General features: G+C 42.7%; 2 protein-coding genes across 13 annotated transcripts; one reads left to right on the top strand and one right to left on the bottom strand.

Moving 5' to 3' along the window:
• The first annotated feature begins 17,065 nt into the window (after positions 1-17,065).
• cox6b1 (cytochrome c oxidase subunit 6B1) lies at positions 17,066-38,394 on the top strand. 3 transcript variants are annotated; one of them, XM_078558320.1, is made up of 5 exons: positions 17,202-17,351; positions 23,417-23,527; positions 25,083-25,151; positions 37,863-37,963; positions 38,258-38,394. In XM_078558320.1, the coding sequence occupies exons 2-5, from the start codon at positions 23,419-23,421 to the stop codon at positions 38,309-38,311; spliced, it is 333 nt and encodes a 110-aa protein (XP_078414446.1). In that variant the 5' UTR covers positions 17,202-17,351; positions 23,417-23,418; the 3' UTR covers positions 38,312-38,394. The 3 variants fall into 3 exon arrangements, with proteins under 3 accessions (XP_078414448.1, XP_078414446.1, XP_078414447.1); XM_078558321.1 differs by lacking the exon at positions 17,202-17,351 and adding an exon at positions 17,855-17,973; XM_078558322.1 differs by lacking the exon at positions 25,083-25,151 and having other exon boundaries at positions 17,066-17,351.
• A 6,639-nt stretch (positions 38,395-45,033) lies between these two features.
• Positions 45,034-178,842, bottom strand: katnip (katanin interacting protein). 10 transcript variants are annotated; one of them, XM_078558334.1, is made up of 29 exons: positions 178,773-178,841; positions 178,297-178,323; positions 176,847-176,930; positions 167,045-167,136; positions 162,530-162,678; positions 147,544-147,653; positions 138,712-138,843; positions 136,906-137,046; positions 135,858-136,104; positions 129,810-129,953; positions 122,385-122,563; positions 121,640-121,749; positions 112,102-112,204; positions 103,650-103,874; positions 102,043-102,180; positions 99,208-100,297; positions 93,474-94,217; positions 91,918-92,126; positions 88,755-88,824; positions 79,512-79,689; positions 77,269-77,434; positions 73,851-74,014; positions 72,828-72,892; positions 70,795-70,905; positions 69,043-69,182; positions 58,477-58,578; positions 57,838-57,998; positions 53,950-54,035; positions 45,034-46,458 (listed from the first exon to the last, which is right to left on the bottom strand). In XM_078558334.1, the coding sequence occupies exons 3-29, from the start codon at positions 176,859-176,861 to the stop codon at positions 46,400-46,402; spliced, it is 5,130 nt and encodes a 1,709-aa protein (XP_078414460.1). In that variant the 5' UTR covers positions 176,862-176,930; positions 178,297-178,323; positions 178,773-178,841; the 3' UTR covers positions 45,034-46,399. The 10 variants fall into 10 exon arrangements, 9 of the variants coding, with proteins under 9 accessions (XP_078414460.1, XP_078414461.1, XP_078414464.1 ...); XR_013578923.1 differs by lacking the exon at positions 77,269-77,434 and having other exon boundaries at positions 178,187-178,323; positions 178,773-178,789; XM_078558335.1 differs by lacking the exon at positions 178,297-178,323 and having other exon boundaries at positions 178,773-178,812.
• Positions 178,843-233,425: the final 54,583 nt, after the last annotated feature.

Below are 233,425 nucleotides of genomic sequence, written 5' to 3'. Positions count from 1 at the left end.
ACGACTGACCGAGCTGGCCGAGTCCTAAATGACATAGCTGCTAGACTGGGTCTGCGGCAGGTGGTGAGGGAACCAACAAGAGGGAAAAACATACTTGACCTCATCCTCACCAACCTGCCTGCCGCAGATGCATCTGTCCATGACAGTATCAGTCGGAGTGACCACTGCACAGTCGTTGTGGAGGTGAAGTCCCGTCTTCACATTGAAGATACCCTCCATCATGTTGTGTGGCACTACCACTGTGCTAAATGGGATAGATTTCGAACAGATCTAGCAACTCAAGACTGAGCATCCATGAGGCACTGTGGGCCATCTGCAGCAGCAGAATTGTACTCAAACACAATAAGTAACCTCATGGCCTGGCATATCCCCCACTCTACCATTACCATCAACCCTGGTTCAATGAAGAGTGCAGGAGGGCATACCAGGAGCAGCACCAGGCACACCTAAAAATGAGGTGTCAACCTGGTGAAGCTATAAAATAGGACTACTCGCATGCCAAACAGCATAAGCAGCATAGACAGGGCTAAGCAATCCCACAACCAACGGATCAGATCTAAGCTCTGCAGTCCTGCCATATCCTGTCGTAAACAACTCACTGGAGGAGGATGCTCCACAAATATCCCCATCCCCAATGATGGAGGAGCCCAGCACATCAGGGCAAAAGAGAAAGCTGGAGCATGTGTTACAATCTTCAGTCAGAAGTGCTAAATGGATGATCCATCTCGGCCTCCTCTGGAGGTCCCCAGCATCACAGATGTCTTCAGCCAATTTGATTCACTCCACATGATATTAAGAAACGGCTGAAGGCACTGGATACTGCAAAGGCTATGGGCCTTGAAAACATTCCAGTAATCGTACTGAAGACTTGTGCTCCAGAACTTGCCGCACCCCTAGCCAAGCTGTTCCAGTACAGCTACAACACTGGCATCTACCCGGCTATGTGAAAAATTGCCCAGGTATGTCCTGTACACAAAAAGCAGGACAAACCCAACCCGGCCAATTACTGCCCCATCAGTCTACTCTCCATCATCAGTAAAATAATGGAAGGAGTCATCAACAGTGCTATTAAGTGGCACTTGCTTAACAAACAGTAACCTGCTCACTGATGCCCAGTTTGGGTTCCGCCAGGGCCACTCAGCTCCTGACCTCATTACAGCCTTGGTTCAAACATGGACAAAAGAGCTAAACCCCAGAGCTGAGGCGAGAGTGACTGCCCTTAACATCAAGGCAGCCTTTGACCGAGTGTAGCATCAAGGAGCCCTAGCAAAACTGGAATCAATGGAACCAGGGGGAAAACTCTCCACTGGTTGGAGTCATACCTAGCACAAAGGAAGATAGTTGTGGTTGTTGGAGGTCAATCATCTCAGCTCCAGGACATCACTGCAGGAGTTCCTCAGGGCATTGTCCTCGGCCCAAACATCTACAGCTGCTTCATCAATGACCTTCCTTCCATCATAAGATCAGAAGTGGGGATGTTCGCTGATGATTACACAATGTTCAGCACCATTCACGACTCCTCAGATACTGAAGCAGTCCATGTCCAAGTGCAGCAAGACCTGGACAATATCCAGGCTTGGGTTGACAAGTGGCAAGTAACATTCACACCACACATGTGTCAGGCAATGACCATCTCCAACAATAGAGAATCCAACCATTGCCCCTTGATGTTCAATGGTATTACCATCACTGAATCCCCCACTATCAACATCCTGGTGTTTACCATTGACCAGGAACTGAACTGGACTAGCCATATAAATACTGTGGCTACAAGAGCAGGTCAGAGGCTAGGAATTGTGCGATGAGTAACTCACCTCCTGACTCACAGAATCACACAGTGCAGAAGAGGCCTTTCGGCCCATCGAGTCTGCACCGACACGTAAGAAACACCTGACCTACCTACCTAATCCCATTTACCAGCACCTGGCCCATAGCCCAGTAGCATTTCCAGTTTTTATTTCATCTGCAAGTGTTCCTTCGTCTACAATCTTACACCCACAAAAAGCCACATATGGTATATGGATGCCTACTGCATGCTTGGGCTGGATGTGGAAAATAGTATACTGCTGCATAGCAAGTCATAGTAACAAAAGATCTTTTGGTTCTATCTGCTTTCTTTGGCAAGAGTAAGATAGCCCATAATAGCTGCGATTACACAGAATCTTCAGCACTGAAACAGGCCTTGTGGACCAACTGCTTTACATGGGCGTTTTTTTTATATTCTACATGAGCCCCCTCATACTCTAACAACCTCTTCCCAGCATGTCCCTAAATCCCTCTTTTGCCTTCATCCTCATGTGAGCATCAAGCCTTTCTTTAAATACATCAATGCTATCTGATTCAACCACTGCCTGAAGCAATGAGTTCTACATTTTGAGCACTCTCTGTGTAAGGATATAACTCCTAATCTGCAACAGGTGGCTGCTCCCAAATCTGTAAGGAGAAAGCGTTCTATCCCTTAGTGAGGGAAGCAGTACAGGACGTCAGAGACAGGGATGCAGGAAAAGTGGCTCAGAGTTCGAGACTATATTCCATCTCTCTTCCTACTGTACTCCCTATAATCTGTCTCTGATCATATCATAACTCTCGCACATCATCTACTTAAAGTGGCAAGGGACCAATTTAACCTCTCTCCCTCCTATAAATGTGCTGAACGAAGAACTCACAGGCCTCTCTGCAGCCAGATCTGCCAGTTTTTTAAATTATTATTTCACAGGATGCGGGTGTTGCTGGCTAGGTCAGCATCCATTGCCCACCCCCAACCGTCTGTGAGAAGATGATGGTGAGCTGCCCCCATGAACCGCTGCAGTCCATGTGATGCAGGCACACCCACAGTGCTACGAATAGTTGTTTGGTAGTGCAGAACTTGAATATTACTGAAAAACGATACATGTTGAAGGTTTTTGTCTTGCACTCATTAAGACACTTTGCAAGAATACCAAAAAAAGGGAAACAACAATTTATACTCTATGTGAAGAGAGCGCTGATTGATTGGCAAGTGGACTCTGAATAGATGGTGGCTGACAGTTAACTGCCAAGCATTGTTTGAAATTTAAACCAGGCAGCTTGACCCTGATTTGTCAAGGCATTGCCCTGAGGAATGAGTCAGGGAGTGGCTGTCACTTATTTTGTTTAGCTGAAACTGGTGCAGTGTGTGTACATGTTCTTCCTGTCTGCAAAGAACAGGGCCCTGTGTGTTAATATATGTAGCTTTCAACACACCATACTGCGAGCCCAACTGACTCCCAAAGCCTGTCCACCAACTACAAGGCACAAGTCAGGAGTGTGATGGAATACTCCCCACTTGCCTGGGTGAGTGCAGCTCCCACAACACTCTAGAAGTTCGGCATTGTCCAGGACAAAGCTGTCCACTTGATTGGCACCACATCCACAAACATTCACTCCCTCCACCACCGACGCACAGCGGCAGCAGTGTGTACCATCGACAAGATGCACTGCAGGAATTCACCAAGGCTCCTCCAGCAGCACCTTCCAAACCCATGACCACTACCATCTAAAAGGACAAGGCCAGCAGGTAGATGGGAACACTACCACCTTGAAGTTCCCCTCCAAGTCACTCACCATCCTGACTTGGAAATATATCGCTTTTCCTTCACTGTCGCTGGGTCAAAATCCTGGAACTCCCTTCCTAAGAGCACTGTGGGTGTACCTACACCACATGGACAGCAGCAGTTCAAGAAGGCAGCTCACCACCACCTTCTCAAGGGCAACTAGGTATGGGCAATAAATTCTGGCCCGGACACGAAGCCCACGTCCTTTAGATAAATACAAAAAAAGATCACAATAAAAGAGATGAATTGTCAGCTCAAATAGAAATTCAAACGTATGATGAAGTAGCCATTACAGAAATGGAGCCACATGAAAACCAAAGCTGGGACCTCAATATCCAAGGGTATCCGATAATCAGGAAAGACAGGAAGCTGGGTAAAGGTGGTGGGATAGCTCTATTAATTAAAGAGGGCATTACTGCTGTAGTAAGAGAGTTAGTTCTAAAGATCAAGGTGTAGAATCAGTTTGGGTGGAACTAAGAAACAGCAAAGGAAAGAAAACATTGGTGGGTGTTGTTTATAGGCCACCAACGGCAGTGGCAATGTAAACCATCCTATAAATGAGGAAATTAAAGGTGTGTATAACAAGGGTAGTACAGCAATCATGGGGGATTTCACTCTACATATAGACTAGGTAAACATAATTAGTAAAAATGTTGTGGAAGGTGAATTCATGGAATATATGCAAGATGGTTTTCTAGAACAGGATGTTGAGGAACGACCTAGGGAATAGGTTATTTTAGATCTAATATTGTGGAATGAAAAGTGGCTAATTAATAATCTTGCAAAGGAGCCTTTAGGAAAGAGTGACCACAGTATGATAGAATTTTACATTGAATTTGAAAATGATGTAGTTCAATCAGAAACTAGGGTCTTAAATCTAAACAAAAGAATCTATGAAGGTATGAGGGGCAAATTGGCTATGGCTGATTGGGAAACTACATTAAAAGGCATGACAGTACACAGGCAATGACTAACATTTAAAGAACTAATACATAGTTTACGACAAAATACAATCATTTAATGCCAAAAGACCAGCAAGGAAAGTGTTCCAAAATGGCTAACGAAAGAAATCAAGGATTGTACTGGATCAAAGGAAGACGTGTATAAAGTTGCAAAAATTGGGAGCATTTCAGAAATCTGAATAGGAGGACCAAGAAAAAGATTAAGAAAGAGAAAATAGAGTAAGAGAGTAAATAGCAAGGAACATAAAAATGGACCGTAAAATCTTCTATCAGTATGTAAAATGGAAAAGATTAGCAAAAGCAAATGTGGGTCCATTACAAGTGGAGTCAGGACAATTAATAATGGGGAATAAGGAAATGGCAGAGAAACTAAACAAATAAACAAACCTCCCAGAAATAATGGAGAATCAAAGGATTAGTCTAAACAAGGAACTGCAAGGCATTAATTTTAGTAAAAAAAAATAGTACCAGAGAAATTAATGTGATTGAAAGTTGATAAATCCCCTGGACCTGATGATCTACATCTCAGAGTGTTGAAAGAGGTGGCTGTAGAGATAGTAGATGCATTTGTGATCATTTTCCAAAGTCCTATATATTCTGGAACGGTTCCTTCAGATTGGAAGGTGGCAAATGTAATGCCACTATTTAAGAAAGGAGGGAGAGAGAAAACAGAGAACTACAGACCTGTTAGCCTGACACCAGTAGTAGGAAAAATGCTAGAATCTATAATAAATAATGGTAGGATTGGGCAGAGACAACATGAATTTATGAAAGAGAAATGCAGGATTTTTGGCTGAGCAGGTGGGCGCGCGCCCGACTCACTCAAGTGTAAAATGACGCGCGATGACATCGAGAGAGTGTCCTGACATCATCGCGCACTCGTGTGATATTTTGGCTAGCAGGCATGCGCGTGAGTCAGCAGTGTGGCTGCCGATAATTAAAAGGCCTATTAAGGCCATTAACCATGTCATTGAAGTAAAATTTTCGCTGCCCGTACAACCTTACGATTGGCAGGCAGGCAAAAAGGCCAAGTGGCCTTTGCATTTTTTGCAAAACCTCAACCAAGGGCGGGATGAGTTCATCCAGCAATTTAAAAACATTTTTAAAAATTCATCTTAATTTCTAACATGTCCCTGGTCATGTGACAGAGTCACATGTGGCACAGTCACATGAAGGGACATGTTTTTTTAACATTTTTAAAATCTTTATTTTTAATTTTCGAAACTCCTCATCTCCCTGAGGCAGCTCTGTGCCTCGGGGAGCTTTTCCTCTGTGCACTCGGTCGAACTTGCGCACACGACCTCCTCCCCACCTCCCCCACACAGGCAGCGCTGCTGCACACGTTTCACACTGGGCGGGCCTTAATTGATCACGGGCGGTGGTCAGCTTCCCGAGTGCTCCCGCCCGCTTCCCCGAGCCCGGCCAACAAGGGAAAAATCCTGACCCATGTTTAGCAAGCCTGTCGGAGTTTTTTGAGGATCTAATTAGCAGACTAGATAATGGGAAACTGGTAGATGTGGTCTATTTAGATTTTCAGAAAGAGTTTGATAAGGTCCCACACAAGAGGTTAGTAAGCAAAATTAGCGCACATGGGTAAAAGCAAAATACTGCAGATGCTGGAAATCTGAACTAAAAACAGATAAGTGCTAAAAAAATACTCAGCAGGTCTGGCAGCATCTGTGGAGAGAGAAATAGAGTTAACATTTTGAGCCCATATGGCTTCTTCAGAGCAAAGGAGAAGTAAAAATGTGTTGGATATCATACTGTTTAAGAGGGGGTGGAGCAAAATAGGTCAGGGATAGGTAGGAGCTAAGGACAAATTTGACAAAGATGTCATGGACACAGGACAAAGGGAGTGTTAATGGTAGTGTTAAAGACTAAAGAAGGTGTTGATAGTGGCATAAAGGTAAGATAGCAGAATGTGCCAATAGCAGAACAAGGATCAGCGCTCTGTGAAAGCACAACATTGAAACCAGTGACAGATAGCCCTGTGTGGATGTGGGGCTGGGTGTTGGAGAAAAAGGATAATTCTAAAAATAAATAAATAAATAAATAAATACATTTTAAAATTGGATTTAAAAAGGGGTAAAGATGGAGGACAGAGTTCATGGATTAAGTTGTTGAATTCAATGTTAAGTTCAAAAGGCTGTAAAGTGCCTAAAGGAAGATGAGGTGCTGTTCCCCCAGGTTGTGTTGCGACGGACATATGGGCATGAGAGTAAGATGGTGAGTTCAAATGGCAAGCGACAGGAAGATCTGGGTGATGCTTGCGGACTGAGCGAAGGTGTTCGGCAAGGCGGTCACCCAGTCTGCGTTTAGTCTCTCCAATGTAGAAGAGACCGCATTGGGAGCAGCGAGTACAGTGGGCCAAATTGAAAGAGGTGCAAGGTGCTTCACCTGAAAGGAGTGTTAAGAATTGAACTACTGACCTGCTGGCTCCATTTGGGGCAACGACCCATAGAACATGGCTGTTGGACTGGGTCTGCGGCAGGTGAGGGAACCAACAAGAGAGAAAAACATAATTGACCTCATCCTTACCAACCTGACTGCCGCAGAAGCATCTGTCCAAGACAGTATCAGTAGGAGTGACCACCACATAGTCGTTGTGGAGATGAACCCCATCTTCACATTGAGGATACCCTCCATTGTGTTGTGTGGCATTACCACCGCGCTAAATGGGATGGACTTCAAACAAATCTAGCAGCTCAAGGTTGGGAAACCATGAGGCGCTGTGGGCCATCAGCAGCAGCAGAATTGTATTCAACCACAATCTGAAACCTCATGGCCTGGCACATCCCCCACTCTACCATACCACCAAACCAGGGGATCAACCCTGGGTCAATGGAGAGTGCAGGAGGGCATGCCAGGAGCTGCACCAGGCATACCTAAAAATGAGTTATCAACCTGGTGAAGCTATAACACAGGACTTGCGTGCCAAACAGCATAATCAGCAAATTATAGACAGAGATAAGTGATCCCACAACCAACGGATCAGATCTAAGCTCTGCAGTCCTGCCACATCTGGTCATGAATGGTGGTGGACAATTAAACAACTCACTGGAGGAGGAGGCTCCATAAATATCTCCATCCTCAATGATGGAGGAGCTCAGCACATCAGCGCAAAAGATAAGGCTGAAGCATTTGCTACAATCTTCAGCCAGAAATGCCAAGCAGATGATCTATCTCGGCCTCCCCCGGAGGTCCCCAGCATAACAGATGCCAGTCTTCAGCTAATTTGATTTACTCCACGTGATATCAAGAAATGGCTGAAGGCACTGGATACTGCAAAGGCTACGGGCCCTGACAACATTCCAGCAATAATACTGAAGGCTTGTGCTCCAGAACTTGCCGTGCCCCTAGACAAGCTGTTCCAGTACAGCTACAACACTGGCATCTACCTGGCTATGTGAAAAATTGCCCAGGTATGTCCTGTACACAAAAAGCAGAACAAATCCAACCCGGCCAATTACCACCCCATCAGTCTACTCTCAATCATCAGTAAAGTAATGGAAGGGGTCATCAACAGTGCTATCAAGTGGCACTTGCTTAGATATAACCTGCTCTCTGATGCTCAGTTTGGGTGCCGCCAGGGCGACTCAGCTCCTGACTTCATTACAGTCTTGGTTCAAACATGAACAAAAGAGCTGAACTCCCGAGGTGAAGTGAGAGTGACTGCCATTGACATCAAGGCAGCATTTGACCGAGTGTGGCATCAAGGAGCCCTAGCAAAACTGGAGTCAATGGGAATCAGGGGGAAAACTCTCCACTGGTTGGTGTCATATCTAGCACAAAGGAAGATGGTTGTGATTGTTGGAGGTCAGTCATCTCAGTTCCAGGACATCACTGCAGGAATTCCTCAGGGTAGTGTGCTAGGACCAACCATCTTCAGTTGCTTCATCAATGACCTTCCCTCCATCACATGGTGAGAAGTAGAAATGTTCACTGATGATTGCACAATGTTCAGCAATATTCGCAACTCCTCAGATACTGAAGCAGTCCATGTCCAAATGCAGCAAGACGTGGACAATATCCAGGCTTGGGCTGACAAGTGGCAAGTAACATTTGTGCCACACAAGTTTCAGGCAATGATCATCTCCAACAAGAGAGAATCTAACCATTGCACCTTGACATTCAATGGCATTACCATCACTAATCCCACACTATCAACATCCTAGTGGTTACCATTGACCAGAAACTGAACTGGACTAGCCATAAAAATACTGTGGCTACAAGAGCAGGTCACAGGCTAGGAATCCTGTGGTGAGTAACTCATCTCCTGACTCCCCAAAGCCTGTCCACAATCTACAAGTTAGGAGTGTGATGGAATACTCTCCACTTGCCTGGATAAGTGCAGCTCCAACAACACTGAAGGCGCTGGACACCATCCAGGACAAAGCAGCCCACTTGACTGGCATCCCATACACAAACATTCACTCCTTCCACCACCAACGCACAGTAGCAGCAGTGTGTACCATCTACAAGATGCACTGCAGGAATTCACCAAGGCTCCTTAGACAGCACCTTCCAAACCCACGACCACTATCATCTATAAGGACATGGGCAGCAAACACCTGGGAACACCACCACCTGGAAGTCCCCCTCCAAGTCACTCACCATCCTGACTTGGAAATATATTGCCGTTCCTGCACTGTCGCTGGGTGAAAGCCCAGGAACTCCCTTCCTAACAGCACTTTGGCTGTGCCTACACCACATGCACTGTAGTGGTTCAAGAAGGCAGCTCACCACCACCTTCTCAAGGGCAATTAGGAATGGGCATTAAATGCTGGCCTAGCCAGCGATGCTCACATCCCAGAAATTAATAAAATGAATCTGGTAAGTGTGAACCAGGGCAAACTGATTCTTCCATGCATTGGAATACCAATCAGGATAAATTATATTGACAATGTAACAATCAAGGTTAGCGTGCTTCTAGAATATAGCTTGCTCACCCCATCTGAAAAATAGACGTAGATGATGAGAAAGGGTTCTGATAATTTCAGGCCTTTGGAACTAAAATCAAAAGAAAGGCTCAAAGCACAAACATTAACTGGAGGACAAAGTTTCATTGGAGACAAATACACTGAGTTTAATTTTTCTTTATGATACAAAAGGAAAGTTACTTATTTTGGCCTCTAGCCAGAGGGAACTTAAACTTTCTTGTGGAATTTTTCTCCTTTCACAGGAATACGTAACCCAAATAAACTTGATGTTGAACTACGGTCTCATATATCTTTTCAGGTCAATGTAAAAGATCCCAAGTCACTTTTTGATAAACAGCAGGGGATTTTGTCCAGTCTCCTGGTCACTATTTATCCCTCAACCAACAGGACTAAAACAGCTAAACCTAGCCACGCTACTGCTTTAGTATTTTTTAGTAGAAGTATAGAATGATACAGCACTGAAGGAAGCCATTTGGCCCATCGTGCCTTTGCCACCTCCTACTTCTGGTTCTTTTGTCAATTACCTTCAATCTGTATCTTTTACTTACCTTCTGCCACTGGAACCAATTTCTGCTTATTTATTCTAGTCGCACTCTTAACCTTCTCTTCTCTAAGATGAAGAACTCAAACTTCTCTAATCGCTCCATCTCAATGAAGTCCTTCATCCCAGCTACCATTCTAGTAGACTCTGTTTCAGTTCCCTGCAGGCCAAAGCACACAGTGTATTCCAAGGCTCTTGCATGGTGAGAAGGTCGACAAGTACAACAACATGTGCAAGAATTTCCATCAGTTAGACAAGCTTAAGATCCAGGTTACAGAGCTTGAGCAGCAACTGGCATCACTACAGTGAATCCATAAGAAATACATGGATAGCACATTTCTGGGGGCAGTCACCCAACAGCTTAAGGGTGTGGAGACAAAGAGTGAATGGATGATCAGCAAACAGACAAGCAGGTCCAGGCAGGGAGTACAGGAGTCCCTGAGTGCTTCTCACTCACCAGGCTCAATACACCATGCCTGGCTTGGAAGATCAGAAGAACAATAGTGATAGGAGTTTTGATAGTTATGGGAACAGGCAGGCATTTCTACGGCCACAGATGTGAATCCAGGATGGTACATTGCCTCTCTGGTGGCAAAGTCAATGATGTCACTGAGAAGCTGTAGAGCACCTTGGGAGGGTGAACAGCCAGCAGCATCAATACCAACAATAGAGGTAGGAAAAGGGATGAGGTCCTGCAGGCAGAAGCTAGGAAAGAACTTCAATGGTAGTAATCTTTGGATTACTCACAGTGTTATAGAAGTAGGAGGATAAAGCAGGATAAAGTATGTGTGACTGGAGAGAAGAGTTAGGATAGAGGGCTCTGCACTCTAAGGATATTGGGACTGGTTCTGGGGAAGATGGGACCTGTTCTGGACACCTTAACAGAGCTGGGACCAATGTCCTTGCAGAGCAGACTCATAGTGCTGTTGGGGAGGGTTTACACTAATTAGCAGGGGGATAGGAACCACAACATAATATTAGATAGGGAAAACAAGGCTCACTGAGAATTGGGTTAGACAGTTGCACTAAATTAAGAACTGGTAAGGTAATAGGTGGGGTCAGAGTAAGAGGGAGTGCAATCAGATCTAAATTAGGCTTACAGTGCATGCATGTGTGGAGTGTGGTGAATAAGGTTAATCAGCTGCAGGTATTATTGGGAATATGAAAGTTATTGCAATAATGACAATCTGGCTCAATAAAGGGCAGGACTGAGTACTAAACATTCCTAGACACAAGGGGCAGAACTTTCATGCCCCCCACCCCCCGCCCCCCCAACATGGTGGGTTTAATGGTGGGTGGGCGGGGGAGCAATGAGGCAGGAGCTGAAAAATCGGTTTCCCACTGGTGTGAAATGATGGTGGGAACATGCGCACCCACCCATCATGGCAGGTCACCATTCCTGCCAGAGGCTGGCGGTAAACCATTTTGCATCCCATTAATGGAATGCAGATGAAGGCCGGACCAGAATTGTCCCTCCCGACCGACTTTCCGTTTTGCCAGCCAGTCTGGAACATGCCTGGACTATGTGTCAGACCTACTGCAAGAAAGTCTGGGGCAGCTGCAGAGAGTGCAAGATGGAGGTCTCCAGCAACCGTGGACCCTGGAACACCACGTGCAGCAGTGGGTGGGTGGAGCATCAACCAGGTGGATCACTCACTGCAGGAGGTGGATCTTCGAGCTGCAGGTGGACGGCTGCAAGAGTCATTGTTGGGCGGCCATGGTCTGTGCTGGGGGTTGGGGAGTAGACAGGGAGGAGAGGAATGAAGAGGCGGGGCGGGTGTGGTGGCCTAGAGGGGGGTGGGGGAGGTTTGGGGTGGTAGGGGAAAGAGAGAGATGCTGCAGGGCCTGTGGAATGGATGAGCTGGAATGGAACGGGAGGCTGGGAAGGGAGTGTGGACAGGGGGTGTGCAGGTGTGAACAGGCATTGGGGGAGGAAAGAGGGAAAAGGGGTCTGTGATATCAACTGACGGGTTTTCGGGGACATCCTGAACAAATTGGTGATAGGGAGGGTTGGTGAGGGTTAAAGGGGGCAGTGGGAGCCGGTAGGGTGGGAGGGGCGGGTTCGGCAATGACGGGTGAAGGGGCACTGAGGGTGGTTGGAGGGGAGACGGAAGGAGAAGCAGATTCTGGGGGTCTGCAGAATGAAAGAGGGGAGATCTACTGTCACCGGGGTGGGCTCCTTTGGAAAGTAGGGGATGTGAATATTCACCTGGATGATGGGGGCGGGTTGAAGGGAAGGTTAAATGTTGCACCTGGAGGGGGGGGATCAATGATTATGGGGTGTTTGAGGGTGTGGGTCATGGGGGGAGGGTTAAAGGTATTGGACTGCACATTGAAGATAACAACTACCATGGCTGCTCACAACTATGCAAAGCCTCATGGTGGAGGACGACCTTGGTGGCCATCCACTGGAGACCCGAGGCCTGGAGGGCCCTGGCTTACTTTGGCTGTCCTGCTGTGGGGCAGCTGCTCTGTCTGTGGTCACAGAGGACGAAGCTGAAGGGGTCACGGGCAAGGAGGATTCGGAAGGGCCGGACACAGGGCCAGACACACTCAAGAGAGTCCTGAGTGGGGGTCCCGGGGTGTCCAACAGCCGCTCCACCTCCCTTTGGGTGCCTGAGGGTCCCTGTCTAACTCCTTGAGGGGAAAGGGTACCTGGAGGGAGATTGAGGCACCCTGTCCCCCTCTCGCATAGCCACTGTGAAAGCTCACCCATGGCTACAGCGATGGAATGAAGGTCTGTGTGCATGTCTGGCAGAATCTGCTGGGCCAGGTTCTCCATGACGTCCGCCACCCTCCCCATGGAGACCTCAATGCGTGCACATGTCAGCATCACTTCACCAGAGAGCAGGCAGACGGACTCCTCCACCTCACGTGCCACGTGAGGGCCTCCGACACCTCTGCCTGATGTTCCCCCGCCTCTTGCAGCTTCCCCAGCATCTCATGCATGGCCCATCCTAGAGCCTCGTCATCTGACTTGGACGTTGGAGATGCTTCTTCCCCAGCATTCCTCCGAGTGCCGCTGATCTTGGCTGACCCTGACTCCTCCTGCTGTGGATACGTTTCTGTGAGGTGACGATCAGAATGTGAGACCCTGCCTGAACTACATTTAGTACCCACTGGAGTGTGTGTCTCTGCGCTGGTGGACGGTGCAGGTAACTGCTGTGATGCCTCTGGTGCACTTTCTTCCTCCTCCCCAATGTCCTCAGTCCTCTGTGAGCTGGAGGAACTGTTGGACAGGGTCTCCTCTTGTTCTCTTCCCCTCTTCCTGCTGGCACCTGTAAGTGAGAAAGGAAAGAGCGAGTGACTGCATGAGTTGCCTCCAACATGGAGGAACGTATGACCCTCAGGTTTCTATGTGACTAGATTATATCTGGATGCTTACCTGATGAGGCCGCCCGCCAACCTCTCCATCACCGCAGGCTCAGTCCGGTTCCTCCCTGCCAGCTGGGCTGGGCTGCCCACTCCTCAAACTCAGTGAAGTCAGGCCGACCCCCTCCCATCTTCGCTCTCTCTCTCCTGTTGTGCTTCATCTTTTCCTGCACAAGGAGTGATGGGGTTGAGAGCAATTGGGTTTCAGGTATCTTTCACATGCTTCCACCCTTACAAATAACCCATTGGGTTGTGTGCCATCTGATTGATGCACTGCAGGTTGTCCACAAGGGTTCTGGGGGAACACCCTCCAGATCAGTGGGTCTGTGTAGATAGAGGGGTGAGGCTCACAGAGGCTATGTCATTACAGGAGCCTGCTGGTGCCCTCAACGCCTAATGCCCTTCTCACCAGCTCCTCCCAGACTGCATCGGGAGCTCTCTCTGTGGAAGGGTGAGGGACCCGCAGTGGCCTCTCCACCTGCAGAATGGATGGACTGCATTGGGGCCATGAGGCCTTATCAGGTTGAGTAGCTCATTTATGTATGGGCTGCATGGATGGTACTCTTGCCACTGAGGCCCATGTCCCCTGTCCCATTCAGTGAGGTGAGGGTGAGCAGTTGAGGTCACTTACCCTGGCGGCGTGGACACATTTCCAGCACTGCAGGGCAGCCTTCTGGTGGAGCCCAGGGTACTGACCACTCTGGAAACTTCTTCCTATGCCAGATTGGTCTGATGGCTCAGCCTCCTTCTTCCATTCTCTGGGTACAGAATGCCCCTCCTGGCCTCCATGCATGGAACAGGACTTCCAGGGATGTGTCACTGAATCTGAGGTCCGGAGTTTATTTGTTCACAGGATGTGGGCGTCGCTGCCCAGGCCAGCATTTATTGCCCATCCCTAATTGCCCATGTTCAGAGGTCGCTTAAGAGTCAACCACATTGCTGTGGGTCTGGAGTCACATGTAGGCCAGACTAGGTAAGGGCAGCAGATTTCCTTCCCTAAAGGACATTAGTGAACCAGATGGGTTTTTACAACAATCGGCAATGGTTTTGTGGTCACCATCAGACTTGAAATTCCAGACTTTTACTGAATTCAAATTTCACCATCTGCCATTGTGGGATTCAAATCCGGGCCCCCAGACCATTACCCTGGGTCTTTGGGATATTAGTCCAGCGACAATACCACTGCCTCCCCCTTCTCCTCCTTCAGTGGTGGCTAAATTGATGTCCGGGTGCCTTTTAAATATAGTGTCCGGACATGATGGAGGGGTGCATGCCATCCAGCCCTCTCCACTGTGCAAAACACTGGGAAACCTCCAACTGCATAATTAATTCAACCAGCATCGCTTGATACAGTGCAAATTCCCACCAGCCTCCATGGCCAGTGGAATGGAAAATCCCATTCAAGGTGTTCAGGAAAAAGAAGGAAGGAAAGAAAGGAGGAGGGGTGACAGTACTGATTAGGGTAATATTACATTGATGGAGAGGGAGGATGTCCTAGAGGGGCCAAGGACAGGATCGATTTAGTTAGCACTAAGAAACAATAGAGGTACCATTCCACTACAGGATGTTTTCTATCGGTCTCCAACTAGTTGTAAAGATACAGAGGAACAAATTCACAAAGAGGGAGGAGAGTTTCTAAAGAGTATTCAGGAAAATTTTCTAGATCTATCTGTTAACAGTCCAGAATCAGTTAACTGTACCAGAACAATGACTGCCTTTAAAGAGGAGATAGTTTGGGAGAGATAGCTTCCAATATATGGGAAGTGAGAGAGATTTTCCAACATTTCACCAAGAATTTCAATGGAAGGTACATTTGGTGGTACATTCCCAGGAAGAAGAAAGGTAGAGGAAACAAAACCAGAGCTTCCTGGATGATGAAAGAGATGAGAGGGTAAGGTGAAGCAAACAAAAATGGTGGGTATGATAGAAGACAACAACTAAGACAACAACTGCTTCTGGAATCAAATGACAGTCTTCTGACTATGTACAAATCAGCGCTTACTCTGGAGAAGAACTACAACTGATTGTTGACGTATTCACGAAAGCCTGCAACAGCATGAGCCCTAAACACCACAAAGACCAAGATCCTCTACCAGCCCACACCAAGTGTATCAAATCCAATACCTTCCATTAAAACTCTTGGTAAAAAGTTGGAAAATCTCTCCCACTTCCCATATCTTGGAAGCTATCTGTCCCAAAAAGCTGACATTGATGGAGATGTACACTGCCGAATCCAATGTGCTAACTCAGCCAAAATTAAATTATATATTTGAGTTTACGAGAATATCAGACCCAAAACTAAACTCAAAGTCTATCGTAGTTGTCCTCAAGCTTCTCCACGGTGCTGAAGCATAACTTATAGACACCATATCAAGGCCCTGGAAAAACCTCATCAATGCTGTCTTGGAAGGAGCTTGAGAATCAAGTGGGAGGAGAAAAGAACAAACATGAGTGTCCCCCCGAGTCACAGAAATGCCAAAAATAGAGGCCATGGTAACTCACATCAGCCAAGGTGAACGGAACATGTCATCAGATTGTCCAACTCCAGATTGCCTATACAAGTGTTCTACTCAGACTTAAACCAGCAAGCCCAATCACATTGGAGACAAAGGAGAAGGTTAAAAGACAATCTCAAAGCCCCCATGAAGATCTGATCTATTAACATCAACACATTGTGACAAAAATGGTGATTCATCATCAAAAATGGTCTCAAGACCTTCCAATCAACAAGGGCAGCCACTGAGAGAGAACAGTGAGAGAGAAACAAAGAGAGAGCAGCTGCTCAAGTCAACAATCCATCACCACCTCTACCGACTGAGAACCAATGTCCTCACTGTGGGAGAGGCTGCAAGGTTAAGATTGGACTCATAAGCCACCTGTGAACCCACTGTCAACTCTGATATCTCACTTAAAACCAGCCATCTGAAAAAAAATCATCCTCGACATGAGGGATAGCCAATAGAGTTATGGAAAAGGACAAAGATAGACCGAAGAGTAAAAGTTTTAAATTGGGAAAAGGTCAATTTCACGAAGCTGAGATGTGACTCTGACAAAGTGGACTGGAACCAGCTACTTGCGCCCTCCTGAAATACTGAAAAGCTTAGTTTAACTTCACAGTCCATTTTCTGTTTGAAGCTTGTTAATTTTGTACTCGTTGACGTTAATATGTTGTCAAACTGAATCCATTTACCTGCAGGCAGGGCTGTGGTCAGTGACAGGGTTCATTGAGCACTATACACATAAACATGGTTTAAGATTCTACCTCCTTTTTTTAAAAGGAGCTGAGTTTTGCTATCAACTTGTAATAATGCCGCATATCCAATTGGGAACAGTTCAACTCGAGTTGTATTAATGCCGCATATCTTATAGAGAATATTTTATCTTGAGTTGTAAAATGCCGCATATCCCATAGGAAACAGTTCATCTCGAGTTGTATTAATGCCGCATGTCTTAAGAGAATATTTCATCTAGAGTTGTAATATTGCCGCATATTTTATAGAGAATATTTTATCTTGAGTTGTAAAATGCCGCATATCCCATAGGGAATAGTTCATCTCCCGAACACACAACTTTTACACATTGCTTTGGCATTACCATCACATATTCTACTGGGACATATTGGAACCATAATTGCGAAATTTTATTACAATTCATTCACTTGCTGCTATTGTCCAAGTTCCTGTTCCGGGATCTGAACTTCCTTTATCTTAAAACAATATTTAAAATATATTGTTATTTTGTTTCACGCTCAGACTACGTAAGTAGGTAACTCAATCACAAATGGGTGATTTAATGGTGAATTATTTAAAGCTGCTGTAGGTGTGGCAGTCAGGGTTGGTTCCTGTGACCTATCCGCCATGCAGTGTAATTGATCAGGCACGGACCCGTGCTGTTTCAGCCGCACTTGGACAAATAGGGAAGTGAACCTGTGTCTTGCACATTTCGCTGTCGCTTTGAACTGAAAGTGAGTAAATGGCTTATTCGGTGCATCGAGTAGTTTAAAGTGAAGCTCTTGGATATGACTTTTAAACGTCTTGCAATGTATCTGAGGATTCTTGCCTTTCAAGGTTGAAGTGGGGCATGTTTTAAATGAATTGGGGGCACCTGGAAAGTGTGGGGTACTTTCGGTTTAAGATCGAGCACTTTATTCTACTCTAGCATCCGCAGTATTTTGCTTTTAATTTATTTTACTCACCGTCTAACTGTATCCAGGCGATGTGACTGGGCAATTTTTAAACTGAACACACCGGTTTAGACCCGTGAAAGGTCTGCTAGAGGACTTTGATCGGATATTGAAAGTTTATGTTGTCATTTCACCATAACATGCCCAATAACGCGGAATACTTTACCGTCCCATTCCTATACAGTTACAAAATTAAAGTGGGTACTTCTGTCATTTTAATTTCTCCTGGTTTGCCCTTCTCAATGTCAGTTTAGGGATGGGCAATAAAGATTGACCTTGACAGCAACGCCAACACCGCAGCAGTGAATTGGTGAACAATGGGCGCTGGGAGGTTGTGTGAAAACAGTTGTGTGAAAAATAGGATGGGAATTTAAATATGAAACCTAATCATCGACATTGTTTAGTTAATATCCAACCGTTCCGTCATTTTTTCACAAGCATCATTGTATATTCCGGACAGAGCAGAATGACCTAGCTTTTGTTTTCTGCTGTGTTCTGCATTAGTTGTTTTTAGCCGTGTAACAGTTGGTCATAGATTAGAACTTGGCTGCATTTGGCATCACTGTTTTGTACAGAAAGAATGAGGATATAGGCCACGTTTCCTGTTATAAAGTGACTCTATATGGGGTTGGCTTGGCTGTGATACTGTTAGTGAAGAAGGAGTATCTGAGATTCTAATCTGTGGCTGGGAGAATTGATAAGAAAGGGGGAATAGTTTTTATTTAATTGGTCAGAGGATGTGGGCATCACTGGCTGGGCCAACATTTATTGCCCATTGCTATTGCCCTTGAGGTGGTGGTGAGCTGCTGCCTTGAACCACTGCAGTCCATGTGGTGTAGGTACACCCATAGTGCTGTTAGGGAGGGAGTTCCAGGATTTTGACCCAGTGAAGGAATGGCGATATATTTCCAAGTCAGGATGATGAGTGACTTGAAGGGGAACTCCCAGATGGTGGTGTTCCCATGTGCCTACTGCCCTTGTCCTTCTAGATGGTAGTAGTCACGGGTTTGGGAGGTGCTGTCTGGTGAATTCACAGAATCACAGAATCTCACAGTGCAGAAGAGGCCCTTCGGCCCATCGAGTCTGCACCGACACGCGAGAAACACCTGACCTACCTACCTAAACCCATTTACCAGCACTTGGCCCATAGCCTTGAATGTTATGACATGCCAAGTGCTCATCCAGGTTCTTTTTAAAGGGTGTGAGGCAATCCGCCTCCACCACCCTCCCCAGCCAGCACATTCCAGACCGTCACCAGCCTCTGGGTAAAAAGATTTTTCCTCAAATCCCCCCTGAACCTCCTGCCCCTCACCTTGAACTTATGTCCCCTCATGACTGACCCTTCAACTAACGGGAACAGTTCCTCCCTATCCACCCTATCCATGCCTCTCATAATCTTGTACACCTCGATCAGGGCACCCCTCAGTCTTCTCTGCTCCAACGAAAACAACCCAAGTCTATTCCTGCAGTGCATCTTGTAGATGGTACACACTGCTGCTACTGTGCATCAGAGGCGGAGGGAGTGAATGTTTGTGGATGTGGTGCCAATCAAGTGGGCTGCTTTGTCCTGGATGATGTCAAGATTCTTGAGTGTTGTGGGAGCTGCACTCATCCAGGCAAATGGGGAGTATTCCATCACACTCCTGACTTGTGCCTTGTAGATGGTGGACAGGCTTTGGGGAGTCAGAAGGTGAGTTACTGATCGCATGATTCCTAGCCTCTGACCTGCTCTTGTAGCCACAGTATTAATATGGCTGGTCCAGTTCAGTTTCTGATCAATGGTCACTCCCAAGATGTTGTTAGTAGGGATTCAGAAATGGTACTGCCTTTGAATGTCAAGGGGAGATGGTTAGATTCTCTCTTGTTGGAGATGGTCATTGCATGGCACTTGTGTGGCTCGAATGTTACTTGCTACTTGTGAACCCAAGCCTGGATATTGTCCAGGTCTTGCTGCATTGGACATGGACTGCTTCAGTATCTGAGGAGTTGTGAATGGTGCTGAACATTTTGCAATCATCAACGAACATCCCCACTTCTGACCTTATGTTGGAGGGAAGGTTATTGATGAAGCAACTGAAGATGGTTGGGCCGAGGACATTACCCTGAGGAACGCCTGCACTGATGTCCTGGTACTGAAATGATTGATCTCCAACTACCACAGCCATCTTCCCTTGTGCTAGATATGACTCCAACCAGCAGAGAGTTTTCCCCCTGATTCCCATTGACTCCAGTTTCACTAGGGCTCCTTGATGTCACAATCAGTCAAATGCTGTCTAGATGTCAATGACAGTCACTCTCACCTCACCTCGGGAGTTCAGCTCTTTTGTCCACGTTTGAACCAAGGCTGTAATGAGTTCAGGAGCTGAGTGGCCTTGGCGGAACCCAAATTGAGCGTCAGTGAGCCAGTTATTGCTAAGCAAGTGCTGCTTGATAGCACTGTCGACAATACCCCACCACTTACTGATGATCAAGGGTAGACTGATGGGATGGTAATTGGCCAAGTTGGATTCGTCCTGTTTTTGTGTACAGGATATATCTGGGCAATTTTCCACATTGCCAGGTAGATCATAGTGTTGTAGATGTACTGGAACAGCTGGGGCACAGCAAGTTCTGGAGCACAAGTCTTCAGTACTATTGCTGAATGTTGTCAAGGCCCATAGACTTTGCAGTATCCAGAGCCTTCAGCCATTTCTTAATGTCATGTGGAGTGAATCTAATTGGCTGAAGACTGGCATCTGTGATGCTGGGGACCTCCGGAGGAGACTGAGATGGATCATCCACTCGGCACTTCTGGCTGAAGGTGGCTTCAGCTTTGGCTTTTGCACTGATGTGCTGGGCTCCCACATCAGTGAGGATGGGGATAGTTGTGGAGCCTCCTCCTCCAGTTAGTTGTTTAATTGACCACTACCGTTCATGCCTGGATGTAGCAGGACTACAGAGTTTATATCTGAGCCATTAGTGTGGGATTGCTTAGCTCTGTTTATCGCTTACTGCTTTCACTGTTTGGCACATAATTAGTCCAGTGTTGAGGCTTCACCAGGTTGAGACATATTTAGGTATGCCTGGTACTGCTCCTGGCATGCCCTCTTGCACTCTTCTTTGATCCAAGGTTAATCCTCCTGTATGATGGTAATGGTAGAGTGGGGGATATGCCAGGCCATGAGGTTACAGATTGTGGTTATATACAATTCTGCTACTGCTGATTGCCTACAGTGCCTCATGGTGCTCAGTTTTGAGATGCTAGATCTGTTTGAAATCTATCCCATTTAGCACGGTGCTGGTGCCACACAACATGATGGGTATCCTCAATGTGAAGACGGGACTTTGTCTCCTCAAGGACTGTGCGGTGGTCACTCCAACCCCATATTGTCATTGGGGGTTGGTTAGCTCAGTTGGCTGGTTTGTGATAGAGTGACGCCAATGGCGTGGGTTCAATTCCTGTACCGGCTGAGGTCATCCTCGAAGTATTAATTATTTCATCCATGATCCTTAATGTCATCCTCAAGCCTTCTCAACCTCGCCCCTTGCTTGAGATGTGGTGACCCTCAAGTTAAACTCGCCACCAGTGGTCTGTCTCTAATGAGAGAGCAGTCTGTAGTCCTCTGGGACTATGGCAATTTTCATCTCAATATTGTCATGGACAGATGCACCTGCAAGAAGTAAATTGGTGAGGATGAGATTGTTCGTTTGCTCACCACCTGCAGAAGACCCAGTCTAGCAGCTATGTCCTTTAGAACTCGGCCAGCTCGGTCAATCATGGTGCTACTGAGCCACTTTTGGTGATGGACAGTGAAGTCCCCCACCCAGAGTATGTTCTGTGCCCTTACCACCCTCAGTACTTCCTACAAGTGGTGTTCAACATGGAGGAGCACTGATTCATCAGCTGAGGAAGGCGGTATGTAGTAATCAGCAGGAGCTTTCCTTGCCCATGTACGATCGGACACCATGAGACTTCAAGGGGTCCAGAGTTAATGTTGACTTCCAGGCAATTCCCTCCCAACTGTATACTGCTGTGCCACCATCTCTACTTGTCTGTCCTGTGGGTGAAACAGGACATACCCAGGGATGGTGATAGTGGTGTCTGGGAGATTACTTGTAAGGTGTGATTCCGTGAGTATGACTATGTCAGGCTGTTGCTTGACTAGTCTGTGAGACAGTTCTCCCAATTTTGGCACAAGCTCCCAGATGTTAGTAAGGAGGACTTTACAGGGTCGACTCGGCTGAGTTTGCCATTGTCATTTTCAGTGTTTAGATTGGTTCCGGGTGGTCCGTCTGGTTTCATTCCGTTCTGTAGGCTTCATAGTGGTTTGATACAACTGAGTTGCTTGCTGGGGCCATTTCAAAGGCAACCACATTGCTGTATGTCTGGAGTAATATGCAGGCCAGACCAGGTAAGGTTGGTAGATTTCCTTCCCTAAAGGACATTGGTGAACCAGATGGGTTTTCACAGCAATCAATGGCTTCATGGTTACGATTACTGAGGCTAGATTTTCAGTTGAATTTAAATTCCACCAGCTGCCATGGTGGGATTTGAACCTGTGCCCCCAGGACCACTAGTCCAGTGACATCACCACTGTGCCACCACCTCACACCAAAGAGTGATGGTGAAGTGGAAACTGACTGGACATGTACATTGGACACCGAGAGGAAACATGATGATTGACTGAAACAGGCAGATGTGGGCCTGGCTTTGATCTTTTAGGTCTTTTATACCCAAGCTTTAAGGTCATCTCAGCATCCAGTTGACTTTACTGCATCGAGCCAACATTTAACTTAATATGTAAAACCATGTACTTCATATGCTTGTACATTTATTAAGAACAGGGAAAAAAAAGTAGAATGCAGCAGTATCCAAATTTAAAATGTGTTTAAACTTTGTGTTGATGTTACTGCATTGGGTTGGGCTCACAGCAGGGGGTTTAATTGGAATTAGTTTTGAGGTGTAGTTAATACCACTGGACCTCTTGTACCCTTTTACTCTGCATGGTTGTCAGATATTTTATGCTAATCTTTTCTCCATTACCAGTGAAAATATTTTTTTAAATTATAAAATAGGATCTATATCAATCCACTAGAAGCAAAAAACATTATTTTTGTACCATTTTAGTAATCCTGTAGTTATAAGGTTTTATCACATAGCCAGAAGATACTAAGTGATGAGAGATTTTAAAGGTATATGGCAATGCTTTGGCCAGTTCCAGTTGACATGATTAGATTCAAGAAATGTCAGACATTGCATTTCAACCTTTTTTTCTCAATGAAGGGTTTTAGTTCTGAATGGCAATATTTTGAGCCCATTGCATATCGTTAAATAATTAAGGCAGAACTTGGTGCACTTTGTTTTCATGTAATTATTAATCGATTCACTCTTTCTATTTTTGACCTAATTTAGGGTAGACTACAATCTATGCTAATTGGAGGTAGTTTTCTGCTATGAGTTAATTATTGCGGAATCTTATTCCATTCAAACTACAAGCTTGAGACACAGCCAAATACACCCCAGTGCCAGCTAGGATCACTTTAATCTGTCTCACTCAGAGCTGTGGGTCCGCATTATATTTTGTGGGAGGCTGTTGTGGAAAGCGGTTGCTGTGATGATTGCAGTGAAAGTCTCAAGTGTGAAGAAAGCCAGCAGCAGAAACCACCTCCAACAACAATCTTTCATTGGAAAGGAAGAGCAAGTGAGTGAAGAGCTGGCAGAGGCAGGATTCCCAATAACCCCCGGTTTGCCCGTGATTGAGGTCCTTCAGAAAAAAAAACACCTGAGTTAAATTAGCAGCACACTTTCCGAAAGAGTTTTTGTGCTTGGGGTTCAATTTTAAAATATTTTACGTTTCTTTTGTCAGACATGATGGCAGAGGATATCCAGGCAAAGTTGAAGAATTACAAGACGGCGCCTTTTGATGCCAGGTTTCCCAACCAGAACCAAACCAGGAACTGCTTCCAAAATTACCTGGGTGAGAAATTGTTGTGATGAGAGTTGGTGCATAGAGCAGAAGCAGAAAACATAGGCCTTAAAATTGGTACTTCTCTTTCCAAGATACTAACCAGCTTCTATTACCTTGTTCATTCCTTGATTGTTCTGTGATTAATTTTCTCAAATTCTCCGCTTTTTGCTGAAAGTGAATAAACATTAGATTTAACCTGTTCTCAATGTAAAAGATTTCAACATATGAATTAATATCCATAAATATTCTAACAATACATTTAAATGTACAGAACTATAGGATAGTGAAGCTAAAATGCCTAAATGGCATTTAAAATGACTAATTAAATACATTTTTCCAGAATAAAGAAACTTGGTACCTTTCTGGGAAAATTAAAAGTAATTTATACCATGCATTACACAAGAATTTCTAGCTATCTTTCTTCAATTATTGGCTAATGGTAGTTATTTTTATTTATTATTATTTGCATGGTGATTAATGTGGGCGCTGGAGAATAGAACTATTCTCCCCTGTATCAGGAGAGAGCACTCTTAAGATGCATTTATACTGGCATAAAAACAAAAAGCTACTGCGGATGCTGGAAATCCAAAACAAAAACAGAATTACCTGGAAAAACTCAGCAGGTCTGGCAGCATCGGTGGAGAAGAAAAGAGTTGACGTTTCGAGTCCAACTGCATTTATACTGGCAGTTTAGCCTGGGTACAAATCCATTTCTGGAGTCGGCACTGACCTGGAGTGAAGTGGAGCAAGTTTGCAAATTTGTGCCTAATGGTTGGGATTGTTATTCTATTTTAAGAAACTTAAGCATTTCAGTTTGACATAGCAAGGAATGTAAATTATGTCAAACCTGGTCTACAAAGCATTCCCCAAAATGCTTTTGGATGGCAGGTCAATAGAAATTTTCAAGACTGAGAAAAAGAGATTTTTTTTAAATAAGGATATCAACAACAACTATTTGCATTTATATGGCACTCTGTTAATGTAGTCAAAATATCCCATGGGGTACTTCACAGGAGCATTAGCAAACATAGTTTGACATCAAGTCACAAAAGAGGATATTTGGGCAGATGACTAAGATTGGTCAAAGAGGTTGTTTTAAAGGAGTGCCTTGAAGGAGGAAGGTGAGAGAGGGAGAGAATTCCAGACCACAGCGACCAATGATGGAGTCAGCAATTACAATTGGGGCATGTGCAAGTGACTGGAATTGGAGGAACGCAGGTATTTCGGAGAGTGGTTGGCTGGAGGAGATTAAAGACAGGGAGGGGTGATGCCATGGATGGATTTTAAAAACAAGGATTAGAATTTTAAAATTGAAAGCCAGTGGAGGTCACTGAGCACAGTGTGATAGGTGAACGGGACTTTTGAGGTTGGACATGGATGAGCTGAAGTTTATGGATGGTGGGACATGGACAAAGGTGGATAAATTGAACTGAGATCCTCCCCCAGCCCAACTTCATTCAAGCCCTCTCTACTGTCCTAGATAGACAATTTGCCAGAGCACTGGTCCCAGTCTGGTTTAAGTGGTACAATGAGTACAGTGCTTATTGTACTCTAACTTTATTAGGAATGAATATAATGTGGCTTCTTCCAGTCAGTACTTCATGGCAGAGGTCACCTGACTACAGCAAGCCAGGTAAGCCCTTTAGTAAATGATTGCATTTCAATTGAAACACCCCGTTTTCATAATGAACAAAAGACAAATTTGCATGTGCTATCATGTGTAACTGTGAGTTGCATGAGTTATGTTCTTTACAACTGTTCCCGTTTGTTCCCAACTTGTTTGTTGTTCTAGTTAGTCTTTGCATCTGCATTGCATAAATAGTTGTCAAATTGTGCAGGTCTCAGTGGTACGTGCGCACATTGTCATTGGCTGTTCATCTGGGTGATGTTCCTTCTCTGAGGAGTGTCATTCCTGTAGCACTTGTTGTTGCCATGGTAACTGTTGCCGTTCCATTTCTGTTGTTGGGAAGCAGTGAACCTCTGGAAGTGATGGTCGTTCTGTACTCTGTGCAGCTGGTGAGATCCTGTCTTCCTGACCGGCTGCCTGCAGTGAAGGAACAGTTTCTCCAGTTGTTTGAATGTGTCTGTGGTTGCGCCAGTATATTTGGTCATTCACATCCACTGCATACGACTGAGGTGCCGACTGCTGTACACTTGTCCTAAGTTGCCATGTGGACCAACTCCTGTTAAGGGCACTGAAAGTTTGTACCCTGATTGGCTCGGCAATGGTTTGGCAGTTTTGTCTGCCATTTTCACCTTGATTTTTTTCTTTACTCACGCCGGTTACTAATGGCTTCAGTGGCTCTTTTGATATTTGGAAGAGTAGTTTGGGTATGGCGCAACATTCGTTTTTGGACTGGAATACTTTCCATGCCTTCAGTTGGTGTGTTTCTCCACTTGAGGACAGCCTTCAGCAAATCTAGCATAGATGTATATGATTTCTTGATAATTCCTTTGGCACATTTTCACTGCCACCTCAGCCTTCCCATTCGACTGGGGATAGTGTGGAGATGATGTATAGTGTTTAATTTTCCAATCCTTTGTGAAGCGGCTGAATTCTTGTGAACTGAGGGCCATTGTCACTCATCACAAATGTCTGGAATGCCATAACGACTGAAGTGTGCTCTCAGGAATTCTACTATCTCACCGGTCGTCGTTGAAGTCAGCTGGTCTAACTTCCAGTAGTCAGAATAGTAGCCCCAATACCACTGCACATCCTTGGCAATGAGCTGGCAGAATGGTTCACAATCCGACACATCAGGCAAAGATTTTGCGAAATAGTTCACGAATCCAACAAATCGTTGCACTGCTTTCACATCTGTTGGTTGTTGCATCGCTGCTACATTTCTCACCTTGTCAGGATCCAGGTGAAGACTTTTTGATGTCAGTACATGACGTATGTACTTGCCTTTAGGCATCTTCAGTTGCAATTTTTTCTTCAGATTCATCTGGCGAACTCTCTCCTGCAGTCGTATTAAATTCTGATCATGGTCAGCTATGGCTCCTTCCATTGTGTCTCCACATCCATAGACTAGCAGATCATCCACTATGGCTTCCACTCCTGGAAGATCTCTGACTATCTCATGTTGTCTGTGTTGATACTCTTCTGGAATCATGGAAATGCCAAATGGCATGTGTAACCATCTGTATCACCTGAACGGCATCCAAAGTGTAGTTAGAAAGCTACTGTTTTCATCCAACTTCACTTGACAGTAACCATCCTTCGCACCTAGTGTTGTGAATACCTTTACCTCGGCAAATTGCAGGAAAATTCCTTCAATGATTGGCATAGGGGAGTGAGATCTCTTCAAAGCTTTATTTGGATCCTTTGGGTCAAAGCATACTCTTAGCTTTCCAGGTTGTTTCACTGCTACCGTGCTGCTAATCCAGTCTGTGGGAGTTGTTACTTTCTTGATTACTCCCTTCTTTTCCAGCTCTTCTATCTTGTCTTTTAAACTGGACTTAAGGGCAGCTGGAACTCTTTGTGGAAGATGCTGAATTGGTCTTACACTTACACTCATTTACTTCCAGATAATATTCTTCACGTAGACATCCAAACCCTGTAAACATATCTTTGTACTCCTCTAGGATCTGTTCAGCAGTGGTTTTGTGTGCTGTGACACATTGTGAATCTCTGGCACATTCAGGGCTACCAGTCCAAGCTTTAGACTTATTCCAACTGAGATGAGTGGCTTTTGTTTACCGCCTATGATGTGGAACTCCAGATCTTCATTCTTACCATTGCATTGGGCTCTCAGATTAATCTGTCCTCTCGGTGTGAGTGTCATGCCACCATATAGCCTAAACCTTATCTTCAAAGGCTTCATTTTTGGATCATTGTGGCTGTTGAGCCACTTCGCATAGGTCTGTGAAGGTCATGCTGTTGCATGATGCACTAGTATCAATCTGACACTTCATGTTCACACAATGCTCTCCTTATGCAGTCATCATTCTAACAGTCACAAACCATTTATCGCCTCCAGACTTGATGGAGCCAACCTGTTTTATAGTGTACAGTGGTTTGTCAGAATCTAAGAACATAAGAACTAGGAGTAGGCAATTCAGCCCCTCGAGCCTGCCCCACCATTCAATACGATGATGGCTGATCTCATTTCGGCCTCAACTCCAATTTCCAACCCTCTCCCCATAACCTTTCAACTCATTACTAATTAAAAATCTGTCTATCTCCTCCTTAAATTTATTCAGTGTCCCGGCATCCACTGCACTCTGAGGTAGTGAATTCCACAGATTCACGACCCTTTGAGAAAAGTAATTCACCATCATCTCTGATTTAAATCTATCACCCCTTATCCTAAAACTATGGCCTCTCATTCTAGAATGCCCCAGAAGGGGAAACATCCGCTCCACGTCTACTTTGTCTACCCCCTTTAGCATCTTATATACCTCAATTAGATCTCCTCTCATCCTTCTAAACTCTAGCGAGTACAGGCCTAAACTGCTCAGTCTCTCCTCATAAGACAAGCCCCGCATCTCTGGAATCAATCTAGTGAACCTCCTCTGAACTGCCTCCGGTGCAACTACATCCTTCCTCAAGTAAGGGGACCAAAACTGTGCACAGTACTCCAGGTGCAGTCTCACCAATGCCTTGTACAGTTGCAACAACACTTCCCTATTTTTATACTCTATTCCCATTTATCCCGACTCTCTGCTTTCTGTTGGTTAGCCAATCCTCTATCCCAGCTAATATATTACCTTCAACTTCATGTGATCTTGTGTATTAATCTTTTGTACGGCACCTTATCAAAGGCCTTCTGGAAGTCCAGATATATTACATCTACAGGATTCCCATTATCCACTTTGCTTGTTACATCTTCAAAGAACTCTAGCAAATTAGTCAAACACGATTTACTCTTCATAAAACCATGCTGACTCTGATGGATTGCATTTTGACTTTCCAAATGCCCCATTACTATTTCCTTAATAATGGATTCCAACAATTTCCCAACAACGGACGTTAAACTAACTGGTCTATAGTTTCCTACTTTCTGCCTCCCCCTCTCCTTTTTGAATAAGGGCGTTATATTAGCATTTTTCCAGAATTCAGGGAGTTTTGGAATATTATAGCCAATGCATCCACTATCTTCGCTGCCACTTCCTTTAAGACCCTGGGATGAAGGCATCAGGTCCAGGGGACTTGTCACCCTTTAATCCCAATAGTTTGCTCAGTACTTTTTCTCTAATGATGGTGATTGTTCGAAGTTGTTCCTCCTCTATAGCTACTGCACTACCTGTTTCTATTGAGATGGTACTAGTGTCCTCCACAGTGAAAACTGAGGCAAAATATTGATTAAGCGTCTCGGCTATTTCTGCGTTCCCCACTATGAACTCCCCAATCTCATCCTCCAAGGGACCAACATTTACTTTAGCTACTCTCTTTTCTTTTATATACTTGTAGAAGCTTTTACTATCAGTTTTTACATTTTGCGCTAGTTTTCTTTCATAATTTACCTTTGCTCTTTTTATTTTTCTAATAACCCTTTGTTAATCTTAAAAATTATCCCAATCTTTCAGCCTGCCACTGACCTTTGCAATTTGGTATGCCTTAGTTTTTGCCTTTGTTATCTTTTAACTTCCTTGCTTAGCCATGAATGCTTTTTCCCCTCTTACCATCTTACTTCCTATTTGGAAAATATTTTACTTCGGAGGAATTGAATATCTCCTTAAATATCTGCCACTGTTCTTGAACTGTTATGGTTGTAAACTTGTTATGGACAAAGAAATAGACAAGTTGCAAAAAAATGTTTTGGATCGGGGGAGAGTGGATTTTAGTAAAATAAGGCAGGATCTGGCCAAGGTAGACTGGGAACAGCTACTTGTGGGGAAATCTACAGAAGAGCAGTGGGGGGTGTTCAAAAAGGAAATGGGGAGGGTACAGGCTCAACATGTTCCCTCTAGGGTGATAGGAAGGAGTAACAAGCCCAGAGAACCATGGATGACCGGAGATATTCAGGATACGATAAGAAAGAAAAGAGAGGCTTTTAGCAGGTACAAGGGAAGCAAATCAGCGGAGGCATTAGTGGAGTACAGAAAGTGCAGGGTGGAACTTAAGAAAGCAATTAGGAGAGCAAAGAGGGGATATGAGAAAGCTCTGGCTGGTAAAAGTAGGGAAAATCACAAGATATTCTATAAGTATATCAATGGGAAGAGGATAACCAGGGAAAGAGTAGGGCCCATTAGGGACCAAGGGGGCAATCTATGGGTGGAGCCAGAGGATATTGGTAGAGTGTTGAACGAATACTTCACATCCGTCTTCACCCAAGAGAATGAGGATGAAGGTATCGAACTCGGGGAGAGAGACTGTGAGGTTCTTGAGCAAATTGATAGAGGGAGTGACAAGGTATTGGAGGCATTGGCAGGCTTAAAGTGGACAAATCTCCGAGTCCAGATGATTTGTGTCCCAGACTGCTGAGGGAGGCAAGGGAGGAGATCGCAGGGGATCTGACCCAATTTTTTAATTCCTCTCTGGCCATGGGAGAGGTACCAGAGGACTGGAGAACAGCTAATGTAGTTCCGCTATTTAAAAAGGGTTGTAGAGACAAACCAAGGAGCTACAGACCAGTGAGTCTCACGTCAGTGGTAGAGAAACTATTGGAGAAAATTCTGAAGGACAGAAGCTATCTCCACTCGGAGAGGCAAGGTTTGATCAGGGATAGTCAGCATAGCTTTGTCAGAGGGAGGTCATGCCTAACAAGTTTCATTGAATTTTTTGGGGAGGTGACCAGGTATGTAGATGAGGGTAGTGTAGTTGATGTAGTTTATATGGATTTCTGCAAAGTCTTAGACAAGGTCCCACATGGGAGACTTATAAAGAAGGCGAATGCACATGGGATACAGGGTAATTTGATGAGGTGGATTCAGAATTGGCTTAGTTGTAGGAGACAGAGGGTGATGTCAGAAGAATGCTTTAGTGACTGGAAACCAGTGTCCAGTGGCGTACCACAGGGATCTGTGCTGGGTCCCCTATTATTTGTCATTTATATAAACGACATAGATGACTATGTGGGGGGTAGGATTGGTAAGTTTGCAGATGACACAAAGATTGGCCGGGTGGTTAACAGTGAGGTTGAGTGTCTTGGGCTACAGGAAGATATAGACGGATGGTCAAATGGGCAGATAAGTGGTAGATGGAATTTAACCCTGAGAAGTATGAGGTGATACACTTTGGAAGGAGTAATTTGATAAGGAAGTACTCAATGAACGGCATGACACTAGGAAATTCTGAGGAACAAAGGGACTTTGGTGTGTGTATCCATAGATCTCTGAAGGCGGAGGGGCATGTTAGTGGGGTGGTGAAAAAGGCATATGGGACACTTATCTTTATCAATCGAGGCATGGGTTACAAAAGTAGGGAGGTCATGTTGGAGTTGTATAGAACCTTTGTGAGGCCACAGCTGGAGTAGTGTGTGCAGTTCTGGTCGCCACATTATAGGAAGGGTGTAATTGCACTGGAGGGGTGCAGCGGAGATTCAACAGGATGATGCCTGGGATGAAATATTTAATTTATGAAGAGAAGTTGGATCGACTTGGGTTGTTTTCGTTGGAGCAGAGAAGGCTGAGGGGTGACCTGATCGAAGTGTACAAGATTATGAGGGGCATGAACAGGGTGGATAGGCAGCAGCTGTTCCCCTTAGTTGAAGGGTCTGTCACGAGGGGACACAAGTTCAAGTTGAGGGGCAGGAGGTTTGGGGGGATGCGAGGAAAAACCTTTTTACCCAGAGGGTGGTGACGGTCTGGAATGCGCTGCCTGGGAGGGTGGTGGAGGCGGGTTGCCTCACATCCTTTAAAAAGAACCTGGATGAGCACTTGGGCACATCATAACATTCAAGGCTTTGGGCCAAGTGCTGGTAAATGGGATTAGGTAGGTAGGTCAGGTGTTTCTCATGTGTCGATGCAGACTCGATGGGCCGAAGGGCCTCTTCTGCACTCTGTGATTCTGTGAACTGTCCTTCCTTGTAGTCTTCCTGCCCAGTCCACTAGGGCCAAATCTGCCCTCATGCCTATGTAGTTACCTTTGTTTAACTCCAGAACACTAGTATGGGACTCAAGTTTCTCACTCTCAAACTGAACTTGAAATTCTAGGATGCTATGATCATTCTTCCCAAGAGGATCCTTTATTATGAGATCATTAATTAATCCCGTCTTATTGCACAAAACCAAATCCAGAATAGTCTGCTCCCTGGTTGGTTCCACAACATATTGCTCCAAGAAACAATCTCTAATACGCTCCATGAACTCTCCTTCGAGGCTACGCTTGATTAGTCCAGTCTATATGCATATTAAAATCACCCATGATTATTGCCGTGCCTTTCTTACATGCTCCCAGTATTTTCTGGTTTATACTGTGCCCTACTGCTGAACTACTGTTTGGGGATCTATAGATTACTCCCACCAAGGACTTCTTTCCCTTGCTATTTCTTATTTCTACCCAAACTGACTCTGCGTCTTGCTCTCCAGTGCCTCTATCATTCCTCATTATAGCACTGATCTCTTGCTTTACTAACAAAGCTACACCACCTCCTTTTCCTTCCTGCCTATCCTTCCGAAACACTGAGTACCCTTGGATATTCAACTCCCAAAACTGTTCTCCCTGTAACCACGTCTCAGTAATCGCCACCAAATCATACCTATTTATCTCTATTTGCGCTGTTATTCATTAGTTTTATTCCGAATGCTACATGCATTCAGATACAAAGCCTTTTAAGTTTGCCATATTGTCAATTTTCCCTACTCTAATATGATTCTTTGGTGCAATATGGCGTTCACACACCCTGTCCCTTCCTTTCACTTTTTGGTAACAATCAGCTTTGTTACTAACCTGCACTCTTACCCTCTCCTTAAACTTTGATTTTTTATATTTCCATGCAACTGAACCCACCCCTCTCCCCTCCCTATTTAGTTTAAAGCCCTATCTACAACCCTAGTTATGCGATTTGCCAGGCCACTGGTCCCAGCATGATTCAAGTGGAGCCCGTCCGATCGGAATAGCTCCCTCTTTCTCCAGTAGTGGTGCTAATGTCCCATGAATTCGAACCCATTTCTCCCACACTAATCTTTGAGCCACGCATTTACCTCTTTAATCTTATTGACTCTGTGCCAATTATCTCATGGCACAGGTAGTAATCCGGAGATTATTACCTTTTCCTTAGTTCTGTTGAAGAGTCATACGGACTTGAAACTTTAACTGTATTCCTCTCCGCAGATGCTGTCAGACCTGCTGAGCTTTTCCAGGTATTTTTGTTTTTGTTTTGGATTTCCAGCATCCACAGTTTTTTGCTTTGATTACCTTTTTTTTCTGCTTTTTAACTTAGCCCCTAGCTGCTCGTATTCCCTCAGCAGAACCTCTTTCCGCGTTCTACCTATATCGTTAGTACCTACGTGGACCACAACAACTGGATCTTTCCCCTCCCACTCCAAGTTCCTCTGCAGCCCAGATGAGATATCCTTAAGCCTGGCACTGGGTAGGCAACACAGCCTTCAGGACGCTCGCTCCAAGCTACAGAGAACAGTATCTATTCCCCTAACTATACTGTCCCCGATTACAACTACATTTCTCTTTTCTCCCCCCACTTGAATGTCTCCCTGTACCACGGTGCTATGGTCAGTTTGCTCATCCTCCCTATAGTCCCCGCTCTCATCCACACAGGGAACAAGAATCTCAAACCTGTTGGATAAGGGCAAGGGCTGAGGCTCCTGCAGTGCTACTTCCTGGATCCCTCTACCTGCCTCACTCATAGTCACACCCTCCTGTCCCTGACCACTGGCAGAATTTAAGGTAGTTAGTATAGTTGATGCGTATAGTAATTGTATATTGTATATTATATATTGTAACTAGTATAGTTGATGAGGGGGAGCCAGTGGATGTGGTTTATTTGGACTTTCATAAGGCTTTCGACAAAGTCCCACATAAGAGATTGACGTGTAAAATTAAAGCGCATGGGATTGGGGGGTAGTGTATTGAGATGGATAGAAAACTGGTTGGCAGACAGGAAACAAAGAGTAGGAATAAACGGGTCTTCTTCCGAATGGCAGGCAGTGACTAGTGGGGTACTGCAGGGATCGGTGCTGGGACCCCAGTTATTCACAATATATATTAATGATTTAAATGAAGGAACTATATGTAATATCTCCAAATTTGCAGATGACACAAAGCTGGGTGGGAGGGTGAGCTGTGAGGAGGATGCAGAGAAGCTTCAGTGTGATTTGGACAAGCTGAGCGAGTGGGCAAATGCACAGCAGATACAGTATAATGTGGATAAATGTGAGGTTATCCACTTTGGTAGCAAAAACAGGAAGGCAGATTATCTGAATGGCTATAAATTGAGAGAGGGGAATGTGCAACGAGACCTGGGTGTCCTCGTACACCAGTCGCTGAAGGTAAGCATGCAGGTGCAGCAGGTGGTAAAGAAGTCAAATGGTATGTTGGCCTTCATAGCCAGAGAATTTGAGTACAGGAGCAGGGATGTCTTGCTGCAATTATACAGGGCCTTGGTGAGACCACGCCTGGAATAGTGTGTGCAGTTTTGGTCTCCCTATCTGGGAAGGATGTTCTTGCTATAGAGGGAGTGCAGCGAAGGTTTACCCGACTGATTCCTGGGATGGAGGGACTGACATCTGAGGAGAGATTGAGTCGGTTAGGATTATATTCGCTGGAGTTCAGAAGAATGAGGGGGGATCTCATAGAAACCTATTAAATTCTAACAGGACTAGATAGGGTAGATGCAGGAAGGATGTTCCCGATGGTGGGGGAGTCCAGACCAGGGGTCACAGTCTGAGGATATGGGGTAGACCATTTAGGACCGAGCTGAGGAGAAATTTCTTCACCCAGAGAGTGGTGAGCCTGTGGAATTCGCTACCACAGAAAGTAGTTGAGGTCGAAACATTGTATGTTTTCAAGAAGGAATTAGATATAGCTCTTGGGTTGAAAGGGATCAAAGGATATGGGGAGAAAGCGGGAGCAGGCTATTGAGTTGGATGATCAGCCATGATCATAATGAATGGTAGAGCAGGCTTGAAGGGCCGAATGGCCTACTCCTGCTCCTATTTTCTATCTATCTATCTAGTTAATCTAAGAGGTGTGACTGTCTCCTGAAACACAGCGTCCAGGTAACTCTCCCCCTCCCTGATGTGTCACAGTGTCCGAAGCTCAGACTCCAGCTCATCAACTCTGAGCCAGAGTTCCTCGAGCAACCAACATTTGCTACAGATGTGGTCAACTAGGAACCACAATGTGGTCCCCCAGCTCCCACATCATGCAACTACAACACATCGCCTGGCCCTGCAGCTGTTTTCTTTAATTAGTTTTTCAATTTGTTTTTAAATTTCCCACTGGTCTTTAGTTTATCAAACTGTAAAATATTTCTCCTATTTACCTTTAATCTGAAAGCAAGTTAGAATAGAGATTCAAAATACACTTTTTAAAATCAACTGGAACTCGCTCTCTCTGCTGAGTTGAAGCTGAAGTGTTAGGCCTCCGATCCTGGGCCCCAGTAGTCACCTTTAATCTGAAATGAACTTAGAATAGGTAGTTCAAACTAGCAGTTACTTACCAACCAACGAACTTACGGTTTTCCTGTGATGTCACTTTCTTTTTTCACTCTGTGACGGTGACTGCAGAGGACGCTCTTCCCAGACTGCTTCCCGGTGACGGTGACTGCAGAGGACGCTCTTCCCAGACTGCTTCCTGGCGACGGTGACTGCAGAGGACGCTCTTCCCAGACTGCTTCCCGGCGACGGTAACTGCAGAGGACGCTCTTCCCAGACTGCTTCCCGGCGACAGTAACCGCAGAGGGCACTCTTCCCAGACTGCTTCCCGGCGATGGTGACCGCAGAGGACACTCTTCCCAGACTGCTTCCCGGTGACGGTGACTGCAGGGGACACTCTTCCCAGACTGCTTCACGGCGACGGTGACCGCAGAGGACACTCTTCCCAGACTGCTTCACGGCGACGGTGACCGCAGAGGACACTATTCCCAGAGTGCTTCACGGCGACGGTGACCGCAGAGGACACTCTTCCCAGAGTGCTTCACGGCGACGGTGACCGCAGAGGACACTCTTCCCAGAGTGCTTCCCAGCAATGGTGACCGCATGGGGCGCTCTTCCCAGACTGCTTCCCGGCGACGGTGACCGCAGAGGACACTCTTCCCAGACTGCTTCACGGCGACGGTGACCGCAGAGGACACTATTCCCAGACTGCTTCACGGCGACGGTGACCGCTGAGGACACTATTCCCAGACTGCTTCACGGCGATGGTGACCGCAGAGGACACTATTCCCAGACTGCTTCACGGCGACGGTGACCGCAGAGGACACTCTTCCCAGAGTGCTTTACAGCGACGGTGACCGCAGAGGACACTATTCCCAGACTACTTCACGGCGATGGTGACCGCAGAGGACACTCTTCCCAGAGTGCTTCCCGGCGATGGTGACCGCAGAGGACACTCTTCCCAGACTGCTTTACTGTGATGGTGACCGCAGAGGACACTCTTCCCAGACTGTTTTATAGCAACAGTGACTGCAGAGGACACTCTTCCCAGACTGCTTTACAGCAACGGTGACCGCAGAGGACACTCTTCCCAGACTGCTTCCCGGCGACGGTGACCGTAGAGGACACTCTTCCCAGACTGCTTTACGGCGACGGTGACCGCAGAGGACACTCTTCCCAGACTGCTTTACTGCGATGGTGACCGCAGAGGACACTCTTCCCAGACTGTTTTGCAGCAACAGTGACTGCAGAGGACACTCTTCCCAGACTGCTTTACAGCGATGGTGACCGCAGAGGACACTCTTCCCAGACTGCTTCACGGCGACGGTGACCGCAGAGGACACTATTCCCAGACTGCTTCCCGGCGACGGTGACTGCAGAGGACACTCTTCCCATACTGCTTTACAGCGACGGTGACCGCAGAGGACACTCTTCCCAGACTGCTTCACGGCGACGGTGACCGCAGAGGACACTCTTCCCAGACTGCTTCACGGCGACGGTGACCGCAGAGGACACTCTTCCCAGACTGCTTTACAGCAACAGTGACTGCAGAGGGCACTCTTCCCAGACTCTTTGGCTGATATCTCTCCAGTGGCTATCTGTATGGGCTTGTTTTGCTTCTTTCTAGCCAAACACTTCTGTGTAAAATGATTTGGCTTCTTGCAGTTAAAACACTGCTTTCCCTTGTGTGCTATCCTCCGTAGTATTTGCATCCTGTCCTTTGTTCATGATCTTTCTGCTCTTTTGGCCTCGAATGTCTATCTGCATAATGCAAAGCCTGGACTGTTCAGCCATGAATATGTTCTAGCTGATGATTTACAACCTCAGCGTTTCTGCACATGTCGATCGCTTTCTTGAGAGTAAGTTTTTCCTCTCCCAGTGGACATGCTCTCACTGCAGGACCTCTTATGCTTAAGGCAATCCTATCTTTAATGAGACCATCTTTTAGTTACCCAAAATCACAGGATTCTGTGAGCTGTTACTGTAGTCACATACTGATCTATAGACTCTTTCCCCTTGAGCCCTAATGCTGAACATATACTGCTCATATGTTACATTCACTTGGTTCAAAGTGTGCCTCCAAGGCTTAGAAAATTTCTGTTTGTCCTCGGGTGAAAAGTTTTGCTACTTGTATTTGCTCCAGTTTGTTGATGAATTCTGTTGCAATCTCGTACTTTTGCCATCGTAAGTGGAAAAACTGTCAGCTCTGCCACATATCGCCTTTCATTTCGAAAGGAGCCGGAGTGGAAAATTCACAGCCATTGTGGCTCACCCAGTGATCCAACTGCAGCCTGCTTCTTTTGTTTGCTTTTCCTTTTCAGGGGCACTGAACATATCTGTGTTCCTCTTTTAGTAGCTGTGCTATATGCAACTCTTCAAACTCAATCTTGGCTCCACTTCTGACACCATGTTACAAGCTCAATGAGTACAGTGCTTCTTGTACTCTATCTTTTATTAGGAATGAATGTAACATGGTTGCTTGCAGTCAGTGTCTCATGGCAGAGGTCACCTGACTATGTCAAGCCCGGTAGGACCTTTAGTACATGATTGCATTTCAATGCAAACAACAGTGGCCCATGAATCAAAACCAGACACTCCCACCACTCATTTCAGCCCTGCATTTAACCATCTAATCTGTTTATCCCTGTGCCAATTGTGTATGAATGTCTCTGGGATTAAAATTGGTTAACACCAGTTGTGCAATATGGGCTGATAGTGAATCAGCAGTTTTATACCACACTGATTTTCTCTTTCATTGATGTCATTGAAATTGCCCATCAATTAAATATACTTGTGGATGGCATTTATAATTAAACTGTCCTGTTTGTGGTTTGTCTTACAGACTTCCATCGTTGTACTAAAGTACTAACTGCAAAAGGTGCTGACACCACTCCATGTGAGTGGTTTCGCAGGGTGTACAAGTCCTTGTGCCCAATTTCATGGGTATGACAAAACAATCTATATTTTATAAAATATAACAATCAGTTGTGCTTTATAAAGTCAGATATTAACAGATAAACTAGTTATCAATTTTATAAGTCTGCAGTTTTAAAATAAAATTGGTTTTCTATTGTTTAAATTATATTAACTCATTGAGCAAAAATCTTGCATTTTAAAATAATTTTATAAAAGATCAATTAACTACAAGAAATTATTTAGATATCTTAAAACCTGCGGTTCTGCTGCTTTTAATAAAGTTGTTTTCTGTGAAATAACTATTTATATTTTACATCTTAGATAAACAAATGGAATGATCAGTTGGAAGAAGGCACCTTCCCTGGGAAAATCTGACTTGTTGCAGTCTGGTTGGAGCCCCTACAATGTTTCCTAAGCTTAACAGCTTTTACCAAAATAAATCCTAAATATTGAATGCATTTTTTGAGTCTCGTGCTTTTTATTTGTGTAAAACTACCTGCAATTGTGCAATTCAAGTAACATTTATTGAGGAGAATTAAATAATTCCACTCCTTGGGAAATAGAAACAAAGGAATCATTATGCCTTCTACATTAGTTTGCAAACGAGGGCTGCTGGACATTATCAGAAAATGTATCCCAGGCTGTTGAGTGAGGTAAGGGAGGAAATAGCAGGGGCACTGGCAATAATTTTCAATACCTCTCTGGCCACAGGAGAGGTGCCAGAGGACTGGAGGACAACCAATGTGGTACCGTTATTCAAGAAGGGAGGAAGGGATAAACCAGGGAACTACAGGCCAGTCAGTCTAACCTCAGTGGTGGGGAAACTGTTGGAAGCAATTCTGAGGGACAGAATTAATCCACACTTGGAGAGGCAGGGATTAATCAAGGACAGTCAGCATGGTTTTGTTAAAGGCAGGTCATGTCTGACCAATTTGATTGAATTTTTTGAAGAGGTGACCAGGTGTGTAGATGAGGGCAATGCATTTGACGTAGTCTATTTGGACTTCAGCAAGGCTTTTGATAAAGTCCCACATGGGAGACTGATAACGAAGGTAAGAGCCCATGGGATCCAAGGTAATTTGGCAAATTGGATCCAGAATTGGCTGAGTGGCAGGAAGCAGAAGGTGATGGTCGAGGGGTGTTTTTGTGACTGGATGCCTCTGTCCAGTGGGTTTCCACGGGGATCGGCGCTGGGTCCCTTGCTGTTTGTGGTATATATAAACGATTTAGACTTGAATGTGGGAGGGTTTATCAGTAAATTTGCAGATGATATGAAAATTGGTGGGGTGGTAAATAGTGAGGATAGCCTTAAATTACAGGAGGATATAGATGGGCTGGTCAGATGGGCTGATCAGTGGCAAATGGAATTTAATCCAGATAAGTGTGAGGTGATGGCACTTGGGCAGGACAAACAAGGCACGGGAATACACAATGAATGGTGGGACCCTGGGAAGTACCGAGGATCAGAGGGATCTTGGTGTGCATGTCCGCCGGTCCCTTAAGGAAGCGGGACAGATAGATAAGGTGGTTAAGAAGGCATATGGGATACTTGCCTTTATTAGCCAAGGAATTGAATATAACAGCAGGGAGGTTATACTGGAACTGTATAAAACGCTGGTTAAACCACAGCTAGAGTATTGAGTGCAGTTCTGGAATCCGCTTTATAGGAAGGATGTGATTGCACTAGAGAGAATGCAGAGGAGATTTACCAGGATGTTGCCAGGGCTGGAGAGTTTTAGTTATGAGGAAAGATTGGATAGACTGTGGTTATTTTCCTTGGAGCAGAGGAGATTGAGGGGGTACATGATTGAGGTGTATAATTATGAGGGGCATAAATAGGGTAGACAGGAAGGAACTTATCCCCTTGGTGGAGGGACTAATAACCAGGGGGCATAGATTTAAGGTAAGGGGCAGGAGGTTTAGAGGGGATGTGAGGAAGAATTTTTTCACCCAGAGGGTGGTGGGAATCTGGAACCCACTGCCTGAAAGGGTGGTAGAGGCAGGAACCCTCATAACATTTAAGAGGTATTTGGATGTGTACTTGCAATGCCATGGCATTCAAGACTATGGGCCTAGTGCTGGAAACTGGGATTAGAATAGTTAGGTACTTGTTTGACTGGCACAGACTCAATGGGCCAAAGGGCCTTTTTCTGTGCTGTAGACCTCTATGACTATGACCAAGGCAATTCGGAACGACTTCCAGCTCCTACTGTGTCTGTGAAGGTGCAGATGGAGGTAAATGACATGAATGTTTACTGCTAAAATTGTTACAAGCTGTTTTGAAGATGATTATATTTCACTCACCACTGAAACCAAGTCAACATGACTGAGCGCCATATGACATGTGCATGGCTGCTATCTAATAAGGTCATCAGGCAGCTCCCCTCTTTCGATCTCCGACAGCCAAGCAAGGCAAAACTCCACTGATCTGTAACTGTCATCTAGCTGGAGGGCCTCCTCCTGTTCTCTCCCTCTTACTGTTGTTGTGTAGGAGAAGACAGCTAAGAAGGAAAGAGCAGGCTTATGAGTGAATGGTAGCTAATTTTGTGAGGGTGTCCATGACTATGAGGAAGGGGCATGACATTGAATAGAGATGAGGGTGAGTAGGTGTGGATGGATGGACAGATGGTGATGTGAGGAATTGCATTGACGGTGGTTGGGTACACTTGCAAGGTAAGTAGGTATGAGGAGTGATGTGATGGAGCTTGAGAAGGCAGAGTGAGGGGATGTTCAAATCGACTGCAGGATCATGCCATGTACTCACCTAGGTAGGTCATTAAAATGTTTTCTGCACAATCCCCAACCAAACTTTTTTGTTTTTGACGAAGGATTTTTCCTCCCACTGTGGGAATAATATTCCCCTCAAGCTCTTCACAACCCCTCGCGATACATTGGAGGAGGCATCATTGAATGGGGCACAGTCTTGGACTTCAACGCCTCCAAATTCCATCTTTGGATTGGCCCTTCACAGACTGGAGTTGCGATTGCATCACACACGCACTGCTGCTGATTGAACAGCAAATCCAGAAGTAAAATTATAAAGCGGCGTCTGCATTAAAAAAACTGTCAGACGTGCTGAGCAGACCTCTGGGTTTTCCATGTGATATTGGACCCTACCCCTCCTCTTCCGAAACTGTTTCCCAGTTAAAATCAGGGCAGTGATACTGGAATTTCACTCCATTTCATCTGGCAGTCAGAAAGAACTTTTTGCTAAGCAGCAGCTTGCACAAGCTTGTGGAAGGAACTGACTCGCAAAAAGTGTCATTTCCCAATATCTATGTCCTTCTGATTACCCAACAGTTTTCATCTTCTGTCGTCAGGGAGAGGGATGTCACGTGGTGTTGCTTTAAGTCTTTACCCAATCTACCTCAAATTTTAAGGTGTATGATTTTTTTTCCCTTTACATTATCATAAATTTTCTTCAATTCTTCGAAACTTCTTATTTTCTTCAGCTCTTCTCAACATAATTCTAACATAAAACTGGCAAGAAAATAGCAGCAAACAAGTTTCTAGAAGAATCTCTGCAGCCTGCATTATTGCAGCATCAGAGAAACGCCAAAATAAAATCTATAAAATATTTTGTGTTTATCAATTTAGCCGAATAAAAAGAGAATGGAAGGCTGCTGACTTTCACTGGAGGAGACAGTACATGGTCTTGGAGCACTATCTTGAGCAGTTCTAGAAAGCCTAGCTTCAGACTGCACTATCTCAAGATGGGCGAAGCAGTCTGGGCTGGCTAACTGAGAGGCAGCTGGCACTGTCCTGTCTTTGTCCCTACATTGGCTGCAACCAAATTGTGCCCAGTATCTCACCATGTACGGATCTCACTTTTAACCTGTCCTCAAAATGTGAGCAGTGTCAGTATCTGAGCTAATGGCTGCGAGTGAGTCTTCATCATCACTCTCCTTTTGGTGTTCCTCCTCGTAGGGGCAGGTTGGACCACTTGGGTATCTGAATTGATAGCGATTGGCTATAGGTGAATGATGAGCAGGTGGTGATTTGAGCAGTGGCTGAGGTCACTTGTACAGTTAGGAGGATATGGCATTTGAAGATGTATTTATTGCCCTTGATTACTTGTGAGAGATTATTGAACGTCTTGCAGCATTGCATCCAGGTCACTGGGGCATGATTCCTGACACTGACCTCCATGCCTATCTGCTCCCCCTAGGTTGTGTGTGTATGCTGGAGGACTGGTCCCCTTGTGAAGGAAACAGACACCGCTGCCTACCCCTCTGTGAGGGCAACTGCAGGGGAGTGGTTACGATGTACCATTGGGAGATGGCAGGGGCAGAGGCCAAGGACTACAACCCCTGCATTGCCTCGGGTTCTAGTGCAAGTCCAGAGAGCAGCAGTGGGCACAGGTCATGCAGGCTCAAAGACGGCCGCTCAGAGATGGTGCAAAAAGATTGGCCATCGGGCTGGGTTTTTGGGCCTGAGTGTATGCCCATGTGACAAGGTTAGTCAGGAGCTGAAGAGGTGGCAGAAGATCTCAAGCTCTGTGCAGTTGCAGCCCAGAGCAGCCCGTGGGAGTTGAGGCTCAGAGAAGCTCTGGAGCAGTTGTCAGCTCAGTGAAGCTGTCTGCTCCATGAAGCTGGCAGTTGTTGGCTGCAGTATGGCTGAGGGGCTGGGACTGGGCCTGATGCTGGAACATAGCCTGGTTGACACAGGGGAACACTGTCTTGATAGTAGATCAGCTCAGCCGGAAAAGAAGACAAAGCAAGCCAAATCTGGGAACAAATCTGACAGAGATCTGGATTAGTGTGCCTTTTAATGAGAATTGCACCTGTGGAACTTGGGTGGAGTAGAACTGCTGTCCATTGAGCTCTTTAAAGGAGAGGAGCTGGAATTATTCATGAAAAAGACAGTTTTATAGGATTTGTTGTGACTCTTAATGATCACTGACGTCTGGGTAGATTGCTGAGAAAATCTGAGAGATCTATCTTGGTCACATCTGCCATTTAAAGTGCAGTTTGTGGTGTGTTCAACCACAGTTTGCTTATTAATTCATGTTTACTAAAAACAAAGGAATCTTGTGGTTTTATTCTCTTAGTAGGTAACTGGGTTTTCAAATGTTGCCTACTTTACAACAAAAGTTACTGGTCCCTAACTGGATTGTATCACCCTGCAGACACAGGACATCTCTCCTCCTTTCCACCACCTCCACCAAGGCCTCCAGTGAAGCGTTCAAAAAGTGGAGACAACGCTCTCCCATGTTGTATCATTCCTTGTTTCCCAGGTTAGATTCAGTTCCTGCACAACTCCCAGCATCTTTTCCAGTCAAAATACACCCTCTTGAAGCAGTGAGGCTAGCTTTAAATGGTACCAAGAAGTTATGATTTTGGGGTTCCTGTTGACATATGTTACCAATGAACAGTGTGGTTTGCACTAACTGCATACAACAGCTAATGAACAAGCAGTAGAAAGTTGGTGCGCTGCCTACATTACATTTAATGCGTGCAGGTTAATCTCACATCACAATCCCCATGCCCATTTTTTTGTAGCTATCCAATTTATATCCGTGAGTCAATCTCTGTCCTTGCCCACAAAGAACTTCAAATATTGGGATGGTGAAGGAAAAGTTTATGCCCAGTACGCACTCCAAAATGATGAAAGTGGTTTAAAAGCCCATTGAATAGTGTGTCTATAAGGAAGTGGTGCAGGATTATTCAGATCCATGATTCCTTCAGGAAAGGCAGCCTTGCTAAAATGCACATTGGCCCAAATCCTCTGGTATCTGGATCTTTGGAGATTGTAATCAAGTTGGGAGATGCGCTTCAGGACCCCGCGGAAGTCCTGACACATGCACAGGAAGCTTAAACTTCTGATGGATTGATTGCCGCTGCCTGGGGCCCTCTGCAAATGTCTATGACACTGGGTTCGGGTCAAAGGTTTGGGTCAGGTTGCGGGACATACCTGGATATTTACCCAGGAAACGTGACACTGGTTAACAGCTGGTCTAACTGAAATTAACCAGTGTAACTGAATTGAGCACCACAACCAACCCCACTACCACCCAAAATCGCCCCTCCAGCCACTCATCCGTCTGCCCACTCAATTACTGAAAGACTTGAGACCTTTAAGAACCTACCCGAATACAACAGTGACTGTCATGAAAAGGGGGCATTATCCTGTCTTCATCTGGCTTTTCTTGCGCTCAACTGCTTTCTCTCTGGAAGGTTGCACTGATCCATCGATGCTTCAGCTAGGACTGGAATCCTGGCTGAAATCACAAGAGGATCAGGGCACAGCAATCTTTGCAGGGAGTGTCAATGCACACAGCATCAATGCTGATCAGAAAATCTGGGCCATGGTAACACAGGCCATAAAGACCTGCCCTTACAATGATTTTAAATTCTGTAGTGCAGCTTTTCAAACCTCCATTATTTAAAATTTTGAATTTTCATGAAACATGCAGTAGAAATTGTTAGAAAATGCTTCCTACCTACCATTTTAGGGCCTCAGGAAGCCACAGACGCTTGAAAAATGGACATCAACTGGCCCAATTTCTAGGTCACTAATTCTCAAATATTATACTAGCAAGTATGGTGATGGTAGATTATAAATGGCATTTTGAGGACAAATGGGATCTTACATGACTAAAGGGAACCAGTCATGGAAAGTGGTCCTTATGTCACAATGCCAACAAAAGGTTTACTTTTTTCAGAGAGGTTAATGTTCACATTACTTTGTTGTACCCCCCACCAAACCGCATCAAAAATCTTAACATTACAATAAAAGAATGTCAGGGGTCATGAGGTTAATGATCTTGGTTGTCATCAACAACTGGATACTGTGTCCAGTTCTAGTTATCTAAGGGGCTGTAGTGGGTACACTGTAAGAGCCAAGATGATTCTGGGTTTGCGGAATTTTAAGTTACGAGTAATATTAAAGGAGTTTTCTTTGTAAAATAAACTTTGATATGACCTAATTGAGATTTTGAGGCAATTGGGAAAATTGATCCAGACAAGTATAGTAGAACTGAATTAACTCTGATGAAAGTAGTCTTTTCCAAACAACAAATTGAGAATTAGTTTACCACCACCTGAACATTAAAATAGTTAATACATGGAGCAAAATGAATCGCATCACAAAATACATTTGCTGTTGCTCATAAGTTGATTTTTATTTATACTGTAACTGTAAAGCTACTTACAAATTGCTCATCAGATATTAAAACTGGATTTTTTAAAATAAGTATACCTTTTCTTTACACACTACATACATATATGTACAATTATTACATGAAAAATGTTAGAAATAATAAAATAATAAAGTCTGACATATGCCTAAGTACAAGACATCAGTACATTATAAATTTCTTCAAATGCTACGAACAATGTATCAATCACACGTATGCTTGTGTTCGTATTTCACAATGCTTGTGTTTCAAAGTGAGGCATTAACTAGAATAAGAATTCTCAATGTGAGAAGAAGCCATTTTGACTCAACATAGCTGATGAATATACACGGCTGTACTTTGCATTTTTATTATCCACTGAATTGCTGAAAGGGTGAAACTATCAATAGATTATTTAAAAAACAAATCATTCAGTTGAACATTTCTCTGTTTAAGCAGTTGCTCAAAGGTCACTTAGTCCTCATCAGGTTTTAAATGTCAATTACACATTGAATATATAATCAAATAATATTGCTTGAATGATAATGAAGCAATTAGTAATAATGTGCTTGAATCAACAAAAGTAATATTCTAATGACAGGAACAGTTTATCAAAAAAAATATTGTTTCTAACAAGTTCCAGATCTTCTGAGAACAGAACATGCATAATAAATAAACCAAGGCATTTTTAAAAAAGAGTTCTGAATAAGAATTCTCTCAATTAAGCTTGGGTACACCATATTGCAAAGTGATTGAATATCTATTTAAGCATAAATATCAAGGATTTTCTCAAACTTAAGGGCTATTTACTTGACACAGCTAGATAAAGATGCACCTAACTTTGGAAATACTGATTTTAGTCAAAGCACAACGAAAATTTAAAAGCCTGAGATGGGATTGTTAATCATTTTGTTACAATGTTAATCTAATTTTGTGTGGACACAACTGAATGGCAACAATGTGCAATTAGGCACAAATTTTCAGTAAGATAGGCACACCAAAAGGGGTTTGGAGAGCTATTATTATTTTGGCCGATGATGTAAAGACAGTTCTTATGGCATACAGTAACTGAAGCTTTATTCTGTACCTGGCTTGAAGGTGCTGAGTACTAACTGTAGGTGACCCATTCATTCACCCCTGCAGCTGATAAAGCAGCCAAAAAACAAAACAAAGGGGAAAAGAATCAAATAAATTAAGGCAATGTAGGGTAAATAGCCTTTAAGTGTGATTGAAGAAGAATTCCTGTCAACTTTTGCTACAGAAATTACAACTGTTTCAAACATTAACATGGAGAGCACAATGCAAATCACTAGCAATAACTCCAAGACAATGCCCTGAGATCTTCATCAGAATCTTCTTCTCCCAATTGAACCCCTGTCAGTCATGCATGTCTTTGGACGCAGAGCTAAAAATAAGAAACCAAAGGTTAAACCTCTTTGTAGGCACAGCTTACGAAAGAGAATCTCTTTGTTAAAACAGCTCCTTATGCTGTCTATTATAAATCTTACATTTCATCTTGTTCTAGACCCCTCAACTACTTGAAACATCTATTACACTGTGCCATAAATTCATAATCTTAAACACTTTTGTCACATTGGCAGTAAACTGCATTGCTCTAATGAGAAAAGGCTCCTATTTGTTCAAGTCTATCTTCGTATTCTGAATGCACCCTATTAATCTGCTTTCTACCCTCTCTAAAGCCTCAATCTTCTCCCAGTAGTGTGGAGCTCAATCTGTTCTGCAACACAATGGTAGGAGTGACGTAACATTGGCCCAGGAGAGGGTTGATGCTGAAGAGTGCCACTGAAATGGAAATGCTGCTCAAAATGCTCAAACTTCTCACCCATTGACCCCCTCAGTCAATACCCACCCTGATCCTGATGGCCGAGTCTTCCTCTGCACAGATACAAGCGTAACAGTCTTTGATGGGATCCTCAGGGGCTCCAAATTCTAGATTGCATCTCAGCAATTGACAGGGATCTGAGCAGCCTGCCTCTACCTCTACTAATGTCACACTGGATGCAACATAAAGAAGTGATTAGAAGCATAAGTTCAGGGGATCTTAATTCACCAAGGGAATTAATGTACAGAGACGTTTGCCAAAATGTTAAGTTTCCTTTTTCTTCATAAAACTACGTAAGATTTATAGATTAAGGTCACTTCCAAGTCTTGCCCATTATTACAGTTCTTTCAGTTGCTTCATGATGAATGTCAATGCATGCTGGGACCAATTGGGTGGGTGTGCAATGAGTAGATAAGTAGTTGAAGGTCTGTTTAGTAAAAAAGGAAAGAGCGGATGTGGACTACAGGATTTCATTTGTGACATTGCACCCTTCGTGAACATTTGCAACGTTACAGCCTCCCTGACAACCATTTAGCGAGCTCGTTGGATCTGGGCTGCACTTTTACTCTGAAAATCAATTTTTAAACCCCACCCACCCTCGGAGTTTAAAAGGTCCCTGCCTTGTGTTTGTTTTGACGAACTCTCGGTAGTGTAGTGATCCTTTTATCTTGCAGTGTGGGCACTGCAACAGCCTACAAGGGACTTAGAATTTAATATGACTTGTTGTCACTTGACTTGGAAGTCTCTATTTCTTATTAATCTTGTCTGGACAGAAGAATTTTTTTTTTTAAAAGTCACTGGATAACCACAAATTTTGCTAAATTTGGAAACACAACCTAAAGGCCAAGGCTCCCCTAACAGCAGTATTCTGGGTAAGTAGTGTTCCACTCTTTCTGGGGTCATCTAGTGTCCAGGGCATGCTCCTGGCAGAATTCCTGCTGCCAAGGCAGGCATGTTACTGAGTCTGTGCACAATCCTAGTCTTGTCACCATGGGACAGTCACAGCAACACGAGAAGACTCAGAGGCTCCAACAACAATTGAACTGATAATTTCACTGAAAGCCTCATTTGTGATAGGGGCTCTTTCAGTCGGCAAGTGCTGCAGTGGAATGGAGGCTGACACAAGGTTGGTCCCCTTCATGGTGGCACCTCAGTGCAGATAGAGAGCAATAAAATGCCATTGAATGTCAAGGGGAAATGGTTGGATTCTCTCTTGCTGGAGATGGTCATTGCCTGGCACTTGTGTGGTGTGACTGTTACTTGTCACTCGTCCACCCAAGAATACAGGTGGGAAATACGGCAGGGTCTTAGCACTGCCCCTGCCATCATTAACATGCTAAAGCGAGGCCAGTAGGGTTGGGGGAGTGAAAGAAAGGTTGACTATCTTGCTTGATATCAGTTTGGGATTCTGGAGGCAAATCTAATCCAAAGTAACAAACATTAACCTGTATTTATATAGCACCTTTAATGTAATAAACCAACCCGGCATGCTTCACAGAAGCATTCTAAAGCAAAATTTTACACCCAAGAAATTTTTTAAAAAATTCATTCATAGGATGTGGGCGTCACTGGCTGGGCCAGCATTTTGTGCCCATCCCTAATTGCCCTTGCTCAGAGGGCATTTAAGAGTCAACCACATTGCTGTGGGTCTGGAGTCACATGTAGGCCAGACCAGGTAAGGATGGCAAATTTCCTTCCCTAAAGGGCATTAGTGAACCAAATGGGTTTTTACGACAATTGGCAATGGTTTCATGCTGATCACCAGATTTAATTCCAGATTCTTATTGAATTCAAATTTCACCATCTGGATGGTGGGTGGGATTTGAACTCGGTCCCCAGGGCATTACCTTGGGTCTCTGGAATACTAGTCCAGTGACAATACTACAATGTCACTGCCTCCCCATATGAATATGAAGGCAGATGGCCAAAAGATGGGTCAAAGAGGTAGATTTTATGGAATGTCTTAAAGGAGGAAAGTGAGGCAGAGAGATGAAGTTTAGGGAGGGAATTCCAGAGCTTAGGGATTTGGCTGCTTAAGGCACAGCCACCGATTCTGGAGTGATTATAATTGAGGATGCACAAGAGACCAAGGTTAGAGATCAGGTATCTTGGAGGGTAGCTGACCTGGAGGAGATTACAGAGATAGGGAGGGGTAATACCATGAGGGATGGGATTTGAAAGCAAGGATGAGAATTTTAAAATCGAGGTATTGTTTGACCAGGAGCCAATTAGGTCAGTGAGCACAGGGTGACAGGTGAATGGAACTTCGGATACAGGCAGCAGAGTTCTGGAATAACCTCACTTTTACAGAGGGTAGAATTTGGGAGGCCAGCCAGGAGTGCATTGCAATAGTCAAGTCTAGAGGTAGCAAAGGTATGAATGAGAGTTTCAGTAGCTGATGACCGAAACAGCGATGGGACTGGGCAATGTTACAAAGGTGTGGATATGTGATCAGAAGTTCATATCGGGGTCAAATATGACACCAAGGACGTGACCAGACTGACTCAGCCTCAGATAGTTGCCAAGGAGAGGGATGCAGTCGGTGGCTAGGGAACAGGGTTTGTGGTGGGGGCTGAAGTAAATGGCTTTGATCTTCCCGATATTTAAATGGAGAAAATTTCTGCTCATCCAGTATTAGGTCTTGGACAAGCAATCTGACAATTTAGAGATTGTGGATGGGTTGAAAGAAGTGATGGGTAAAGTAGAGCTGGGAGTCATCAGCATACATGTGGAAATTGACATTGTTATTTCAGACCATGTCTGGGAGAGGCAACATATAGATAGTATATGAAAGGCCAAGGATAAATCCTTGGGGACACCAGAAGTAATGGTGTGGAAGTGGGAAGAGAAACCATTGCAAGTAACTCTCTGGCTATGTTTCGATAGATAAGAATGGATCCAGGTGAGTACAGTCCACATTAAATCTGTGCCTCTCTGGTTAACAACGAGCCACTGGAGACAGTTTCTCTAAATACGCCAGCTAAACCCGTCATGATTTTATGCAGCTCTTTCAAATTTCCCCTTAGTCTTCTCTATGCTAAGGAGGACAAGTCCAGGTTATTCAGTCTATACATACAACTACAGTCCCTTATCCCGGGAACCACAGTAGTAAATCTCATATGTACCCTGTTCATTTTAGTCCTTTTGTTGAGTGCAAAAACAATGATGAAACCCACAGAACTTTTCTGGCAATAGACTTACACCATACACAATAATGGAGGCTAATCATGAACCAAGATTGTTTCAGATGTTTTAACACAGCAAAGTTAGTGATAATTATAACATACCACACAAAAATGATGCAAGTAGAATTACAGCTCAATTATAGTTTTCTAATGTCACTTGAGGGGATTATTCTCCACAACAGAGACTTTCTATATTTAACTCATCTTTTGAACAGGGCCAACTTTAAAAAAAATCTAACAACAGGGCAGTCCAAATTACATGTTTCCATGCTGTAACCTGATTCTACAAATACAAATCTCTCTGGCAGTGCTATAAACCTTTGGTTCTCAATTATTACCTTCAGTTCACAAGCATAAAAATCAAGAAATTAACAGTAAATACCACAATAAAACATCTGAAATTTACAAAACAAAACTGGACTGAGCCAGGTGATTTTTTTTGTGATCCTGTATCTTACTACATTTCTAAATACCACTTAAGTCCAAATAAAACACAACCCAGAAAAGAATAGTGTAATGAAAATGACCAAAACTAGGTGCCAATGCCAGAGGGTTCATTTCTCTCCTTGGATAATTCACATCAATTCCCAAACCTCTGTCTGTAATATATGTTTCCGCAAAATTTCCTTTGTTGCTCCCATCCTCTCATTGGACATGAAAACTAGGTGACATGTTATACAATATTGGCTTTATTTATGACCACGTAACCAATAACACAGTACCATTATTCACACCAAGTGTGCAAAAGGTTGTCTAAGTTCAAACTTTTCTCCTATAATCCTGTTTTGTTAGAAAAGGCAAGTCAGAGTAGAACTCCACATTTCCTAACCAGCTACCCCGTCACCCCATTCAGCTGTCCACCCCAACTATACCCCACTAACAAAATCTAATTGCTTCCTCAATCTGTATCTCTTGCCATCACATGCTTGACCAGCACTTCCTACTAACTCTCAAAGCTGAACTGTTTTGGCTTCATTCCGATTTAACAACGTGTTAATGAGATAACAGCTTTGATGTGTTCCCTGGGTCGACGATGCCTTGATCAGCACTTGCCGAGAGAGAGAGTCACCAGCCAGCTCTTGGGTGTGCAGCCACCCCACTCATCTTGCTGCTGGTAACAATGGGTGCCAACACTAAACACACTGCGTGCAACAGAGACTTAGCCCAACGTGCCCGGTTTTTACTTGCAACCTGTATCCAAACACCAACAATCTGGAACTCCATCTCCATGATCTATCTGGGGAGGAGAAGGATGTCAATGCCTGTGAAAAAACCCTGAGATCTCAGAGTCCTATCATGAGATTGCGAGTGAGGCTTAATTTTACCTAGAAATTGCATCTCCCACAGAACATTTGCAACAGTTGGTGCCTCTGTGCCTGAAGCTGAAATACTAGAACAAGTAGGTCAGTCACAGGCTCAGCAGGGAACAGCTGTGGTGGGGGAAGGGCTGTAACCTGATCAAAGCTACTATGAAATAAATGCACGTATTTCTTTTCCCTCTTTGCAGACCTGTCAAATTGAAGAGTGGAACACGTTTGAGGGGTTGAACATCTTACTCTTGTTCCTGATGTTCCTAACTGAAGTGCTTTAGTACCACTTCCTTTACTCAATTTCATTGCAACTGGTCTCTAGCAAATAATGCTACCCCACTTCCTGCCTTATCTTCCCAAAACACACAAAATCATATTTATATCAGCTTTCCAATCACCATCTGATTTCAACCAGGGTTCTAGAACCATAGAACACTACAGCACAGAAAACAGGCCATTCGGCCCTTCTAGTCTGTGCCGAAATATTATTTTCCGCTAGTCCCATTGACCTGCACCTAGTCCATAACCCTCCAGACATCTCCCATCCATGTATCTAGCTAATTTATTCTTAAAACTTAAGAGTGAGCCTGCATTTACCACGTCAGATGGTAGCTCGTTCCACACTCCCACCACTCTGAGTGAAGAAGTTCCCCCTAATGTTCCCCCTAAACCTTTCCCCTTTCACCCTAAAGCCATGTCCTCTTGTGTTTATTTCTCCTAATCTAAGTGGAAAGAGCCTACTCGCATTTACTCTGTCTATACCTCTCATAATTTTGTAAACTTCTATCATATCTCCCCTCATTCTTCTACGCTCCAAGGAATAAAGTCCTAACCTGTTTAATCTTTCCCTGTAACTCAGCTCCTTAAGACCCGGCAACATCCTAGTAAATCTTCTCTGCACTCTCTCAATCTTACTGATATCCTTCCTGTAGTTAGGCGACCAGAACTGCGCACAATACTCCAAAGTTGGCCTCACCAATGTCTTATACAACCTCACCATAACATCCCAACTCCTATACTCAATACTTTGATTTATGAAGGCCAGTATGCCAAAAGCTTTCTTTATAACCTTGTCTATCTGTGACGCCACTTTCAGGGAATTATGTATCTGAACTCCCAGATCCCTTTGTTCCTCCGCACTCCTCAGTGCCCTACCATTTACTGTGTATGTCCTACCTTGGTTTGACCTTCCAAAATGTAACACCTCACACTTTTCCGCATTAAATTCCATCTGCCATTTTCCGGCCCATTTTTCCAGTTGGTCCAGATCTCTCTGCAAGCTTTGAAAGCCTTCCTCGCTGTCCACAACGCCTCCAATCTTAGTGTCATCAGCAAACTTGCTGATCCAATTCACCACATTATCATCCAAATCATTGATATAGACAACAAACAAAAATGGTCCCAGTACAGATCCCTGAGGCACACCACTAGTCACAGACCTCCAGTCTGAGAAGCAATCATCCACTACCACTCTCTGTCTTCTCCCACACAGCCAATTTCGAATCCAGTTTACAACCTCTCCATGGATACCAAGTGTCTGAACCTTCTGAACTAACCTCCTATGCGGGACCTTGTCAAAGGCCTTACTAAAGTCCATGTAGACAACATCCACAGCCTTTCCTTCATCTACTTTCTTGGTAACCTCCTGGAAAAGCTCTACAAGGTTCGTTAAACATGATCTACCACGCACAAAGCCATGCTGACTATCTTTAATCAGCCCTTGGCTGTCCAAATAATTATATATCCAATCTCTCAGAACACTTTCCAATAATTTAACTACTACTGACGTCAGGCTCACTGGCCTGTAATTACCTGGTTTACTTTTGGAGCCTTTTTTAAACAACGGAACAACATGAGCTACCCTCCAATCCTCCGGCACCTCACCCGTGGCTAAGGATCTATTGCTCCTATATCTATTTCCTCCATATGTACCAGTGCTTCTAGCTCACTTGTTCTATTCAGTATACTCCTTGCTTTCATACAAGCATAACTCAAGTTAATACCTTTACTCCCTTCTTCTTAATTATTCTTAAGCTACAGCCTGTTCTACTTTCCCCTTTCCATGTAATGCCAGCATAAATCCATTCTACTGCCTTACTGATTCCTTCTGTACATTGGTAACCCACCAGTTCAGGTGAAGTCCTCCACAGTTCCCTCTCCCTCAGAAATGGTCCCAATGTCATCAGAATCCGAAATGCTTCCTCCTGCACTATCAAACTACAAATCGATAGATCCTCTCTGTCCTTACCCAAATTGCCCAGCATGAGGCACAGCAGGTAATTCTAGGATTACACTGAGGCCTAATTTTTCAGCCTTGACCCAAACTCCTCATACACTGCCTCCATAGGGCTTTGATTCCTTTTCCCCTATGTTATTGATTCCTATGTTGTCCGTAACCTTTGGCCTTCTCTGCTCTAGTCACAACCTACAATCTCTTCAACCTGAATTCAGGGTGATCAAAAATCAATTTCTTGATTCATATCACCCTTTATTACATTCTTTCTAATAGGCCTCAACCCTTTACCTAGCTGAAACAGAGAAAAAGATGAAAATTGAACCTGGGTCAGCTGTTTGTTTCTTCTTGGATCGTTGAATAATTTGGTTTTCATTGGTCATTTTCACATCTTGATCTTCCACTTGGTTGCTGCACAAAATAATTGAAAGTAAAACATTAGAGAACTTATTCATTGGTTTCATCGGGTATGCTGCTTTTTCTTGCTCTCTTCTCAAAATCCTAAATTTATATAGTTGCTAACATCACCTTACTGGTACAGAGTCTCAGTCAATCTCTTGACAAAATTCCAGCGATCATTGTGGAAACTCATTTTATTTCCCTTCCTCATTATGGATTGTATAAAGTGAAGTATAAAAACCCCCTGCCTACATAAAAAAAATACAAAAGTATTTTTAACAGGGAGAGTATACTTTTCCTGAGATTGCTCCCAGAGGGCAAAGTGGAGGGCAGCGAAAAGAGTGGTCAACCTAGTCACAGTTGGATGACGGACGTCACAGAATGTTTGCAAACGAGCTACAGTGGATGTGTGAGGGTGGCACAAGACAGACGAGCGTGACATACCAAGACAGCAGATCTCCTGGTAGGAGTAGCTACAAGCAGCAGCAGTATACTTCTAGGAAATTTACATTACCAGGAAATAATGGATGCTCTGGATAAAAGAACTGCCATAAGTGACTCAGATGCAATGTATTACTAGAAAGACTCAAGCCACTGTTAGAATGTTGCTGGTGAATATTATGCAAATTTCTATTTTTGCCTTGAGTTTTTATGACGTGAAATGCACTGCCTGAAAGGGTGATAGAAGCCGATTCCGAAGTGAATTTGATAAATAATTGAAAAGGAAAACATTTGCAGGACTATGGTGAAAGAATAGAAGTTGGACTAATTGGATAATTCTTCAAAAGAGCCAGCACAGACACAATGGGCTGAATGACCTTCTGTGCTGTAACATTCTAGGAGATTTCATCGACCACAGAATGGAATAGAAGTGGAGTGCAGATGTCTTTTGAGGTTTCGCACAGTAGGATAAAAACAGGACAAAATCTAGAGATAATAGTTTAATCGTGTTAAGCAATGGCAAATGGACAAACATCAAATCATAAAAATATATGAAGATGAGAAATATCTTGTCCAAATAGCTCCTCCATTGAAATATTTGTTCCCACCATTAAAGTATCTAAGTGTCCCTTCAATAATTCCAGACATTTTGCCTCCACTAAGCCCAAAATAACATTTTAGATAGTAATGATGCTGGATGAACACATGCTTCCTGACATCAGAATGGAAACTTGCCTTTTTTAATTTGGTCCTGTGTTTCCCTGTCATACTGTTGTGGTTTGATTTATCAGTAATGCTCTGGATTAAACTTTTTTAATACATTTTATTATATATAAACTTTAGAATCTTACACATAGCTAAATGGTTACTTTTAATTCCCTTGTTTTCAAGGCTGATGAATCAGATTTTTTCCAACTTTCTGTTAGTCTGCAGACTTTAGTAATCCTGTATACTATTTCCAGGGCTTCGAAATTTGCTTTACGCCTCACTGGCCATGCAGGATTCTAATGCTAATAACTAGATATGCTAAAAGCTCTGCCACAGTTCTTGCATTTTTTCCAGGTGCTGAGCTGCCTTATCAGACTCTCAACTTGGTCGCTTGAATTAATATAATCTACGAATAAAGTAAAATAATAATGCCCAGCCCCCCACTCAAGGCGAGTTCAGAGGTGGGGGGTGGGTTGAAAGTAATGTCGCAGCCACCCCCCCCAACTGGGTGAGTTTGAAGGTGGGGGAAGGGGATGGGAAATGTGTGAATGGGCAGCAAGGTGTGGGCTGGAGATCCCACTGCCTCCCTCTGATTAAGGCTAGGCTGGGAAGGCTTACGGGCAGTGTTCCTGCCTTGAGGCCAATTTAGACCCTTATGGGCCTCATCTCGCTGGTATTCAACCTGAGGCAGGTGGGGTACTTGTCATGCAGGGAAGCCACCCAACAAACCCTTTTGGGCTTGCCAGCGGGCTACCGGTGTGGGTGGGTGGGGGGGTAAGGGCAGCATCATCCTGACATTCACCTATGTCTAGGGATCCATCACCAATCCCTCCTGAAGGCCCCACTGGAATACTGGCAGTAGTCACTGCACCTGGAGGTGCTGGCAGTACTGCAGAGCTATCGGACTATGATTGGCCAACAGGTCCTGGAGGTGGGATTTCTGCCATGCTGTGGGCTTAATCGGACAGGAAGCCTGATGCTGCCCAGGTATGTACCTGGTTGGAACTAAATTGCATCAGGCTTCCCTGAGAAAGGCAATGTGTCCCTCCCACTGGTTTTCCAAGCCCCCTCACCCACATTAAATCCTGGCCTGCATATAATAAATTGACAGACTCAAATACAGATTCAAACACGTACATTTAAGCTGAGTACATTCTTTGTTCCTAGTTAAGACAAATTCTTTTGGGAACTGACAGTATTTGCCAGTGACTTTTGACATCATCAACTTGATGGGAAACTGTAAAGCAAGTTTTAGATGAAGGCAACATGTACTTCATGGAAAGATCACTTTATATCAATTCAAACTAGAACACTGAATTTTAATGAATGGAAAACAAAAGAAATGTTAAGTAAAGAAAAGTGAAGGGGAGATGGTGGTATAGTAGTAATGTACTCCAGAGGCTCAGGCTAATGCCTTGGGGATATAGGTTCAAATCCCATCATGGCAGCTGGTGCAATTTAAGTTAATTTCATAAAAAAAATTCAATTAATTAAAAAAAATGGACTTGAAAGCTCGTCCCAGCAATGGTGATCATGAAACTATCATCGATTGTTGTAAAAACCATCTGGTTCATTACTGTCCTTTGGGGAAGGAAATCTGCCATTATCTGATCTGGCGTACAGGTAACTCCAGGCCCACAGCAATGTGGTTGACCCTTAACTTCCCTCTGAAATGGTTGGGTAAGCCACACAGTTCAAGGGCAATTAGAGATGGGCAACAAATGTTGACCTTGCCAATGATGTATGGACATCTTATGAACGAATATTAAAAAAACATGGGATGTCCAAAACATTCATTTTCACAAACTGCTGATTAGAGAGCAAACTAGCTATGGTGGAGGACACTAATAGCACTGAAACACTGTGGCATAGAGTAATCGGTTTATTGAATACTTTATAATTTTTTCTGGTTTGTGTCTAAAGATCAGAGAAGAAAAGACGAATTTTAAGAAGCTTGCACTGACAACCAAGAATAGTTCACAAAAACCCATGAAAATGGTTCCCGCCTAAGGGTTGATTTAATGGCAGCTATTATAAAACTGACTCATCAGCAATGGCCAGTGTACGCTATCAGAGTTCTTACAAAGAATTATTCACTTTTTTCTCTAGTACCAATCAATCCTCAATGCATGATAGCACAGCATTTCCAAGGCCCATCCTCAAGACTCTATTGCCACAAAGCTGATCACAACTTTCCTTCCCATATGCTGGCTGATTTTGCAAATGGTTCCCTCTCATTAGCTACTATTCCATATCTTATAAAACAGCTGTCCATTACCCACTTCTCAAAAACTCACCTTTGACCCTTCTGTTGCTGCAAACTACCATCTTTATCCCCAATCTCCCTTTTCTGTCCAAAGTTCTTGAATGTGTTGTTGCCTCCAAAATCTATTCCCAAATTTCCAATATGAACCTCACCAATCAAGTACTTTCCCTGTCATAGCATGAAAACCAAAGATACAAATGACATCCTCAATGACTATGACCATGGTGCATAATCCCCCCTTGTCATCTCTGCAGCCATTGACATGACAACCACACAATTTTCTACCAACACCTCTCCTTCAATGTCCAGCTAAGAGGGACTACTCTCACTTGGTTCCACAAATACAAGACTGAGAAACATAATTTAGGAACAGTAAATAACATATTTGATTCAATATACCTTATAACAGTATTTCTCTCTCTGTGTGCAATCTTCTCATCATTGGTGAAAAGGATAGTATGATATGGGATAACAGGCTCACAAGTTGGAAGGATACCACGGGCCACTTGACTCACAATATCTAGGATTCCATTGTAGACTAATAAATCATCAACAAGTAGCTGCGAAATGATAGAAAAATGCTGATAAATATGGAGTAATCATATAGACAAAACCAAACACTGAACTAATTGCACTTCTTGTACTGATTGATCACAGTCAACAGTGCTGACATAGGCTAAAAAATATCATGTTAGCTTACATGTATATGGATTAAATTTGTAAGTGACAATTGTGATAAGGGTGTTCATTAATTGATTCCTGAGTCTGATCATTCAAAATTTTTTTTTGCTATTTTAAAAATTATGAATGCAGACCAAAATTCTTAATCTAGGTTTTCCAATTGTAGCATCAACAATAAAGCACTTAAGATCTTTTCTTAGCAAATGGTTGCTGTGAAAGTGGCCGACTGCAATTGGGATCCCTGAGTTTTATGCTCATGATGAGCGTGCATGCAATAAAAACAAGTTTGATGTGGCTACTAAGGAGCATACAATTAACCAGTTTAATTGCACCAAGTTACTTAAAAAAATAACGTACCCCAAATTCTTTTACTCCTCTTTGAGGGGTTTTTGAATAATTCCAGAGTTTAATCATTGATACAGCAATGGGTTGATCAAAAATTACATAGACCCGATTCACCTGCAACAGAAGCAGCAACTCAATATACATTTTAGATTCAACAACTCACACAGCTTTTGTAAAAATATATGATCAGTGTGATCTATTTTTATTGCAATGATAAGGCAAATTCTTTATAGCTTACACATATGGTTAAGTAGCATTTTCCTTCGTCTTCTATCCTCGGTTGTCTAGCTCCACAGAACAGCCCTGCTTGGTTTCACTCCCAATTATCCAAGTTTAGTAATCACATATTCAACAATGGGCTTTGCTTTTAATCCTTGCACAAAATCACCCAAGAATCTATCCTTTTCAAGAGCACCAGTTATCAGAAAATTGATTTTCTGGAGCTGAGGATCTTTGCACTCAAGGAGCAACTGGCCACACTATACAGCAAAAGAGTGGATGAGGGTTTTCTGGCACACCCTTTCCAAAGATACGGTCACCCAAGTATTAGTGCTAGACATTACAGGGCACAGTGGTAATGTAATGTAAAGTTGATAACCATCTACAGGAGCAACAGAAGGACATTGGACTATCAGGTGATGGAAATAACAAAATTATGCTGTCACAGACAGAATATATGTGCTCTCTTACTGCCCATAATCAGCATGTATCGTATGGAAAGAGATGTGTCTTTTCTTACCCATGGAGTATACATTCCAATTAAATAATTCAGCAGTAAGCTTTTGAGAGTTTTAAATAAAAAAAGGTTATTTATTCTCACACACTTACCCCGAATTAACGCAATGTCACACACTTTGTCTCATGTGCACACATACACAAAGATTGAAAACAAAAAGGCTAACAGAATGGTGGTCTTCATATATAGAGGAATAGAATACAAGGGAGTACATCAATAAAATCTCTGGAGGCCACAACTAGAGTACTGGGAGCAGTTCTGGGAACCACAGTTTAGGATATATTGAACTGGGAGGGACTGCAGCTCATTTACCAGAATAATACCTGGACTCCAAGGGTTAATTTATGAGGAAAGGTTATAGAAACTAGGGTTGTAACCACTGGAATTTAGATGGTTGAGGGGTGGTTTCAAGATATTGAGGGGAACAGATGGGGTAGATAGAAACTATTTCCACCGGTTGGGAAGCATAGGAATAGGGCATATAGTCTAAAAGATAGTGTCAGAGTGCTCAATAAAATTAGGTAACATTTTGATACACAAAAGATGGGATAAGATTGGCACTCTCTTCCACAAACAGTAACTGATGCTAGGTTAATTGTTAATTTTCAATCTGAAATTGATAGGTTTTTGTTAACCAGAAGGTATTGAGGGATGTAGGCCTATGGCAGGTATATGGAATTAGGTCCCAGATCAGCCATATCATCACTGAATGGCTGAACAAGCTTGGGGGGCTAAATAGCTTACACTAGTTCCTATGAAATATATATTTTAGAATGCACCCAAAATTGCTAGTCCAACAGCTTCTAGTAAATAAAAGGTGGCAAACAACTATTGAGGGCTGATCCTATCAAGTTGTTTAAAATTATAAAAAGATTTGTTAGGATAGATATAAAGAAACTATTTCTTCTGGTGTGCAAATCAATAAGGAAGCAACATATTCTTAAATTTAGAGCTGGGCAATTTAAGTGTAGGCATCGCTGGCTAGGACAACATTTATTGCCCATCCCTAATTGCCCTTGAGGAGGTGATGATGTGCTGCCATCTTGAGCCATTGTAGTCAATGTGTTGTAGGAATACCCACAGTGCTGTCAGGAAGGGAGTTCCAGGATTTTGACAATAACTCACCTACTGCCTCCCCGAAGCCTGTCCACCATCTACAGTGAAGGAATCACAATATAGTTCCAAGCCAGGGTGGTGTGTGGCTTGTAGGGGAACTTTCAGGATTGTGGTGTTCCCATGCATCTGCTGTCCTTGTCCTTCTAGGTGGTAGGGGTCAGGGGTTTGGAAGGTGCTGTCCGAGGAGCTGTGATGAGTTGTTGCAATACACCTTGTAGATGGTTCACACTGCTGCCACTGTGCATCAGTGGTGGAGGGAGTGAAAGCTTAAGGTGGAGGATGGGATGCTAATCAAGTGGGCTGCTTTATCCTGGATGATATTGAGTTTCTTGAGTGCCGTTGGAGCTGCATTCAGCTAGACAAGTGGAGAGTATTTCATCATGCATCTGACTTGTGCCTTTTAGATGATGATGGACAGGCTTTGGGGAGTCAGGAGATGGGTTATTCGCCATCGAATTTCCAGTCCCTGACCCGCTCTTGTAGCTGCTGCATTTATATGGCTGGTCCAGTTCAGTTTCTAATCAATGGTAATCCCCAGAATGTTGATGGTGGGGCATTCAGAAATGCTAATGCCGTTAAATGTCATGGGGCGATGGTTAGATTCTCTTTTGTTGGAGATGGTTATTATGTGGTGAGAATGTTACTTACCACTTATCAGTCCAAGCCCAAATATTCTCCAGGTCTTGCTGCATATAGACATGGACTGCTTCAAAATTTGAGAAGTCGCGAATGGTGCTGAACATTGTGCAAACATCACCGAACATCCCCACTTCTGATCTTATGATGGTGGGAAGTTCAGCTGAAGATGGCTGGGCCGAGGACACCACCCTGGGGAACTCCTGCAATGGTGTGCTGTGACTAAGATGATTGACTTCCAACAATCACAACCATCTTCTTTTATGCAAGGTATGACTCCACCCAGTGGAGAGTCTTCCACCTGATTCCTACTGACCAGTTTTGCTAGGGCTCTCCTTGATGCCACACTTGGTCAAATGCGGCCTTGACGTCAAGGGCAGTCACTCTCGAGTTCAGCTCTTTTGTCCATGTTTGGATCAATGCAGTAATGAGGTCATGAGCACAGTGGCCTTGGCAGAACCCAAATTGAGCATAGTGAGGTTATTGTTAAGCAAGTGCCACTTGATAGCACTGTCAACAATACCTTCCAACACTCTGAAGAAGATAAGAGAGTAGACTGATGGGGAGATAAATGGTCGGATTGGATTTGTCTTACTTTTTGTGGACAAGGAATAACTGGGCAATTTTCCATGTTGCCAGGTAGATGCCAGTGTTGCACCTGTACTATAACAGTTTGGCTCAGGGCATGGCTAGTTCTGGAGCACAAGTCTTCAGTACTATTGTCACAATGTTGTCAGGGCCCGTAGCGCTTTGCAGTATCCAGTATCTTCAGCCAAAATCCCAAAGATATTCTATAGGTATATCAATGGGAAGAGGATAACCAGGGAAAGAGTAGGGCCCATTAGGGACCAAGGGGGCTATCTATGGGTGGAGCCAGAGGACATCGCTAGAGTGTTGAATGAATACTTCATGTCCGTCTTCACCCAAGAGAATGAGGATGAAGGTATCGAACTCAGGGAGAGAGACTGCGAGGTTCTTAAGCAAATTGATATAGGGAGTGACAAGGTATTGGCAGGCTTAAAAGTGGACAAATCTCCAGGTCCACATGATTTGTGTCCCAGACTCCCGAGGGAGGCAAGGGAGGAGATCGCAGGGGCTCTGACCCAAATTTTTAATTCCTTTCTGGGCACGGGGGAGGTGCCAGAGGACTGGAGAACAGCTAATGTGGTTCTGCTATTTGAGACGGGTTGTAGAGATAAGCCAGGGAACTACAGGCCAGTGAGTCTCACGTCAGTGGTAGGGAAACTATTCCAGAAAATGCTGAAGGAGAGTATCTATCTCCACTTGGAGAGGCAAGGTTTGATCAGGGATAGTCAGCATGGCTTTGTCAGAGGGAGGTCATGCCTAACAAATTTGATTGAATTTTTTGAGGAGGTGACCAGGTGTGTAGATGAGGGTAGTGCAGTTGATGTAGTTTATATGGATTTCAGCAAAGTCTTTGACAAGGTCCCACATGGGAGACTTATAAAGAAGGCAAAGGCACATGGGATACAGGGTAATTTGATAAGGTGGATTCAAAATTGACTTAGTTGTAGGAGGCAGAGGGTGATGACAGAAGGATGCTTTAGTGACTGGAAGCCAGCGTCCAGTGGCGTACCACAGGGATCTGTGCTCGGTCCCCTATTATTTGTCATTTATATAAATGACATAGATGACCATGTGGGGGGTAGGATTAGTAAGTTTGCGGATGACACAAAGATTGGCCGGGTGGTTTACAATGAGGTCGAGTGTCTTGGGCTACAGGAAGATATAGACGGGATGGTTAAATGGGCAGATAAGTGGCAGATGGAATTTAACCCTGAGAAGTGTGAGGTGATACACTTTGGAAGCAGTAATTTGACAAGGAAGTATTCAATGAACGGCATGGCACTAGGGAGTTCTGAGGAACAAAGGGACCTTGGCTTGTGTGTCCATAGATCTCTGAAGGCAGAGGGGTATGTTAGTGGGGTGGTGAAAAAGGCATATGGGACACTTATCTTTATCAATCGAGGCATAGGTTACAAAAGTAGGGAGGTCATGTTGGAATTGTATAGAACCTTGGTGAGGCCACAGCTGGAGTACTGTGTGCAGTTCTGGTCGCCACATTATAGGAAGGATGTGATTGCACTGGAGGGGGTGCAGAGGAGATTCACCAGGATGTTGCCTGGGATGAAACATTTAAGTTATGAAGAGAGGTTCGATAGACTTGGGTTGTTTTCGTTGGAGCAGAGAAGACTGAGGGGCGACCTGATCGAGGTGTACAAGATTATGATGGGCATGGACAGTGTGGATAGGGAGCAGCTGTTCCCCTTAGTTGAAGGGTCAGTTACAAGGGGGCATAAATTCAAGGTGAGGGGCAGGAGGTTTAGGGTGGATTTGAGGAAAAACTTATTTACCCAGAGGGTGGTGACGGTATGGAATGCACTGCCTGGGAGGGTGGTGGAGGCGGGTTGCCTCACATCCTTTAAAAAAAGAACCTGGATGAGCACTTGGCATGTCATATCATTCAAGGCTATGGGCCAAGTGCTGGTAAATGGGATTAGGTAGGTAGGTCAGGTGTTTCTCACGTGTCGGTGCAGACTCGATGGGCCGTAGAGCCTTTTCCGCACTGAGATTCTGTGATTTCTTGATATCTGGTGGAGTGACTGAATTGGTTGAAGACTGGCATCTGATGAGGAAGCCGAGATGGTTCATTCATTTGATACATCTGGCTGAAGATGGTTGCAAATGCTTCAGCCTTGCCTTTTGCACTAATGTGCTGGGCACATCATTGAGGATGGGATGTTTATGGAGCTTCTTCCTTCGGTTCGTTATTTAATTGTCCACCACCATTCATGACTGGATGTGACAGGGCTGCAGATCTCAGATCTGATCCGTTGGTTGTGGGAATGCCTGGTTCTGTCTATTGTATGCTGTTTCCACTGTTTGGTATGGAAGTAGTCCTGTGTTGTAGCTTCACCAGGTTGACACCTCACTTTTAGTTATGCCTGGTGCTGCTCCTGGTATGCCCTCCCGCACTGTTTATCGAAGCAGGGGATTTCCCCTGGCTTGATGGTGATGGTAGGGTGGGGGATGAGGTTACAGATTGTGGTTGAATACAATTCAGTTGCTGCTGATGGCTCACAGAACCTCACGGATACTCCATTTTGAGTTGCTAGATCTGTTCTGAATCTATCCCATTCAGCACAGTGATAAAGTAAAACACACAATGGTGTCCTCATTGTAAAGATGGGACTGCTGCAAACCCAGTCTAGCACCTCTGTCCTTAGGGACTTGGCCAGCTCGGTACCAAGCAATTCTTGGTGATGGACATTGAAGTACCCCACCCATAGTACATTCTGTGTCCTTACCACCCTCATTGCCTCTTCCAATTGGTTTTCAAAATGCAGTAGTACTAATTCATCAGATGGGAGTGGCGGGGGGGTTGGAGGTGCAGATGGTAATCAGCAGAATGTTTACATGCTCATCTTTCACCTGACACCTTGAGATTTCACGGGGTGTCGAGTCAATGTTGAGGACTCCCAGGGCAACTCCTTCCCGACTGTATACCACTGTGCCACCACCTCTGGTGGATCTGTCCTCATGATGGGACAGGACATACCTAGTGATGATGATAGTTGTGTCTGAGGCATTGGGCAGAATTTTGCTGTCGGCGAGCAGGGGGCGGGGCCCGCTTGCTGACGTGTAAAATGACGCGGGATGACGTCAAGCGGAACTCCCGTCACCCCGCCCCATTTAAATTTTCAGGGAGGCAGGGGCACAGCAAAATCAGCTGTGCGCCCGCCAACCTGTCAATGGCCAATTGAGGCCATTGACAGGATCATTTGAACAATTAAAGGACCTGCCCGTCCAACCTTAAGGTTGACGGGCAGGCCAGGATTCCTGGCGGCAAATAGAAAAAACATGAAACCTCCTCCACCGGCGGGATGAGGTTTCATGCAGGGTTTTAAAAAGTTTAATAAAGTTAGTGTAAATTATGAACATGTCCCATCTCATGTGACACTGTCACATGAGGGGGACATGTTAGGGAATTTTTTTCTATTTTTAATCTCCCTGAGGCTGCACTTTGCCTCAGGGAGATGTGCGCTCTTTTGTGCGCATGCGCGAGAGCGCACTCTCGCTTTTGGGGAATCCACCCCGTGCCCTCGCAGGGAGCGCATAGTGCTTCCCGCTGAACATCACACTGAGCGGGCCTTAATTGGCCTGCCCACATAAAATGGTAGTGCGTCCCGCTTCTCCGGCGGGGATCGGCTCCCCACCTGCCGGAGATTGGGTCGGACCAGCCCGCCCGACAGGCAGAAAATTCTGCCCATTATCTGTAGAGTATGATTCAGTGAATAGGACTACGTCTGGCTGTTGCTTGGCTAGGCTGTGAGACAGCTCTCCTAATTTTGGCACTGGCCCCCAGATGTTAGTATGGAGGACTTTGCAGGGTTGACAGGGCTGGGTATGCTGTTGTTGTTTCCAGTGCCTAGGTCAGTGCTGGCTGGTCCTTCTGGTTTAATTCCTTACTTCCTCTGTATTAAATTCTATTTGCAACTTGTGTGGCGATTTGGCTACGTCTATGTCATGTTGCATTCGATTTGTATCATCCTCACTTTTTGCCACTCCTTCAAGTTTGGTACCATCGACAAATTTTGAAATTCTGCTCTGTATTCCGATATCCGAGTCATTTATATATAGCAAAAAAAAGCAGTGGTGTAAGCACTGACCCTTGGGCAATACCACTGTCTCCCACCTTCCAGTCTGAAAAATAACCATTCACCACAACTCACTATTTTCTGTCCTCAAGCCAATTTTTTTTTATCCAATTGGACAGTGAGCTTTCTATTCCAAAACTCAATTTTGTTAACCCTATGTGGTACTTGGTCAAACGCTTTCTTAAAATCCATACAGACAACATCCACTGCATTCCCTTCATCTAACTCTTCTGTTACTTCATCAAAAAATTCAATTAGATTAGTCAAATATGTTCTGCCTTTTAAAAATGCATGTTGGCTTTCCTTAATTAACTCAAACCTCTTCACATGCATGTTGATTTTTTCCATTCTTATTTCTAAACCCTTACCCACTATTGATGTTAAACTGACTGGCCCTGTGGTTGTTCAAACTGTCTTTACATCCTTTCTTGAATAAGCGTGTCACATTTGCCAATCTCCAATCCACTGACATCGCCCCCATATATAGGGAAAATTGAAAGGTTAAGGCAAGCAGTTCCACTATCTCCACCCCTACTTCCTTTAGCAACGTGGGATGCAAGCCATCCAGACTAGGTAACTTATCTACCCTAAGCATAGCCAGCCTTTCCAGTGCCACCTCTTTCTCAATTTTCAAACTACCCATTCCTTCTACTATCTCCGCTTCTACTGATATTTTGTCAGATTCCTCTTCCTTAGTAAACACTAATACAAAAGTTCTCATTAAGTATTTTAGCCTTGTCCTGCACCTCTAAGCACATATCACCTTTTTTTGTCTCTAATAGGTCCCACTCTACCTCTTACTACCAGCTTTCTTACTTGGGGGTAGGTGGTTTTTGGGTTCCCTTTTAAGTTCACCTCATCTCTCAACCTATTGTATTTGACCTGGTTCTGACTTCAAGAATTGCCTGACATGCATCATACACCTCCATAACACTATTTGCCTCTAACTCAGGCCCCTTCTTCTGTTAAAACTTCAATCCACACTTCCTTCTCAGACACCCTTACACCATCTATAAATTCCAACATGTCCAAAACACAGCTGTCTGTATCCTTTCACTCACTGACCTACATTGGCTATCTTTCCCCAAACACATTAAATTTAAAATCTCTGGCCTTCTCTTCAAATCCCTTCATGACCTTGTCCTACATCATCCCTGCAAACTCTCCCAGCCATCTACACCTTCTAAATCCTTTGTCCTCCATCAATCCAATCCATCAATGTGAGAGAGTCTTCAGCAGGTTCAGCCCTATACTCTTCAATGCCACACAGTTAATAATTAGCACATGGCCATTTACACTCTATGACTAATGCAATTCTTCAATTACATATTGATCAACCACTTGCAAGGGATTCTTTGCTAAAATACAGCTGCAATCAATTTACAAAAGCATCCTTAGCTATTGTTTTATTCTTTCACACGATGCTAGGCCAGCATTTATTTCCCATCCCTAATTGCACTTGAGAAGGTGGTCATGAGCCGCCTTCTTGAACCGCTGCAGTCCCTGTGGTGTAGGTACACCCACAGTGTTGTTAGGAAGGGAGTCCCAGGATTTTGATCCAGTGACAGTGAAGGAACAGCGATATACGCCAAGTCAGGATAGTGTGTGGCTTGGAGGGGAACTTCCAGGTGTAGTGTTCCCATGTGTCTGTGCCCTTGTCCTTCAAGGTGGTAGAAGGGTTTGGAAGATGCAGTCTAAGGATTGCAAAGTGTATCTACACTGTGCCTTAACAGGTCAGAAATCTATTTAGAACTGACCATTGATCTACAGGATTTACAATAAATAGAAAATTGCAAATTCATTCCTCCCAATAGCAAAAAATCAGGATGCACCGAAACTGCTCATTCATCAATTCCAGGCACCCACCCTTCTCCATACTTTCTTGAAGACGCTACAGATTTTGCATCTTTGAGGAATAGTTCTATTTCAGTAGTTCATGACTGTGGGAGCTTGAGAGTTACTGTACAGTACAGTCCATTCATCCGTACTCTCATTTCTCCCCACCAAAGTTTGTTTGTTGAGGTTTCACTGTATTTCCAAATCACCTTATCAAGATAATTATCTAGGAGTTATATCAACCCCGTTCAACTTTCATTCTCTCACTTGGTAAAAACAATTGTATGCTCAGGAAAAAAAAAGCACAGGAGACTGTATTAGAGGTGTAATTTACAAACTCTTCCTCCTGAGATATTGGGAATTTATGCACATCCTCTCCTAATTTTCAGTTCATTAAAAATTAAATGCTGAAAATTGTGGAAGCACAGATCTAAATTCCCAATCTGTGTTTCCAGGGAGTTAGTCTCCAGGATAGGGTGTAAACTTACAAAATGATCTCCTCAAAAACATTATAATTAATAAATGAATTTCTTGCTTTTTTCAACAGAAAACTCAGGTGTACAGCTGTCTCAAATCATGGCAGTTACCTATAAAACCTGATTTTTAATTTGTAAGCAGGAAGAAAAGATCATCTCTTACAGTATAATTTGTGTGCCTCAATAAGATTATTAGGAAAATACTTTGTGATATAGATAAGCTATAAACATAGTCATAGGTAACGTAGCGCTTTGTGTACAATAAGCCTGCTATCAGTTAGGCTTGCCAAAAAGTTTGAAAACCTGATGGTACAAGGGCATGTCAAATTGCTGGAAGTGTGGGCTGAACGTCACAGTGAAAGGGAAACTGGGTAACTGGGACATGAATGAACATGTCAGGTAACTCTGTATCTCCTTAGCCAATCAGATTGAAGGATTGTGACATTACCAATATGAGAACAATATAACAACTAAGAAGATAGTGTACATTAGGAGTTTAAATTAAAGAATGCAATGTCAAATCAGTTACAGAAAGAGAAATGAAGAGAGGGAGAGATCGACTTGGTTGACAGAGAGATAAGAAAAAAAAAGGAAAGTATTTTTTAAAGCTATGTTAATAAAATCTCCAACAATTAAAACCTGAAGGAATGAGACTTGTAACAGTTAATTTTCAGTGCCAGAGAGGTTGACTGGTAATAATTAACCCATGCCATATATTAAATGGGTAATTCATCTTGAAATTATTTAACTTTGTGTTGAGTTTAGTTCATGCTGGCTGTGTAAATCCATCAACTTCACGCTTTATTTCTATGTGAGCTAGACAACAAGATGCCTGCCATTTCTCAGAGCTAACGGCATAGCAGAACATCTGAGGCAGCAACGTTTTCATTTTCATGTTTAACCTCCCATCTGCCCTTAAATGAAGTTGCAATGGCATTTGCACACGAATTTCAAAATCATTCCCATTATTATTTTGACAGCAAATGATAGGCCATTATACCAAAGACCATTAAACAGCAGCAAGTTTTACAAAGGCACATAATTGGATTTTATTATCTTCAAAATAGAATAGACATTGGAGAGAAAATTTGTTTCTTACCAAACCAGGAAGTATAGGGGCTAACCACATGTGTCTGCCATCATTTGTGTCATTTATTCCATCAATTAATTTGTCTGGGGTTCGAACATCTCCTGAAACACTATCTAAAACATTCACACTGTCTGGAAAAGCAGAAATGTCTGATAATGGCGAGTTAAGGACTTTTTGAGCAACAAACTTATTTGACCAGGACGCAGTAATAATTCAGAACTAACTAATTATTATATATCACTAGGCGACAGTCGGTATAGATTATTCAGCTGCATTTAATTAGCAGCAAGATATCAAGTACTGAAACTATAATACTTCACTAATCATAATTTAGAACATCTAATTAAAATGTCTTATGTAAATTAATTTTTCAGCTAACTCCAAACTACTTAAACCATGAATGATAAATTCCACAGTATGATAAAAAACCTATTAATCTACAGTTCATCATTTGTGGGTACATAATATACTCTACCTTCCATTCCCCAATATATATCCTGCTTTTATACGCCCAACATACACCCTGCCTTGATATGCCCGATGTACACCCTGCCTTTACATAGGGTATGATTTCAATATATAAATATACAAGTCAGTAAGCCATTCCCTTTAATTAAGAGCCCAAGATTTCTGATGGATATTAATAGAATTTAGGTCAGGGATTAAAATCAGTGATCAGTGGGCCTACAGTGCACGACTAAGTGTACAGCCAAGTGTAGTCTGAGCAAAACACATCAGGGTCATAATCTGAAGAAGAGTCATATGAACTCGAAACATTAACTTTGTGTTTCTCTCTCCACAGAAGCTGTCAGAGTTTTTCCAGCATTTTCTGTTTTTGTTTCAGATTTCCAGCATCCGCAGTATTTTGCTTTTATCAGGGTCATAATGTTGATTTGTAAGCGACTTAAAAACTTAAGAAAATATGCAAAAAGTGCTACAATGAACCAGCAAAATAAGATGTACAAGTCCAGAATTTGAAGGCTCCCATTTGCTACTTTATAATTCTCTGGGATTTGGCTCGAGTTCACTGACTGAGAAACATTCAAAAGAGGACTCACAATTGTCAATCCAATTCATTCCGAACTCTGGAATGGAAGGTGTCAGAGACAGGAACCTCATCTACCTCGAGTTTTAACAACCTTCCTGATATATCCTCTCGTGATTTACAATTTTCAGTTATAGGAACAGGAGGAGGCCATTTCACCGCTTGAGCCTGCCCCATCATTTAATGAGATCATGGCTGATCTGCAGCCTAACTCCATATATCAAGCTATGCCCATATCCGATAATACCTTCGAGTAACAAATACCTATCAATCTCAGATTTAAAATTTACAATTGATTTAGCAGTAATTGACGTTTGTGGAAGAGGGTTTCAAACTTCTACCAAGAGGATAGAAGTAGGGAGGCAGAGTGTTTCAGCGAGGGAATCCCACAGTTAGTCTTAGGTGATTGAAAGCATGGCTTTCATGTGGGGGGTGAAGAGAGAGGGGATATATAAGGCTAGAGTCAGAGGAACGAAGAGTATGGGGGAGGTGGCAGGGTTATAGGGAGAGTGGAGGTTATTGGGATATGGAAAGGTTATATCGAGATTCAACCCTGAGCATTTGTTCAGAAAATCATGCAGTTCCTCTCACTTTGTTAATTCAGCAATATATGTACTAAAAGAAAGAGAGCCATAGTCTAAAAATTCAACTTTGGCTCAGATCAAACAAAATTCAGAAAGCTATTAATTTCAGTTTATCATGTGGCAAAAAGATACTATTCTCTGTCAGAAGAATTTTTTCACCACTGTCTCCATAGAATTCCAGTCCATTAAGACCGATGTAGTAAGGATCTCCCCAGCTTGTCAGCAACTGTAGCTGGAAAATAACTGGCAGAAGCTAGATCAAGGAAATTAACACAGTACAAAACGAGAAAATATTTCAGAGGCTAATCTTTTACTAGTATTAACATATATTAATGTTCAAATGCTAACATAATCTTCAGAAATAGACTCTTTCATTTAAAACAATAAACATTCATGAACTATAATGTATATAAACATACAGCAAATATTTTTGTTGACCTTTATAAAGATTTTAGCACATGAATGCTTAATATATTTACTTAAAACTTTTCTGTCTCCTATCTTGACTGACATACTCAACCACTTGCTTTAAAGAAGCTTATGCTGGTGTTAAAATAGCAATCACTGGAAAGTCATGCAAATGTATTATTTACACATATGTTAATATTGCTAAGGAATTTCCAACCTTACGTAACTTAACCAAGACATGCTAAGAAAGGAAAAAAATCTTGCTTAACTACAATAGGCTGCTAGTATTAACTAAAGTTCTTATCTTTAAATAGCTTTTGTTAGAACTGGAATACTCTTGCACTAGTCGTAGTATTGGGCTCGCATCGCCCAGGGCCAATCCATTTTACTTGCATTGATTTGCATACTTAATTGAATTTACACATTTTACAACAGCATTGTATATGTTTCAAGATAAACAGTTTATTGGCTCAGTGTAACATGACATTTACAACAGACAAACAACTCTTTCTGTTGAAGAGTCATATGGACTCGAAACGTGTTCCTCTCCGCAGATGCTGTCAGACTGCTGAGTTTTTCCAGGTGTTTTTGTTTCTCTTTTTTTTTTGAACTACTGTTTACATGAAATGTGGCATTAGTGACTTAAAGAAATTAAGCTATCTAACCTAAAATGAAAACTCGCTTCTGCTCATTTAATCACGAGAGAAAGGTCAGATCTGTTGCACGCCATAGCCTGGTGGATGCAACCGATAAAATGCATCCAGAATGTGCAGGGCACTGCGCCTGATGTACTGAAATGGAGTTATGTCCACGATTCAGCTCAAACCTATTAGCATATGCTCAAAGGTAAAATCTTCTTGAATCAGCACAATCAAGCAGTGCTGTCGATCACAATTGATTACTAACTGGCACATGGCCAATGGGGCCTCCAGATGACTGCATTCAAACTAATTTAAACTGAAAATTTGTTCAAATAATTGCTGCAGCTGCATAATTACATCAATCAGTTGTTTCAATTGATTGGTCACTGGTCTTATGTACCAACTGATGAACTGACTGAATTTGAACTAATTAAACTGAAACTCTTTCGAGTTATCAACAGTCACAGATTGCAACTCTTTCGAGTACAATCACAGTTCTTGGTTTCCGGGAGTGGGACATGAACCCACAACCCTCTGATTCAAAGGCGAGGGTGCTATGAACTGAGCCACAGCTGACACCTCTAATTAAACTGAAACTCTTTCGAGTTATCAACAGTCACAAATTGCAACTCTTTCGAGTACAATCACAGTTCTTGGTTTCCGGGAGTGGGACATGAACCCACAACCCTCTGATTCATAGGCGAGGGTGCTATGAACTGAGCCACAGCTGACACCTCTAATTAAACTGAATGTGAAGTAACCTAAAGTAATTGTAGATTAATATGAGAAACAGATCCAAGTGAGGTTTCACTGAATTCTAGTCACTGCAGGTACAGATAATTAAAGATGGGTTGTGATTATAGATGCCTATGCGCCCAGATATCTGGGCAGTTCTGGTTGCAGGGACTATTCAGGCAAAGGTACACTTTAAACAGCATAAAAAATTGTGGAAACTCCAATATAAAGGACACAACTCACTTTTAAATCCAATGATCATTTGAGCTATTTAATTTCATTCTATTACCTGAGTGAAAATTGAGGAAACTCCAAGCCCATATTTTATTTGAATAAGAGTAATACATATTTTGTAGCAGACTTTCTGAAGTTAAAGGATACAGCCACAAGGCATTAATGGGGCTTCATAGTCCATACTGGCCTGTTCCATGTTCCTAGGACAGTTCCTATGAAACATATTAGCATGCAACTCAAAAATATGTGCAATTTAATTTGCATATTAGGACAAAGGAAACATCCTACGTTGTCACCATTACATTTTTATTTACTATTTGTGTTACAGATTTCCACACTCTTGCTAACTATACAGTGTTTTAAATAAACAAACCAACCTTTGTAAAGCAATAAATAAATAACAATAATTAATAGTTGGAAAGACATATTATTCTTAAAAGAATGTAGGATTTAAAATACAAAAATAAATTGTTGAATAAAGACACACCTTGTTGAAACTTTTCGTCTTGCACTCGTCAAGACAGATTTCCAAGAATACCAAATCTAAAGAGAACAACTGCATAAGAAGAGGGTGCTGATTGGTTGGCAGATGGGCCCCAAATGGTAAAGGCGTTGTAATGGAGAATGTACCAGGGAACAGTTAATTGCCAAGCCTTTGTTCAAATTTAAACCAAGCAGGTCGACTCTGATTGGTCAAGGCATTGCCTTGGGGATGGTACCAGGGAATGGCTGCTCCCCAAGCTTTTGCTTGGTTGAAAAAGGTGCAATGCATAGATATGTTCTTTCTGTTTGCAAAAACAGGGCCCTGTATGTGAACACATATAGCTTCTAGCATGTGTAAGTGAGTCACACTGCTTAATAAATCATACAATTTCACAAGGATTGAACAGTTTCAAATTTAACTAAATTAACACAATAAAGTCTAACCTAAAGGCCATTTGTCTGCCATCTTAGGTTCCATGTGATTGTACCTAATTTTGAAAAAGGAAACAAACCTTTGATGCTAAAAAATCGCATATACAATGCAGCTTAAAGCAGTTACCAATTTAATATTTTAAAGTTATTAGCATTGTAAGAAATTCAGAGTTGTCTTGGCCTTCTGAAATCAGTTTAAAGCATGACTAATTTCAAGAAGATATAAGAAAAAATATGAGTAGAAAATGTTTTTACCCAATTTGCTGTTTTGTTATTACTTCACTGCTCTTCTGGAGATAATCTATGAAGAGAATTTCTTGAGCAAAGTCAAAGTGGCAGTGGCCTGGCCCTTTTCGAAGGAGGAAGCCCTCTGGTGGTGAAATGCAATATCCATCAAGGGTAACATGGACAATTTTTGCCTAGTCAAGATTCAAAGGTAAATACCATTCATCAAATAATATGTTCCTTTTTCCATGCCCAAATCTATATCAGACTACTGGTGAAAAACAGTTAAGAAAATACAGATTTAAATATAACATCAAACTTCAATTGCATCCTTTTTTGCAAACATTGTGCATAAATTTTACACAGAAGTAAAAAAGCTTTTAGTTTAAGGATATGATTATTCTATAGGAACTGATCTCAGCCTATGCAGAAATCTGAAAATTATTGCATATGGAAAGCAATAAAAGGTAGACATACTTTATGAATGGGAACATAGGAAATAGGAGGAGTAGGCCATTCAGCCCCTCGAGTCTGCTCCGGCATTCAACTAGATCATGGCTGATCTTCTACCTCAATGCCATTTACCCGCACTATTCCCATATCCGTTGATTGCTTGAAGATCTAGAAATTTATTGATCTCAGTCTTGAATATACACAATGACTAAGCCTCCAGAGGCCTCTAGGTTAGAGAATATCAAACATTCACCATCCTCTGACTGAACAAATAGCTCCCCATCTCGATCCTAAATGGCCTACCTCTTATTCTGAGGCTGGCCAACCCCAGCTAGGGGAAATATCCTTTCTGCATGCCCTGTTGACCCCCTGTAAGAATTTTGTATGCTTCAATGAGATAACCTCATTCTTCTAAACTCTCCATATAGGACAATCCTGTCATCTCAGGGATCAGTCTGGTGAACCTTTGTTGTACTCCCTCTATGGCAAGTATATCCTTCCTTGGGTAAGGACACCAGAATAGTACACAATTCTCCAGATACAGTCTCACCAAAGCTGTATACAATTGCAGCTAGACATCTTTACTCCTGTACTCAAATCCTCTTGCAATAAAGGCCAACATACCATCTGCCTTCTTAATTATTTACTACACCTGGATGTTAGTTTTCAGTGACTTGTGAACAAAGACTCCTGAGTCCCTTTGGACATCAACACTTCCCAATCTCTCTCCATTTAGGAAATACTCTGCATTTCTGTTTTTCCTACTAAGTGGATAACTTTATATTTTTCCACATTATCTTCCATCTGCCATGTCTTGCCTACTCACTTAGCCTGTCTAAATCCCCTTGAAGCTTTTGCATCCTCCTCACAACTCACATTCCCACCTAGTTTTGTGTCATGAGCAAACTTGGAATTATTACATTTGGTCCCCACATCAAATCATTGATATGGATTATGAATAGCTGGAGCCCAAGCACTGATCCTTGTGGTACCCCACTAGTCACAACCTGCCAACCTGAAAATGACCCATTTATTCCTCTGTTTTCTGTCCGTTAACCAATCCTCAATCCATGCCTGTATATTACCCTAATCCTGCATGCTCTAATTTTGCTTACCATCCTCCTGTGTGGGACCTTATTGAAAGTTTACTGAAAATCCAAATACACCTCAACCACTGGTTCCCCCTTATCTAGTCTGCTACTTATATTCTCAAAAAACTTTTAACAGGTTTGTCAAGCATGATTTCCCTTTTATAAATTCATGCTGACTCTGTCCAATCCTACCATTATTTTCTAAGCGTCCAGTTATCACACCCTTTATAATAGATTCTAGCATTTTCCCCATGACTAATGCCAGGCTAACAGGTCTGGAGTTGCCTGTTTTCTCTCTCCTCCCTTTCTTTAATAGTGGGGTTACATTTGCTATATTCCAATCTGCAGGAACCATTTCAGAATCTATAGAATTTTGGAAGATGACCACCAGTGCATCCCTATCTCTACAGCCGCCTCTTTCCACAGTCTGGGATGTAGATCATCAGGTCCAGGGGATTTATCAACTTTCAGTCCCATTAATTTCTCCAGTACTACTTTTTCACTGATACAAATTTCTTTCAGTTCCTCATTCTTGCTAGTCCCTTGGTTCTCTAGTATTTCTGGGAGGGTTTTGATTGAAGTCCCTCATGATTACTGTATTACCCTTGTTACATGCACCTCTAATTTCCTGATTTATACTATGCCCTTCATTACCTCTACTGTTCGGTGATCTATAAACAACTCCTACCAATGTTTGCTGCCACTTGCTGTTTCCTAGCTCCACCCCAGACGGATTCTACATCTTGATCTCATGATTTAAGATTCTCTCCCACTAATGTAATGATCTCATTACGGAATCGTGTTGAAATACCCAAGGATAAAATGAAAAAGACCTTGAAGTCTTTGTAAACACAAACTGGTGATCTACTGCAGAACATTAACCAACAGGGCCAATCAAAAATTCATTTACCTAGTCAGAACAGAATAATACAAGTCAGAGAAAGTTGTGATCAAACTGCACAGTGTTCTGGTCAGATCATTATTTGAACATTGTGTCCAGTCTTAGTCAAGAAGAAACAAGCACTGCAGGCAAGTGCTGAGAGAGACACAACGATCATGCTTGGTGTCAAGGGTCCAATTTACACGCTGTATCAGGAAAGACTGAGGTGACTTGGGCTTTTCAGTCATGGAAGGAAGCAACTGAGAGGTAACGGAGGGTGCATAAGACAGTAAATTTGTATGGAAAAGATTAATCCAGGAAAATTCTTTAAATTAAACCATGGAATAAGGGGGGCAAAGGTAAATTAATAAATAATAATGAAGTAATAAATGGTAACTTCATCGTGCAGAGAGTAATTAACACTTGGAATGGCATTTTGAGTAGACTAGTGGAGACTAAAACACTGGAATCATTTAGGAAACAATTAGGCACAGTTGTGGGAGGATTCCTCTGGATGAATACATTAGTAATTCTCATATATAGGTTTCATTCCAAAACCATAGTTATGGCATTATCATTGATCATGTCCATATGTTTTGATGGCCACAATAGTCCCATGCTGCCATTCAAAGAACAAAGAATTCTCAAGGCCAATGCTTAATGTTTCTAGCCGTTTTTGTTCCTCATTTCTGCCTCAACAAACATCACCAAAATTCACTTGCTGCTTGTGGACCCTTATTATATGTGCAGATTGGTTGTTGCATTTAGCTACATGACAGAGATACCATTTCAAAGTAATTCATTGGTTTTGAAGTTCTGAGGAGGCGCTAAATAAATTCAAGACCGGCAATCAAAAAACTACATTTCACTGTGGGACTGCTTTAAGTCCCTAAATTTCCTTAACTAAGAAATTACACCAGCATATTTATCAATTTATAGCAACGTTAAACATGTAAATTAAAGTAAAATCTTTCTTTTATACCCTCCAAAGATCCCATTCAGAAAACCCCTTCTCATGACTCACCCCTCTGTACGTATCTTCTGGGGATTTGTTATAGTTCCAGAAGCGAAGTCCAATAATAGTTTGTTGCTTATTGAAATTAATTGTGAGGATGTGATTATCTCCGTAGGTAAAAGGAATCAGCCACATGTGCTCATCTTCCGAGGTGACATTAATCCCATCAATCAGCCTTTAACAAATAGGTACCAGGTACTAATTAGTCCTTAGAAACTTTGTTAGGTTGAATTTCTCCTTTGTACCTCCTCAGTTTCTTAGTTTTAGAACCTTTAAATCCCCTGCTACCATCCATCTCACAGCCTTTATTATTGTATCCAGAACTGTCACTTACAATGGAAAATGGAACCTAGGTCAATTACCTGAAGGATGGGGCAACAGGAGTGGTGCTGAAGGATCCAGGTGGTGTGGGAGGTTGATGACTCCAAAAATTCTTCCTACTTGCAATCTTTTAAACAGAGGGTGCCTTTTTGAGAGCAAGAGCGAGAGAGAGAGATTGCAAAAGAGGTAGAAAAGGTGGATAAAAAGGATAGTGATAGGGAGCAGTGATAGAAGGGGTTAAGGAAACATGGTTGGGATGGTGAGAATGGGAAGAGGCAGAGAGATGGCGGGGGGGAGCAAGTCTCCATGGGAGTGGGAGAATAGGGTCAATGAGAGAGCTAGGGAGTGAGAGCAAGAAATCGGGGGCAGCAGAGACAGCAGCAAAAAAGGGATGAGGAAAGGAAAAAGAAGGGACTGAGAGGAAGAAGGATTTGAACATTTTAGTCGGGCTCCTAGCTGCCATGGTCATGCCGTCTTGATGTCGAGGTCAGCACTCTCACCTCTGGCTGGATCAAGGCTGTGATGAGGTCTGGATCAGAGGAATGGTGGTGGAACTGAATATTGCCGAATAAGTGTTTCTCAATGGCATCACTATTACATCCTTTATGGATGATCAGAAGCATGCACATCGGGGGTAATCGGCTGGAATGAATTTAACTAATTTTTTTGTGTGTAGGGTGTAGTTGATAACCTTCCACACTGTCGAGTAGATACTACAGCAAGTTGGCTGGGGATAGCAGGGTGCTGTGGTGCACAAGTCCTCTGGCACTACATCCAAGATGTGACCAGAGCTCATATCCTATGCTGTGCCTATGCAAATTAAGATGCCTTCTAATGACACATGGGTCTATTCATGGCCTTTTTAATGGTGGGGTCATTGGGATGAAGTGGAGTAGATCGTCTATTTACCACTAATGATTGAAGACACTTGCAAAACCTTCAGCCTTGTTTCTTGCACTAATATGCTGAGCTTTATCAGGGCTGAGGATGTTGGTGTTCATGGAGTCTCCTGCTCTCACCATTTTCCTGGTTGTCCATTTTTCATTGGATGTGGTAGGCATTTCTGGCTTTTAAAATGTGATTTTTAAAAAATAATGCTCTATACACTTGTCACACTCGTTTACAAAGGAAGATTCTGTCTTCTCTCCTTCCCATACAATAAATTAATGATCAATTAATGGTTGCATTGCAATAAACAAAACTATGCTTTTCTGATGGTGATTAATTCCCTAAACATTCAACATTGTTGACTTACGAGGAGAATATTTATTCCCAATGGAAGTATTTCCATTCATGAGAATCTGCTGAATTTACAGCCTTAGGCAAAATGTGCAAGTTTTTGTTAATCTTTTGAAGTGTAGTCACTGTTATAATGTAGGAAATGTGGCAGCCAATATGTGTACAGCAAACTTCCCATACACAGCAATATAATAATGACCAGGTATTCAGTTTTTGCAATGTTAATTGAAGGATAAATATTGGCCAGGACACCGGGGATAACTCCCCTGCTCTTCTTCGAAATTGTAGCCACGGGTTCTTTACATCCACCCGATGGCACCTCTGGCAGTGTAGCACTCCATCAGGACTGCATTGAAGTGTCAACCCTGATTTTTGCTCTCAAACCCTGGAGTGGGACTTAATATGAAATTTGTCTACTAAGAGGCAATGATACAAAGAACAAACTTTTCTAAGCACCAGACTCAAAATTCAAAAAGAACTAATTAACAAGTATGCCCATGAAATACAAGCCTAAATGGAAGTTAGGTGCTTGGGTCACTTGGAACAGATTGCTAGGGATCATAGGTGGGACATTGTTTGGATAACCCTAGCTTTAGGTATGGTATAACATTTATAAACACCAGGGTAAATATTTTAAATAGCACTCTCACTATAAAATTATTTTTCTTGTCTAGTCAATGAATGGTATATACTTGTCTAATGTCCTACTGTCTTCATTATATTCTGGCAATTCATTTAGATCTCTTGGTGATGCTTCAATATTTTCCATTGTGACAGGTAGTGCCTGACCATCTTTGCCTACAACTTCCAGTCCAGTCAACCCAAGGTAGTGGGAGTCTCCCCAAGTAAGAGTGAAATTTAGTTGTACACCTGGAATTTAAAGAAAGAAAGTTCAAGTTTATATGACAAAATATGTTTGTTTTCAAAATACATGCTTGTAAACAAGATGAAGCAGATTCAATCTGGTGCCAAACCAACACACTTTTAAAGATAGAATTACATAGAACTATACTACGAGACAGACTATTGAGCCCAACCAGCTATGCTGATGTTTATTCTCCACAGGTCCTAATCTCAGGTATATATCCTGTTCCCATATCCTTTATCAGCCTTCCCTTCAGCCATCTATCTAATCTATCCTTAAATGCTGATGTGGTCTCTGCTTAATCACTAACTTTGGTAACACATTCTGCAGCCCGACAACCTTCTAAAAAAGACTTATGCTCTCTGCCTTAAATCTCTTACATATAATCATAAATGTATGTCTCCTCATTCTAGAGCGACTACTAAAAATAGTCTGTTTATATTTACTCTAGTCCATCTGTCATAATTTTAAACACTTCTTTCAGAACACTCTGCAATCTGACATTTTCATAGTGCTTTTCATGACCACCAGATGTCCCAAAGCACTTTACAGCCAATGAAGTGCTTTTTGAAGAGTAATAAATATTATAATGTAGGAAACACCAATATGTGCACAGCAAACAACAATGTGATAATGATCAGATAATCTACTTCTTTGGTAATGTTGATTGAGGGAGAAAAGCTGGTGAGGACATCCGGGATAACATCTCTATTCTTTGGAATACTGTTATGCGATCCTTTTACATTCACCTGAGAGAGCAGATGGGGCCTCAGTTTAATGTCTTATCTGAATGACGGCACATCCAACAGTGCAGCACACTCTCAATACTGCATTGGAGTATCGGCCTTGTGATTCAAGAGGTGAGAGTGCTACCAACTGAGCCACTGCTGAATGGCTCTATTGAAAGCAGCCTTAATTTTTCATACTTTTTTCATTTTTATATTTTCTCATATATTTCAATGAATCTAATTGCTTCAACATCCTTACTATACTCAAAACTATATACAATACTCCAGATTATACAGATCTATTACATCTCAACTATTGTATGCTACACCTTTTGCAATAGCCTTATCTTGTATAGTCTTATCCACTTAATGCTTTGTGAACCTGAACTCCCAAATCTTTCTGCATTGATACATTGCACAGCCTTCCATTTAAAAAAAAAGTAAACTAAAAAGTGACAATTCACACACTGTTTCTGAATTCCATCTGCTGCATTTTAAGCCCATTCCACCATCTTATCAATATCACCTTGTAACTTCCTTTGGTTCCCAGAACTGTTTTAGTATTGCCTGCAATTACCACTTTACCTAGTCCTATATCCAAATCATTGTTGTACACAGTGAACAGTTAACTCCAGAACAGGTGCTTGTAGGGCACCACTGCCAACTTGCAAACATTCTGAAAAACTGCCCTTAACATTAGCTCAATTTCCTCTCCTCTAACCAGTTTTTAATCTAATATGCTATCCTCCCCCTAATTCCATATCTATTAATTTTCTCCAATATTTCATACGACCTTCTCTAAAGCTTTCTAAAAGTCCATGAACAGACGTTCACTGCATTTCCTCCTTCTACCTTACATGTCAACCTCAGAACTCTCACACCTATTTTTGAGGACAATTCTCCTTTCTGAAATACCTGCGGCTGCTTCTAATTATTTTCTCCTTATTTATATATTGGGTAAAGAATGATGTTAAACTAACTGGCCTGTAATTAATCAAATTAGATCTGTATCGCTTTTTGAAGGATTGGTATTGCACTAGCCAGTCTCCGGTCCTCCATCACACATCCACACTCAATAGAGTCTTGAAATCTAGGGCCTTTGATATTTCTCCCACCATCTTCTTCAGGGTTCTTGAATAAACATGGCACTTTGTCTTCCCCTGGATTAACAAACTTCTCTGATACTTTCCTTTAACTTATTACATCTTTCATCTTGCTTTTAACCAATTCTGGATTTAACAACTCCCAAATATCCTTCTCTTTTGATATAAAGTACTTCACAATTATCCCTATTTCCTTTTACCTTCTACTAATTCACTATCTTCTCCTCTTGGGGGAAGCATCTCACATTTAACAATCCTTCTGATATATTTTCTCACTTTCTTTGAGATCCTCTTCTCATACCTCCTCCCTTATTTCATTACTTTTTTAATACCACATTTTACTTCCTCTTAATTTTAGATTGTTTCAAAGCTCTATTTATCCATCCTGAAACGTGAAGTAGTATTTTTAATTCTCTATATTTATTCTGTACATTTGCAATCAGCTTTTTAAAAAATTATAGTCCTGTGCGCCCATTTCTCTTCCCAGCTCTAATATCTCAGTCCTTATCTAAAATTTGCCTGATGTCCTCGTTTGTGTGTTAACTTTTTCTCTTTCCAATTGAACTTTCTTCCCCAGAACTGGTGCCAATAAATTATAAAAGCAAAGCTCTCTGACATCTCTTCAGGCATATCCTACACTTCCCTATTCTAGCACATGATTGAGGAGTCACCCAGAGATTGCCAGCATTGCAGTCCTTCTCTTGAGTCCATTGTCAAATATTAAATTTCTTTAGAATGTCATCAGGGTTTTCCTGTACTACATCGCTAGCTCTCACGTAGACACAATAGCTCGCCAATCTCATTGCTCTCCAATAATCTTCTCCAGTCTTCCTGAAATGTTTCTTATTCTAGGCTCCAGAGAGACAACAAACCAGCTGAAATTCTCAGTCTGAACTGCTAATGATGATATCTAAGCCTTCTATTACTGCTGTATTCTCAACAGAATTGCTTATAGCCCTCCACATCATCTGATTTTTCTTGGCGCCATTGTAATCCATTTGATGGTCTCAGAGTCATCATCCTCCCAAAATAGAGCATGTGTATTAGGGGAGTAACTACTTTCAAACTCCTACCCAAAAACCTCTCTTCTTTGTTAGATTGTTTTCCCCAGGAATCCATCTGCTTTTATGTTAACCAGAGGAAAATAGGGCAGGGAAGCCTAACAGCAAATTCCCACTCCAAAAAAATGTCCAGAAAATTTGCTTCCACTCCTACTGGGGCAGACCTCTAACTATTACATCCACACCTGCTAAATGCAAATAGCAGCAGGTGGGGAAAGCATTTTCTAGGGTTTCACTTCTCATCCTTTTCACCCAGTGACTGCCCGTATTACACAACACCTCTGCAAATCAGAAAATTGGGTCTGCTTATGGTTCCATTATAGTTAAAGGCTAAAATGGGACCCAGAGCAAACTGCAGATAAACCTTTAAATATTTTCATGTAAAAACATTTTAAGACATTTTTTTCTTTATCCTTATTGTAGCTTGGTTCTTGAAAACGTGGATATGACTTGATAGCTATTAAAGAGACGTGGTTGCAGGGTGACCAAGACTGGAAACTCAATATTCAAGGGTATTCGACGATCTGGAAAAATAGGCAAAAAGGCAAAGGAGGTGGGGGAGCTTTGTTAATTATGGAAGGTATCAGTGCAGTGGTGAGTAGTGATAAAGGTCCAATAGATCGTGATGTGGAATCAGTTTGGGTGGAAATAAGGAATAGCAAGGGGAAGAAGTCATGGGTGGGAGTCATCCATAGGCCCCCAAAGAGTTGCCTCACTGTAGGACAAAAGTATAAATCGGAAAATAATGGAGGCTTGTAAGAAGGGTGCTACAATTGTCATGGGTGATTTTAATCTGCATATTGACTGGACAAATCAGATTGGCAGGGGTGACATGGAAGACAAATTTGTAGAGTGCATCAGGGATTGTTCCTTAGAGCAATACATTGCGGAACTTACCTGGGAACAAGCTATTTTAGATCTAGTAATGTGTAATGAGGTAGAATTAATAAGCGATCTTGTAGTTAAGGATCCTCTAGGGGGTAGTGATCACAATGTGGTAGAATTTCAAATTCAGTTTGAGGGCAAGCAACTCGGTTCTCAAACCAGTGTCCTCAACTTAAATAAGGGAAATTACAGGGGTATGAAGAAAGAGCTGTCTAAAGTAGGCTGGGAAAATAGACGAAGGGGAAGGTCGATGGATAAGCAGTGCCAGACATTTAAGCAGATATTTCCTAACGCTCAGCAAAAATTTATCCCGGTCAAGAAGAAGGACTCAATGAGAAGGATGAACCACCCGTGGTTAACAAAGGCGGTCAATGAGAGTATCCAATCAAAAACTAAGGCTTACGAAGCGGCAAAAACTTGTGGTAAGCCAGGGGATTGGAAATTTTTAGGAACCAGCAGCAGATGACTAAAAAGCTAATAAAGAGGGAGAAAATTGATCATGAAAGTAAATTGGCAAGAAATATAAAAACAAACAGCAAGAGCTTTTATGGGTATATAAAAAGAGAATAGCTAAAGTCAGCGTGGGACCCTTGGAGGATGCGACTGGAGAATTGATAATGGGGAACAGGGAAATGGCAGATAATTTAAATCAATATTTTGCATGTGTCTTCATGGTGGAGGACACTATAAACATTCCAAAGGTATCAGATAAGCAAGGAGCTAATGGGAGGAAAGATCTTGTAACAGTCTCTATCACGAGGGACAAAGTATTTGAAAAACTAATGGGACTAAAGGCAGACAAGTCACCAGGGCCTGATGGCCTGCATCCAAGGGTTTAAAAGGAAGTAGCTGCAGAGATAGTGGAAGCATTGGTCGAAATATTCCAGAACTAACTGGATTCCGGGAGGGTCCCAGCGGATTGGAAAACCGCTAATGTGATGCTCCTGTTCAAGAAAGGAGGGAGTCAAAAAGCAGGAAGCTATAGGCCAGTCAGTCTAATATCTGCCATTGGGAAAATGCTAGAGTCCATTTTTAACGAAGAAATAGCAGGACATTTAGAAAAGCTTAACGCAATCAAACAGAGTCAACATGGTTTTGTTAAAGGGAAATCATGTTTGACAAATTTGCTAGAGTTCTTTGAGGATATAATGTATCCAAATTTGCTGACAGTACAAAAATAGGTGGGAGGGCATGTTGTGATGAGGACATAAGGTTTCTGCAAGGGAATATAGATAGGTTGAGTGAGCGAGCAAAAACTTGGCAGATGGAAGTAAGAAAGTGTGAAGTTATGCACTTTGGTAGGAAGAATCAAAAGGCAGACTATTATTTAAATGTAGAGACTCCAAAAAAGTGCAGCACAGAGGGATCTGGGTGTTCTTGTGCATGAAACACAAAAAGTTAGCATGCACATGCAGCAAGTAATCGAGAAGGCAAATGGAATTTTGGGCTGTATTGCTAGGGGGGTTGGAGCTTAAAAATAGGGAAGTCTTGTTATAACTGTGCAGGGTGTTGGTGAAGCCGCACCTAGAGTACTGTGTACAGTTTTGGTCCCAGTATTTAAGAAAGGATAAACTGGCATTGGAGGCAGTTCAAAAGAGATTCACTAGGTTGATTTCTGGGATGAAGGGGTTGACTTATCAAGAACGGGTAAACAGGTTAGGCCTTTATTCATTAAAATTTAGAAGAATGAGGGATGATCTTATTGAAATGTACAAGTTTCTGTGGGGGCTTGACAGGGTAGATGTTGAGAAAATGTTTCCACTAGTGAGGGAATCTCAAATTAGGGGACATAGTTACAGAATAAGGGGACACTGATTTAAAACTGAGATGCAAAGGAATTTCTTCTCTCAGTGGGTAGTGAATGTCTGGAATTCTCTACCCCAGGGAGTTGTGGCGGCTAGATCACTAAAGGTACTTAAAGAGGATAGATAGATTTTTGAAATGTCGGGGAGTTGAGGGCTATGATGAGGAGCTGGCACGAAAGAGGAGTTGAGGCCTAGAACCATAGAAAAGTTACAGCACAGGAGGCTATTCGGCCCATCTTATCTATGCCAGCCCGAGGACACCCAGGTGCCCTTTCTAATCCCTCCTTCCTGCACCTGGCCCATAGCCCTGCAGCTTACAGCACTTTAGGTGTAGATCCAGGTACTTTTTAAAAGAGTTTAGAGTTTCTGCCTCTACCACCAACTTGGGCAGCGAATTCCAGACACCCACTACCCTCTGTGTAAAAAAGTTCTTCCTCATGTCGCCCCTACATCTTCTGCCACTTACCTTGAATCTATGTCCCCTGGTTCTAAAATTCTCCATCAAGGGAAACAATTTTATCCTGTGCACTCTATCTATTCCCCTCATAATTTTGTACACCTCAATCAAGTCACCTCTCAGCCTTTTTTGTTCTAAGGAAAATAACCCCAACCTATCCAATCTCTCCTCATAGCTACACTTTTCTAACCCTGGCAACATTCTTGTAAACCTCCCCTGCACTCTCTCCAGAGGTATTACATCCTTCCTGTAATGTGGTCACCAGAACTGCACACAATACTCCAGTTGTGGCCTCACCAGTGTTTTATACAATTCCAACATTATATCCTTACTTTTATATTCTATACCTCTGCTAATGAAGGACATCATTGCATATGCCTTCTTTACAACCTTGTCTACTTGAACTGCTGCCTTCAGGGACCTGTGTACTTGTACGCCAAGATCTCTCACTTCATCTACCCCTCTTAGTATGTTTCCATTTATTGTGTAATCTCTGTAACTGTTTGACCTCCCTAAGTGTATGACCTCACACTTCTCTATATTAAAATCCATCTGCCACTTTACCGCCCATTCCACCAACCCATCTATATCATTTTGGAGATTATGGCTATCCTCTGCACTATCCGCTACTCGGCCAATCTTTGTGTCATCTGCAAATTTCCCAATCGTGCCCCCCATGTTCACGTCCAAATCGTTAATATATAACTCAAACAGCAAGGGTCCCAACACCGAGCCCTGTGGAACACCACTTGAGACAACTTTCCATTCGCAAGGGCATCCATTGACCATTACCCTTTGTTTCCTGTTACAAAGCCAACCTTTTATCCAGTTTGCCACATTACCCTGAATCCCATGGGATTTTACTTTCCTGCCCAATCTGCCATGTGGGGCCTTGTCAAATGCCTTGCTAAAATCCATGTTCACAACATCCACTGCACTACCTTCATCAACCTTTCTTGTCACTTCCTCAAAGAATTCAATCACATTTGTGAGGCAAGACCTTCCTTTAACAATTCCATGCTGACCATCCATGCCTTTCCATATGACAGTTAATCCTATCTCTCAGGATTGATTCTACTAATTTGCTCATCACCGATGTAAGACTAACTGGCCTATAATTGTTTGGCATTTCCTTTGATCCCTTTTTAAACAATGGAACTACATTTGCATTTCTCCAGTCCTCCGGTACCTCTCCTGTATCTAGTGAGGATTGGAAAATCATCCTCAGAGCATCTGCTATCTCCTCCCTGACTTCCTTCAACAGCCTCAGAAACAATCCATCTGGCCCTGGTGACTTATCAACTTTCAAGGATTTCAACCCTTCGAGTGCTTCCTCTCTCTTTATGACTATCCCGTCCAATATCTCGCAGTGTTCCTGCTAGACTATAACTACATCCTCCCTTTCCTTTGCAAACATGGAGACAAAATATTCATTCAAATCCCCTCCCACAGCCTCTGCATCTACACACAAGTTTTCATCTTCATCTCTGATAGGTCCCACTTTTGCTTAACAAATCTTTTAGCATTAATGTATTGGTAAAACATCTTTGGGTTATCTTTAACTTTACTTGCTAATCTTTTTTCATGCCCTCTCTTTGATTTCCTTATTTCCTCTTTTACTTCGTCCCTGCACTTCCTATATTCGTCTAGGCTGTGTGCAGTGCTTAGTTCTTTGTGCCTATCGTATGCTTTCTTTTTCTTTTTGATATTCCCCTGTATTCCTCTAGACAACCAGGGGGGTCTAGATCTAGGCCTGTGGAAGATCAGCCATAATCTTACTGAATAGCGGGGTAGGCTTGAGGGGCCGAATGGCCTGCTCCTATTTCTTATGCTCTAACAGGTGGGCTATCCTTCAGGCCACCACATGACACTGGGCCACATCATCACTGATCCAGCAAGCCATAGGCCCCTAATACTGATACTGCACCAAACCAGCCAAGCAAAATTGACTAAAAAATCAAATTGTGAAAGCTACAGCTGGAATGACAACTCATCACTCAGGCTCAAACTGAATGGAAACATTCCAAGCATTACTTTAAGTGTTGTGAGCTTTAAGGTGAGGCAAATCGCTGGTGGCGAGGAATCAAAGGTCTGGCCTCTGTGACACACTTAGGTGTGTTGGTAAAGGGGGGCTGAGAGTGGCAACAAGAACAAGGGAACATGTGGCACTGCAAAATTGCCATCATGCAGAAAATAACCCCAATTTTAGAAGGCATTCTTTAATGAAGGTGACAACAAAATACCTATCATGAGAGTCTTTCACTACTTTCCGATGTATTCAGTTATGAATATAACACTTGTTGAACGAGAAAGGGGTATTGAGCAGTATTGTGGCACCACCATCACATGGGTTACAGATGATCAACAGGGTGAAGGCAAGGAGGCTGAAAACTGGAAACATGCTCACTTACAATGCATTGTTGAATGTATGACTGCCTTTGTTCACTAAAGTTCTTCCACCATCATGTAGATTTGTGGATTTTTGCTAGGTGTGGTGTATTCACTGCTATGTTAACTCCTCCAACAGACATGTATCATGTTGTTCACAGGCCTCCTTCCCTTGGGACAAAAAGCTGGTTCCTTCATTGCCAGCTTGCAGACAGTAACAACTCAGCTTTAGGTTAATGGGCTTAGCAACCTAGGGTAGAGCTAGTCTTGGCCTCCACAGTGAGACACCTCATCAGAAAATGCAGCAAGCATGGATTTGATCTGCTTCTGCAGGCAGTCAGTGACTGGATGGTGCGAGCTGTACCATTAAGGTGCACTAGGAAGAACTGGTTGGTTCTCAGCAGAATTACACTGACAAGGAGAAGTGCTGCTTTGGTGCCATTTTGTTATAAAATTCACTGCAGAGGAAAATCTAACCAAAATCCTTTCAACAATATTGTCCTCCTAAACCAGACAAATTTGTACAAAAGGAAAACTGCAATGAAATTTTATTAAGATGCATCATGACTCTAGAAGAACACAAATCAACTTCAAAGGTAATCTGGATGCTATTAGAACTTGGGCCCTGTATACAAATACTTACACTTCCCAGTATACTCCCCTCGCATCTGACTAGCAGCTCCACCCAACAGGAAAGATGTTTGCTCCTGCTCCTACAAATGCAGAATGTGAGGAGTTAAGAGGTTGCATGTAGTTATTTCAAAAGGTTATATATATATATAAAATTTGTTTGAGACCATTTACTGACCTGTCAATGTCACAATTATTAACATTTGTTTTCAATTGGTTTATTTGCAACACTGATATTTAGCCAACAGATGGAGCTAACACACAAACTATGGTAGTGTTTACAAGAAGCATCGAGTACCCTAAAAAAAAAAATCGCCATTTTTTGTGTAAAAATATTGAAATAAAATGACTTTAGTCCATCATCTATGTCATGTTGTGACCATAAATCTGCTGACAACATCATAATCATTGGATGGCCAATTTCCTGCCATTTAACTTTATTCATTCATGGGATGTGGGCGTCACTGGCTAGGTCAGCATTTATTGCCCATCTTTAATTGCCCTTGAGAAGTTGGTGCTGAGTTGCCTTCCTGAACCGCTGCAGACCATGTGTTGTAGGTACACCCACACTGCTGTTAGGGAGGGAGTACCAGGATTTTGGCTTATTGACAGTGAAGGAAAGGCAATATATTTCCAAGTCAGGGTGCTATGTGGCTTGGAGGGGAACTTGCAGGTAGTAGTGTTCCCATGTGTTTGCTGCCCTTCTCCTTCTAGATGGTAACAGTAGTGGGTTTGGAAAGTGCTGTCTAAGGAGCTTTGGTGAGTTTCTGCAGTGCACCTTCTGGATGGTACACATTGTGCTCACTGTTTGTTGGTAGTGGAGGGGGTGAATGTTTGTGGATGGTTTCAAGCTTCTTGAGTGTTGTGGGAGCTGCACTCATCCAGGCAAGTGGGGGAATATTCCATCACACTCCTGACTTGTGCCTTGTAGATGGTGGACAGGCTTTGGGGACTCAGGAGGTGAGTTCCAGAGAATTCCTAGCCTCAGACCTGCTCTTGTAGCCACAGTATTTATATGGCTAGCTAATTTCTGGTCAATGGTAACCCCCAGAATGTTGATAGTGGGAGATTCAGCGATGGTAATGCCATTGAACATCAAGGGGCGATGATTAGATTCTCTCTTGGAGATGGTCATTGCCTGGCACAAATGTTACTAGCTATATGTCAGCCCAAGCCTGGATATTGTCCAGATCTTGTTGCATTTGGACATGGACTGAGGAGTCATGAATGATGCTGAACATTGTGCAATCAGCGAACATCCCCACTTCTGACCTTACGAATGAAGGAAGATTATTGATGAAGCAGCTGGATATGGTTGGCCTAGGACACTACCCTGAGGAACTCCTGCAGTGATGTCCTGGAACTGAGATGACTGACCTCCAACAACCACAACCATCTTCCTTTGTGCTAGGCATGACTCCAACCAGCGGAGAGTTTTCCCCCTGACTCCCATTGACATTGCCAGGGCTCCTTGATGCCACACTTGGTCAAATGCTGCCTTGATGTCAAGGGCAGTCACTCTCACATTCACCTCGGGAGTTCAGCTCTTTTGTCCATGTTTGAACCAAGGCTGTCACGAGGTCAGGACCTGAACGAACCTTGTGGAACCCAAACTGGGCTTCAGTGAGCAGGTTATTGCTAAGCAACTACCACTTGATAGCACTGTTGATGACCCATTCCATCATTTTACTGATGATAGAGAGTAGCTTGATGGTGCGGTATTTGGCTGGGTTGGATTTGTCCTGCTTTTTGTGTACAGGACATACCTGGGCAACTTTCCACATAGCCGGGTAGGTGCCAGTGTTGTAGCTGTCCTGGAACAGCTTGGCTAGGGGCGCGGAAAGTTCTGGAGCACAACTCGTCTGTACTATTGCCGGAATATTGTCAGGGCCCATAGCCTTTGCACTATTGGCTGCCTTCAGCTCGGGGAGGGGCGGAGGGGCCCGGCCCGGGGTGGGGCAGGGCGGAGGGGCCTGGCCCGGGGTGTGGCGGGGCGGAGGGGCCCGGCCCGGGGTGTGGCGGGGCGGAGGGGCCCGGCCCGGGGTGTGGTGGGGCAGAGGGGCCCGGCTGGGCGGAGGGGCCCGGCCTGGGGTGTGGCGGGGCGGAGGGGCCCGGCCCAGGGTGTGGTGTGGCGGAGGGGCCCGGCCCGGGGTGTGACCGGGTGGAGGGGCCCGGCCCGGGGTGTGACCGGGCGGAGGGGCCCGGCCCGGGGTGTGACCGGGCGGAGGGGCCCGGCCCGGGGTGTGACCGGGCGGAGGGGCCCGGCCCGGGGTGTGGTGTGGCGGAGGGGCCCGGCCCGGGGTGTGGCGGGGCGGAGGGGCCCGGCCCGGGGTGTGGCGGGGCGGAGGGGCCCGGCCCGGGGTGTGGCGGGGCGGAGGGGCGCGGCCCGGGGTGTGGTGCGGCGCAGGGGCCCGGCCCGGGGTGTGGCGGGGTGGAGGGGCCCGGCCCGGGGTGTGGCGGGGCGGAGGGGCCCGGCCCGGGGTGTGGCGGGGCGGAGGGGCCCGGCCCGGGGTGTGGCGGGGCGGAGGGGCCCGGTGGGGCAGAGAGTTTGAAGAGGATCAGAGCGGAGACTCTCTGTGGATTTCGAAGAGAATCACCGTGCATTGGGAAGAGACCTGCTGAGCGTCAAGAAGAGACTCATTGGGGATCTGGGTGAGACTCACTCTGGAACCTAACTCCAGTTAAAACCTTACGGGAAAATTTGGCTCGCTTAACATTCTTTTTGTTTGAATTCTTACTTTTAAAGAGCGGAACTGGGGTGTTAAGGGAGGAATTACTATATCACATCCTCATAGGAATAAAATAGCAGAGAAGTCCTCAGCATAAACATTTAATTCCATTTATAGCAAGTTAACATAGAGAAACCTGGATATTCACAAATGTTAGGGACAATTTAAAGATGACATGTTCCACTCCCTTATCCACCTTTACTGTGATCCTAGGTGCGGCTATATTTCTGTCTCCAGCCTACCTGTATTCTATCTATCCCTCTCCCTCCCACACTTGCTTCAGATATTGCATTTCCTCCTCCTTCCCTGGCAGATCTAACCCAGGTGTTTAAACTGGGTTTTTCTTGGGCTGCAATTCTTCCCTGCTTCAGACTCAGAGGTTTGGCGCAATACATACTAGCTCAAAAAAAAACCTTTCCAGTGTAAAGGTCCTACAGACTTACTTACCTGTTCATCCTCTGTTCTAAAGCCAGCCTGTGTGAATGGCCTCTCATCTCCTTCACCGTCTGCAGTACTAGGTCTATTGAGTTCTTCCTCAAACATGAGTGGCTGAGTATAATCAATATTGGCTGCAAAGGTTTCATCGTACTGGGACATTGCATCTAAAATCTCATCATCTGTAGTGAAAAGTATAGTATCTCCAAACTGTTCCAAAGCTGAAAATGGAGAATGAAAACAAGTTAAGACAAATGTATTTCCTGAATCTAAGCAAATTGGGATAGTTGGCAAAGCTGGCAAGAAAACAATCCTGGCAGATTGCAAAGGTTCTCAATATAAATGTTAGAAACGGAAGGTAATTTTTCAATATTTCATTGCTTCTGACCTTCATAAACTATTGTTTTTAATTGCTTAAATTATCAAGAAAACTAAATCAACTTCCCTTGCTACAAAATTATAGCATTGTAATAAGTCTCTTGTAACAAGTCTCTGGAATCTAGGGGTATATACCTATCGAACATCTGGCAAGAACCTCTACCAGCCAGTCACAATCTTTCCTCCTACATATTTTAAAAGGCAATATATGCTATAGTAACTTAATCTGCTGTTAAGTAGTTGTACTTTTGACAGCTTTTCATTTAAGATGAAGGAAAAAGGGCTTCATTTCTACAGCACTTTTCACAACACCTGGATGCTTCACAGCACTTTACAGTTAACATGCTTTTGAAGTGTTGCCACTGTTATGATACAGAGAATGTGGAAGCTAACTGCTGCACAAACAGCAATGAGATAAATAAATGATCAGTTTTAGGTGCCGGCTGAAGGGGTGACAAAGGAGAACCCTGCTGCTCTTTGAATATTAATGTAGGATCTTTCACATCCTGCTGAGAGGACAATCAAGGCTTCGATTTAACATCTCATCCAAACAACAATCCTTTGGGCTGCAAAAAAGGGCCAACACAGGCAATTTGCTCAAGCCTCTAAAGTGGGCTTCAACCTTCAGACTCAGCCATGTTGACAGAAATGTAGTTATGAGCTTAATGCAGCAAAACACTTAAAAGCCAGTTACTTTCCTATAGCATTAAAGATTTTTCTTTAAAAAAGACCTGACAGAGGTCTTTAAGTTTATGAAAAAGTTTGATAGAGTAGATAAAGAAAATGTTTTCACTTCTGCTGAGTCCAAAACAAAGGCCATAAATAAATGACAGTCGCCAATAAATCTAAAAGGGAATTCAGGAGGAACCTCTTTTCCTCAGAGAGTGGTTAGAAGGTGGAACTCACTACCACAGAGGTAGTGAGTTGAGTAGCGTAAATGCATTTAAAGGAAAGCTAGATAAATACATAAGGAAGAAAGGGATTGAAGGCTACTCGGAGAGTTAGATGAATAAGGGTGAAAATAAAGGTTGCTTTTGAATGTTGCATGAGTGATGTAATTAGTATTGACTCTATGGTAGTCAAATGCAATGCTGCAGCTTAATTGCATAATCTTTTGCTCGATGCTAACTAGGTGGGATAAGGGAAGATTATTCAACTAGTTATACCAACTAGAATAGAACATACTTTACCTCCATTTAAGGTTCCTGATGCCTTGGCAATTTCTCCTCTGAAGATCAATTTCCCATTTAGTAATATCTCAACATCTTTAATACCACGGAAAGAATGTATTCTTGATTTGTTGTAATTCCAAATTCGAATCATGGCTAAATGACACGGATTTACAAAGTCAATATAGATCAGGTGAGACCTTCCTGGAGTGAAAGGTGCTAACCAGAGATGCATATCATCTTGCGTCCTGTTTACCCCATCAATCAAATTTGAAATGACTCGAGGGTCTTTACCGTAAGCAGGTAAAATGTTAATATCTGCTGGATCTGCTCTTATTTGTGCTATTTGCACAGGCTCTCCAGTTGAACTGAATATTTCAATCCCATTAAGTCCAACATAATGTCTATCACCCCAGGTTGTTGTAATATTAATAACTAAATGACAGCCGCGAGGTAAAACTGGAATTTCAAAATCATCACTTCCTTCATCATCTCTTTCAAGGTCAGTCGTTTGTTCTTCCTTCTCCTCTTTAATATCATGCACTGATTCTTCGTGCAAGCATTTCAATCCTGTTTCTCTTCCAACTCTTTGTTCTTGCAAAAACTCATCAAAAACGTCTCCCTCAAAATCCATGTTGGCTATACGACCTCGCTGTGACCTGTTGAACTTTAATAAAGAGTTCCAGGACTCCATCAGTGTGTCATCCTGCTCATTTTGCCACTTGGCTCTCATGGATCCCGGAATCTTTGCAGGTTTCTGATTATCTGAATAAAAGATGAATCATAAAAGATGAATCTAGTCAAATTATATACCATGGATTTCAGTTCACTACTAATCTATTTTGCAACTCAAATAGTGACCAACACCAATATCAAGTGCAAAATACTGTGAGTGTTGAAAATCTGAAATAAAAGCAGAAAATGGTGGAAATACTAAGCAGGGCTTGGCAGCATCTGTGGTGAGAGAAACAGTTAACATTTCAAATCAATGTCAAAAACAGGAGTACTTAGAGATCAACAGTTTTTAAGTGAGGCAGGGAAAGTGGATGGTTGTGGTGGAGGAGGAAAGAACATAAGGGACGGTATGTGATTGAGTGGAAGGCAGGACAGATTATGGAATGGGCAAATAATTGGAACATGAAGTTCAACACAGATAATTATGAGACATATAACATTTTGGTAGAAAGAATTGGGAGGTCAATTATTATTTAGAAGGTGAAAGTTTAGGTGGGGCAGAGGATCAAAGGGATCTTGGAGTGCAAATACATCAATCACCAGTTGCGTCACACCTTAGCAAGGCCACTAAAAAGCAAAGTAAGCATTAGGTTTTATTTCTAAAGGGGTAGAATTGAAAAGTAGGGAAGTTATGCTAAACCTGCATCGAACCTTGGTTAGACCATGCTTAGAGTAAGCATTTAGTTCTGGTCATCATATTATAAAAAGGAAATAGAGGCACTGGAGTGTGGGAAAGATGATTTGCAAGAATGATACCAGAAATGCATGGATATACACACCAGGAAAGGATCAAGAGGCTGGGTCTCTTTTCTCTTGAAAAATAGAAGGCTGAGGGGTGACCAAATAGAGGGATTTAAAATTATGAAAGATTTTGATAGAGGGAATAGAGAGAGAATGCTTCCTCTTGTGGAGGAGAGAATAACTGAAGGTCATCAACATAAGACAGTCATCCAGATATCCAATAAGGAATTCAGAAGAAACTTCTTTATGCAGAAAGAAATGTGGAACTCGCCACCATGGGTAGTGGTTGAAGTGAATAGCATAGGTGCATTTAAGGGGAAATTAGGTAAACATGAGGGAGAAGGGAATAGAGGGTCACAACGGTTGAGAAAAAAACAGGAGGAAGCTCAACTGGACCATAAACACTGTATAGACTGGTTGGACTGAATGGCCTGTTTCTGCACTATATATCCTATGTAATCTTATGTAATGAAATGACGAAAGGGATGATGATACAAGGCAAAAGGAGATTGTAATGAGAAAAATAAAGAAACAAAAGATAGACCTTAAGAAGGTTTAAATGGGAATAGCATCAGATTTGCAAGCCACTCTTGATCTCTTCAATCCTGCATACAGGGGAATTGGCCTGCCCTTGAATGATTTTTAAAATTTTTTCTTTCATGGGATGTGGGTGTAGCTGGCAAGGTCAGCCAGCATTTACCACCCACTAGCTTTTAATTCCAGATTTTATTAATTGAATTTAAATTCCACCAGCTGCCATGGTGGGATTTGAACCTGTGTCCTCAGGGCATTAGCCTGGGCCTCTGGATTACTAGTCCAGTGGCATTACCACTACACCACTGTCTCCCCCAAAACAAAACTCATATCAACGCGCAATTTGGTCAGCCAAATATTCCGCCTCCCATATATGTTGAGGGAGAGTCTTTGCAATATGTTGAACACTTCCCATACCTTGGCAGCCACCTCTCTCAAAATGCCACTATTGACAAGGAGATCCAGCACTGGTTCAGCTGTGCCAGCTCAGCCTTCTACAAACTACAGCAGCAAGTGTTTGACAACAAAGGTGGAATATAATGTGGAAAAATTAGGAGGTTATCCACTTTGGTAGGAGGAACAGATGTGCAGAGTATTTAAATAGGAAAAGATTAGAAAGTGTAAATGTACAAAGGAACCTGGGCATCCTCGTCAATAAGTCACTGAAAGCTAACATGTAGGTGCAGCAAGCAATTAGGAAGTGAATGAAATGTTGGCCTCTTTCACAAGAGGATATGAGTAAGGAGTAGCAAAATCTTGCTTCAATTTTATAGAACCTTGGTTAGACCACACCTGGAGTACTGTGTGCAGTTTTGGTCTCCTTACCTAAGGAAGGGCATTACTGCCATAGAGGGAGTGCAACAAGGGTTCACCAGACTTGTCCCCGGGATGGCAGGACTGTCCCATGAAGAGAGATTGGGGAAACTGGGCCTGTATTCTCTAGAGTTTCAAAGGCTGAGAGGTGATCTCATTGAAATCTACAAAATACTTAAAGGGATAGACAGGGTAGATGCAGGTAAGATATTCCCCCTGGCTGAGGAGTCTAGAACCAGGGGATAAAATTTCAAAATAAGGGGGAAGCCACTTAGGGCCGAGTTGAGGAGAATTTTTTTTACTCAGAGAGGACTGTGAATCTTTGGAATTCTCTACCCCAAAGGGCTGTTGAAGTTCAGTCATTGAACATGTTTAAAGTAGAGATTGACAGCTTTCTAAATACCAATGACATAAATGGATGTGGAGATAGTGTGAGAAAAAGGCATTGAGGTGGATGATCAGCTATGATCATTCGAATGATGGAAGAGGCTCGACAGGCTAAATGGCCTGCTATGTTCCTATGCTCCTAAGACCACTGCAAGTCAACAAAAATCCTAGTGTACAGAGCAGTTGTCTTTACCACACTCTTGTACTGCAATGAGACCTGGACTGTGTATCAGTGACATACAAGAGCGCTAGAGAAATTCCATCAGCAATGCTGCATCCTCCAGATTCAATGGGAGGGCCGTCTGACAAATGCTAGTGTCCTTTTGAAGCCAGCTCCACGAGCATTCAGGCAAAACTCCTCAAAATCTAATTCAATGGACTGGACACGGTGTCCAGATCGCTGAAAACTGTCTTCCCCACCAGGTCCTGTTCTCTCAATTCAAATGGCCAACGTTCCAGTGGAGGACAAAAAAAACCCCCTCAAAGATGCTCTGAAGACCTCCTTGAAGCGTGGCAGCACTTACATTAATGACTGGGGGGAACTTGTTACCAATGCTTCAGAATGGTGAGAACTTGTCCATCAAGCTGTATCACGCTTTGAATTACAATGATGAGGCAAAGCGGTGGCAGGGAAGAAAATAAAGAGGCAAATCCTGAACACTACCTCAGGACATCCTGCCCATGTCCGAAAGATCTGTGGGTCGAGAATCAGCCTGCTGAGTCACATGGAGGCCCAAGGCAGAAACCCCTGGCCCCAAGCAGGCATCATCCTCAAATCAAGGGACATCCAATGGCGACAAAAAGGTAGCTCAACCAGTTCTTGTACGGTCATACGATAAAAGCAAAATATTGCAGATGTTCAAAATCTGAAATAAAAACAGAGAATGCTGGAAAATCTCAGCAGGCCTGGCAGCATCTGTGGAGCGAGAAACCCAGTTAACATTTCGAGTAAACATGACTTCTTCAGAGCTCTTCTTGTCTTGGTCATGCCTTGCTAAGAAGAAATTTCTCCTAATCCTTCTCCTCATTCTATTGTAATAATTTAAAATTGTATTGTAATAACTTAAATTTAAAGATTTATTGACACTGATTCCCCATGCACAATAAACTGATTTTCTCTATTCACTGCATTCATTTTAAAACCTCTATTTAAATTCCTCTTAGCTTACTCTACCAGTAACTCAAGTCTCTCTTCATAACTATTGCTTCCCATTTCTGGCATCAGCCTGGTGAATCTTTGCTGTATAGTTTCTATACTTTTAATGCCCTTCGTATATTGGAGCACTGAAAACTGTACACATTACTCTTAACCAAGGCTTTGCACCAATTCACCTTTGCTTCTTTACCCTGCTTTATACTGCCATTTATAAATCACAAAGTGTTATTGCTCAATCTTCAATATACCCACTTCAGTGCCTTTCCACTAAATGTAGACTTTAATTGCTTATTTATTCTCACAAGTTATATTACTTCATACTTATCCATATTAAGCTGCATTGACCATTAGTCTGTTAACAAGTCTATCTCCTTTAAGGCTAAAGCAGTTCTTCTCCAAGCCACCGTTTGTTTGTCATTTACAAAATTCAAGCTTGTATTCCTAACAGCTGTCCAAATCACCCATATATGCAGAGAACCCGCTGGACTACAACACTTCCAACCCTCTGCCCATCAATCAACTTCCTATACATGCTGCTACAGTTCCTCGAATACACCTGAATTTTTCAAACAAGGTTCATGCAACATCTTGTGGAATGTCATCGGAAATTTGATATATTATGCCCACTGTATTCCATTTAGTTATCAAATTGGTCATTTCAAAAACAATTATTGGAAAACATGCCAAACTTAACAAATCCATATAGCTTTCTGCTGTCAGTCTGATGGCATAATCTGCATATTTATGAGAATTCAAAAGGATAAGGGGGGTGAAGGGTGGAGGAAGAGGACAGCGGCGGAAAATTGGGGGGGGGGGGTGGCGGCAGTGGAACAGGGGGCAGCGGAAGGGGAGGGAATTGAAACTGAATAGAAATGGGGAATAGAGGCATGAGGAAGAGAGAATAATTTAGACACACTGCAAACTCACTGAATATGATATTTGGCATAAAATAAAAGGATTATAAAGTTAACCATGCTGCTTTGAACTAAACATATATGGCACATTCTAATAGGTGTAAAAAAAAACATGGTGTCAGCAGAATGAATATTTTAACTAGTATATATACAACCTGTCTTATTATTTGAGCTTCAGGCTGTAAGGCTTTTAAGTTCCTAATCACTTAAGTGATATACCAGGCTACACAATGAAAAATCATGTAAATTCAAAATATACATATTGCTGTGGGTCTTGGAAACACTAAATTTCACAAGCCCATACACCTGGTAAAATACAAAGGACCTTGTTCATTCTATTGGCTAACTGAAAAATTAAAAAGTCCACATCCACTTTATACTATAGCTCATTAAACTGCAGCATAATAATACATGTTAAATGACTTTTGAGTAAAATCTTAAAACATTGGAATGATAGATGATAAATTCACTCTACCTATTTTAAGCTGTCCTTCAGTGTCATTAATATTAAACAGTTCTTTATTTCTTGCACTCTTCATAGAACTTCTCCTTCCACTGACAGGATAGTCAGTTCTTTGACACTCTTCTTCCAGTGATGAAGGCACATAACAGTCACTTTCTTTGAAGTTGTCCAGAAAGTCTAAATATTTTTTGTCAGTAAGCATTTTGCCCCTTTCATGAGGGTCGACTAACTTTTTCCTGTTGCAGTTGAAGGTCTTCTCGGTTGTACCAATTATATTTTTGTAACTTCTGGCAGGGTCAAGTCGATCTGGCCAATTATAACTGGCCTCATTAGTTTTAGTTGAATTATTGTCAATTTTTAAATCTACGAGTGTCTCATCACTAAGCCACAGAGGCTTCTTCCATTTACTTTGGTTGGATTTTTCTTTCTCTGGTGATTTTAACCATGAGGGTACTTTTGAAACTGATGATATTTCTGATATTTTCCTTCCAGTTAATTTTTCCAGCTGGTCTTTCATGACTAGTTCTTCATCAGAATCAATCTCTTCTCCCTCCTTGCTGGTTTCTGAAATATTTATCCGCAAGAGTGACTCCTCAAGTGAAACTGGGACTGTTAACATTGTGTCTTCCTCCAAGGCTGAAATTCTACTCTTTGCTGAGCCATTTGAATAAATTAACACATTTTTCTTATTCTCTAAGTTTGAATTTAAAAAGAACGAAGGACTTTCATGTTGTGGAGACTCAATGCCAGGGTTTCTTTTCGAGCTCTCAATTTCGTTGGCTTGTTCTTCTATATCACTCCCACTGGAATTATCAAATATATTTTTATTATTATCCAAATTTGAATTTAGAAAGAATGAGTAAGTTGCTTGTTCTGGCGGCTCAATGCTGGAACCTCTTTCTGAGCTTGCAATTTCTTCAGTTTGCTCTTCCATATCACTCCCACTGGAAGTATCAAATATAGCTTTTCTTTTGCTGAGTCTCAGGTCAATGGTTGTACTATAATCAAACACTTGGTTTCCACAGCCTTTTTCAAGCTCCTCTTCATATACCAAATCACTGTCCACATAAATCCTTACATGCCTTGCACCAACATCAAGCTCCTGAAGAAAGAGTTTAGAGACTGAAAGCAATTTTCGCCATGTTATAAATGCATTCAAATATTTGATGTACAATGTACTTGTTACTTAGAGTGATGAACAGACAATACAACTCAAAAGCAGGACATTTGATTCATTCAGTTCCTGTGTGTGTTTATCCTCCATTCAAGCAAATAGTTCTAATGACATTCACCTAACCTGTTCTATATCTCCTTTCCTCTATACACCTATCCAAACCAATCTTGACTGTTGACAGTTTCTGCCACAACCACTAACTCTGAAATTGATCCCACATCATCAGAACTGAGAGTAAAGATTTTTCACTCTCTGTTCTAAATCTCTTACATTTAACTTTGTATATACGGTCCTTCATTCTTGCCTGTTCCATTGCTGGAAATAATCTGCTTCTATCTAGTTGCTGGCTTTCCTTCATAAATTTAAACACTTCTATCACATTGTCCTCTCTTAATTTCATAGCACATCACATTCATCGCCTTAGTGGCTATAATATTCACAGTAAGAGCAACCAAAGTTCATGTAGATTCTCTATTCACATTTTCTAAAATCAGCTGCAAACTTAAAAGAAAATGAAGTTCTTAACTGTAGGAAACACTTCACTATGGCTGAGAATTTGTTTTTATTTTAAATTTAGAAAGGACAGGCGGGTTGACCTGCTCTTAGTCCTTTGACTATGACTGTCTGCACTCTGCCGGACTCTCATTAACATCACAAACTCGTTGCATTGAAGATGTACAGTATTTTCAGTTTTGTAAGTATTTACATAAATCTCTAGAAGAGCAATCCAAGTTATTACAAAGTTTGGAAGTCACAAATTTGATTTGTGATCTTTTAATTCCAAATCATAATTCATGCTGATTGCACTGATGGCAATAATATATGAACTGTAAAATAATTTAATTTGAGCGTTTAATATTCTTTCAATTACTTCCACAAGCTGCATTTTTAATCTAGAGATAAAAATTAAAGCTAAATTTATTTGTTTAATAAAACATAATTTACTCTTAATCCTATAATTTAAAACTGTAGAAAATATCGATGCTTTCTAACCTAATTAAAGAAATGTACAATTCTTTATTTGATTAGTGCTAATAACAGAATCTTAAATATGCCAATATGTATCAAAAGCGAGTCACAGCCTTAAAACACCCTGTTGGGTTCAAACTTTGCTCTAATCTACAATACATACCGTAATTTTTAAATTTAATTGAAGGTCTATTTGAATACCTTTTGTAGACTTTTAACATTTGTGCCTTAATATAGCACAAAAAGACACCAATCTTTCCATTTTATGTTGTACATATTAGTACTTCAAATAAGGATAAACAACATCTTAGTCTATTGCTGTTATTGGTTGTGCACAAGTAAAATAAGGATAAAGCTTAATAATCCACTGCATTAATCTCCTGCTGTTCTACATTCTACTTATTTATATATCTTGTCAACAGGCTGAACTTCGATGCATTGTGAGACATGCTATTATCTATTCCATAGTAAGCAAAATAAGCATCAAAATTCTCATTACTCCATTTCATTTATCTATAGTGTCAGTTACGTTTTTAAAATTACAGGATTTTTGCCACCCCCCCTCCATCTGATGTTTTCATTCACGTTTAAAAACCCATATATTTTTCTTAACTGCTAAATCTTATATGAAATGAATGTTTACCTTCTAAAATACATCTTATTCCAATCTGCACAAAAGTAGAAGAAACACATAAGCAACTTACATTGAGGCTTCTGTTATAATTCCAAATCTTGACTTTAGAAATACCAAAGCCACATGACTTGTTTGGGCTACGCACAACAAAATATAATTGAATCGGTGGGTGGAAAGGGCATGTCCACATGTGACGTTCTTTTGTGGTCTAAGGTAAGAGGAAAGGTTAGATCTTAATAACATACCCGGAGTTAAGCTTTCCTTGGTGATCATAGAGGGAGAAACAGAATGTTTTTAAAATCAATATATTAAAGCAGAAGCACAGAAATTAAGAAATGTAAACTAATGTAGATTGCCAACAAGCAATTGTTTCAACAGTAAATTGCTGTATTAAGAATATTGAAATAATGAACATCTTACTTCAATCATTCAACTATCCACTTGTCTTATCAGCATTTATACTTAAAAGAAAGACAATGACATTCCCCAGCTCTCACATCCTTTTAAACCCTTATTTAAACCTGCCTCCTGGGCCAAGCTTTTAATCCCTCTTTTAATATCTTCTCCTTTGGATAGTGCAAGGTTCAGCAAATATTTGTAACAAATTAAATGTAGACTTTCAAGAGTGATGCCATCTCATAGAATTTGTTTGCCTGTTTGGATCTTATGATGATGTCATTTTAAAAACAGTGAATTAAGACACAATATTATATTTTACTGTTAACAGATGGCAGACTAGGGTAGCAGGCTCATTTGAGACTGCTTGCGAGTCATCCCAGACTCAGTTGAGGCCTCCATGCTCAGGGTTACGAGCCATAGCCAATGGCAGCACCAGCAAAGTTTTGGTTGTGATGATGGAAGAGTTAGAGCCTGGAGGGACAATGCCTACTCACAAGAGAAGGATCCTTCAGGAAGAAGTCTTGTATTTCCTTTAAGTACATATGGGAAAGGCAACAGGAAACCACTTCATATATTCTTTATCTTAATCATATTGCTCAATGAAGTTGAAAATGGGAGGCTATGAGCAACTGAATAGGGAAGTGCAGGACCATGAGACACGGAGAAATGAACAGAGGACCTGCTCTTAGACTGATCATCACCACACAGATAACAGACATCTGTGAAGCATAAATCAAAAGCATATTCAATAGTCTTAAACAGAAATATTCTAATTGATATACAGTATGGTCAAGTCATGTATGCCAAAGCCATGTGCTGTCAGCCCTCCTGAATCTTCTACAGAAGGCATAGGAATACTCTTTCTAATTCACATCTTGTTTATTTTTGTTATTGAAAGACTAAATACATTGAAAGCCACGAGAATGCATAAAGGGAGGTGGAGTGAAACTATTTCTCATGGAGGTTGGCATGCTATTGATGTGAATAAGCTGGTAGACACAGAGCGGCCAGCTATTTAAAGTCATCTTTATGTCCCTTTTAATTTAATCTACAGGTTGTTAACAGGTAATTCCATTTAGTGAGGGGAAAACAATTCCAATATTTCATTTCCACTAGAAAAGTCCAATTTGGCATCCAGAGATTTTTCACTAATTTATCAATGTGGGTCAAAAAACAGTTATTTATTTCTATGGAAACAAGGTAATTGATTTTTATGGCATTGTTACAAAGCAATTTGCTCACAGTAGACCTTCCATTTTAGAGATCAACTTTGCTTACCTTTGTCTTTCCATTCACTAAAGAATTCAAGTTTCCAGGACAGTGAGCATTTCTGATATCAACGTCATGAGGGGAAACAAAAATCTTCTTATGTTTTAGATCAAAAAACTGTACTTCTGTTAAGCCCACTTTTTCACTGTTGCCCCAGTTCGACAAAATTTCCATCGAAACATAAACTGTGTCTTTAACTGATATACTGTTTGACGTGCCAACACTGTGCTGGGTCTATCAAAAATAAAAGTTGCACATTGTTCACCAATAAAAATTGAAAGTATTGTTACTGCACCATACTTTGTATTTATAATTTTTCTTTATACATAAAAACATAAAGCTTGCTTTTGTTTGGATTACTGCAAACCTGGAATCTAGAGCAACAGCAGCTAACATTCACTTCTCTTTTATTATAATGTTTAATTCTTGGTCTCGAGGCTGACACTTCAGTGCAATTCTGAGGGAGTACTGCATTATTGGAAGTGTTGTCATTCAGATGATTGGGCAGATGGGGCCTCGGTTTAACTATTCAGGTGGACGTAGAAGATTCCCTGGCATTATTCAAAGAGGAGCAGGGCTGTTCATCTGATATTCAGGTACCACATCTACTTTTCAACCAATACCAGAACAGCCAAATTAACTGGTCAAACAATGCAGATTGTAGAAGCTTGCTGTATGCAAAGTGACTGCTATGATGCCCACAAAACAACAGGGAACACTTCAAAAGGTAATTCATCGGCTGGGAAGTGCTTTGCATGTCCAAAGGATGTGAAAGCTTATATAATAACGAAAGCCCTTTTCTATTCATATATATATATTTTTCTTTACAAAATACATTAAGTATTCATTGATTCAGTTTGCTGTTTAGTTTAAAATGTTAACTGCAATAAAGGTGGTGGCTCATCTTGTTTTGTTTAAATTCTAACAAACATTCTCCATAAATCACTGCAGAAATCTCAGACTGGGCAACATTAAATTAAAGGGGCGGATGTGGGGAAATAAGATATCACAAAAGAAATATTTCCTTTTTAAGGCGTTTAGTCTGAAGGATTCCATTGTCATTTTTGCCACTTTCATGCAACAAGGGCCTACACCATCTTGCAGTGACAGTTTTAGTCAGACATTTCCTGGAGAAAGGACAGTATAGTTCAAACTCCTGGATCTAGCTTGTATCGCTAAGTTACTTAGGGAATCACATGTCAAAGGCATCATAATATCTGTCTGGTTCAATTAACCATTATCTGAGTTCACACATTTTCTGGTTAAGAGATGAACCAATAAAAATCCATTACCACTCATTAGGCACGCAAGAAAATCTTCTAATTAATAATCATGAAACCAACTAATTCATTTAAACTTACTTTCCCTTAAAGATCCAGAGCAGCAATGAGCACAAATCCAACCAGACACCTGAACAAATTCTCCAAGTGCTCTGAGTGAGTATCTTGAGGTAGAATCTTCTCACTTTAGACCCTACAGAAACAGCAGGACCATTTTCGGCCAGAAACATGGCTCATTGATTTGTGTGCCCGATCATTATTCCTGTTCCAGGAAAAATTAATAATCAGCCCACCTCTGGGTTCCCCACCAATCAGGGAGGTTGGGTTGGATTACATGCCCAAAGCAGCAATGAAGGATCTATATTTAAAGAGACCCTGGCAGGACTCACAACGGCAGCACTGTCTGGAGAACAACAGATAGTATGAGGGAGGAAAGAGCTGCAGCACGGACAGAAGATGGTGAAAGTCACCCACTTCACAGACCTGTTGCTGCAGGTCATGTTTCAAGCAGTGACAATGGTAGAAGGCCAGTTAGATTCACCAAACAGGCTCACTTCAAGTTGCTGAGCCTGTCAGTAGCCAGATTGTGGTGTTCAGGGCCTAGGCCCGGTTTCAGAAAAGGTTCAGTGATTTGGTGAGGTCCGGCCAGGTGAGTGTCCTGCAACTTCCAGCTGGCAGCCATCACTCACCTCCCTAGTATTCTCCTGCAAATACAGCTTGCCGTCACACATATTTCTTTCTCTCCAGCCTTCTCTTCAGGTCTCCTTCTCAACAGATAGCATTCACATTCAATATATCGTCCTCACTCCCATTCCTCAGTCACCCTCCTTAAGTGTTAATTAGTTAACTATTCACACACCTAACGCTGTACCTTTTGCCACTGCAGGAGAAAGGAGCCCACAGCTCCGGGGAGAGAGGGGGAAGCGGGGGTGGAGCTGCTGCCATGGAAACCCTGACCTCGTTGGAGGAGTGTGTCCTGGAAATCAGCAGGATAGCACCAATACAGGATGCTGCTGATGGGAGAAATGGGGGTGACCCAGAGACCTAGTTACAGCATGAGTTATCAAACTGACACATGGAACTGAACTGTTACTCATGTTAAAAATGTGTCATCAACACATTAAATGCTAAGATCTGTACTATGCTAACTTGGAACCCTATTTACCCTGGGTTCAGCACTAACTCCCATCTTTCATCTCCCACCGGTGCATCACAGGTACTGAAGGAGTAGATGAGAGAAGAGGCAGTGCAGGCCTCCGAGAAGGAGCAACACTCTGAGAATGCATCATCACCACATGAATCCTATGCGCCCTCAACCATCACAGATACGCAGACCTTGGTGGGTCAGGCTTCTCAGTCAGACTGAATAGCACGTAACGAGGAGCACATCACATGAACAAGGGCAGGTGATGGAGACAGGGACAGCAGAGGAGAATTTGCACTGGTGACCACCTCCATTGAAAGAGTGGCCAACCTCATGGAGAGTCAGACATTGCAGGCCGAGTGCATGCTTGCCCTGACCAATAGCCTGCATGTTCTGGCTACCAGTTTGCACAGCATCAATCGAAGCATTGCACTGATAGCTGAACTCCACACTCGCTCGCAGCCAAGTGCTCTCCCATTCTCAGTTAACAAGGAAGTGCAATTGGGCCCCAGGAGGAAAGATGGAGGAAGGGCTGCTGGCAGTGAGAGCTCTTCTTAAGGTGCCTTCACTTCATGGCCCTTGCCCTCTTCCCCAACAGAGCTGCAAACGCTGTGTCCTGCCCCATGTCTGAGTCCCCCCGACAATGGCTCGCTCTATTGTGGCTTTGGTGGTAAATTCGCTCTCAGTACCTCACTATGATCACCAGCCAGGTCTCGAGAGGGAATCCCTGTCCCCCAGAAACTAACATTGAAGCTATCTGGCGGAGAGAAGAACTGCAGAACTCAAGGCTGCCTAAAGACGAATGGATTATGGCTGTTCCCTGGATATTTGGCACATACCAGCTGCACATTAAGGAAGTGGAATCTCTTCCAATGACAAAAAACATCTGGCTGTTCTGATAGTAGCTTCATTGTCAGAATGAAACTTCCAGGGCCTGTAGAAATCTGAGAGTGAAGCAAAGCTGACAACCCTCTGGGTTTGTCTAGTATCATCCATTTCAAAGTTAATATGATTGGAAACTATCACAAACAAGACATCAGTGACTTGGCAGATGTAGCTGTCTGTTGCAGACTGCAAGATCCTACATACGTTAGCAGCTGAGCCCTCGTACGACCAAGTCATAAATATATTGAGGGCTGTGATATTGTTAGCTACCTGCTCCTTTTGGGCAGTAACTTTTTTCAAAAAGGCTGCAGAGGTCTGTAACTACCTGCCACGAGAGCCTCAGTCTCTTGAGGTACTGTTATTCAGACAGCTCGAGGAAGCTGGCCCTTTGCCTACAGACCCAGTGCAAAAGATATTGCCTCCTTGGAGGTGCAACCCTGTGCCCTTCCCCTCTGTTCTGTCCAGCAAATGTAGCTGTAGAGAAGGTAGCTGCTTCTGCTGAGCTGGTAGATGCTGCACCTCCTCTCAGAGTTCCAATCAACCTCAGAATATGTAGACCCCATGTTACAGGGAAGTCTCAGGCATTAAGATGAGATGATAACCAAGGCACTTAGAATAAGTTGCACAAATTTGCTGTTCCCAATGAGGTCAGTGAATTTAAGCTGTAGGAAATGCTCCCGTCAGCACAAGCCTTTCACTGTGGCTGACCACAGGCTTGCGAGTTTCTCCTTTATATCTTTGTTTCATGGCTGAAAGGATTACACAACAAAATTACAAGTTTTAAGACTTTTACTGTAACACACATAGAAAAGATCCCTCATTTAACAATTAAAACAGCCAAAAATCTTCCTCCACTGTTATACTTTACTCTGTCCCTTAAGTAGGCTTTCTATTCTCCTGGACCCAGTCCAAAGCTCTTGAGAACTTGCTTCCTTTCTTTTCCCTTCTCAGCCGTTTAACTTCCAATCCCCAAAATGGCTTTTATGGTGCGGTTTACCCTGAGATTCCTGCCTCTAGCTAAAGCTAGGCAAATCTTCCAGTCTAATTTAAATCCTCACAAACCTACCTCTTCAACCTGAGCGCAAGCTCCCACCCACATTCTTGCATGGTGGTGAACCATAGACTTACTGCCTTTATCTCTCAACTCTGTCGAATTTTTGCAAACTGAGGCTGTGAGGTTCAGTGATATTTTAAGACCCTGTCTGCTGATTCTACAATGGTTTCCTATGGACTCTCCCCCTCTCAAAGCCCATCTCCAACATGAATCACATGGACCTTGTATCCACGTAGAAATGCCTATTAGCTATCCTTCAGAATTCCAATTCCATTCTTGAAACTAAACAGACAGGTTAAAGTGTGACCATTCACAAAACCTGGCATTTCTAACACCTTCCTGGGACATTAGAGACCAACAGTCAATCCACTATCAGCACAGATACTTTGGTCATTTTTCACAGGTGTGAACACCTTGTACCTCTTCCCAATAAAACAACCTTGTAATGAACTGGCATTATTCAGCATCACAGCTGTTGGATAATATCAGTGAGTAGCGTCATCTGTAGCATTAGCAGCAAGGTTAGAAGCCACAACATAACCTGCCCAAGTCTGATGCTGTGGCCCAGTAATTTCCTCTCAAAGGAGCCCTACAGTCTGATCGATCCCACTTGATACAGCTAAAAACCCGATGGCATCATCAAACATGCCAAAATTGTCCTTTGATAAGGTCCCAATGCCAAGTTTGTAGAATCATAGAACAGTACAGCACAATATATTATTCAATCATCAAGTGTGCAGCTCTTTCAAACAGCAATCCAGTTAGTCCCATTCTCTGGTCTTTCCCTATATCTCTGCAATTCTTTCACCTTCAAACATTTATCCAGTTGCTTTGTATCCACCACCCGAACAGGCAGTGCATTCCAAATCCTAACCACTCGTTGCATAAAAAAGCTTTTCTTCATGTCCTCTCTGGCACTTTTACTAATAGTCTTAAATCTGTGCCCTCTATTTATCAATCTTTCAGCCATTGGAAACGTTTCTCTTTACTTACTCTATTGAAACTGTTCATGATTTTTAAATACCTGTCAGATCTCTTCTAAGGAGAAAACCCTAACTTCTCCGTCTACCCACACAACTGTAATCAGTCATCTGGGAACTATTTAAGTAAATTTGTACCCTCTTCATGTCTTTCCTATAGTGTGGTGCCCAGAAATAGAAACAGAAAATAATGGAAAAGCTCAGCAGGTCTGACAGCATCTGTGGAGAGAGAAACAGAGTTAATGTTTCAAGTCCGTATGACTCTTCTTCAGAGCTCTGAAGAAGTCATACGGATTCAAAACGTTAAGAGTCAAACGGACTCGAAACATTTAGAGTCATTTGGACTTGAAACGTTGAGAGCCATATGGGCCCGAAGCGTTAACCCTGTTTCTCTCTCCACAGATGCTGAGTTTTCCCAGCATTTTCTGTTTTTATTTCATATTTCCAGCACCTACAGTGTTTTGCTTTTATCTTAGTGTGGTGCCCAGAATTGGACACGAATTTGACCCGGGGTCGAACTAGTGTTTTTCATAGGTACAGCATAACTTCCTGACTTTTGCACTCTATGCCTCTGTTCATAAAGCCCAGGATCCCATACGCTCTATTAAATGCCTTGTTAATATACAGCTTTCAAAGATTTATGTACAAACAACTCCAGGTGTCTCTGGTCTTGTACCCTCTTTAAAATGGTACCATTTAGCATGGCTCCTCAGCCATCCCAACACAATGCATCACCTCATACTTTTCTGCATTGAGTTTCATCTACCAAGTATCTGCCCATTCCATGAGCTTGTATATAACTTTCTCAATCTTTACCATATTTCCACTTTTCATGTCACCTGCAAATTTCAAAAATACATTCTGTACCAAGTCCAAGTCATTAATGTACATCAAAACAGCAGAGAATTTCAGTACTGAATCTTAGGGAACACCATGTACCATCCTTCAGTGCGAAAAACAGCTATTCACTCCACCTCTATCCCTGTTGTATTGTAATGGTCTGAAACCACTTTATAGTAGCTGAATCTGATATGGATGTATATCGGTAATGCAGGTTAACTGCACCTTCCTTAAACATGGATTTTTTTTATACAGCACAGGAGGTCACCATTCAGCCCACTGTGTCAATGTCAGCTATTAAAGAGTTATCCAGCCCTTCCGAGCTCTTGGTCTGTACCCTGAAGACTACAGCACTTCAAGTGCATATTCAAGTGCTTGAATGTTTCTGCCTCTACCATCCTTTCAGGCAGTGACCTCCAGACCCCACCATTCTCTGGGTGAAAATATTTCTCAACTCCCCTCTAATCCTTCTACCATACTTTAAATCCATGCACCCAGCTTACTGACCTCTCTGCTAGCGGAAAAAGGTCCATCTGTTACTCGCTTCCTAGGCCCCCATAATTTTACACAACTCAGTTAGGTCACCCATCAGTCTTCTGTTCCAAATAAAACAACCCAACCTATTCAATCTTTCCTCATGGATAAAATATGCCTTTCCCGACAACATCCTCATAAATCTCCTCTGTATTCTCTCTTGTGCAATAGCAACCTTCCTGTAAGGCTGTGTCCAGACTGTATGCAGTACTCTAGTTGTAACTTAACTAGTGTTTTATACAGTTCTAGCATAACTTCCCTGCTCTTGTGTTCTATGCCCCGTCTAATAAAGGAAAGCATCCCATATGTTTTATGACCATCTTCATTACCAGTCCTTCAGTGATCTGCAGACATGTACTCCAGGGTCCCTCTGTCCCTTTACACTTAGAATCCTATCACTAATTGTATATTCCCTTGCCTTATTTGTCCTTCCCAAAAGCATTACTTACACTTCTCTGGATTGAATTCCAATTGCCATTTTTCTGCCCACCTGGCCAGTCCATTGATACCATCCTGCAGTCTACAGCTTTCTTCCTCACTTTTAATCACATGGCTAATTGTTGTATCGTCTGCAATCATACCCCCAACATTCAAGTCTGAATCATTGATATTTACCACAAAAAGCAAGGGATCTAGTACTAAGCCCTACAGAATCTCACTGGAAACAGCCTTCGACTCACAAAAACCCCTTGCTTCCTGCCACTGAGCCAATTTTGGAACTAACTTGCCCTTGAATCCCACAAGCATCTAATTATCTGACCAGTTTGCCTTATTAAAAACCTTACTAAAATCCATGCAGACTACATCAAACCCATTACCATCATCGACTCTCCTTGTTACCTCTTCAAAAATGTATTTGACCAAGAAGAATCATTTTTAAAATCTTGAAGTAATTTTCAACATTGAATCACCACTACCACAACCGATTTAAAAATTTTGTACAGGTGGTGCGCTCATAAACTATGGGATGTATTCGCCTATGCTGAGAAAAACAAACTGATGGTTCCAGGAGGAGTAGATAGTGCACGGGACAGGCCAAATAAGGATACTTGGGTATCGTGATGCCTGCAAAATGTTTTAAAAAATGGTGATGCACTTGTGGTTTTTTGCAGCGAACATAGCTTACTGTATAATAATTCCAGCTGTGAATGAAGGATGCAACTCATCTAAGTATGGATTATCATTGGTTACGGTGAATATAAATAAAGTTTGGGTCAACATATTTTGCCACCACATGTATGAGGGCATGTTGTGGCAAGTTGAAGGCAATTATAACATCTGACAAAGTACAGCCTGTAAATTTGATAATTTAGAACTGTACAGTTAAAATTTGCACCTACAGTTTTGAGTTCAGCTGATCTACACTACAAATTACTCATCGACTGGAATAAATAAAATCTTTCATCGATATCCAGGTGGGGTGACTTAGATTCTAGATTGTAAACTCCAGGGGTCATTGCATAATAATGTGTATGTAAAGAATAGTGTTAAACAATGCAATTAACACTCATCCTATTAACAGAAAATAAATGACTGTAGGGCTAATTATATGATCCAGTGGTGTAATAGGGTTGGTATACAAACCTCCTCAACTGAATAAGTTAATGCTTTGCAGTTACAGAAGCTTTATGTGGATATGGTTTTGGCAGGACTTACAAGTTTTTACTTTTAAGAAAACTTAGTTATTGTGATTGCATGGTAATAAATTATCTATTTCAATGGGAAAGATTTTAAGATCATTCACCTCAGTAGTTAGAGCATTTCTTGCCTGCAAAGCACAGCTGTTTGATTTGTCATTGGAAGGCACTTCAATTTTCTCCAACACTTTCAGAAGCTTCTTTTGTTGACTGTAAAGCACACAGGTGGCAAAAAAAAAATTAAAAAGTTAAAATCCATATATAGTAACGTACTCCACAATCATTGTATATCATTTTACACTTCTCCTACCACACTTTTAAAGCTGTTATACAAAATCAAAGGACCAAAGTTAGATTTACAACATGATTCGAAGGACAGCCTGTGTGGCCAAAAAAAAGTTATTTATTTTTTAAATCTCAAAATATGCGGCATTTATAGTGGCAACAAGAGCTTAACAAGCAGCTTTCCCTGTCTACCTACCGAATGCACATTGAAATGCTTTTCCATTGTCCTCAACCATGTGAAAATTCTAAATGTTGATGTTCAGAGATATTTAGGTATATTTATATAAGGAACACAAAGTTAGCATGCAGTTACAGCAAGCAACTAGGAAGGCAAATGGCATGTTGGCCTTTATTGCAAGGGATTGGAGTACAAGAATAAAGAAGCCTTGCTACAGTTGTACAGGGCTTTGTCAAGATCACACCTAGAACACCGTGCACAATTTTAGTCTTCACATTTGAGGAAGGATATACTTGCATTGGAGGCAGTACAGCAAAGGTTCACTAGATTGGTTCCTGGGTTGAGAGGATTGTCCTATGATGAAAGGCTCAGCAAATTGGGCCCATACTCTTTAGAGTTAAGAAAAACAAGAGGTAAATTCATTGAAACATTCAAGATTCCGAAGAGGCTTGCTAGGGTAGACACAAAGGTTGTTTCCCTTGACGGGGGAATCTAGAACATGGGGTACATTCTCCGGATACTCAGTTGATCAATTAGGACTGAGACCAGGAGAAATTTCTTCACTCAGAAGGTTATGAGTCTTTGGATTTGTCTATCCTAGAGGGTTGCAAATGTTCCATTGTTGGATATAGCCAGACTGAGATAGAGTGAGTTTTGACCTCTCAGGGAATCAAGGTATGTGTGGAGTGAGCATGAAAGCAGAGTTGAGGCAGAAGATCAGCCGTGATAGTATTGAATGGCGGAGCAGGTTCAAGAGGCCAAATAGTCTACCCCTGCTTCTATTTCATATGTTCTTATTCAATGGTAGCATTAAACAAATTTGGGTGACCACTGAGGCCATTAAAATCACCTTACTAAATATTACTGCTACAAAGCATTAGTAAAATAGATCCCAATTTATTACTACAATTATGAATCTGTTAGGATGTTATGATCCCCGTGGCGGAACGGTAAACTAAAGTAACTAAATTTACGGAATGACACATTGCCCTACCGAAATAAGAAATAACCAACAAGGTTTCACACTTTGTAACTTTTACGTTAACATGAATTAGAACCAATGAAAATTACACATGAATTACCAGGCAAAAGATGCTTCAAATTAAATAAGATAAATTTCACTTTAAACAGTTAATACAACAAAGATAGATCTTATGCAACCACAAACACCCTCATCATTCCCCGCAGACATTTGGAACTATGTAGCCACCAAGTTCCACAATACGCTGTTCTTAATTCAGGCAGGACTGGTCAGGGGGCCCATCCGACAGATACGATTATCATCAGCAAGGCACACTTCTACAGATCTTCCTCTCTCCCTTGCGTCAAGACAGTCGTGATAGTGTAACTTTCCAACTGACCTATCAATATCACCCTAGTTCACGATTTGGTCACTTCTGGGAAAACATCCAGCTTTTTAGCTTCGCTGAGCTATTCACACAGCTTTCCAGGTTTTGGATCTTTTTAACCAGTTCACACAATACTTCCAAAAGCTTGTCTCCTTTTCTGCCAAACAGAAAAACTGATCTCTTCCTGAGAGTGATTTGCTGCTGTTTCCCACAAGAATTGTGTGTTCCAATTTCTGTTTCTGTCTGTTTTCTCTTTGTGTCTGTATCAGTGCATTGATTACCTTCCATAGAACCATAGAAAAATTACAGCACAGAAGGAGGCCATTCGGCCCATCTTATCCATGCCAGCCCGAGGACACCCAGGTGCCCTTTCTAATCCCACCTTCCTGCACCGGGCCCATAGCCCTGCAGCTTACAGCACTTTAGGTGCAGATCCAGGTACTTTTTAAAAGAGTTTAGAGTTTCTGCCTCTACCACCAACTTGGGCAGTGAATTCCAGACACCCACTACCCTCTGCGTAAAAAAGTTCTTCCTCATGTCCCCCCTACACCTTCTGCCACTTAATCTATGTCCCTTGGTTCTAGAATTCTCCACCAAGGGAAACAATTTTATCCTGTCCACTCTATCTATTCCCCTCATATTTTTGTACACCTCAATCAAGTCACCTCTCAGCCTTCTTTGTTCCAGGGAAAATAACCCCAACCTATCCAATCTCTCCTCGTAGCTACACTTTTCTAACCCTGACAACATTCTTGTAAACCTCCTCTGCACTCTCTCCAGATCTATTACATCCTTCCTGTAATGTGGTGACCAGAACTGCACACAAAACTCCAGTTGTGGCCTCACCAGTGTTTTATACAATTCCAACATTATATCCTTACTTTTATATTCTATACCTCTACCAATGAAGGAGAGCATTCCATATGCCTTCTTTACAACCTTGTCTACTTGAACTGCTGCCTTCAGGGATTTGTGTACTTGTACGCCAAGATCTCTCACTTCATCTACCCCTCTTAGTATGTTTCCATTTATTGTGTAATCCCTGTAACTGTTTGACCTCCCTAAATGTATGACCTCACACTTCTCTATGTTAAAATCCATCTGCCACTTTACCGCCCACTCCACCAACCCACCTATATAGTTTTGGAGATTAGGGCTATCCTCCACACTATCCACCACTCGGCCAATCTTTGTGTCATCTGCAAATTTCCCAATCGTGCCCCCCATGTTCACGTCCAAATCGTTAATATATAACTCAAACAGCAAGGGTCCCAACACCGAGCCCTGTGGAACACCACTTGAGACAACTTTCCATTCGCAAGGGCATCCATCGACCCTTTGTTTCCTATTACAAAGCCAACCTTTTATCCAATTTGCCACATTACCCTGAATCCCATGGGCTTTTACTTTCCTGACCAACCTGCCATGTGGGACCTGGTCAAATGCCTACACAACATCCACTGCACTACCTTCATCAACCCTTCTTGTCACTTCCTCAAAGAATTCAATCACATTTGTGAGGCAAGACCTTCCTTTAACAAATCCATGCTGACCATCGCTGACTAGTCCATGCCTTTCCACATGACAGTTAATCCTATCTCTCAGGATTGATTCTACTAATTTGCTCACCACCGATGTAAGACTAACTGGCCTATAATTGTTTGGCATTTCCTTTGATCCCTTTTTAAACAGCCCTCCAGCTCCTCTGCTTGTAGCTTTGCTGTGTTTGCCAGCCACATGGTTTCTTTCTTAACTTCCTTCCAGGCTAAGGGTCACATGATCACATGGACTAGTATTTAATTTTCAAAATTACAATTGACCCCTTAACAATTAATGCAAATGCTTAAAAGTTCTTTTTAAACATCTTAAAAACAATCTCAGATTCCACGGGCCTTTTAAAGAAATTACAAATTTTCTTTACTGTACTGCTTCAAGGTCAAAGGTCATCACAAAGAGTAACTCTGATCAAAGCAAATTTAGCCACTTACTGAATGTATTTCTTTCATTCAAATGTCATTCTTAGAGTTACTGGGGTAAATTTTTTGATCAGCTGCACAAGTTTTCAGAAGCAAAAATTTCTTCCAGCCAACTGTGGATGTTTCCTGCTGCAGCATTATTAATATCACAGAACACATGCAGAATATTTAATTCAATACTTGATGCAATTTGTTGAGTGATGGAATTTTTACTATTTTAATAACTTTTCACAGGACTATAATTTACTCATTACTGCAAAAGACAAGGCTGAAGCATTTGCACACATCTTAAGTCAGAAGTGCCGAGTGGGTGATCCATCTCGGCCTCCTCCTGAGGTCCCCAGCATCACAGGTGCCAGTCTTCACAGCCAATTCAATTCAGTTCACGTGACATCAAGAAATGGCTGAAGGCACTAGATACTGCAAGGGCTGTGGGCCCTGACAACACTCCGACAATAGTACTGAAGAGCTGTGCTCCAGAACTACCCATGCCCCTAGCCAAGCACAGCTACAACACTGGCATCTTTCTGGCAATGTGGAAAATTGCCCAGGTTTGACCTGTCCACAAAAAACAGAACAAATCCAACTCAGCCAATTACCACCCCATCAGTCTATACTTGATCGTCAGCAAGTGATGAAGAGTGTCGTCGAAAGTGCTATCAAGTGGCACTTACTCAGCAACAATCTGCTCACTGACACTAAATTTGGGTTCCGTAAGGGTCACTCAGCTCCTGACCTCGTTACAGCCTTGGTCCAGACATGGTCAAAAGAGCTGAGCTCGAGGAGAGGTGAGAGTGACTGCCCTTGACATCAAGGCAACATTTGACAGTGTGACATCAAGGAGCCCTAGCAAAGCAAAACTGAAGTCAATGGGAATCGAGGGAAAACTCTTCACACACAAAGGAAGATGGTTGTGGTTGTTGGAGACCAATCATCTCAGTCCCAGCATATGGCTGTGGGGGTTCCTCTGGGTAGTGTCCTAGGTCAAAGTATCTTCAGCTGCTTCATCAATGACCTTCCATCCGTCACAAGATCAGAAGTGGGGATGTTTGCTGATGATTGCACAATGTTCTGTACCATTTGCGACTCCTCAGATACTGAAACAGTCCGTGTCCAAATGCTGCAAGACTTGGACAATATTCAGGCTTGAGCTGTTAAGTGGCAAATAAAATTCACACCACACAAGCATTAGATAATGGCCATCTCCAACAGGAGAGAATCTAACCATCCTCCCTTGACATTCAATGGCATTACCATCAAAATCCTGGTGGTTACCATTGACCAGAAACTGACTGGATCAGCCATATAAATACTATGCCCACAACAGCAGATCAGAGGCTGGGAATTCTGCAGTGGGTAACTCATCTCTTGACTCCCAAAGCCTGCCCACCATCTACAAGGCATAAGTCAGGAGCGTGATGGAATACTCTCCGCTCACTTGAATGAGTCCAGCTCCAACAAAACTCAAGAAGCTTGACACCATCTAGGACAAAGCAGCCCGCTTGACTGGCACCCCATCCACCACCTTGAACATTTACTCCCTCCACCAATGACGCAGTGATGTAGCAGCAGTGTGTACCATCTACAAGATGCACTGCAGGAATTCACCAAGGCTCCTTAGACAGCACCTTCCAAACCCACGACCTCTACCACCTAGAAGGACAAGGGTAGCAGTTTAATGGGAGCACCGCCACTTGCAAGTTCCCCTCCAAGTCTCACACTATCCTGGCTTGGAATTATATCGCTGTTCCTTCACTGTCACTGGGTCAAAATGCTGGAACTGCCTTTCCAACAGCACTCTGGATGTACCTACACCATATGGATTGCAAAGGTTCAAGAAGGCTGCTCAGCACCACCTTTTCAAGTGAAGGTAAGGATGGACATAACCAGCAGCGCCCATAACCCCTGAAAGAATAAAAAAAATACTAAGTTTAAATAAACCTTCCAAAAAACATCATTGTTCACAAATTCATTATAATGTGGACAGCAAGTGAAGTATTCACAGGATTCCAGCGGAACAGAAATATATGAAAGGAGGCAGGTAAGAAATTGTTCTTCCAATATCAGCTTTGCAGGACCTCATGGAGCTACAAGGTCTCTGGATGAAAACTGTAGAGTCTTATGGCAGATTGGGGTAAACTAATGACAAGGGTTTGTTTGGGTGAGCCTCAAATACAGTATTTCAAGGTGGGCATGATGCAAGATACAAGGCAGTATGCAGGAGAAACCAGCAGCAAGAGAGACAAATTACTGGGCCCATTGACCCTGAATTTGGTAAACGAGGCAATGCGTGGTGAGTTTGAGATTTGCTTTTACACTCTCATCCTTCAGCTCTAACTAATTTTGCACTGCAAACTACTGGAAGTACGAGTTGATAAGGGAATCAGCAGAGCATCTGAGACCTTACTGAATGATGGGACCAATAGTTTAGCTGCTTAGTCAATGAACTTTAAGAATAGGGTAAATTACAGTCAAAGTAGATACAGTAAGATAAAGAAATATTGGATTAAGAGAGGAAACTGAAGGAAAAGGGTAAAATAACTTAAAAAACCTCTGGAAGCTGACAGGAGTTAGACTTGAATTTCAACTGTTCCCTTTCCGGCCTTTGTGGTTGACTGGTGTTACATGAATATGAGGAAAGGCTGAGCAGGTTTGGTCCAATGCTCATGGGAACGAGAGATGATCTTTTGAAGATTCTGAGGTGGGTTTTAAAGGGTAAATGCTGAGAGGATGTTTCCCCTTATCTGGGTATCTAGAACTAGGGGGTTACAGTTTAAAAATAAGGGATCGCCCATTTAAGACAGAGATAAGGAGGAATTTCTTCTCAGGGTTGTTAGTTTGTCAGGGTTGTTAGCAAGGTTATTTCTGTTCTTTTGGAATTCTCTTCCACAGAGAGCAGTGGAGATTGGGTCATTGAATATATTCAAGGCCGAGCTAGTCAGATTTTTTTGATCCATGAGAGAGTCAACGGTTATGGGGGCAGGTAGGAAAGTGGAGTTAAGGCCACAATCAGATCAACCACGATCTTATTTAATGGCGGAGCAGGCTTGATGGGCTGAACAGCCTACTCCTGCTCCTATTTCTTATGATTTTATGAGTCCTTATATTGTGAAATACCAGCCCTAACTTGCTAAAGTGAGTTTAATTCATACTTATGCAACTCCAGCAATTTCTTGAAACTCTGGGGGAGGTCAAATCTCATTTTTGTATGGCTAATGGTGGAGCAGCATAAATCAGCCAGCAATATGTGGTGATTCACAAATCAGAGCATAGCTTTTCCTAAACACAAATTGCTGGATTGTTTTGCACATCATTAACATGCTGTGCCATAAACTCAATGTTACCTCATGACAAATTTTAATCCATTATGGCAACTATATTCACAAGCCCTGGCACTTGCACCAAGCTATGACCATTGGAAACTGGTTCTGCTGGATCTTCTTCTGGATCAACATAAAGCTAGTCGTAGATTTGTATGAAATGCTACAAGGAAATGTGCAGCCAACTTGCACTGTAGGGGCAGCAGTACCAGTGACACACAAGGTTATTTCTGCCCTCAACTATTTTTCCCCACCATCTCCAAATGTACTGCACTAGGGAGGGGCCAGAGTGCCTAACAGGTAATCCCCTTCATATCCACCTCATGCTTCAGGATCTCCATTTGCCATCATCAAACAGGTGGTTCAGGCTGTCAGGTATTCTGCTACTCTATCATTTTCCCACTATTTTCTACATTTTCATTTGGAATATTTTTACATTCAAACAGATATCATGTAGGTGCCATTAATTTATTTTTGACTAATTCTGTTTCCTGCCTCCACACTTATTTTGTCAGACAGAATTTTTGTCCAACAAACCACCTTTGGGAAGATGAAAAATAGGAAGGAAATAGCTTTTCTGAAAGACTAACAATCCCTTAACTGTTCCACACTAAACCCAATAGAGCTCGTCATGGGAGGGCCATCCTGAGAAAATGTTGGAATACTGACAAGCAATGGATCACAGCGTGGATTCTTCACTGTTCCTGCTGCCCTGAGGAGAATCAACACTAATCTTTACTTACACTTGTATTAAGTTGTACCCTCTGTTAGCAGGAGCATACACCGATATCTGTGTATATTATACTTGAGTAATATTACTCACTTTTTTGGGTTCAATGAACACGTAGACAAAATATTTTCAAAATGCTGTATACCAGATAATTTGGGTTGGAAAAAATAAATTCCCCATTTTAACCATTAAAAATAATTACAAATTAACATTAACAGAGTGAGATTTTATACTTAGTATGGGGTACTGTTATTGTCAATTATAAGACGTGGAAAATACCTGAAAAATGCTGAACTTTGAAAGAAATTTTAAGGTGGCTATTTTATAATGTGATACTGAATTATACACATTATACTAACTGAAGGGGCTTCCACATAATTTATATTTAATTTACATTAAAGGAATCCTGAGACTAAACAGAAATCAGAGTGAGTAGGTATTTAGATACTGTGAAAATAATACTGTATAAACATTTTCATTTTGTGCAATCTCTCCTGGAAACACTGCAAATTACATGCTGATGTATGATCCTGCTGATAATCTTATGTAGTTCAACATCCATCTGGCTTTGTTGATTGCATTAGTGGACATGTTAATTAACTAAGGCTCCCAAGCCACATTCAGCATCATCCTTGGCACTTTAACATTGATGCTGTACCTATATTGTCTATTTTTCTTCCTATGTGCAGTAATTAACATTTGTCTGAATTAGACTCCATTCACCATTGTTGCATCCGCTTGTTCCATTGATATGAATAGCCTGAACGTTGTTACAAGGGGCATAATTTCAAAGCTTTCAGATAATACAAAGCTTGGAAATGTCGTGAGTGAGTGAGTAGGGTCATAACAGACTTCAGGAGAACATAGACTGGTGAAATAGATGAACAGAGGGTAGGTGAAATTCAATGCACAGAACTGTGAAGTGATGCTTTTCGGAGGACAAATGAGGAGAGACAATATAAATTAAATGGTTTAAATGGTGCAATATGAAAAGTGGTGCAGGAATTGGGGGTGGGGTTGGGGAATATTGGGCTCAGTGATATCAATTTGGTGCCAGTGCTGCCATTTTGGAGCTCCATGTTCCAGTCCAGCCATCTCTCAACCACCCATAGCTGAACATGCGCTTAATGGCAGGAATGACCCCCTATCAGCACTATTTAAAGGGATTATTTATCCTTAGTGTAGAATTTTTTCACCTCTTCTCTGAATGCCCTCTTACTGTTTTGATACTGAGCATTTGTCAGTTTCAGATGTTGTGCTTTTTCCAGGCCCTTCTGTTCAGCTTTTAAACAAGTTTCTGCAATGTCTTGTATTCATCCCAGCAAGCCCCTTCTCCTTTCTGCCTCCAGGAAATTGTCCCTTATCTCACTTTTAATTTTTCTTCAAGTAATTTTGAAACACATTTTAGTATAACAGATGGAATTGAAGAATAAGTGCTTCTCAGTATAGCTGACGAAACACAGTGCTGATACACCCCGGGAAATGCTCAAGTTCATGGGTAAACCTAAAGCTTTTAATGAATGCATGCTTAAACTAATGTTTTGAAGAAAAAGATAATGAAATAAAAAATTCTAAATGATTTTGACAGCTTTGTGTGAAGCCAGTGTCAGGTTGTACAGAATGATGTGTTTACATATAAATGTGGATGCAGGAATTTCTGACTGAAAACTTATCGATATAAAAAATGTCAAAGATGATGGCTGTAATACAAATAGTGCAAATGGAAATGCACACAGGTCTAAGTTTTCAATATCTTAAAGACTTCAATATAAGACATTACAGACAAGCAACAAACCCATGAGATTACCTTGGCTCCAAATAGCTGATTCGTTCAATAGCTTTATCGATCATATTATGCTTTACTGATATAGATGAACACTGCAGCGTGCCATTTATTGCCGGTTCTGAAGGTGAAAGCTAAATAACGAAATAGCCAAATAACTGAGACATTAGTATTTGAACAAAAAATACTTGATCAAATATTGTAGTTTAAATATACAAAATTCTACATTTCTATCTTACTTTCTTTCAAATTGCTTTTATAACTTTTGAAGATTGGAATGCTTTTCCAGGAAACTGAATTGATCACTTTCAAGCCTATTGCAATGTATAGCAGCCTATAAATTGCTTAACCCAAGCCTCAGAATAGGAAGTCCGACTGCACTCACACAGCGTAAAAGTTATCTTATGGCATATTGGGCAATCAAACTCAAATAGACTTTAGCAGGCTATGGGATATCTGTACAGGATCCCTAATCCTGTTCTGAGATACAATTACTAGGAAACCTGGAAACCACACAACCAATTTCCCTGAGTTAAGATTGCTCCCTTCCTATGAAGGATGGCTGATCTGGTTCAGAACTTCACTCCCCATTGTGATAAACTTCTTCGTATTAAATTTAAATTCCAACGTCCACAACCTTTGTGGCTCTTGTGGGCAGAGAGGCTTAAAAAATTTCTGCTACATTGCCAAGAAACAAGTCCAGCCCATTCTGTTATCTGCATGTGCTTCAGAACCTATTACAATTCAGTTTTCTCTTGCTATTGCATACCGTTTGCCAACATATGGGCGTTTTTGTTATTGTTCTCTGCTTTTCTATGCTTCTCAGCACATCTTCATTTTCTTTCTGCATGGCTTGAAAGACAGTAGAAGCAGATAATTCTGGATCCTTCGCCTGGGATATATTCCTTCTTGTAGCAGAAAGCACCCTCTCTTGACGACATTCTTGGGCTAAATAAACAAATAGAAATTGTTACTATTACTGACTACACTGAAACTAAGGTTTAAAAATAGATACACCAAAAATCAATTTAAAAAATGTGGTCAGAGTTATAACAAAGAAGTTTATGTTGAGAAAAAAAATCAGGGTGCAAGATCTAGAATTCGAATGGGAAGTCTAATTAGTATGAATCTTATGAGTTAGAGCACACCTAAAATTCTGTGAACAGTTTTGGTCCCCTTATCTAAGGGAAGATATACCAGCATTGGAGGCAGTCCAGAGAAGGTTCATGAGGTTGATCCCAGGGATGGAGGGATTTTCCTATGAGAAGAGGTTGAGTAGGTTGGGCCTGTACTCATTGGAGTTTAGAAGAATGAGATGCGACCTTAGTGAAACATATAAGATTCTTAGGGAGCTTGACAGGGTAGATGCTGAGAGGTTGTTTCCCCTTGTTGGAAAGTCTAGAGCCAATCTCAAAGTCAGCGGTCACCCATTTACGACAGAGGTGAGGAGGAATTTCTTCTCTCAGAGGGTTGTTAATCTGTGGAATTCTTTACCACAGAGGGCTGGGCTGGATCGTTAAGTATATCCAAGGCTGAGATAGACATTTTTAATCAGTAGGGGAATCAAAGGTTATGGGGAAAAGACAGAAAAGTGGAGTTGAGGGTCAGCCATGATCTTATTGAATGGCAGAGCAGACTCAATGGGCCGAATGGCCTACTCCTGCTTCTGCATCTTACGGTGGATTGTACATTAACTGTGTTTTGCTTTACATTAATTGATTTGAACAGATTGTTTGAAAAGAGAAAGAGAAGTGAGATACTAGAGTGTGGAATGACCTCTAAAGGCTGGCTTCTAGTTAGGGATTAGAAATACTAGAAATAATGGTCTATTATTACCTATGGTGTCTGCCATCAGTTGGAATTGTCCTTGCACATTCAGTTTTAATTTTTTGCTTGTCATGTTGCTAGGAGTGTGAGCTGATGACTAATGTCACAGTGACAGAAACCTGGTATCTTGTACCTGAGAGAACAGGACGAGCAACTATACACCTCCTTAATCAATTAGTTTGAAGGATTATAAAATTAACAGTGCAATAACAAGGTGTATGTTACAGTGGGTGAACTCAATACTAAATCAGGTAAAGAGAAAGAAAGAGGAAATAAAAGACAGAAAATAAAATAAAATAAATAAATTGCTGGAAATCTCCAACAAATAAAACCTGAAGGAATGCAACTCCACATTTGTATTAGTTAATTTTCAGTGCTAGTGAAGTTGATTGGCAGTAATTAACATCATTAAAAGAAAATTTAGCTGAAATGAAATGGACAAGACTTAACTTTTTGTGTCACATTTAGTTTGTACCTACAGTGCAAATGTAACAACTTAACGCTATTAATACATTTCAACTGTGAAGTAAACATAGATGTTGTTTTGTGAGGAATGAACAAGCTAATGGTGCAACATTGCATTTCACATAGCAGCTTTTGGATTTCTGTGTTTAACCTCGCATTTGCCCTAGCATGAAGGTGCTGAATTATTTGTGCATAAATAACACCAAGTGACAATAACCTTGTCATTATGCTAATGACAACATAAGTGTTTTTTCGCTCAAAAGAAAATGGCTGTTGAAGGTACAATCCAAGGAGCTAATTAATCTCCTCTTGGATTTCTTTTTAGAAATTCATTAGCGATAACTTGTATTTATATAACTCTTCACTAAAGAAAACGTCCCAAGGCACATGACCGGGACATTATAGAACAAAATTTGAGACTGAGCTGAATAAGGAGATAACACGGCTGATGGCTAAATGCTTGGTCAAAAAGGTAGGTTCAAGGAATGCCTTTAAAGGAGGAACTAGAGAAGTTTAGGGAGAGAATTCCAGAGCCTAGAGTCTAGGCAGCTTGAGGCACCAATTGTGAACGTAGATGCCTCAGTGGGTTGTAGGGTTGAAGGAGATGGCAGATAAATAGAGGGATCCATGCCAAGGAAGAATTTGAAAACAAGGATGACAAGTTTAAAATTGATGCAGTGTTTAACTGTTAGCCAGTGTAAGTCAGTGAGCAAACGGGTGAAGAGTGAATTGCATTTGGCGAGCGATAGAACATGGACAGGAGAGATTTGGATGACCTGAAGTTTACAGAGAGTAGAATGTGGGAGGGCGGGCAGGAGTAAGTTACTATAGTCAAGTCTGGAGGTAGCAAAGGCATGGATGAGTTTTGGAGCAGATGAGCTGAAGCAAGGGTGGAGGTAGGTAATGTTACAGAGGCAAAATAGGCAGTCTTTGCAACGGTAGGGTATGTGCTTGAAAGCTCATCTTGGGGTCAAATATAGCGCTAATGAAAACTGGGCTCCTCACTTTTACTTGTGGACTGAAAAAATTGGCCAGTAATGAAAAGAAAAATACCACTCCTATGACCATCCTCTCACTCCAAAAATATAAAAAAATGTTCAGTAAGGACTGCTGGATTAGCAGGAATTGGGGCAGGACAAAATATGAGAAGAGAGTGTGGGGTGCACTGAAGTTTCTAGAAGGTGGGTGATGGAAGAGCAGCCAAGAGAGTTAAGGGCCAAGGTGAATGATGCAATCGATGTAGAAGTTGGCTCACTTTCTACTCCACCTTTCATGACCACCTGAGATTGAGAAAACTCAGCAACAAGATGTACAAAGCTTAAAACCCAAGCACGCTTGAAGATACTCAATAACCGGAGAGTCAATGAGCCACAATTGTAGCTGCTCCAGTACAGCTACAACACTGGCATCTTCCAGACAATGTGGGAAATTGCCCAGCTATATCCTGAACACGAAAAAGCCATCTCAGAACCAGGGCATAATTGGAGAAGTTCCTCAGGATAGTGTCCTAGGCCCAACCATCTTCCGCTGCTTCAATTACCTTCCCTCCATTATAAGGTCAGAAGTGGGGATGTTTGCTGACGATTGCACAATGTTCAGCACCATTCGCAACTCCTCGGAAAATGAAGCAGTCCATGTTTGCAAGCAGCAAGACCTGAACAACATTCCTGCTTGGGCTGGTAAGTGGCAAGTAACATTCACACCACACAAGTGGACGGCACCGGCAATAGAAACATAGAAAATAGGAGGAGTTCGGCCCTGCTCCGCCATTCAATATGGTCATGGTTGATCCTCTATCTCAACGCTTTCTCCCCATACCCCTTGATTTCTTTAGAGTCCAGAAATCTATTTCCTTCTTAAATATCTTCAGTGACTTGGCCTCCACAGCCTTCTGTGGTAGAAAATTCCATAGTTTCACCACTCTGAGTGAAGATGTTTCTCCTCATCTCAGTCCTAAAAGGCCTATCCCATATCCTGAGACTTGTTCTAGACCCCAGCCAGAGGAAAACTATCCCTGCATCCAGTCGGTCCATCCCTGTCAGAATTTTATATGCTTTAATGAGGTCTCCTCTCATTCTTCTAAACTCTAGTGAATACAGGTATATTTGGCTGTCATGAAGCTATTAGTGTATATAATATTATTGGAAAATATTTTTCTTTTAAAATAGAGGTTTAGTCTGTGGGTGTGTCTTAATTGGATTAAAGCCAGCCAGTCTGGGTGTTTTGATGTGTACTAGTTTTGAGATGTGAGAGAAGTAGAGTGCGTTTGCATTTTTTGAATAGAGCATTCAAGAAGGCGAGTGAAATCTGGCACCTAGCTAGCTGAGACCAAGCAATACGTTTATATTACCAATAAAATTGGTACTATGAAAGGGGTTTTATTGTTCAAAGAGGCTGGTTATTCAATGAGCTGTGCTAGGTATAGCTTTAGCAGTTGTGTGTGGGCGGGGCAGAGGCAATGTAAGATCAAAGTAGCTGTAAGCCTACAAATGTCTCCACAGGAACCAAAGTGAAAGGAACCTCATTTGGAATTCATAAGGTGAAAATGCTTTGCCTGGTGTCAGGTTAGATCTATGGGTTGCTGTTACCTTAATGAAGATTAATTTGGGAATTTGTTAAAGCTATGATAGTAATAATTTTTAGCCATGTATAAATATTTAACTTGTGTAAATTAATAAAATGTTTCATTTAGTTTAATATAAAACCTCTTGAGAACTGGTGGTCTGATTCCTGAATTTAGAGTTGCATCTCAAACATATCACTTAAAAATATAGGTTATGACAATTGTTTAAAGTTTCCCTCTGGAATTTTTAAATAACTCAGCTTTACCAAAAGGCTGTCTCATAATATCTGCCCAATCTTTCTTCATACGACAATCTTGCCATCCCAGGAGTCAATCTGGTGAACCTTTGCTGCATTCCGCCTTTGGCAAGTATATCCTTTCTTAGGTAAGGAGGCCAAAACTGCACACTATACTCCAGGTGTGGTCTTACTAAGGCCCTGTACAGCTGCAGTAAGACATCCTTGCTCCTGTACTCAAGTCCTCTTGAAATAAAGGCCAACATGCCATTTGCTGAGCCTGCATGTTCGCTTTAAGTGATATGACAGCAAGAGATAATCTAACTATCCCCTTGACATTTAATAGTTGAATCCCCCCACTATCAACATACGTCTGACCAGAAACTGAATTGGACCAGCCATATAAATACTGTGGATACAAGAGGAGGTCAGAGTTTGGGAGTTCTGCGGCGAGTCACTCACCTCCTGACTCCCCAAAGCCTGTCCACCATCTACAAGGCACAAGTCAGGAGATTGATGGAATACTCTTCACTTGCCTGGATGAATGTGGCTCCAACAACATTCAAGAAGCTTGACACCATTGACAAGCTTGACAAAGGAGCCCATTTGATCAGCATCCATCCACCACCGCAGCACAGTGGCAGCAATGTGTACCATCTACAAGATGTAGTGCAGCAACTCACCAACACTCTTTCGACAGAAACTTACAAACCCACGACCTCTACCACCTAGAAGAACAAGGGCAGCAGATGCATAGGAACACCACCACCTGCAGGTTCACCTGCAAACCATCTTCCCCATGTCCACTCTATCCAGGCCTTTCAGTATTCTGTAAGTTTCAATCAGATCCACCCTCATCCTTCTAAACTCCATCGACTACAGACCCAGAGTCCTCAAAAGTTCCTCATACGTTAAGCCTTTCATTCCTGGGATCATTCTCGTGAACCTCCTCTGGACCCTCTCCAGGGCCAGAACATCCTTCCTGAGATACGGGGCCCAAAATTGCTCACAATATTCTAAATGTGGTCTAACCAGAGCCTTATAAAGCCTCAGCAGCACATCCCTGCTTTTATATTCTAGTCCTCTCGAAATAAATGCCAACATTACATTTGCCTTCCTAACTACTGACTCAACCTGCAAGTTAACCTTAAGAGAATCCTGGACTAAGACTCCCAAGTCCCTTTGCACTCCAGATTTCTGAATTCTCTCCCCATTTAGAAAATAGTCTATGCCTCTATTCTTCCTACCAAAGTGCATGACCTCACACTTCCCCACGTTGTATTCCATCTGCCACTACTTTGCCCATTCTCCTAACCTGTCCAAATCCTTCTGCAGCCTCCCCGCCTCAATACTACCTGTCCCTCCACCTATCTTTGTATCATCTGCAAACTTAGCCAGGATGCCCTCAGTTCCTTCATCTAGATCATTAATGTATAAAGTGAAATCATTAATGTATAAAGTGAAAAGTTGTGGTCCCAACACTGACCCCTGCGGAACTCCACTAGTCACCGGCCGCCATCCTGAGAAGGACCCCCTTATCCCCACTCTCTGCCTCCAGCCAGACAGCCAATCTTCTATCCATGCTAGTACCTTGCCTCTAACACCATCTTACTGAGCAGCCTCCTGTGCGGCACCTTGTCAAAGGCCTTCTGGAAGTCCAAGTAGATAACATCCATTGGCTCTCCTTTGACCTACTGGTTACCTCCTCAAAGAATTCTAACAGATTTGTCAGGCATGACCTCCCCTTGATGAAACCATGCTGACTTTGCCCGATTTTACCATGCACTTCCAAGTATTCTGAAATCTCATCCTTAATAATGGACTCTAAAATCTTACCAACGACCGAGGTCAGGCTAATCGGCCTGTAATTTCCCGTCTTTTGCCTCACTCCCTTCTTAAACAGGGGGGGTTACATTAGTGATTTTCCAGTCCTCTGGGACCTTCCCTGACTCCAGTGATTCCTGAAAGATCACCACTAACACCTCCGCTATCTCTTCAGCTATCTCCTTCAGAACTCTGGGCTGTAATCCATCTGGTCCAGATGATTTATTCACCTTCAGACCTTTCAGTTTTCCTAGCACCTTCTCCTTGGTAATGGCCACCATACTCACCTCTGCCCCCCGACTCTCTTGAACTTTGGGGATGTCACTTGTGTCTTCCACTGTGAAGACTGACGCAAAGTACCTATTCAGTTCCTCCGCAATTTCTTTTCCTCCCACTACTACTTCTCCAGCGTCATTTTCCAGCGGCCCAATGTCCACTTTTGCCTCTCTCTTACTCTTTATATATCTAAAAAAACTCTTGCAATCTTCTTTTATATTACTGGCTAGTTTACCCTCATATTTAATCTTCTCCCTCCTTATTTCTTTTTTAGTTGTCCTCTGTTGGTCTTTGTAGGCTTCCCAATCCCCTGGTTTCCCACTGCTCTTCGCCGCATTGTATGCTTTCTCTTTAGCTTTTATGCTGTCCCTGACTTCCCTTGTCAGCCATGGTTGCCTCGTCCTCCCTTTAGTATGCTTCTTCTTCCTAGGGATGAATTTTTGCTGGGTCTCCCAAATTACTCCCAGAAACTCCTGCCATTGCTGTTCCACTGTCTTTCCTGCTAGGCTCATCTCCCAGTCAATTCTGGCCAGCTCCTCCCTCATGCCTCTGTAGTTGCCTTTATTCAACTGTAATACCGTTACATCTGATTCCAGCTTTTTCCTCTCAAATTGCAGGGTAAATTCTATATTATGGCCACTTCCTCCCAAGGGTTCCTTCACCTTAAGCTCCCTTATCAAATCTGCCTCTACATGATACTATGTAACATCAATGCTGAATATGGCAGAACGTGTTTGGAAAAAAAAAAACATTTTTCAGTAAAATTAAATGGCAAAACAACAAAACCAGAGTATTTCATGTTAAGGGCTTGCAGCTTATTGTTTTTTAAACTAAAATGCAATGATGTCTCTAAATGGCTGCTCAGGTGCTCAAATATCTGTCTGAAAAATACCCACGATTCTTCAAGTTTACATTGCATTATCTTCTCACAAGTTGGCAAGAATGTCAATTCTAAAAACAAAACATAAAGCTTCACTCTCCCACCATAAGAATGAAACCTTACTTGAAATCAGGTCTGTTCCATCTGGGTTAGAAGAGGAGGAGAATCTATCAAAAGATTTACTTTTCACCATAGTGGGTTTCACAGGAATGTAGGACCCTAAATCGTCTTTCCTTGTTGCTGTTAGAGCTCGCTCTTTTCGATTGCCTGCAAACAATGCATTAATGAATAATCTATTTTGAACTCAAATCTATATTGCCTTGTTAACATACATTTTAACATTACAATTTTATATAGTTTGACTAATTCTACTCCCCTCGGATTTGTCTCCTTTCGTTCTTTCCGCTTCTGAAGGAAGGGCACAAGCATATTAAAATAAAGTGTCATAAAATTGTACAGCACAAAAGAAACAAATACATGCCTACGCTGGCTCTTTTGAATAGCAATCCAATTAGGCCCATTCCCCTAGTCTTTCCCTATAGCATTACACTCCAAGTTTTTATTTTGTATCAGTTATATTATATATTTATATCATCAGCAGCAGTCCTCTCAACAAATCCCAAATAATCGTCCTTCATCTATCAATTGGATGAAAGCACTAATAGGTGTTCAATGTCCTCAGACCAGGGATTTTAGCCTAAAACCTTTCTGATCAATATGGCACAATGCCTCACATGGAGAAGTTATCCATTGATTGGTAAGAAATTAGATTATATTTTACATTGACGACACAGTGAAACTGTTTGTATAAAAGAATATTTGACCTTGGGAAGCATTCAATGCATCACAATGGATAAAAAGTTTTTGGAATGATATAGCTTAAGGATGCAATATAACTATCCAGCTTTTAGTAACTGACTTTCATTCAATTCCACTAGTTTTATTATGAATTTCAAGATAATTTCATAATGTCAAAATTTACCAACTCTATGCCATGAAGAGGAATTGATCAATAACTGGTTAAAATGCAGGAAAGAGGAGGAGTTAGAGTCAGTTTCTTCGAGCAGCTGGAAGTGGGTAGTTGTGCCCCACAGGCTCCCGCCCCCTTTGTTCATTATGCACATGAAGGACTTGGGTAAAGCCCAGAAGAATTAGTCTGCAAATTTTTAGATGATACTAAAATAGAAGGCATAGTAAATAATTCAGAGGGCTAAAGGAAACCAATCAGTTGGTGGAATAGGCAAAAAAAAAAGTGCCATAGGGAATTCAATAATAAATGTGAGGTGGTACATTTTAGTTGAAGAAATAAAAGTCATAATTACACTTTGACCAGGGAAGACTGAGTGATATGGAAGGCTAGAGTGGTTTGGGAGGTTTAAGCTACTAAAAGCAGCATAATAAGATCATTAAAACAAAAGCTAACAAGTGAAGAGGACTCTCAGTAGAGCGCATACCTCTGTCGTTATTACAATTATGCAGATCTTTCTTTTGGCTTTTCCCTGCCTGGTTGATGCTCTGTAACAACAAAGCTGAAAAAATATACTTTTAACGAGAGCTTCCATCTCACTGAGGAGACTTCAGGCCAATCCATATCCAATAACCTGCTCTGAAAGCTCTGTTCACATTTTGACAGCTGTGACAAATTCCACCACCGCAGCTGAGACAATGCACAACATTCAGAATAAAACAACCCACAATATTATTTTAAAAAAAAGTAAATTTGCCCCATTTCCCAATGTTAACAGGTCATTTTTTAAAAATTCCAGGATCATCTTCACAAAAAACTAATCAGCTCTTCCTTGGGCCATACCCTATGTATGATGTTTAGTTGAAATCCGTCCATTCGTTTTTGATATACATTGGGCAGAATTTTGCCCTTGGTGGGCGTGTGGGCCCCACTGGCTCAGCAGCGGGCAGACAGCCGACCCCCGCCACCGAAACTGTGCCCGCTGCCATTTTGAGTGAGCGGGCCAATTAAGGCCCGCCCAGCAGCCTTCTCGACAGGAAGTGCTTTGCGCTCCCTGTGCAGGGGTGGGGGGGTAGGGGGGGAGAGGGATTCCCCAGCTGTCAAAGTGCGCTCTATCACGCATGCGCGCGAAAGAGCGCACTGCTCCCTGAGACAAAGTCCTGTCTCAGGGAGATTACTGACAGGTAAAAAACACCAAAAATAGAAAAATATTCAAATTATTAACATGTCCCCCTCATGTGACAATGTCACACGAGATGGGACATGTTAATAAGAAACACATTAACTTTATGAAACTTTTTAAAAACGGACATGAAACCTCATCCCACCAGTGGATGAGGTTTCATGTATTATCAGAAGCGCGTTGGGGCTCCTGGCCTGCCCTCTAGCCTTAAGGTTGGATGGGCAGGGTCTTTAACAATCTTAATTAGCCTGTCAATGGCTTCAATTGACCACTGACAGGTCGGCGGGCAGACAGCTGTCTGCCGGCCTTCCTGAAAATTTAAAGGGGCTGGGATGATGTCGGGGGTTCCTCCTGACATCATCCCGTGTCATTTTTCCATTGGTGAGTGGGCCCCGCCCCCAAATCGCCGACAGGAAAATCCTGGCCATTGTTTATAAACAAACAGACTAACAAACGCAGGTTGAAACTTTACCTCTGCTCACTTTCAGTGAACAAAGGAGTCAGAGGGAGCTTGTGAGAAGTTTAAATACTGCCACAGAACAGCTGGGTTGAATGGCTGTTATTGTGCTATAAATTCTGAGTAAAAATATAAATCCAATTCCCCATTACAAATTACTACAGAATCTATTTCCATCCCTCTTTCAGGCAGTGCATTTCAGATTATCATAGCTCACTGTGCGATTTAAAAAAAAATCTCTCATCTCCTCCTTGCTTTTGTCAATTATTTGCAATCAGCATTCTCTGGTCATCAACCATTCTGCCAGTGGAAACAGTTGCTCCCTATCTCTTGAAATTGTTCATGATTTTGAATACCACTACTAGTCTTTCTGTAACCTTCTCTGCTCAAAAGAGAAAATCCCAGTTTCTCCCATGTCTCCACTTAACTGAAGTCTCATCCCTGGTATTATTCCAGTAAATAGTCTCTGCGAACTGCTCGGAACATTCACATCCTTCCTATAGTGTAATGCCCAGAATTGGACTCAATAAAACAACTGAGACCGAAGCAGCGATTTATAAAGGTTCAGTATCACTTCCTTGCTTTTGTACATGATGTCTCTCTTTATAAAGCCCAAGGTCCTATGCTCTTTCAAAAAAAAACAGCCTCATCAACTTGTCTGACCACTTTCAAAGATTTGTATATGAAAACCCTTAGGGGGTCTCTGTCCCATTTCCCATTTAAAATTGTGCGTTTTAGTTTATATTGCCTCTCATGATTCTTCCTTCAAAACTGTATCACTTGATACTTCCACTATCATCCATCATGTACTCCCCATTTCTGTCCTCCTTAAGTCTGTTAAATCCTCCTCACTGTTCACTACAACTAGAAGTTTTGTGTCATCTACAAACTTTGCAATTTTGCCTGCTATACCCAAATCCAGGTAATGAATATATATCAAAAAGAGTGGCAGTCCTAATACTGACCTACTGTACGCTTCCCTCTATTAAACATTGAACTTACAGTCTCCACTTATTTCCACTAACTTCTGCAACCTAGAATATATTCCATACAGACTTGGAAAATTTTCTACTTTTCATCCTCTTTATTTTTATCCCATCCAATTTCCCTAATCCCCTCCTCCTTTACTCAGCATTGGCAGCATCTTCCTTTTTTGTGAAGTCCGATGCAAAATACTTCATTTAGTACCTCAGCCAGGCTGTCTGTCTCCACATCATGACTTCCTTTCCCATATCTAATCCGCCTTACCCTTCCTTTGACTATTCTTTTACTATTTATATAAATTACTTATGCTCCTTTTTGTTATTCGCTAATCTTTTCTCACTTTCTTAGCTTCTCTTATTTCCCATGTCAATTCTCCTCTGCACCTTCTGGATTCTGTTTCATTCTCTACTGACTGGATAATGGAAGTGACGTTTATAATAAGTTTCCTTTTCTGTTTCATTTTAATGGCAACTTTTAAAATTCATCCAAGGAGCTCTGGCTTTGGATGCCCTTCCTTCGCCCTCCTCATGGAAGCGTGTTTAATCAGTGTTCTAACTATATATCCTTCTTGAAACCCTCTCATTCTTCATTTAATGTTGTATCTGCCAATTTCTGTCTCCAATCTACCTGAGCCAGATCCTTTTCCAACTCACTGAAATTAGCTCCTTCACCTATATTGTGATCACTGTTTCCCAATGTTCCCCTACTGAAACATGCTCCACTTGCTCCACATCACTCCTCAGAACTAGATCCAGCAGTGCTTCTTTCTTCATTAGGTTAGAAGCATAATAACCAATAAAGCTTTCCAACCACCAAGAATTCCTTCCTTAGCTTTACACTCTACAATTTAGATTAATCGTAGTCTCCACACTTCCTGAAATTTGTTTGTAAATTTGCTCTTCCATCTCCTTCTCCTACTATATTAAATATCCAGCAGTGTATTATTTCTTTCTCTGCCTCTAGATTCTGACTTTGAACCCTTAAGTTCATCATTCTGTTCCAGGGCTTTATCAGTATCTTTGATCAATACTTTGAACCATCTACATCCCAACTATTTTCACTTTTCATTTTTCTCCTGAACACAATGTAGCCAGGCACATTTAATTCCCATTTCTGACCTTAATTAAGCCCTTATTGGCATTATGTTATAGTCTCATGTGGCAACTTGTTTGTGCAGCTCAGCAACTTTATTTGTCACTCATTTACCACATGCACTCGAACCCTGCCTTAGTATGCTATGTATTTCACCCCTGCACATCCCTCCTCTTTCTGGACTACTCTTTATTCTAATGCTATTTATTTCTCCTCTTTGCTGTTTCATCCCCTCATCCTGATAAATTAGTTTGAACCCTCCCTCATTACATATTACATACCATTTATACGTTAGATCCAATATGGGATCTATTATTAAATCATATTTGCAAATACAACATGTTCGCTACTTATACAATAAATAGCATATTTCATCCACAGGAAGTGTTCTATTTGTTTTAATTCTAAAGTTCGAATTGGCATCTCAAGCACAGTATCAAATAAAATCCAAGGACATAGATTGGAAGTGTAGTAATCTTTTTATTGCATGGTTTTGGTTATCTCTTCAAATATTCCATTCTGGTTTTAGTATTTAAAAAGAATAGAATTACATTTCAGTTACCACAGCAACTTAATGGCAGAGGAAAAGTAGAAATAGAGCCATGTAGGGTACAAAAGTCATTTCATCAAACCCTCTTCTGTGTTTTCTCTATGGTTTCTGACATATAAGGGTGATACTTAATGTTATGTAATTCCACCAGATTTCATGCCTTAACTGTGGCATAACGTAGCCATTTCTCTCATCTCTCCTACTCTCTGGCCTCTCACATAAATCTTCAGGATAAACACTTTTGGAATACCTACCAGTTGGAGAACTTTACATGCACTGGGCCCCAGTGTAGACAATGATCTCTTTGTACACCTACGCCTGATTCTTCCTCTCTTCCACCAATTCAGAAGAGTCAAGGTCTTGTGGAACAGAAAGCTGTCGATTTTTCATGAACTTTCCATATCTTGCTAAATACTCTGATCCATACCTCCATTTTCACTTAGTAAAAGTCCCCTAGCACTCAGTACTTACGTGCACAGTGTAACATGCATAAATACTATTCCTGTAAACTCAATGCAGTAAAAAGTGTGAAACAGTATAGCAGCTACTAATATCATAGAGACTTAAAAGCATAAGTGACAGCTAATTGGTCCTTTGTGTCAGTATCTGCTCTTTACTAGTTCTAGCGTTAAGCTAGAGAAATCCAAAACTAATCTCACTATCCTTTTCTCTGAAGTATCATAAAACAGTTATACTTTAAGCAACCATGTTGTTTAAAGAAATCCTTGCACTTGTAAAATAAAGAAACATATGAAATTTTATTTTTGTGTCTATATTACTATGTCGTCATTGCTTTGAAAGGAAAAAACAGCAAAAACAATTGAACCAAAAAACAAATATTAAAGTTCCTTTCCGATAAAGTTGTGGAATAAAATTTTAAACATTAGACAAAGATCTGTTAGTGTTGAAATGCATTTCTTTAATCTTAAAAAACTTACTTTTTGTACTAGGCCCAAAATCAAGTACAATCAGATCTCCAGGGTGTAGACTGCAGTGTTCAGCCTCTGAACCCCTCTGGAAAGACTGCTTATTCAGCTGTAGATCCTCCAGATCCTCTGTTGGTTCTTGAGTGACAATCTGCTCTCCAATTTTCTCATCCTCTAGAGAATCAGAGTCTTCACTGCCAGTGCTCTTCTTGTCACTAAGCTGGAGTTCAGCAGTCTGCTGCAGGCTTCTTCTCAACATCTAATGAATAGGTGATACATTAGGAAGCAGACCAACAAATACTAAGACCAGTATACTATTAAGATGTTGACCTTAAGATGGCTGCAGTGTTAGCTGTGGCTCACTTGATAGCACTCTTGTCTCTGAGTTACATGCTTCTAGGTTCAAGTCCCACTCCAGGGCTCGAGCACATAAATCAAGACTGATACTGCAGTGCAGTACTGAGGGAGTGCCGCACTGCCAGATGTGTCATCCTTTGGATGAGACGTTAAACGGAGGCTTCGTCTACTCTCTCAGGTGGGCATAAAAGATCCCACGGCACTATTTCAAAGAAGAGCAGGGAAATTATCCCAGTTCAATATTTATGCTTCAATCAAATCACAAACAATTGATTATATGCTCATTAACAGCCTTCCATTTGTGGGAACTAGCTGTGTGCACAATGGCTGCCATGTTTCTTACATTACAACAGTGACTGCACTTAAAGTATTTCATTGCCTGAAAGCATTTGAGATGTCCACTGGTATAAAAATGCATGTCTTCCCTCCGTTCCATTTTGATCATTCTGTCCTTCAGGGTCTGTCCTACATGTGACTCCACTATATAGTTGACAATAGGGCAACAAGGGATGGGTAATAAATATAGGCTTGCCAGCATGGCTCACAACCCGAGAACATATACATGAATCGTCATTCTTATCGAATCTAAAGTTTTAAAAAATCCTGTATTATTTATCACCAATTTTATATTGAAACATTAATATTTTTGTATTGACAAATGCAATTTATACACTGGGGGTTAACTTGAACTGCCAGCACACACCTTAACATCTTGCATGTTCAGGAGTATCTTTTCACTGCCATCACAACAGTTTTTATCTGATATCCTTCCAGGTTTTATGAAGGAAGACTTTGATAAGAAACAAGTGTTGCCTCTGTTCCTGGAAGAATCATCAGCAAGAATCTACAAGAAATTGAGAAAAAGAAAAGTAAGTATAAATGACAGTCTGGAGCAAAAGGTAGCATTTTTCATTAAACTATTGACAACCATGCAGTCAGTCACAGAAGTTCAGTGCTCTGGACCTACCTTTGCCCCATCCTCATTCCTTCCCTAAACCAGTCAGTCTGTCCACATTCATCCTCCTTTAAAACCCACCTCTTTGAACAACATTTTGATCACAGTTCCCACCAATCTCCTTCAGCTTTATGCTTTTATTTCTTACACCCCTATGAAGCACCCTGGAACATATTTCTATTTTAAAGGCACTATTTACATTCAAGTTTCTGTTGTTGCTATAAATGTCCCTACCTCAAGCAGTCAGTTTACATTCTCTCTCAAATAATACAAGATTCTTTCCCTGTAAAAAGGGTTTTCCATCTACAGGCCATATATGGAACATCACTGAAGAATTTGTAACCAGGAAAGCAATTAGAGTTTTAGCAACAGGTTGTGGAAAGAATAGCCCAAACTGATGAAGAAAACTGACTGAACATATGTAGCTGAATCAAGGTAGAAACGCAAGAAAGAAAGGAAGCATGGAAAATCCATGGAGGTATGGAATTTCGAAAACTAAATAACTAAATCATAATTCAGATCTTCTGAGATCACAGTTATGAACATTATGAATTGAAGGTATTTGGGCGTCACAGGATTCAAAACATCTGCTTACATCAAAATATCAAGAGCCAAAGGAATACTGAAGTCAAGATCCTCATGACCTCCAAGTACATTGGCCAGAATATCTAGAACCTCAGTGCATCTATTATATATTAAAAGCAATGAGTGAATTTAGGATTACATAATGTGCCAATAGGTAACACTGTGAACACAAGGTTACTACTCAGAATAATCTTCAATATTTTAAAAACAGAAATGGACGGTTGTGCTATCCACATGAACCGTTAAAAGCAAAAAGCAGATAAGTGTCAATTAAGGTATGCATTACAAAACCAGTTTCTATTTCTTTATATAAAATATCAGAAGTATGGACAAGTTGAAGTACATGCACAAACTTCTTAAAGGAGGCCCTGCTTGACTGTTTAAATTTCAACAAAGGTGTCCTTGTAGACGAGCAGGGCTAATAACGAATATAAAAGGAAATGCTGAACTGTTAAAACTTTCTGAAAACCGGAAATAGAAGGCAACTGAAAGCACTTGAGGAAATAGATACTACATAAATATAGGAATTGGGTTTGACAGGGTAGATATGGAGAAATTATTTCCATTTATGGTATCCAGAATAAGGGGCTAACTTTAATTTCTTTATGGAGAGAGTGCGACAAGAATGTGGAACTCTCTGCCACATGGAATGGTTTAATCAGATAAGGCTGATGTATTGAAAAGAAGGCTTCTTATTTACATGAGGGAGGAGGGAACAAGAGTGATAAAGAGGTAGGATGGGAAGAGGTAATTAAAGTGGGAGAAAGCCCATGGGGTGTATAAACACCACTGTAGACTAGTTGAGCTGAATAGCCTGTTTCTGAGCTGCAGATTCTATGTCATGTCTAAAGAGGTTTAGAACCTATTGGATTGTGATCACTCTGCAAGGCTGTCTAGTAGAAGAGTCAAAAAATTCACTTGCCGGGTGAAGTTGACAATACATTATCGTGCGCTTTCTTTTAAAGTTACCTGAGAGCAATTACGTGGTACATCCTCTGTCTCCATATTCACACTTTCGTAAGCTTCAAAATCATCAGAGTAATCTACAGGTGCACCAAGGTGCAACTGTGCTCCTTTCTCTGTTTTAATATGGACTGAACTCTGTAACAAAATTCAAGTGTTATTTTTATAAGAATTTAAAACGCCTTATATGGAACCTGACTTAAAACGGTACAGCACTCACTTTACACTTTTGGTTGCAGGCTCGAATCTCAGTGGCACTGAGTACTCCAACCTGCAATCCATGTCTGTCAGGATTCATCAGTTCTGAACTTATAGATATCTATACTCTGGGTTTTGGGGAAAAAATACAACTACATCGATATGACAAGAGACATCAACACTGGTGTTGTGTTAAAATTAAACATTTCTGAATCTTGAATAAAAACTTGAGACAAAGGGCAGAAAAAGGCAGTGTTTAAACATTTACTGACAATATCTTTATATTTGAAACACAAACCAAGTAAGGCATTTTTGGGCCCACAATGCAATGCATTATGAGACTTTGGGCACCAGGGTCTCATCAAAAGCTTATTCATGTCCAATTTGCTCTGCATGAAGCTCAACAGAGCGATAACTTCCAAGAAATTTAGGCCCATGCTTCATTAAGAGTGTCACGACTGACTGGGGATAGTGCACTGTAATATCAAGCCCCACTGCTCCCCGAGCCATGACAAATGTGAAAAAGTTTGATCAAACCACCAGATTGCCCCAATTCTACCTAATTGTTTAACTTAGGTTAACAGAATACCAGGTTGGTAAACTTAATAAGTAAATAACTGTTTATTGAAGAAACTGTCAATAACCAGTGGCTAAAGAAAGAAATATGAACTGCTAATTTCTAACACTATAATCTAAACCCTACCCCTTCTTAAAAACACTTTAATCTAAACCCTACCCTGTACACACACATACAAGACACATAAGACACACAAAAATATGGATTTTAAGGGTGGGATAAAACAGTTCAATAGCATCAATTCCAGAGTACAGGATTCAATGGGTTGATTTTGACCGATGTCTTCCAAATTCTTTTCAGTTCTTGTTGATGACATGAGGTGGTCTTCCAGCACTTTCAGTATTTAGTTCACTGGTTCAGAACTCGACTTTCAATGTCCCGAAAAGTGATTTTCCCCTTTGCCTCTTGATAGGGGTTTTCAGAGAGTGTAGGTTATAGCGACATGAGGAAAAAAAGCCAGCTAGCTATTATTGTAGGATTACTGGAATCTTACACACACACAGGAGAGAGGTTTTAGGTCTTGTTCCTTTCAGGCTAGGAGCTATTCTGTTGCACTCTCTCACACACAAAACCTGGTCACCTGGTCAGCAGCCAATTAAAACATTGTTGCTAGGCAGCTCCCTTGGTCCAGGGCTCCTTTCCAGCACCATCCTGTCTTTCATGACACACTGTTCCAGGACTGCAACATTGTATATATCTCTCATCCCGTTCCAGTGGATGGCGTTCAACCTGCAGCCATTTTAATTTTAATCCACGGTCCAACAGAAAATAAAAAGACATGTTCTTTACAACAGTCCAACAGAAATAAAAATATATGTTCACTACATGCCTCTACCCTTTAAAGAGATGAAACACCATTTCAGGATGCGTTTCATCACAAGGTATGTGACACATGGACAACAAAACACGAGACTTACTTCCATTCATCCTTCCTCCCCCTTATACAATCTTTTATAATCAGCATTTCTTACCCCTTTAACTTATTTTAGTATTTTGCACCCAGGACAAGGTATCTGCGATCACATTATCTTTACCGGCAATGTGAGCAATCTTTACGTTGAATGTTTGTAACAATAGATTCCATCTAAACAGTCTCGCATTTCGCGTTTTAAGCTTTTCAATGAACCCCAGCGGATTAAGGTCAGTGTAGATTAGGTGTTTCTTTGTTATCGTGTCGTACATAAACTTCAAAGTGTTGAAGAGACAACAATGCTAGAGTTTCTTTTTCTACTATCGAGTACTTCCTCTGATATCGATTTAGTTTCTTGGAAAAGTACCCCACCGGCTTCTCGATCCCTAATTGATCATCTTGTAATCGGACTGCACCTACCCCTAAGTCACTAGCATCAACTGTCATTTTAAAAGGTTTGGTAAAGTCAGGGGCAGCCAACGCTGGTTCATTTATTAAGATTGCCTTCAGCTTTTCAAAGACTGCTTGGCATTCTGCTGACCATACCACTTTTTCCTGTTTTCTTAACAAATTGGTGAGAGGTACAGCTGTTGAGCTGGAGTTATGCACAAACTTCCTATAAAACCCACACATTCCCAAAAACCTCATGATTTCTTGATTAATTTTAGGAATGGGGAATTCTATTGGACCATTCACTTTTGCTGTTCTTGGCAACACCTGCCCTTGCCATATGATGTGACCTAGGGAAGTTACCCTTGCTTTTGCAAATTCGCTTTTGGCCAGATTTATGACTAAGCCAGCCAATTGCAATTGCTTAAAAAGATCCTCTAATTGTTTTACATGCTCTTCCCATGTGTTATTATATATTATGGCATTGTCTAAATAAACCACACAGTTATGTACTTCAGCTATGACTTGATTCATAAGTCTCTGAAATGTAGCTGGGGCATTTTTAAACCCAAACAGCATGACTAGACATTGATACAACCCACTTGGTGTAACAAAGGCAGATATTTCTTTAGCCCTTGATGTTAATGGCACCTGCCAGCACCCCTTCAACTGATCAATTTTAGAAAGAAATGAGGCACTGCCAACCCCACCAATGTAATCATCTAACCGAGGATTGGGTACAAATCTGCCTTTGTTATTACATTCATTTTCCTGCAGTCTATACAAAATCTAGTGGATCCATCCAGCTTAGGAAACAATACTACCAGTGAACTCCAGCCACCTTGGCTAGGCTCAATCAATTGAATCTCCAACATATATTGGAACTCTGTTTCGAACTGAGCTTGTTTCTCTGGGCTCAACCGATAATGATGTTGTTTTATTGGCACCGAGTCTCCTACGTCCACATCATGTTTAGCTAATGTAGTACATCCAGGTGTATCCCTACAAATTCCCTTATACTTCCTAAGTAACCTTCCTAGATCTTTCCTTGGTCCTTCCTCTAAATATGAGAACACAGTATCTAACTGTCCCAGTATTGCTCTACTGGCTAGTCAAATTGTAGAAAGTTCGCTTTGGGCACTTGGCACACTTGCTCTGTCTTATCATCTTCTCTGTGATGATATTGTTTCAACATGTTTATGTGACATAACCATTTCTTCTTCCTACACTCAGGAGTGTCTATCAGATAAATCATTTTACTAACTCTCCTACCTATCTTGTAGGGGCCACTGAATTTCGCTTTCAGGGGGTCACCCTGCAAAGGTAACAATACCAATACTTCATCTCCTGCTTGAAACATTCTAGTAGCATGTTTGTCTGCCCATTCTTTCATTTTGGCTTGGGAAATTTTTTAAGTGCTCTCGTGCTACTTTACATGCTCCTGTGAGTCTTTCTAGAAAAATGGACACGTAATCCAACATGGAGGATTTGTCTTTCTACTTTAGAAACTTTTCCTTAATCACTTTTAATGGGCCTCTTATTTCATGACCATAGATCAATTCAAAGGGACTAAATCCAGTAGATTCATTCGGAGAATCTCTGGCAGCAAATATTAAGGAATCTAATCCTTTGTCCCAATCCTTTGGGTATTCATGGCAATAAGTCTTAATCATGGTTTTGAGAGTCTGATGGTATCTCTAAAGCTCCCTGTGTCTGTGGGTGATGGGCAGTAGACTTTAGTTGTTTGATACCCAAACTGCTGATATGTCCTGGAAAATTTTAGGCACCAAGTTAGAACCTTGGTCAGATTGTATTTCAATTGGTAGGCCATAATGAGTGAAAAACTTAGTTAACTTTTCCACCACCACCTTAGCTGTAATTGTCCTTAAAGGAATAGCTTATGGAAATTGGGTTGTCATATCCATGATTGTAAGGATATACTGATGTCCTGCTTTCATTTTGGGTAATGGTACTACACAATCTACTAATAGCCGACTAAATGGTTCTTCAAATACTGGTATGGGTATTAAAGGTGCTGGTTTGATTACATGTTGAGGTTCACCTACTACCTGACACGTATGACACATTTTACAAAATTGCACTACGTCCTCATGAAGTCTTGGCCAGGTAAAATGCCTATTTATCGATGCTCGGGTTTTCCACATTCCTACATGTCCTGCCGTAGGAATTTCATGTGCTATTTGCAATGACTCCTTACCATGTTTGGGCAGTACCACTACCCGATGAACAACCATCCATTCCTCACCCGAGGGTCGGTGAGGGTGTCTCTACTTCCTCATCAGAACTCTTTAATGTTTTTAATTTAATAGCACTCCAGAACTCCTTCCACCTCAGCTTCAGTGTGAGCTGACTGTGCTAACTTGTTTAACTCTGGATCTGCTTTCTGAGCCTCAATTAATGAAGACCTGCCAAACACTTCCTTTGAATTATCCTCATCCTTAAAGAAAGTTTCAGCTACTCTAACATCTGCTCATGGTATTACTTGGACCTCTGGTAATGGACTTTGTTTAGCCATTACTCTGGTCACCACACACGATGGAAAAATACCAGGAATACCACTTGTTCTTGTAACTGCTCCATCTCTTTAGCCTCTCTCAGACTTTCCGTAATTATATTGGTGAAGCTATGACCTTCACTCCTGCCAAATCATTCCCCAGGAGTAAATCAACTCTATCCACAGGTAATTTCTTAACCACTCCTACAACCACCGATTCAGACAACAAATCACACTCCAATTGCACTTTGTATAATGGAACCGGGATATACTCTCCACTTATCCTGTTTACCAATACTTTAGTTTCATTGAACTCTCTGGAGGGAAAACTAGGTCCTTTTCCAGCAAAAGAGTTCAAGTAGCTCCAGTGTCCCTTAATATAGTTATGGGTTTAGCTGCATCATTTGATGAAAAAGGGGTTAACTTTCCTTTAGACAAAACCCTTTATATCTTTCATCTACCTTATTCAATTCACCTACATTCACAGCAGTTTTTACCTCCAGACCCTTATTTGTAGTTAGAGCTACAATTTGATCCGTGGCATTTTCTTTTTGAGTTCCCTTTTCGGATTCACTCTTACGAACTCCAATAAGCCCCATGTGCTTCCCTCGCAACTTCCAGCATTCTGAACGAATATGTCCCACTTTATTACAATGGAAACACTTAGGCCTTCGAGTTTCACCTCTACCCTCAGTACCTTCCTTCCTGATCTGGGGAGGAGATCTCAAGATATTCCCAGCTGTCCATCCTTTATCCTGGCTACTTGCCTTCCTTTCACTCTCCCACTTTCTATCCTTTTCAAATGTATGGGGGTGATGGAAAAATGGTTTAGTTTTATGGATCAGCTCGTAATCGTCAGCCATTACTGCTGCCTGTCTAGTAGTTGCAGCCCTTTGGTCTTCAACATGGGCTCTTATTACAGAAGGTAGGCAGTTTTTAAATTCTTCCTAGAGAATGGTCTCTCTGAGAACTTCATAGGTAGTTTCAACTCCTAATGCTCGTATCCACCTGTCAAACTACTTTGCTTAATCCTTTCAAATTCAATGTAAGTTTGCCCAGGCTGTTTCCTTAAATTTCAAAACTTTTGTCTGTACGCTTCAGGTACCAACTCATATGCACTCACAATGGCCTTTTTTACCACACCATAATCCCTAGAAACCTCCTCTGACAGCAAAGCATACATTTCCTGTGCTCTACCTGCCAATTTGCTCTGCATGGACAATGTCCAGTTTTCCTTTGGCCAGTCATCTGTTTAGCTATCTTCTCAAATGAAATAAAGAATGCTTCAACATCCTTTTCCTCAAATTTTAGAAGAGCTTGCACAAATTTAAACATCTCCTCACTGGGTTCTGATCTGGAAATCAGTCCTTCCTCACCTACTGGTGTCTCTTTTTTAACTGCCAGCTTTCTAAGCTGGAATTCTCTCTTTTTCCCTTCCTCCTTTTCTAACTTCGCCATTTCTAACTCCCTTTGAAATGTCCTCTTTCCTTTTCTATCTGTTTCTTTTGGAATGCCCATTCTGCCTGTTCCCTTTGAAATGCTCTCTCTTTCCTTTTCTTTCTCTGCCCTTTCTTCTTCTGCAACTGAATTTGAGCCCATTCCAATGAACCAGCCCTTGGAGAACTCAGTCTCTCGGGTATTCCTTCCAATTTCAAATGCTGTGCCATCTCTTCAACTATCTCTGCCTTCCTAGCATTGGCAGGCAATCCTACTCTTCATTTACTTGCTAATTCGATTAACCTTGGCTTTTGGGATCCTTGGTAAAATCGTCAAGGACATCTCTTCCACTTGCAAGAAAGCTTTAGCAGTTTCCAGGGCCATCTTATTTTTGACAGTACAAACCTGATGTTTCCTTTTAGCTTTTATTACTTACTAAATCTACACCCAAATCGTCGTTGTCTTTTGTTCCAAAATTCCCAGACGAGCCCCCAGACTTTGTCATGACTCATTGTTTAATTTACCTACCTAACTATTTAATTTAGATAAACAGATTACAAGCACCAGGTTTGTAAACTTAATAAGTAAATAACTGTTTATTGAACAAACTGTCATTAACCAGTGGCTAAAGAAAGAGATATGAACTGCTAATTTCTAACTCTGTAACCTAAACTCTACCTCTTTTTATATCCCTATACACACACATACAAGACACACAAAAATATGGATTTTAAGGGTGGGTTAATACGCTTCAACAGCACCAATTCCAGAATACAGCGTTCGATGGGTTGATTTTGATCGATGTCTTCCAAATTCCTTTCAGTTCTTGTTGGTGACATGAGGTGGTCTTCCAGCACATTCAGTATTTAGTTCACTGGTTGAGAATTTGCCTTTCAATGTCTCTGACAGTGATTTTCCCCTTTGCCTCTTGACAAGGGTTTTTAGAGAGAGTAGGTTATAGAGACATGAGGAGAAAAAGCCAGCTAGCTATTCCTGTAAGGTTATTGGAATCTTACACACACACACACAGGAAAGAGGTTTTAGGTCTTGTTAAGAGCTATTCTGCTACACTACTTCTCACACAAAACCTGGTCAGTAGCCAATTAAAACATTGTTGCTAGGCAGCTCTCTTGGTCCAGGGCTCCTTTCCGGCACCATCCTGTCTTTCATGGCACACTGTTCCAGGACTGCAACATTGTATCTCTCATCCTGTTCCAGTGGACATGTCTTTCAACCTGTAGTCTTTGTAATTTTAGCCCACAGTTCAACAGAAAATAAAAAGATATATTCTTTACAACAGTCCAACAGAAATAAAAATATATGTTCCTTACAAGGGAATGAGGTACATAAGCAACTGGTTAGACAACAGCTGTTTATTTGAATGGACACTTTAACAGAGGGTCAGAAATTGAGTTAAGGCTTTCCTCTTTTCCTTCTGAGTGGCATATCTGAATACGACCTCTCTTCATGTATACTTTTTTTGGTCAAAATTCAAATCCGTCAACAAAGTAATTTGTGCCCCTCAAAAAAAAATTGGCAGTTTAAAGGTAATTGATAGTACCCAACATTACAGCTCTCAAGGTATTCTCAGTGCCTCAGGTAGCAAGTACCTGGAGTGCAATAAATTATTTAAATATGTTGACCTTGTATTATCTGCATTGTACAGGTTCAAAAAAAAGGGCAATTAAAAATGAGAGATTTGTTTAATGCTCCTTTGCATTGCAAAAAAAAATCAGAACTGTCTCATAGCATCTCCATTAAACTTTCCTTAGATAACATGCACCTTTATGTGCTTCTCAAACACAAACGAGTTTGATGAAAATCCATAATTGAGAACTTATAATAGCTGATTTCAGATAATGAAAGCAATATAATAATTTCTGAAAAAAATTGCAACTGTAAATCATGAAGAGGAAACAATATTGCAAAAAATTGGAATTTTAAGCAGATCTTAAGTGACTTGCAAACTTAACAAAAGCTAATATTGCAGTTTTACTCTAACTTCTGTTTAATAAGGATGTCCTCAAAGCATCCCTGAAGAGATTAAACATTCCTGCCAACTCATGGGCAACCTTGGCTTGTGACCAACCAAAATGGAGAAGGTTTATTTGGGAAGGCACCAAACACATCGAGAGACTTCCTTAGGAGTACACAGATGTGAAGTCAAGGCGCCAGAAAGCGCAAACTCCAACAGCATGACTTGCCAGACTCTTCAAGCACCACCTGACCCACATGTGGCAGAATCTGCATTTGACTTATCGGCCATCTCAGAACCCACTGACCCAGAGTGGAAGCAAGTCATCGTTGATCCCAAAGGACTGCCTAAGAGAAGATAACTTCCGTACCCAGATTCCTTCACAAATGGCAATAACTAATTTATATTTCTTGCCAATAAACTGTACTGTCCATTGAGAAGAGGTCTGGGACAATAAATTTGAAATGCATCGAGAGTGCAGGGGCAGCACACTCTGCCTCAAAAACGTAATTAAGTTCTGCTTAAGTCTAAAGTACCCAAGGGACCCAAATGCCCCTTAAGTACTTTTACTATTTATAGCATGACATGATACTTGCATCATTCATCAAACCAAAGCAGTGCGGGGCAGCGTCTCAAGTGGGTGGGGCTGTCACACTGCTCTCTTCCATTGTCAGGCCAGGACTCAACTCCATAACTATATTGTCAGTTTCACATTACCACAAACTGAAACTTCTGCAATGCAGAAGAGACAGGTAGGTTCTGGTCTTAAAATTCCCTGTGGATGGCAAAGATTTCATACTGTTTCTATTGTGGGTTTAATCACAATTTGTCTTTACCTGCACCCAACCCTTACGATGAACTTTGCCTGGTGCAGTTTGGGTTCTTCGTTTTGTTACATCTAATTCTTGTATCTCTTCAGGATACAAAGCTGATCTTGATGCAGAATCTGAAATTAATTTTGCACACATAATTTTAATATATGGGCTCAACATAAGAACATAAGAAATTGGAGCAGGAGTAGGCCATTTGGCCCCTCAAGCCTGCCCAGCCATTCAATAAAATCATGGCTGATCTGCCCCATGCCTGAACTCCTCCTTTGTGCCAGCTCCTCATAGCCCTCAACTCCCCAATATTTCAAAAATCTATCTACCCTTGTTTTAATGCAGAAACAAAGCTTTTTGGTTTAGAACGTAAAATACGAAAACAGCAGTTTAACAGGATAATAAAAGTAATAAGGTACACAAAATTGCAGATGGTGACCTTTTAAAAATATGAATTAAATGGTAATCCTCCACTGCCCATTCAAGAGACTCACAAAGAAGAGAGTTTGCAATGGAATTTTGATATGTTAAAAAAAAGGTTTACAAGCTGGAAGGCGCTAACTAGCTCCTCCAAGTGGATGAATTCAACTTGTAATAATAAGAAAGCAAGTGAGAACAGGGTGTGAAAATGGCTACTCTACCCCATGTTGCTACTCTTCACAAATTTCAGCTAACCCACACCATTGTGCCTTGTGTCATGTCCTGCATACTCATCGCTTCCCTCTTCCCAAAGCTAGACAGGCTTCTTGTGCCCCTGGAAATTAAGTTAAAAATCCTTGCCAATTTTAATTTCTCCAAAGCTTTATCCAGCTTATTCTAGCAATCTATTTTAAGTATGCAGACACAGCTTGCTCTCAGTTTCTCATATTTAGGGTACTGACAATTGCCAACCCCTTCACTCCACTATACAAAGCTATTTTAGCAGTCAATCTGTCCTTCTATCTAGAATTCTCTTCAAAAACCAGATTGCCTTATCACTTTTCCGCTTTCAAAAGCCTCTTAAAAACCTCTGACAGACGATCCACTTAAAATCTCTCAATTCTTGCTTGATGCCCACTTTTTTCCCCAATTAAACAAATCATAGATATTTACAGCACAGAGGGATGATCTGTGTCCACTCTGGCTGACAAGAAGCCATCTAGCTTACTCTCACTTTCTGCCTCTTGGTCTGTAGCCTTGTAGGTTACAGCACTTCAAGCCCATACCTAAGTACTTCGTAAATGTTATGAGGGTTTCTGTTTCAATCACTGTTTCAGGCTGAGAGTTTCAGATCAGCACCACACTCAGGATGAAAAAAATTTCCTCTTGAATTGCCCCTAAGCCTCCTACCTCTTTTCTTAAAACAATACCCGCTAGTTATGGAGCCCTCAACCAGGGAGAAATAGGTCCTTCCTATCTACTCTACTTAGACCACCCAATTTCATAATTTCAATGAGGTCTCCTCTTAGCTTCCTCTATTCAAAAGAACACAACACCAACCTATGCCTATGCCTGTCTCTTTATGGGGTATGTGGAACATTCCTTGTTCCAGTCCTACTCCGGCCCCCTCCCACAACTCTTTCTCCGGTACATCGATGATTACTTCGGTGCTGCTTCATGCTCTCATCGGGACCTGGAAAAATTTATTAATTTTGCTTCCAATCTCCACCCCTCCATCATTTTCACATGGTCCAGCTCTGACACTTCTCTTCCCTTCCTTGACCTCTCTGTCTCAATTTCTGATGATAGACTGTCCACCAATATCCATTACAAGCCTACCGACTCCCACAGCTACCTCGACTACAGCTCCTCACACCCCGCTTCTTGTAAAGACTCCATCCCATTCTCTCAGTTCCTTCGCCTCCGTCGCATCTGTTCTGATGATGCTACCTTCAAAAACAGCTCCTCTGACATGTCCTCCTTCTTCCTTAACCGAGGTTTTCCATTCACGGTCGTTGACAGGGCCCTCAACCGTGTCCGGCCCATATCCCGCGCATCCTCCTTCACGCCTTCTCCTCTTTCCCAGAAACATGATAGGGTCCCCCTTGTCCTCACTTATCACCCCACCAGCCTCCGCATTCAAAGGATCATCCTCCGCCATTTCCGCCAACTCCAGCATGATGCCACCACCAAACACATCTTCCCTTCACCCCCCCTGACGGCATTCCGTAGGGATCGTTCCCTCCGGGACACCCTGGTCCACTCCTCCATCACCCCCTACTCCTCAACCCCCACTTATGGCACCTCCCCATGCCCACGCAGAAGATGCAACACCTGCTCCTTCACTTCCTCTCTCCTCACCATCCAAGGGCCCAAACACTCCTTTCAAGTGAAGCAGCATTTCACTTGCATTTCCCCTAACTTAGTCTACTGCATTCGTTGCTCCCAATGCGGTCTCCTCTACATTGGAGAGACCAAACGCAAACTGGGCGACCGTTTTGCGGAACACCTGCGGTCTGTCCGCAAGAAAGACCCAAACCTCCCTGTCGCTTGCCATTTTAACACTCCACCCTGTTCTCTTGCCCACATGTCTGTCCTTGGCTTGCTGCTTTGTTCCAGTGAAGCCCAACGCAAACTGGAGGAACAGCACCTCATCTTCCGACTAGGCACTTTACAGCCTTCCGGGCTGAATATTGAATTCAACAACTTTAGATCTTAAACTCCCCCTCCCCCCATCCCCACCCCGTTTCTCCCCCCACCCCCCTTTCTTTTTTTTTCAATAATTTATATAGATTCTTCTTTCCCCACCTATTTCCATTATTTTTAAATCTAAAACTAAAACCTTGTTAGTCTGTCCACCCCACCCCCACTAGAGCTGTACTTTGAGTATCCTGTCTTCCATTCTTAATAGGCACTTTTCTTAGACAAATATCACCACCTTCAACACCTCTTTGACCCTTTTGTCTGTGACATCTTTTGATTATCTGTTCCTATCACTGCTTATCTCCACAATCACCACACCCTCAACGTCTCTCTTCCCGCACCACCCCCCACCGCCGCCGCCCCCCCCCACCCCACCTTAAACCAGTTTATATTTCTCCCTTCTCCTAACTATGCTTCAGTTCTGCCGAAGGGCCATGAAGGCTCAAAACGTTAACTGATTTCTTCTCCGTCGATGCTGCCAGACCTGCTGAGTTTTTCCAGGTAATTCTGTTTTTGTTTTGGATTTCCAGCATCCGCAGTAGCTTTTAGCTTTTTGTTTTTACCAACCTATCCAATCTTTCCTTATCGCTAAAATTCTCCAGTCATGGCAACATCTTCATAAATCTCCTCTGTAGTGCAATCACATCTTTCCTACAATGCAGCGACCAGAACTGCTAGCAGTACTCCAGCTGGGGCCTAACTGGTGTTTTATACAGTTCCAACATAACCAGCTCTTATATTTTATGCCTTGGCTAATAAAGGCAGAGATCACCTATGCCTTCTTGACCACTTTATTTACCTGTCCAGCCACCTTCAGGGATCTGTGGACATGTGCTCCAAAGTCTCTCTGATACTTCTCAGTATCTGACCATTTATTGTGTGTTTCTTTGCCTTGTTAGCCCTCTCCGAGTGCTCCCTCTCCTCAAACTTCTCTGGCTTGAACTCCATTTAGCATTGTTCCACCCAGCTGACTAGTCCTTTGCTATCTTCCAGCAGTCTACAACTTTCTTTTTCAATATTAACCGTACATCCAATTTTTGTATCTTCTGTAAACTTTTTAATCACACCTCTACATTCAAGTCCAAATCATTGATACGTATCACAAAATGCAAGGGACCCAATACTGAGTCCTGCAGAACCCCATTGGTAACAGTCTTTCAGTCACAAAAACACCCAAAGACCATTACCCTTTGCTCCCTGCTTCTTTGCCTATTTTGAATCTTTGTCACTTTGCCTTGGATCAAATGGGCTTTTACTTTTGTGACCAGTCTGCCATGTTAGGCTTTAACAAAAGCCTTGCTAAAATCCAGATGGGCTACATAAAATGCAGTCCCCTCATCAAACTTCCTCATTAGCTCTTCAAAAAAAATTCAATTATACAAGTCAGACAAGGCCTTCGCTTAACAAATTCTGGAAAAATCAGATGGGCAAAGGTAGTGTAGATGAGCAGTTCATTGAATGTTTTTGGGATAATTTCTTAGAACAGCATGTTCTGGAGCCAACCAGAGAGCAGACTCTATTGGACCTGGCAGTGAACAATGAGATAGGATTAATTGATAACCTCAGTGATGGCACCCCTAGGTAGCAGCAATCATAATATGATCGAAGTTTACATTCATTTTGAGGGAGAAATGAGCGCGTCCAAGACTAGTATTTCTCAACTTAAGTAAGGGTAATTATGAGGGCATGAAAGCAGGGTTAGCTGAAGTGAACTGGCAAATGAGGTCAAGGGATCGGTCAACAGGGGTTCAGTGGCAAACATTGAAAGGGATATTTCAGAATACAGAGATTATACGCATTCCATTGGGGAAGAAAAATTCCAAACGGAGGGCCCACCACCCGTGGTTAACTAAAAAAGTTAAAGACAGTATTAAACTTAAAGAAAAAGGGTATAATTATGCAAAGATGGGTGGCAGGTCAGAAGATTGGAAAGAATATAAAGGGCAACAAAGAATGACAAAAAGATTAATAAGGAGGGAAAAATTAGAGTACAAGAGAAAGCTAGCTAGTAACATAAAGACGGATAGTAAAAGATTCTGTGGATATTCAAATAGGAAAAGAGTTAAAGTGAGCATTGGTCCCGTAGAAAGTGCGTCTGGGAAATTGATAATAGGAAGTAAGGAGATGGAGGATGAAATAAAACAGGTATTTTGCTTTGGTTTTCACTATAGAGGACACAATAGCTGTAACTTAGGAAATGGAAGGGAGGGAGGAACTCGGGAAAATTACAATCACCCAGGAAGTGGTATTGAGCAACTTGTTGGGGCTGTGGGCTGACAAATTCCCAGGCATGATGAAGAGTCATACGGACTCAAAACGTTAACTCTGTCTTCCTCTCCACAGATGCTATCAGACCTTCTGAGTTTTTCCAGCTATTTTTGTTTTTGTTTCAGATTTCCAGCATCTGCAGTACTTTGCTTTTATCTTGGGTCTTTTTCTGGTTGGCAGGGTGTAATGAGTGGTGTGCCACAGGGATCAGTGCTAGGGCCTCAACTTTTTACACTTTATACAAATAACTTGGATGAAGGGACTGAAGGAATGGTTGTTAAATTTGCTGATGACACAAAGATAGGAAGGAAAGTAAATTGTGAAGAGCACATAAGGGGAGGCGATGGCGTAGTGGTATAGAAATCCAGAGATCCAGGGTAATGCTCTGGGGACCTGAGTTCGAATCGCGCCACGGCAGGTGGTGGAATTTGAATTCATTAAAAATCTGTAATTAAAAGTCCAATGATGACCATGAAACCATTGTCGATTGTTGCAAAAACCCATCTGGTTCTAATCCCCTTTAGGGAAGGAAATCTGTTGTACATGTGGCTCCAGACCCACAGCAATGTGGTTGACTCTCAAATGCCCTCTGAAATGGCTCAGTTGCTACAAAGACACAAAAAAGGAATGAATGACAGATCACCCGGCATTGGCCTAGGCACCGGAAACAACAATAGCAATTGCAGTCTTGCCAACCCTACTAACTCCTCCTTACTATTACTTAACATCTGGGGGCTAGTGCCAAAATTGGGAGAGCTGTCTCACAGACTAGTCAAGCAACAGCCTGATATGATTATCCTCACAGATAATGTCCCAGACTCCACCATCACCATCCCTGGGTATGTCCTGTCTCACCAGCACGACAGACCCAGCAGAGTTGGCAGCACAGTGTCGGCATACAGTCAGGAGGGAGTTGCCCTGGGAGTCCGCAACATCGACTCCGGACCCCATGAAGTCTCGTGGCATGAGGTCAAACATGGGCAAGGAAACCTTCTGCTGATTACCACGTACCACCCTCCCTCAGCTGATGAATGCTCCTCCATGCTGACATCACTTGGAGGAAGCAATAAGGGTGGCAAGGGCACAGAATGTACTCTGGATGAGATGGCTCGGTAGCACCACTACTGACCGAGCTGGCTGAGTCCTAAATGACAGCTGCTAGGCTGAGTCTGCGGCAGGTGGTGAGGGAACCAACAAGAGGGAAAAACATACTTGACCTCATCCTCACCAACCTGCCTGTCGCAGATGCATCTGTCCATGACAGTATCGGTAGGAGCGAGCACCGCACAGTCATTGTGGAGACGAAGTCCTGCCTTCGCGTTGAGGGTACCCTCCATCATGTTGTGTGGCACTACCACCATGCTAAATGGGATAGATTTCGAACAGATCTAGCAACTCAAGACTGGGCATCCATGAGGCACTGTGGGCCATCAGCAGCAGCAGAATTGTACTCTAACACAATCTGTAACCTCATGGCCCAGCATATCCCCCAATCTACCATTACCATCAAGCCAGGGGATCAACCCTGGTTCAATGAAGAGTGCAGGAGGGCGTGCCAGGAGCCAGCATCAGGCATGCCTAAAAATGAGGTGTCAACTTGGTGAAGCTATAAAACAGGACTACTTGTGTGCCAAGCAGCATCAAGCAGCAAGTGATAGACAGAGCTAAGTGATCCCACAACCAACAGATCAAGTCTAAGCTCTGCAGTCCTGCCACATCCAGTCGTGAATGGTGGAGGACAATTAAACAACTCACTGGACGAGGTGGATCCACAAATATCCCCATCCTCAATGATGGAGGAGCCCAACACAGTAGTGCAAAAGATAAGACTGAAGCATTCGCAACAATCTTCAGCCAGAAGTGCCGAGCGGGTGATCCATCTCAGCCTCCTCCGGAGGTCCCCAGCATCACAGATGCCAGTCTTCAGCTAATTTGATTCACTCCACGTGATATCAAGAAACGGCTGAAGATACTGGATACCGGAAAGGCTATGGGCCCTGACAACATTCTGGCAATAGTACTGAAGACTTGTGCTCTAGAACTTGCCGCACCCCTAGCTGTTCCAGTACAGCTACAACACTGGCATCTACCCGGCTATGTGGAAAATTGCCCAGGTATGTCCTGCACACAAAAAGCAGGACAAATCCAACCCAGCCAATTACCACCCCATCAGTCTACTCTCCATCATCAGTAAAGTAATAGAAAGGGTCATCAACAGTGCTATCAAGCAGCACTTGCTTAGCAAAACCTGCTCACTGATGCTCAGTTTGGGTTCTGCCAGGGCTACTCAGCTCCTGACCTCATTGCAGCTTTGGTTCAAACATGGACAAAAGAGCTGAACTTCCGAGGTGAGGTGAGAGTGACTGCCCTTGACATCAAGGCAGCATTTGACCATCAAGGAGCATCAAGGTGGCATCAAGGAGCCCTAGCAAAACTGGGGTCAATGGTTGGAGTCATACCTAGCACAAAGGAAGATGGTTGTGGTTGTTGGAGGTCAGTCATTTCTGCTCCAGGACATCACTGCAGGAGTTCCTCAGGGTAGTATCCTAAGCCCAACCATCTTCAACTGCTTCATCAATGACCTTCCTTCCATCATAAAGCCAGAAGTGAGGGTGTTTGCTGATGATTGCACAATGTTCAGCACCATTCGCGACTCCTCAGGTGCTGACGCAGTCCATGTCCAAATGCAGCAAAGTCTGGACAATATCTAGGCATGGGCTGATAAGTGGCAAGTAACATTCGTGCCACACAAGTGTCAGGCAATAACCATCTCCAACAAAAGAGCATCCAACCATTGCCCCTTGATGATCAATGGCATTACCATCACTGGATCCCCCACTATCAACATCCTGGGGGTTACCATTGACCAGAAGCTGAACTGGACTAGCCATATAAATACTGTGGCTACAAGAGCAGGTTAGAGGCTAGGAATCGTGCGACGAGTACCTTGCCTCCTGACTCCTATCTACAAGGCACATGTCAGGAATGTGATGAAATACTCCCCACTTGCCTGGATGAGTGCAGCTCCTACAACACTGAAGAAGCGGGATACCGTCCAGGACAAAGCAATCCGCTTGATTGGCACCACATCCACAAACATTCACTCCCTCCACCATCGACGCACAGTAGCAGCAGTGTGTACCATCTACAGGGTGCACTGCAGGAATTCACCAAGGCTCCTTAGACAGCACCTTCCAAACCCACGACCACTACCACCTAGAAGGACAAGGGCAGCAGATAGATGGGAACACCACCACCTGGAAGTTCCCCTCCAAGTCACTCACCATCCTGACTTGGAAATATATTGCTGTTCCTTCACTGTCACTGGGTCAAAATCCTGGCACTCCCTTCCTAACAGCACTGTGGGTGTGCCTACACCACATGTACTGCAGCGGTTAAAGAAAGCAGCTCACCACCACCTTCTCAAGGGCAACTAGGGATGGGCAATAAATGCTGGCCCAACCAGCGAAGCCCACATCCCGTGAATGAATAAAGAAAAATAAGGAGGCTACAAGGCGACATAGATAGGTTGAATGATTGGGCGGGCAAAGATCTCGCAATAGAATATAATGTGGGCAAATATGAAATTGCTTATTTTGTCAAGAAGAATAAAAATGATTATCTAAATGGTGAGAGATTGCAGAGCTCTGAGATTCAGTGATCTGGGCGTCCTCATGCATGAAGCACAAAAGGCTCGTATGCAGGTACAGCAAGTAATTGGCGGTCACACCCGGCAGATTAAGTACCTCAAGTCCGGTCAGTGGTCAGGGTCAGCAGGGTGTGACTGCAAGTGAGGCAGATAGAGGGATCCTGTGTTCAGGAACAGAGGAGCCTCAGCTCTTGACCTTGTCCAACAGATACGAGGTACTTGCTCCCTGTGTGGATGAAGAAGAGGGCTGTAGGGAGGATGAGCCAGCTGACCACGGCACCATGGAACAGGAGGCCATTCAAGAGGGGGGAGCAAAAAGACAAGTGGTAGTTGTAGGGGATTCTATAATTAGGGGAATTGATAGCTTCCTTTGTAAGCAGGATCGAGAGTCCCGTATGGTATGTTGCCCGCCCGGTGCCAGGGTGAGGGACATCTCTGACCGGCTTGAAAGGACATTGGAGAGGGAGGGGGAGGATCCAGTTGTTGTGGTGCACATCGGGACAAATAACATAGGTAAGACTAGGAAAGAGGACCTGTTTGGGGATTATCAGGAACTAGGAACTAAATTAAAGAAAGGGTTATAATCTCCGGATTACTACCAGAGCCACGTGCAAATTGGCATAGGGACGCGAGAATAAGGGAAGTAAACACGTGGCTGAAGGAGTAGTGCAGGAAAGAGGGGTTCCATTTCGTGGGGCACTGGCATCAGTATTGGAACAGGAGGGATCTGTACCGTTGGGATGGTCTCCACCTGAACTGACCTGGGACCAATGTTCTAGTGAAAAGGGTAAATAGGGTGGTCAACAGGACTTTAAACTAGAAAGTGTGGTGGGGAGGGAAGGGTAAAATTCCAAGAAGTATGACTAATGGGAAACAAAGCAGCAGGTTAGCGGGTGGCAGGATGAATTCAACTTCATGGAAAATTATGAAAAAACTGAAAAGAAAGGAGAGCCCAGGAGAGGCTATTAAAGTCTCCAGAACACAAAACAGGACAGAGTGTTTGGAAAGGACTAGGAATCTAACTTCAAGCACATCAGATAAAGGGACGACAATGAGAAAGGAGACGGGAAATACAGGACTGAAGGTGTTGTATCTGAATGCACGCGGTATACGAAATAAGGTAAACGAGCTTGTGGCGTAGATTGAAATTGGCAGGTATGGTGTGGTGGGCATCACGGAAACATGGCTGCAAGGGGATCAGGACTGGGAGCTAAATATCCAAGGATATACATCCTAGCGAAAATATAGGCAGGTTGGCAGAGGGGGTGGGGTTGCTTTGTTAGTAAGAAATGAAATTAAATCGATAGCAAGAAATGATGTAGGGTCAGATGATGTAGAATCTGTGTGGGTAGAGTTGAGGAACCGCAAAGGTAAAAAAACCATAATGGGAGTTATGTACAGGCCTCCGAACAGTAGTCAGGATGTGGGGCACAAGATATACCAGCAGATAGAAAAGGTGTGTAAGAAAGTCAAGGTTACAGTAATCATGGGGGATTTCAATATGCAGGTAGACTGGAAAAATCAGGTTGGTAGTGGATCCCAAGAAAAGGAATTTGTAGAATGTTTACGAGATGGCTTTTTGGAGCAGCTTGTGGTGGAGCCCACTAGGGAACAGGCAATTCTAGATTTAGTGATGTGTAATGAGGCAGATTTGATAAGGGAGCTTAAGGTGAAGGAACCCTTAGGAGGAAGTGACCATAATATGATAGAATTTACCCTGTAATTTGAGAGGAAAAAGCTGGAATCAGATGTAACGGTATTACAGTTGAATAAAGGCAACTACAGAGGCATGAGGGAGGAGCTGGCCAGAATTGACTGGGAGATAAGCCTAGCAGGAAAGACAGTGGAACAGCAATGGCAGGAGTTTCTGGGAGCAATTTGGGGGAGACAGCAAAAATTCATCCCTAGGAAGAAGAAGCATACCAAAGGGAGGACGAGGCAACCATGGCTGACAAGGGAAGTCAGGGACAGCATAAAAGCTAAAGAGAAAGCATACAATGCGGCGAAGAGCAGTGGGAAACCAGGGGATTGGGAAGCCTACAAAGACCAACAGAGGACAACTAAAAAAGAAATAAGGAGGGAGAAGATTAAATATGAGGGTAAACTAGCCAGTAATATAAAAGAAGATTGCAAGAATTTTTTTAGATATATAAAGGGTAAGAGAGAGGCAAAAGTGGACATTGGGCCACTGGAAAATGACGCTGGAGAAGTAGTAGTGGGGAACAAAGAAATGGCGGAGGAACTGAATAGGTACTTTGCGTCAGTCTTCACAGTGGAAGACACGAGTGACATCCACAAAGTTCAAGAGAGTCGGGGGGCAGAGGTGAATATGGTGGCCATTACCAAGGAGAAGGTGCTAGGAAAACTGAAAGGTCTGAAGGTGGATAAATCACCTGGACCAGATGGATTACAGCCCAGAGTTCTGAAGGAGATAGCTGAAGAGACAGTGGAGGCATTAGTGGCGATCTTTCAGGAATCACTGGAGTCAGGGAGGGTCCCAGAGGACTGGAAAATCACTAATGTATCCCCCCTGTTTAAGAAAGGAGTGAGGCAAAAGACGGGAAATTACAGGCCGATTAGCCTGACCTCGGTCGTTGGTAAGATTTTAGAGTCCGTTATTAAGGATGAAATTTCAGAATACTTGGAAGTGCATGGTAAAATCGGGCAAAGTCAGCATGGTTTCATCAAGGGGAGGTCATGCCTGACAAATCTGTTAGAATTCTTTGAGGAGGTAACGAGTAGGTTAGACAAAGGAGAACCAATGGATGTTATCTACTTGGACTTCCAGAAGGCCTTTGACAAGCACAGGAGGCTGCTCAGTAAGATAAGAGCCCATGGTGTTAGAGGCAAGGTACTAGCATGGATAGAAGATTGGCTGTCTGGCAGGAGGCAGAGAGTGGGGATAAGCGGGTCCTTCTCAGGATGGCGGCCGGTGACTAGTGGAATTCCACAGGGGTCAGTGTTGGGACCACAACTTTTCACTATATACATTAATGATCTAGATGAAGGAACTGAGGGCATCCTGGCTAAGTTTGCAGATGATACAAAGATAGGTGGAGGGACAGGTAGGCTGCAGAAGGATTTGGACAGGTTAGGAGAATGGGCAAAGTAGTGGCAGATGGAACACAACGTGGGGAAGAGTGAGGTCATGCACTTTGTTGGAAGAATAGAGGCATAGACTATTTTCTAAATGGGGAGAGAATTCAGAAGTCTGGACTTGGGAGTCTTAGTCCAGGATTTTCTTAAGGTTAACTTGCAGGTTGAGTTGGTAGTTAGGGAGGCAAATGCAATGTTGGCATTTATTTCGAGAGGACTAGAATATAAAAGCAGGGATGTGCTGCTGAGGCTTTATAAGGCTCTGGTCAGACCAAATTTAGAATATTGTGAGCAATATTGGGCCCTGTATCTCAGGAAGGATGTACTGGCCCTGGAGAGGGTCCAGAGGAGGTTCACGAGAATGATCCCAGGAATGAAAGGCTTAACATATGAGGAACATTTGAGGACTCTGGGTCTATACTCGATGGAGTTTAGAAGGATGAGGGGGGATCTGATTGAAACTTACAGAATACTGAAAGGCCTGGATAGAGTGGACGTGGGGAAGATGTTTCCATTAGTAGGAGAGACTAGGACCCGAGGGCACAGCCTCAGAGTAAAGGGAAGACCTTTTAGAACAGAGATGAGGAGAAACTTCTTTAGCCAGAGAGTGGTGAATCTATGGAATATATTGCCACAGAAGGCTGTGGAGGCCAGGTCATTGAGTGTATTTAAGACTGAGATAGATAGGTTCTTGATTGGTAAGGGGATCAAAGGTTACGGGGAGAATGGGGTTGGGAAACTTATCAGCCATGATTGAATGGCGGAGCAGACTCAATGGGCCGAATGGCCTAATTTCTGCTCCTATGTCTTATGGTCTAATTAGGGAAGCTAATAGAATGTTATCATTTATTGAGGGGAATTGATTACAAAAGTAGGGCATTTATGCTTCAGTTGTTGAGGGCACTGGTGAGGCCCTATCTGGACTATTGTGTACAGTATTGTTCTCCTTATTTAAGGAAAGATGTAAATGCGTTAGAAGCAGTTCAGGGAAGCTTTACTAGACTAATACCAGGAATGGGCGGGTTGTGTTATGGCTCGTAGCCACTGGAATTTAGAAGAGTGAGAGGGAACTTGCTTGAAGCCTTTAAGGTCCTGAGGGAACTTGGCAGGGTTGGTGTGGAGAGGATGTTTCCTCTTGTGGGAGAATCTAGAACTAGGGGTCAATGTTTAAAAATAAGGGGTCGATCATTTAAGACAGGGATGAGGAGAAATTTTTTCTCTCAGAGGGTAGTGAGACTTTGGAACTCTCTTCCTCAAAAGGCAGTGGAAGCAGAGTTTTTGAATAGTTTTAAGGCAGAGCTAGCTAGATTCTTGATAAGTGGGTGACAGGTTATCGGGGGTAGGTGGGAAAATGGAGTTGAGGTTACAATCAAATCAGCCATGATCTTATTGAATGGCGGAGGTGGCTTACTCCTGTTCCTAACTCGTATGTTCGTATTCATTATGAATGTCTTAAATTAGCCCGTGTCTTTCAAAATGAAGATTTATCCTGTACTTCAGAAGTTTCTCCAATAATTTTCCAACCACCAAGGTTAGGCTGTCTGGTCTGAAATTACTCAGTCTCTTCCTTTCTCCCTTTTGAAACAATGGTTTAATGTTAACTGTCCTTCAGTCCTCTAGCACAACCCCTATAGCCAGAAAGGATCGGAAAGTGGTGGCCAGGTTATCCGCTAATTTTTCTCTTGCTTCCCTTAGCAGCCTGGGATACATTTCATCCAGGCCAGGGGATTTATCCACTTTCCAAGATGTTAAATCCTTTAATGCTTCCTAAATTTACAGATGAAACCAAATCGGTGGTGCAGGGGGGCAGAGGGATTGCCAATACTGCGGAGGGCTGCAATAAATTACAAGAGGACATTAATCTTGCAGAATGGGCAAGTAATTGGCAAATGAAGTTCAACAAATAAATGTGAGGTAGCACATTTTGGCAGGAAGAATAGAAAAGCCACTTGTTATGTGGAAGGTGCAAGTATCAGTGGGATAGAAGGGCAAAGGGATCTCCGAGTACAAATACATTAATCACTAAATGCTGCATTAAATGTTAACAAGGCCATAAAATTCAAATAGATTACTAGGTTTTATTTCTAGAGGGGTAGAAGTGATAAGTAGGGAATAAAAACAGGAAATGCTGGAAAAATTCAAGAGCCCGGAAGAAGAGTCATATGTTCTTGAAACGTTAACTCTGTTTCTCACTCCACAGATGCTGCCAGACATGCTGAGCTTTTCCAGCATTTGTGTTTTTTATTTCTGATTTCCAGCATTCGCAGTATTTTGCTTTAGGGAAGTTATGCTAAAACGCTAAGTGCACAGCTTCTAGGTCTGGTCACCATATCATAAGGATATAAAAAGACTGGAAAGGGCTTATAAGATATTTACAAGGATTATACCAGAAATATGTGGGTACACATATTAGAAAAGGATGAAAAGAGGCTGAGAAATGACTTAGTTGAGGCCTTTAAAATTATGAAAGGCTTTGATTGAGTGGATAGAGAGAGAATGCTTCCTCTGGAGGAGAAGAGCATAACTAGAGGCCATCAATAAAAGTTAGTCACCAAGAAATGCAAAGGGAATTCAGAAGGAATTTTTTTACTCAAGAGTGGTGAGAATGTGGAAGTGAATAGTTTAGATGCATTTAAGGGGAGGCTAGGCAAAGCATTTGAGGAAGAAAGAAATCGATAATTGCGCCGACAGCTTTAGAAACGTGGAAAGACAGGAGAAGGCTAGAGTGCAGCATAAACACAGACATGAACTGGTTAGGCCAAATGGGCTTGTTCCTGTACCATATATACTTTGTAATCCCATGCAATTGTGAAGATTGAAATCGCATTATTTTGTGAAAAACAAATTGCAAGTTAAAATTGAGGGATTATCGATTTCTTAGCATCAGAAACCTTGCAGAAAAAGAGATCATTTTACAGTCCTATTGCTGAATGCTTTTCTTTCATTAACATATAAAGTTATGTTTAATCTGGACAACCTGACATCTTGTTTTGATTTATGCTTTACAATTATGAACACTCAAAAATTAAAAGGTGCACGCAGGTACGGTCAATACTAGAATAATGAACGCTTGATATATGCATATTTTTTAGCGTTTTTACTGATCATTTGCAGTTGTTTGGAAAGATTACAAATGATTCAGTGTTACTTGGTCACAATTTAGCTGCATTATTAACAGAAAGGAAAAAAGATCTATGTATGTGCCTTTGGACTGAAGCTGTCTTCTTAATGAAAAGAAATAATGGTCCATTCTATGCTGCAGAGCTCAGAAAACAACAGATTGATGTCATCTCTTTTGATGAAAGGGTATATTTTATTCCCTTGGGCAATACAACAGCTTGTTCCTCTGTTATAGCCATTACTCACCAGCTGTACGCACTGATCTTGAAGTAGCTTCAAATCTTGGTTGCTTCTTTAATTCAGAGTTGGCACCATTTACATAGATGGAAAATCCTTGCTCTAAACGCTCCAGTTGAATTTTTTTCGGATCTTTTGCCTTTAATTTTTTCAATATTCTAAACATAAAACAGCACTCTGGTTAATATTAATTCAACGGACTAACTGTTTTCATGATCTTTTCTTGCAAATCGCAAATATATTATACATGATACAGATTAGTACCAGAAATAATTATATTTTGAATACTTTTCATAGAACTGAACTGTACTTGACCAAACTTTGAGTTTGCCAATCCCAATATTCAAAAGATTAGTAGACTATGAATTACAAGCCAATACCTAGGTCATCTAATCTTTTTAAATTTTTCTGAAGTCATATGAAGCGTGCATTTTTATTCAGAGAAGGTAGTTGGACAGTGCCTTACCACCTAGCCCTCGTGGAAGAATTTATGCAGAGAAACACTATTGACCACAAGTCCATCAGGCAGTGGCCGGCACGTAACATCTTAGAGGCCCTGCGGGAAAAGGAGATGGTGGATCCTGTCAGATGGTTCCCTGACCAGGCTGTCAAAGTTATTTGTCAGAATGCCTCACTGCCAGAGCTTTCCAACAAGCACCAAGAGTAGCTTGGCTGGTGGTGAGAAAGGCTCTCCCCGTCAGATCCTTCCTACATGCCAGGAGTCTCACCCCCTCCACACGCTGCCCTCAAGGTGGCTGTGGTGGGGAAGAGACGATTGTTCACCTCCTTGTGGAACGTGCCTTTGCAAAGAAAGTCTGGAGAGAGATACTGGGGTTTTTGTCAGGTACATCCCGAGCAGTTGCGTACTCTACGGGCTGTTCCCAGGGACACACACCAAGACAAGCATCAACCGCAGCTGGGGGACCATCAACTCGGTGAAAGACGTTCTTTGGCTTGCCTGAAACTTATTGGTCTTCCAGTGCAAAGGATTGTCTCTGACCGAATGTTGCAGACTGGCACATTCCAAGGTCCAAGACTACGTGCTGAGGGACACACTAAAGCTTGGGGCAGCCGCCATAAAGGTGCAATGGGGAAAGGTCACTGTCTAAGACCTTTCTGCCATAGTGCACCGAGGGGCTGGGAATTGCATAGACCCCTTGGGCTGTATGCAGTGAAAACTACAAATGTCACAATTGTATTGAAGCACCTCAGAGTGCAACATGATCTATGTAGATAACCTGAATATCATTGCACTGTCTGACTGTCTGTAATGGCCATGTTGAGATATCTGTAATATTCATTGATTTTATTGAAGCACCTCATGATCTATGTGGGAAACTTGAATCTGATTGCACTTTTTGAAATGTTTTATAATGTTCTTTAAGCTATTTTATGAATAAAGTATATTTTTCCAAAAAAAAAGCATTCCAAGGTACTTTCCAAGATCCAGGGCTACGTGCTGAGGGATACACTAAAGGTTGGGGGAGCCGTCGTAGAGGTGCAATGGGAAAGGTCATTGTCTAAGTCCTGTCAGTCATAGTGTACCGAGACGCTGGGAATTGTGTAGAACCCCTCGAGCTGTATGACTCACAGTAAATTTACACAGTGAATCTTACATGCATCACAATTGTATTGAAGCACCTCAGAGTGCAGCATGTAGATCTATGTAGATAATTTGAATATAATGAGCATTTTGAAATGTTTGTAATGTTCTTTTTATTGTATTGAAGTACCTCAGAGTGCAACATGATCTGTAGATAATTTGAATATCATTGCAATTTCTGTAATGACCATTTTGAAATGTCTATAATGCTCTATTTACTGTATTGAAGCATCTCAGAGTTCAATATTTATTATTCGCTCATGGGACGTGGCTAGGCCAGCATTTAATGCCCATCCCTAATTACCCTTGTTCGGAGGGCATTTAAGAGTTTTTATATGTTGTGAACCAGGTGGGTTTTTGTGACAATCTGCAATGGTTTCATGGTCATCATCAGAACTTCTAATTTCAGATTTTTGTTGAATTCAAATTTCACCATCTGGCATGGTGTGATTGAAATCAGAGCATTACCCTGGGTCTCAGGTATAATGACAATACCACTATGCCACCACCTCCCCTCGCACAATCACTATGTAGATAATTTGAATTTCATTGCAATTTCTGTGATGGCCATTTTGAAATGCTTTGTAATGTTCCTTTAGATATTTTATCAATAAAGTATATTTCTGCAAAAAAAAGTAGCATTCCAAGGTCCAGGGCTACATGCTGAGGGAAGCACTAAAGCTTAGGGCAGCCACCTCAGAGGCGCAATGAGGGAAGGTTGTTGTCTAAGACCTTTCAGCTTTACACCGAGGAGCTGGAAAATTTGTAGATCCCCTCAGGCTGCGTGCTTGACATTGAACGTACTTTGTGAATATCTAAGAATATTGAAATTGCATTTAGGCACCTCAGTAAGTGCCAATAGACCACAAGTTGAAAGCATTACAAACAGCTGCTGCTAGTTTTTATTGGTAAAGATGCTCAATAGTTAGATACATAGAAAATAGGAGTAGGCCATTCAGCCCTTCGATCCTGCTCTGCCATTCATTATGATCATGGCTGATCATCCAACTCAATAGCCTGCTCCCGCGTTCTCCCCATATACTTTGATCCCTTTCGCCCCAAGAGCTATATCTAACTGCTTCTTGAAAACATAGAAAGTAGCTGAGGCCAAAATATTGTAAGTAAACAAAATAATGGGAACTGAGTTGGAGAACTGTGTACACAGCATTCATATCTGGAAATTGTTAAGATGACAGTATATTTTTCTGCTGATTGGAGGAGATATGCTACAGACACCAGCACAGACTAGTTGTGCCGAATGGTTGATTTCTTGCTGTATATTCTATGTAATTCTATGAACCCTGCATGAAGGATGCTATAGGCAGATTTAGAGGCAGCAAATGAAGACAAGATGATAAGACTGATTGAACAGAAAAAAGATGAAACTTTACTCAGCTCCTAGTAGGCACAGGCCCAAAACAGAGAATCGCCTTCAACTTATGACAATCTGACTCAGAGGAACCCCCAGGGCTAGCCTGTGTGGAAATAATGCAGTAGGGGTTGAAAATGTTCAGGAAACTCTAGTTTTTTAAAAATCAATTTAAAAATGCTAAAAGCTGACACTAGGCAGGAAAGAAATTAATTCCAATGACAAGGGTCAGTGTGGAATTAAGAGAGGAAGGTAATGTGGTGAGCCACCGGTATCTTGGAATCACAGGTCATGGCTTTGCCAAACAGACTTCCAGGAGAGGAGAAAAATGTTAACATAAAAACTGATTAATTAATTTATTCAACATCTTCATGACTAAAATTAATCCTTTAAGACTGATACATGATATCTGCATATTGGTCAACAATATGTCTGAATAGAACAATATTTTCTTCTTACTCTTCTCTCCAAAGTTACTTATTCCATTAACAATTTAGCAAGTTAAGGAATAATCCCTTTGAGACATTCCGTGTCTGTATCAAGCCCAAATCATTAGGCAAAGTTAAACTTCCTCTCTTCTGTCCCGAGATCATGGTATTGGCTACTTCTCAGAGTGAAATTACAAATTCTATGTAGGCTTAAGATTGAAGTTTAATTGTTCTTTAGTGAGGGAAGAAGATTGCTGCAAATCTCAGACTGCTAGCTCAGGGCTTGGAACAAAATGCTTAGATTCTTCTTTTTCATATGATCATTGAGGCCAAAGAGTACAGACATTTTGAGAAAAGGTTATGTTCTTCTTTGTTACAGTTGAGAGTTGAGTCAACATGGGACATGAGGGCCAGAAAAGGCATGCTACAAAAGCTGAAAGTATCAACAGTAAATGCTGGAAATTACTCAGCAGGTCAGGCAGCACCTATGGAGGGAGAAAGAGTGTTAACATTTCAGGTTGAAGAATATCGATCTATAATGTTAACTCTGTTTCTTTCTCCACAGATGTGACTTTCAGCATTTTCTGTTTTCATTTCAGATTTCCAATATCAGTATTTTGCCTTAGTCTCTGAAAATATCAACCCTCAAATGAGTAGGAATAGTAAATATAGAAATATTAAATAGAAAAATATTATTGAAATATAATAGGTTATTAATACAGCAGATATAATTGTACACGTGTAAAGCAGAATTTTTGGAGAATGTTTGAATGCTCCACTTAAAATTGATTGTAGGGCTGCCTCACACTTCAAAAATCACAACACAACCTTGTACTTGCAACAGGCAAAAACAACGCCATATTTCAATCAATACAGCCAAATGTCACCAAGACACTGCAAGAAAATGCAACAAGTACTGTCAAATAGCATTTATAGTGAACTGAGAAATGGTGACAACACTGTGATTAAGGACATAGTAATGCTCAGTTTCTCTGTTTTAAAAAAAGCACGACCTTTGAGAAAATAACATCTTTGGTATTCAACAGTTTAATTTTAGTTATCTAATGCACTCAAATGCCCAAATATATTTTTTAAAGAGTCAGGATGAAAAGCACCCACATTACCTGTTCCTGTATTGAAGTAGTATCAGATATTGATCGTGTTTTTCATCAAAGTCCATTAAAACATTTTGGTCAGCTCTGTTCACACCAACTACCTACAAAAAAAATGAGAGTTATTTGAGCAACAGATTTGGTAATACATTTTCTTCTGCTGTCAAAAATATTTATTACTGAAGCCATTGTACATTTTGATCATATGCTGCCTGTGTGAGGGGCACTTTGATACATTAAGCTTTTTTGGTATGATTGCATTTGTAAAGAGATTTTAGTTGTACCAGCAATGGAAGAGATCCTAACGTTTGCTTTTGCTGATGTAATGTCCCTGGGCCTGTAGACAGGTTATGACTGGATTTCTTTCTTTTTAGGGGAGCTATTCAGGCTGTTTTGAGTGAGCTTTAGCAATGTATCCAAGATTGTTCAATATTCACGTATTTCCAGGCAGAGGCCAAAAATAATTTGTTCAGATTGAGACTTGATTGATTGATAAGTATAGGCCTTTCCGGACCCGGCACAGAGGAGATGATTGGTGAGTGACAGGTGAGTTATTATATTATATTATACCATTCTGCAGTAAACACTTAAAGTTTAAGTATGTAGGGGCAGCTCAGCCATGTGTAATGTGCACCCTGCGGGATGTAGGAACTCACGCAGACAAAAGTGCTCTCGATGACTACATCTGTAGGAAGTATCACCAGCTTCAGAAACTTGAGCTCTGGGTAGCGGAACTTGAGCGGCAGCTGGAGTCACTGTGGTGCATCCACAAGGCTGAGGGTTACATGGACAGCATGTTTAGAGAGGTGGTCACACCGCAGCTAAGTAGTACACAAGCAGAGAGCGAATGGGTGACTACCGGAGTATCTAAGAGGAACAAGCAGGTAATGTAGGAATCCCCGGAGGCTATCTCAACTAACCGTTTTTCCAACTTGGATACTGGTGAGTGAGACGGTTCCTCAGAGGACTGTAGCAAGAGCCAAGCTTCTGGTATCACAGGTGGCTCAGCTGCACAGGAGGGAAGGAGGAAGAGTGGAAGTGCTATAGTGGTAGGAGATTCCATAGCCGAGGGAGCAGATAGGCGTTTCTGTGGCTGTAGATTTGACCCCAGATTGGTATCTTGCCTCCCTGGTGCCAGGGTCAAGGATGTCACAGAACGGCTGCAGGACAATCTTTTGGGGCAGTGTGAACAGCCAGAGGTCGTAGTCCACGTTGGAACCAATGACATAGATAGGGAAAGGGATGAGGTCCTGAAAGCAGGTTTTAGGGAATTAGGGATGAAATTTAAAAAGCGGGACCTTAAGAGCAGTAATCTCAGGATTACTCCCACTGCCGCGTGCTAGTGAGCATAAGAATAGGAAGATTGAACAGTTCAACATGTGGCTGGAGAAATGGAATAGGAGAGAGGGCTTTAGATTTCTGAGGCATTGGGACCGGTTCTGGCAGGTGGTACCTGTCCAAGAAGGAAGGGTTACACCTTAACAGGACTGGGGCTAATGTCCTCGTGGGGAGGTTTGCTAGTGCTGTTGGGGAGAATTTAAACTAGATTGGCAGGGGGATGGGAACCTGAGGGGTAATTCAGAGAGGAGAGGAGAAAAACTGGCAGTGGGAAGTAGAGAAGTGTTAACTGATAAGGAGGATATATCAGAGAGTAGTACCAAGATTAATAGAATGCTTGGAGAGCTTGATAGAATTAAAGACAATAGTAAGTCATCAGATGGGGTCAGAGTAAGGGGGAAAGTAAAAAAACCTAAATCAAAGTTAATGTGTATGTATCTGAATGCCTGGAGTATGGTTAATAAGATTGGTAAACTACAGGCACAGGTTGACAAATGGAATTATGGTATTATTGCTATAACAGAGACTTGGCTCAAAGAGGGGCAGGGCTGGGCGTTAAATATTCCTGGCTACAAGGTGTTTTGGAGAGACAGGAAAGGAAGAAAAAGGTGTGTTGGGGGAAGATGTGGAGTAGCAATATTGATTAAAGATTGCATTACAGTACTGGAGAAAGTGGATGTTCCAGAGGGGTCAATGACGGAATCTCTCTGGCTAGAGGTGAGGAATGAAAAAGGTGCAATAACATTGATCAGTGTAGTGTACAGACCACCAACTAGTGGAAGGGATGTGGCGAAACAAATCTGCAAAGAAATTACAGAGAGGTGCAAGAATTATAGAGTAATTAAATGGGGGTCTTCAATTATCCAAATACAGACTGGGATAGGAATAGTGCAAAGGGGCAAGCAAGCACGAGTTCCTGGAATGTGCTCAAGATAATTATCTGCAGCGAGAGGGCAGGCACTGTTGGACCTGGTTCTGGAGAATGAGTTGGTCCAAGCGGATCAAATTTCAGCAGGAGAGTATTTAGGGGACAGTGACCATTGTATCATAAGATTTAGGTTGGGCATGGAAAAGGACAGGGAACAATCCAGAGCAGGGATAATTAACTGGGAGAAAGCCAACTTTGATGAGATGAGAATGCATCTGAGTCGAGCGAGTTGGAATGAAATGCTGGCAGAAAGGACGGTGGCTGAACAATGGGCCACCTTCAAAGAAAAAGTATTGCAGGCAATGTCAAGGTATATTCTCTTGAAGGGGAAGGTGGGACAAATAAATCCAGGGCATCCTGGATGACAAAAGAATTGGAGGTAAAGATGAAAAGGAAATAATGCACATATGAAGGTGTCAGGCAAAAAATACAATGGCGAATCAGGCTGAATATAGAAGGGCCAGAGAGGAAGTGAAAAAACTAACAAGAAAAGACTCTGGAAGCTAACATAAAAGTGAATCCCAAGGTCTTCTATAAGCATATAAATAATAGAAGGGTGGTAAAAGAAAGAGTAGGGCCAATTAGGGTTAAAAAAGGGGATTGCACATGGAGGCAGGAGAAATAGTGGAGGTATTTAATGAGTACTTTGCATCTGTCTATACAAAAGGTACCCAGGCCAAGGTGAGAGGAGGTAACTGGTACACTAGAAGAATTTAAAATTGAGAAGGAGGTGGTTTTAGAAAGGCTACCTTTACTTAAAATAAATAAGGTACCAGGATTGGATGAGATGCATCCAAGGGTACTGAGGGAAGTGAGAGTGGAAATTGCAGAGGTACTAGTGATAATCTTCCTGTCTTCCTTAGACACAGGGGAGGTGCCAGAGGACTGGAGAATTGTGAATGTTACACCCTTGTTCAAAAAGGGGTGCAAGGATAAAGCTGGCAACTAGACTACTCAGTTTGACTTTAGCAGTAGGGAAACTTCTGGAAACTATAGTTTGGGACAAAGTCAATAGTCACTTAGACAAGAATGGGGTAATTAAGGAAAGCCAGTATGGATTCATTAAAGGAAAATCATGTTTAACTAACTTGCTGGAGCTTTTTGAGGAGTAAAGAGAAGGTTGAAAAGGGCAATGCTTCTGATGTGGTGCATATGGATTTTCAAAAGGCATTTGATACAGTGCCACACAACAGGCCTGAGAGCGAAATTCTAGCTCATGGAATAAAAGGGAAAGTAGGCACGTGGATAAGAAATTGGCTGAGTGACAGGAAACAGAGAGTAGTGATAAGTACGAAAAACTACTGCGGATGCTGGAAATCCAAAACAAAAAACAGAATTACCTGGAAAAACTCAGTAGGTCTGGCAGCATCGGAGGAGAAGAAAAGAGCTGACGTTTCGAGTCCTCATGACCCTTCAACAGAACTGAGTAATATTAGGAGAGGGGTGAAATATAAGCTGGTTTAAGGTGGGGGGGTGGGGGGAGAGAGGTTGGTGGGGGGGTGGTTGTAGGGACAAGCAAGCAGTGATAGGAGCAGATAATCAAATGATGTCACAGACAAAGCAACAAAGAGATGTTGAAGGTGGTGATATTATCTAAACGAATGTGCTAATTAAGAATGGATGGCAGGACACTCAAGGTACAGCTCTAGTGGGGGTGGGGTGGAAAGACTGACAGGGCATTAAAGGTATAGATTTAGAAATAATGGAAATAGGTGGGAAAAGAAAAATCTATATAAATTATTGGAAAAAACAAAAGGGAGGGGGAAGAAACGGAAAGGAGGTGGGGATGGAGGAGGGAGTTCAAGATCTGAAGTTGTTGAATTCAATATTCAGTCCGGAAGGCTGTAAAGTGCCTAGTCGGAAGATGAGGTGCTGTTCCTCCAGTTTGTGTTGGGCTTCACTGGAACAATGCAGCAAGCCAAGGACAGACATGTGGGCAAGAGAGCAGGGTGGAGTGTTAAAATGGCAAGCGACAGGGAGGTTTGGGTCTTTCTTGCGGACAGACCGCAGGTGTTCTGAAAAGCGGTCGCCCAGTTTACGTTTGGTCTTTCCAATGTAGAGGAGACCGCATTGGGAGCAACGAATGCAGTAGACTAAGTTAGGGGAAATGCAAGTGAAATACTGCTTCACTTGAAAGGAGTGTTTGGGCCCTTGGACGGTGAGGAGAGAGGAAGTGAAGGGGCAGGTGTTGCATCTTCTGCATGGGCATGGGGAGGTGCCATAGGTGGGGGTTGAGGAGTGGGGGGTGATGGAGGAGTGGACCAGGGTGTCCCGGAGGGAACGATCCCTACGGAATGCCGCGGGGGGGGGGGGGGGGGGGAGATGTATTTGGTGGTGGCATCATGCTGGAGTTGGCGGAAATGGCGGAGGATGATCCTTTGAATGCGGAGGCTGGTGGGGTGATAAGTGAGGACAAGGGGGACCCTATCATGTATCTGGGAGGGAGAAGGCGTGAGGGCGGATGCGCGGGAGATGGGCCGGACACAGTTGAGGGCCCTGTCAACGACCATGGGTGGAAAACCTCAGTTAAGGAAGAAGGAGGACATGTCAGAGGAACTGTTTTTGAAGGTAGCATCATCAGAACAGATGCGATGGAGGTGAAGGAACTGAGAGAATGGGATGGAGTCCTTACAGGAAGCGGGGTGTGAGGAGCTGTAGTCGAGGTAGCTGTGGGAGTCGGTAGGCTTGTAATGGATATTGATGGACAGTCTATCACCAGAAATTGAGACAGAGAGGTCAAGGAAGGGAAGGGAAGTGTCAGAGATGGACCATGTGAAAAAGATGGAGGGGTGGAGATTGGAGATCGTTCCCTCCGGGACACCCTGGTCCACTCCTCCATCACCCCCTACTCCTCAACCCCTACCTATGGCACCTCCCCATTCCCACGCAGAAGATGCAACACCTGCCCCTTCACTTCCTCTCTCCTCACCGTCCAAGGGCCCGAACACTCCTTTCAAGTGAAGCAGCATTTCACTTGCATTTCCCCTAACTTAGTCTACTGCATTCGTTGCTCCCAATGCGGTCTCCTCTACATTGGAGAGACCAAACGTAAACTGGGCGACCGCTTTGCAGAACACCTGCAGTCTGTCCGCAAGAAAGACCCAAACCTCCAAATGCTTGCCATTTTAACACTCCACCCTGCTCTCTTGCCCACATGTCTGTCCTTGGCTTGCTGCATTGTTCCAGTGAAGCCCAACACAAACTGGAGGAACAGCACCTCATCTTCCGACTAGGCACTTTACAGCCTTCCGGATTGAATATTGAATTCAACAACTTTAGATCTTGAACTCCCTCCTCCATCCCCACCCCCTTTCTGTTTCTTCCCCCTCCCTTTTGTTTTTTCCAATAATTTATATAGATTTTTCTTTTCCCACCTATTTCCATTATTTCTAAATCTATACCTTTAATGCCCTGTCAGTCTTTCCACCCCACCCCCACTAGAGCTGTACCTTGAGTGTCCTGCCATCCATTCTTAATTAGCACATTCGTTTAGATAATATCACCACCTTCAACATCTCTTTGTTGCTTTGTCTGTGACATCTTTTGATTATCTGCTCCTATCACTGCTTGCTTGTCCCTACAACCAACACATCCCGCCCCCCTCCCAACTTCTCTCCCCCAACCCCCCCACTTTAAACCAGCTTATATTTCACCCCTCTCCTAATATTACTCAGTTCTGTTGAAGGGTCATGAGGACTCGAAACGTCAACTCTTTTCTTCTCCGCCGATGCTGCCAGACCTACTGAGTTTTTCCAGGTAATTCTGTTTCTGTAGTGATAAATGGTTGGTTTTCAGATTGGAGGAAGGTTTGTAGTGGAGTTCCCCAGGGATCAGTGTTGGGACTCTTGCTCTTCCTGATATATATTAATGGCCTAAACTGTGGTGTTCAGGGCATGATTTCAAGATTTGCAGATGATAAGAACATTGGAAACATTATCAACTGTGATGAGGGTAGTCTTGAATTTCAAAAGGACATGGACATATTGGTGGATTGGGCAGACAAGTGGCAGATATGTTCAATGCAGAGAAGTGTGAGGTGATTCATTCTGGCAGGAAGAATATGGAGACACAGTATAAAATAAAGGGAGAAACTCTAAAGGACATGCAGGAACAGAGTGACCTCGGTGTATATGCACATAGGTCACTGAAGAAGGCAGGGCATATTGATAGAGCAGGTAATAAAGCATTTGGTATCTTAAGCTTTATTAATAGGGGCATTGAGTACAATAATAAAGGCGGTCATGTTGAACTTGTATAAGACACTAGTTAGGCCTCATCTGGAATACTGCGTCCAGTTCTGGATGCCATACTTGAGGAAGGATGTGAAGGCATTGGAGAGATTCACAAGAATGATTCCGGGTATGAAGAACTGCAGTTATGAAGATAGATTGGAGAGGTTGGGACTGTTTCCCTTGGAGAGAAGAAATATAAGAGGAGACTTGATAGAGGTATTCAGATCCTGAGGGGTAAGGACAGGGTAAATAGTGAGAAACTGTTCCCACTCGAGGGAGCATCAAGAACTAAAGGGCACAGATTCAAAATAGTTGGCAAAGGGATTAAAATTGATGCGAGGGAAAATTTGTTCACCCAGAGTGTGGTTGGAGTCTGGAATGAACTTCCTGAAAGACTGGTGGAGGCAGGTTCGATCGAGGTATTCCAAAGGGAATTGGATTGTTATCTGAAAAGAAAGAATGTGCATGATTACGGGGATAAGGCAGGGGAGTGGGATTAGGTAGATTGCTCTTTCAGAGAGCCACTGCAGACTCAATGGACTGAATGGCTTCCTTCTGCAGTGTCAAGATTCTGAGATTTTGAGAGAGGTGTTCAAACGAAGCTTCAGTTATATGTTTATTGAGGTGGTCACAGTAGCAAAAACATCTAGTAGCAAGAGCTATGCTAGCTTGTGTGCTTGAGACAGTCGCGCTCCAGCCAGTGGACTCAGCAAGCATGGAAGTAGGTCCTCCATAATTGTGAGGTCACTTATAGTCCTCGAGGTCTCCCAGACCACTACCTAGAGCGACAGAATGTACAGCCTTGGCCAGAATAAGTGTAATAGGATGTCTTACAGCATAAGTTTAGTTTAAACCAAATGATTACCCATAAAGGATTTGCTACTTCCTTTTTAATTGCTGTTGTTCTAAAACAATTGCTCAAACAGTCCTGGGATCATGCTCAAGAAAAAGACAGAATGCACCATAGTTCCAGTCATAAAGAATATAATTTTAGATTTCGGCTACACCATTGTAGTGCTCCATCTGGATGGAAACCTGATTGCAGAGATTCAAGCAGCATTGTAGGAATGGGTTTAAGGGATGACAATATAGTCAAGATTTGAGAGGAAAGGCAAATTAGAGATGGGAAGATAATCTGTCAGCAGGGTGGGGGGGGGCGGGCACAGGTATAATTTTTTGAGGATTTAGGTGATGATTTCAGTTTTGAAAAGTTAAGAGACAGGTGAGGAGAGGGAACAATTTACAATGCCAGCCAGCATAGGCACCTGACAAAAAGTTGTGGTCAGCAGTTTAATGGAATGGGGATCAAGGGAGCAGCAAGTTGGTTTCGTAGATAAGATGAACTCAAAGCGTATTAAGGGAGAAGAGAGGAAAATCTACAGAGAAATGTAGGTTTAGAGCTTAGGGCAAGTGGCAGCTTAAGCTGGAAAGTTAGGTTTAGTGACCTACTAGAAGGGTTGTAAGCACCAGAAGCAGGTGAACAGATGGTCTCAATCTTTATAGAGAAATTCATAAGCTCCTAGAACTTGTTCAAGTGAGGTCTTTAATAAACACTAACTCCTGCTGCCGATTGGAAAGACATCAGGAACAGATGCGCATGCGCACTTGGCCTCTGCTATGGACGCCAACGCATGCGCAAATTATCCTGACAAAAGCTGGCTGCAGAGCATCAAATCCCACTTCAGATTCCTTCTTTATTATGGGCCTATCCTTGTTCAATTTGCAATACATCACAGATATACAAAATGGAAAGAGTGATTGCAGGTTTAAGTAATAGTCTTCTGAAGCAAGTTGGAAAGGCTTTGCATAGGCAATTCCCGATTGCCTCAGTTGGTAGTTAATGGGGCTCTTAAACCCAGAGTCGTGGTTTCGAGCCCCACAATGGGTGATGATTTTTATATTTAATATTGTTTATTTATTATCTATTTATTTATTATTCATAACACTATAGAATTGTGATGAATAAAGGCCTTCGTCACAGGTACAAGAATTACCAAGAGTGAACAAGGGTCTCTGGGAGAGCTCAGCTACTGAAGAATATATTCATTTGTAGAAAATAGTAAATGGTAATAAATAATGCAAGATCAAATAAGCCCTTACATTTTGATGCTTCTCAAAGTCTTTTTGATAGCATTTGCAAAAAGCCCTATGAAATGAGAATTTTAATAACAATGATTGTTAAATGAATAGAACATTTTGGGAAACAGTCAATCCCAACATGATTCCGTTTAATTTACTCCCGAATACCAGATTTCAGATTGCATCTCAGAACTTAATTTAGGATGTCTGCCTAGTTCAAGTGATAAGTACAACTGGTGTTGCTGGTCTTAAGATTTCTCTCACTTTAAAACAGTCACAGACTGATAAACTACGAATGACATTATAGCTGCTCATGTGCAGAAAGTGATCTCCCTGGTGTTGGTTCGTAGCACAGGAAATAAGTCGGGGTACCTCTCAGAGAGCAAGGCCCAATCGGACTTGATGTAGTGAAGCTAAAGCTGCAGATTAAACTCATGGTTTAATTTATATAAGTAAAAAGCATATGTAAGATGTCTACAACATCTAGGAAGAACATTCAATATTGTCTGGGTCAAATAGAAGGTGCAACGGAAAATAACATTTGATACTTAGCTTTAGAACTAGTTATATGGACAATCAGGAGCAGAGCCAACAGGGTTCAAACTAAACACATTTTATGTCTACATAGAAGTGTTCTATATAAATGCTAAGATTAATTATACAAAAATATGCATAATTCACATAGTACAGAAGTTTTAACAAATAGAGTTGGTAAATATGGTCGGCAAGTCTGTTATCCTTTCACAATCTGGGTTCAGCATGTTAATATTTTTAAATCTACTCTAAACCTGTAAAAATTTCAAACAATTTAAAAGCATCAGTTGGTACACAAACCTTCATACATCTTCAAAATTCCTGACCCTGCACTTGTCAAAATGCAAAATAGTAATGTTACCTGAGAATCTGGAAGCTCCTTAAATTATCAAACAAGAAAAAAAGGCATCTACTTCCCATTTAGAAAGTGGGAATGCAAAATACTGAAAAGTCAATTCAAGTCATTTAAAAATGCATGTTAATGCTCAAATGTTTAAAATAATATTGCCATTGGATCATGGGCCAGTGTCCAATAACAAATGCTGATCATGGTTCCAGGCAAAAAGCTAGATTTACATGCATATGTTGCACATTTGAGGTTAACACGCAGATTTGTCTTGGAATGTATTTGATGACTAGGGAGAGAAAAATATCAATTTATCCATAAAATAAACCAATACTGGAATTATACAGTGACACTTACATCAAAGAGAAGCATAAGGGTGTTCTCTTATCTTTGTTACATAGTTGCTAGATATCGCACAACAGGAGAGAACCATAACGCAGACTGAAGATTGAAATAAGAAAGTAAGAAAAGTACATAAGTCACATAGTACGGCTAAAGTACATAGGGAAAAGCTTTTCACAGAGTCTGTACATAAGAAAGACAGTACTGCTGCCCTTTTTTAATCTGGGATAAGCTGTCCATCAATATCTGCTATAAGCTCATTGACTCTCACAGCTACCTTGATTACACCTCCTCCCACCCCACTTTCTGTAAGGACTCATTCCATTCTCCCAGTTTCTCCATCTCAGTCACATCTGTTTTGACAATCCACCTTACTACTTCAATAGGTCTTTTTCCTGAATTGAGGATTCCTCTCCACTTGATTAATCGGGCCCTTGACTGTGTCTCCCATTTATCTCACACTTCAGCTCTCCTTCCACCCACCCCTGCACCAGCACCCCCAACACATCCCAGAATCACAATAGGGTTCCCCTTCTCATCTTCCACTCCAACAGGCTCTGTATTCAAGGAATCATTTTCCCCAACTTCCCGCACGACGTCACCATCTCCCCCTCCCTGGTTTTTCAGCATTCAGATGGACCGCCCTCCGGAACATCCTAGTTTATTATTCCAACAGCCGAATATCCATTCCCCTTTCTCAGCACCTTCCCATGTAAGCACAGGAAATGCAACACCAGCCCTTTCACCTGTCCAGGACCCCAAACACTCCTAGGTGTAACCACGATTCACATACTTGTTTCAATTTGCTTTACTGCTATTTGTTGCTCACAATCTCATTGACATTGTAGAACCAAACACACACTTGGTGGCTGCTTTGCTTAATGCCTCCATTCAGTTTGCAAACATGATTCTGAAATTCCGGTCAATTCCCACTTGAATCTTCATCCCATTCTGGCCTCTCTACTCTCGGCATCCTACACTGTTACAATGAAGCTCAATACAAGTTTGAGGAACAGTGCTTCATTTTTCACTGAGGCACTTTACGGTCTGCCGTCCTCAACACTGAGTTCAACAATTTCAGATCATAATCACAGCTCCCATTTTCTCAGACAACACATCCTGCTAGAGGTTCTGCTATTGCCATTTAAACCTCCGCTGGATCCACTTTTATCATTGTCTCAATACCGCACCCCCATTTTGTCTTGCACTGTCATTCCTTTCGTCATTTAATTACTCCTGCCCTCCACACCATCATAGACTTTCTCTCTGTTTTTCTCTCCCTCCCTCCACCTATGTATTTGCTTATAAACTATTACATCCCTAACATCTTCCAGTTCTGATGAAAAATCATTGACCTGAAACATTAGCTTAGTTTCTCTCTCCAAAAATGCTGCCTGACCTGCTGAGTGCATCCAGCACTTTCTTTTTTATTACAGAAGATTGAAATGTACTGGAACCCCCTTACACATGATGGCTTTGGTAATTACAGCATCTGCAAGAGACAGAAAGAAACGCAAGAGTAAACCACTCACACCAGAGAAATAAGAAACATAGCGTAATTAGAGTGATGGACCACAAGCACATACCAACACTCAACTTTTAGTTAATCTTTAGGGGGAAAAAAATGTCTTCCAAATGTGCTAAGCTTTAGCTGCCAGCATTCCAATCAGTAGCAAAATATTGTTCAGAAAAACTCTCACAATCCGGAAGTACAAGTCGTCATTTGGCTTTGATTTCAATTTAGATGGGCTGTCATTTTGCTACAACAACAGACAATTTATTTGACCCAATCTTAAAGCAAAATAAAGCTGCAAAAATATGCTGAAGGGGATAGGTGCAAGGAGATTTTGTGAAATCAGTATAATAAACACATTTCCTAAATCATCTAGATCTTGACACAGTTAGTGACAAATGGTTTTCTGAGGAATATTTTAACCTTACCTCACCCCATTCCTTTAAGTTGTCCTTTTCTGTTTTCACTCGGGCAGAATGTTCCCTTAAACAGTGTCCTTTGGAAAAGAAAATTTAATCTGTTAAAAATATGCATCAGCTATAGATGGAATCATGGTTTTATTTACAATTAAAATAGGAGCATACAAATTGCTAGCAAAAGACAAATTTCAAAAAATAAATTTGTTTTTCTTCTTATTCAAAGTTTTGATCAGGAATGAATTAACTTCTAATTAACTAATGTACAAGCAGAGGAAATTAAACAGTAATGTAGGCCATAAAATATTCCACTACTCAAGCCTATGGTTTTCCATTTCAAGATCCCCATCTTTCCCTCTCTCTCTTATTCTGGAGTTTGCAACAGAACAAGTAAATAGATGCAAGTCTTTCCTGCTTCCTTTAACATCCATAAAATGGAGCCATAAAAAGCAGCAAGACTTCCAGGAGAGAGCTCTCAGATTTGAGGTTCTTTTAGCTTGTATGGATGAGAGCGGGTGCTGCAGGGTGGATAAGCAAACTGAGCAGAAGCCATGGTACAGGGAGCAGTGCTAGCGGGGGCAGTAAATAGGAATGTTGCAGTAGTAGGGTACAGTTTAGTCAAGAAGATAAACACAGTTCTCCACAGTCGAGAGTGAGAGTCCAGACACCTGTGTTATTTGCACCAGCCAGGGTTTGGGGCATCCCCTCAGCGCTGGAGGGGAATTTGCAGCATGAGGGAGAGGATCCAGTTGTTGTGGTCCACATAGGCACCAATGACCCACATAGGACCAGGAAAGAGGTTCTGAATAGGGAGCATGAGCAGCTAGAGGCTGTCATTGTGTAAATAAGAAGGGTGTTGAATGCACGGCTCAAAGATTGATGTGGGAGAAATTGGTTTCAATTCATGGGACATTGGCACCAGTACTGGGGGAAGTGGGAGCTGTAGCATTGGAATGGTCTTCACCAAGCTGTTCTGGGACCAGTGTGCTGGCGAGTCATATAAGTAAATCAGTAGAGAGGGCTTTAAACCAAATAGTTTTGTTTTAGACATGCATGGAATGTGGGCATCGCTGGCTAGGCCAGCATTTATTGCCCACTCCTAACTGCCTTTGTTCAGAAGGCATTTAAGAGTCAACCATGTTGTTGTGGGTCTGGAGTCACACGTAGGCCAGACCAGGTAAGGACATCAGATTTCCTTCCCTAAAGGACATTAGTGAACCAGATGGGTTTTTATGACAATTGGCAATGGTTTCATGGTCATCATCAGACATTTCATTCCAGGTTTTTACTGAATTTAAATTTCACCATCTGCTGTGGCGGAATTCAAACCCAGGGCCCCAGAGCATTACCCTGGGTCTCTGGAACACTAGTCCAGTGAGTAAAGGTGTGATAAATTAAAGGAAAAGGACAAGACAAGGCATGAGAGCAAGGTATGAATAAGGGTAATAACAATCAGAGCGTGGCAAGAGGGACAGAACGTACAAACTTAAAGAGCATGACATCAGATGAGGCCAGAGTTTGCAAAAATAGTAAAAGGACAGAACTAAAAGCTTTATATCTGAATGTACATGGCAAAAATAACAACACAGAAAAACTGACAAATCAAACAGAAACAAATACGTATGACCTGATAGCCATGACAGAGACATGGATGCAGGGTGACCAATGCTGGACCTGAATATTTCAAGGGTACTTGGCATATCGGAAGGACAGGAAGCTAGGGCAGGGAGATGGGGTTGCTCTATTAATAAGGATGACATTAGCACAATAGTGAGAAATGACCTTAGTTCTAAAGGTCAAGATGTAGAATCAGTTTTGGTACAGATAAGAAATAGTAAAGGTAAGGATGTCAATTGTGGGAGTAGTTTACAGGCCCCCTAACAGTAACTAAACTGTAGAATGGGGAAGAATTAATGGGGGCTTTTAAGAAAGGCACTACATTTATCATGGATGATTTTAATCTACAGATAAATTGGATGAATCAGATCAGCAAAAGTAACGTGGGAGATGAGTTCATAGAGCGTTTTCGGGACACTTTCTTAAAGGTTCTACAGCCAACCAGAGAGCTTGGTAGTGTGCAACGAGACAAAATTAATTAATGACCCCATAGTAAAGGAGCCTCTAAGTAGCAGTGCTCATAGCATGATTGAATTTCGCATTCAGTTTGAAGGAGAGTGGGTCTCAGACTTGTGTTTTAAACTTTTGTAAAGGCAACTACAAGGGTATGAAGATAGAACTGGCTAAGGTGAACTGGGAAAAAAGGTTAAAGGGTAAGTTAGTAGAGATGCAGCAGCAGGCATTTAAGGAGCTATTTAGGAATGTTTAGCAGAGATACATTCCAGGGAGGAAGAAAGACTAGGAGACGAATGCACCATCCGTGGCTAACTAAACAAGTTAACGATAGCATCAAATTGAAAGAAAAAGTATACAATTCTGCAAAGATTAGCAATAGGTCAGAAGATTGGACAGTATTTAGAAGCTAGCAAAGAATGGCAAAAAAAAAAGAACAAATGAGAGAAAGCTAACTAGAAATATAAAACCAGATAAGAGTTTCTACAAGTATTCAAAATGGAAAAGAGTAACTAAAGTGAGTGTGGGCTCTCTAGAGAGAGTGTCTGGGTGAATTAACATCAGAAAATAAGGAAATGGCCAAAACGTTGAACAGATATTTTGTGTCTGTTTTCACTGTAGAAGACATCCCAGAAATATTTGTAACTCAAGAGATGAAGGGAAGGGAGGAACTTAAAACAATTACAATCACCAGGGAAAGGATACCGAGAAAACTATTAAACTAAAAGCTGACAAGAGCCCAGATCCTGATCAACTTCATCACAGAGTCTTAAAAGAAGTGGCTGCTGAGATAGTAGATGCATTGGTTTTAATTGTCCAAAATTCCCTAGGTTCTGAAAGAGTCCCATCACATTGGAAAATAGTGAATGTAACTCCTCTATTCAAGAGAGGGAGACAGAAAGCTGGAAACTACAGGCCAGTTAGCTTAACATCTATCATTGGGAAATTGCTGGAATCTATTATTAAGGAGGTTATAATGGGCACTTAGAAATCACAATGTAATCAGGCAGAGTCAATATGGCTTTGTTTAAGGGCAATCATGTTTGACTAATTTATTAGCATTCCTCGGGGAAGTAACAAGTAATGTGGATCAAGGGAAACCTGTTGGTGTGGTGTTCATGGATTTCGAAAAGGCATAAGGTGCCACATCAAGGTTACTACACAAGATAAGAGCACATGGTGCAGGGGGGTAACAAATTAGCATGGATAGAGGATTGGTTGGCTGACAGGAAGCAGAGAATAGGGATAAATGTGATAGGCAGAGCTAAGCAATCCCACAACCAACAGATCAGATCTAAGCTCTGCAGTCTTGCCACATCATGAATGATGGTGGTCAATTAAACAACTTACTGAAGGAGGAGGCTCCATAAATATCCTCAATGATGGGGGAGGCCAGCACATCAGTGCAAGAGATAAGGCTGAAGCATTTGCTACAATCTTCAGCCAAAAGTGCCAAGTGGATGATCCATTTCGGCCTCTTCCAGAGGTCCCCAGCATCACAGATGCCAGTCTTCAGCCAATTCGATTCATTCCACATGATATCAAGAAACGGCTGAAGGCATTGGATACTGCAAAGGCTATGGGCCCTGACAATATTCCAGCAATTGCACTGAAGACTTGTGTTCCAGAACTTGCTGCGCCCCTAGCCAAGCTGTTCCAGTACATCTACAACACTGGCATCTACCCAGCTATGTGGAAAATTGCCCAGGTATGTCATGTACACAAAAAGCAGGACAAATCCAACCCAGCCAATTACCGCCCCATCAGTCTACTCTCCATCATCAGTAAAGTAAAGGAAGGGGTCATCAACATTGCAATTAAGCGGCATTTGCTTAGCAATAATCTGCTCACTGATGCCCAGTTTGGGTTCCGCCAGGGACGCTCAGCTCCTGACCTCATTAAAGCCTTGGTTCAAACATGGACAAAAGCGCTGAACTCCCGAGGTGAGGTGAGAGTGACTGCCCTCGACATCAAGGCTGCATTTGACCGAGTGTGGCATCAAGGAGCCCCAGCAAAACTGGAGTCCATGGGAATCAGGGGGAAAACTCTCCACTGGCTGGAGTCGTACCTATTGAAAAGGAAGATGATTGTAGTTGTTGGAGGTCAGTCATCTCAGCTCCAGGACATCACGGTAGGAGTTCCTCAGGGTAGTGTCCTCGGTCCAACCATCTTCAGCTGCTTCATCAATGACCTTCCTTCCATCATAAGGTCAGAAGTGGGGATGTTCACTGATGACAGCACAATGTTTAACACCATTTGCGACTCCTCAGGTACATCCAGGCTTGGGCTGATAAGTGGCAAGTAACATTTCCGCCACACAAGTGTCAGGCAATGACCATCTCCAACAAGAGAGAATCTAACTGTCACCCCTTGATGTCCAATGACATTACCATCACTGAATTCCCCCACTGACCAGGAACTGAACTGGACTCGCCATATAAATACTGTGGCTACAAGAGCAGGTCAGTGGCTAGGAATCCTGTGACGAGTAACTCACCTCCTGATTCCCCAAAGCCTGTCCACCGTCTGCAAGGCACAAGTAAGAAGTGTGATGGAATACTCCTCACTTGCCTGGTTGAGCGTAGCTCTGACAACACTCAAGAAGCTTGACACCATCCAGGACAAAGCAGCCGCTTGATTGGCACCATTTCCATAACCGTTCACTCCCTCCACCTCCAACTCACAGTAGCAGCAGTGTGTACCATCTACAAGATGCACTCCAGGAATTCACCAAGGCTCCTTCGACAGCACCTTCCAAACCCACGACCACTACCATCTAGAAGGACAAGGGCAGCAGATAGATGGGAACACCACCACCTGGAAGTTCCCTTCCAAGTCACTCACCATCCTGACTTGAAAATATATCGCCGTTCCTTCACTGTTGCTGGGTCAAAATTCTGGAACTCCCTTCCTAACAGCACTGTGGATATACCTACACTACGTGGACTGCAGCAGTTCAAGAAGGCAGCTCACCACCACCTTCTCAAGAGCAACTAGGATGGGCAATAAATGCCAGCCCAGCCAGCAAAGCCCACCTCCCATGAATTAAGTTTAAAAAAATGCGGCATTTAAGGTTGACAAGCTGTAACCAGTGGAGTGCCACAGGGATCACATCAGCACTGGGGTCTCAACTATTTACAATTTATATCAATGACTTGGATGAAGGCGCCGAATGTATGATTGCCATTTGTGAATGACACAAAGATAGGTAGGAAAGTAAATTGTAAGGAGAACAAAGAGTCTGCTAAGGGACTTAGAAATGTTAAGTGAGTGGGCAAAAAATTGGCAGATGCAGTATAATGTGGGAAAATGTGAACTCGTCCACTTTGGCAGGAAGAATAGAAAAGCAGTATAGTATTTAAATGGATTGAGATTGCAAAACTCTACGTAACAGTGGAATCTGGGTATCCTGGTACATGAATCACAAATAGTATGCAGGTACAGCAAGTGATTTGGAAGGCAAATGGGAATGTTGTTGTTTACTGAAAAGGGGAATGGAATATAAAAGCAGGGATGTTTTGCTACAATTGTATAGTACTACAGCTACAGTTGTATATCTGGAGTGCTGTGTACAGTTTTGGTCCCCTTACTTGAGAAAAGATATAATAGCATTAGAAACAATTCAGAGAAGGATCACATGACTAATCCCTGGGATGACTGACTTATTTTATGAATAAAATTTGGACAGATTGGGCCTGTATCACAGAGTTTAGAAGAATGAGACACAATCTTATTGAAACATATAAGACCCTTGGGGGAACTGACAGGGTGAACGCTGAAAGGATGTTTCCCTTTGTGGGATAGACTAGAACTAGGTGATACAGTTGAAAAATAAGGGTCTCCCATTTAAGACAGTGATGAGGAGAATTTTTTTTCTTTCACAAGATCACCAGTCTGTGGACTTCTCTTCCCCAGAGAGCGGTTGTGGCAGGGTCTTTGAATATATTTAAGGCTGAGTTAGATTCTTGATTGACAAGGGAGTCAAAGGGTGGAGTTGAGGCCACAATCGGATCAGCCATGATCTTGTCAAAAGGAGGAGCAGGCTCTCTTTGCTGAATGGCCTACTCCTGTTTCTAATTTGTATGTTCATAACCAGCCATATTGTGCTACAATAAAAGGTAGAAAATTCATGGATTCAGGCAGATTCTGTTATTTAAACTGACTGACAGGTCACTACAGGCCCAGCAGATTAAACTTCAAGGTGTGCATTTCAAGGACGAGAGGTAAGTGTTGACGTGGAAGGGTTTAGGGGGCACATTCCAGAGAGTAAGGAAGCTAGAAGCAAGGCCATCAATGGTGGGATGAAGGCAGGGAAACACAAAACGCCGAAGTCAGAGGAGCAAAGAACCTTTGTGGGGTTTTGGGGCTGGAAGAGGTTACAGATATATATATATATATATATATATATGCAAGGCCTTCAGACACTAGGATGAGTATTTTCAATTGGAGACCAGGATACCATGGGGTACCAGGAACCAATGTAGGTCAGCAAAAACAGGAGTGATAAACAAAATGCAAGCTAGGATATGGGCAACAAAATTTTAGATGAATTAAAGTTTACAAAGAGAGAAAGATGAGAGGCCAGCCAGAAAGAAAATGGAATAGTTGTATCTAAAGGTCACAAAGGAACAAATGAAAGTTTCAGATGGGACAAGGCAGGTGAGGTTATGGAAATGGAAGTAGGCAGTCTTTGTGATGGAAAGGATATGGGGTCAGGAGCTAAGGTGCTGAGGTTCTGCATCCTCTGGTTCAACCTGAGAGAGTAGCTAAGGAGAAATCTAGGTAATGCTACAGACTTAGTTGGGCAGACCAAAGACAATGCCTTCAATCTTTCCAATGTTTAACTGGAAGAAATTGAAATTCACCCAAGACTAGATATTAGACAAACAATCTGACAGAACAGAAGTAATGGAGGGGTCGAGAAAGGTAGAGTTCAGTATCGTTAGTGTACACATGGAAGCTGTCCCTTTATCTATTGATAATGTCACCAAGTGTCTTCATGCAGATGAAGGAAATGAGGGCCCCAAGAACAGATCCTCAGAGGACTCTAGAGTTGAACAAAGTAGGGACAAAGATAGAAGGCATTGCTGGAGATATTTATCTATCAAATTGTAAGCAGAGTATGGAACCAAGTGAAAGTAACCTTGTTAAGATAGGCAATCTTGAGGAGAAACATTGGAGGAAGATGATATCGTTGACTCTCTCCACAGATGCTGCCTGACCTGCTGAGTATTCCCAGCATGTTGTGTTTTTATTCCAGCATCTGCAGGGTTTTGCTTTTGTATTTGTGGAAGGATGGGCATGGGTTTTGGAGACAATGATACATTCAAAGACTTCAGAGGAAAGGATGATGGACATGACTGCAGTAGCTTAAGGGCAGATGAGCCGAGGATAGTTTTTTTTTCAGGAGAGGTTCATGACAACTATTCTGAAAAGACGTGAACATCACTTCAATGGCAAACAAGTAAAACAACCTAAGTGGAATAATGTTGAAAATTGACAAAAGACATACCTCAAATCAGCAAGATCTAATTAAACCAGCATGAATCTTAAATAAATTAGAAAAATACAAGTGAAATGAAGAGGAAACATTTCATTTGCTAACACTTTTAGTGAAAGAGTTCACTGGGATAAATACAAAAACATGTGGAAACAAGTTAAAATTGTGCCAAAAACAACCTAGAAAACATTCACAGCTGCAGATAAAAAAAGCGATATTTCTTTAGCCTACAGCCTCAAGCTTTGTGACCATTTCCCCACCCCCCTCAAGAATAGCATCCAGATCTTAATATGTATTTTGTGGTAGTTTTGAAGTGTACCCAACTGTTGAATGTAGGAATATTTTAGTAATATCTGGCCATTCAGTAAGACAGCTTGTACCGTTGTGTTTTAATCTTTGTTAAGGAAGAGAAGCCCTTTAAGAATCAACACAGAATTCAGCCAGGAGAGCAGCAGAAATGCTGCAGAAGTATAAAGGCATCCACCAAGCTGCAATCTCCGTACCACTAGGATAGCAGACATCCCAGTAAATCTTACCAAACTTCCCTCCAAGTGGGCTCATGCACGCTTCTATTGTTGTTACAAACAGAATTTTTTTTAACTCTTTCCTGGAACGTGGGTGCTGCTGGCACCACCAGCATTTGTTGCCCATTCCTAATTGCTCTTGAACTGTGAGTCTGGAGTCACATGTAGGCCAGGCCAGGTAAGGATGGCAGATTTCCTTCCCTAAAGGACATTAGCGAACCAGATGAATTTTTACAACAGTGATCATTTCATGATCACAATTACTGAGACTCGTTTATATTCCAGGTTTTATTAATTGAATTTAAATTCCACCAGCTGCCATGGTGGGATTTGAACCCATGTCCTCAAAGCATTAGCCTGGGTTGCTGGCTTATTAGGCCAGCAGTATTACCACTACATCACGTCTTCTCCTTATTATAATCATTATGAGGGAGTCATTGTATACTGGGCATATACCAGTACACTGAAAATGGATTAATCTGGTCCATATTCAAAACAAATGTGAGGTGTCAGCTGTGGCTCATTTCATAGCACCCTCGCCTTTGAATCAGAGGGTTGTGGGTTCATGTCCCACTCCCGGAAACCAAGAACTGTGATTGTACTCGAAAGAGTTGCAATCTGTGACTATTGATAACTCGAAAGAGTTTCAAAACAAATGTGACAAAATAGACATAGTTTAAACAATACATCCTTTGGCGTCACTTCAATGCTGTGTAAAACAATGGAATCAATTATCAGAAGAAAACAGTCTTATCTGTAAATAGCAGTTAGCACAACTTCAAAAACAGAAAATCCTCAACTACTTTGGGAAAGTGACAATTCAAATGGACTGTGGAAAACCTAGATACCTGCTAACCAAGATTTCCAATCTACGTCTGACAACATTCTACGCAAAACACTATTAGTTATGCTAAAAGCAGTAGGGAATTACAGCAAATCTTGGGAATGGATAAGAAAATAGCTAAAGGGTAGAAACACCAGATCTTCAAAGTTAAATCAGCAGGCAACAACTGGGGTTCAGCATTAAGAACATCAGTGTTTCTAATTTACATCAATAACCTGGATTCAGAAAATCAATGGAACTAGTTACGTTGGTAAATTATACCAAATGAAAATTAGAAGATAAATTGAAGCAGAAAATAAAATTAAAAGTTGGGCTCAATATGTATGTGGATAGAACAATAGCAGATTAAATTTAATTCAAGCAGTTGCATAGTACTACACATAGGGTGGAAAAACAGAAACATCCACAAAATGGTGTTGAAATTGCAAAACATGAAATAGAAAGAGACTTTGGAGTGTTCGTAAACTAAATGTTCAAAATTTAGAACAGCATTCAAAAAAGTCAAAAGAATAAGCATGGGTGCAAAAGACAAGGTTGAAGCAGTTGCAACAATCTTTAGCCAGAATTACTGAGTAGATTAGCTACATTGGCCTCCTCCTGACATCGCCACCATCACAGAAGCCAGTGTTCAGTCAATTAGTTTCATTCTTCATGATATCAAAAACAATTGCGCGCACTGGATGCAGCAAAGGCTACAGGGCTCAACAACACCTTGATGTCATGGTGAAGACATGTACCTCTGGATGCACCCCTAGGCAAGCTATTCCAGTACAGCTACAACACTGGCATCTACCCGACCATGTGAAAAATTGCCCAGATATGTCCTACCCACAATAAGGTCAAATTCAATTCAGCCAATTAACACTCCATCAGTCTACTCTCAATCATCAACAAAGTGATGGAAGGTTTCGCTGACAACATCATTAAGCAACACTTACACAACAATAACCTGTTCACCAATGCTCCATTTGGGTTCCGCAAGGTCTGACCTCATAATAGCCTTGGTCCAAATATGGACAAAAGAGCTGAATTCCAGACGTGAGGCAGCAGTGACTACCCTTGACAGTATCTAATCCAGTGTGGCATCAAGGAGTCCTAGCTAAATTGAAGTCAATAGGAAAACTCTCCACTGCAGGAGTCATACCCAACCATTTGCGGAAAAGAGTTCCAAACGTGTACCACACTTTTGTGTGGAGAAGTGTTTCCTAATTTCACTCCTGAAAGGTCTGAATTTAATTTTTAGACAATGCCCCATAGTCTTAGGCTCCCTAAGCAGATATTTCAGATACAGACTCCCTTAAGCAAATATTATTTCATAACGCTTAGCAAAAATTTATTCCGGCCAAAAAAAGGACTCGATGAGAAGGATGAACCACCCGTGGCTAAAACAGGTGGTCAAGGAGAGTATCCAATTAAAAACTAAGGCATACAAAGCAGCAAAAATTAGTGGCAGGCCAGAGGATTGGGAATTTTCTAGGAACGAGCAGCAGATGATTAAAAAGCTAAAAAAAGGCAGAAAATTTATTATGGAAGTAAACTGGCAAGAAATATAAAAACAAACAGCAAGAGCTTCTACGGGTATATAAAAAGAGAGTAACTAAAGTGAGCGTGGGACCCTTGGAGGATGCAACTGGAGAATTGATAACAGGGAACAGGGAAATGGCAGATAATTTAAACCAATACTTTACATCGGTCTTCACCGTGAAGGGCACTATAAACATCCCAAAGATATCAGATAAGCAAGGAGTTAATGGAAGGAAAGACCTTGTAACAGTCTCTATCACAAGGAACAAAGTATTTGACAAACTAATGGGACTAAAGGCAGACAAGTCACCAGGACCTGATGGCCTGCATCCAAGGGTTTTAAATGAAGTGGCTGCAGAGATAGTGAGGCCATTGGTCGAAATATTCCAGAGCCCACTGGATTCCGGGAGGGTCCCAGCAGATTGGAAAACCGCTAATGTGATGCCCCTGTTCAAGAAGGGAGGGAGACAAAAAGCAGGAAACTCTAGGCCAGTTAGCCTAACATCTGTCATTGGGAAAATGCCATAGTCCATTATTAAGGAAGAAATAGCAGGACATTTAGCAAAGCTTAACGCAATCAAACAGAGTCAACATGGTTTTGTGAAAGGGAAATCATGTTTGACAAATTTGCTAGAGTTCTTTGAGGATATAACAAGCAGAGTTGATAAAAGGAAACCGGTAGATGTAGTGTATTTGGATTTCCAGAAGGCATTCGATAAGGTGCCACATAAAAGGTTATTGCACAAGATAGGAGCTCATGGTATTGGGGGTAATGTATTAGCATGGATTGAGGATTGGTTAACACACAGAAGACAGAGTCAGGATTAACAGATCTTTTTCAGGTTGGAAAGCGGTAAATAGTGGAGTGCCACGGGTATCGATCAGTCCTAGGGCCTCAAATATTTACTATCTATATTAATGACTTGGAGGAGGGGGCAGAGTATAATGCATTCAAATTTGCTAATGATACAAAAATAAGTGGGAGGGCATGTTGCGATGAGGGCATAAGGTTTCTGCAAAGGGATATAGATAGGTTGTGTGAGTGGGCAAAAACTTGGCAGATGGAGTTTAATGTAGGAAAGTGTGAGGTCATGCGTTTTGGTAGGAAGAATCAAAAGGCAGATTATTATTTAAATGGAGATACTTGCAGCACAGAGGGATCTGGGTGTTCTTGTACATGAAATACAAAAAGTTAACATGCAGGTGCAGCAAGTATTTAAAGAGGCAAATGGAATTTTGGCCTGTATTTAGCTAGGGGATTGGAGTTTAACAATAGGGAAGTCCTGTTACAACTGTACAGGGTGTTGATGAGGCCGCACCTGGAGCAATGTGTAGTTTTGGACCCCGTATTGAAGAAAGGATATACTGGCATTGGTGGCAGTTCAAAAGAGATTCACTAGGCTGATTCCTGGAATGAAGGGGTTGACTTATCAAGAACGGCTAAACAGGTCAGGCCTTTATTCATTAGAGTTTAGAAGAATGAGGGGTGATCTTATTGAAATGTTCAAGATTCTGAGGGGGCTTGACAGGGTAGATGTTGAGATGATGTTTCCACTAGTGGGGAATCTCAAACTAGGGGACATAGTTACAGAATAAGGGGACACTCATTTAAAACTGAGATGCGAAGGAATTTCTTCTCTTAGTGGGCAGTGAATGTCTGGAATTCTCTACCCCAGAGAGTTGTGGAGGCTAGATCACTAAAAGTACTTAAAGAGGAGGTAGATAGATTTTTGAAATGTCAGGGAGTTGAGGGCTATGATGAGGAGCTGGCACAAAAGCAGAGTTGAGGCCTGGGGCAGATCAGCCATGATCTTATTGAACGGTGGGGCAGGCTTGAGAGGCTGAAAGGCCTACTCGTGCTCCTATTTCTTATGTTCTATTGATCATAAATAATTCTGTCTATCCTATCTGGTCCCCTTAATATCTTGAATTTTTTTTCAGCTCACCACTTAACCTTTTAAAGTCCAGGGAATAATTGTTTGTTTGTGTAATCTCCCCTTGTAATTTAACCCTGGGAGTCCAAGTATCATTCTGGTAAAATACACTGTCCTTCCTCCTAGGCCAATATATCCTCCTCCCTAAGGTGTTATACCCAGTACTCCAGATGTGGAGCAAATTAAAAGGCCTGTCTAGGATGTCTAGTTAGAGCTCCAAAATAGCAGTGCTGGCAACAAATCAGTGTTGCACCATCATCGACCTGCTCTGCATGTTACTGGCAGACATTAGGTGAGCGTGCTAACCCTTTTACAAATACAGCATCCAGCACACTTCCCGTTGGCAGTCTACAAACACACCATGGAAGCTATTTTGAACACATAAAGGATCATGTAGCACTCAGAAAATGGGCACTCACAGAGCCGAATTTCACTTGCCCATGATGTTCTGTAACAAGTAAAAGTATACTCTAAGCAACCTTCATCTCCCTAAACATTCATTGTGCATTAATAAAAATTTGCCACAAAGCTGCATTTTTATTCTCCAAGGGGTTGAGTTTCTGTTTGTTTGCACTGGTAACATCAGTGCACTCTGGGTGGAATCCACTGAAAGAGTGGTGGATTGTGGAATTTCACATTGTGGAATTTCAAACTCAAGTGAGGTGCACCCTAAATCATTTGCATTCATGTTTTCCATGATCTTTTACATTGGTTCAAGATTCAATTCGCTTGAATCAGGCTCCATCAACAAATTTGGCCATTGCCCCAAATCAAAATTGAGGAATTCGGAAAGGCTCTGCAAATTGCAGTCATTTTCTTAGGCACACAGACAATGACAATAGCTATTTGCAAAAGCTTTCTCAAATTAAAAGTACTTAATTTATTAATGAATTAACTAGTGTAAACCACAAAACCATTAACTGATTCAATATAGTTTCTGCTAACGTTATTTCCAGTGATTTTCAATGAGGTTATTTACAGGTGGAGGGCTAGATACTTCTTAAAAATGCTTACTTTTGAGGATAAACTCATTTTCCAATGTGCTAGTAAAACTGACCCAGGTTACCACCCTTACATACATTAAAGACTACTTTTTAATGGAAAGGAGAAAGAAAATGAAGCTCGGATACATTGCACTGGTTCATACATCACGGAATAAGCATATGAATTTCAGCAGAAATTTGAAGCCTAATCTAACCAGCATAACTACATGCGCATTTTGGGCACTATTTTCCAATTGCACTCAAAGCAGAAGCATTCCCAAAAACTTTAAGGCACAATACGTTTCAGTAATTAAGCCATTAGATTGGAAATTTGCTAATGTTACTCCATTATTTAAGGAGGGCGGGACAGAAATTAGGTAACCTCAGGCCTGTGACTTTATCAGTTGGGGAGAAGCTGTGAGAACCTGTCATTAGGGATAAAGCTGCTGAGAATTTGAAAAAAAATGAGCTGATCAGAGAGAGCCGACACAGTTTTGTTAAGAGTATGTCATGTCTTACTAATCTCATCAAATTTTTTTTGAGAAACTCAGTATTAAGGTGGCATCTATGGGTGTTATCTATTTGGATTTGATAACCATTTGATAAGACTCCACACAAAAGATTATTGGCACAAATGTACACAGATTTGGTGGTAGGCTTTTGACAGATTTGTAATTGGTTGGAAGGCAGAAAACAGACACTTGGTATAAAGGGTAGACTCAGACTGTTAGGGTGTGTCAAGAAGTGTTCCCCAGGGAAATGTTCTGGGCCCTCAGCTTTTTACCATATTTAACATTGACTTGGCTGAAAGAGCAGAGAATTGCACCTCCAAGTTAGCACATGTCAATAATAGCGCAATAAGTTGCAAAAGGATATAGACAGATTAAGTGACTGGAGAAAATAATGAAAGAGTTGAAATGTGGGCAAGCATGAGGCCATTGGCTTTGGAGCCAAGGTAAATCTTTACAATTGGTGAGAAACTAGGAACTACAAAAGAATAAAGAACTTTGGGAATCCAAGTAGGCAAATCACTAAAAGCTAGAAAAATCAATCAAGATGACTATAATAAAAGCAAAATACTTGACTGCTGGAAATTTGAAAATAAAAACAAAATGCTGGAAAACCTCTAGAGGTCTAGCAGCATCTGCAGACAGAGAAACACAGTTAATGCTTTGTGTCAAATATGATTTTTGTTTGAAACTGAAAGGAGGTAGAAATGTGATGGGTTTTATGCTGTTGGAAGGGTTGGGGGATAGGGAGGTAGAACAAAAATGAAGGTCTGGGATATCTTAGAGGGCAGGAGTGTTTAAATAACAAAGATGTCATGGATAAATAGAAAATAAGGAAGTGGTAATGGTTGTAGTAAAGAAACTAAGCATTGGTGGTCCAAAGTAAGTGTTAATGGCAGACCAGTAAACAGCTCTGTTTGAAAGCAAAAAACATGAAAACAACATACAGACTGGTACTGGAGGGAAAAACAAGTCAAAATGGAGGAGAAAGCTCATGGTCTGAAGTTGTTGAACACCAGAAGGCTGTAAAGTGCCGAATCAGAAAATGAGATGCTGTTCCTCCAGCTTGTTTTGGGCTTCACTGGAACACTGTAGCAGGTTGAGGATAGAAATGTGATCAAGGCGGTTAATTAAAAAGGCAAGCGACTGGACGGTTGGGGTCATACTTGTGGACTGAGCAGAGTCAGTCTGCCCCTATGCGGAGGAGACCGCATCATGAGCAGCGAATGCAGTATACTAAATTGGGAGCAGTACAAGTAAATCGCTGCTTCATCTGGAAGCAATGTTTTGGGCCTTGGACAGTGAGGAGGTGTAAAAAGGTAAATGTTTCACTTCCTGCGATTGCAATGGGAAGGTGCAGTGGGATGGAGATGAGGTTGGGGCTGATAGAGGAGTGGACCATGGTGTCAGAGAGGGAAGGGTCCCTTCAGGAAGGTGACAGGCGAGGGGAGGTGAAGATGTGTTTGCTGGTGGCATTATGCTGGACATGATGGAGGACGATCCTTTAAATGTGGGGGCTGGTGGGATAGAAAGTGAGGACCAGGGAAACTCTATCGCCGTTCTCCCCACATAGCATAAAATCCATCATACTTAATACCTCCCTTCAAGTCTGAAGAGTCATATTTGACTGTTAACTCCGTTTCTCTCTCCAAAGATGTTGCGTTTTTCCAGCACTGTTTTTATATCAAGGTGGCTAATATTGGCCTTTATCTCAAACCAGCTGGAATACCAAGGGGAAGAAATTTATGCTTCCATTGTACAGACCCTGGATCAGGCCCTACTGAGAGTGCTGTGTTCAGCTATGGGTGCCGCAGTAAGGATATATTGGCTTTGGAGACAGAGCAGATTCAACAGAATGATACCAAGGGCTAAAGTGTTAAATTACAAAGACAGGTTGCATAAACTTGGCTTCTATTTGCTTAATTATAGAAAACTGAGGTGAAACCTGATCGAAGAGTTAAAATGTTAATTTACAATAAAGGCAATAGAATGTTGGATTTTATAGGAATGGGCACAATGTGCAATAATGAAGAAGTAATGATGAATTTATACAAAACAATGATCAGGGACAGACCAAGTATGGTATGCAGCTTTGAATACTCAATTATAGAAAAGAGTATTAAAGCCACAGATTCACCAGGACGAAACTAGAAATGGGAACCCATAGTTCTGAGAAGAGACTCAAGACAGAGGAAATATTTCCACTAAAGCAGAGAAGACAAAAAGGAGAGTTAAGAGAGATTATTAAAATGATTAAGTTTTGATAAACTGAACAAGGAAAGATGATTTCCTCTGGTTGGCAAGTCAGTGACAAGGAAGGGGCCATCTAGAAGGGCAAGAGCAGCAGACACATGGAAGTTCCCCTCCAAGCCACACACCATCCTGACTTGGAACTATATCAGCATTCCTTCACTGTCACTGGGTCAAAACCCTGGAACTCCCTCCCTAACAGCACTCTGGGTGTACCCACACCACATGGACTGCAGCGGTTCAAGAAGGCAACTCACCACCACCTTCTCAAGGGCAATTAGGGATGGGCAATAAATGTTGGCCTAGCCAGCAACACCCACATCCCATGAATGAATAAAAATAAAAATCAATAAATTGATTACTGAGAGAGAGAAGAGGGGTTAGGAATAATTTTCTTACACTGAGGGTTGTTGGAGCAGCTGAGACAGAGGTCACTGCACCTTTTAAAAGAAAATTAGATAAATATCTGAAGCAGATCAGGCTACGGGGAAAGTAGAAGGCACTGACATTAGCTTTGGATTACTCTCGCAAAGACCCAACAGGAACAATTGGTCTCAATTTGTGCTACACACTTCCATGACCCTGGCCCAGAATTACCTCTGAATTGCTTAAGACTTTTTTCTTTAATATCATACAACAGTATAACTCCTGCCTGTAAGGCTGCTGCACTCGCGAATATGAATTAATCTCAGGTCACACTGTACAGTCTGTGACAGTCTGCCTTGCAATCTTCATAAATTTGAGCTCATCCAAAACACACTTTTCTGTGTCCTAACTCGCACCTACTCCAATTCACCCATCATCCCTGAACCAGTTGATCTTTATTTGTTCCTGGTTTGACAACACCTCGATTTTAAAATTCTCATTCTTTATTTTCAATTCCCTCTGTCTCTTTACTCCTTCTGATCTCCGTAACATTCTTTCACCCAAAAGTTTTCAAGGTCCACGTGTTCCTCCAATCTGACTTCTTCTGCAACCCTGATTTTCATCATTTCACCCTTGGCAGTTATGTCTTCAGCCATCTGGGCCCAAAGCTCTGGAATTCCCTCCCTAAACCCCTCTCTTTAAACCTATTGCTTTAACAAGCTTTTGGTCACCTATCCTAATGTTTCCTCAGGTGATTCTGTGTCAGATTTTGTTTGATAATGTTTCTGTAAAGCACCTTGGGATATCTGACAACATTGTAGGTGCTACGTAAATGCAAGTCTTTGCTGCCTATTTTTAAAGAGTACCAATTTCCTTAGTGATGCCAAAAATATATCCCAGCACACAGTCCCATATCAAACTGAATTTGGCTGAAAGAACTGAGACTGAAGCAGAATGATTGATGATTAGAGCTCATCCTGGATGAAAACTGAGTGAGGTTTACAATTACCAGGGAGAGTGAGTTTGCTGAAAGTAGTTGTAGAGATTGTCAGACTTCACAATGTCCCTGTCATTGCCAATAACACAGCCTCAGCCAGACTGACTGTGGGCATAGCAACGGAGGAAGCGTGGGGGAAACACAGGGAGCCCGGCCCGGGGACAGCGAGCGCTCCCGGTCCCGCCTCACTCCGCAGCGGCCCGAGGCCCAGCCTCAGAGCCTAGAGCCAGGGGCCGGGGGGCCTCGGCTCTCTCGGTGCGGGGCCGCTGAAGAGCGGCTTCACAGCGCCGGTCCCTCTCCCGTCCTCAGCCCCTCACTCACCCGCCTTCCGGACCCTCTCCCCCTCCATCCCCTCTCCCTCCCGGCCCCTCACTCACCCTCCATCCTCTCTCTCTCTCCGCTCTCCCCACCCCCACTCCTGCTTGGTGCTGGTAACGGCGGCAACAGCCAATCACATTGAATTTCCGCTCGCAGCCAGCCAATCGCTACTCGCATCCGCTGCTCGGGGGACCAGGAGCAGAGTGAGAGGTCAGGACCCCGCAAACACCTAACCTCCCCCAAAATCCCATAACCTCCCAAAAAAAACCCCAAACCCCCAACTTCCCCAAAAATCCACCAACCTTCCCCCCAAAAATCCCCCAAACCCCCAACTTCCCCAAAAATCCCACAACTTCCCCCCCCCCCAACCTCCCAAAAAATCCCACAACTTCCCCCCCAAACCCCCAACTTCCCCAAAAATCCCACAACTTCCCCCCCAACCTCCCAAAAAATCCCCCAACTTCCCCAAAAATCCCACAACTTCCCCCCCAACCTCCCAAAAAATCCCCCAACTTCCCCCCAAACCCCCAACTTCCCCAAAAATCCCACAACTTCCCCCCAACTTCCCCAAAAATCCCACAACTTGCCCCCCAACCTCCCAAAAAATCCCCAAAACCCCCAACTTCCCCAAAAATCCCACAACTTCCAAAAAAATCCACCAACCTTCCCCCCCCAAAAATCTCCTAAAACCCCAACTTCCCTAAAAAATCCAACTTCCCAAAACAATCCCCCAACCTCCCAAAAAATCACCCAAACCCCCAACTTCCCCAAAAATATCCCCCAAACCCCCAACCACAGCAAATAAAATCCCCCAAACCCTCAATCTCCCCCCAAAACCCCCAACCACTCAAACAAATCCTCCAACCACATCCCAAAACCCCCAACCACCCAAAAGAATTCCCCAAACCCCCGAAAAACCCCAACCACTCCCCCAAAAATATCCCCCAAACTCCCTCCCAAAACCCCCAACCACCCAAAAGAATTCCCCAAACCCCTGAAAAACCCCAACCACCCCCCAAACCACCCTCCCAAAACCCCAACCACTCAAAAAAATCCCCCAACCTCCCTCCCAAAACCCCCAACCACCCCCAAATTCCTAAAAAATCCCTCAATCTCCCCCCAAGCCCCCCAAAAACCCCAACCATCCACCAAAGCCCCCCATGTCCCAAAAAATCCCCCACCACCCCCCAAAAACACCAACCTCCCCCAAACCCCAAATTCTTCCCAAAACCTCCCACCTCCCCACAAAACCCCAACCTCCCCCAAAAAAACAACCTCCCCCAAACAGCCCCAACCTCCCAAGAAATCCCCTCAAAATCCCAACCTCCGCTCAAATTCCCAACCTCCCCCTCAAAATCCCCCCAAAAACCCAACTTCCCCCAAAAACCCCCAACCTACCCCCAAAGCCCAAATCTCCCCCCAAACTCCCAACTTCCCCCAAAAACCCCCAGCCTCCCTTCCAAAACACCCAATCTCCCCAAAAAACTCCAACCTCCCCCCACAAAAATCTCCAACCCCCCCCAAAAACCCCCAACCTCTCTCTGCCCCTGCCCCCGCCCCCACCCCCACCCCCGCCCCCACCCCCGCCCCCACCCCCACCCCCATCTCACCCCCATCTCACCCACACCCACACCCAAAAAAACCCCAACCCCTATGGTAGAGTGGTAATGTCACTGGACTAGTATTCCAGAGACCCAGGGTAATGCTCTGGGGACTGGGGTTGAAATCCCACCATGGCAGATGATACAAACCTGGATGACATTGAAACCATTGTCATAAAAACCCATCCGGTTCACTAACGCCCTCTAGGGAAGGAAATCTGCTGGCCTACATGTGAAACTGTGGTTGACTCTTAAATTGACTCTGAACAAGGGCAATTAGGGATGGGCAATAAATGCTTCGCCAGCGATGCCCACATTCTGTGAATGAATTAAAAAAAAACCCAACCCATAAACCCTCCCTTCAAACCCTCCTGGAGCCCACAACCCCTCAATCCCACAATTCTACCCCTCCCCCCAAACACCATCCCATCCCACCCCAGACCTCCACAAACCCCTCCCTATTCCCAGAGTCCAGGACTCGCACCCCAGTCTCCCCCCTGCTACCTATCCCCCAAATCCACCACCCTTCCCATTCATTCCACTCCTCCCCCAATTCCCCCAGACAGAAACCCTCCCCTCACAGATTATTACAGCACAGTTGGAGGCCTTTCAGCCTGTCATGTCTGCCCACAGCATGGAGTCACCAACCTTCTGTTACCTTTTAGGATTGCTAGGGCTTCTCCTGTGTCCTCTTTGCTTAAAGTTTGCTAACCACAGCCATTTTCCTGCTTGGAGCCTCTTTCTCTGCTCCTCTCTTTTTCACTTAACTGGGGCCTCTTCCTGTCCCTGTCACCTGTCTGGGTCCCTTCTTTTGGGACTTCTCCCTTTGGGCTTTCCCCTGTCCACTGCCTGGGACCTTTGTCTTCAATGGCGCTCTGCTCCCAGTCATGACACGGATTTTCATGTCATTTTCCCTTTCACTTATGTGCAAGCAAACCGGGCCTGTTCTAGGTCTGAAGAACTTACACTGCAGAACTGTACATGTGCAGCCCACCCTGGGTTTGCACACGTGCGGAGACTCCGCGGTCTGTTGGGATTTGGAAAGACCATCTTCCTACTCTCCAAAGCTTGCTATCACACATAAATTTTGAAATTTTGCCCTGTACACAAAGGCCTAGATCATTAATAGATGTCAAGAAGAGAGGTCCAAACACTGACCCCTGGGGAACTGCATGGTAAATCTTCCTCCCGTCTGAAAAAAACCCACTAACCACTATTCTGTTTCTTGTCACTCAGCCAATTCTGTACTCATGTTGCTATTTTCCCTTTCAATGCCTATATTAATAAAGCTGTATGCTTTATTAAATCTGTTCTCAACCTGTCTTGCCACATTCAATGATTTATGCACATGTTTATCCAGGTCCCTCTGTTCCTGCACCCCCTTTAGAATTGCATCCTTTATTTATTTTATATTGCCTCTCCACTTTCTTCTGATTAATATAAATGACTTCATGCTTCTCTGCATTAAATTTCATCTGCTACATGTCCGCTTATTACACCAACATGTCTATGTCCTTTTGAACTTCTACACTATCCTCCCCACAGTTCACAATGCTTCCAAGCTTTGTATTACACAAAAATTTTGAAATTTTGCCATGTACACAAAGACCTAAATCATTAATATATATCAAGAAGAAGGGTCAAAACACTGACCCCAAGGGAACTGCACTGTAAATCTTCCTACTGTCTGAAAAAAACCCACTAACCACTATTCTGTTTCTTGTCACTCAGCCAATTCTGTACCCAGGTTACTATTTTCCTTTTTATTCCATGACCTCTAGCTTTGCTCAGAAGTCTGTTCTGTGGCACTTCATCAAAAGCCTGTTGGAAGTCCAAGTACACCACATCAACTGCATTCCCTTCATCAACCCTCTCTGTTACTGTTATGGCACAGCGGATGGTAAGTACCGAGCTGCTCAAATTCCAGAGGAAAATTGAAACAGCTACCACAACTGTTTTGCAATTAAAATTTTATTTTGAGGTGCGTGTCATGAATTCAGTAGTAATAAGTCCACAGAGACTTAGAGGTCATTTACATAATTAAATTAAATATTTATTAATAAAAGAAATGATTTTAAGCATATACATAGGTCTACAAATTACTACTATGATAACTTCTAAATCCCCTAATTGATCTAGTTCTCAGTTACACCTCCGCTAAGGCAACAAACCCAGGCAAAGCACACAATACCCTGGACAGTGATGTTCAAAGTGAGCTTTCTTAGCTTTGGTTCTTGTAGGCAGCGACTTGAGTCACATTGGCTGGAAGCTTTTCACACTTGTGTTAGATCTAGAATGCCTTCTCCCTTACACATAATCTCATCTCCTTTATACAGGTTTCTCCTTTTTTAATGTAAATCTCATTGTTCCAACATGTCTTCGCAACTTTACTTTTTTCAGAATATAAATCATTCATAGTACTCATATTATGAGTAGCCTTTGGGAAAAATAAACAAACTTAGCTTCTTTTAGCTAAGTGTAACATCCCACCATCTCTTTGAAATTCAAACTACTCTAATTCATCTAAAATGCAAATTTTCCTCACACCTTAAATTCTAAAACTTCATCCATGTTTATGTATTTAACATTTCAAACCTAGCTTCCCTTTTGATAAGTCAAAAGCTTCAGACCAGCTGTCTCCAATTCAATTAAATCCTCCCCCACACACCCACACAGAGAAACAAATCCAAACCTCACTATTAACCTACCTTTACAATAAATCATAATAATATAATGAAAATTATTATATTTTCATGACACCCCCCTTACTGGAAAATGTACCATCATAATTTAAGAAGACGGTTTCAATTTCTTAACCCATCTTACATTACCTCCTATACTTATCGATATACTCACACTATTACATTACCAGATGCATGTATTAACATAATATATATATATACAAATTTTTTGTATCAATAAAAATCATTCCAGTCCAAGTCCAGGGTTTTAAATGTCCAATTTCCCCTTTTAAGAATCAAACTCTTTCAATGTATTTGCAATTAGATTTTCTCATCCAGCCACATCTATAATCTGTAGATTAAATGGTTGCAATAATAAACTCCATCTGAATAGGCTTTCACATCTGTCTCAAAATTTGTCTCAAAACTTTAAAGGATTGTGATCTGCATAAACAATTGTTTCTGATGAATTGTTTGCAACGTAATATCAAAATGCTGCAGCGCTAACATCAGATCCAGTCTCCCTTTCGATCATTGAATATCTTCTCTGTTGTACATTCAACTTCTGTGAAAACTACCCTATCGGTTTCTCAATTGGAGTGTCATCCTCTTGTAACAATACAGCCCCAATGCCTATATTTCTTGCGTCAATGGCCAACTTAAATTGTTTGGCATAACTGGGTACTGCCAAAACTGGTGTCATAGCCAATACACTTTTCAAACTGTCAAATGCCTTCTGACACTCCTGAAACCTCTTGTTCTTTTCAAATAGTTCAGTCAATGGAGCAATCACACTGCTAAAATTTAGTACAAATTTTTGGTAAAACCCACTCATGCCCAGAAATATCAAAACTTCTCATTTTGTTGTAGGCACGGGGAAATCCACGATAGCTTTGACTTTCATATCTCTCGGAACCACCTTTCCATGTCCAATGGTAAAGCCTAGATATGTAACTTGCAAATTCACTTTTAGCCAAGTTCATCACCAAATTAGCTCCTTGTAATCGATTAAATAATTCTTCCAGATGTTGTGAATGCTCCTCCCATGTCGGACTGAAAACTATCAAGACGTCAATATAAACAGCACAATTGCTCAGTCCTGCAATTACTTTGTCAGTCTTTGAAATTTTTCATAGAAAAAAGGCATGACTTTAAACTGATATGGTCCATCTGGCATCACAAAAGCAGACATCTCCTTTGTTCTCTCTGATAAAGGCACTTGCCAGTCGCCTCTCAGCAAGTCAATCTTTGTGATAAATTTTGATTCTCCCACTTTCTCAATGCATTCTTCCAACTGTGGTATAGGATACAAATCTGCTTTTGTCACTGCATTCACCTTTTGATAGTCCACACACAGTCTTTGAGTTCCATCTGGTTTTGGTAGAAGCACAATAGGCGAACTCTAGTTACTGCAACTAGACTCAATTATGTTATTTTTGAAGCATGAATTCAATTTCTTTCTGTACTCATGATACCTTTGCTGGGTTTAATCTAGAAGGATGTTGCCTTAGCGAAGATGAAACTTCTAGACACACATCATGTATTGCTAAATTTGTCCTCCCCAGCTTATTCCCACAAAAAGGTTTATATGACTGCAACAGCTTCTCCAAATCATTTTGCCTGGAATTGGAATTATTGGAATTGGAACTGATTGTGGTTTCCCTTTCAGCTGACATGTGTGACATGTCCCACATAATTTGACTAAAATGTTTTTGTATTTTTGCCTGTGTCTTTCTAATTCCTAATAGTTTACCCTATTGGAATTTCATGAGCTATTCTCAGGATCTCATTTCTATACCCAAATGGTATGACAATCTAATGCACTTCCCTCCAGCTTTCATTTTCTGAAATATAATATGGCTGCCATTTTTTCATTAAGGTAATAACATTCTGGAACACTCTGTTTCTGAGTAAGTTGTCTGGTATAACTGTCCTATTTGCATATTCTCTTTCTGTAACCCTACTGACTGCCTTGGGCTAAATACTTCAGCTGCAATATCCTCCATTCTTTCTTCCTGAACAATCTTATCAAAAACAGTGTCAGCTAATTGGACTTCCACACTTTCTCCCTGTCTTTTAACTTCCTGTTTTTCCTGTTTCAAGCTGTGAGCTTGTGATCTTGTTACCATACAATCTGGAGACAATCCAGGATGCTCTCTCTTCAACACTTCTGTAGAAAACACCTCTACAGATTGCTCAATTACCATAGGCAACACCCACATCTGTGAGCCAGCTATATCATTACCTAAAATAAATTGAACTCCTGCAAGAGACACCACTCCACCACTCCAACAATCACCTCACCTGTTTACCACTTTACCTTCTACAATGGAATAGGTTTAGCAGCTCCATAAACCCCACTTATTATCACCTGTTCCTACAATACTCCCTCTGAACAACAAATATCACTGTCCCACAACATTAAGGATTGACTAACCCCTGTGTCTCTTAAAACTTTAACATCTTTACCTACTCCATCCTATACACATGGAAAGACTTTCCCTTCACATACGAAATCTTTAAACATTTCTGCAACCTGCTCCTCTGAATTCTCTTGAGTAAACTGTGAACACATTACCACTTCTTTACCTTTCACTGATTCCCCCTGATTCACCTGTATACAATCTATTGGTTTCTCCTGTGCCTGAACCTCAGAACCCAAAATTCCTTTACTTCCAGAACTTTTCTGCACCCCAATAATCCCAGCAGGTTTTCCCTGTGATTTCCACTACACTGACTTTGTGTGTCCAACTTTATTACAATGAAAACACCTCAATTTTCGAATGTCACTTCTACTTTCAGCACCTTCCTCTTTATTCTGAGAAAAACTGCCTGGGAAAATCCACCTACTCCTCTTCCCTGACTACCCATCTTCCTTTCACATACCCACTTTCCATCCTTCTCTGATTTAAAAGGATGACGAAGAAAAAGTTTAGATCTAAGAAAAGCTCATAATCCTCATAATCATCAGTTATCTCTGCTGCTTGTCTTACTGCTTTAACCCTCTGTTCCTCCACATGAGTTCTCACTACCGAAGGAATTGAATCTTTAAATTCTTCCAGAAGAGTTACTTCTCTAAGAACTGCATATGCCATATCTATCTTTAATGCCCATATCCACTGGTCAAAATTACTTTGTTTTACTCTTTCAAACTCAGTGTAAGTTTGCCCAGGCTGTTTTCTCATATTCCTAAATTTCTGCCTGTATGCTTCAGGAACCAATTCATATGCACTCAAAATAGCTTTTTTTTAACTACATCATAGCTCACCAACATTTCTTCCGACAGTGAAGCATAAACCTCATGTGCTCTACCCACCATCCTGGGTTGTAACAACAAAGTTCAGTTTTCTTGTGGTCATTTCATCTGTTTAGCTCTCTTCTCAAATGAAATAAAGAATGCTTCAACATCTTTTTCTTCAAACTTTGGAAGAGCTTGCACAAATTTAAACTTCTCCCCACAGGGGTCTGACCTGGAACTAAGTCTGTCTGCACCTTCTGGTGTCTCTTTTTTAGCTGTTAGCATTTTAAGCTGGAATTCTCTGTCTCTCTCGTTTTCTCGTTCCTGCCTTTCTAACCTCGTCATTTCTAACTCCCTTTGAAATGCTCTTTCTATTTTCTTTTCTTTTTCTGCTGCTTCTAGCTCAAGTCTTTTCACTTACAACTGAATTTCAGTCCAACGACCCACTCTTTGGAGAACTCGGCCTCTCAGGTATTCCATCCTATTTCAAATGCTGTGCTATACCTTCAATTACCTCGGATTTCCTTACCCCAGCAGGTAATCCTAATTGTAACTTATCTGCCAATTCCATTAACTTAGCTTTATTTGCCTTTTGTAAACCAACCAAAGTCATAACTTCAACTCCCAGACAAGTCTTAGCAACTGTCAAAGCCATATTGCAGTCTCACCACTTAGAAAAAAATACCGCACACCAACTCATGAATACAAAGTGCTTCTCATACTCGTAACCTTAAGATTCACCAATCCCAAACCAATCAAGGAATTTCAAATCTATCCCACAAAAAGCCCCAATTTTGTTATGGCACAGCGGATGGTAAATGCCGAGCTGCTCAAATCTCAGAGGGAAACTAGCAACTGTTTTGCTATTTGTATTTTATTTTGAGATGCCTGCCTTGAATTCAGTAGAAATAAGTTCACCGAGACTTAGAGGTCTTTTACAAAACTAAATTAAACATTTATGAATAAAAGAAATGATTTTAAGCACATACAATTACTACTACGATAACTCCTAAATCCCCCACCTAATCTGTCTCCCAGTTCCACCTCTGTTAAGGCAACAGTAAAAACAAATACATTTCAACAGACCTAGGCAAAGCACACAATACCCTGGACAGTGATATTCAAAGTGAGTTTTCTTAGCTTTGCTTCCGATTGTGAGTGACTTGATGCACAGAGGCTGGAGGCTTTTCACACTTATGTTGGATCTTAGAATACCTTCCCCTTTACACATAATCTCATCTCCTTTATACAGGTTTCTCTCATTTTAATGTAAATTCCATTGTTCCAATATGTCTTTGCAACTTTACTTTTCTCATAGTATAAATCTTTCATAGTACTCATATTATCAGTAACCTTTGGGAAAAATAAACACACTGTTTGGCTTAGCTTCTTTTAGCTAGGTGTAACATCCCACCATCTCTTTGAAATTCAAACTACTGTAATTTAACTAAAAATGCAAATTTTCCTCACACCTCACATTCTAAAATTTCAGCTATGTTTATATATTTAGCATTTCAAACCTAGCTTCCCTTTTGATAAGTCAAAAGCTTCAGACCAGCTGTCTCCAATTCAATTAAATACCTCCCCCACACACATCCACACAGAGAAACTAATCCAAACCCCACTATTAACCTACCTTTACAATAAATCACAATAATATTATGAAAATTATTATATTTTCATGATAGTTATCTCATAAAAAAGCAAGTTAGTTATCCCTTGACAAATCCATGCTGGCTTTCCTTAATTAACCCACATTTGCACAAGCAGCTATTAGTTTTGTCCCAAATTATCATTTCTAGAACCTTCCCTACACCGAGGATAAACTGACTGGCCTGTAGTTGCTCGGCTTATCTTTAACACCCTTTTTGAACAAAGGTGTAATATTTGCAATTCTCCAGACCTCTGCCACCATCCCTGAGTCAAAAGAGAATTGGAAAATTATGGCCAGTGCCTCCACAATTTCCACTCTCACTTCCTTCAACATCCTTGGATGCATCTCATTCGGGTCCTAGTGCCTTATCAACTTAAGCACTGACAGCCTATCTAATACCTCCTCCTTATCAATTTTAAACCCTTCAAGTGTTATAACTACCTCCTCTTTCATCATGCAAAGTACGTCTTTGAAGACTTTTGGATTCCCTTTTATGTAGCTGCCAGTCTCTTTTCATACTCTGTCTTTCGTTCTCTAATTAGCTTTTTCAATTCCCCCCTGAACCTTCTATATTCAGCCTGGTTCTCAGCTGTATTCTCCATCTGACACCTGCCATAAGCACCCTTTTTCTTCTTCATCTTATTTTCTATCTCTTTCTTAGAACCTGGAAATATATCACTGTTCCTTCACTGTCGCTGGATCAAAACCCTGGAACTCCCTCCCTAACAGCATTGTGGGTATAGCTACACCACAGGTTCTGCAGCGGTTCAAGAAGGCAGCTCACCACCACCTTCTCAAGGGCAATTAGGGATGGGCAATAAATCCTGGCCTAGCCAGTGACGCCCACATCCTGTGAACAAATAAAAAAAATCATGTAAGATAAAAGCAAAATACTGCAGATGCTGGAAATCTGAAACAAAAACAAAAATAGCTGGAAAAACACAGCAGGTCTGACAGCATCTGCGGAGAGGAACACAGTTAACGTTTTGAGTCCATTTGACTCTTCATCAGAACTCATGTAGGGTGCTAATGCGCCTTTACTAAGCAAGCTATTGGGCGTGAACTTCATGTCCCCTGCTGGCATATGTGAAGGCAGGAGGACACAAAATAAAGTGGGTGGCCAGCCTGCCACATTCCTACCCGTCCCCAACCTGTTACCGATCTATTGTGGGGCGGGTGTGGGAGCAGTTGCCGGTAAGGCAACAGCCAGTCTGCCTGCCCTTGGGCCTATAGAGGCCCTTAACTGGCTAATTAACAGCCACTTAAGGACCTAATTCGGCCTCCACTGCAGTAGGGGAAGGCAGAAGGTAGGCGGCCAGCCGGGCAGGTTTCACTGCACGGTAAAGGCAAATAGGAAGGGGGGTCTTCCTTTGGGTGGTCCCCTGTACCCCTTGGGGGCACTCGCCCAAGATGTTACCACTCTTTGTGCCTCCCCCCCGCTGTCCTCTAACCAACCCCCCCACTTGTCTAGCCTCGTCACTGGGGTCTCCACTCCCTCTCTGACCAAAATGCCTGGACTTACCTTAAAGTCTGGTATCGATGCTTTTCCTTCCAGGGGACTGCCTGTTGTCCCAGCAGTGGCCACTACTTGCTTCTGGCACCCCGAGGACTACTGAGCTGCCAACCAATCAGATTGTCCCTGAGGGGTGCAAGTCGCACTTGTACCTCTTTAAGGCCACCCGCAGCCTATTATCACTGCAAGGCAGCCAGATTTAAAGTTGATGTGGTGGTGACTGACTTTTTGAATGGAGGGGCAGGGGGTGGGGGTGGTGAGGAATACGACCCCCCTGTAAAATTCACCACAAGGATCTTGGAAGGGGCCAATGGAAATTTGGGGCAGAATTTTTCATCCCATGGGCAGGCACACGCCCATCCCAATCAGGAGTAAAACAGCGTGCGATGACATCGGGCGAGCGTCCTGGTGTCACCATGCACTCGCGTAATATTTCTCTCGGCCGGCATGGGCGTGTGCCAGAGCGGCGCCTGCCATTAATTAACAGGCCACTTAAGGCCCTTAACAGTCCAATTGACTGTGGCTTATCGTTGCCCGTGCAATTTTCTGCTCATCGCACGGGCAGGCGGACAGCCGACATTTTCATAAACCTCCTCCAAGGGCGGGATAAAAGGGTCAGCAGCATTGTCAGTGTGAGTAGTGAGGAGTTTGATAGATAGTTTGCTGCTGGTGACTTACTGGTACTTGGCAGCTTCATCTCTGTTCGGGGCTTCATTCTTAGCATTTCCAGGCTTCATTTCAGGACTCATTGGTGTCTGCAAAGCCCCTGGAGGATTCAGACCATGTGGACCCTTCCAGGTATCAGACAGCCTTCCCTCACCCTGGTAATGGGGATTGTGGTCTCCACTGGAAGCACCTCCTCTGAGGAGGAAGAGAGGGGCTGGGGAGAGGAGGCCAGGTGTCCCAATGCAGCTTCCAGGGGAGGGACCTGTGGAAGGAGAGGTGCAGACACAAGGGGCTCAGGGCCAAGAGGTAGTCCAAGGCAGAAGGGGCCGCAGAAGACACCACTATCCTGCTGCCAGGATTTACAGGCGGCGATGCAGCTGCCTCAATATGTCTGAGGTGCAATGCCGAAGGAGACTTCGCCTCTCAAGAGACAGTGACCTCCATTTGTCAGACGGTTGGGCCTGAGATCAGCTCCGACTGTGTGGGTGGATACCCCATGTCAATGGCTCTGAAGGTCACAGTGGCCCTCAACCTCTATGCCTCCAGCTCTTTCCAGGGCTCAGCGGGGTATCTTTCTTGAGTCTCCCAATCAGCTGTCCACAGTTGTGTCAAGCTAGTGACAGAAGCTCTGTTCAGGCGGGTACTGACATATATTCTTTACCGTACGGACGAGGCCAGCCAGGCTGAGTGAGCCAGAGGCTTTGCAGCGATTGCTGGGTTCCCCTGCGTCCAGGGTGCCATCGACTGCCCACATGTGGCCATCAAGGCACCAGCGGGTCAGCCAGGAGCCTTCGTCAACAGGAAGGGATTTCACTCCATGAACACAAAGAAGACTCAGTGCCTGTGCATAGTGTGTGACCACAGGATGCAGATTCTGCAAGTCTGTGCAAGGTACTCAAGCAGCTCCCATGATGCGTACATCCTGTGACACTCCCAGGTGCCGAGGCTCTTCAGTGCTCCAGCCCAACTGGACGGATGTCTGCTGGGTGACAAGAGCTATGTGTTGCGGATATAAAAACAAAAAACTGCGGATGCTGGAAATCCAAAACAAAAACAGAAATACCTGGAAAAACTCAGCAGGTCTGGCAGCATCGGCGGAGAAGAGCAAAGTTGACGTTTCGAGTCCTTATGACCCTTCAACAGAACTAAGTAGAAATAGGAAAGGGGTGAAATATATTCATATTCATATATTCGAGAGATGAGGACTCGAAACGTCAACTTTGCTCTTCTCCGCTGATGCTGCCAGACCTGCTGAGTTTTTCCAGGTATTTCTATATGTTGCAGAGGTGGCTCATGACGCCTCTCCGCCCCCCAAGAACAGAGGCAGGGCAGTGTTACAATACGAGTCATGGCTCCAAAAGGGCGGTAGTAGAAAGGATCATAGGTCTTCTCAAGATGCGCTTCCGATCCTTGGACTGTTCAGGGGGAGCTTTACAATACCTCCAGAGTGGGTGTCACTGATTGTGGTTGCAAAATGCGCTCTCCACGATCTTGACATTAGCAAGGGGGGACCCACTGGAGGAAGGGGATCTTGCATAGGCCACAGATGATGAGTCCAGTACTGAGTCTAAAGATAAGCACAGTGAGGAGAACACTGAGGGCGTGGAGCCAGACCACAGTAACCTCCAGGGAGGCAGGGACGCCTTGATCCAACGCTCCTTCAGCTAGGCTGCCAAAGATCAGCTTCAAACGCATGCCAGGGCTGCCTCCTCCATCCCGGATGTCTGAAAGGACCTTTTCATTTGAACACAAAGAAGACTCAGTGCCTGTGCAATAAAGTTCAGAGCCACATACATCCAGCATTACATACTGGCATTCCCCGCACCAATAAAATAAAATGGTGAAGCATACACGTACCATGACAACAACAAGAACATTTTTCTACTTGTGACAGTTCAAAACTATTCACATAAACATTTCTGGTCTTCAATCCCAGATCAGTATAGATAAAGTGAACAGAAATTAACATAAAATCACCTGTGCCCTGTCCCTCTTGTACTCATGGTACCTTTAACTTACATTTGCAGGTGCTATGTCTTGGCGCTCCCTCCTCACTGACACCGGCATTGGAAACAGCCGGCTGACTCTGCTGTCCTGTTGGCCTTAATGACCTTGGCGGTCATCCTCTGGCCAGTGGAGCCTGTGCTGGACCCGCCTGGGAGGGAGCAGCCAGTGCCACAGCTGGCATCTCCCCAGTCACCGCAGACTCATCAGATGCCACAGTCACTGTCAGAGAGGCAGAGGAGCTGCTGCCATCATCTAGGGCACCCTTAGAGGAGCCCACATATTTGACAGGCAGCTCGTGCATCAACATGAGGTTGCTCTGGACCTCCCTGCACACCACTGATGGATGGGCACCTAGCTGGGATACTGGGTGCCTCATCCATCTCCCACGCTGACACTGACCACCTGAGGTCATTGCCGGTATGAGGGATTGCAGGTCCGAGCGCAACCCCAGGAACCCCTGATTCTGTCCCTGGAGCTGCCTCTCTATGAGAGTCGCCAGTCTCTCAATGGAGGAGGCAGTGCGCTCGCCTCCTGGTCAACGTAGTGCTTATGCTCCACATGGACTCCTCCATCACGGAGACCATGTCATGCAGACCCTCATGAGTTTCTGCCAGATCATCCCGCAAATCTTGCTGGACATCCAGCATCTGCTGTCTCACGGACGACTCCAGAGGCTCATCATCAGCCTTCGACTGAGCATCGTCCTGGTCTCCAGCAGCCTTCCGACTGCCGTCGCCCTGGGCACTCCCTGCCTCCACCTGCACCTCAGCGACTGTGAAGTGCCCTAACCAATCACCCTGCATCGAGATACTAGCCACCAATCTAATGCTCACCGAGGCGTTAGTATCTGCACTGATGCCTGCTTGGCAGAGCGGGTGTGACGCAGGTGCAACAGAAGCTCGGTGGTCCCCCAGCATCAGGTGTGGCCCTTTGGGGTCCGCAGAGCGAACACCTGCTGGTGAACCTAAAAGGAAGAACAAGGACATGTCATTAGTTAAAGTCACCACACTGTCACTGTGCATGCTAGGCTCCCTGGTGAGACAATGGAGATCTGCATCATGGTGCCCTCGTCTTTCAATGATCAATGGGGACTCCAGGTTCGAGGCTCACATCAGTGATGGGACTATACTAGAATGGTTCCACAGTCCGAAAGTTTCTCCTATGTGCACTGTGCTCTTACCTTCCTATAGCACCCCTGCCTCTCTAGAACCAGTTGCACAGGGAGCTCGAGTACAAACTGCTTGAACTGGGAGAGCAACAGCAGGTTAGGCAGGCTTCCGCCTGTATGCACCCTTTAGGCTTTGTTATGCCTTGTCTTCTCCTGAAAGGACAGAGGAGCATGGATTAGTCCACTCTTTACCTGCAGCACCATTGCAGCCTGGCCAACCCCAGCTGAGGAACACCTTGCAGGGCACATCTGAGTCGTGGCCCTCGAGCTGCGATGGCACTCAGTCCAAGCAGCCAGGGCTCACCCCCTTGGCCAGCTCCAGAGTCATCGACAGTTGGCATTTAAGCTCTAGCACCCCTAAGCTGCACAGGGGGACAGCCAGACCTTAACATTTCTGCACACTGACCCATGCCAACATGGTACTCACCCTTCCTGAGCGCAGCAGGTCATTGAAGCGCTTCTGGCACTGCACCCATGTGCTCCGCACCACATCGAGGCTGCTCACCTGGGCTGCCACCTCCTCCCATGCGAAATATAAAAACAAACAGCAAGAGCTTCTACGGGTATATGAAAAGATAGAGAGTAGCTAAAGCGAGCGTGGAACCCTTGGAGGATGCGACTGGAAAGTTGATAACAGGGAACAGGGAACTGGAAGATAAGTTACGTCAATATTTTGCATCTGTCTTCACGGTGGAGGACACTATAAACATTCCAAAGATATCAGATAAGCAAGGAACTAATGGGAGGAAAGTTCTTGTGACAGTCTCTATCATGAGGGACAAGGTATTTGACAAAGTAATAGGACTAAAGGCAGATAAAGGCAGTGGTAGTTGTAGGGGATTCTATAATTAGGGGATTTGATAGCTTCCTTTGTAAGCAGGATTGAGAATCCCGCATGGTATGTTGCCTGCCCAGTGCCAGGGTGAGGGACATCTCTGACCGGCTTGAAAGGATATTGGAGAGGGAGGGGGGAGGATCGAGTTGTTGTGGTCCACGTTGGGACAAATAACATAGATAAGACTAGGAAAGAGGACCTGTTTGGGGATTATCAGGAACTAGGAACTAAATAAAAGAACAGGTCCTCAAGGGTTATAATCTTCGGATTACTACCCGAGCCACGTGCAAATTGGCAAATTGGCATAGGGATGCGAGAATAAGGGAAGTAAACACGTGGCTAAAGGAGTGGTGCAGGAAAGAGGGGTTCCATTTCGTGGGGCACTGGCATCAGTATTGGAACAGGAGGGATCTGTACCGTTGGGACCGTCTCCATCTGAACCGATCTGGGACCAATGTTCTAGAGAAAAAGGGTAAATAGGGTGGTCAACAGGACTTTAAACTAGAAAGTGGGAGGGGGGAAGGGAAAGGTAAAACTCCTAGAAGTATGACTAATGGGAAACAGAGCAGCAGGTTAGCATGGGTGGGGAGGGGGGCGGGGTGGGTGGATTCAACTTCATGGAAAATTATGAAAAAACTGAAAAGAAAGGAAAGCCCAGGAGAGGCTATTAAAGTCTCCAGAACACAAAATAGGACAGAGTGTTTGGAAAGGGCTAGGAATCTAACTTCAAGCGCATCAGTTAAAGGGACGACAATGAGAAAGGGGACGGGAAATACAGGACTGAAGGTGTTGTATCTGAATGCATGCAGTATACGAAATAAGGTAAATTAGCTTGTAGCGCAGATTGAAATTGGCAGGTATGATGTGGTGGGCATTACGGAGACATGGCTGCAAAGGGATCAGGACTGGGAGCTAAATATCCAAGGATATACATCCTATCGAAAAGATAGGCAGGTTGGCAGAGGGGGTGGGGTTGCTGTGTTAGTAAGAAATGAAATTAAATTGATAGCAAGAAATGATGTAGGGTCAGATGACGTAGAATCTGTGTGGGTAGAGTTGAGGAACCGCAAAGGTAAAAAAAACCATAATGGGAGTTATGTACAGGCCTCCGAATAGTAGTCAGGATGTGGGGCACAAGATACACCAGGAGATAGAAAAGGTGTGTAAGAAAGGCAAGGTTACAGTGATCATGGGGGATTTCAATATGCAGATAGACTGGGAAAATCAGGTTGGTAGTGGATCCCAAGAAAAGGAATTTGTGGAATGTCTACGAGATGGCTTTTTGGGGCAGCTTGTGGTGGAGCCCACTAGGGAACAGGCAATTCGAGATTTAGTGATGTGTAATGAGGCAGATTTGATAAGGGAGCTTAAGGTGAAGGAACCCTTAGGAGGAAGTGACCATAATATGATAGAATTTACCCTGTAATTTGAGAGGAAAAAGCTGGAATCAGATGTAACGGTATTACAGTTGAATAAAGGCAACGACAGAGGCATGAGGGAGGAGCTGGCCAGAATTGACTGGGAGATGAGCCTAGCAGGAAAGACAGTGGAACAGCAATGGCAGGAGTTTCTGGGAGTAATTTGGGAGACACAGCAAAAATTCATCCCTAGGAAGAAGAAGCATACCAAAGGGAGGACGAGGCAACCATGGCTGACAAGGGAAGTCAGGGACAGCATAAAAGCTAAAGAGAAAATATACAATACTATTTTCTAAATGGGGAGAGAATTCAGAAATCTGGAGTGCAAAGGGACTTGGGAGTCCTAGTCCAGGATTCTCTTAAGGTTAACTTGCAGCTTGAGTCAGTAGTTAGGAAGGCAAATGTAATGTTGGCATTTATTTCGAGAGGACTAGAATATAAAAGCAGGGATGTACTGCTGAGGCTTTATAAGGCTCTGGTCAGACGACATTTAGAATATTGTGAGCAATTTTGGGCCCCGTATCTCAGGAAGGATGTGCTGACCCTGGAGAGGGTCCAAAGGAGGTTCACGAGAATGATCCCAGGAATGAAAGGCTTAACATATGAGGAACATTTGAGGACTCTGGGTCTATACTCGATGGAGGTTAGAAGGATGAGGGTGGATCTGATTGAAACTTACAGAATACTGAAAGGCATGGATAGAGTGGACGTTGGGAAGATGTTTCCATTAGTAGGAGAGACTAGGACCCGAGGGCACAGCCTCAGAGTAAAAGAAAGATCTTTTAGAACAGAGATGAGGAGAAACTTCTTTAGCCAAAGAGTGGTGAATCTATGGAATTCATTGCTACAGAAGGCTGTGGAGGCCAGGTCATTGAGTGTATTTAAGACCGAGATAGATAGGTTCTTGATTGGTAAGGGGATCAAAGGTTACGAGGAGAAGGCGGGAGAATGGGGTTGAGAAACTTATCAGCCATGATTGAATGGCGGGGCAGACTTGATGGGCCAAATGGCCTAATTTCTGCTCCTATGTCTTATAGTTATGGTCTTATGCTTATGGTTATAAGTTGCTAGCACCCGATGGCCTGCATCCAAGGGTTTTAAAGGAAGTGGCTGCAGAGATAGTGGAGGCATTGGTCGAAATATTCCAGCGGATTGGAAAACCATTAATGTGATGCCCCTGTTCAAGAAGGGAGGGAGATAAAAAGCAGGAAACTATAGGCCAGTCAGCCTAACATCTGTCGTTGGAAAAATGCTAGAATCCATTATTAAGGACGAAATAGCAGGGCATTTAGAAAAGCTTAAAGTAATCAAACAGAGTCAACATGGTTTTGTGAAAAGGAAATCATGATTGACAAATTTGCTAGAGTTCTTTGAAGGTATAACAAACAGAGTTGATAAAGGGGAACTGGTAGATGTAGTATATTTGGATTTCCAGAAGGCATTCGATAAGGTGCCACATAAAACGTTATTGCACAAGATAAGAGCTCACAGTATTGGAGGTAATGTATTAGCACGGATTGAGGATTGGTTAACATACAGAAGACAAAGAGTCATGGTTAATGGCTCTTTTCAGGTTGGAAAGACGTAACTAGTAGAGTGCCACAAGGATCGATCCTAGAGCCTCAATTAATTACTGTCTATATTAATGACTTGGAGGAGGGGTCCGAATGTAATGTAACCAAATTTGCTGATGATACAAAAATAGTTGTGAGGGCATGTTGTGATGAGGACATAAAGAATCTGCAAGGGGATATAGACTGGTTGAGTGAATGGGCAAAAACTTGGCAAGTGGAGTTTAATGCAGGAAAGTGTGAGGTCATGCACTTTGATAGGAAGAATTAAAAGGCAGACTATTATTTAAATGGAGAGAGACTCCAGAAAATGCAGCACAGAGGGATCTGGGTGTCATTGTGCATGAAACACAAAAGGTTAGAACGCATGTGCAGCAAGTAATTAAGAAGGCAAATGGAATTTTGGCCTGTATTGCTAGGGGGTTGGTTTTAAAAATAGGGAAGTCCTGTTACAACTGTACAGGGTGTTGGTGCGGCCGCACCTGGAGTGCTGTGTACAGTTTTGGTCCCCGTATTTAAGAAAGGATGTACTGGCATTGGAGACAGTTCAAAAGAGAATAACTTGGTTGATTCCTGGGATGAAGGGGTTGACTTACCAAGAACGGCTAAACAGGTTAAGCCTTTATTCATTCGAGTTTAGAAGAATGAGGGTGATCTTATTGAAACGTACAAGATTCTGAGGGGTTTGATAGGGTAGATGTTGAGAAGATGTTTCCACTTTTGGGGGAATCTTGAACTAGGGGACATAGTTAAAGAATGAGGGGGCAATCATTTAAAACTGAGATAGAAAGGAATTTCTTCTCTCAGAGGGTAGTAAATGTCTGGAATTCTCTATCCCAGAGAGTTGTGGAGGCTAGATCACTGAAACCATTTAAAGAGGAGGTGGATAGATTTTTGAAATATTGGGGAGTTGAGGGCTATGAGGAACTGGCACGAAAGAGGAGTTGAGGCCTGGGCCAGATCAGCCATGATCTTATTGAATGGCAGGGCAGGTTTGAGAGGCCGAATGGCCTACTCCTGCTCCTATTTCTTATGTTCTTATGCCCTCTTGGTGACGTGTGGTGGCCTCCTCCTTCCATCTCTGGGGACAAGGGTATCCCTCCTGGCAGGCATCTCCTCCAGGAGGACAGTGAAGCGCTCAGCAGAGAAGCGGGAGGCCGACCTGCCCTCCTGTCTGACGTTTGCAGATGCACTATGATCCATTGTTAGTACAGTAGACAGAAGTCCTTCCCTGGCAGCCTTTCTGGGGCTGCCTGGGCTGTTTTTAAACTGGCCCCCAGGTTGCCATAGGACCTGGCAGCCGACAGGCCCCCTCGCCCGCTCAGTCCTTCCCGGCCAATGCAGAGCCGTGTTTCACGTTGGGCGGGCCTTGATTGGCCCACCAGTGTGAAATCACGGTCGGGGCCTGATTGCTGGTGGTGGCCGGGTTCGTGGCCGCTCTCAGCCCGTGGGCTGTGCCCACCCAATGAGGGGAAAACCCTATCCTTGGAGTTTTGTAAGCTGTGATTCATTACAGTAGTCTTGCTGCAGAACAATAAGCTCACTATAATAATTCTTCTGCTGCCAGTTACCAGAAGATGGCACTCTTGATCTCTTGAGTCAAATAAAAGTGATGAAAATCTGCCTTCTTGTCATTTAAAAAGTTAACAGCATTCAAAAGGCTGTTATGTTTTCAAAAGACTGGATTGTGAATGAAGCCTAGGGAATTGGACTTAATCTTTCAAAAGAAATTTTCATAATTTTTTTTTCCAAATTATATGTTTACCAATTTTTAACTTCTCAGAACGTAATTTAGCTTGGAAAGTAACATCAGTAATGCTGTCATACAAAAGCTTAACATGTTTGCACAGTATTGGGTTCCTTTAAATAAGTATTTTAATTCAACCTGTCTGTTTCAAACACACAAATATCTTCTTTAGAGTAGATTTGAATTGCTATGCAGAAATGTTAAGTGCTCATATTGTAAAGAGTTGTCATGATAATGAAGGAAAAACACTGAATTGCGTGCGGAAATGTTGGACTTTAAAAGTAAGACCTGAATTTTTAAAATGCACAGAAGCCACTGGCTGGAATGCTGCAGGGTGACTCTCTAAGAGGTAATGGAAACCCACCCTGTTGCCAGGCAAGGTACTTCTAAAGACATCGAGAAGCGAATTGCTCCCTCCGGTTGAGACAATGGGACATAATGGGAGATGAGTATCATCTCATCAAGAAATCCTGTGAGCAATGCCCAGACAGATTTGTGAATTTGCTTCCCACTTGGAATATACAAAAAAGGGGTAAAAAGTGAGCTGAAAAGCTGCCCCGGTGTCTGCCTGTTGGTGGGTGTTCTGAGAGAGAGCAAGTGCTGGAAGTTTGACTCAGAAGTAACAGCCACATAGAGTACCCCAGCAAATCGCCATTTTTGTAGGTATCCCGATCTCTCTCTCTCTCTCTACCGGAGTCAACTCTATTGGAACCTCGAAACCGACTATTCATCTACCGGAATCAACTCTACTGAAATCGCGAATCTGGCTATTTGTCTACGGGAGTCAATTCTATTGGAATCTCAAATCGCAATGGCTGCAATGCTCAATCACCTACTCCCCACGAGTAAGTATTCACTTACTTCAAGCTAAATTCTTACTTTTAACCTGTATGACCGTATATGCATTTGTTTTATCCTTCCTTGCCTTTAGTAGCTAATAAACTTACTCTTACCTTTAACCCAAGAAAGCCCGATCAAATTGGCTCCATCAAAACCAGAGTGATTGGGTCTGGGAAAAAGGTATCCGCAAGAGGGATCCTTTTTATATTAAATCTTGTTGTGACCAACAGAGGGCTGGAGCTGAATAAAGACAGGGGGCCAGTTCATCCCTCCTCACCTGGGCATAACCATTGAGGATGTCCCAGCCAGACGGTGACAAACTGAGTGGTCTCGCCTGGATCAAGAACTTTGGGGAACCTTACCTGGGGGTGGGCCTTAACAGAGTCATTTTGAGGCTTTGAGTTTAAACATAATTAAGTGGAAAGCAGAAACATTACGCTGTTGATTTTTTCAAACGGTAGACCACATTAAGCTGTTGATTTTGGTCAACATCGTTAGAAAGAACAAAATAGGTTTCTGGTTCAGAGTGACCAGAAAGGTTTTTGATTCATTTGGGGATGGAGTACAATGTTTACTATTAGGAAATAACCTGGTTACATGATGGCCCAGATTTTGTGCTAAGAATAGCACTGAGGCTATCAGCATATGCTGTTAGTAAGTAAATGGAACAATATAGGTGCAGCTAAATGCAAAAATCAGAAAGTTGCTGGCTGAGTTTGATTGCTCCTCCAGACTCTGTGCTACAATAATCTTTCTCAGAGATTTGGCATTCACATATATGCAACAATGTGAAAATAAAACTGAAAAAGCTGGAAATACTCAGCAGGTCAGGCAGCATATGTGAAAAGAGAAACAGAGGGCAGAATCGTCCCAGATTTGCACAAAGTGAGGTAGTGGGCAGGAAAAAGGACTTTTTACCCGTCAGCCGCAAAGGCGGCTTTTCACACTGCGCCATCCACTTCCCGCCTCATTAATTATGCAGCCAGAGGAAACCCACCGTCTCGCTGGCGGGCGGCCTCTGAATTGCCGGCCACGCCGTTACCTCACTGTTCCCTCACTCTGGATGCCATATCTAAATTGCAGCTGCACACACAGCTCTCAATGTTTGCAGCCCAGGACTGCTCCAGTGAAGACATGAAGAGTTCAGTGACCCTTCACTGGAATGCCTTTCAGAGGCCTGCAGTAATGTCCTCCACCCCTACTCTGGCCACAGGAAGTCCAGCAATCTCACCACGCCAACTTGGGAGGTGGTGGCAGTGGTGGTCAAAGCCAACTCTGCACAGAAGAGGTTGGCCATCCAGGGCAGAAAGAGGGTGAATGATCTCATCCATGCCACCAGGGTAAGGCTACCATCTCATCACTCTAAACTCACACACTCACAAGCCCATCACACATTCACTGGCATCTCACTCACTGCCAGCTCAAAGGACATCACCACTCACTCTCACACACACACCCTCAAATATCCATCTGGCCTCATCCCCTCTGGACACTGCCTCCTCAGCCCTCACCATCTTGAGGCCAGTTGCACAGATTAACATGTACCACCCTCACACACCCTGGGATACTCATTTCCCGATTTCAGCCCTCGCTCTGCAGCTTCTTCCTTTGCCTGAGGCCACTTCTTCCCCTTCACCAATCAAGCCCTAGCCCTGCAGCCGCTGAAAAGCTTACAGCTTACAGCCTTACCCCCGCCTTACAGCTGCTCTGGTAGGTAGAGACCTGCCCATGAGCCCCCTAAAAGTGACGAGGTGTTTCCTGTGAAACCTGGTGCTGATGACCGCAAGTGCTGCCCGAAGCAAGGTGGGCAAACAAACCTCAAAGTCCCAAGTGAAGTGCAGCTCGCCAGGTGCATGTCATTTATGTACAGCTGTGAAGCACGTCGGCGTGGGGGATGATCCCGGCAAGCTGGGCTTATAATGATACGCAGATGTATTACAATGAGGTTCACAACGTCGTGAAGCTGATTTTTGGCCTTCCCGCCATATTGTCCGCTCACGCCCACCATGAAACCCAACGCCAGCAGGCACAGAAAATTTCCCCCAGAGTTAACATTTCAGGTGGTGACCTTTCATCAGAACTGGGAAATGTTAGAAATGGCTTAGAGCAAATGAAAGGAGCAGGAGGACAAAAGGGAAGGCCTGTGGTAGGCTGGAGGGCAGGTGAGATTAATTGACAAAAGGTTTCATGGCGGAAAAACGGAGTAGACCTGTAATGAGGCAAATAAAGTAACAAAAGATATGCTGAGAGGAGATTTGAGTAACAGCTGCCATTAAAGGGAATAAGAGAGAAACCAGAAAAAAAAACAAATAAAATGGAGACAAAGGTTATGATCTAAAATTGTTGAACTCACAGTGTTGAGTCCAGAAAGCTGTAAAGTATCCAATCAAAAGATGAAGCGTTGTACCTCAATCTTGCATTGAGCTTCATTGGAACACTGCAGCTGGCCCCTTGGCAGAAAGGTCAGAGTGGGACCAAGGTGGAGGATTAAAATGACAAGTGACAGGAAGCTCAGTGTCATGTTTGCAGGCTGAATAGAGATAATCCGCAAAACGGTCACCCAATCTGTCATGGATCCAATCTGCCAGGGTGTCCTGGAGGAAATGATCCCTTCGGAATGCTGAAAGGGGAGGGCAGGGGAAGATTTGTTTTGTGCTTTCATTATGCTGGAGGTTGCACAAATGATCGAGGATGATCCGTTGAATGCAGAGGTTGGTGGTATAGAAGGTGAGGACAAGGGGGGCCTATTGTATTCTGGGTGGGAGGGAAAGGGTGAGAAAAGACTTTTGAGAAATAGGACGGACACAGTCGAGGGCCCTGTCAACGATGTGGGGGGTGTGGTGGGGGGTGGGGGGTGTGGTGGGGGCGGGGTGGTAGTTTTTGGCTGAGGAAAAAGGAAGACATATTGGAAGCAATATGGAATGTTGCTTTATTTGAACAGATGGGATGGGGATGGAGAAGCTGGGAGAATGGAATAGAGTTCTTAGTGGAATCAAGGTGTGAGGGAGTGTTGTTAAGGTAGCTTGGAAGTCAGTGGGCTTATAGTGAAGATTAGTTGCTAGCCTATCCCCAGAAATGGAGACAGAAAAGTCAAGGAGGGGAAGGGAAGAGCCAGAGATGGATCAGGTGAAGGTGAGGCAAGAACAAAAATTGGAAAAAAAGTCAATGAAATTTTACAGTTCATGGCAAGAACAGGAGGCAGCACTGATACAGTCATCATTGTATTGGAAAAAGACATGAGGGAGGGGGCATGAATAGGCTGAAATAAGGAATGGTTCACATATCCCACAAAAAGGCAGGCATAGCTAGGACCCATGCAAGAGCACCTTTTATTTGATGAAAGTAAGTGGAAAGGAGAAGTTGTTCAGGTTGAGAACAAGCTCTGTCAGGTCGAGGAGGGTGCTGATGGATGGGGACTGGTTAGGCCTCTATTCAGTTAAGAAGCAGCGAACCTCGGACCATCCTGGGATGGGGGTGTAGATGGATTGGATGTCCATGGTGAAGAGGCGATGGTTAGGATCAGGGAACTTGAAACTATTAAAGTGAAAGAGGGCATTGGAAGACTCACAGATGTAGGTAGGGAGAATCTGGGCAGGGGAGAAACAAATAGAGTTGGGATAAGGAGAAATAAGTTCAGTGGGGGAGCAACAGGATAAAACGAAGGGTCTACCAGGGCAGTGCCATTTATGAATTTTGGCAAGGAGGTAGAAACAGGCTGTACCAATTGGGGGACTATGAGGTTGGAGGCCATGGATTCAAGATCACTGGAGGAGATGAGGTCAGAGACAATCCTGGATATTAAGGATTGATATTCGGTAGCGGGGTCATGGTCCAGGGAGAGGTAACTTGAAGTGTGTAAGAGTTGACGTTTGGCCTCTGCTAGGTAGATGTCAGTATGCCAGACAACAGCTGTGCCCTGCCTTGTCAGTGGGTTCGATAGTGATGATAGGATTGGACCTGAGAGAACAGAGAACAGCAAGTTCAGAAAGAGATAGGTTAAACTGAGCGAAGGAAGCAAAGAAATTGAACTGACATGATCTCATCTGTCAGTTCTAGAAAGAGAGAGAGAGGCTAGAGAGAGGTGTCCAAGTGGAGGAAGTATACTGCAGATGGGTAAACGGGTCAGCCAGGGAAGACCCCTGGCCAAAGAAGTGGGCACAGAGGCAAAGATGGCAAAAGAAGAGTTCAGCATTTACATCATCTGGCCCATCGAGCCTGCTCCACCATTCAATATGATTATGGTTGATCATTGATTTTAACTCCACTTTCCCACCCATTCCCCATATCCCTCAATTTCCTGAGAGACCAAAAATCTGTCTTTTTAACCTTACATATATTCAATGATGAAACATCCACAAGCCTCTGGGGTAGAGCATTCCAAAGATTCACAACCCTTCAAGTGAAGTAATTTCTTCACATCTCATCCATCCTAAATGTTTGACCCTTATCCTGAGACTGTTCCCCCATGTTCTAGATGAGTATTTTCAATGTTTTCTATTTTTATTTCAGATTTCTAGCATCGTTAATCCTGTGGAAGGACATGAAGTCAGGGTACTTACAGACATAGGGCCATTACGGCACAGAAAGAGACCACTTCATGATTGATGGGCTCGATGTCTATGCCAGCTCTCTGTAGAGAAATCCAATCAGTAGCATCCCCCCTCCCTATCCCTGTAGTCCTGCAAGTTTATTTCCCTCAATTGCCCATCTAATTTCCTTTTGAAATCATTGATTGTTTCCACTTCCACCAACTGCGTGGGCAGCGAGTTCCAAGTTCATCCTCACATCTCCTTGTATCTCTCGCTTACACTGTTAAGTCTGTGCCCGCCCCCCACCCAGTCCTTGTACCGTCAGCTAATGGGAACAGCTTTTCTTTGTCTACCTTATCTAAACCTGTCATAATCTTGTACACCTCAAAGTCTCCTCTCAACCTCCTTTGCTCCAAAGAGAACAACTCCAGCTTCTATAGCTGAACCTTGTAGCTAAAACCCCCATCCCTGGAACTATTCTGGTAAATCTCCTCTGGACACTTTCAAGGAACCCTCACATCCTTCCTGAAGTTTGGTCACCATAACTGGATGCAATACTTGAGTGGGGGCCTAACCAGAGCTTTATAATGGTTCAGCATAGCTTCCCTTACTTCTGTACTAAATATCTATATTTATTAAGCCCAAGATCCCTTAAGCTTTGCTAACCACTCTCTTAATAAGTCCGGCCACCTTCAAAGATTGAGGTGAGGTGAGAGTGACTGCCCTTGACATCAAGGCAGCATTTGACCGAGTGTGGCATCAAGGGGCCCTAGCAAAACTGACGTCAATGGGAATTGGGGAAAAACTCTACGCTGGTTGGAGTCATACCTAACACAAAGGATGATGGCTGTGGTTGCTGGAGGTCTGTCATCTCAATTCCAGGACATCACTACAGGAGTTCCTCAGGGTAATGTCCTAGGCCCAACCATCTTCAGCTGCTTCATCAAGGACCTTTACTCCAACATAAGGTCAGAAGTGCGGATGTTTGATGATGATTGCAAAATGCTCAGCACCATTAGCGACTCCTCAGATACTGAAGCAGTCCATGTCCAAATGCAGCAAGACCTGGACAATATCTAGGCTTGGGGTGAGAAATGGCAAGTAACATTTGCGTCACACAAGTGCCAGGCAATGACCATCTCCAACAAGAGAGAATCTAACCATTGCCCCTTGATATTCAATGGCATTACTATCGCTGAATCCCCCACTATCAACATCCTAGGGGTTACCATTGATCAGAAACTGAACTGGATTAGCCATATAAATACTGTGGCTACAAGAGCAGGTCAGAGGCTGGGAATCCTGCAGTGAGTAACTCACCTCCACCCGCTATCTCCACTTTCACTTCCCTTAGCAACCTCGGATGCAAGCCATCTGGACCAGGCGAATTATCCACTCTAAGCATAGCTGTCATCAAGCTATTAATGTATATAATATTATTGGAAAATATTTTTCTTTTAAAATCGAGGTTTTGTCTGTGGGTGTGTCTTAATTGGATTAAAGCCAGCTAGTCTGGGTGCTTTGATGTGTTCTAGTTTTGAGATGTAAGAGAGGTAGAGTGCATTTGCATTTTTTGAAAAGAGCATTCAAGTGGGGTGAAATCTGGCACCCAGCTAGCAGAGACCAAACAGTGTTTACATTACTAATAAAATTGGTACTATGAAAGGGGTTTTATTGTTAGAAGAGTCTGGTGATTCAATGAGCTGTGCTTGGTATAGCTTTAGCAGTTGTGTGTGTGCAGGGCAGAGGCAATGTAAGATCAAAGTAGCCATAAGCCTACAACTCTAAGTCTCCACAGGAACCAAAGTGAAAAGAACTTCATTTTGAATTCATAAGGTGAAAATGCTTTGCTTGGTGTCTGGTTAAGTCTATGGGTTGCTGTTGCCTTAATGGAGATTAGTTTGGGAATTTGTTAAAAGTTATGATAGTAGTAATTTGTAGTCATGTATATGTGTTTAATGTGTTGTAACTTAATAAAATGTTTCATTTAGTTTAACATAAAGCCTCTCGAGAACTGGTGGTCTGATTCCTGAATTTATTGTTGCATCTCAAACATACCCAAATGACTCAGCCTTACCAACTGCTAGGACATAACAATAGCCAGCCTTTCCAGGGCTGCTTTTCAGTTTTTACCTGATCCATTAGTTCTACTTTCTTCATTTCAACTGATAATTTGTCATCATCCTCTTCCCTAGTAAACACTGATACAAAGTACTTATGAAATATTCTAGTTTCCTTGCGCCTCTAAGCATATATCACCCTCTTTGTCCCTAATAGGCCCTCCAACCCTTCTAACTACCTGCTTATTATTTACATGCTGGTAGAAGATTTTTTGATTCCCTTTTATATTAACTGCCACTCTATTCTCAGATTCTCCCTATTTGGCAGTCTTATTTCCTTCTTTACTTCCCCTCTCAACTTTCCCACCAGGCTAGGAAAAGCTGGATTTGTTTGTTTAAGTGTACATGAATTTTTAATGGCCTGTTAAGTCTTGCTTACGCCAAACAACTTCTCTGGCACTGAAGATTTACTTTTACAAGTGTGGAGTTTAATTTAAAAAAAAACGTTTCCAAGGTTGTTTAGTCTCTGGCTTTAAAGACTACAGGTACATCTGTTTAATGACGAATACAGCTATGCAGAATATGCTCTGTGCATGTTCTGCCCATTTCTAACTAAAAAATGCAATTGGGATCCTAAAATGATTTACATATTTAAGCAGCCTCTTGCCTGTTTCAGGCTGGTGAGATACTTGCCCATTTACTGACCCTCCTGAAAAAGGCTGAGGTGCCCCCTGATTTCAGGTGAGAAGTTGATAATGTCCCAGTGTCAGCACCAAACATTGTTAGATCTGATGCAGCATATCTAGATTCATGTGTAACCTTCTCTCCTGATTGGCAACAATAGGGGGAAAAAAAATCAAAGTTCGGTATTTACACTGAGATCATAAACATATTATTCTTACACATTTACAATTTTCTGACAAAAATTCGGAAAACTCCCAATGCGCTCAACATCATTCTTGTACAATATGTTCAACTGCACTTGTGATATTTCCATGTCTTGCAGCTTGAATTACATAGAATTTTACAGCATGGGAATAGGCATTCGGCCCATCTAGTGTATGCCAGTGTTTATGCTCTACACAAGTCTCTGCCCATTTTACTTCATCGCATGTATCAACATTTCCTTCTATTCCTTTCTCCCTCATGCACTTAATTAACTTATCCTTAAAAGTACCTATTCTAATCACCTCAACTGCTCCATGTGGTAGCAATATCCATATTCTTGTCACCTTGTGAGAAAAGGAATTTCTCCAGAAGCTCTTATTGGATTTATCAGTGGCTATCTTATATTTATGATCCCAGGATCTACACACCCCTACAAATCATCTTCTCTACATATACCCTATGGACACACTACATAGTTTTAAAGATCTCAATCTGATCATTATCCAGTAACTCCTGTTAGAAAGGTGTATGGATGATTTAAATGGCTGCAACGGCCTCAGCAAATATCGTACCTACATTGTTTGCCAAGGCTGACATGCCATTTGGGTAAGACAGTGGGGAGCAGCCACCAGCCAGGGAGCCAAACTGTCGAAAATAGGGCAGCAAGGATAATTGACAAGAAAAATAGTGACAGCTTATTCACAATAGCTGCAGAAGAAATTGAGAGTGTAGGTGAATTTTACAGCCACTGTGACAATCTCAGTCATCAAAAACACTGCTCCCCTAACAGGCCAGGGATCCTCTGTCTCCAGACTCCAGTCGGTGGGTGGGGCCTCTTGCAACTTCAACCCCCACCTGATGCTCCCTTCTCTGCTGGCCACCTGCAACCCTAGCTCTAGCATAGGCTAGAAATTGGTTGATGACCTGCCTGTTCCACAGGTTTCCAATGGACACCAAAGTATCCAATATGGCGCCAGAGTGCACACGCATTCTAAGTCAATTGTAATTAACTGCATGGCTTTCCCGAGCATTGTAAATGGAGGTACGATTCCTTGACACTTTATTGGGGTGGTTTATATTCAGGAGGTCTGATGTTCAGTGCTCACCGATCTTTTCTAAATTCCTCCTAGTAATTTGCTGAGAGTGCTTTGTGTGAGGAGTTATTTGGAGAATTTTGAGGGTTAACACAGAGAAATCCATGACCGGTGGTGCCACAGCTCCTTTCAATTGGATTGAGGAGGAGGAGAACAAGGACAAACAGCAGTGCGGGTCCACTGTGGAGAGAGTTGCATGTGGCCAGCAGAGAAGGCAGCGTCAGAGGGGTTTGAAGTTGCAAGAGACCCCACTTACCTACCGGAGTCTGGAGACAGAGGATCCCTGGCCTGTTAGGGGAGCAGTGTTTTTGATGACTGAGATTGTCATGTTCGGTGGTCGCAGACATACGCAACCCAGTGGACCTGGTAGTAACACTACCAGTGGCTGTGAAAGTCACCTCCACTCTCAATTTCTTTACCTCTGGCTGCCTCTAGGTTGCTCATGGAGATGTAGAGAGGGCGTTGTAGCTGGCTGCACATAAATGCAGAAGGCAGATGAAGGGCAGATTGTTTGCCAGGGCTGGGAGGTATATAAACTTCATCTGTGATAACAGTTGCCAGAATGAACATAGACTTGGATTAATTTCTCTGGCTAGCTTCCAGCAATCTCTGAAACGTTCTCTGACAGCCAGCAGCATTTATCAACTGTAAGGGATTCATTCCATCAGTGTGCAGCTGAAACCACAAAAATGGTAACAGGAATGCACCAGATTCCCTCGGAGCTGCCATGATTCTATGACCATCCAGATCCCAAACCTGTTCCAACCTGGCACAAAGCTTATTGGGCGGTTGCTAGGTGACAAAGGATAACCCTTTAAATCTAGCTGATGGCGCCTCTGGGGAACCACGAGGAATGTTACTACTCCCGCCATTTGACAAGCAGATGTATAATTGAACAAGCCATCGACATGCTGAAATTGTGCTTTAGGTGTCTGGACAAATTCAGAGATGCCCTTCAGCACTCACCTGCAAAGATCTTCAGGGTAATCATGATGTGCAGAACGCAAAACATAGTCCCACAGCAAGGGCCAGATGTTCGGGGGAACAAGCCAATCAGGCTTTCTCATCTGTTAAGGAGGAAGATGGGGCACCCAACACAAGACCAGCCAATCACATTACTGCATGAGATACCAGTATTACCTGTTAGCTTGAAAATGCAGTTAATCTCTCACACTGGACCAAAATAAAATCCTTTACCATCCATCTCACAAACAGTCCTGTAACCATCCACGGCCCTGAAATCATGAAAACCAAATTTGGCACTTGCTGTTCAAGAATTGGGGAACATGGGAAAATGGTGCCAATTAATTCATTTTCTCTGATGTAAAAAAGTTAACTGGAATACAAAAATAAAAATCCCCCCCCCCCGGTGTTTACCATTAATGCAATATAAAGCTTTTCCTTTCCTGACTCTGTCACTTCTCCCTGAGATTACCCCTGTGGCTTCAGCAGAGGTAGCGATAGTGCCTTGCTCTGTCTTTTGAGATCTCAAGACCTATAACCTCAAAATGTTGGAGCCCATGAGGGCACTGCCAATGGCTGCCCCAGCTATGCTTGTACACAGATTGGATAAGTGGGAGTGGAGTCAGCATATTGGGTACTAGGGCACTGCTTGCTTGTGAGACCAGAGTGCAGGAACAACAACTGAGGCAAGAAAACAAAGACCGCACACTTCCTTATCTTCCTTATCACCGTCTTCCCACCCGGGCCAGTGTCACATCACTCCTGCTTCTCCGCAGGAGAGCAGCTTAGTTCAGTGATGCCCATATCTAATCTATCTGTCAGAATGTGGAAGCCAGTAGAAATGCAAGGCTTTACCTGCAGGGTGTTTGTTGTACTGTCGGATGCAACTGGCATGGAGGTGCCCACGCTCTCACTGGGAGATTGTATGAGCGGAAAGCTCCACGACATTACTCCATAAATGTTTGAGCTGGGCGAGCTCCTCCATTCGTTGTGTCATTGTTGAGAGTGTGCCCGGCAGGACTGTCAGTGCCTCACACAGTTGCTGCTGACCCTCTAGCTTTCTCCTTTTAATTGATAACCCACCCTCCTCAGATTCAGGGTCTCTGTCCAACTGAGCAGGGCTTGGAGAGGACAGTGCCCAGCAACATGGCCCTCCACAGCTGTCCCTGCCTCCACTCCTGGCTGGGGCTCACTTTGTGCCACATGTGTCACCAGGTGATACCCTAACTAACAGTTTGAGGGGATGTGCCGATGTGTTTGTCTGTGTACTGGTGCCTATTACTCAGCTGTCCTGTGATGGAGTGTCCAGCAGGTTTTAGCTTCTCCATGGGTCATCATCCAGTCCAAGACAGGAGCTTATGTTCTTTGTGTGACAGCCCATGGTGGAGAGAACAGGCAAAAAAATTAAGATATGGAAGTTTAAAATTCTGAAAAACTCATGATTAAAGTGATCATCTTTACCGAAGAGCTGAAGTCATCTCAAGATGACTTTATCTTGTAGGAGATGTTGTTCTGAGAGATTAATGTTGTCACCTTGCTCTGATGGACAATCAACTCTATCATGTGTGATGCTCAGGGAGACAGAGATGCTGACCATCACTAAAGCTTCTTCCTCCGGGGTAGAGCTCCATGCTTTGTGGAGTTCTGCCTCCAGTCCTTGTGCCCTATTTCCCTGCAGTGGTGGCCTGACAGACCCAAGGGTGTCTCTGAGGCACGCATGCTTCTGATGGTGCAGTAATATTGGTGAGGGTGATGATCAGACAGATGTGTCATAAGTGTTGCTGGCATGCATTTGAGGAACATGTTGATGGTGTCATTTGAGGATGTATGCTGAGGGTTGGGGAAGCTGAATGAGGTGGCATCAGATTATATGAACATTGGGGAGAGAGTGGCAGTGATGAATCATGGAAGGTGGTTGATGATATGAAGGGAGTGTGGATGACAGGATGTGCATGTAAATGTTACAATGGGTGCAGCTGAAAGTGAAATGGACATGAAGAGTTCTGTGAATGGAATACATTTGATGAGACAGCGTGAGGAGGGAGGGTGCACGACGCAATGTGGGTCCTTTGTAACTTTGCTCCTTCCTGACCTGCTTAGTTTTTTGAAATATTTTCCATCAACCATCAACATCCAGGGAGTTATCATTGAACAGAAACTGAACGGAACGAGCCGTATAAATAACAAAAGCAAAATTACCTGGAAAAACTCAGCAGTTCTGACAGCATCTGCGGAGAGGGTCACAGTTAACGTTTCGAGTCCGAATGACTCTTCATCAGAACTAAGGAAAAATAGAAAAGAGGTGAAATATAAGCTGGTTTAAGGGGGGTGGGACAGGTAGAGCTGGTTAGAGGGCCAGTGATAGGTGGAGATTGCCAAAAGATGTCAGAGACAAAAGGACAAAGAGGTGTTGACGGTGGTGATATTATCTAAGGAATGTGCTAATAGGGACATTAAGGGTAGAAAGCAGGACGAGCAAGGGACAGATAGTCCTAGTGGGGGTGGGGTGGTGGGGGGATCGAAATAGGCTAAAAGGTAGAGATAAAACAATGGATGGAAATACATTTAAAAATAATGGAAATAGGTGGGAAAAGAAAAATATATATAAATTATTGGAAAAAGAGGGATCGGAAAGTGAGTGGGGATGGAGGAAAGAGTTCATGATCTAAAGCTGTTGAACTCAATATTCAGTCTGGAAGGCTGTGAAGTGCCTAGTCAGAAGATGAGGTGCTGTTCCTCCAGCTTGCGTTGAGCTTCACTGGAACATTGCAGCATGCCAAGGGTGGACATGTGGGCATGAGAGCAGGGTGGAGTGTTGAAATGGCAAATGACAGGGAGGTCTGGGTCATGCTTGCGGACAGACCTAAGGTGTTCCGCAAAGCGGTCACCCAGTCTGCGTTTGGTCTCTCCAATGTAAAGGAAACCGCATTGGGAGCAGCAAATGCAGTAGACTAAATTGAGGGAAGTGCAAATGAAATGCTGCTTCACTTGAAAGGAGTGTTTGGGCCCTTGGACGGTGAGGAGGGGGGAAGTAAAGGGGCAGGTGTTGCACCTTCTGCGGTTGCATGGGAAGGTGCCGTGGGAGGGGGTTGAGGTGTAGGGGGTGATGGAGGAGTGGACCAGAGTGTCCTGGAGGGAACAATCCCTGTGAAATGCCGCCAGGGGGGTGAAGGGAAGATGTGTTTGGTGGTGGCATCATGCTGGAGTTGGCGGAAATGGTGGAGGATGATCCTTTGAATGCGGAGGCTGGTGGGGTGATAAGTGAGGACAAGGGGGACCTTATCATGGTTCTCGAAGGGAGATGAAGGTGTGAGGGCGGATGCGCGGGAGATGGGCCGGACACGGTTGAGGGCCCTGTCAACCACCATGGGTGGAAAACCTCGGTTAAGGAAGAAGGAAGACATGTAGAGGAACTGTTTTTGAAAGTGGCATCATCAGAACAGATGCGACGGAGGCGAAGAAACTGAGAGAATGGGATGGACTCCTTACAGGAAGCAGGGTGTGAGCAGCTGTAGTCAAGGTAGCTGTGGGAGTTGGTAGGCTTGTAATGAATATTGGTGGACAGTCTATCACCAGAAATTGAGGCTGAGAGGTCAAGGAAGGGAAGGGGAGTGTCAGTGATGGACCACGTGAAAATGATGGAGGGGTGGAAATTGGAAGCAAAATTAATAAATTTTTCCGGATCCAGACGAGAGCATGAAGCGGCACTGAAGCAGTCATCGATGTACCGGAGAAAGAGTTGTGGAAGGGGGCTGGAGTAGGACTGGAACAAGGAATGTTCCACATACCCCATAAAGAGACAGGCATGCGTGTACCTATTGCCACACCTTTTATTTGGAGGAAGTGAGACGAGTTTAAGGAGAAATTGTTCAGTGAGAAAACAAGTTCAGCAATACGGAGGAGAGTAGTGGTGGATGGGGATTGTTCCGGCCTCTGTTTGAGGAAGAAGTGGAGAGCCCTCAGGCCATCCCGGTGGGGGATGGAGGTGTAGAGGGATTGGACGTCCATGGTGAAGAGGAGGTGGTTGGGGCCAGGGAACTGGAAATTGTTGATATGATGTAGGGTGTCAGAGGAATCACGGATGTAGGTGGGAAGAGACTGGACAAAGGGAGAGAGAATGGAGTCAAGATAGCAAGAAATGAGTTCCGTGGGGCAGGGACAGGCTGACATGATCGGTCTGCAGGGAGAGTCCTGTTTGTGGATTTTGGGTAGGAGGTACAAGCGGGCCGTCCAAAGTTGGGAGACTATGAGGTTGGAAGCTGTGGAGGGAAGATCTCCAGAGGAGATGAGGTCAGTAACAGTCCTGGAAACAATGGCTTGATGTTCAGTGGTGGCTCACGGTCCAGGGGGAGGTAGGAGGAAGTGTCTGCGAGTTGACGCTCAGCCTCTGCGAGGTAGATGTCAGTGCACCAGACAACAACAGCACCACCCTTGTCAGCGGGTTTGATGACAAAGTCAGGGTTGGACCTGAGAGAACGGAGTGTAGCAAGTTTAGAAAGAGACAGGTTAGACTGGGTGAGAGGAGCAGAGAAATTGAGACGACTGATGTCACACCGACTGTTCTCAATGAAAAGATCAAGAGCCATATAAATACTGTGGCAACAGGAGCAGGTCAGAGATTAGGGGCTGAATTTTTCCCCCGTTTGGGGGGGGAGGTTGATGGGCGGGCACAAACGGGCGTGCTTCCGATTGGCGCCCTTGATCAGAGGCATGGTGCCATTTTATGTGGGAGGGCCAATTAAGGCCCGACCAGCGTGACATCCGCAGGGAAGTGCTATGCGCTCCCTGTGCGGATGGGGGCGATTTCCTAAAATTGAGAGTGCACTCTTTCGCGCATGCGCACAAAAGAGTGCACTCATCTCCCTGAGGCTAAATGCTGCCTCAGGGAGATCGGCTCTACATGTAAAAAAGATAAAAGTAGAAAAATAAAATTTCCCTTACATGTCCCCTCATGTGACAATGTCACATGAGTTGAGACATGTCCATAATTTTTACACAACCTTTATTAAAAATTTTTAAAGCCTACATGAAACCTCATCCTGCCTCAGTTGGCCATTGACAGGTCGGCGGGCGCGCAGCTGATTTTGCTGTGCTCCTGCCTTCCTGAAAATTTAAATCGGGTGTGGTGACATTGGGAGTTCCCCCCGACGTCACCGCATGTCATTTTACGTGTCGGCGAGTGGGCCCCGCCCCCGCTTGCTGACTCTTAAAATTCAGCCCCAGGAGTCCTGCGACGAGTAACTCACCTCCTGACTCCCCAAATCCTGTCCACCATTTAAAAGGCACAAGTCAGGAGGGTGATGGAATACTCTCCACTTGCCTGGATGAGTGCAGCTCCCACAACACTCAAGAAGCTTGACACCATCCAGGACAAAGCAGCTCGCTTAATTGGCACATCCACAAACATTCTCTTCCTGCACCACCAATGCACAGTAGCAGCAGTGTGTACCATCTACAAGATGCACTGCAGGAATTCGCCAAGGCTCCTTGGACAGCACCTTCCGAACCATCGGCCACTACCATCTAGAAGGACAAGGGCAGCAGATAGATGGGAACACCACCACCTGGAAGATACCATCCAAGTTACTTGCCATCCTGACTTGGAAATATATTGCCGTTCCTTCACTGTCACTGGGTCAAAATCCTGGAGCTCCCTCCCTAACAGCACTGTGGGTGTACCTACACCACAAGGACAGCAGTGGTTCAAGAAGGCAGCTCACCACCACCTTCTCATGGGCAACTAGGATTGGGCAATAAATGCTGGCCCAGCCAGTGAAGCCCACATCCCGTGAATGAATAAAAAAAAATTCAATCTTTAAATGCCCTCTTCCTCTGTTGCATCTCTGGACTGGGCCTTTAAATAGTTGAAGTGAAATCATATTTGTCATGTTCCAATAAATTATGAACTTTCAGTCAATACTGAACAGTCTATTAAAAGGGCTGCTGCAAATCATGTGCCCTTTCGCATTTCAAGCTCCAGTCAGTCCTGCCTATCAAGTAAATACTGAATTAAATATGGTCATATACAGCCATTCAGGGAATTCACACATCCCTTTGTTTAAGGATGGACCACCAACAAGAGAACTATAGCATTCCAGCCGGCTCATCGTTCTGTTTCACCATGGACAAATGAAACATTGAAATTTAGCGTGTGTTCCACAAATGTGAATTTCAAGTTGTCAAACAGGATGTGTAATCAAAATCAACACACCACCCCTTTTCTTGAAAAGGAACTTTGAATTGATACAAATCATGTGGTGATGGAGCCACTTTGCTATCTACTTTTAAAATTAACAGCAAGAAGCTATTCTGTAGAGACAGAGTTCCATCGGAACCTTCAAACCAGCTGCAAGTCACTTAAGCAACCTTGGTA

This window comes from Cetorhinus maximus, chromosome 15 (genome assembly GCF_964194155.1).
Source record: "Cetorhinus maximus chromosome 15, sCetMax3.hap1.1, whole genome shotgun sequence".
NCBI lineage: Eukaryota > Metazoa > Chordata > Chondrichthyes > Lamniformes > Cetorhinidae > Cetorhinus > Cetorhinus maximus.
This window is presented reverse-complemented; position numbering and strand designations above follow the sequence as displayed.

Excerpts from the sequence above, each read along its gene's own strand:
- katnip (XM_078558334.1), bottom strand. Across the intron at positions 103,875-112,101 it reads GAAATGCTCTAACTACTGAG|ACCCAGCACAGTGTTGGCAC; the intron begins GTGAATGATCTT and ends TATTTTTGATAG. Across the intron at positions 70,906-72,827 it reads CCCATTAATGCCTTGTGGCT|TTATTTTCCAGCTACAGTTG; the intron begins GTATCCTTTAAC and ends AGCTTCTGCCAG.
- cox6b1 (XM_078558320.1), top strand. The coding sequence starts at position 23,419 with ATGATGGCAGAGGATATCCAGGCAAAGTTGAAGAATTACAAGACGGCG. Across the intron at positions 25,152-37,862 it reads ACCTGACTACAGCAAGCCAG|ACTTCCATCGTTGTACTAAA; the intron begins GTAAGCCCTTTA and ends TTTGTCTTACAG. Across the intron at positions 37,964-38,257 it reads CCTTGTGCCCAATTTCATGG|ATAAACAAATGGAATGATCA; the intron begins GTATGACAAAAC and ends TTTACATCTTAG.